Source organism: Oncorhynchus gorbuscha, linkage group LG24 (assembly GCF_021184085.1).
Source record: "Oncorhynchus gorbuscha isolate QuinsamMale2020 ecotype Even-year linkage group LG24, OgorEven_v1.0, whole genome shotgun sequence".
Lineage (NCBI taxonomy): Eukaryota > Metazoa > Chordata > Actinopteri > Salmoniformes > Salmonidae > Oncorhynchus > Oncorhynchus gorbuscha.
The window spans coordinates 53325177-53568980 of NC_060196.1; the positions used below are offsets into that span (position 1 = coordinate 53325177).

The 243804-nt window shown below is 43.8% G+C and overlaps 5 protein-coding genes across 8 annotated transcripts; 3 read left to right on the forward strand and 2 right to left on the reverse strand.

The window, feature by feature from the left end:
• Window positions 1-17946: 17946 nt before the first annotated feature.
• Window positions 17947-31393, forward strand: LOC124012711 (otolith matrix protein OMM-64-like). Of its 3 annotated transcripts, none has more exons than XM_046326606.1 (20): window positions 17947-18045; window positions 18844-18905; window positions 19445-19468; window positions 19915-19980; window positions 20089-20130; window positions 21185-21220; window positions 21339-21392; window positions 22199-22243; window positions 24903-25016; window positions 25812-25844; window positions 25972-26037; window positions 26141-26206; window positions 26388-28145; window positions 28529-28567; window positions 28720-28776; window positions 28898-28951; window positions 29037-29096; window positions 29673-29738; window positions 30428-30509; window positions 30611-31393. In XM_046326606.1, exons 1-19 carry the CDS (start codon window positions 18035-18037, stop codon window positions 30454-30456), a joined length of 2682 nt encoding a protein of 893 aa, XP_046182562.1. In that variant the 5' UTR covers window positions 17947-18034; the 3' UTR covers window positions 30457-30509; window positions 30611-31393. The 3 variants fall into 3 exon arrangements, with proteins under 3 accessions (XP_046182562.1, XP_046182564.1, XP_046182563.1); XM_046326608.1 differs by having other exon boundaries at window positions 24903-24990; window positions 25810-25844; XM_046326607.1 differs by having other exon boundaries at window positions 22205-22243.
• A 17832-nt stretch (window positions 31394-49225) lies between these two features.
• On the forward strand, window positions 49226-65749 carry LOC124013160 (protein qua-1-like). Its single transcript, XM_046327366.1, has 5 exons — window positions 49226-49358; window positions 56956-57017; window positions 62039-62074; window positions 62194-62247; window positions 62402-65749. The coding sequence occupies exons 1-5, from the start codon at window positions 49348-49350 to the stop codon at window positions 64525-64527; spliced, it is 2289 nt and encodes a 762-aa protein (XP_046183322.1). The 5' UTR covers window positions 49226-49347; the 3' UTR covers window positions 64528-65749.
• A 13264-nt stretch (window positions 65750-79013) lies between these two features.
• Window positions 79014-108414, reverse strand: LOC124013065 (heat shock factor protein 1-like). Its single transcript, XM_046327209.1, is given in 14 exon segments — window positions 79014-81870; window positions 86440-86500; window positions 87786-87839; window positions 88207-88312; window positions 90167-90311; window positions 90314-90393; window positions 90486-90622; window positions 91117-91213; window positions 91305-91366; window positions 97313-97388; window positions 102204-102328; window positions 102909-103045; window positions 104897-105005; window positions 108039-108414. Coding segments are annotated over 14 exon segments (1653 nt in total). The 5' UTR covers window positions 108165-108414; the 3' UTR covers window positions 79014-81532.
• A 312-nt stretch (window positions 108415-108726) lies between these two features.
• Window positions 108727-206816, forward strand: LOC124013064 (ribosome biogenesis protein bop1-like). Of its 2 annotated transcripts, none has more exons than XM_046327206.1 (16): window positions 108727-108885; window positions 109293-109550; window positions 122385-122507; window positions 178898-179052; window positions 179216-179333; window positions 182014-182115; window positions 182829-183041; window positions 183318-183479; window positions 183634-183714; window positions 184297-184366; window positions 199587-199719; window positions 200098-200278; window positions 204339-204630; window positions 204933-205017; window positions 205164-205271; window positions 205764-206816. In XM_046327206.1, the coding sequence occupies exons 1-16, from the start codon at window positions 108787-108789 to the stop codon at window positions 205915-205917; spliced, it is 2334 nt and encodes a 777-aa protein (XP_046183162.1). In that variant the 5' UTR covers window positions 108727-108786; the 3' UTR covers window positions 205918-206816. The 2 variants fall into 2 exon arrangements, with proteins under 2 accessions (XP_046183162.1, XP_046183164.1); XM_046327208.1 differs by having other exon boundaries at window positions 122388-122507.
• On the reverse strand, window positions 137206-144660 carry LOC124013066 (basic helix-loop-helix transcription factor scleraxis-like). Its single transcript, XM_046327210.1, has 2 exons — window positions 143601-144660; window positions 137206-137943 (listed from the first exon to the last, which is right to left on the reverse strand). Exons 1-2 carry the CDS (start codon window positions 144198-144200, stop codon window positions 137908-137910), a joined length of 636 nt encoding a protein of 211 aa, XP_046183166.1. The 5' UTR covers window positions 144201-144660; the 3' UTR covers window positions 137206-137907.
• Window positions 206817-243804: the final 36988 nt, after the last annotated feature.

A 243804-nucleotide genomic window follows, 5' to 3' on the forward strand; every position in this document is an offset into this window, starting at 1 on the left:
TGGTTCAGCCTATCAAGCCCATCTAAGGATACTAGCTCTTTAGGATTATGTTAGAATGAAACAGACCCTTGTAACCTTATTTCACTAACTGTTTGGCCCAAAATCAGACCATTTATCCTGACCTTCCCCTCGTCTGGGTTTGCCTTACTTGTTAAATTGGGTTAACATTTCAGTCCAGGATCCCTATTTGGGACCAGGGAATTCCCCCTACCAAGATGCTGCTGTCCACTAGCCTCAAGTGCAGGAAAGTACACACATTTCTCAGGAGAAGTAGTGAGTGTAGTCCTGGCCAGGTGGTCTGATCTGGACAGAGACTGTTCAAAGCTTCCCATCATCAGGGAACCAAATGGTACTCTATTCCTTATTTAGTTCACTACTTTATTGGCTCCGGTCAAAAGTAGCGCACTAAATAGGGAATAGAGTACTATTTGGGATGCAGTTCTAGCAATCATTCCACTATGCTTTCCACTTTGACCTCACTACTTGGCACAGGTTCCCAACACCCCCCCAGAGAGTAACTGTAGCGTAGAGGCTGAACTTTAAAGGGACTGTAGTGTAATGTCTCCTTCAGATAAAAAAAAACACACATAGGAAAGAGAGGGGAAAAGGAAGTTCGAGATACTCCCATGTAACAATAGGGTTTCTGTGATATTTATGTGTGCCTTTTGGGGGAATGAGAGATTCCTTTGAGAGAATGTATGTAGGTAGGAGACATACAAATTCTTACATTAAACCACACAATGAAATCCAATAGGTATGTCAGCGTTTTTTCCTCTTTCACAGGTTGTCCACAATAAGCAGGCCACTCCTCCTTCCGTCCCCAATGGGTGTTGGGATAGGTATAAAAACACCACCACCCCCTTCTGCATCAGGACCAGTTGAAGTGCAATATTGACACCTTTACAGTACAATTCAGGATCCAGACTCTAACCTCAAGGCATGTTGACCAGGTAAGTCAATTATCATTACTATGAGCATGTTTAAGGGTTATTAAATGTATGATGCAGAATATGCCATGTCTTAATGGACGCTACGTGATTTTAATGAGCTTTACATCTTTAATTTGAATGTTATTTTGCGTATTTTACCTCTTTTTGATGCCACTATACCTTTGCAATGAAACATAAAATAAAAAATGTAGGTGGGGGTGGCGCCAAGAGTGTGCAAAGCTGTCATCAAGGCAAAGAGCGGCTATTTGAAGAATCTCAAATATAAAATAGATTTAGATTTGTTTAACATTTTTTGGGTTACAACATGATTCCATATGTGTTATTTCATAGTTCTGATGTCTTCACTATTATTCTACAATGTAGAAAATAGTAAAAAATAAAGACAAATCCTTGAATGAGTAGGTGTTGTAAAACTTTTGACCGGTAGTGTAGGGTTTTTCAATAGAACGTTGATTTAAAATGCACCATTAAGATGCTACATTGATTAAAGAACGCTCTCAGGTCAATGTGAAAAGATTGTGGACAATTTCAGAAGTCCTTTGCTGGCACTTCGACTGAAATATTAATCAAACAGACAGTTGATTAGAAGGATTTGGTGTCTGATTGGAAATTTGAATTCAGAATAACAGATGGTCTTAAAATAACAGGCATGGAGTACCAAAGTGAAAGAGTCTGAAATAGAGAAGCTGTCAAGGCCAGTGATCAGCACTAAGAACCCTAATCTGCTCCAGGGCCGCAGTACTAATATGGCTGACCCTGTAAAACAACACATTTCACTGCACCTATCGGGTGTATGTAATAATACAAAATATAAATAAATACTATCTAGTCTGCAATTTGCAGAGCAAAATTGGTTTTAAATTCCTCTTTTGAAATTCTGTTTCCAGGAATTTTCTCATCCTCTGCTCTCTGGCAGCTGTGCTAGTACAAGCTGACCTCGATACTAATAGCAGTAAGTGTTGGCATAATGACTGAATACAGTAACACAGCTGCTGAATCAAACAGTATGTACAGTAACATTAGCAGACAGTAATTAATTGTTAATAATTAGTCATTTACAGTATCTTGTGTGTTTCGTGTGATACTTTCAGATCATGCTGCCCAAGCCATGTCCACAGGTAATCACAGACGTCTGAGCGACGTTCTTCTTTTGCTGAACTTCTATGCTGACCTTTGTGCAACTTTAAAATCATTCAAATTAATAGCCCATGTAAAGAAAGACCAATTGCTATCTTATTCTGAACCATACTGCCTTTTCTTACAAACAGATAAGGACTCAACCTCGGATGAAGCACCAACTGGTAAGAGCATTATCACCTCATCATGGGGCGGCAGTGTAGCCTAGTGGTTAAGAGCGTTGGACTAGTAACCGGAAGGTTGCAAGTTCAAACCCCCGAGCTGACAAGGTACAAATCTGTCGTTCTGCCCCTGAACAAACAGATAAGGACTCAACCTCGGATGAAGCACCAACTGGTAAGAGCATTATCACCTCATCATGGGGCGGCAGTGTAGCCTAGTGGTTAAGAGCGTTGGACTAGTAACCGGAAGGTTGCAAGTTCAAACCCCCGAGCTGACAAGGTACAAATCTTTCGTTCTGCCCCTGAACAGGCAGTTCCTAGGCCGTCATTGAAAATAAGAATTTGTTCTTAACTGACTTGCCTAGACTTGCCTAGTTAAATAAAGGTAAAAAATATATATTTAAGAAATTGTCTGACTCCTTACAACCAAGCCTAGTCTTATCTATAATCCGTGGTCAATATACCCATTCATAACGGTAAATCTCTGCTTCTTCCACAGAGATCATGAACGCCATCTCCTCGGACCAGTCTAACCGTGAGCACAGTAGAGAGGGGAGGGGTGTGTTGTCCGACCTATGGGAGAGGGGAAGCTCTGGCCTGGTTCTGACTCTGGCAGGGAGTGTGCAAGTGCACATGTCGGGAAGAGAGTGGATGATTGGAATGCAACCTATCGCCCTCAGTAAATATGGGTGGGTCTTGTAGTCTTGACTAGCCCAGGTCAGATGGTTGTTTGTCAGCTGAGTCATATACCAGGTAAGCATTTCACTGTTGTATTTGGCTCATGTGACAAATAATATTTGATTTGTTTTGAGTCACAGACCCCACCCCTTGTGACACGAGACTTGCTTGTAAACTCAGGCAGGTTGAGACTGGTTACTCGAAAGTCAAATAAATCAATTTTCTCGAGAGAGTGGAAGTACAACAGTGGTGTAACTATGGCGACTGTGTAAGGGATAAACAGGTAAACCGTGCACTCTGAAAGTTACGTTTCCTTATTATTTGTTGTTGTCAGAATGAGCTGAATTAACATGTTTTATCTACAAATCTATGCCACATAAGTGATGTTAAATGACTAGTTCTAGAACATGCTGCCTGTCACCTTTGTGACAGGCAGCATGGGGATAACGTGAGGTTTTGTTTTGTGCATGGATGTTCCGGAGTGTTCCTGAGTAGACCAGAGAGATATCACTGCCTCTCAATGTAGATTGGAGTCAAAATCACAGACACAAATATAAGTGACCTATGGGAAGGGCTATACAAACCGACTAAACCATGTCAGAAAAGTCTGTGTATCCCTTTCAATGACTCAGAACCAACCAAAACAGAGAAATGCTGGAACTTTTGTCCTACACCTCCATCTAGTGGTAATTATTATATCTTGCAACATTTCCTCAGTATAGGGAAGCTTGCTGGCAGACAGTAACATTTGTTTCATAAATGTTGAAGCAAGGCAATATGGTGATGTTGTTTCTTAATTTTGATTATGCCATTTTTGTGCAATTTGTTAATAGATAAGCCACAGTATTACAATGGAGGCTGGTGGTAGGGACTTTTTAATTCTCTGGTGTGGTATAATAGCAGATTAGCAAATACCACAACATTAAACACAATGAAATGTGATGTCTTTGAAATGAACTACCGGTAAACATTATTTAGACAAAAAACGTATGCCTCGCTCTGTAACATGTCAACATGTCTCATCTTAGATGTAAGCCGCACAAGTGTAGAAGTTGGACAAGATGGTGAGTTTTGTATTCACAATAAAACTACTGAATGAATATTGGTAAACAAAAATGAAGAATGAAGCAATAAACCTAATTGTGTGGATATCTAAAGTATCAGTTTATAATTTGTTTCCCGACAGCTTCTAAACCTAACGGGGTGACTGGACCTGGTAGGTGTCTTTTTGATATGTGTTGGTATATAACACCTATATCGGATTCATTTAGTAAACATGTACGGCTATGAGAAGAAACAAATCAAATATGAATGTGATTAAATTCCTTGACGTGATTGCTTCTTTTTCCAATAGGTGGCACGACAAACAGTGTTGAGGACCGTGAAGGTAAAAGACTCAAATCAAAAACAAACACATGCACACACCTTGTCAATACAAAGCACAAATATCTCAGTTGTATCATTCTAGATATTAAAAGTGGATTTTTTTTGTCAAACGGTGCATGACAAACCAGTCAAATGTGTGTAAAGTTCCACAATTAAGTTTCACATGACCTATTTTTCAGAGGATGAAAGCTCCGATGAAGGTGTGAGAATCGTTCCTCCACCTCCTCCTCCTGCTGCTCCACAACAGAAGTCACGGAAGTTAGTTGGGCCAGCAGGTGGTAACCGAAGAAAGGCAGCAGCACCAAAACAGAAGAGGAGATCACGGCCCTCTCGTCGTCAACCCTGAAACGCCACAAACACACACAAAGGCAGACATTTCATTTTAGTGATTATGTAGAAAAAAAACATGTTGTATCTTATTACTGTGTATGCCATAACATGGACATGTACAGAACCGTACACACATGATGAAGCTGTTTTCTGTATCTTGGGCTGTAAAACAAAGTCAGCATGACATGGCATATTGTTTACTTTAACACCTGTGGAACAACTCAGTGGTAGGTTCAATACAAACTTATGGGGCCTTCCTCTGTGAATAAAATGTACCATTGCATTTACCATTTAATGTGATGACATGACAACAGGCCCAAAAACACCAGTCTGAGACCAGTTCACACATCCATTGAAATCCAGGATGAGGCATGCTTTTTGCAGCATCATGACTTGACACTGACCTTGAGAGCCAATGAAACTGCTCTAAATTCACCAACCTGTTTTAACCTGTTGGGGATAGCGTGCCCATAGTAAACATAATAAGTAAAGTTATTTGGATTTTTACAAAGGACCTCCTTCACATGAAAATAAACTCAGCAACAAAAAAAACATCCTCTCACTGTCAACTGCGTTTATTTTCAGCAAACTTAACATGTGTAAATATGTGCATGAACATAACAAGATTCAATAACTGAGACATGAACTGAACAAGTTCCACATACATGTGACTAACATAAATTGAATAATGTGTCCCTGAACAAAGGGGGGATCAAAATCAAAAGTAACAGTCAGTATCTGGTGTGGCCACCAGCTGCATTAAGTACTGCAGTGCATCTCCTCCTCATGGACTGCACCAGATTTGCCAGTTCTTACTGTGAGATGTTACCCTACTCTTCCACCAAGGCACCTGCAAGTTCCGAGACATTTCTGGGGGGAAGGGCCCTAGCCCTCACCCTCTGATCCAACAGTTCCCAGACCTGCTCAATGGAATTGAGATCTTGGCTCTTCGCTGGCCATGGCAGAACACTGACATTCCTCTCTTGCAGGAAATCACGCACAGAACGAGCAGTATGGCTGGTGGCATTGTCATGCTGGATGGTCATGTCAGGATGAGCCTGCAGGAGGGGTATCACGTGAAGGAGGAGGATGTCTTCCCTGTAACACAGTGTGGAGATTGCCTGCAATGACAACAATCTCAGTCCGATGATGCTGTGACACACTACCCCAGACCATGACGGACCCTTCACCTCCAAATCGATCCTGCTCCAGAGTACAGGCCTTGGTGTAACGCTCATTCCTTCGACGATAAATGCGAACCCGGCCATCAACCCTGGTGAGACAAAACCGCGACTCGTCAGTGAAGACCACTTTTTGCCAGTCCTGTCTGGTCCAGTGACGGTGGGTTTGTGACCATTGGGTGACGTTGTTGACGGTGATATCTGGTCAGGACCTGACAACAGGACTACAAGCCCTCAGTCCCGCCTCTCTCAACCTATTGTGGACAGTCTGAGCACTGATGGAGGGATTGTGCGTTCCTGGTGTAACTCGGGCAGTTGTTGTTGCCATCCTGTACCTGTCCCTCAGGTGTGATGTTCGGATGTATTGATCCTGTGCAGGTGTTGTTACATGTGGTCTGCCACTGCGAGGACGATCAGCTGTCCGCCCTGTCTCGCTGTCTTAGGCATCTCACAGTACAGACATTGCAATGTATTTCCCTTGCCACATCTGCAGTTCTCATTTCTCCTTGCAGCATGCCTAAAGCACGTTCACGCAGATGAGCAGGGACCCTCGGCATCTTTATATTGGTGTTTTTCAGTGTCAGTAGAAAGGCCTCTTTAGTGTCCTAAGTTTTCATACCTGTGACCTTAATTGGCTACCGTCTGTAAGCTGTTTGTGTCTTAACGACCGTTCCACAGGTGCATGTTCATTAATTGTTTATGGTTCATTGAACAAGCATGGGAAACAGTGTTTAAACCCTTTACAATGAAGATCTGTGAAGTTATTTGGATTTTTACAAATTATCTTTCAAAGACTGGGTCCTGAAAAAGGCATGTTTCTTTTTTTGCTGAGTTTACCTCCATTTCTAAGGGAGCGCACACACTGCACTGAATGTCATGTGCCATTCATCTGCTGTTCATTTACTGCTCGTTCACCGCGTGTTTGACTGCCAACATTTCTACATGTAGAATCGGTTTGCACTCGGTTAGCAAATTACGGCTGGTGGTCAGAGGTGCTAAGTACTCTCGGCGGTCAAACGCTACCGGTCTGTCTATACTAGACTCTTGCTATTTTGATTATTAGCCAGTTGGTGGAAATATGGAGTTACGAACTAAGACAAATAACTGTCCTTAGCTAAGGTGAAAAGACTAGATATAATTTATCAATTATATTTTTCATCATCCTTTACAGAAAATTGTTAAAGAAATCACAGAATCTCTCTCAGAGTTGAGGACAATACAGTACATTTGACTGATGCCACCTACCAGAAGGCTGTTAAACTGTACTCAGTCTTGGCATAGATTTAGTGGATAGCCTAAAAATAACCCTACTCTCCAACACAAAGCCAGTGTTTCAATCCAAAGTGTTTCTTAGTTTTTTCTAATCCACACTTTTATACACACAGTATTTGACACATTTTGTATTAAACATGTTTGATGAATATACATAGCAAAACATGTTTAAGTGTAAACCTCTGTCACTTACATCTCTAAATAAACTTATTTTTTCTATTTCTACTTGACCGATTTCCATTCTTGAACCATGTCTGATTGTTAAAAATGAATCAAATTGAGATTGTATTCCTACATAACAAATAGGATAAAAAAAATGGTGCTTTATTTACAGTAAATGTCCTTGATTAGCTGGCATTTCAGAATACTCTTCTTACTCTAACATGTGAACTCTTGATAGAACACCCCCATGTTCTACTTTAAATCATTTCTAACTGTTTCAAGGCAGGGTATCTGGAAATGCAAATTAGACATGCAAATATGAGGATGAAAGTAGACCCAAGTACAATGCTAATAATATTTAATTAATTTTATTACCATTTTCCATCTTATTATATACTGTAAGTGGTCTTTTTGGTACAGTTCATACAATTAAGTGCAACCATATTTTGTTTACAATGGGGGTGTGCACACTGCTCTGTTTCTGACCTGAAGCTTCCTGTGTTCTGAATACCAATCCTGGAGTCACTGCTCTGTTTCTGACCTGAAGCTTCCTGTGTTCTGAATACCAATCCTGGAGTCACTGCTCTGTTTCTGACCTGAAGCTTCCTGTGTTCTGAATACCAATCCTGGAGTCACTGCTCTGTTTCTGACCTGAAGCTTCCTGTGTTCTGAATACCAATCCTGGAGTCTGCCAATATGAGTCTTGTGCTTTTCTCCAGCGTAGTATTACTCTGGCATGCACTGTTTTACCATTTCTAAACAACCTAGTGTATATATTTGACATTAGTGACCCCATTACCTGTGTGACTGCACAGAAAGTGGGTAACCCTACTCGAGGTTGCTTCTAGTGTAATGGGATTTTTCAGCAACCTGAAATATAGTCCGACTTTTAATCCCCACACTGAGCCATCAGAGTTATGAACCACCAATACAACAACAGCATTACCTGTTCTATTCCCTCCATAAAGGTCAAGCCATTCTCAGTCACACACTGAAGCTGATACTCACCCGCTACTGGACACCCCTGACTGTTTCCCTGTGACGTCTGCAGTCCGATACGTTCAACTTCTGGTGCCGGCATGAGCCCTTTTCGGATGGATAAGCCCCTGGATCCGGCCCCTCCTCAGAGAGGGGCAACCAGGGTCTACTTTCTCTCTCAGCCGAATCCCACACCACCATGCAAGAAGGTTTAAGAGGACAAGCCTATCTTATGAGACATTAAGACTACCTCCACTGCCCATCCTTCACTCCATCCTCCCAGATCTTATATTTTCTTTGAGGGGTTTGACTTCTAAAGTGACACACAAACACACACTGGCAGGACAAAACAACACTCAGCCCGGTTCCTCCAGATTCTGTCGACCTTTTATGGGTCACTGGTCTCCGGTGTCACCTTCCTCTGCTGGGTTTCCCCCCGCTTTCGCTGCGACCACAAAACGGCCTGTGTTGCAGGTATATCTCAGTGAGGAGAAGGCTCTATGTTTATCTCTCTGTACCACCTCAGTGTGCTTCTTGGTTGTGTTAGCATGTTTCATGAAAGGTTGTAAAGGTTTGCAATGTTTGAAAGAGGTTAACGACAAACCTATCCTGCCTTATACAGTGCATTTGGAAAATATTCAGACCCCTTGATTTTTTTCCACATTTTGTTATGTTACATCCTTATTCTAAAATGGATTAAATAAAAAATGTTCGTCATCAATCTAAACATAATACCCCATAATGGCACAACGAAAACAGTATTTTTGAAATTCTTGCAAATGTATAAAAAATTTAAAACAGAAGTAACTAATTTACCTAAGTATTCAGACCCTTTATTGAGCTCAGGTGCATCCTATTTCCATTGATCGTCCTTGAGATGTTTCTACAACTTCATTGGAGTCCACCTGTGGTAAATTCAACTGATTGGACATGATTTGGAAAGACACGCATATAAGTTCCCACGTTTGACAGTGCATGTCAGAGCAAAAACCAAGTCACGAGGTCGAAGGAATTGTCCGCAGAGTGAGACAGGATTGTGTTGAAGTACAGGTCTAGGGAAGGGTACAAAAACATGTATGCAGCATTGAAGGTCCCCAAGAACACAGTGGCCTCCATCATTCTTAAATGGAAGAAGTTTGGAACCACCAAGACTCTTCCAAAGCTGGCCACCCTGCCAAACGAAGCAATCGTCAGAGAAGGGCCTTGGTCAGGGAGGTAACCAAGAACCCGATGGTCACTCTGACAGAGCTCCAGAGTACCTCTGTGGAGATGGGAGAACTTTCCAGAAGGACAACCATCTCCGCAGCACTCCACCAATCAGGCCTTTATGGCAGAGTGGCCAGAAGCCACTCCTCAGTAAAAGGCACATGATAGTCTGCTTGGAGTTTACCAAAAAGGACTCAGACCATGAGAAACAAGATTCTCTGGTCTGATGAAACCAAGATTAAACTCTTTCGCCTGAATGCCAAGCGTCACTTCTGGAGGAAATCTGGCACCATCTTGTTTTTCAGCGGCAGGGACTGGGAGACTAGTCAGAATCAAGAGACAGATGAAATGAGCAAAGTACAGAGATCCTTGATGAAAACCTGCTCCAGAGTGCTCAGGACCTCAGACTGGAGCGAGGATTCACCTTCCAACAGGACAAAGCACACAGCCAAGAAAATGCAGGAGTGGCTTCTCGACAAGTCTCTGAATGGTCTTGAGTTGCCCAGCCAGAGCCCGGACTTGAACCCGATCGAACATCTCTGGAGAGACCTGAAAATAGCTGTGCAGCGACGTTCCCAATCCAACCTGACAGAGCTTGATCGGATCTGCAGAGAAGATTAGGAGAAACTCCTCAAATACAGGTGTGCCAAACTTGTACCAAAGAAGACTTGAGGCTGTAATTTCTGCCAAAGGTGCTTCAACAAAGTATTTATTTCGCAAAAAAAAAAGCACCCAAAAAATATTTTGCTTTATCATTATGGGGTATTGTGTGTAGATTGATGAGGAAAAACAACATTTTAATCAATTTTAGAACAAGGCTGTAACGTAACAAAATGTGGAAAAAGTCACGGGGTCTGAATACTTTCAGACTGCACTGTACACTCCCTTAGAGTTGTGCAAAGGAGCTCTATCCCAACAGCAGCCTGTGTGGAATGGTATAGCGGTTTAAATAAAATGGTGGGTAAACTCTAATCGCCGGTCTCTGTGAAAAAAGTAACGCTTCCTCTACTTTCAATGCATTTTTCTGCAAAAGGTGGGTAAAGTGTTGGGCAAAACAAAAAGTGGGTAAACTGTGTTTACTTGCATTTACCCTCCACTACACCCCTGCCTGTGTTCTCTTTGTGCCCATTGACAAACTCCCCACGTCGGCCGTTTAGATTGGCGGTCCTTCATAGAATCCCTTCCTCGTTACCTACAGTATATGTGACAAAGGAAATCTGAGAAGAGCTCCCAAATCAATATAGGAAACAATTCAACTTTCTATTGTTGCCATGACTTGGATTAATACATTACATCCTAAAACAGCTTTAAAGGTGAACTGATTAGCTAAAGTTACAGCAGCATCAATTAAACTCAGCACAGACTCTGAACACAACAACTTTAAAGCGGTTTAAAGCTCCATCTTTCCTTTCTCTGATGTGCTGTAATTCAAAAACCTTCCTAACACTAGGTGGCAGAAAGACAAATATGTTCTGTTGCTCCAGTCTTTCACTTAACTCACATGAAAAAGGATCATGCTCCCTGAAGTATTACATTTCAAACTGACACAGGATCATAGAAATATCTCCTGCATGTTTGTATTTTGTCCAAGGTTTTTGTAGGGACCCAATTCTGAACTGAATTCAGAAAAGGATGTAGCTACTATAAAGTTCAGCTAGTATGTCCCATATGAAGTTTGAGTAAGCCCATCCGTGCACAGTTCATCAGGTGGGGGCATCACTGCTGCCCCCTGCTGCTCCTGGGAAGTATTGCTGACAAGTAAGATAAAGTGATTCCATTGATTCTTTCCACTGAATTTAGTAAGACGGCATTTGTTGTCCTAACTTTTCACAAGACAAACCACAGTGAATACAAATTAAACAAGGGTGAAGAACTAATATCATAATCACACATAATAAATCAAATGAAGAACTACTGTTTTTAAATTTGTATTAGGCCTTTTTAGAGACCAGGCCAAACACAAACTTCAGAAAAGTTTATTGCTCACTGAGGGCTGTAAAATATGAAAAGGCAAACCAGTTTCTCTCTGCGTGACTTCACCATCATTAAACACAGACACTGAGGTAGTTACGATTAGTGCCTGGGAGGGGGGCATTAGTCAGAACTAACTGGTAACTTATTTTCTCTCAGGCTGGAGGCATACCTCAACCACCCAACACGGTTGCTATGGACACCCAACAACAAGAACAGGGGTAAGGTGTAGTATAGTAGTGGGATTTCGACCATGTCCCAGTCAGTTAGGCCTATAGAGAAAGAGGTGGGACTCTTGTTAACCAATACCATTTATTATGTTAACTCTTCTGCAGGATCTGGGGTTTCCAAGTCCTGAGTAATCTCTCTTACTCTCATTAAGAGCAGTTTGCATGCATACCACTGGCTTCCAACTGTGAAGAAAACAGTTGAGGAAACCGAGCAATGAAAAGAGTTTGGCTGGCTAGCTTGTGCTTTCACTGAATGTTCTCCATCTTCTAACAGAGGTGTCTGTCTTCGAGATTTACCTTTCTCTTTTTTAGTGGATCTCTCATTTAACCTCACTGTGTTGTTGTCTATTTCCAGGCCTGTGACTGTAGCTTTATAGGGCATGGCTACTGAAGGGTATGGCGTGCAAGCAGTCAGCTAAAGGAACAAGCCTTTCCTTATGACGCTGCACATTCACAGGCAAGGACTCTGTTTCCAAAGAGGGATTAGCTATACAGGACTGGTTTTCAAAAGAGGGATTTCTACAGCTCACGTATATATGCACATGTATCATTTGTTCCTGGTTTCAGCCATGATCACAGAGAGAACCATGACAATACATAATGAATTCCATAAAAACAGCCCCCCTCCATAGGCCACAGTGTTATTTTTAAATGTGATAAAATATTTGGTATGGCCCTTCCAAATGGACACAAACAATGTTCTTACCACGTCTTTTCAACAAAGAAAGAAATGTATGTTTTTCATTCTTAGGACATTGAAACAACATGGAAAATTAATTGGATTTGCAAAAAAAATCATAATTATCGTAAAGGATGTTTTTGCATTTTTGTCTTTTATTCACCCAATTTTGAACCGAATTCCAATGACATGGTTCACATGTTGGTCGATTTCACTTTGAATATACTTTAGTTGACAACTCAATCAAATTGACATCTGTCAATACATTATTAATACAAAGTAAATATATTGAATTCAATGCAAAAAGGTATGCTTCAACAGTATTGATGCTTAAGTAAACACACTGCATTCATTGCAAAGAGCTATACTTCAAGAGTGCTGACTCATACGTCAATACTTTGCATTCAATGCAAAATAGGTGGTGATAAAGCTGCAATGAGTAAATGTGTTTCCTTTTTGATGACATTACAACAATATATTTGAAAATGTCACAAAATAGATACAATCTGGCATGTTCCTCTCTATTTCCAGTCAACACTTGCCTAACCAGGAAGTCCCTTGACATAGTCAATTATTGTCTGACAGAGATGTGGCAAACACAGCCGCTAACATTACAATGGCTTGCGAAAGTATTCACCCCCCTTGGCATTTTTCCTATTTTGTTGCCAAACCAGGAAGTCCCTGGAATTAAAATGGATTATTGGGGGCTTTGTATCATTTGATTCACACAACATGCCTACCACTTTGAAGATGCAAAATATGTTTCATTGTGAAACAAACAAGAAATAAGACAAAAAAACAGAAAACTTCAGCGTGCATATAGCTACTGTTTGTTTCCATGGTCACCTTGCCCTGATTAAAAGCAGTGGTTTGCACTTTCAGTTTTGCCCAAATGCTGCCATCAATCAACGGTTTCTGGTTGGGGAAGGTTTTAATAGAGGCTGTGGGTACAACATCACCGATGCACTTGCTAATAAACTCGCTCACCGAATCAGCGTATTCATCAATGTCATTGTCTGACGCTATCCGGAACATATCCCAGTCCACATGATAGAAGCAATCTTGAAGCGTGGAATCTGATTGGTCGGACCAGCGTTGAACAGACCTGAGCACGGGCGCTTCTTGTGTCAGTTTCTGGGAGCAACAAATTGGAGTCGTGGTCAGATTTTCCGAAAGGAGGGCAGAATAACAATGATCCAGGGTTTTACCAGCCCGGGTCGCGCATTCGATATGGTGATACAATTTAGGGAGCCTTGTTTTCAGATTAGCCTTGTTAAAATCCCCAGCTACGATAAATGCACCTTCGGGATATATGGATTCCAGTTTAGATAGAGTCAAATGAAGTTCTTTCAGGGCCGTCGATGTGTCTGCTTGGGGGGGGGGGGATATACACGACTGTGATTATGATCAAACAGATAATGCGGTCGGCATTTGATTGTAAGGAATTCTAGGTCAGGTGAACAAAAGGACATGAGATCCTGTATGTTGTTATGATCACACCATGTCTCGTTAATCATAAGGCATACACCCCCATAACTATAGGACTGACAAGAGCAGGGTCAAAGATCAAGCACTGATCTCTATCTCTCTAGCCAAGTTGAAAAACTTGGATCTTGAATCTGCATTAACACATTTGTCAGTATGTTTAAACTGGAAGGTTGTTGAAATTGTGTAAGGTCATACCTCACACTTGATAGTCCACACCCATGTTGGGAAGTTATATGTTATTTCAAATTGTATTGTTGAGGACCTTTCAAAAGCCAACTAGTGAACCACTGAATATGGATAAATATGTCATCTGACACCATTGATATTGAAACCCAATTTAATCCATTCTACCACAGTATCTTCATTGCTCTGTTTTGTCTAATCACAAGAGTCCAACAGACTCTATGTCGTCATTATACAACAGCATCCCTCCTCAACTGATCAGCTTGTTCTATCAAAACTGAACATTAAACAAAGACGTTTCACTGGGTCTGCTACCTCCCTTATTTACAGTTAAGCTTTTTTTCAGAGAGATTTCAATAGATTGAATTGTAATACGATGCAATTCGTTTGAAATGCCAAGCAAGCAACCTAGTAAGCAAAAACCTGAGTTCACTCCCATGTTCATTCACTGAAATGTTGTGTGACTGAAAATAACAAGGAATGAGGACTATTGAGGTGTTCTGAGAAATCTCCCGGGGGTTTCCAGGCATCGAGAATCAGGAAGAAGCAAAGGAGAAAGAGAAAGATATCAAATGCTTATTTGTTACACAGGCTAACTAATTGACTGTGTCGAAAAGCTTAGTCCTACTGCCCATTATAAGGTGGAAAAGCCCCTTCTGAAAGATAGCATCTGTACCAAGCTTATTAATGGTACTGAGTCATTTAAATGAGCCTCTACAACCTGACTATAGCTCTTTTGAATTGTCTGCAACTTAGGCCCACTAGTATAGGATGGAAAGACCCTTCTTAGTCAGATATGGAGGACTCATTGTGGGCCGTTGCCAACACAATGCTAAACTGAAGACCCAAATGAAGCTAACAGCAGGGGTTTAATATCAGTGGAAGCTAGCTAATAATCTATTATTCTGTTAAACCAGTAATCTATTATCTTTATCTCAGTGATCACCTATTCACCCATTTACCATACAAACGGTTAGCATTAGCATCAGATTAGCGTCTGAAACAGTCAATCCCCAATCCTCAAAAGAGTTTAATCTGACCAGAAAAGACCCATTATAATCCTGCCAGTGTGGTCTCTTGCATGTGAAAATGTCATATCTGACTGTTTTCATCAAGTTAGTAGAAGAGTTTTTTAGTTGTAACAAATAAACGTTCTGACAAGAATTCAAGAACAGTTTCGGTTGGTTCGTTCTCTTCAAATGCGGCTTAAATGCCTCAGAGTGTGAGTGTAAGTCTCTGATGCAACTTGTTTGATGTGAAATGATTAGGTTGATAATGTAACAACTGTTTGTCCATAAGGATAATACTAAAGCTCTCCGTGTTTATCTTTACATCAAAGTCTTAAAACGTAGCACGCTGAATCATAATCATCACTAATGAAGTGAGAGTTGAGTGGGGGGAATAAAGTCACAGACTATCACAGAGGAGCATAACGACTGTTAGAGGTCTTCATTAAAACCTTACAACGCTTTAAACATGTTAGAAAGCTCGTAAACATGGAAACATCAAGGCACATTATATGCCTTGACGTCTGTGTCATGTTCTCTGTTTCAACCATTATAAACCTCATGAACATATTCTCTCTACTGCTTTAGGAAAACGAAGAAAGACTGAAGGTTTCTCAACAATATCATTTTCCCAACACAGGATTTGAGGAAGTCTTTTTTGTTGTTGTTGAAGCAACCCATTCAACACAAACACTGAGTATACAAACATTAAGAACACATGTTCCTTCCATGACATATACTGACCAGGTAAATCCAGGTGAAACCTATGATCCCTTATTGATGTCACTTGTTAAATCCACTTCAATCTGTGTAGATGAAGGGGAGGAGACAAGTTAAAGAAGGATTTTTCATTCTTTAAACAATTGAGAATTGGATTGTGTATGTGTGCCATTTAGAGGGCGAATGGGCAAGACCAAACATGTAAGAGCATTTGAATGGGGTATTGTAGTAGGTGCCAGGCGCACTGGCTTGTATCAAGAACTTCACGCTCAATAGTTTTCCATGTGTATCAAGAATGGTCCACTACCCAATGGACATCCAGCCAACTTGACACAACTGTGGGATGCATTGGAGTCAACATGGGCCAGTAACCCTGTGGAACACTTTCGACACCTTGTTGAGTCCATGCACCAACGAATTGAGGCTGTTCTGAGGGCAAAAGGAGGTGCAACTCAATATTAGGAAGATGTTCCTAATGTTTGGTATGCTCCATGTATATTAAATTAAAGTCATGAATTCTGTGCCATTGTTCGTTCCATAAACTTCATAAATAGCCTGTTCCTCTACTGCTATGAACTCTCAGATCAGAGGGGGACGGGTTAGTGTGTAAGCTATGAGTGTGTGTGAGGGGCTGAGGGTTTTTAATGGGAGATATGGGGGTAGATTCAGATTAGAGGGGGACAGGGTTAGTGTGTAAGCTATGAGTGTGTGTGAGGGGCTGAGGGTTTGTAAAGGGAGATATGGGGGTAGATTCAGATCAGAGGGGGACAGGGTTAGTGTGTAAGCTATGAGTGTGTGTGAGGGGCTGAGGGTTTTTAAAGGGAGATATGGGGGTAGATTCAGATCAGAGGGGGACAGGGTTAGTGTGTAAGCTATGAGTGTGTGTGAGGGGCTGAGGGTTTTTAAAGGGAGATATGGGGGTAGATTCAGATCAGAGGGGGACAGGGTTAGTGTGTAAGCTATGAGTGTGTGTGAGGGGCTGAGGGTTTTTAAAGGGAGATATGGGGGTAGATTCAGATCAGAGGGTACTTTAGAACATGAGCTGTTTGAAAACACAAAGGTGTGAGAGCCTCACGCTCAATCCTGTTTTAAACTAGTTTAATGCTAGCTGTTCTTCTGCAACGCCTCTGTCAATTCAATTCAAAGGGCTTTATTGGCACGGGAATGTAAACATAAAAATATGCCAATGTCAAAGCAAGTGAAATTGACAATAAACAAAAAGGGAAATAAACAATCAGAAATTAACAGTAAACGTTACTCACAAAAGTTTTTAAAGAATATAAATGTTTCAAATGTCATATTATCGCTATGTACAGTGTTATAACGATGTGCAAATAGTTTGAAAGATAAAATAAATAAACATAAATATGGGTTGTATTTAGATTGGTGTTTGTTCTTCACTTGTTGCTTTTTTCTTGTGGCAACAGGTCACAAATACTGCTGCCGTGATGGCACACTGGTATTTCACCCAGTAGATATGAGAGTTTATCAAGATTTTTTTTATTTGTATTATTCTTCTTTGTGGGTCTGTGTAATCTGGGTGAAATATGTGTGTCACGGCTGGCTGAAGGACGGGACCAAGGTGCAGCATGGTAAGCGTACATTTCCTCTTTATTAAAAATGACGCCGACAAAACAAAGAACAAAACCAAACCTTGAAGCTTTGGGCTATGTGCCCTGAACAAAGGCCAAGTTAACTTCCCACAAAACAGGTGGGGGAAAAGGGTACCTAAGTATGGTTCTCAATCAGAGACAGCGATAGACAGCTGTCCCTGATTGAGAACTACACCTGGCCAAACACATAGAAATAGAAAATCATATAACATAGAACATAGACTGCCCACCCAAATCACACACATAAAATGCTCTCTACGGTCAGGGTGTGACAATGTGTCTCTAATATGGTCGTACATTTCCCAGGAGGTTAGAAAGTGCAGCTTGGTTTCCATCTCATTTTGTGGGCAGTGTGCACATGGCCTGTCTTCTCTTGAGAGCCAGGTCTGCCTACGGCGACCTCCCTCAATAGCAAGGCCACACTCACTGAATCTGTAAATAGTCAAAGCTTTTCCTAATTTTGGGTCATTCACAGCGGTCAGGTATTCTGCTACTGTGTACTTTCTGTTTAGGGCCAACTAGCATTCCAGTGTGTTCTCTGTCTGTCAGTGTGTATCTGTGGCTCACAGGCTCTGCCCCCTAGGAGCAGAGGGGGTCGTGAAAGTATAAAACCTCTTGGGCTCCCTCCAGCCAGACTGTAGACCTACTGGAAACTATAGAGACACCTGAGTTTCGCCCCACTGGCTAAACTATCCCGTCACAATGCTGTCACGGTAAGTGAGCACTAACACAAGGGTGGCTTGCATTGGGTATTTGGTTTTGACTTACGTGTGTGTACTGGAACTTTTAAAATGACACAATCTATTTGGCATATTTGGACAGCTGTATTCTTGGGGGAAGTGTATTTGTTAGTCTACCTGTAGAAGGACACTTGAGACGTTTAGACCTGCTGAGGGTATTTCAATGAGAGAGAGAGGCGAACCGTTTAATTCATTGTTTTTGTGGGATCCCAATAGCTTGGCAATGTGTGTGTCATTTTTGTTGTTATTCCAGACTTCCTTTTTTCTTGTTCAAATCCTAATCTTCAATAACAATAGATTTACAATTTATATCAATGATGATACTGGTACAAGATAAAGTGACGGGACTCTAAATAGTCTTTAAAAAGATTTTGGGAATTTACCTTTAAAGTCAAAATAGTTCACAATAATCCTTTATTTGACTTTTCATTATATTAAAATATGAAAAGTATATCATGTACCAACATATCATTGATTCATTTTTTTAATGAACATTTCATTGATAATTCATTATCCATAATATATCTTGAACATAAGAACATCCATAAGGTACTTGGCATTGCTGCAAGTTACACATATTCTTATTATAATGTAATGAGCAGGAAAAACACAGTTCCTCCTACCTGCTTCCATTCAAATACTCGTTTTCCTTTCCCACTGCCACTATGACCTTAAGATGGCTTCTGGGAGAAGTCATTACATCTGTTTGACTAAAGTATTGTTTTAAAAGTGTACTGACCAGTTCTATCTCTGTGTTCTTCATTCTAACAGAACGTTGTTTGTTCCTTTGATCTTTGCTTTGGCTGGTCTTGCTCTCTCAGCCCCCATTACTGGTAAGAAAACATGAAATTAAACCTTCTGTTAAATCTTATAAATGTTGGGGAATTTAGAATATTTCCATCAGTAACTACAGCTTAATAATAATGTACATTTTCTTATAATAGGTGAACAAGATGTCTAGAGACGACGGTTTCCATTTTAGTTTAATTTCAGTTTCAACGCAATGACAAAACATGCTTCACCTTTCCAGTTATCCAGTCTGTAAACTACTATAAGCTACTCTAAACTAAACTGCAAACATCAAGTGAGCAAACATATCAACCAAAATGACCATTGTGTTTAAGGAGGCCTTTGCAATGTATAGGACGACCTCCATCCATCCCATTGAATCACAATGGGAGTCCTCTGCTTCTCCACAACAGTAGTGTAATCAGAACCCAGGTCACTCTGTGGAGACACAAAAGAGGTCTGTTCTCTTGTGCCTGATGTGGGATAGAGAGAGAAGTAGGGTGGGCCTTACATATGGTCTATTCAAATGGAGATAAATCCCCAAACCACTAATCATGCTCCCCTATGCATCTTTCATTTGCAGATGGAACAGAGGGAGATAATGATGGTAACGTGTCATTTGTGTTTTATCATGACATTCATAATTACCACAACAGTTAGAAAATTACAGGCTAATAATCTTTGTTAATTATAAGTAGTGTATACACATGAATGTATTTGTATTTAGTCAGAAGTAATGTTTATGATGGAACAATGACACCATTCACTGTGCTGTGTATCAGAGAGAGCTGCTGCTCTGCTAGAGCACCTTAATGTTAAGCACACTGACAAGCCCTCCTGTCAAAGCCTACACACATAGGTCACATATGGATCGCTTCCGATATGTGCTTTGTCTTCTGATTTCATTTACATTCATTTTCAAAACACTGGACTGAAACCAGTGTTGCATGATTGGATACATTAAGATATTGAGTTTTATAGTTTGGTATTGGCTTAGCTGGGTGATCATTGGCAACTGAAAAAATGGGTGCTATGATACTTTTCTGGTCTCAGGTGCCAAAGATGGCGAAGGCCCCACTGGCAGCCCGGTAGTTGCAGCAGCAGCTGGAGACTCTGTAGGTTTGTATTGACTCCAATGTATCTCCTACCCAATAACTAGTTAAACACACCAGGTATGTACCATTTCATACCGACAGAAACTAAACAGAAAACCTCTGTTGTTCACAGGGACCACAGATGGGACTGACTCTAGTAAAGAGCTGGCTGGAGGTATGAGTGGCTGGGTTTGGGGACTGGGGGAATCTGTCTTTCTATCAAGGAAGAAGTGTATGACTTAGAATCAACTCAACTGTCAAGGAAACCAACTCTGGAGATTAGAACAATAATTAGGATGGTGATTCCCCCTGAAAGTAAAAACGTTAACTTCACAGTACCAGTGAAGGACGTGCAACATGAGAGAATTAAAAACTGAGCTGTTGATCGTGACACTAATTTGTTTTTAGGTAGCAGACAACATGGGCCTGCTTTGAGACTATCATGGAGACACTTAACTGTAATATTGGCCACTCACATAAACCTGTATGTATACACTATAACAACAGTACCCAGGAAACATATCTAGACAAATGCTTTCTAGACCAGACATGAGTAAATTGTCATAGTTTCACCTGTCCCCAGAGAGCGGCAGAGACCGCCCTAGAGACTATTATGACACTCAGCTGTTTTCTGTTAATAATTATGATTCCCTTTTAAGTGAGGTGTGTTTTCTGTTACCCTTTGCAGAAGCTTGATTTGTTTTCTGTGTGCGTTGTCTCCTTAGTAGTTATCGAGTCTTAGTGTTTGTTGTTTTCCCAGTTTTACATGGTACCTACTGTTGAATGTTTCCCAGTAAAGTATTTACATTTCTTCTAAACCAAGGGTTCCTCGATTGGTTCTCTTCTCTGCTCCTGGGTCCTACCTCATCATGCCCCATAAATGTGTCAGTCTGACTATTTGCTGTGGGCTCATGCTGAAGGTTTAGTCAGATGACAGAATAAACCAAAGGCTTCTCAAATCCAAGCCAAAGTTATATCAATTCCCCAAACATTTTCATGCCATAAAACATTTTACTTACCAGCTTCTTCAAACACACATTCTATAACATCCACTTTAAACACTATTTGAAAGACAGTAAGTCCAATCAAAACCATTTACCAATTAAAAAATATAGTAATATTGATCTTGTCCAGACCAATTTTATTACTGAAGAGTCCATGGCTAAAACAAGTTCAATGGCCAGACGACAAACTCCAACTCACCCAATGTTTTCTTCTTCATTTATCAGATGTGAGTAGCAGTGATACATCCACAGACACAAGCAGTGAGTCACCAATTGATTTGAATGGAAATGAAGCACACTGACTACTGGGGATTTCCTGATAATTACAGTAATGGTGACTTCAATAACAGCATCAAAGTCACCCGTCCTTGTCTTCTAGATGGAGATACCAGCGTGGAAACCACAGGCAGTCCTGATGCCCCTGATGCCCCAGGTGAGGCCTAGGAGTAAAATACACAAAGGTCAAATGATGTCAAAGATAAGGGTCGAAATCATTCAATAAGAATGAGCCGGTTGACGTTTATTGTCATGAGTCTTGTCCTGGAGGAACTGAGAAATTCCCCCTTAGATTGGCAAGCTGCAAAGTCAAAATTGGCTATATTGTACAAATGAATGGTCTTAATTTCAGGTTAGGGTTATGCATCAGAGTTTTCATTGTGGTTAAGGTTAGGGTTAGAGTTCAAATCAGATTTTATGACTTTGTTGCTCTGCCAGCTAGTGACTATTCTGCAGAGCTGCCTCCAGAACAAGATTCATCACGAAAAATGCTAACCAGCTGGTCAAAATCTGTGAAAGTCCCTGTTGATGATGAGGATTTGTTATTTCAATTCATGCAGTAAAATATTTTTGCCCAGGGAGCGCGGCATGCTGTCACGTGCTGTGCCTTGAAGGGCACATAAAATATATACATTACCGTTCAAAAGTTTGGGGTCACTTAGAAATGTTCTTGTTTTTGGAAGAAAAGCAACAAATGTTGTCCATTAAAATAACATCGAACAAGGACATTTCTAAGTGACCCCAAACTTTTGAACAGTAGTGTATATACTGTATACTTCATCTGCATGTCCACTTTAAAGTCACTCCGAATTGGACAAAGCTGTGAGACACAAACTTTAGCCTCATATCTACTGTCAACAAAAACAATGGCCAAAATGTTGTATAGTTGTATAATCAATAACAAGGTAAGAAATTACACAGTATTTTCAAGCCTTCCAATAACACTAATGTTATTATGTAAAGATGCAGCTGAAGCAGCAGGCAGCCAAGATACAACTGATGCAGCTGGTGAGTGAAGCGATAATGTCATTATGTTAAGATGCAGCTCGTGAGTGAAGCGATAATGTCATTATGTTAAGATGCAGTTGGTGAGTGAAGCGATAATGTCATTATGTTAAGATGCAGTTGGTGAGTGAAGCGATAATGTCATTATGTTAAGATGCAGCTGGTGAGTGAAGCGATAATGATTTCATTATGTTAAGATGCAGCTGGTGAGGGAAGCGATAATGTCATTATGTTAAGATGCAGCTGGTGAGGGAAGCGATAATGTCATTATGTTAAGATGCAGTTGGTGAGTGAAGCGATAATGTCATTATGTTAAGATGCAGCTGATGCAGCTGGTGAGTGAAGCGATAATGATTTCATTATGTTAAGATGCAGCTGGTGAGGGAAGCGATAATGTCCTTATGTTAAGATGCAGCTGGTGAGTGAAGCGATAATGATTTCATTATGTTAAGATGCAGCTGGTGAGGGAAGCGATAATGTCATTATGTTAAGATGCAGCTGGTGTGGGAAGCGATAATGTCATTATGTTAAGATGCAGCTGGTGAGGGAAGCGATAATGTCATTATGTTAAGATGCAGTTGGTGAGTGAAGTGAGAATGTCATTATGTTAAGATGCAGTTGGTGAGTGAAGCGATAATGTCATTATGTTAAGATGCAGCTGATGCAGCTGGTGAGTGAAGCGATAATGATTTCATTATGTTAAGATGCAGCTGGTGAGGGAAGCGATAATGTCATTATGTTAAGATGCAGCTGGTGAGGGAAGCGATAATGTCATTATGTTAAGATGCAGTTGGTGAGTGAAGCGATAATGTCATTATGTTAAGATGCAGCTGATGCAGCTGGTGAGTGAAGCGATAATGATTTCATTATGTTAAGATGCAGCTGGTGAGGGAAGCGATAATGTCATTATGTTAAGATGCAGTTGGTGAGTGAAGCGATAATGTCATTATGTTAAGATGCAGCTGATGCAGCTGGTGAGTGAAGCGATAATGATTTCATTATGTTAAGATGCAGCTGGTGAGGGAAGCGATAATGTCATTATGTTAAGATGCAGCTGGTGAGGGAAGCGATAATGTCATTATGTTAAGATGTCATTATGTTAAGATGCAGCTGATGCAGCTGGTGAGTGAAGCGATAATGATTTCATTATGTTAAGATGCAGCTGGTGAGGGAAGCGATAATGTCATTATGTTAAGATGCAGCTGATGAGTGAGCTGTCATTATGTTAAGATGCAGCTGATGCAGCTGGTGAGTGATGATTTCATTATGTTAAGATGCAGCTGGTGAGGGAAGCGATAATGTCATTATGTTAAGATGCAGCTGGTGAGGGAAGCGATAATGTCATTATGTTAAGATGCAGCTGGTGAGGGAAGCGATAATGTCATTATGTTAAGATGCAGTTGGTGAGTGAAGCGATAATGTCATTATGTTAAGATGCAGCTGATGCAGCTGGTGAGTGAAGCGATAATGATTTCATTATGTTAAGATGCAGCTGGTGAGGGAAGCGATAATGTCATTATGTTAAGATGCAGTTGGTGAGTGAAGCGATAATGTCATTATGTTAAGATGCAGCTGATGCAGCTGGTGAGTGAAGCGATAATGATTTCATTATGTTAAGATGCAGCTGGTGAGGGATAATGTCATTATGTTAAGATAATGTCATTATGTTAAGATGCAGCTGGTGGTGAGTGAGGTCATTATGTTAAGATGCGATAATGTCATTATGTTAAGATGCAGCTGGTGAGGGAAGCGATAATGTCATTATGTTAAGATGCAGCTGGTGAGGGAAGCGATAATGTCATTATGTTAAGATGCAGCTGGTGAGGGAAGCGATACGTTTTGAGACATGTTCTTGCCACCCAAGGCCACAGCTTCCTCGTTCTTTTGTGTACAACAGCTACTTTTACCCCCAGAAAGTCTAAGCACAGCTGGGTACAACAGCTACTTTAGTCAAAACAAAGATACAAAGTGAAACACAAATTCTTCTAGAGTTATAATACATTGTACAAAATGGTAGTTAGAGGTGACGCTTGGATCCCCAATTCCCCTTCCCTGATACATGTGTAAATATTGTACTATAAATTGTGCCTTTCAGTATTATACTTAGTGTCTTCAGAAAGTTGTCATACTTATTCCAAATGTTGTTATGTTACAGCCTGAATTCAAAATTGATTTGTTTATTTTTTTCTCACCCAGCTACACATAATGTCAAAAGTGAAAACATGTTTTTAGAAAATGTTGTAAATGTATTGAAAATGTAATACAGAAATATCTAACTTACATAAGTACTCATTCCCTGAGTCAATACTTTGTAGAAGCTCACCGATTACACCTGTGAGTCTTTTTGGATAAGTCTTTAACCTCTATGGGACGGTTGAGCTAATGTATACTAATGTGATTAGCATGAGGTTGTAAGTAACAAACAAAACATCCCGGGACATAGACATGTTGACAGTGAGAAGGTGTCAGCAGAGGTTTTGGGTAAGACATTTTCTCTCTGAATTCCTTGTTCAATAACCAAGCTCTGATTTCACTGATCATCAGAACATAGCATCATTATAACTGTAACAAACATAACCAGTGTAATAAACATTGCTATAAACATCAACAGGCAGACTTAAAATATATAATAAATCTATGTTGCTTTAAATTATGATTTCAGAATCAGCAGATGTGGATAAGTCTCCAGACGATGACTCCACAGAGTCTCCAGAAAGTGATTCCACAGAGTCTCCTGACAGTGACTCCACAGAGTCTCCTGACAGTGACTCCACAGGTAAGTGTTAAAAACAGACTGATTCAAAACCAAAATCTGTAAGTTAAAGTACATGGCAGCTGGTGAAGATAAAGACAGATGAAAAACATGCCAAAAATACGAGGACAGTATAATGTGGAAAAGTGCACAGTACCCAACATTAACGTTGGAGATACAAATCTAAGAGTATTTTTCTTTGTCCATCAGATCAGTGTTTCCCAACTCCAGTCCTCAAGTACCCCCAACAGTACACGTTGATTCAACTCATTGAGGTCTTGATGAAACACAAGTTGACACGTTGAATCAGGTGTGCTTGTCTGGGGCTACACCAAAATGGTGTGCTTTGGGGTACTAGAGGACTGGAGTTGGGAAACTGCATTAGATGGCAATAAAGAAGAAAAACAGTGAGATGATGCCTCTGAGGATAAGGGACTAAAGACTTGGATTATGTATCTACAAAAATGAATACTTGGATTCTGACATTAACTAATCATAACATGAGGCAGGTGAACTCCTTGCTGAGAAAGAGAAAACATAGTTATCTTCACAGTATTTTCAATAGGAAGCGCTGGCAGTAAAAAAAAAGTTCCTTTGTTTTGGTCGTGAAGAACTAGAATGGTCACAGTGCAGTAGGTCATCCTCTGTCATTCCACAGACAAGGACGACAGGGACGATGCTGTAAATACCGCCGTTAATACTGTACGCCCCCCCACCCCTCAAAGCATTGATAAATAGACAATACATGACCCTGTCTAATGAAAACATGATTAGGTACTCATAATAAAACACACAATGAACTTTGTGTTTCTTTTTAAGATGAAGTGTTGACAGATGTGCAAACTGACTCTGGTAAGTATGAAGAACAACGTCAAGGTTTTCATCATAATGTTGTACTAGACAGGTTCATTGGCAATACAACAACATCAAATAATAGGTTGCGAAATGATTTGATTACATAAATCATGTGTGATTGTAGACGTGACCAGTGATGACACGGAGCAGGCCATGGAGACAGACAAAGATGACGACAAGAGTGACTCAGGTGTGCTAAATTGACATTTCTGAACTGGATATTCATTGTCTGGGAAACTGTCATTTGAGCCATTCTACCCATCAGTTGGTCATAAACCTGTTATTTTCTTCAGCTCAAGAGGATGCAGATGGGAAGGATACTGCAGGTGAAGAAGAAATGTTAGATAATGACTCTGCAGGTGAGTCTGCTCATTGAAGGTTGTGCATCTCTCACCCACAAAGGGTCATTATAGGGAAGGTCTCTCTACCGGTGTCCCCCATGACCTCTCTTGTTCTCAATTGGTTCAGAACTACATATTCTACGTCATATACCATAATAATTAATTACCAGAATGTCTAAACACTGTCACTTTTCTGCAGATGCTGCCACAGACAAAGACGATAGTGATGAGGATAAGGACATTGAACTAGATGGTAAGTCTCCTGCAGAAGAGAAGGACAGCGCAGAAGACACAGAGACAGGGGAAGCGACGGACAGCGACAGCAAACAAGACGACGCAGACTCAGACACTAAGGATGACAAGCCAGACAAAGACGACAAGAAAGACAGCACAGATGACAGCAAAGACAGCGACAGCTCAGACGACCGCAAAGACAGCAGCGAAGAAGAGGCCCAGGTTCCGGAGGAGGAACCAGAGCAACAGGAAATAGAAGAAAAGGACAGAGAGAGCCAACAGGACAGCTCAGACGAAAACGAAAAGCCAGACAAAGAAGATGAGAAAGACAGCGACAGCTCAGACGAAAACGACAAGCCAGATAAAGAAGATGAGAGAGACAGTGACAGCTCAGAAGAAGACGACAAGCCAGACAAAGAAGATGAGAAAGACAGCGACAGCTCAGACGAAAACGACAAGCCAGACAAAGAAGATGAGAAAGACAGCGACAGCTCAGACGAAAATGACAAGCCAGACAAAGAAGATGAGAGAGACAGCGACAGCTCAGAAGAAAACGACAAGCCAGACAAAGAAGATGAGAAAGACAGCGACAGCTCAGACGAAAACGACAAGCCAGACAAAGAAGATGAGAAAGACAGCGACAGCTCAGAAGAAAACGACAAGCCAGACAAAGAAGATGAGAGAGACAACGACAGCTCAGAAGAAAACGACAAGCCAGATAAAGAAGATGAGAAAGACAGCGACAGCTCAGACGAAAACGACAAGCCAGACAAAGAAGATGAGAGAGACAGCGACAGCTCAGAAGAAAACGACAAGCCAGACAAAGAAGATGAGAAAGACAGCGACAGCTCAGACGAAAACGACAAGCCAGACAAAGAAGATGAGAAAGACAGCGACAGCTCAGACGAAAACGACAAGCCAGACAAAGAAGATGAGAAAGACAGCGACAGCTCAGACGAAAACGACAAGCCAGACAAAGAAGATGAGAGAGACAGCGACAGCTCAGACGAAAACGACAAGCCAGACAAAGAAGATGAGAGAGACAGCGACAGCTCAGACGAAATCGACAAGCCAGACAAAGAAGATGAGAAAGACAGCGACAGCTCAGACGAAAACGACAAGCCAGACAAAGAAGATGAGAGAGACAGCGACAGCTCAGACGAAAACGACAAGCCAGACAAAGAAGATGAGAGAGACAGCGATAGCTCAGACGAAAACGACAAGCCAGACAAAGAAGATGAGAGAGACAGCGACAGCTCAGACGAAAACGACAAGCCAGACAAAGAAGATGAGAGAGACAGCGACAGCTCAGATGACAGCAAAGACAGCAGCGAAGAGGATGTCCAGGTCTCGGAGAAGAAACCAAAGCAGCAGGAAATGGACATGAAGGAGGGAGGTGACGTGGGGGAAGAGCAGGCCAGCCCTGAAGACAACATCAAGGAGGGAAGCCCTGTAGGGAGCCAAGACTTTGAGCCTCTACAGGATTCGGAGGAGGAGGCGGAGATGGAGTCAAAGGAGGAGGGGAAGCTGGAGGAGGCGGAGAAGGAGGAGGAGGAGCTGGATGCGGAGATGAACCTAGACACAACAGAGTCCGACAGTAAAGAGGACAGTAAGGATGACAGTAAGAATGAGATTAAGGATGAGAGTGAGGATAAGACTGAGGCTGACGCAGACTCCAACAGTGAAGAGGACACTAATGATAGCATGATGAAGGAGCCCAAAGGTGCGGTTACCACTACTAAACCATAGAAATGTAGCTAATAATTAGGCCATAATGAAATGTACATATGTGATTCCCTGTAAAATGGGCTCCCTAGTGGCCCAGCGGTCTAAGGCACTGCATCTCAGTGCTAGAGATGTCACTACAGACCCTGGTTAGATTCCAGACTGTATCACAACCGGCCGCGATTGGGAGTCCCATAGGACAGCGCACAATTGGCTCAGCGTCGTCCGGGTTTGGCCATCATTGTAAATAACAATTTGTTCTTAACTGACTTGCCTTGTTAAATAAAGGTTAAATAAAAAAAATATAAAAGCACTAAGTACTATATTGTGAGTGATAATGGTACCCTATTGTGATAACTGAAACACTGCTTTCTGATACAGATTCTGATGATGCTGACAAAGATGACAAGGATGCCTCTGGTATGTCAATCTATCTTGCATGTCACTTGATCCCCTTGCTTGTTAATCAGCTGAACCATGCATCACTGAATCAAAGAGCCTGGAGTAATTTGTATCAAACGTTCCATCATTTCATACGATTTCTCGATGTTATGCACATTTTCTTTTCATAGACTCAGACGATGACAAATCTGAATCTGATGCAGAGCCAGGCACAGATTCACACAAAGGTTTGTTTCCTCTTATCCTGAATCATATCACCTGTGCTTTCAAATGGCTTGGTCTTTAGCTGTTGTAACGTTCTAATGAATTATTGTGGGTCAACATCATGTATATTAATCTGGTCTTTAGATGAGGATGAGACCGACGAGGATTCCCATGATGTGTCAGAGTCCATGGTGAAAGGTTAGTCAAAGCCATACAAACAAACGTTCACATTTGAATAATTGAAATAGTAAAATAAAGTCTGTTTCGTGTTTTTTCCCCTCAGATGACGATATGGATGATGATGACATGGATGGGGCAGAAACAATGGCTCCAGATTCAGAAGGTAAGGACCAAAACTGACTTACATCTTTGGGTAGTTACCAATGAAAGGCCCCATCATTCTAAGGCTTCCTCGACCAGGGGAGGAAACAGTGCATGTGTGTGCACCAACCAACTCAGTCAATGTGCCATGAAGTAAACATATATTTTGTCCCTGTGACTTCTCTGATCAGATGTCTGTTTGTTTGAACAGAGATTACATCTCACAACATTATGCAGACACACACACACACACACACACACACACACACACACACACACACACACACACACACACACACACACACACACACACACACACACACACACACACACACACACACACACACACACACACACACACACACACACACACACACACACACACACACACACACACAACACCACTCTTAGCACTGTACAGGGAGTTATCTGACTAATTTATCCAAACACATGATGTACAATGACAAGTATGAGGAAGAGAACAACACAAGGATGAAAGAACATTTAAAAAATACATATAAACCTGCATACTGGGAGCACTTAACAGAGCTTTACTGGGAACAGTGTGGATTGGAATAAACATCCCTTTCTCCCTCAGCTGTTCCAGCTGACATCCTGGACCAATCAGACCAACAGGATTACATGGCACAGGGTGCCTCTCACGGTAATGTCAGCAGAACACTATGACACACCAAGCCACATCAGCACATTAACATATCATATATGCAATTTAGCAGACACTTATTTTCCTCAAATAATCTGTATCCACACACATTGACTCAGTACCGGTACCTCCAGTATTTTTTTATTTAACTAGGCAAGTCAGTTAAGAACAAATTCTTATTTACAATGACGGCCTACAGGGGAACAGTGGGTTAACTGCCTTTTTCAGGGGCAGAACCGCAGATTTTTACCTTGTCAGCTCTGCGATTCAATCTAGCAACGTTTCGGTTACTGGCCCAACGCTCTAACCACTAGAATACCTGCCATCCCGTATATAGCCTCGTTATTGTTATTTTATTAGTGTTCTATTAATTTTTACTTGAGTTTATTTAGTAAATGTTTTTCTTAATTAACTCTTTTTTTTTCTTCAAACTGCATTGTTAGTTAAGGGCTTGTAAGTCAGCAGTTCACAGAAAGGTCACCTGTTGTATTTGGCGCAAATACAATTTGATTTGACTTACAGTCATGTGTGCTAACATTTGACTTGTGTACATCTTACATCCGTTTCATACGTATTTAATCCGTCTGTCACTCTCTGACATAGAGAGAGATGGAGGGCATCCATTATACTGTATGATGCTTTCAGATTGTATTCACTTCTATGTACTGTATATCTCATTTTGTTTACAGGCGCTGATGCACCGGCAGCCCAGTCTTAGCCCTGTGGGTTGAGGCCACATGACGCTGTGAATGGAATCAGACAGTTTGATAGGTAGCTAAAGCCATATCCATTGATTTGTACTTACTATAAGAGGAGAGGCACATTGTACATTGAATAATTTTTTGACTTCATTCCATCTCTTTTCATTGCAGTCCCATCATGGTGAATCCCACTTAAAACCAACAAGTCCTCCTGTAGTCATGACAACAAACAGAGTAAACGAAATTTACGTTCCTTAACCCTCTCTTGCCACTCAAAATGGTGAAGGTGTCTACGGGGATACAATTAAATTATTCTACTGTTTTGGTGTACAAAGCATTTTTACATTACATTACTTTTTGACTGCATTGGTTTTTTTTGGCATCTCAAGGGTAATTTAATATTTGATCATGGAGAATATATATTTTTTCAACTTTGTTTTTTGTTAAAGACAGTTTATTTAAGTTGTGACATCATCATTATACAAGTTACACCCCTGTCTTATCAACTAGCGTGTTGATAAAATGGTCAACATGTTCCCTTACAATGCCCTTGAAAAAAACAGAAGCCTGTTTTTTAAAGATAGCATTCAGTCATTGTAGGTTTGCTAGGTTTCTGCAGGTTGTGGGTTACTAAAGTTTTCCTCTTGCTTTCATGTGATGCATTGCTGTCTCAGTCCTTGACAGAAAGCTCAATTGGCACTTTTTCCTTAACCGATAACGGCTGCTACATTTGAAAAATAACTCCTACTGGCTCAGTTCAACATTCATTTTAAAGTTATTAGTAACATAAGGTTCTTTAAAAAAAGAAGTGTACATACAATGTCTTTGATTAAGTATAATCTACATTGGTTGGACAAATGATAAAATAACAATTGCATAGACATAATGAGAATTTAATTTCATAACTGTATGCACACAGGGGGAAAATCTAATAAATATTGAGTTGTCAGATCATTTTGGGGGGGCGATTTTGTTGGGATAAAAAGCAGTATGTGTGTGTTGTTGTGAATGTGTAAAGGATGTGCTGATGAAACAAGAAGCATGTAAGAATCCTACTCACTGACTACCAGGACATTACAATAATATCAACTATAAATAATATGATAATACAATGAACAAACAAAATATAATGTCATAATAATAATCAAGGGAGTTACATTGTGATACATTGACAATTGAAATACAGACACATGTCAAGTTCAATACTAGCATACAAAGTCCTACATTCAGGGTCTGGGATAATATACCACATTAGTAACCAACACAGCAGATAACCTTTTCAGACATTGTAACACTACAACAACACTGAATAACAACACTGTAATAAAAGAGATTATGCCAATGATGACATGAAGAAGAGGTGTTAAGTGCACTGGCCTGGTAGCAAACACTGTATAGCTACAGGTAAGTCAGGGCCTGGTGCCACACATTTCTCCTAAATGGTATCTTGAGATACCACAATCCATCAATTGTTTTTCATGTCTTCCAGTATATGCTGTTCAACACTCCTATTTCTGACAAACCTTTCATTGTGGATGGATGAGTATTTCCAGGTAATGATATTCCTTTGGCCTTCTTTTCTTTCAATCCAACAGTGTCACTGTGGCTTTTGTCTTATAAGAAAGCATCATGGCATTGCTTATTTCCTCGTTCCTTGGCCCTGTTGACAAAGCGAGCCCCTTTGTGGTGGTTTCTGAAAGTGGCGCAACTGACCCAGCATCCCGGTAAGAGGATGGAAATGACCAGTAAGAGACAGATGTACAGAACGCATGTTTATTGCAACACTCAAGACATGCACACACACACACACACACACACACACACACACACACACACACACACACACACACACACACACACACACACACACACACACACACACACACACACACACACACACACACACACACACACACACACACACACACACACACACACACACACACAGCAAACAGGATGTGGACTAGGTGGAAGTGAAAGTGTTGTAGTGTAAGAGATTTACGGTCAAATATGCCCTAAATACCAGTCAGGGAATCCAGAAGAAGCATTGTACATGTGGATTTCAACTTGTCCTTGAGACAACAAAAGAGTTCAGGGACCAGGTCAGCTGACTCTGTTCTCTGGCAACCTGGTCCCTAACACATACTGTAGTTGTGAAGTCGCCTTTCGGCAGCAGGACAATAGACTCAAGGCATCTGCATGCTTCCCAACCGAAGCAATTCGTAGGAGTTTGTGCATATATTATGACGACGTTGATTTATATTTTTATGATCCCTTTTTTCTCCCCAATTCATAGTTACAGTCTTGTCCCATCACTGCAACTCCCGTGGGGAGTCGGGAGAGCTGAAGGTCGAGAGCCATGCATCCTCTGAAACAGGACCCTGCCAAGCTGCACTGCTTCTTGACACACTGCTCACTTAACCCAACCGCACCAACGTGTTGCAGGAAACACCGTACAACTGGTGAGCATGTCAGCATGCATGTGCCCGGCCCGCCACAGGAGTCGCTAGAGCACGATGGGACAAGGACATCCAAACCGTTCCCTAACCCGGATGACGCTGGGCCACTTGTGCGCTGCCTCATGGGTTTCCCGGTTGCGGCCGGCTGCGACACAGCCCGGGATCAAACTTGGATCTGTAGTGACACTACAAGTACTGCGATGCAGTACCTTAGACCACTGCGCCAGTCGGGAGGCCCCTATTTTGTGATGTTTTGTCAGTGTTGGACTTCAGTGAGGCTTTTTCAGATGTTTGGGCCCCTGAAACCTGGGGGTCTTCTCACATTACAAATAAACCACACCTGGTGGTCCAGACAGGACCCAGCCTGCATGGAGACGGAGGAAGAGGAGGAGAAAGAGGAGGTGTCACACACTGATCTGTTTCACCTGTCTTTGTGATTGTCTCCACCCCTCTCCAGGTGTGACACATCTTCCCCATTACCCCCTGTGTATTTATACCTGTGTTCTCTGTTTGTCTGTTTCCAGTTCATCTTGTTTGTCAAACTAACCAGCATTTTTGTGTCAGCGCCCGCTTTCCCCAAATCTCTCTCTGTCCTGACCCTGTACCCACCCACCTGACCACTCTGCCTGACCCTGACCCTGAGCGTGCCTGCCGTCCTGGACTTTGCCCCACCTCTGGATTACCAACCTCTGCCTGACCTGACCCTGAGCCTGCCTGCCGTCCTGTACCTTTACCCCTGTTGCTTTAATAAACATTGTTACTCCGACACGGACTGCATCTGGGTCTTACCTTGATACCTGATAGGAAGAGATGGAAGAGGAGGTGAGGAGAAGTGAACCAAAGACAAAAGGCTTCAAACAGCTCAGAACAAAGGGTATGTGCCCTGCCAGAAGACGAAGTAGAAGGCTACATATTTTCCTCTGTGTGAATGGCTGGTCACCTCTAACCTGAGTGATGTTCTGGTTGATGAAACAGAGAGTGGTGGTGGTACTGGAGCGTACAATGGGGACTACACCTGTAAAGACAGACCTCATCTCCACTGGTTAACCTTTGAGGGTGATGCTGGATCAATCCACCAGCCCGTCAGGCCTCTAATCTCAGCCGTTACCCAAGTTTGGCTCCAAGGCCACTTTCAGCCCACAACAGGAACCCATTGTCCCAGCCCAAGGAGCCTAGCGGTCACATGATGTGGGGAGGTGGGACATGGATCTAGCTAAGAGGAATCTTGGCAAAAGGCTGACAGGGTCCATAACATGCTGACCACACCACCTACATTGCGTGTGTGAACATGGCGAAATAAATGTACACATAGATGTTATTCAATCATTGCATCCACACTCCTTGTGCACGTCAATGTGCGTCTGCGTAGCCAGGCACTAAAATATAACTTTTTTCTGTTTGTGACACATGATGCACTGCAAGATCCGCCTCTCCCATCTACTCATTAGGTTTTAGGAGCATATACCCACGTGGGTGATTGAAAGACAACTGAGGTCCACACTCCAATCCAGTTGTTGGTGGTAATGCACCTTAAAGTTGGTTGCTAACCGCCATATAAAGTCAAAAGAAGAAGAAGAAGCGTGATGGAGAAGAGATTACCTTTTATCTGTGAATTAATTGTCAGATTAGATGATCTTGTGCATTTCAGGTAAATTAACTACCTAATGTTTATATCCCAGGACAAATTAGCTAGCAACAGCAAGCTAGCTAACTAAATTGCCATAAATGTTTAAACCTCTTACTCCTACCCCCTACTTTTTCGAACATTCTGTTAAAAATCGCGCAACATTTCAGCGCCCTGCTACTCATGCCAGGAATATAGTATATGCATATTATTAGTATGTGTGGATAGAAATCACGGCTGTGACTATAACAGAACGTGCGTTTCATCGAATAGCGCAGGAAAATCTGATCACTGAAAATGGGAAAATATATCCATGCGCCAATTGAACGTAATGTTGAATAGAAACCACATTAAATGGGGCCGAGGTTGCAATACCTACAGCTTCCACACGATGTCAACAGTCTTGTCATTTGCCTAGGATTTGTTTCTTGGTCAAACGGACACGAGGCAGCTCATTTCTCCGGTCTCCGACCGGATATTTTGGTTGAGATTTACCCGGACATTATTTCAAGACGTACAGCTATAGAATATACATCGCCTCGTGATCAATTTGATTGATTATTAATGTTTACTAATACCTAAAGTTGCATTACAAATGTATTTCGAAGTGTTTTGTGAAAGTTTATCGTCAACTTTTTTAATTTAAAAAAATGACGTTACGTTATAAAACGGTGTTTTTTTCCTTGATCACACTGTCTTCATAGATCGATATCTAGGCTATATATGGAACGATTTAATAAAAAAAGACCCAATAGTGATGTTTATGGGACATCTAGGAGTGCCAACAAAGAAGATGGTCAAAGGTAATGAATGTTTTATATTTTATTTCTGCATTTTGTGTAGCGCCGATTATGCTAATTATTTTGTTTACGTCCCCTGCGGGTATTTAGGGGTGTTGCATGCTATCAGATAATAGCTTCTCATGCTTTCGCCGAAAAGCATTTTAAAAATCTGACTTGTTGGCTGGATTCACAACGAATGTAGCTTTAATGCAGTACCCTGCATGTGTATTTTAATTAACGTTTGAGTTTTAACAAGTGCTATTAGCATTTAGCGTAGCGCATTTGCATTTCCAGATGTCTAGATGGGACGCATGCGTCCCGGGTCGACCTAAGAGGTTTAATGCTTTTTGACCTGTCCACAAATTAATATAGTTGGTTCAGGGTTCGTTTTGATATTTCAACCTGTATGTTCTGATGGTGTCTGGTGCGGGTGGACAAAATCAACATGCACGCGATGGCACACACCCGGTACAGTCAGCATGTAACACTATAATACGGCAGCCTTTCTATATGTTCTCCCCATCAACCCTGTTATTTTGATATACAAAGGGAGGAAGGGTCGCATGTCCTGCAGACGCACTTCCTCCCAGTACCAGTCAGTCCCAAACGTTCTAAAGAGAATTAGGCCCTAGTGCTGGTTCTGTTCAGTTAAATTAGAAAATAGGGTGTCTATTAGGGTGGCTAAATAGGGAGGCTAATAGGGTGGCTGTGCCCTCCACTGTCAGAATTAGAAAAAGTAAAGTCACGGTTGTTGCTAAATCAACATTTCAAGTAACGAGGCGATTGATTTAGAAACGTGTAAAAAAGATATGAATCAATGTATACAGATGAAGTTTCTTTGTGCCACTGAAGTCTATAGAGTTAAAGTTATTGGGTTGATCAAGGGAACAGTTGGTCTTATATTTCAGTGGACAACAACAGCGGTCTGTTTTAATGGCAGAGGTAATTACTTTGGTTATGAAAGATATATTTATCCAGTTTATCAGGAAGAATTTATTAAACCAATAAGTCTCTGAGCCTTGAGATATTAATGACAGTGTAAAACAGTCTGTCGGCTGGCGTTGACCTGGGCTGGGACTGATGTGAATAATAATAATAATAATATATGCCATTTAGCAGACGCTTTTATCCAAAGCGACTTACAGTCATGTGTGCATACATTCTACGTATGGGTGGTCCCGGGAATCGAACCCAATACCCTGGCGTTACAAGCGCCATGCTCTACCAACTGAGCTACAGAAGGACCACTCACATAATACTGGAGAAGAGGGATGAATTAACAGTGGCTCTCTGGACACCATTGGGTGTAATGTACTATTCTAGTTGGCAGACAGAGGAGGGGCTAAACAGCAGTGTGCCCCACCTAAGAACAGCCCTTAGCCGTGGTATATTGGCCATATACCACACCCAATGTGCCTCAGGCTCCCGAGTGGCACAGCGGTCTAAGGCACTGCATCTCTGTGCAAGAGGCGACACTGCAGTCCTTGGTTCAAATCCAGGCGGAATCACTTCCGGTTGTGACTGGGAGTCCCATAGGGCGGTGCACAATTGGCCCAGTGTCGTCCAGGTTTGGCTGTGGTAGACCGCCATTGTAAATAAGAATTTGTTCCTGACTAGTTAAATAAAGGTTAAATAAAAATTGCTGGGTGGTTTGAGCCCTGAATGCTGATTGGCTGAAAGCCCTGGTATATCAGACCATATACCAAGGTCATGACCACAACATTTCTTTTACTGTTCTATTTACGTTGGTAACCATTTTATAATAGCAAAAGGCACATCAGGGGGTTGTGTTATATGGCCAATATACCACGGCTAAGGACTGTTCTTAATAATCCCGTCCTCAGAAACACCACTGCTACGCTTTTCAACTCTCCTATCTGTCAACAAACAGGAAATGAGAACAGAATGCAGAAGGCTGCTCTTCTTCATTTCACAAGAAGTGTGGCTGTGGCCTCCACTGTCAGAAGGGTGGCTGTAGCCTCCACTGTCAGAAGAGTGGCTGTAGCCTCCACTGTCAGAAGGGTGGCTGTGGCCTCCACTGTCAGAAGAGTGGCTGTGGCCTCCACTGTCAGAAGGGTGGCTGTGGCCTCCACTGTCAGAAGGGTGGCTGTGGCCTCCACTGTCAGAAGGGTGGCTGTGCCCTCCACTGTCAGAAGGGTGGCTGTGGCCTCCACTGTCAGAAGAGTGGCTGTGGCCTCCACTGTCAGAAGGGTGGCTGTGGCCTCCACTGTCAGAAGGGTGGCTGTGACCTCCACTGTCAGAAGGGTGGCTGTGGCCTCCACTGTCAGAAGGGTGGCTGTGACCTCCACTGTCAGAAGGGTGGCTGTAGCCTCCACTGTCAGAAGGGTGGCTGTGGCCTCCACTGTCAGAAGGGTGGCTGTGACCGCCACTGTCAGAAGGGTGGCTGTGACCTCCACTATCAGAAGGGTGGCTGTGCCCTCCACTGTCAGAAGGGTGGCTGTGTCCTCCACTGTCAGAAGGGTGGCTGTGCCCTCCACTGTCAGAAGGGTGGCTGTGTCCTCCACTGTCAGAAGGGTGGCTGTGACCTCCACTGTCAGAAGGGTGGCTGTGTCCTCCACTGTCAGAAGGGTGGCTGTGGCCTCCACTGTCAGAAGGGTGGCTGTGACCTCCACTGTCAGAAGGGTGGCTGTGGCCTCCACTGTCAGAAGAGTGGCTGTAGCCTCCACTGTCAGAAGAGTGGCTGTAGACTCCACTGTCAGAAGGGTGGCTGTGGCCTCCACTGTCAGAAGAGTGGCTGTAGCCTCCACTGTCAGAAGGGTGGCTGTGGCCTCCACTGTCAGAAGAGTGGCTGTAGCCTCCACTGTCAGAAGAGTGGCTGTGGTTCTCCACTGTCAGAAGAGTGGCTGTAGCCTCCACTGTCAGAAGAGTGGCTGTGGTTCTCCACTGTCAGAAGAGTGGCTGTAGCCTCCACTGTCAGAAGAGTGGCTGTGGTTCTCCACTGTCAGAAGAGTGGCTGTGGCCTCCACTGTCAGAAGGGTGGCTGTGGCCTCTACTGTCAGAAGGGTGGATGTGGCTTCCACTGTCAGAAGGGTGGCTGTGGTCTCTACTGTCAGAAGGGTGGCTGTGGCCTCCACTGTCAGAAGGGTGGCTGTGACCTCTACTGTCAGAAAGGTGGCTGTGACCTCTACTGTCAGAAGGGTGACTGTGCCCTCCACTGGCAGAAGGGTACTCTTAATGTTGATCTCAGTGCTGAGAGGTTAGACTAGAGGTATAGAGGTTACAGCTCATGTCAGGGGGATTCAAGGAAGGCAAGATGGTTGAGCAACCTGGCCCGTTTTCTCTCCCCTAACTAGGCTTAATCTAGAATATCTGGCTGCATATTGAACTTTGAGATTGCTGAAATGCCAATATCTTTTTCTTTTTTTTAACCTTTATTTATATAAAAAAAGAGAAAGATATTGGCATTTCAGCAATCTCAAAGGCAAGTCAGTTAAGAATAAATTCTTATTTTCAATGACAGCCTAGGAACAGTGGGTTAACTGCCTGTTCAGGGGCAGAACGACAGATTTTTACCATGTCAGCTCAGGGATTTGAGCTTGCAACCTTTCGGTTACTAGTCCAACACTCTAACCACTAGGCTACCCTCCCGCCCCGTTGGCAATGACAAGGAGTGACAAGGAGTGGAATGTTATCCACAGAGACTGATAATCAGGATGACTCTTCATCACTGTCCAGATCTGTCCACAGTCTCACTCTCAGCAAGATAATAATAATAATAATATATGCCATTTAGCAGACTTATCCAAAGCGACTTAAAGTCATGTGTGCATACATTCTACGTATAGGTGGTCCCGGGGATCGAACCCACTACCCTGGTGTTACAAGTGCCATGCTCTACCAACTGAGCTACAGAAGATCCATCAGTTAGGGAATGCCTGCCTCAGGGTTTGTTTGAATGAATTGAATGCTCATCTTGGAATTACCTTTCTTTTTTCCCTGTTTGTATCTCTAGCTCTAATGTTAATGTGTTTTAGTAGTATGTTCACCTGTAAGGAAAGAAACCTAGCTAGGGAGTAGCTGAGCTCAATTGGCAGGGGGTTATCCCACAAGTCCTGCCCCTTCCCAAGAAGGGGGGATGAGAGGGTTTACAACATATAACGTTGCCCAGTCAAGCTTAAGGAAGTCTAAAACCCCGTGTGCTACAGTTACCTGCCATGGTGGTTAATGTCTTTACTATGGAATGAGGAGAGACAAACTTATCACACAAGTCAGAGTTATACTAAACAAAATCTTGAATCACTTATTAATAAGGGAGCAGGTCAATACAACGCACACATATAAAGTGAATCGATTGAGTGCTCTACGATAATGATGGCTGGTCATGGCTGGTCGACAATTCACGCTCAGATGATTAGTAGATTAGATGATTTGTCCCGAGACAAAAGTACAAATGTATTTTATGGCCAAGATACACCCCTTTCAACCGACATGATGAACAACAGATATATAGAATGGGTCACAAGGTCAAGATTTATATGAAAGATACCTATAATCCATAGCAGACCGTATCTGCTGTGTCAACAGTTTTCATTGTGTAGAGACCAGTGTCTGGCCCTGTATAGAACAGAAACATTAACGCATGCTCTGGAATGCTCTTTAGGTTTTATCACCCCAAAAATACATCAAATCTCCTGTCAGTGTTTTCTCCCAGAGGCCCATCCTCAGTAGAACACACACACAATAGTTAAGAATACTCTATTCTGTTGCTTAAAACAACCACTTGATGCTTCTGTGTTTACCACATAGACCATTACAAAACATGTTGCCACGGTGAGTAAACAATGAATAGCTGCAAATGTTGCATATAATGAATCCTGTAATTGGTCATATTGGTAATGAAAGATTGCATATTGGTCCAGGCTTATTGTTTTGTTTTGTTCAAAGCATGAGATTAGGCCTTGAATATGATTATTGTTCTATAATGCTGATGTAATTGATCAATGTATGATTTGCCTCTCTGGGATGGTATCCATCCACACAACAAACAATTTACTAGTAATGCATTGACATTTCATATGATTGAGGTAGTTGGTTTTCAGGCGCTTGAGAAATAATTGATAAAACCTAAATCCATTTTTGCTGTTGGTATTGTTGTTGAAGATGACATCATATCTGATAAAAATAGATGACTCTGATTCTCAGTTCTAGTCTTGGCTTTATTGGCTTGATTTGGCCCTGTTTCTTGATTCTTCCTCTTAATGTCATACAATTGATATGATTGCTTTGGAATACTGCGCCCTAGTGACATCTCATATGTATGCACTGAGGACATAAATATGACATGGATGTACTGTAGGTTTATGGCAAATTTATCAATCCACAATGAAACTTCACTTCCATCTGCAAAACTGTATTTCAATTTAAATCATACACTTCAGATTGGAGAAGGAATATAATTGATCCTTGATATTAAACGGTTGATATACACTTATACATCCCTCCATCTTTTGATATATATCTTTATCTGCAGAGATATTTAATTACTTCTGTGGTTGTCTTTTTGGCAACAACAATTTCAACTGCTCCCGTGGAAGGTATGGAAGAAGCTCATTGAATTAAAGTTGTATTAGTATTCATTGTGATATTTGAACAGATAATCAACTTAATACCTTCTTACTTTAGAGAAAAAGCCGGAGAAGATAGAGATTGAGGTAGAGGAGGGTGAAGTGGAACTCTCAGAAGAAGGGGTATGAGATAGGAAGGGAGGGAGGGAGGAGGGGAAGGCAGATAGTTGTGTCAGGATACCACAGGACCAGCTAGTGCTGGTGAGACGAGGATAATGCTATGCTAAATGTGACATTTTAATGCTATTAACAAACTGAAATGGTGTCCTCAATAATCCCAACAACAAACAAAATATAAAAGTTAAAATCTGAATATGATAAAGTTACAAAACAGGACATAAGAGTACATTTAAAGTAAATTATCACATATTCTTGGTTTAAAAAACTCATTAATCACATTCCTCTCCAATAGAGTATTATACCATAATGTTTTTTTGTTTGTTTTTTAAATTGATAAAGATGTAATCATATGAGTCCCTATGTGGTGAAGGGCTAGCTATGAGTTGTGTTCCCTCATGTACTTTCTGTATTGATTTGTTGTTAATAATAATTACAAAATATAATAAAAAGGGATAACTATGAGCATCTGACCAATCAGAGAATGCGTGATCAGTGCATGGACAGAGTCTGGTCGGCTGAAGCCACGAGCGTGTGGGTGATCGATATCGCTCAGTAAGGAGGGAGGACGTGTACCCGCCTGGTCTCAGTCGCAGCGGTGCCCGACAAGGGTGCAGTGGCCGGAGTATGGACCGTGGTTTGAGTCTTTGACGTGCTATTTGACGTGTTAGATAAGCTTGTTGACCAATCAGAACCTACAAACATTTTTAGTTATTACACATTGATTACACTATCACTCGTATGTCATATGTCACAACGATTAATCGATAGGCATGCTATGATGCTGGTAAAAGTTTTGTTTCGCGCACCTGCCCTTCCCCAAGCTCTGGACAGTGCTGGTCATAAACAAAGCTAGCTAGCTCATGTATGCAAACAATGTTCTTCCCCAAAAACATAGCAAAACGACAATATGTATCACGTAGCTGTAGTTAACTAGCTAGCTAGCTGTCATCATCTAAAACAGTTCTTATTTGATTAATGGTGGTCGGACCCATCTATGTGAAGCTAGCTACAATAAGGATTAGTGGAATTTACCGTTAGCCTTCAGAATAAAAGTCTGTAATTGACTGATTCAAATTAATACAAAACATGGAATTATGCCATAATTTAATAGATCATGCTAAATGAGGCTGGAATGTTGTTATATAAAAATATAATAATTTGTTAATTTGACAAAAATTGATTGAAATCACACTGGATGTACAACACTTAAGAAATGCATTGGTGGCATACTTATTTCACTGTACAGCCTTAACTATGGATTTTGGATCAATGACATGGGGTATCAGTCTACTCAGTGATACCCAGAGAACATTAGCATCGTAGCTCTTATTGCGGGACTCTGAAACCACTGTGAATTGAGCCACATTTATTGTACCAGTCAACCTACTGTATTGAACACTATTCCAGAGGAAAAACAATACAACATGAATTGGAGACTGATAACTCTGAGGAGGACTTTGGGAAAAAAAAGTACTTGGGGACTGAGTAGACTGATACCCCATTTCATTCATCCCCAATCCTTAGGTAAAGCTGTGTATTGCAATATGAATGTCAATACGCACAATAGGCTGACTGGGGAGGTGATTTCACATAGTCTCAGTCCCGCGATAAGAGCTACAACGATAATACTTGTGTAAACTCTTCACAGTTGTGTTCTATGGGTGTCACCGAGTAGATAGATAAACCATTTCATTGCTCCACATTCCAACCTTGTTTAACATGATCTAGTCTAAATATGGCATGATTACACCAATTGTAACCTTCTGCGTCACTTTCAAAGATGGTCTTTTATTTTGAATGCGAACCGAAAATTCCACCATTGTGGCTAATCCTTATTGTGGCTAGCTTCACAATACATAACCTGGTCCAGTCAAGCTGAACTAGCCAGTTGAAGTTAATTGGCTGATTATAACGTTAGTTTTGATCAACAGCTTCGAGTAGATGACTGGCATAGTTATTTTCATGAATTGAAGTTCAATTTCAATAGGCGAACAGCAAGTGGCTACCTAGCGAATACTTACTCACATTGATTCCTAAATCAGTGCTAAGAATATTCAAAATGACTGCAGTTTATACTGATCATTGTTTTCAGGGTGTTTGCATTGGTGCTAGCTAGGTACCAAGCTAAAGCTAGCTAGCTACCCCAGAAATTGCTAATAACATCAGTATGAAAGATATTTGCATTTGTTTTTATCCTGCTTGTTTGATCCTGATCTTATATCAAAAGCTTACACCGACGTTTTCCCATTCGGTCGAACAAATAATGGCTTATTACCAACGCGGTATTGTAAACGCATCGTTCGTGGCCGGCGTATGCTTGTTTGCAGACTTTGTACAACTTTTGACAGTGCTACTGATAGTAATGATAGCACTTAGCTTGCAAGTGCAAATTCAGCACACACAACATTCTATAATAGAATTGTGTTATTTGACGTGCCAAATTAAAAGCTTATTTGACGTGTATCTTTTTTGACACGCAAAGACCCAAAGGGCGTTCCATACTGGAGAGGCAATGTAGTCACACCCGATGGTCACAGTCACACCTGGCAACGGTGCCATGCCGAAGACAACCTGACGGAGAGGGCTTCCCTGACAGGAGGAAGACCGGGATCTGGTCTTCTGTTGCATAAGTCCAAGAAGACTGTATATTCTGCTCAATATGGGCAACATGAGCTTCCTGTACTCCGTATGACATCTGCGGCAATGTCCACTGCGCTGCAACTCCCTGGTATCCAAACGTATAAGAACAATCCACATGCTGGGTTGTTGGGGATGCAGCCCCATCTGGTGCCGAGTAATATCCCACAGATGGAGGAAAGGGGCCACAGGGTCCATGCTGCATTGTAGGCAGGCGTGGCTCCAGAGAGGGGGTATAATCCACATCATAGTAGTTCACTGGATACCCCAGAGCCATACTCCACTGCACTGCAGGGGGGCAGTGTGGAAAATACCTTGTATGATCTCTGTGGGCCTCCATACTGAAGTGGTGTCAGCAAGGTCACAAATTTGTCTCTAAGGACCATGAAAGAGAGCGACCTGGCTCTATGTATTTTCCTGGTTTGTGACTCACTGACACCTAATAATTCCCACCTCAAAGTTGTGTCTCAAACAGACCGTTTCCTCATTGAACATGTTGTCATGCTGGCTCATTGGCTGAGCTGGCCAATCAGCAGTCAACTCACATGAATATTTTTACTGACCAGTATGCACCCACACCATTCTATTGTTGGGGTGCGTACGCCCACACTGTTCCAGCACAGAAGAGCTGCTTTTTAACATACTTAATTCAAACAATTTGGAAGGGAAACTATTTCACTTTGAGACATTTTATTTGAGTCTTTCCATCAAAAACAGATCTTACATTGTGAGTTAAACTCACTGCAGAAGTCTGTAATATGTTTCAGTCTTACAATACAGGATATATATTTGTAAGTGAATGTATTGAAATGTTTTTAATGGACTGATAAATAAGGTTGTCTACACTTAAAGGCTGGTTTCCCTGTAGGTATAAGCGCTCAGCCTGACACCTCGTTAAGGTGCTAAGGGAGGATTTCCTTTATAACACTCTATCCAAATACAATTTGTACATTTGAAAAATATTTTCTAGGAATCCATTCACTTCCATTCCTGGTTTGGTAATAGTATTGGCTGTAAATTGGTAGTGTATCAGGTTACATATGGACATTATGTGTAGGCTGAATCTTTATTTTATTTATTTCACCTTTATTTAACCAGGTAGGCTAGTTGAGAACAAGTTCTCATTTGCAACTGCAACCTGGCCAAGAAAAAGCAAAGTAGTTCGACACATACAACAACACAGAGTTACACATGGAATAAACAAACATACAATCAATAATGCAATAGAAAATCTATACACAGCATGTGCAAATGAGGTAGGATAAGAGAGGTAAGGTAATAAATAGGCTATGGTGGCAAATTAATTACAATATAGCAATTAAACACTGGAATGGTAGGATGTGCAGAAGATGAATGTGCAAGTTGAGATACTGGGGTGCAAAGGAGCAAGATAAATAAATACAGTATGGGGATTGTACAGATGAGTGTTCTCACCTGGACTATACAGATGAGTGTTCTCACCTGGACTATACAGATGAGTGTTCTCGCCTGGACTATACAGATGAGTGTTCTCACCTGGACTATACAGATGAGTGTTCTCACCTGGACTATACAGATGAGTGTTCTCACCTGGACTATACAGATGAGTGTTCTCACCTGGACTATACAGATGAGTGTTCTCACCTGGACTATACAGATGAGTGTTCTCATCTGGACTATACAGATGAGTGTTCTCACCTGGACTATACAGATGAGTGTTCTCACCTGGACTATACAGATGAGTGTTCTCACCTGGACTATACAGATGAGTGTTCTCACCTGGACTATACAGATGAGTGTTCTCACCTGGACTATACAGATGAGTGTTCTCACCTGGACTATACAGATGAGTGTTCTCACCTGGACTATACAGATGAGTGTTCTCACCTGGACTATACAGATGAGTGTTCTCACCTGGACTATACAGATGAGTGTTCTCACCTGGACTATACAGATGAGTGTTCTCGCCTGGACTATACAGATGAGTGTTCTCACCTGGACTATACGGGTGAGTGTTCTCACCTGGACTATACAGATGAGTGTTCTCACCTGGACTATACAGATGAGTGTTCTCACCTGGACTATACAGATGAGTGTCCAGGTGAGGGTGCTATGTTTCACACCTGTCTGGTATATTCACTTGCTTCTCCATCATTTCTTCACTTAATTGCATATTCTCATTCAATTATTATTGAGGCACAACTTCCTCACTGGTGTAATAGGTGAGTTTTTGTGTGAACTTATTGTTGACTTTTCTTTTAAGGTGCTTAAAGTTGGTTCTTTATCAACTGTCTGTCTTTCCAGGTAGTGTGGAGGATCCTTATGGTCCTGACATCCATATTGACATCTCAGGTGGGTTTGTCGTAATAGTCTTTCTGTGTCTGCTTTCTGTTGAGTCTTTGCTGACCACCCATAGGTAACACTGATGGTGTTACTATAAAGAATCTGTTTTTCTTTGTTCAATCAGAAACATCTAACCAACTTTGTTCTATTTAATAGATGACACGGGAATGACTTCTCAATTAGATTCAACAGGTACAGATGAAATTACATGGAATCAATGTTGATTCAACCAGTTTTTGCCCAATGGGATTTCAGTAACGGGTGCAAAATATCTAACTGATTGGATTAGTTTAGAAAAAAATATGTCATGTATCTTTGTGTTGCATAATATTAAATCAACCAATGTACATGCAAAAACACAAGAATTATTATTTATATAAACAACCTTCAGTAGAGCATGCTGGGAAATATGATAATATGGTACAAATTTGCCACACCAGTGACAAAGCCCTTAGTTCCTTTGAAGTGGCAGAAATGTATCCCTTTTTTGAAAGTGTGATGAAATAGTCAAACAGTTTAGTATTTTCCTGTTTAAAAACATATTTTTGTCAGTGTTATATCAGACAGGTCAGAGGCAGTAGTGATGACAATGCATTATATTGAAAGGTGTGTGAATCAGACCGTATTGTTGTCCTTCCTGAGCATTCTAAATGGAACTACTACTTATGTGTGTCAGGGAAATTGAATGGAGTAAAAAGTATGGATTTTCTATAGGAATCTAGTGGAGTAAAAGTAAAAGTAGTCTAAAATATAAATACCCCAAAAAATGACCATTTAGATACATATGTAGCTTCCAGACAATGTCTACACACCCAGTCTAGAGTCTCATCATTCAGAACTGAGTTGATAGCCCATAGCGTTCCAAAGTTAAAGCTAAAAGAGTGATGGCACTGGCATCCATATCGCCTAAATCAGGTATGTAAGATTAGCTCACAAATTTCTCAGCTTCTGAGTATCACAGAAACACAACACTTTGATTGAATAACAGACAAATGTTAATAACAAGTCGCTATGGAGGAAATGTATCAAAATATTTGTTAAAAACATTCAACAACAATTTGTTTGAAACATCAAATTTGACTATAATTGTGTGAGATTTTTAGAATATATGATATTTTGAGGAATTTAAACAATTTCCCATTTATTTAGGGTCTAAAATTACCCTGTTGGTGCTTTTAGGGTTTTAAAAAAACAGTCGGGATGAAAATTCCCAGAATGTCTATCTGTCAGAGTAGGTATAATGTGTCCTAGTATTTCCAAAATGTTAGCCATCACCACTCATCGGTAAGTTTTTCTTCATCCCTTTCCTGCTGGTGAACATGGACTCGTCTTTCATCACGACAACATGACAGGTGGGTCCTACTTACAGGTGTAGGATCTTAATTTTGCCTATATTGTCACAGCAAAAATAATCCTGCAGCAACAGGATTTGAATTTTTAGTCCATAGTGTGACTTGATCGGTGGTTAGGCTATTAGCTGGCCAAAAGTAGGCTACATTAAAAGTGAAATACTGTTAATATAACCGTGTTTTAGTGTGTTTATGTAAAACACAAAGCTCATTGGGATTTCCCGCGGTGTAGGAAAATGATCTGCAACAAAAGAGTGATCAAATTAAGATCTGTAGGGTTGCAAAATTACGGCAAATTTACCAAAATCCCCTGGTCTTCCTGATTCTGGAAATCTTCGAATAGGGGTTTCTGGATAAACTGAATATGGGGAATGTTACCGGAATTTTGTAACCCTAGTCCTACAATAATGGAATCAATGATGCAAGGTGTCCTAGGGATTAGAGGGATCACTTTTTACAATGTACTGTAGTTGTACTAGATTTTGCAAAATACAAAGTTGTTTATGCTATATTGAATTTGCCACGATGTTCATTGCACGACTGAATGTGTGAAGCGACGATGATGCGCCACAGTTTGGGGGTTCGCGCAGTAGGCTACGCTAATTTTGCGGTATATCAGCTTTTAGAGCATAATTATGACTTTCACACTATCGGCCCTCAAACAGATACTAAAGGTAAACCACCGCCTTGAAACCTTGAGATTATAGTGAGTTTTTAGCAAAGGCCGAGACTGTGGATCCGTCGGTAACCGCGTCACTCCACCCCCATCTCATCCCCCCTCCCTTGGAGCTCCTGGAAATATCTGTATCATGTCATTTCTTCACCTCTACTTTATGCAAAACATTTTGTGGACACTGTAATAGGAATTTTCAAGGTGAATAAAAGAAAAGTTGCAAATAGTAAATCAAAATTAATCTGGTTTAATACAATTAAATCAATGTGGTTTATAACAAGTTGCAACAGGGAGACAACGTCCAGCATGAGAAAAAGTCTAACTCGCCCTCTCTAAGCAGGCCCTTATATTTTAATATTCCATAAACACCCACCGAGAGTCTTGCAGGAAGTCACAACATCAGCTGCTACAGAATTACACAGGGTCACAGAATATAATAACAATCAGTGTCCTTGGTTCTTGTTCCTGGAGTCTGGCGTCAACCACTATCAACAGACATGAGAACAATCTATAACATTCAGTATCAAGTCTAGTGACCATCAACCCCAACACAAATGAGTGTCTCAAAGTCAACTGGAAATCATGTGTATTACAGAAAGGGGAATCTATTAAACTAAATAAAGTGAGTATTGCACTCTATATATAAACTCCCAGTAATTTATTGGGTAAACCTGAAGGCACAGTGATGCCGAAACGTTGGTGTTTTACCCAATAAATTACTGGGAGTTTATATATATATATATATATATAGAGAGAGAGAGAGTGTGTGACTCTCTTTATTTATTTTTATAGCTTCCAGTTTATTAGAATCAGGGGGTAGATTCAGATCAGAGGGGGACAGGGTTAGTGTGTAATTTATGAGTGTGTGTGAGGGGCTGAGGGTTTTTAAAGGGGGATATGGGGGTAGATTCAGATCAGAGGGGGACAGGGTTAGTGTGTAAGCTATGAGTGTGTGTGAGAGGCTGAGGGTTTTTAATGGGAGATATGGGGGTAGATTCAGATCAGAGGGGGACAGGGTTAGTGTGTAAGCTATGAGTGTGTGTGAGGGGCTGAGGGTTTTTAAAAGGAGATATGGGGGTAGATTCAGATCAGAGGGTACTTTAGAACATGAGCTGTTTGAAAACACAAGGCGTGAGAGCCTCACGCTCAACCCTGTTTTAAACTAATTTAATGCTAGCTGTTCCTCTGCAGTGCCTCTGTCTATCTTTCTGTCTCTCAGTGTGTCTCTGTGCCCCCCTAGGAGCAGAGGGAGTGGTGAACGTATAAAACCTCTTGGGCTCCCTCCAGCCAGACTGTAGACTTACTGGAAACTATAGACACCTGAGTGTCGCCCCACTGGCTAAACTATCCCGTCACAATGCTGTCACGGTAAGCGAACACTAACACAAGGGTTGCCACTTTTGGGTATTTATTTTTGACTTACATGTGTGTACGGGAAATTTTAAAATGACACAATCTATTTGACATTTTTGGACACCTGTATTCTTGGAGGAAGTTTATTAGTCAGTCTACCTATAGAATGAAACTAAAGATGTTTACAGCTGCTGGGGGTACTTCAATGATAGAGAGTGGTGAACAGTTGAATTCATTGTTTTTGTGTGGGTTTTTGTGTGTGATCCCAATAGCTTGGCAATGTGTGTGTCATTTTTGTTATTTCAGACATCCTTTTTTCTTGTTCAACCTAAACTTCAATAACAATAGATTTACAACTGATATCAATGATGATACTGGTACAAGATAAAGTGACGGGACTCTAAATAGTCTTTAAAAAGATTTTGGGAATTTGGGAAAATGCTCAACTCTTAGTCAAAATGTTTAATAAACATCCTTTGTTTTTATATTACAAAGATTAATTGTATAATGTACCAACATTTCATTGATAATTCATTATCCATAATATATATTGAACATAAGAACATCCATAAGATACTTGGCATTGCTGCAAGTTACACATATTCTTATTATAATGTAATGAGCAGGAAAAAAATAATTGTCTTTTTGCTTAGTCCCATTTGCTTTGCATTTCCCAGTACCACTAACTACCCTAAGATGCTTTCTAGGAGAAGTCATTATCTCTGTTTGACAAAATTACGGTTCTCTTTCAAGTAATTGTTTGGTGTCTCACAACGGGAATTTGCTGAATAAGCTATTCACTACGGAAGATCCAATCACACGACATCTGGAGTAGACAGACAAGTCGCGTGGCCAATGAGGAGTGGAGCCTCCTCAACAAAAGGTGCCACAGTAAAAGTATAAAAAATAAAGTCAAAATAAAACATAACAAAAAGTATGTTTGAATGACACCGAGGGGCAGTGTTTTTACAGCTAATGCCGGTTTGCCTGAGGCAGATGCCTTGCAGGTGTTTTTACAGCTATTGCCGGTTTGCCTGAGGCAGATGCCTTGCAGGTGTTTGTGCACATACACAGGTAAATAGTGCCATACATGCACTCAAACATATTCAATTGGCCTTGCTGTTATGATTTTTGTTGTCCTTGATGTTTTCTGTTTTCCTTAGTCTTTTTTCCCTCTTTTGTTCATTTTTTTGGTTATTGGTTATTGGGGGGGTCTTATTTTCTCGGATGGTTGAGGGGCAGCGCTTGGGGAACTGTGGGGGGGATCTGGGAGGGCTGGTGGCCTGGCGGTTGTGAGCTTGGGCCGGTGGCCGATGGATCGCTGGTCCGTGTCCCCGATTTTTACCTTGTGGGAGATTTTTTTTACGTGCCCTTGAGCAGGGCGTTGACCCTGGTTGCCTCTGTGTGTCGCTCTGAATCGGAGTCTGTTAGATGACTAATATAATGTAGTTGTTGAGCGGCTTCACAGCAAGTATATTGTATGTTTTAGCCTATAGACAGAAACTAAAACAGGAAACCCCAGTGCTCAGGTCTGTCAGCTTCTATGTCAAGGCCATCAGACTGTTAAACAGCCATCACTAACATTGAGTAGCTGCTGCCACAAATCTCTAGCCACTTTAATAATAAAAAATTGGTTGTAATAAATGTATCACTAGTCACTTTAAACAATGGCACTTTATATAATGTTTACATACCTTACATTAATCATCTCATATGTATATACTGTACTCTATACCATCTACTGCATCTTGCCTATGCCGTTCGGCCATCGCTCATCCATATATTTATATGTACATATTCTTATTCATTCCTTTACACTTGTGTGTAAAAGGTAGTTGTTGTGAAATTGTTAGATTATCTGTTAGATATTACTGCACGGTCGGAACTAGAAGCACAAGCATTTCGCTTCCCTCGCATTAACATCTGTTAACTATGTGTATGTGACCAATACAATTTGATTTGATGTTTTAAATATAAAAAGGTGTCACTCTCTTTCTAGCAAAGATCATTACACTCTAAGCTCTCCTCAGCATGACTTGGTCCCTGTCTTCACCCTCTATATATACAGTGGGGCATTTATTTAGTCAGCCACCAATTGTGCAAGTTCTCCTACTTAAAAAGATGAGGGAGGCCTGTAATTTTCATCACAGGTACACTTCAACTATGACAGACAAAATGAGGGGGAAAAAATCCAGAAAATTACATTGTAGGATTTTTTATTAATTAATTAGAAAATTATGGTGGAAAATAAGTATTTGGTCAATAACTAAAGTTTATCTCAATACTTTGTTATATACCCTTTGTTGGCAATGACAGAGGTCAAAGGTTTTCTGTAAGTCATCACAAGGTTTTCACACACTGTTGCTGGTATTTTGGCCCATTCCTCTATGCAGATCTCCTCTAGAGCAGTGATGTTTTGGGGCTGTTGCTGGGCAACACAGACTTTCAACTCCCTCCAAAGATTTTCTATGGGGTTGAGATCTGGAGACTGGCTAGGCCACTCCAGGACCTTGAACTGCTTCTTACGAAGCCACTCCTTTGTTGCCCGGGCTGTGTGTTTGGGATCATTGTCATGCTGAATGACCCAGCCACGTTTAATCTTCAATGCCCTTGCTGATGGAAGGAGGTTTTCACTCAAAATATCACGATACATGGCCCCATTCATTCTTTCCTTTACACGGATCAGTCGTCCTGGTCCCTTTGCAGAAACAGCCCCAAAGCATGATGTTTCCACCCCCATGCTTCACAGTAGGTATGGTGTTCTTTGGATGCAACTCAGCATTCTTTGTCCTCCAAACACAACGAGTTGAGTTTTTACCAAAAAGTTCTATTTTGGTTTCATCTGGCCATATCACATTCTCCCAATCTTCTTCTGGATCATCCAAATGCTCTCTAGCAAACTTCAGACAGGCCTGGACATGTACTGGCTTAAGCAGGGGGACACGTCTGGCACTGCAGGATTTGAGTCCCTGGCGGTGCAGTGTGTTACTGATGGTAGGCTTTGTTACTTTGGTCCCAGCTCTCTGCAAGTCATTCATTAAGTCCCCCCGTGTGGTTCTGGGATTTTTGCTCACCGTTCTTGTGATCATTTTGACCCCACGGGGTGAGATCTTGCGTGGAGCCCCAGATCGAGGGAGATTATCAGTGGTCTTGTATGTCTTCCATTTCCTAATAATTGCTCCCACAGTTGATTTCTTCAAACCAAGCTGCTTCCCAGCCTGGTGCAGGTGTACAATTTTGTTTCTGGTGTCCTTAGACAGCTCTTTGGTCTTGGCCATAGTGGAGTTTGGAGTGTGACTGTTTGAGGTTGTGGACAGGTGTCTTTTATACTGATAACAAGTTCAAACAGGTGCCATTAATACAGGTAACGAGTGGAGGACAGAGGAGCCTCTTAAATAATAAGTTACAGGTCTGTGAGAACCAGAAATCTTGCTTGTTTGTAGGTGACCAAATACTTATTTTCCACCATAATTGGCAAATAAATTCATAAAAAATCCTACAATGTGATTTTCTGGATTTTTTTTCCTTCCTTTGTCTGTCATAGTTGAAGTGTACCTATGATGAAAATTACAGGCTCATCTCTTTTTAGTGGGAGAACTTGCACAAATTCTGGGCTGACTAAATACTTTTTTGCCCCACTTTATAAATATATATATATATATATATATATATATATAGCAAAAAAAGAAACATCCCTTTTTCAGGACCCTGTCTTTCAAAGATAATTCGTAAAAATCCAAATAACTTCACAGATCTTCATTGTAAAGGGTTTAAACACTGTTTCCCATGCTTGTTCAATGAACCATAAACAATTAATGGACAGGCACCTGTGGAACGGTCGTTAAGACACTAACAGCTTACAGACAATTAAGGTCATAGTTATGAAAACTAAAGAGACACTAAAGAGGCCTTTCTACTGACTCTGAAAAACACCAAAAGAAACATGCACAGAGTCCCTGCTCATCTGTGTGAACGTGCCTTAGGCATGCTGCAAGGAGGCATGAGGACTGCAGATGTGTCCAGAGCAATTAATAGCAATGTCCGTAATGTGAGACGCATCATCGGACTGAGCTTGTTGTCATTGCAGGCAATCTCAACGCTGTGCTTTACAGGGAAGACATCCTCCTCCCTCATGTGGTACCCTTCTTGCAGGCTCATCCTGACATGACCCTCACGCATGACAATGCCACCAGCCATATTGCTCGTTCTGTGCGTGATTTCCTGAAAGACAGGAATGTCAGTGTTCTGCCATGGCCAGCAAAGAGCCTGGATCTCAATCCCATTGAGCACGTCTGGGACCTGTTGGATCAGAGGGTGAGGGCTAGGGCCATTCCCCCCAGAAATGTCCGGGAACTTACAGATGCCTTAGTGGAAGGGTGGGGTAACATGACACAGCAATAACTGGCAAATCTGGTGCAGTCCATGAGGAGGAGATGCACTGCAGTACTTAATGCAGCTGGTGGCCACACCAGATACTGACTGTTACTTTTGTTTTTGACCCCCCCTATGTCCAGGGACACCTTATTCCATTTCTGTTAGTCACATGTCTGTGGAACTTGTTCAGTTTATGTCTCAGTTGTTGAATCTTATGTTCATACACATATTTACACGTTAAGTTTGCTGAAAATAAAAACAGTTGACAGTGAGAGGACGTTCTTTTTTTGCTGAGTATATATATATATATATATATATATATATATATATATATATATATATATATATATATATATATATATATATATATATATATATATATATATATTAATATCTGCCCCGGTCAACTGTAATTGCTGTATTGTGAAGTGGAAACATCTAAGAGCAAAAACGGCTTATCCACAAAGTGGTAGGCCACACAAGCTCACAGAATGGGACCGCCGAGTGCTGAAGCTCGTAAAATTTGTCTGTCCCCAGTTGCAACACTCACAACTGAGTTCCAAACTGCCTCTGGAAGCAACATTAGCGCAATAACTGTTCTTCTGGAGCTTAATAAAATAGGTTTCCATGGTCAAGCAGCCGCACACAACCCTTAGATCACCATGCGCAATGCCAAGCATTGGCCGGAGTGGTTTAAAGCTCACCACCATTGGACTCTGGAGCAGTGGACACACGTTCTCTGGAGTTATTAATCACGCTTCACCATCTGGCAGTGCGACACAAGAATCTGGGTTTGGCGGATGCAAGGAGAAGGCTACCTGCCCGAATGCATACAGTCAACTGTAAAGTTTGGTGGAGGAGGAATAATGGTCTGGGGCTGTTTTTCATGGTTCGAGCTAGGCCTCTTAGTTCTAGTGAAGGGAAATCTTAATGCTACAGCATACAATGATATTCTAGAAGATTCTGAGCTTCCAACTTTTTGGCAACAGTTTGGCGAAGCCCTTTCCTGTTTCAGCATGACAATGCCACCATGCACACAGTGTAAATGCTTTGTCGAGATTGGTATGGAAGAACTTGACTGGCATCCATAGAGCCCTGACCTCAACCCCATCGAACACCTTTGAGATGAATTGGAACGCCAAATACGAGCCAGGCCTAATCGTCCAACATCAGTGCCCGATCTCACTAATGCTTTTGTGGCTGAATGGAAGCAAGTCCCCGCAGCAATGTTCCAACGTCTAGGGGAAAGCCTACCCAGAAGAGTGGAGGCGGTTTTAGCAGCAAAGGGGGGGGGGGGCAACTCCATATTAATACCCATGATTTTAGAATGAGATGTTCGACGAGTAGGTGTCTACATACTTTTGGTCATGTAGTGTATACACTACTATTCAAATGTTTGGGGTCACTTAGAAATGTCCTTGTTTTTGAAAGAAAAGCACATCTTTTGTCCATTAAAATAACATCAAATTGATCAGAAATACAGTGTAGACATTGTTAATGTTGGAAATGACTATTATAGTTGGAAATGGCAGATTCTTTATGGAGTATCTACATAAACGTACAGAGGCCCATTATCAGCAACCATCACTCCTGTGTTCCAATGGCATGTTGTGTTAGCTAATCCAAGTTTAGAGGGAGGAAGTGTCTCCATCATTTATGTCCAAGTGTTTACTTCATAGGCATGACGCTAAGGCAACTCTTTTCAGACTAGAGGTCGACCGATTGTGATTTTTCAACGCCCACTTATTTTAACTTAATATAATACATCAATAAAATCAATTTAGCCTCAAGTAAATAATGAAACAAGTTAAATTCAGGTTTAAATAATACAAAAACAAAGTGTTAGAGAAGAATGTAAAAGTGCAATATGTGCCATGTAAGAAAGCTAACGTTTCAGTTCCTTGCTCAGAACATGAGAACATATGAAAGCTGGTGATTCCTTTTAACATGAGTCTTCAATATTCCCAGGTAAGAAGTTTTAGGTTGTAGTTATTATAGGACTTATAGGACTATTTCCCTCTATACCATTTGTATTTCATTAACCTTTGACTATTGGATGTTCTTATAGGCACTTTAGTATTGCCAGTGTAACAGTATAGCTTCCGTCCCTCTCCTCGCTCCTCCCTGGGCTCGAACCAGCAACACAATGACAACAGCCACCATCGAAGCAGCTTTACCCATGCAGAGCAAGGGAAACAACCACTGCAAGACTCAGAGCGAGTGACGTTTGAAACGCTATTAGCGCACGCTAACTAGATAGCCATTTAATTTTGGTTACACCAGCTTCATCTCGGGAGTTGATAGGCTTGAAGTCATAAACAGCGCAATGCTTGACACACAACGAAGAGCTGCTGGAAAATTGCATGAAAGTTCTGTTTGAATGAATGCTTGCACCTGCTTCTGCCTACCACCACTCAGTCAGATACTTAGAAATGTGTTTGCTCAGTCAGATTATATGCAACGCAGGACACGCTTTTTTTTATTTTACAATTTTTTTATTTTTTTTATTTTAATTTTACTAGGCAAGTCAGTTAAGAACAAATTCTTATTTACAATGACGGCCTAGGAACAGTGGGTTAACTGGTCTAGGAACAGTGGGTTAACTGCCTGTTCAGGGGCAGAACGACAGATTTGTACCTTGTCAGCTCGGGGATTCGAAAAGGCAACCAATATAAAAAATCGGCGCCCAAAAATACAGATTTCCGATTGTTATGAAAACTTGAAATCGGCCCTAATTATTCGGCCATTCGGATTAATCGGTTGACCTCTATTTCAGACACTGGTTTTCTATGGCTTTATATACCCCTGATTTTCACAGAAGGTCTGGGCCTCTGAGGGATGAATCTGTCCGATTATCCTGGCTTTGGAGAGCATATGGGAGTTGGCTACATCCCATTGTGAGGTGGCAAACTATTATTACTTATGTAACCCCGGTTCTCTGAGTGAGTATCTCACTGCAGTTCCCTGCTTGCAAGAGGCAAGGAAGAGGGACATGCTTTAGAATGACCAGAGAGCAGCTCCGTGGCACTTTTTATTGAGGAGGATCCCCTCCTCATTGGCCACGTGACTTATCTGTCCACGACAGACGTGGGTGATTGGATCTTCCGTAGTGAATTGCTTATTTAACTAATTCCCATTGTGAGACACCTCTATTATCAGAGAACTGGGGTTACGCAAGTAACCTTAAGTTTTAAAAGTGGTGTGACCAGTTCTATCTCTGTGTTCTTTATTCTAACAGAAAACTGACTGGTCATTTGATCTTTGCTTTGGCTGGTCTTGCTCTCTCAGGCCACGTTACTGGTAAGAAAACATTCAATTAAACCTTATACATCTTATAAATGTGGGTGAATGTAGAACACTTCCATCAGTAACTACAGTTTAACAATAATGTCAATTTTTATAATATGTGCACAATATGTTGTCTAGAGACGATGGTTTCCATTTTAGTTTGATTTCAGGTTCAAAGCAAAGACAAAACAATGCATTACGGATTTCCTGCTTCACCTTTCTAGTTATCCAGTCTCTAAACTACACTACAAACATTGAGAGGGAATATGAGACTGTCATGGAGACACTTAACTAACCCATATAGAAGAACTGCAATGTCGGATACTCACATAAACCTGTATATAAATACCTTTACTTTTTCCACATTTTGTTGTCTAACAGACTGGATTTCAAATGGATTCGATGGATTTATTTTGTCACAGTGAAATGATATGTTCATTTTGTTTGACTAATTAATACAAAATGAAAAGCTGAAATGTCTTGATTCAATAAGTATTCAACCCCTTTGTTATGGCAACTGTAAATAAGTTTAGGAGTAAGACTTTACGGAACAAGTCACATAATAAGATGCATGTGTGAAAGAACAGTGTTTAACATTATTTTTTTAATGAACACCTCATCTCTGTACCCCACACAATGCAAAATAAATGTGGCAAAGCAGTTAACTTTTTGTCTTGAATACAAAGTGTTATGTTTGGGGCAATTCCAATACAACACGTTACTGAGTACCACTCTCCATATTTTCAAGCAGTGTGGTGGCTGCACCATGTTATTAGTGTGCTTGTAATGGTTAAGGACTGGGGAGTTTTTCAAGATAAAAAAAGAAACAGAATGGAGCGAAGCAGAGGCAAAATTCTACCTGCTTTCCACCAGACACCGGGAGATGAATTCACCTTTCTGCAGAACAATAACCTAAAACACAAGGCCAAATCTACACTGCAGTTGCTTACCAAGAGACAGTGTATGTTCCTGAGTGACCGAATTACAGTTTTGACTTAGAACTACCTGAAAATAGTTGTCTAGCAATGATCAACAACCAACTTGACAGAGCTTGAAGAATGTTGCACAATTCAGGTGTGGAAAGCTCTTAGAGACTTGCCCACAAAGACTCACAGCTGTAATCACTGCCAAAGGTTCTTCTACAAAATATTGACTCAGGGGTGTGAGATATTTCTGTATTTCATTTTCAATAAATGTGCTAACATTTCTAAAGACATGTTTTCCCTTTGTCATTATGGTGTATTGTGTGTAAATATAGAGTACCAGTCAAATGTTCGAACACACCTACTCATTCAAGTGTTTTTCTTTATTTTTACTATTTTCTACATTGTAGAAAAAAGAAGAGTGAAGACATCAAAACTATTAATTAACATATGGAATCATGTAGTAACCAAAAAAGTGTTTAACAAATCAAAATATATTTTAGATTTTACATTCTTCAAAGTAGCCACCCTTTGCCTAGATGACAGCTTTGCAGACTCTTGCCATTCTCTCAACCAGTTTCATAAGGAATGCTTTTCCAACAGTCTTGAAGGAGTTCCCACATATGCTGAGCACTTGTTGGCTGCTTTTTCTTCACTTTGTGGTCCAACTCATCCCAAACCATCTCAATTGGTTTGAGGTCGAGTGATTGTGGAGGCCAGGTCATCTGATGCAGCACTCCATCACTCCTTCTCGGTCAAATAGCTCTTACACAGCCTGGTGGTGTGTTGGGTCATTGTCCTGTAGAAAAACATATTATAGTCCCACTAAGCGCAAACCAGATGGGATGGCGTATCGCTGCAGAATGCTGTGGTATCCATGGTGGTTACGTGTGCCATGCAGAGATCATCCGTTCACCTACTTTGCGTATTACAAAGACATGGTGGTTGGATCCAAAAATCTCAAATTTGGACTCATCAGAACTAAAGGAGAGATTTCCACCAGTCTAATATCCATTGCTCGTGTTTCTTGGCCCAGGCAAGTCTCTTCTTATTATTGGTGTCCTTTAGTAGTAGTTTTTTTGCAGCAATTCGACGACCATGAAGGCCTGATTCACGCAGTCTCCCCTGAACAGTTGATGTTGAGATGTGTCTGTTACTTGAACTCTGTGTAGAATTTATTTGGGCTGCGATCTGAGGTGGCGTTATCTTCCTTTCCTGGATCTTCCTTTCCTGTGACGGTCCTCATGAAAGCCAGTTGTCATAGCTCTTGATGTGTTTTGCGACTGCAATTGAAGAAATGTTCAAAGTTCTTGAGATTCTCCTCATTGACGGACCTTCATGTCTTAAAGTAATGATGAACTGTCCTTTCTCTTTGCTTAGTTGAGCTATTCTTGCCATAATATGGACTTGGTCTTGGTCCAAATAGGGCTATCTTCTGTATACCACCCCTACCTTGTCACAACACAACTGATTGGCTCAAACACATTAGGAAGGAAATAAATTCCACAAATTAACTTTTAACAAGGCACACCTGTTAATTGAAATGCATTCCAGGTGAATACCTCATGAAGCTGGTTGAGAGAATGCCAAGCGTGTGCAAAGCTGTCATCAAGGCGAAGGGTGGCTACATTGAAGAATATAAAATATAAAATGTATTTGATTTGTTTAACACTTTTTTGCTTACGACATGATTACATATGAGTTATTTTACAGTGTTGATGTCCTCACTATTATTCTATTATACTATACCTGTAACTATTATTCTATACCTCACTATTATTCTATTATACTATACCTGTAACTTCTTCTTTAAGAGGCTCCTCTGTCCTCCACTCGTTACCTGTATTAATGGCACCTGTTTGAACTTGTTATCAGTATAAAATACACCTGTCCACAACCTCAAACAGTCACACTCCAAACTCCACTATGGCCAAGACCAAAGAGCTGTCTAAGGACACCAGAAACAAAATTGTACACCTGCACCAGGCTGGGAAGCAGCTTGGTTTGAAGAAATCAACTGTGGGAACAATTATTAGGAAATGGAAGACATACAAGACCACTGATAATCTCCCTCGATCTGGGGCTCCACGCAAGATCTCACCCCGTGGGGTCAAAATGATCACAAGAACGGTGAGCAAAAATCCCAGAACCACACGGGGGGACCTAGTGAATGACCTGCAGAGAGCTGGGACCAAAGTAACAAAGCCTACCATCAGCAAGGGCATTGAAGATGAAACGTGGCTGAGTCTTTCAGCATGACAATGATCGCAAACACACCGCCCGTGCAACGAAGGAGTGGCTTCGTAAGAAGCATTTCAAGGTCCTGGAGTGGCCTAGCCAGTCTCCAGATCTCAACCCCATAGAAAATCTTTGGAGGGAGTTGAAAGTCTGTGTTGACAAGGAACAGCCCCAAAACATCACTGCTCTAGAGGAGATCTGCATGGAAGAATGGGCCAAAATACCAGCAACAGTGTGTGAAAACCTTGTGAAGACTTACAGAAAACATTTGACCTCTGTCATTGCCAACAAAGGGTATATAACAAAGTATTGAGATAAACTTTTGTTATGGACCAAATACTTATTTCCCACCATAATTTGAAAATAAATTCATTAAAAATTCTACAATGTGATTTTCTGGATTTTTTTTCTTCTCATTTTGTCTGTCATAGTTGAAGTGTACCTACGCTTGCAAGCGTCCCCCTTTTTCCTCCAAACATAACGATGGTCATTATGACCAAACAGTTCTATTTTTGTTTCATCAGAGGACATTTCTCCAAAAAGTATCTTTGTCCCCATGTGCAGTTGCAAACCGTTCTCTGGCTTTTTTTATGGCGGTTTTGGAGCAGTGGCTTCTTCCTTGCTGAACGGCCTTTCAGGTTATATCGATACAGGACTCGATTTACTGTGGCTATAGATACTTTTGTACCTGTTTCCTCCAGCATCTTTACAGGGTCCTTTGCTGTTGTTCTGGGATTGATTTGCATTTTTCGCACCAAAGTACGTTCATCTCTAGGAGACAGAATGTGTCTCCTTCCTGAGCGGTATGACGGCTGCGTTGTACCATGGTGCTTATACTTTGTACTATTGTTTGCACAAATGAACATGGTACCTTCAGGTGTTTGGAAATTGCTCCCAAGGATGAACCAGACTTGTGGAGGTCTAAAAAAAAAAATCTGATGTCTTGGCTGATTTCTTTTGATTTTCCCATGATGTCAAGCAAAGAGGCACCAAGTTTGAAGGTATGCCTTGAAATAGATCCACAGGTACACCTCCAATTGACTCAAATTATGTCAATTAGCATATCAGAAGATTCTAAAGCAATGACATAATTTTCTGGAATTTTCCAACCTGTTTAAAGTCACAGTCAATTTAGTGTATGTAAATGTCTGACCCCCTGAAATTGTGATACACCCAATTTTTCATATTTTGATTTGTTAAAAAAGTTTGAAATATCCAATAAATGTCGTTCCACTTCAAGATTGTGTCCCACTTGATGTTGATTCTTCACAAAAAAATACAGTTTTATATCTTTATGTTTGAAGCCTGAAATGTGGCAAAAGGTCGCAAAGTTCAAGGGGGCCGAATACTTTCGCAAGGCACTGTATTTTTATAATCAATTTTGAATTCAGTCTTTAACACAACAAAATGTGGAATAAGTCAAGGGGTTTGGATAATTTCTGATGGCACTATATGAATACACTATAACAACAGCACCCCCGAAGCATAGTTAGACAAATGCTTTCTAGACCAGACATGAGTAAATGTGTCAGTCTGACTATTTGCTGTGGGGTCATGCTGAAGTTTTAGACAGATGACAGAATAAACCAAAGGCTTCTCAAATCCAAGCCAAAGTTATATCAATTCCCCAAACCTTTTCATGCCATAAAACATTTTACTTACTGCCTTCTTCAAACACACATTCTATAACATCCACTTTAAACACTATTTGAAAGACAGTAAGTCCAATCAAAACCATTTACCAATTAAAAAATATAGTAATATTGATCTTGTCCAGACCAATTTTATTACTGAAGAGTCCATGGCTAAAACAAGTTCAATGGCCAGACGACAAACTCCAACTCACCCAATGTTTTCTTCTTCGTTTATCAGATGTGAGTAGCAGTGATACATCCACAGACACAAGCAGTGAGTCACCAATTGATTTTTGATGGAAATGAAGCACACTGACTACTGGGGATTTCCTGATAATTATAGTAATGGTGACTTCAATAACAGCATCAAAGTCACCCGTCCTTGTCTTCTAGATGGAGATACCAGCGTGGAAACCACAGGCAGTCCTGATGCCCCTGATGACCCAGGTGAGGCCTAGGAGTAAAATACACAAAGGTCAAAGATAAGGGTTAAGGCCTAAGGTCGAAATCATTAGAGTGCAGGATGTAGTTATTACGATTAGTTATGAGGATGCATGGCAATTTGTATTTCAATTTAATGCAGTAGAATATTTTTTCACAGGCAAGTTCTGCATGCTGTGCTGTACTGAAGACTGCATCGAGGAAAGCAGACATGTCAGGAGCCAAGGTTGTTGGGTGCCCTGTATGGAGGCATGTTGGAAGGAATGTATGGAGCCCTATATGGATCTCTGTATGGAGCCCTGTACACAGGATTCGTCAAAGGTGTGCGACAGTAAGGGGGACATTAATGAGGACAGTAAGGGGGACATTAATGGGGACGGTAAGGGAGACAATAAGGAGGACAGTAAGAGGGACATTAAGGAGTACAGTAAGGGAGACGGTAAGGGAGACGGTAAGGGAGACAGTAAGGGAGACGGTAAGGGAGACAATAAGGAGGACAGTAAGAGGGACATTAAGGAGTACAGTAAGGGAGACGGTAAGGGAGACGGTAAGGGAGACAGTAAGGGAGACGGTAAGGGAGACGGTAAGGGAGACGGTAAGAGGGATGGTAAGGGAGACAATAAGGGAGACAATAAGGAGGACAGTAAGAGGGATGGTAAGGGAAGCAGTAAGGAGGACAGTAAGAGGGACATTAAGGAGTACAGTAAGGGAGACGGTAAGGGGGACGGTAAGGGGGATGGTAAGGGAGACACTGAGGACAGTACGAGGGACGGTAAGGGAGACGGTAAGGGGGACGGTAAGGGAGACAGTAAGGGAGACACTGAGGACAGTACGAGGGACAGTAAGGGAGACAGTAAGGGAGACGGTAAGGGAGGCGGTAAGAGGGACAGTAAGGAGGACATTAAGGGAAACAGTAAGGAGGACAGTAAGAGGGACAGTAATGAGGACAGTAAGAGGGATGGTAAGGGAGGCGGTAAGGAGGACAGTAAGAGGGATGGTAAGGGAGGCGGTAAGGAGGACAGTAAGAGGGATGGTAAGGGAGGCAGTAAGGAGGACAGTAAGGAGGACAGTAAGGAGGACAGTAAGAGGGATGGTAAGGGAGGCAGTAAGGAGGACAGTAAGGAGGACAGTAAGAGGGACGGTAAGGGAGGCAGTAAGGAGGACAGTAAGGAGGACGGTAAGGGAGGCAGTAAGGAGGGCAGTAAGGAGGGCAGTAAGGAGGACGGTAAGAGGGATGGTAAGGGAGGCAGTAACGAGGACGGTAAGGGAGGTAGTAAGGAGGACAGTAAGAGGGATGGTAAGGGAGGCAGTAAGGAGGACAGTAAGGAGGACAGTAAGAGGGACGGTAAGGGAGGTGGTAAGGAAGACAGTAAGAGGGATGGTAAGGGAGGCAGTAAGGAGGACAGTAAGGAGGACAGTAAGGAGGACAGTAAGAGGGATGGTAAGCGAGGCAGTAAGGAGGACAGTAAGGAGGACAGTAAGAGGGATGGTAAGGGAGGCAGTAAGGAGGACAGTAAGGAGGACAGTAAGAGGGATGGTAAGCGAGGCAGTAAGGAGGACAGTAAGGAGGACAGTAAGGAGGACAGTAAGGAGGACAGTAAGAGGGATGGTAAGCGAGGCAGTAAGGAGGACAGTAAGGAGGACAGTAAGAGGGATGGTAAGGGAGGCAGTAAGGAGGACAGTAAGGAGGACAGTAAGAGGGATGGTAAGGGAGGCAGTAAGGAGGACAGTAAGAGGGACGGTAAGGGAGGCAGTAAGGAGGACGGTAAGGAGGACAGTAAGAGGGATGGTAAGGGAGGCAGTAAGGAGGACAGTAAGAGGATGGTAAGGGAGGCAGTAAGGAGGATGGTAAGGGAGGTAGTAAGGAGGACAGTAAGGAGGACAGTAAGAGGGATGGTAAGGGAGGCAGTAAGGAGGACAGTAAGAGGGATGGTAAGGGAGGCAGTAAGGAGGACAGTAAGAGGGATGGTAAGGGAGGCAGTAAGGAGGACATTAAGGGAAACAGTAAGGAGGACGGTAAGAGGAACAGTAAGGAGGACAGTAAGAGGGACGGTAAGGAACTCGATAAGGGAGACAATAAGGGGGACAGTAAGAGGGACAGTAAGGAAGTCGATAAGGGAAACAATAAGAGGGACAGTAAGAGGGACAGTAAGGGGGACAGTAAGGGAGACAGTAAGAGGGAAAGTAAAAGACAGTAAGTGTGAGTGTAGTCTAACATTGCTCTTAAGTTCCTTAGCCCTCCCTTGGCCCTCAAAATGGGGAAGGTGTCTACAGAGATACAATTGAATTATTATGCTGTTTTGATGTGCATAACATTTTCCCCCACTTTTTGACTGTATTGTTGTTGTTTTTAACTTCCTGATGTTTTGAGATCCTCTCTAGTGTTTACAGGACATAAGGGTCTGATTGGTGAAATCAATGCTAGCAGTAATATACAGAATGACAATGTATGAGAAGTAATGTGTCGCTGCAATACTGACAAGAAATGTATCCAATTCCAATGATAATGAATACATGATGCGTGAGAAAGAATCATTGGATTTTTGCCACTATGCACAACCTCCAGGGCTAAGCCTCTACCGCTTCAGAAGAAGGCCTCTGTCAGGTTTATTATGGGTTTTATGGTATAAAATCACATTTTATAATGAAGTTCACTGCTTTACTTTGAGTTTATTTTGATTTCTCGGTTCTCTTTGTTTTGAGATACTTAGTATGTTGCATTTATTCAATATAATCACTTATGACAATCAAAGTTGTAACACTTAAGATAAGAACGATTGACAGGTAACATGTTTTTTTGTTTATGGTTGTTTATTGATTGTTTATGCTGTTCAGGATTTCCCCTTCTGCTATACAGATAATGTTATGCCTGTTCAGTACATTTTGGTTCATGGAAGAGTGTTTGCTCTCCCACTGCAAGATGTGCCCCGTTACAGTGCTGGATGAAGAGGCACGTCTGTCAATCCACTGAAGAAAAGTATGGGATGTTGGATTCAAAATTCTTGGTGCCCCTTAAATTTGGTTAACCTCTCTTAGGTCAGGAGTCTTCTTCTCAAAAACCCATTGGAGGATTAGCTCAGAGAGGAGGTGCCTCTGGCTTTCTTATCCAATGGGTTTTGTGAAGGAGATGAGGAAAGAGAGGAGAGGACATGAGGAGTGTGCAATTGAGATCTCCCCAATGTATCCTAGGTGACCCACCTGAGTTCAAAGGCCAATGGCTGTAATTCAGCTATAGGTAGTTTCAAGTGACAGATATATCTAATATACGGTATTTTCTGACCAAGAGGGTGGACAACATTGACTAAATGTTTTGACCAGGGTCTAGGCACTTGGAGAGCAAACAGTGATAGGATGACTTTGTAATGATGATTTTGAACCTTCCAAGGAACCTGCCTGTTTCCCCATACGTATATTTGTCTAGTAAACAGTTAAACATATAGAATATGTTTGCCTTATCCTTGTATCCGGCATTTTCCAAACCTTGAACAAATAAATTATTCTCAACAATCTCAAAGGTATTTTAATATTTGATCATGGAGAATCAAACTTTGTTTATGTTAAAGACAGTTTATTTAAGTTGTGACATCAACATTATACAAGTTACACCCCTGTCCTTTTAATTAGCGTGTTGATGGTCACTCTTTTCCCTTAGCTGGCCTAGTGAAATGACTGTGTTTTATTTATACAGAGAGTATATCAAATCATTTAGGAACCCCTCCCCCTTGCTTTTTCCCTCAGAACACCCTAAATTCGTCGGGGCATGGACTCTACAAGGCTGCTGGCCCATGTTGACTCCAAGGCTTCCCACAGTTGTGTCAAGTAGGCTGGATGTCCTTCGGCTGATGAACCATTTTTGATACACACGGGAAACTGTTGAGTGTGAAAAACCCAGCAGCGTTACAGTTCTTGAAACAAACCGGTGCGCCTGGCACCTACTACCATACCCGGTTCAAAGGCAATTAATTAATTTGTCTTGCCCATTCACCCTCTGAATGGCACACGTACACAATCCATGTCTCAATTGTCTCAAGGCTTAAAAATCCTTCTTTAACATGTCTCCTTCCCTTCATCTACACTGATTGAAGTGGATTTAACAAGTGATAAGGGATCATAGCTGGATTCACCTGATCAGTCTAAGTCATGGAAAGAGCAGGTGTTTTGTATTCTCAGTGTATTTCCACACTACGAAGTTGGAATAATACTGTATTAATAATACGGAATTAATAATACGGAATTAATAATACTGAATAATACTGTATTAATAATACTGAATAATACTGTATTAATAATACTGAATTAATAACACTGAATAATACTGTATTAATAATACTGAATAATACTGTATTAATAATACTGAATAATACTGTATTAATAATACTGAATTAATAACATGAATAATACTGTATTAATAATACTGAATTAATAACACTGAATAATACTGTATTAATAACACTGAATAATACTGTATTAATAACACTGAATAATACTGTATTGATAACACCAAACAATACTTTATTAATAATACTGAACAATACTGTATTAATAATACTGTATTAATAACACTGAATAATACTGTAGTAATATGTCACGCCCTGACCTTAGTTCTCTGTTTTCATTATTACTTTGGTTAGGTCAGGGTGTGATGAGGGTGGGTATGCTTGGTTTGTCTTGTCTAGGGTTTTTGTATATCTAGGGGTTTTGTAAGTCTAGGTAATTGTTTGTCTATGGTGGCCTGAAATGGTTCCCAATCATAGGCAGCTGTTTATCGTTGTCTCTGATTGGGGATCCTATTTTGGTTGCCATTTTCCCTTTGGTTTCGTGGGTTCTGTTCTATGTTTATTTGCCTGTCTGCACTCGCCATATTAGCGTCACGGTTTGTTTTGTTATTTTGTTAGTTTTGTTCAGTGTTCATTCGTTAAATAAAGAAGAATGTACGCTTACCACGCTGCACCTTGGTCTACTCCATACAACGAACGTGACATAATAATACTGAATAATACTGTATTAATAATACTGAATAATACTGTATTAATAATACTGAATAATACTGTATTAATAATACTGAATAATACTGTATTAATAATACTGAATAAGATTGTATTAATAATACTGAATAATACTGTATTAATAATACTGAATGATACTGTATTAATAATACTGAATAAGACTGTATTAATAATACTGAATAAGACTGTATTAATAATACTGAATAATACTGTATTAATAATACTGAATAATACTGTATTAATAATACTGAATAATACTGTATTAATAATACTGAATAATACTGTATTAATAATACTGAATAATACTGTATTAATAATACTGAATAATACTGTATTAATAATACTGAATAATACTGTGAAATTGTGAAAATAAATGTCGCCTGAAATTTCAGCCTGTTTTCGTGGGATGGTGATTTGGCCTGCTTGGGGACATTACTAGGTGGTAAATGAGTTAATAGTTTTTAGTTTTCTCCTCCCTGTCACGTTCATCATAATGATTGGACCAAGTGTAACGTTGTTAGTCTGTTGTATGAAGAGAGTCAGACCGAAATGCAGCGTGTAGGTTACTCATGACTTTAATGAAGAATAAATGCGGTACATGAAATAACTGAAGAAGAAAACAACAAACGGAACGTGAACTAATTACAGCCTATCTGGTGACTAACACAGAGACAGGAACAATCACCCACAAAATACAACGCGCACTCAGGCTACCTAAATACGGTTCCCAATCCGAGACAACGAGAATCACCTGACTCCAATTGGGAATCGCCTCAGGCAGCCAAGCCTAACTAGACACACCCCTAATCATACACAATCCCAATTAATACAAACCCCAATATGAAATACAACATATAAACCCATGTCACACCCTGGCCTACCCAAACATATAACAAAAACACAAGATACAATGACCAAGGCGTGACACCAAGGCGCAGCCTGCGTAGCGTTCCACATATTTTTAATAAATCGAAACTCATCAAACAGAACAATAAACTGTAGACAAGATCCAACAAACACCATGGGGAAATGGATACCTAAATATGGTCCCCAATCAGAGACAACGATAAACAGCTGCCTCTGATTGGGAACCATATCAGGTCACCATAGACATACAAATTCACCTAGATGACCCACCCAAGTCACTATCATGCCCCAACCAACACAGAGAATAAACAGCTTACTATGGTCAGGGCATGACACTCCCAGACAGTCCTACACTCTCAGAAAAATGGCTCCCAAAAGGGTTCTTCGGCTGTCCCCATAGGAGAACCTGGGGGTTCCAGGGAGAACAGTTTTTGGTTCCACGTAGAACCCTTTTTGGTTCCATATAGAAACATGTAGAAGTGGTTCAACATGGAACCCAAATGGGTTCTACCTGGAATCAAAATGGTTCTACCTGGAACCAAAAAGTGTTCTTCAAAGAGTTATCCTATGAGGACAGCCGAAGAACCCTTTTAGGTTCTAGATAGTACTTGAGAAATTGCTCTTTGCTAAGAAACTATTTTTGTTTCTTTTGACCATTTAAATTGAAAACAACAACAGTAAGGTACTTTATTGTTGCCCAGAAATGATTTGATATTGAGATAAAAACATTACCATTGGACCATTAAGATAGCATTCAGTTGTTGAAGGTTTGCTAAGTTTCTGAAGGTTGTGGGTTACTTGTTGATGTTGATGTGTTTTATTAGTATGTTCACCTGTAAGAAAAGACACCTAGTGTTAAGCGGAGCGTCACAAGGGAACCCAAGAACAGACTCAGATGAGGAAACAGGGATGAATGAACCAAAATATTTATTGTTACACAGGGAGATATGGAGTGCAGATCCGGGGAAGCTTGGATGAGTTGTAGAAAAACCAGATGTGGAGACTGAGGTTGGAGTTGGCTGAGTAGAACAGGGTAAAGAGGTCCTGAGGGGAATCCAAGGTAGGGGTGGCGAGTAAAATCCAGAGCAAGGTAGTTGGGTGGTGTAATATGGAATATGAGCCAGTTGCAGAGCGATAACTCCCCCTGTACACTCTCTCTCTCTCTCTCCCTCATATGTATGCACTGAGGAGAGGATAAACGGTGTCAGGCAGGGAAATATGCACAGCAGAGTAACAGGATCTTGAGTAATCATAAATGGCTAGAATCATGAACTGACTGAGCAGAGATTACAATCTGGCAGAGTGGAATTGACAGGACTGAGTATTTTTAGAGGTCTTGATTATGGAACGAGTTGCAGCTGGTAGGGATCTGCTCTGACTCCAGCACACCTGTCTCCAACCACACAGAGAGGGAGAGAGAGAGAGAGAGAGTACAGGGGGAGTAACTGCAGGTCAAGAAGACACCGGATGAGCACCAGAGGGCGTAGCAGGAGCAGATGTGACACCTAGCTAAAGTGTAGCTGAGCTTAATTGGTAGGGGCTGGGGTTATCCCACAAGTCCTGCCCCTTCCCAAGAAGGGGGGATGAGAGGGTTTAAAACATATAGCGGTACCCAGTCAAGCTTAAGGAACTCTAAAAACCTGTGTGCTACAGTTAGCTGCTCTATATTTCTGCTCCTGTGTTGTCCACATTGACCTTTACAAAACATGTTGCCACGGTGAGTAAAAAATGAATAGCTGCAAATGTTGCATATAATGAATCCTGTAATTGATCATATTGGTAATGAAAGATTGCATATTGGTCCAGGCTTATTGTTTTGTTTTGTTCAAAGCATGAGATTAGGCCTTGAATATGATTATTGTTCTATAATGCTGATGTAATTGATCAATGTATGATTTGCCTCTCTGGGATGGTATCCATCCACACAACGAACAATTTACTAGTAATGCATTGACATTTCATATGATTGAGGTAGTTGGTTTTCAGGCGCTTGAGAAATAATTGATAAAACCTAAATCCATTTTTGCTTTTGGTATTGTTGTTGAAGATGATATCATATCTGATAAAAATAGATAACTCTGATTCTCAGTTCTAGTCTTGGCTTTATTGGCTTGATTTGGCCCTGTTTCTTGATTCTTCCTCTTAATGTCATACAATTGATATGATTGCTTTGGAATACTGCGCCCTAGTGACATCTCATATGTATGCACTGAGGACATAAATATGACATGGATGTACTGTAGGTTTATGGCAAATTTATCAATCCACAATGAAACTTCACTTCCATCTGAAAAACTGTATTTCAATTTAAATCATACACTTCAGATTGGAGAAGGAATATAATTGATCCTTGATATTAAACGGTTGATATACACTTATACATCCCTCCATCTTTTGATATATATCTTTATCTGCAGAGATATTTAATTACTTCTGTGGTTGTCTTTTTGTCAACAACAATTTCAATTTTGATATTTGAACAGATAATCAACTAAATACCTTCTTTCTTTAGAGAAAAAGCTGGAGAAGACAGAGATTGAGATAGAGGATGGTGAAGAGGAACTCTCAGAAGAAGAGGAGGAGATGGGATGGAGTGAAGGGAGTGAGGGAGGGAGGGAGGGAGGAAGGAGAAATGATGGGAAGGAGGAAAGGGGTCGGGGGGTTAGAGTCATGTGTACCTTAGGTTAAGCCAGTGCTGGTGCGACGAGGAAAATGCTAGACGGGCCTAGGCTAAATGCGACATTGTAATGCTATTAAAAAACTAAAATGGTGCCTTTCGACCCCATGACTAACAGAGGTCAAAATAAAGATAAATGCCGGACTTTTCTGAATAAAATGAGGTAAAGAATACACAGAGCGTAGAAATATCTAATATAACTAAATAAATGATATGCAACTAATAAAAAAGGACTAACCCTCTTTAAAATAAACTAGAAAGTTATTTTTGAAGGGCACCACTCAGACCTATAACGTTAGGGCCAATTTCCATCGCTCAGACCTATAACGTTAGGGCCAATTTCCATCGCTCAGACCTATAACATTAGGACCAATTTCCACCACTCAGGCCTATAACGTTAGAACCAATTTCCACCACTCAGACCTATAACGTTACGACCAATTTCAACCGCCCAGACCTATAACGTTACGACCAATTTCCATCGCTCAGACCTATAACGTTACGACCAATTTCCATCGCTCAGGCCTATAACGTTACGACCAATTTCAACCGCCCAGACCTATAACGTTACGATGAGGAAGTGGAGGAGGAGGTGGTGGTGGGTGATGTGGTGTAAGAGGAAGTGGTGATGGTGGTGTAAGAGAAGGTGATGGAAGAGGTGGAGGAGATTCACATGCTTCACCCTCTGACCCCAACTCCCATGGTAAAGCCTTGTTCTGTCATCTACTGACTATCACCATGTTATTACCACTTTATTCTAGGCTGTCATGTTAAGTGCTACGAGGAGTTTCATTTAAACAATCTGTTTTTACTGACCTCTTAACCTCCCCTGTCTATCAGATGCTTCTTTGCCTGCACATGCAGGTTCCTCTTTAGATACCAGTATTGCAGGTAAAATGACTTATTATTAACTGTTAGGGCTATCAGAGTTTATCAGTTAACTCTAGTTCACTTTTTGTAAAACTTTTTCTTTTAAATTACATAATCTATTACAGTTAAAAGCAACAATTCTATGTTAAAACAAGGTCAAAGAAAGAAAGTGTGTCTTATCAATTTAATAGATGTTGCTAAATATTACTTTTAAAAAAAAATCAGGATGTCAATATTGTGGTAATGCTTTTGGTATAAAAAAAATATTTAATTACAGCTCAATTTCAGCAAATTAAGAATTTGCGTTTAATTGTTATTTTTAGCATTTCAAATCTATATTCATGGTTATGTCAGGACCCGGTTACAAACCCGGGTCTCCGGAGTGAGAAACAGTCACTTAACCAACTGAGCCACGAATAGTCGGCAGAAACCAGAAGATGAGGCAGACACAGCAGTACTTGAGACGGTGTATTTAATGAAGTACAAAATCAAGTTCTTCAGGAAAACATGTAACTCCACAACCTCAAAAGGAATCCTACAAGAACAAAGGTAATCCTCCAAGACAAAAAGGTAAATCCACAAGGTGGAAGGTAAAGCACAAAAAGCCTCAAAAGATACTCAAAAAACAAACAAACAAGAACAAAAAAATTCCACAAGAGAGTCCACCGGGATCAACAAGAGTTCTCAGAGTACTAGGGCTGGGTGCTAACATACAAACACAGAGCAAAGAACAGAGGAAAACAAAGGGTTTAAATACAATCAGGGGAAACGAGGCACAGGTGCAAATAATAATGGGGATCAAGGGAAAACAAAAGGTCAAAAGGCACATTGGGGGCATCTAGTGATCAAAAACCGGAACAACCCTGGCCAAATCCTGACAGGTTAATTATCACACAATTACCTTAATTAATCAAGTCCTATAATGATTAGTGATTTCTCTATAGAAACACCAGCTTGTTTTACAAGCTCTGTCTGAATGGCTGTGGTTTGCCTCTATTCAAGAGATTGAACTAACAATCTCTTAGTAAGTGCAGGGAGTCATGCCAGTTCAGTGTCACACGTGCAAGCCCTAGGAAATCTCTCTGCCTTGCCTTGGTTCAATTAGATCTGCTCAGCATTACACCTCTATAACAATAGTCCAATAATGCATTACATAAATCCTGGATAAATTGTATTGACAGTAGACCAAAAGGAATCAGAAACTTATTTTAGGAACAGTGGTTGTCCACCCAAGAACAGTGGTTGTCCACCCAAGAACAGGGCTTGTCCACCCAAGAACAGTGGTTGTCCACCCAAGAACAGTGGTTGTCTTCTCAGTAACAGGGGTTGTCCACCCAAGAACAGTGGTTGTCCATCCAGGAACAGGGGTTGTCCACCCAGAAACAGGAGTTTTCCACTCAGAAACAGGGGTTGTCCACCCAGGAATAAGTCATATCTGTCTAAATGCAACACTAAAATAACACATCCTAGATCTGAATGAATGAAATATTCTTATTAAATACTTTTTTCTTTACATAGTTGAATGTGCTGACAATAATTATCAATGGAAATCAAATTTATCAACCCATGGAGGTCTGGATTTGGAGTCACACTCAAAATTAAAGTGGAATACCACACACTACATGCTGATCCAACTTTGATGTAATGTCCTTAAAACAAGTCAAAATGAGGCCCAGTAGTGTGCCTGGCCTCCACGTACCTGTATGACCTCCCTACAACGCCTGGACATGCTCCTGATGAGGTGGTGGTGGTCTCCTGAGGGATCTCCTCCCAGACCTGGACTAAAGCATCCGCCAACTCCTGGACAGTCTGTGGTGCAACAGGACGTTGGTGGATGGAGCGAGACATGATGTCCCAGATGTGCTCAATTGGATTCAGGTCTGGGGAACGGGCGGGCCAGTCCATAGCATCAATGACTTCCTCTTGCAGGAACTGCTGACACACTCCAGCCACATGAGCATTGTCTTGCATTAGGAGGAACCCAGGGCCAACCGCACCAGCATATGGTCTCACAAGGGGTCTGAGGATCTCATCTCGGTACCTAATGGCAGTCAGACTACCTCTAGCAAGCACATGGAGGGCTGTGCGGTCCCCCAAAGAAATGCCACCCCACACCATGACTGACCCACTGCAAAACCGGTCATGCTGGAGGATGTTGCAGGCAGCAGAACGTTCTCCACAGTGTCTCCAGACTCTGTCTCATCTGTCACGTGCTCAGTGTGAACCTGCATTCATCTGTGAAGAGCACAGGGCGCCAGTGGCGAATTTGCCAATCTTAGTGTTCTCTGGCAAATGCCAAACGTCCTGCACGGTGTTGGGCTGTAAGCACAACCCCCACCTGTGGACATCGGGCCCTCATGGAATCTGTTTCTGACCGTTTGAGCAGACACATGCACATTTGTGGCCTACTGGAGGTCATTTTGCAGGGCTCTGACAGTGCTCCTTCTTGCACAAAGGCGGAGGTAGCGGTCCTGCTGCTGGGTTGTTGATCTCCTACGGCCTCCTCCACGTCTCCTGATGTACTGGCCTGTCTCCTGGTAGCGCCTCCATGCTCTGGACACTACGCTGACAGACACAGCAAACCTTCTTGCCACAGCTCACATTGATGTGCCATCCTGGATGAGCTGCACTACCTGAGCCACTTGTGTGGGTTGTAGACTCCGTCTCATGCTACCACTAGAGTGAAAGCACCGTCAGCATTCAAAAGTGACCAAAACATCAGCCAGGAAGCATAAAAACTGAGAAATGGTCTGTGGTCACCACCTGCAGAACCACTCCTTTATTGGGGGTGTCTTGCTAATTGCCTATAATTTCCACTTGTTGTCAATTCCATTTGCACAACAGCATGTGAAATGTATTGTCAATCAGTGTTGCTTCCTAAGTGGACAGTTTGATTTCACAGAAGTGTGATTGACTTGGAGTTACATTGTGTTGTTTAGGTGTTCCCTTTATTTTTTGGAGCAGTGTATTTGTATAAGCATATCTCAATGGTCCCTTGCAGATTAACTTCATATCATATTCAATGTGTTTACCTTATAGGCTCAATGGAACAAGCAGGAGGGAGCTCCACTCTCTTCATCATATATGAGACTCATCCACTACATACAGCCTGCAGGTATCATTCACTACATCCAGCCTGCAGGTATCATTCACTACATACAGCCTGCAGGTATCATTCACTACATCCAGCCTGCAGGTATCATTCACTACATCCAGCCTGCAGGTATCATCCACTACATACAGCCTGCAGGTATCATTCACTACATCCAGCCTGCAGGTATCATTCACTACATACAGCCTCACAGCTTCACCTCGTGGCTATGACCATATCACAGCCATGATAAAAAAATGCCATAACACATGGACATGAGTGTATTATTGGTTTTATACAACAGGTTACCAGCATTAAAAAACAAGATTATTTTCAAAACCATCCATTTTTCAACAAAACGTGATGCTACATTCACTAAGACTTGTTGTCAAGTGACATTTAGGCGTTCTATTGTCGTTAGCGCTATTCGTATTAACTGCCATATAAAGCAAAACTACCCCAGAGCTGGCTGTGGTGGCAGGGTAGCCTGGTGGTTAGAGCGTTGGAAGGTTGCGAGTTCAAACCCCCGAGCTGACAAGGTACAAATCTGTCGTTCTGCCCCTGAACAGGCAGTTAACCCACTGTTCCTAGGCTGTCATTGAAAATAAGAATGTGTTCTTAACTGCCTTGCCTGGTTAAATAAAGGCAAAATTAAAAAAAAAAATGTAATAGTTCCAGAACCTTGGTTTCTATGGTCCTTCTGTAGCTCAGTTGGTAGAGCATGGCGCTTGTAACGCCAGGGTAGTGGGTTTGATCCCCGGGACCACCCATACGTAGAATGTATGCACACATGACTGTAAGTCGCTTTGGATAAAAGTGTCTGCTAAATGGCATATTATTATTATTATATATTAGGAACGCTGTCCATGGTTCTGAAAACAGCGCTGACACATTGTAGCAAAGACATTGATACAACAGATCAGATTAGAAACCACAATGTCACATCAGTGACTGCTATGTATTTTCGATACTGAATTGCACATTTCCATGGGGCAGAGCTCTTTCCCTAGGGACTCATACACACAGCTACAACGATTCTCTCTGTCTCTTTCCATTAGATTGTTGTGGTTCTTCATTTCTTCATTTTTTAAAACAATTTTTCATTACAAATGAGTCTGGCTGCAGTTTGCGATTTCCTTCTTTGCCACTTCGGCCAAAGCGCAACTGCAAATCAAACCACACCTTATTTAGTAGGTGGCTAGACATTCCAGAGAATATTACCCTTCTCCTGTTTTGAAACAGTTGCCAGATTGATGTTTATCCCCGTTTCTAACAGCCATTCCAGAGAGCACTTCACTGCCCAGTTGGTTTGTCTTGATGTAGCTAGCTTCTTCATTTTCTCCTTTTCTTTCAAAGTTGTCTATAGCAAAAGTCCTCCTCCTCCTCTTCTTGTTTGAACCATTCATTAAACATTAGTGGATAAAACAAATCAAAAGTAACTTTAAAATCATCTATGACGAGTTAGGTGGTAAGACTAGTAGTTGTAGTAGTGCGTTGCTTGGTAACAATGTAAACAATGCCAATTTATATGAAAGTGGCCAATGTGTTTGCTGTCTCATATATAGTTGAAGTCGGAAGTTTACATACACCTTAGCCAAATACATTTAAACTCTGTTTTTCACAATTCCTGACATTTAATCCTAGTACAAAGGACCTGTCTTAGGTCAGTTAGGATCATCACTTTATTTTAAGAATGTTAAATGTCAGAAAAATAGTAGAGAGAATGATTTATTTAAGCTTTTATTTCTTTCATCACATTCCCAGTGGGTCAGAAGTTTACATACACTAAATTAGTATTTGGAAGCACTGCCTTGAATTGTTTAAAACTTGGGTCAAATGTTTCGGGTAGCCTTCCACAAGCTTCCCACAATAAGTTGGGTGAAATTTAACCCATTCCTCCTGAACGAACTGTTGTAACTGAGTCAGGTTTGTAGGCCTCCTTGCTCGCTTTTTCAGTTCTGCCCACAAATGTTCTATAGGATTGAGGTCAGGGCTTTGTGATGGCCACTCCAATACCTTGACTTTGTTGTCCTTAAGTCATTTGGAAGTATGGTGGGTGGAGTCCTTAAGCCATTTTGCCACAACTTTGGAAGTATGCTTGGGGACATTGTCCATTTGGAAGACCCATTTGCAACCAAGCTTTAACTTCCTGACTGATATTGCTTCAATATATCCACATAATTTTCCATCCTCATGATGCCATCTATTTTGTTAAGTGCACCAGTCCCACCTGCAGCAAAACACCCCCACAACATGATGCTGCCACCCCTGTGCTTCACAGTTGGGATGGTGTTCTTTGGCTTGCAAACCTCCCCCTTTTTCCTCCAAACGTAACGATGGTCATTATGTCCAAACAGTTATATTTTTGTGTCATCAGACCAGAGGACATTTCTCCAAAAAGTATGATCTTTGTCCCCATTGTGCAGTTGCAAACCGTAGTCTGGCTTTTTTATGGTGGTTTTTGAGCAATGACTTCATCCTTGCTGATGGGCCTTTCAGGTTATGTCGATATAGGACTCAATTTACTGTGGATATAGACACTTTTGTACCTGTTTCCTCCAGCATCTTCACAAGGTCCTTTGCTGTTATTCTGAGATTGATTTGCACTTTTCATAACCAAAGTACGTTCATCTCTAGGAGACAGAACGCTTCTCCTGCCTGAGCGGTATGACGGCTGCGTGGTCCCATGGTGTTTATACGTGTGTACTATTGTTTGTACAGATGAATATAGTACCTTCAGGTGTTTGGAAATTGCTCCCAAGGCTGAACCAGACTTGTGGAGGTCTACATTTTTGTTTCTGAGGTCTTGGCTGATTTCTTTTGATTTTCCCATGATGTGAAGCGAAGAGGCACTGAGTGTGAAGGTAAGCCTTGAAATACATCCACAGGTACACCTCCAATTGACTCAAATTATGTCAATTAGCCTATCAGAAGCATCTAAAGCCATGACATAATTTTCTGGAATTTTCCAAGCTGTTTAAAAGGTACAGTCAACTTAGTGTACGTAAACTTCTGACCCACTGGAATTGTGATACAGTTAATTATACGTGAAATAATCTGTCTGTAAACAATTATGTCAACAAAATGACCAACTTGCCAAAACTATAGTTTGTTAAATCTTCTTATGGCTGGGGGGGAAGTATTGAGTAGCTTGGATTAATAAATTGCCAAAAGTAAATGGGCTGCTCCTCAGTCTCAGTTTCTAATATATGCATATCATTAAGCTCAGTTACCTTAGCTTTCTTGGGAACAGGAACAATGGTGGCCAGCAGATTGGGATAAGCATGTGGGGACAGCAGATTGGGATAAGGATTGATTGAATATGTCTATAAACACACCAGTCAGCTGGTCTGCGCATGCTCTCTGAGGACACGGCCGGGGATGCCATCTGGGCCTGCAGCCTTGCGAGGGTTTACACGTTTAAATGTTTTACTCACACCGACTGCAGTGAAGGAGAGTCCGCAGGTTTTGGTGGCGGGCCCTGATAGTTTGCTGTCTTGTCCATAGATTGCTTTTACAGGGTAATGAAAGAAATATGTGATTTTATTGTTTGGTTGAATTATTCCTTTAATCAGCATTTGAAGGTAGTTGAATTGCAGGTGTCAGTCAGACTAAAATGTATCTTCACTTCTGAAGGTGCAGAAAATGTGGAACTGGAGGACACCTGCTGACTTCCGTATGAAACCTTGTGTCAAGTTTCTACGCTACAGATTTCAGTGTACTGACCAGTCGGCAGGGCAGAGAGAGACAGTGATCAAGCCCACTGGCAAATCTAGTTGTTTGTGTTGGTCTATTTAAACTTAAAGATTACACTGTATGTAAACTTTTTGCGCAATTATATACAAGTTATCCTGTACGTTGTATTTTACTCGTTGCATAAACGAGAAAGACAAGAGGCTACCAAAAACTGATTCAGATGAATACAGATCATCAGTGTTTTAATCCCTGTGAAAATTGTACAAAAGCTCAAACAATATACTCAATCTTTATGAAGGTTTGTTATTTCGGAATTTCAGCAATTACTGTACTTCCGATTATAGAAAATGTGAGAAATATTCATCTCCACTGTCAGAAACGGTACATTGCTAAATGTATGTTACTTGAAAGTAAACTCTACATTAAAAGTAACATCTATTTTTGACCATTAAACTGTAACCATATTTTTCATGTTCTGAAGGGGGAGCACTGTTTGTTCTCCAATTGCCTGTTCAACAGATTACTCAATCAATTGCAACTACAGTATCACCTTAAATGCAGCAGATAATGTACAATTCATTTATTTTATTTGAAACATATCATATACAAAATATTGTTCTCATGCGTAATTTGGGATTCTCCGGCTGTGACATTGTGCTACGGTAAAATTGGTAAAAGTTCTTAACACAAAATTCCGCACATCAATACACTCCAATAATTCCCCCTTCTCCGTTTCAATGGGCATTAATCAAAAAAACAAACTAGTTTGAACAAACTCAATGACCTCCGGGGGCAGTAAAAGTAACATTTAACAAAGTTCCTCACACTTGAACCAAGATTTAATTGTTTTCCTAGAAAAGGATTTGACAAAAAAAAAGAAGAAAGCCTGAAGGAAACAGGCTTCCAAATGAGGACCATATGACTGAGTAGACATTGAGGGAGGATAAACATGTAATCCTGCCTTAAGTTAAACTATTTTCCAAAAAGCAACTCACAATGGGATGTGCTGGCTCGCAAATAATTCACTCTGGGATATTATGTCCGTCTCGTCATAGACAGAAAGGGTCCTAAAAGCAGTCTTAATTCGATGGATTTGATTTCAAGACATGAATACTTGCTGTGAACAAAAGGGTTATCCACTAAAACAGGGTTCAAACGCATTCCTGAACCCCCCCCCCCCTGTTTTGGTATTTGCCCTAGAACTGCACTGCTGATTCCCTGCACTAGAACAGTGTTCCCCAACTCCAGTACCACCAACAGCACACGTTTGCTCCAGAGAATCTCACCTGATTCAACACAGAGGACTTGATGGTTAGTTGGCAAGTTGAATCAGGTGTGCTGTTGGGGCTCGCATGGTCCGACCAAGGTATTAGATGGATGTACCTAATAAACTGGCCAGTGGGTGTATATACACTTTAAAGCTAGAGTCCTTAATCAAAACAATAAAGCCCCCCCCACCCTCCCACAGATTCTGTATTGGTAAAATGCTGAGGTATAGGCCTAGAGAAATGTAACCTCTCAACATCATAGAGCTGAAGATGCAAGGACCCCAATTAGAGATCCCAATTAAGTTATTCCCCCCAATTTCGTGGTATCCAATTGGTAATTACAGTCTCATTGCTGTGACTCCCGTACGGACTCGGGAGTCAAAGGTCGAGAGCCATGCATCCCCCGAAACACAACCCAACCATGTTTTGAGGCTATATAGTGTTTGTTTACATTTACACTGAACAACAATATAAACACAATATGTAAAGAGTTGGTCCCATGTTGAATGAGATTACATTTCCCAGAAATGTTCCATATAACACAAAAAGCTTATTTTTCTCATTTTCTGCACAAATTTGTTTACATCCCTGTATTTCTAAATTGCCAAGATATTCCATCCACCTGACAGGTGTTGAATATCAAGAAGCTGCTTAAACAGCATGAACATTATACATGTCCAACTTGTGCTGGTGATAAAATGCCACTTTAACATGGGCAGTTGTCACAACACAATGCCACAAGTTTTAAGGGAGTCTGCAATTGGCATGCTGAATGCAGGAATGTCCACCAGAGCTTCTGCAAGAAAATTGAATGTTAATTTCTGTACCATAAGCCACCTCCAAAGTAATTTTAGAGAATTTGGCAGTACGTACAACCGGCCTCACTAAAGCAGACCACGTGTAACCAGGCTAGCCCAGGACCTCTACGTCTGGCTTCTTGTCTGAGACCAGTCCCCCAGACAGCCGATGAAACTAAGGAGTATTTCTGTCTAATAAAGCCCTTTTGGGGGAAAAATGTATTCTGGTGGGCCTCTACACTCTCCAAGGCCCATTCACGGCTACACCCCTGCCCAGTCATGTGAAATCCTTAGATTAAGGCCTAATTAATTCCAATTGAGTGGCTCCCTTTTATGAACTGCAACCAATGAAATCTTTGAAACGGTTGCATTTATATTTTGGTTCAGTATACATTGTTTACAAACAAAACAAGATTTTAATTTGGGGTTCTGATGGGGAACGGCAGTTGAACTAAGCTCATGAGGCATTTCTAAGTTATATTCTTCTAGAATGCTTAGATGTAGCAACTAAAGGATTCTATCATTAAAACTTCAATAACTTTAAAAGTGCTGAAATACCAAAAGCATTCCATTATGAATTATGCAATGAAAACATGTCAAAGAAAACACAAGATATCAAGATAATGGTGCAGTACAAATATTTAAAAACACTTAAAATTATAAAGGTACTACCATTATATCAATAGGTAAAAGAAAATACCCCCCCTCTACAGAAAAAATTGAAACAAAAAGATTAGTGTTTTTTCCCTAGAAACAGTAATGTAATGGATCTATGCCCTGTGTTACAACAATTATTCTGAATACTTCCACTTTTATTCATTAAAGGAACTTGGTGATCAATGCTTAAAACTTGACCTGGTAATGATTAAGCTTTTAGGGAGTTTTATTTAAGGCCCGCCAATAAGACCACAGATAATTCAACCCTGGAAGTAATTTCCAAGAGCTGAACAAACCATTGCAGTAATCAAATCGAACTTCTGTTTCGATTAATCTAAAGCAAAATTCTTTCACTAGGAAGTTTAAGCCTTGAAATGAATGAAGCTCAATAGCCCAGAGAATAGTGAAAAACCATCATTTGGATTCAACCGAGTTGATTTGTCGTCATCTGCACATGAACACGACAAAATAAAATTAAACATACTAGTACATCCCTTTTTATAAAGTTTCTTCAGGATAATTTGCTTGTCTGCTGCTGCTATGTCAGAGGTGAGTGAGATGGTAGGTTCCTCTTCAGGGTCCTGGCTGAAATACAAGTCCCCCTCCAGCAGAGTGGGGAGGTCCGCCCCCCCGTTCTCATTGGTCAATGGGTCAGTCAGTAGCATTGGCTGGGTGGTGTACTGGACAAGCTGCTTCCCTGCTTTAATCAACATATAAAAACACATGAGATCATCATTATTTTTTGCAAAGGAAACTAAGCATAATTAAATATAATGGCTGAGCATTGTATAATACAAATCAAGGAAAATTGGAAGCACAGTGTAGTTTATTTTATTGACTACTGGAGTTAACGTAATCCCTTGACAGTGATACGCTTGCTGGAGTTAGTGTTGATAATTGGAGTTGATTGAGAGGAGTACGTTTAACTCCATAAGAGTAACCAGAGACAGGGAGAGATATCCATGGGGTGAGTATCCACAGCCCCTTTACACATCTTTGGAGAATACAGCAATAAGTTTAAGCTGCACATTTTCAGAGTTGATTCAACCGTTTGGCAGTATGTAGTATGTTGTTGCTTTTTGGGCGACCTGACCAAATGCAGATAGAAATGTGAGTTATACATCAGTCTCTCATTTAAAGCAACTCGGAGAAGCGGCACCACCATTCTACACGTTTCATTTGCCTGCTTCCCATTCTTAAGTTTCATTTGCCTGCTTCCCATTCTTAAGTTTCATTTTTCACAGCTGAAGGGTTTTTCCTCAGCTTCAAACAGCTGATAATACAATATTTTTGGTTATTGAAAACATTTCACAGTGGTTTAAATGATACAATGATTCTCTGCACTACTTGTTCTGTCACAAACTTAAATTAGGTGAACAGTTGAGAATTTTTAGCAACCAGGAAATGTTGGGAGCAAATTCCCAGCATGCTCTTTTGCAGGTAGATTGTTTTTAAATGGTTTGTTTTTGATCATTGATCATTATTAACCTTATGGTATACAAAGATATATATATACACATTTTTCTAAACTAACCCAATTTTTAAGTGGTTGGAATTATTGCAGCCGTTAGTATACCTGTTCTAGGTAGTCATTTAAATTTACACCTTTCAGTCTGGCAATCACTGACAGCCGGTTGTGGTGGATGTAAAGTTACAATTGTTTGATGTCCTTCTGGTTGGATTCCATAAGGAATTAGATGTCACAGTAATTGGTGGTAACCTGATCACTCAGACTTGTTTATACTGTATTATTGACTGTATGTTTGTTTTACTCCATGTGTAACTCTGTGTTGTTGTATGTGTCGAACTGCTTTGCTTTATCTTGGCCAGGTCGCAATTGTAAATGAGAACTTGTTCTCAACTTGCCTACCTGGTTAAATAAAGGTGAAAAAAATGCATTCATTCAAATAGCAGTGGGAAATATGCTAATTAGGCTTTACTCCCTACAGTGTTAAAAAAGGTAATCTACTAAAGTGGAAATGTACTCCAATTGAGTTGATTATTCAAAACACAGAAAAATCTAAAATGACATGAGTTTATTAAAAACACTAAACTGAAACCAGAGTAGTTGACTAAAATGGGGGTGGGATCAAATGGTGTTGAATTTGACTCCATGATGGTAGTAGCAGCAGCGGTAGTATCAGCAGCAGTAGAAGTGGCAGCAGCGGTACTATCAGCAGCAGTAGAAGTGGTATCAGCAGCAGTAGAAGTGGCAGCAGCGGTACTATCAGCAGCAGTAGAAGTGGTGGTACTATCAGCAGCAGTAGAAGTGGCAGCAGCGGTACTATCAGCAGCAGTAGAAGTGGCAGCAGTAGTAGAAGTGGCAGCAGCGGTACTATCAGCAGCAGTAGAAGTGGCAGCAGCAGTACTATCAGCAGCAGTAGAAGTGGCAGCAGCGGTACTATCAGCAGCAGTAGAAGTGGCAGCAGCGGTACTATCAGCAGTAGAAGTGGCAGCAGCGGTATCAGCAGCAGTAGCAGCAGTGGCAGCAGCGGTACTATCAGCAGCAGTAGAAGTGGCAACTATCAGCAGCAGTAGAAGTGGCAGCAGCGGTACTATCAGCAGCAGTAGAAGTGGCAGCAGCGGTACTATCAGCAGCAGTAGAAGTGGCAGCAGCAGTAGAAGTGGCAGCAGCGGTACTATCAGCAGCAGTAGAAGTGGCAGCAGCGGTACTATCAGCAGCAGAAGTGGCAGCAGCGGTACTATCAGCAGCAGTAGAAGTGGCAGCAGCGGTACTATCAGCAGTAGAAGTGGCAGCAGCGGTACTATCAGCAGTAGAAGTGGCAGCAGCGGTACTATCAGCAGCAGAAGTGGCAGCTATCAGCAGTAGCAGAAGTGGCAGCAGCGGTACTATCAGCAGGTGGCACTATCAGCAGCAGTAGAAGTGGCAGCAGCGGTACTATCAGCAGCAGAAGTGGCAGCAGCGGTACTATCAGCAGCAGTAGAAGTGGCAGCAGCGGTACTATCAGCAGTGGCAGCAGCGGTCAGCAGCAGTATCAGCAGCAGTAGAAGTGGCAGCAGCGGTACTATCAGCAGCAGTAGAAGTGGCAGCAGCGGTACTATCAGCAGCAGTAGAAGTGGCAGCAGCGGTACTATCAGCAGCAGTAGAAGTGGCAGCAGCGGTACTATCAGCAGCAGAAGTGGCAGCAGCGGTACTATCAGCAGTAGAAGTGGCAGCAGCGGTACTATCAGCAGCAGAAGTGGCAGCAGCGGTACTATCAGCAGCAGAAGTGGCAGCAGCGGTACTATCAGCAGCAGAAGTGGCAGCAGCGGTACTATCAGCAGCAGAAGTGGCAGCAGCGGTAGCAGGTACTGGCAGCAGCGGTATCAGCAGTAGAGAAGTGGCAGCAGCGGTACTATCAGCAGCAGAAGTGGCAGCAGCGGTACTATCAGCAGTAGAAGTGGCAGCAGCGGTGGCAGCAGCGGTACTATGGCAGCAGCGGTAGAAGTGGCAGCAGCGCAGCAGCAGAAGTACTATCAGCAGCAGTAGAAGTGGCAGCAGCGGTACTATCAGCAGCAGTAGAAGTGGCAGCAGCGGTACTATCAGCAGTAGAAGTGGCAGCATCAGCAGCAGGAAGTGGCACTATCAGCAGCAGAAGTGGCAGCAGCGGTACTATCAGCAGCAGTAGAAGTGGCAGCAGCGGTACTATCAGCAGCAGAAGTGGCAGCAGAAGTGGCAGCAGCGGTACTATCAGCAGTAGAAGTGGCAGCAGCGGTACTATCAGCAGTAGAAGTGGCAGCAGCGGTACTATCAGCAGCAGAGAAGTGGCAGCAGCGGTACTATCAGCAGCAGTAGAAGTGGCAGCAGCGGTACTATCAGCAGCAGGCGGTACTATCAGCAGCAGAAGTGGCAGCAGCGGTACTATCAGCAGCAGTAGAAGTGGCAGCAGCGGTACTATCAGCAGCAGTAGAAGTGGCAGCAGCGGTACTATCAGCAGCAGAAGTGGCAGCAGCGGTACTATCAGCAGCAGTAGCAGCGGTCAGCAGCAGTGGCAGCAGCGGTACTATCAGCAGCAGTAGTGGCAGCAGCAGCAGTAGTACTATCAGCAGCAGCAGCAGCGGTAAGCAGCAGAAGTGGCAGCAGTAGCAGTAGAAGTGGCAGCAGCGGTACTATCAGCAGCAGCAGCAGCGGTACTATCAGCAGCAGTAGAAGTGGCAGCAGCGGTACTATCAGCAGTAGTAGAAGTGGCAGCAGTAGCAGCAGCAGAAGTGGCAGCAGCACTATCAGTGGCACTATCAGCAGCAGTAGAAGTGGCAGCAGTACTATCAGCAGCAGAAGTAGAACTATCAGCAGTAGAAGTGGCAGCAGCGGTACTATCAGCAGCAGTAGAAGTGGCAGCAGCGGTACTATCAGCAGTAGAAGTGGCAGCAGCGGTACTATCAGCAGCAGCAGCAGCAGTAGAAGTGGCAGCAGCGGTACTATCAGCAGTAGAAGTGGCAGCAGCAGTACTATCAGCAGCAGCAATCAGAAGTGGCAGCAGCAGCAGCGGTACTATCAGCAGCAGCAGCAGTAGAAGTGGCAGCAGCGGTACTATCAGCAGCAGAAGTGGCAGCAGCGGTACTAGCAGCAGCAGTAGAAGTGGCAGCAGGAGTAGCAGTAGTAGAAGTGGCAGCAGTAGCAATAGAAGTGGCAGCAGCAGCTATCAGCAGCAGCAGAAGTGGCAGCAGTAGTAGAAGTGGCAGCAGCGGTACTATCAGCAGCAGTAGAAGTGGCAGCAGTAGTAAGTGGCAGCAGCAGTATCAGCAGCAGCAGAAGTGGCAGCAGTAGTAGAAGTGGCAGCAGCAGTACTATCAGCAGCAGCAGAAGTGGCAGCAGTAGTAGTGGCAGCAGAAGTGGCAGCAGCAGTACTATCAGCAGCAGCAAGTAGAAGTGGCAGCAGCAGTACTAGCAGCAGCAGCAGAAGTGGCAGCAGTAGTAGCAGCAGTGGCAGCAGCAGCAGCAGTACTAGCAGCAGCAGCAGAAGTGGCAGCAGTAGTAGAAGTGGCAGCAGCGGTGGCAGCAGTAGTAGAAGTGGCAGCAGCAGTACTAGCAGCAGCAGCAGAAGTGGCAGCAGTAGTAGAGTGGCAGCAGTAGTAGAAGTGGCAGCAGTAGTAGAAGTGGCAGCAGCAGTAGAAGTGGCAGCAGCAGTAGAAGTGGCAGCAGCAGTACTAGCAGCAGCAGCAGAAGTGGCAGCGGCAGTACTAGCAGCACACGGTCACTCCCATAAAACATCACATCAAAATGAAATGGATATTCAGCATGATATACAAGTATATTAGGAGTTCTTACCGGTGTAGTTGTCACTTCTATCAGCCCCTTTAGGTGGATCCGATGAAAGCAAGTCCTGGATCTAGAACAACGGGGGCCACAGTGAGACTAACTTATTTCATGAACAAAACAAAAGCAGTAAACAGCTAAAGACACAATCCTCTTACCCTGCCAAAGCAGAGGGTCTATATCCATACCTCTTCCACCACCTCAGGTCAATCACAACCAAAACCTCCCACCACCCGAACAGGTTCTTCCCTTCTATAGTGGCCCTTACCAACCGGCCCACAGTGATCTTCTCATTCATGGAGTACAGTTTACTATTCATCCACTGACTATGCATCCTGAGTAGCGCAGTGGTGTAAGGCACTGCATCTCAGCTAGACCCTGGCACTACAGACCCTGGTTCGATCCCGGTTGTGATCGGGAGTCCCATAGGGCGGTTTGGCTGGGGTAACCAGTCATGGTAAATAAGAATTTGTTCTCAACTGACTTGTCTAGTTAAATAAAAAGGTCAATAAAAACATTCAAGGAACTGCACATTGTTCTTTGCGCTCAGAATTGATCCAATCCAGATTGTACGTACACAATGAACACCAAGCTATCATGCCCTTTGCCCTGAACCTTATTTACCATGCTGTAAAGTGCTTTATTTACACAGTCAAATTTGAAGAACCATGCTAATATTGAGTTGCACCCCCGCGTTTTTCCCACAGAACAGCCTAAATTTGACAGGGCATGGACTCCACAAGGCGTCTAAAGCATTCCATAGGGATGCTGGCTCATGTTGACTCCAATGCTTTTCATAGTTGTGTCAAGATGGCTGGAAGTCTTTTGGGTGGTGGACCATTCTTGATACACACAGGAAACTGTTGAGCGTGAAAAACCCAGCAGCATTGCAATTCTAAACACAAATCAGTGTGCCTGGAATCTACTACCATACCCTGTTCAAAGGCACGTAATTTGTCTTGCCCATTCACCCTCTGAATGGCACACATACACAATCCATGTCTAAATTATCTCAATGCTTAAAAATCCATCTTCAACCTGTCTCCTCCTCTTCATCTACACTGATTGAAGTGACATCAATAAGGGATCATAGCTTTCACCTGGTCAGTCTGTCATGGAAAGAGCAGGTGGTCATAATGTTTTGTACACCATGTATACATCTATATGCGCAACTCATAATGCAGCTTATAGTGTTGTCTGTAGATTTTAGCCTGATGTTCATTGTGTACATAAAGTAGATTGTGTAAATTATGTCTGTATACTCTGTTCATTGTCGCAGCACCATTTCACAGAGTCAAATTCCTGTACATGCAAATGTATTTGGCGAATAAAGGCGATTTTGATTCTGTCTAACTTACACTGTCAAGGCTCTCCAGGTCGAATTCAGAGCCAGGCAGGGAAGAACTGAAGAACTGAAAGACAAGTAGTGGTAGAAAACATTATTATCCCATGGGGTTCAGATGAAGCAGATTAACAAAAACAAGACACCAGAGGAATTAGAAAATAGACATTAACCATAACTAACTCTTGTTGGTTTCATCTAGTCATTGTCCTCACTCACACCAGGTTGACCACCTAGCATCATCTTTCACAAAGCCACCGTCCCTTTAAAAACACACCTAGAATTGCCCAGCAGCGACAAATATCTAATCTGACCAGTTAGTGTTCCACATAGGAAACGCCCCCGCATACTGTTGTTGGGACAGAATATAGTAGCCCGATGTCGATCTGGTCCCACAAACAGATCTGGGATCAGGCTAAGAAAAAGGCTAAACTTACTTCAAAGAAGGGTGAGGACTCAAAATTGATGGACTGTGCATTCAGGATAGTCTGGAGGTTTTCCAGGCCATTGTCGATGCTGTCCAAATGGTCACTGAGCTCACTCCTACACCAAAAAGAGAAATCAACATGGTTCATATTCATCATTGAACATCTCCCTGACTAAGCACACGCATTAAAGCAAATTAGCTGCTTAAAACAAATGGTAGTCAAATCAACCAACAACTCGTTTCATTTGAGCTGCAGAAGCCATTGGAAAAGCAATGAGTGGGCCACACAATCACTGAGTTGTGAACCTGATGCCCAGAAAGTGGAATGGTTTGCCTATAGTTCACTGGGCCTGTCACATTAAAACCACTCACAGAATGATTGCCGTTTGACCTAAATGGAGGGTTGCCTATGCGGTTGAGCCGTATGCAGTTAGATTAACATTTGGACAAACCATGCTAAATCAGCCATTTTTCAAGCCCATGTGTGTTCAAAACATTGTTAATAATCAATGACACAAGTTGGTTCCAAATACTGAGAAGCACGATCCGCTTGTAGACCCAGGGAAAAGGTTGTTACGTCAGGGATATGGTAAACTAGTAGAAATGAAACAAGCCTCAATAATGATTCAATATATATTTGCTAAATTGATACACAAATCACGATGTTTATTTATCTTACTACAGACCACACAGGTTTGACAGTTCGTTTTCTGGGCTTGTTGCTGGTGGCAATGCCAGGTACAGCTGCGTCAATCAAACATTCTGGGAGATGACAACAACAGTGTTTGTGGGCCAACTGAAATGCTAACCCTGGGATAGGTCTGAGGTGTAGAGACGAGGAGGGGCAGGGGAAGAGGCGGGAGACCTCTGACTTCTGTGTAGAACTGAAAAGATAAAAGAACAACAGCTGGAAAGAGGAGAGCATACTACTACACACGGCACCCCATAGGTTGACTAAAGCCCAGGGGTGGGGATTACATAGGCTACGCGGCTTCTCATTGGCTGAAAATTAAAATAATGGGCATTGGGGGCACAGGAACAGAATTCACAGCTGGTTTAAAAAAGGAATCCTGTAATAAAAAATTAAAATGTACAGACAGTCTAGGATACATGTATTTTATCAGAGTACGATTTCAATAAAACAAACACTTTCATTTCAGCAGTGACACCGAAACTGTACAAGTCATTGACAGACAACAACCCCCCCCCCACCCCCCCCTCCAAAAAAAAAGTAGAGGTAAAAAGAGAATGAGGATGTTTGAGTGAGAGATGAACAGCACCGCTAATATATCGTAAACCCATCTACATAAAGATAGAGTAGATTAAGATATCCAGTATGCATTAGTTTGATTAAACATTGAGCAGTTTATTATGTACCGTTAGTAGCAACAGCCAGGATCCTACAACTAAAAAGCCAAGATGAAATGCAACAAATAAACAGAACTATGTTTACAACACTCGGGACAAGCCAGTGGGTTTGTTTATGTAGAGCTTGTTGAACGACGGCGCTTATTAAACTAGCATAAAGTGCTAACAGCGGCCCTATTTATCAGTGGAGAGCTGCTTTGCGTCGCTAGCACATCCTCCTGATGCAATGTGACGTGATACACAGAGATGGTGGCGCATGGGGAGAAACCTAGGGCATTAGGCTGGCTGCAGACGTCGACTGGCATGGGACAACAGAATATAAAAGATAATGAAAGGCTAGTGTGATGCAAGTGGATCGTAAGCGATGTACACACCCCGCGACGACCAACGGTTAAAAGCGCCGGGTGGAGTTCCTATCACTTGCTGTTGCCTCAGTGTGTTGAGCAAATTTGAAATACAAGAAGTGAAAAAAAAAAAAAACTTTTTAGGGTAGAGAACTAGGCTCGTTGTGGTAATCTGTTGCTAGGTGTTCGGTAGGAGGGGCTGAGGGACAGACTGGCAGTGGAACCTGGACACGGTGACATAATCTGGGGATTACTCACTTGTCTAGACAGGCGAGGCTGAGACACTTCTGCTCCGTAGGGGTCGTGGGGGCGGGGGCCGCATTAGGCTCGTTGCTCTCCTGCAGGATGGAGTTGATGAAGTTGATGGGGGACAGAGGCGTGTCAACCTGGATCCCTGCCCCCCCCCGATCACAACCTCAGCAGGACACACCTCCTCCAACATGTGACTGGACGGCTCCTCCTTTATGTGGACCAATGGGCTCGTGCTGAAGACAGGAAGAGAAATTGGCATTTTTTTAAATTAGTGTATATTTGGTATAGGGTCAGGAGTTGTTCCTGAATTTTAACAGTCACTAACCTTTCCTCCATCCACTCATTGGTGACCTCCACATGGCTGGCCTGAGCCAGGTCAGTGACATCTGAGATAATGGGGCCGTTGTTAAGTGACGACTCCGCCGTGAAGAGACCTGTACTGGTGAATGGGGAGCCCGAGGGCTGGGAGTAGGACACACGTTCACAAGAATACTAAATCTGCCCTGACATCCTAACAAGATCAGTTATGTAACACAGGCTTAAATAACATTACACCTTAGTGGAGCTCCAGCAACCACACCTCTCGGAATGCATTACCTCTGGCTGGTTAAGAGCCTGAAAAAAAAAGTGACTTACAGTAGCTACATTCTCATGTCTGAGATAGGAGTTGTTCATCTTTCCTGGGGAGCGTCACACTTCTTGTTAACTTCACTAGCCTACAAAACATGCCTTACAAATCCCTTACATTGTAAAGTACAGCTGTATCAATAGCATAATTTGGCCTAAATATATTACTGTGGATTCAAATCAGCCTGACCCCCCCCCTCCAAACTCACAATACAAGAAGAGTGCTTTCCATCTGATATTACTACAGTATTTCAAGAGTGCAGGCCTGTTCCATTTCTACCACCGGAAGGTGCCAATCTAGGTTAGGTTCCAGGAGAAGGTGAACTCACAGAGATAGAGGACGAGGCCTGAAGGTGTTCCAGAGAGTACTGCCTGCTGTACTTGGGCATGGAGTGGGCGGAGCTGCTGTCGTTCAGCATCAGGGGACTGTAGTACCATAGAGAGACCAGACAAGAGTCAGACAAATAAAAATAGACCACTATGAGTGAATGAGAGGTTGCTATTCTAAATGACTTGCATTTTTCTCTTCATCCCCAGGACTCTGTTGGACTGCACCAGGGTCACTAGGAACTGGATGAGCTGGGGGAGACATTAGCACAGTAAGCAGTTGAACAGGGTGATATGGACAAAAAAAAACATTTCACAATACATTTACTGGATTATCACAATAATGATAAATATAATGTTAGGTTTATAACATGAATGTGAACTGAGTAGGCTACTTGTGTATATTACTGTAACCGTAGTACAACCACCACCTTTGAATATGGTTGTTAAAACCTCTTTAGGCTAGCGGGCAGTGTTTTGATGTTTGGATAAAAAACGTGCCCAAAGTAAACTACCTATTTCTCAGGACCAGAAGCTAGAATATGCATATAATTGGCAGATTAGGATAGGAAACTCAAAAGTTTACAAAACTGTCAAAATATTGTCTCTGAGTATAACAGAACTGATATGGCAGGCGAAAACCTGAGAAATCCATCCAGGAACTACTCTTTTCCATTGCAAGCCTATCCTCCATTTAAAGGGATATCAACCAGATTTCCTTTCCCTATGGCTTCCACAAGGTGTGAACAGTCTTTAGACAGTTTCAGGCCTTTATTCTGAAAAATGAGCGAGAATCCGGTTGAAATATTATCGATTATTTATTGTAAAAACAACCTGAGGATTGATTATAAAAAACATTTGACATGTTTCTACGAACTTCACGGATAGTATTTGGAATTTTCGTCTGCCAGTCGTGACTGCACAAGCCTGTGGATGACTGAACAAAATGCACCAACCAAATGGAGGTTTTTGGATATAAAGAGAATCTTTATCGAATAAAACAAACATTTATTGTGCAACAGGGAGTCAGTCTCGTAAGTGAATCATTTTATTGCTTTTCTGACCAATCTACTTTGCTGCTAGCTGTTTGTAATGTTTTGTCTGCTGAGAGCTGTCCTCACAATCACATGGTTTGCTATCACCGTAAAGCCTTTTTGAAATCTGACTCGCCGGCTGGATTAACAACAAGTTAAACTGTGTTTTGGTATATTGCACTTGTGATTTCCTGAACATTAAATATTTTTTTGTATTTTTGTTATTTCTATTACTCAAGCTGCCACTTTCCATTATTACATGCCTTTAGAAACACAAGACCGGCTGCTCGCTTTTTAGTCAGACAGCCACCAAGCTGTTCCTTTGTGTCTGACCACAGAATCTGTTTGATTCTCTGTGTTTCAAATAGTTCATCGATGGTGCTAATTTCAAGACAAAGTCGTTTGTCTGTGACAGACTTGGTTGACTTGACAGCATCAACTAGTGAGAGTAGTAAGTTGCCAGTGACAAACTAGTTGAGAACAGATGTGTCAAAAAGATGGCATAGCCAATTCCATCCGCAAGAACAAGAGTTTTTTCAGCAAGTGTGCTTCAGACAACCCTTCTGTTGACTGCTAACAGATAGGTGAGAAACTTCCTCCATTTACACGATTATATGACCACCTTGTGTGCCTCCATCTGTAAGGTTCCCTAGGGAAGCATCACTAAAGACAATTAGTTTCAGAGTAATCTTTTCCAACATGCTGAAACTTCAGTCACTTGTTGTGATTTCAGTTTATGAACAACTTTGTTTGCCCCATGGATAGTTTGTACAGTGGCGTGTTGTGTTGGCTGCCAAGTTGCAGTCAATTATTACATGAGATCTACTCTGTCTAGCAACCCATAGAATTTGACCTCAATTGATCAGCTTCAATTCCACAGAGAGGGGAATTCCTTTGTACGGCTCTTGAAGTATCCATGTGGATGGGTTGAAGATTCTTGACATAGCTTTCCTGTTGCATCAGTATAGTTTAGTCAACTGTAATAAACTCTATGCCAACATAAAAACTATGATGATCCTCACAGCCGACCTAGAAAACAGCTTTGAGGTGTGGAATCACAGTTGTGGCAAAGGTCTGTTGCGCCACCCCAGATGAAGTCATCAACATGACAGGCAAATACTTCAGTCACATTGCAGTCTTGATCAAGCCAATAGAAGACTGCAGGATCCACCTGTGGCATTTTCCCACCTGTACTCAGCCTTGTTGCCTCGACTTTGTTGTACCAGTAGAGTGATTCATCTGCCAGGCCCCACACACACACTTTTTTAGTTTCCACAGTGTTCCTCCGCGCTTAGCTTTAGGCAGAAGTTAATGTGAATTTCCCTTGACAGATCTGTTCCCTGCAAAACTGCAGATTTGATGTCTGTGGAATGAAGTTTCCATTTATTCTGGCAGATCATCGTCGGCAGCAATTGGAGTGATTCTGAGGCGCATGTCAGTGAGTCTTTTGGGAGTCCATTAGCAGCCAGCGCATCAAAACATCTAGCCACTAGACATATTTTTGACACAATTCCAGTCAAGGATTCTTTAAGGGTGCAAGCCCATCTTGAGGAGTCACATTTTTGGCCAATGCCTGACTTCCACAAACACTCAATTTTTCCTCCAATTACTCCGCTCATCTAGTTTAGCGGAGTCAAATGACACGTCCTTGGTTTCAAGTATATCATTTTGAATGTCATTCTACTTTTCTCGATTTTCCATTGGTTCAATTCTGAGATGGTCTACAAGTGACAGTTCAGCTGACTCTCAGAAAGTGTAGCTGGTTCAGAGTACTGCAAGCTGTACCAGTTCCGGTGTTTTCCTTTGGATTTTCCTGCTCGTCCAATGACTGAATACCACTTTCTCTGTCCATGTATTTAACAGTTTGTCCAGTTTTTAGATTGGAACCACCATGTAACTCTTGAACGTTTTCCTCATTTTTTAAATTTTTTTAACCTTTATTTAACCAGGTAAGTCAGTTAAGAACATATTCTTATTTTCAAAGACGGCCTGGGAACAGTGGGTTAACTGCCTGTTCAGGGGCAGAACGACAGATTTGTACCTTGTCAGCTCGGGGGTTTGAACTCGCAACCTTCCGGTTACTAGTCCAACGCTCTAGCCACTAGGCTACGCTGCCGCCCCAATTTGAATCCTCAACAATATTACCTGGTTGAAGGTCTCTGCTCCATTTCCTGTGTCAGTTTCCATATCATTGGATGCGACATCTGATAGGTTTGTGTCTGATAATGTGTCGTTGTCATTTTCAGTAGGAGGCGGATTCTCAGCAACAGCAATCGTGAGTGATGCACCAGGACACTGGTGCCTCCGTGCCTCACAAATATCACCACACCATCTTGGCCAATGACTACTCTGGGTCCTTTCCACTCTTGACAGTCAACTCGTTTGTAGTACACTTTGTTTCCAGTCTCGCACTTTTTATCTGTGGATCGAAGCAGTTGACGCAGTGCCCTGCCCTCTGAACACACTGCTTCAGTGAATGCTTTTGTCACTGCATGTAGTTTTGAAGAGGTGCTGTCCCATCCATGCACTCACACTGGTCCCTTCTAGTGGTGGTAGCTTGTCAACCAGTACAGAGGGAAGATTAGGGTTCTGCCCGAACACTAGTTGGTATGAGCTGTAACTATGAACATTGAGTTTATGGCCATCAAAGCCCAATCTAGGAGGGTTTTCCAGTCACACCCATTGTCTTGCTTCATTTTCAGCATGATCTCTGTGAGTGTTTGATTGTGTCTCTCCACAAGTCCATTGCTCCATAGACTGTATGCAGCAGTTGTCTTTACTTCCATGTTGAATTTCTCAGCCATTTCTCTTATTTCATTATTATTGAATTCTCCATTGTCACTGTACAATTTCTGGGGTGGGCCATGCACACATATCCAGGAATGAATGAAGTGCTTGAAGATTTCACTGGGTTTCTTTTTATTCACAATACTTCCAGCACTGAAGCGTGTTAAGTGGTTTATTCACAATGCTCCCAGTGCTGAAGCGTGTGAAGTGGTTTATTCACAATGCTCCCAGTGCTGAAGCGTGTGAAGTGGTTTATTCACAATGCTCCCAGTGCTGAAGCGTGTGAAGTGGTAGATCTACAGCCACTGGTTCATTGTATTTGGAAGCCAGTGGCAAACCAACAGCTGGTCTGGGCTTAGGTTTGCTGTATTTTTAGCATGTCTCAAAACTGATCATCATCATTATTATTCCCAAAACTGCTGAGTAACTTCTGAAGTCTGTCAACTGTAGCATGTCCAAAATGTTTGTGAAGTTAACAATACTTTGTTTTTCTTCTGTAGCCATGTGCTCAGTGTCCCTCAGAATCTCCATGTGCTCAGTGTCCCTCAGAATCTCCATGTGCTCAGTGTCCCTCAGAATCTCCATGTGCTCAGTGTCCCTCAGAATCTCCATGTGCTCAGTGTCCCTCAGAATCTCCATGTGCTCAGTGTCCCTCAGAATCTCCATGTGCTCAGTGTCCCTCAGAATCTCCATGTGCTCAGTGTCCCTCAGAATCTCCATGTGCTCAGTGTCCCTCAGAATCTCCATGTGCTCAGTGTCCCTCAGAATCTCCATGTGCTCAGTGTCCCTCAGAATCTCCATGTGCCCCGTCAGAATCTTATTCTTACACGGACTCCCCAATCTCCAAATATGAAAGCTCTGTTGTGTCAATTATATTTTGTACTTCATATTTAGTTCACTGACATAACTATCAAGACATTTTGCACCACACACTGTGTGTACATACAGTATCAATAACAGCAGATCATAAGGATTCAACTATAAAGATCTCAGTATCAGAAGCAGATTCATTTGAAAACAGTGTAATGTTACACTGCTCCATCTGTGTTCAGATTTCCTGTTAGTTTAACCTGTTCATTTGTATAAGGACAGTCTTTAACCCAATGGTATGTGCTTTGACAAATACCACATGTTGATCTCCTTCCATACCTGTCCAGTGGATTTGTGTTGGGCAATGGCGCGCTCGTCTGGTTGTCTCGCGAATGTTTTAATGCCTTTTCTCTGCTGCTCAGTGTAATATGCCGCGTCACTCACTTGCATTCCATCAGTTATTGGCGTGACAAGTCATCTCAACAAAAATCCGTTTTAGTGCTGACTTGAATGACGCAAGTCAGCACAGTACAAGCAGTCAAAGACAAATGTTTCTCGCTCCCATCCAGAAAGGCAGAATATAGCAACTTGAAAGCTAACATGGCATCCGGGAGAATCATGTCGTACTTGCGTACTTACTTCAAAATAAATGATGTAGTCCATTCGAAATCAATTATGTAGTCTGTCATTGCAAACACAGAATCCAGTGCCTTGATCAAAGTTATCATACCGTCATCCTTCAAATCCTCCACCGATATTTCCAGTGCTGTGTGTTTCACTCTTCCCTCAAGTGATAATACCACTGCAAGTGCTTGCTTTCTGTCATCCAGATTAGTAACCTGTGTCCAGATTCAAAGTTAATTTCTAACTTTCATACGACCTCTTCTCATCGAAGTGTGGTGGCACATTGTAGTTATTAGCCATCCTCTGCTACCAATGTTAACTCAAAATGACACAACTAGGTTCCAGTTTAACAATGTTTACTTCACCCTAGTACATAGTTGCCATCACACTCAGGCCAGGTCCATCTAGTCAGACTACTGGGCAGGCTACTAATATCAGGATGATAGCACCATAATAACAGAACTATAGGGATACTTAAAACATGAACTTAACAGTTGTTACTATCACATTTCTCTAGTACAGGCTACTTATCGTGATTTCCGATATCAATAAAACAGACTCGATAATTGGTTGGTATGGTCTGTGTTGATAATGTTCAGTTTATGGTCCCAGCTCTAGTTAACAGGAAAATATTTGTTGATTTACACTGAACAAAAATATTAAAAACACAACAAGTGTTGGTCCCATGTTTTATGAGAAGAAATAAATCCTTATTTCCATAGTGAACGTCATTCCCATTCATTCACATGAACTACTATGTTAAACATAGAAGAGCCTACTTGTTCTGGGTGGTCAGAGAAGAGGCTACTTGTTCTGGGTGGTCAGAGAAGAGCCTACTTGTTCTGGGTGGTCAGAGAAGAGGCTACTTGTTCTGGGTGGTCAGAGAAGAGGCTACTTGTTCTGGGTGGTCAGAGAAGAGGCAGGTAACGCAACTATCTTTTACCTTGTTGACGACTTTCTGTTGCTGGACGTGTTTCTGTCGGAGGCTGGCCACCTCTCTCCACAGAGTTTCATTCTCACTGGAAAGACAAAGGGGATACTCGTTTACAGATAAATAAACCACACATAACTAATCCATTGAACTTTAAATGGAATACAGGGACCGTACATTTCCCTTCCAATCCCATGACATCCCCTAAGGGTATGTCATGGATGCTTGCTGTACTGACAGCAGTCCTTGACATTGTGATGTTGTTTCCTACGTTGAATAGCCTAATAACCCATTGCAAAGCATATTTGAAATAGATCAGAAAGTAAAAATCTCAGAACAGCAGGTCATCCCTAACGGACCTAAATCTCCACAGTACATGTAGCCAAGATTGGGGGGGGTGGTTTAGGCTCTCATCTTTAACACCCACCCATACTGTGGAACACCTATCAAGGCACAGCAGATTTTTGACTGCGCTGGTAAAGATTGGAAGAATAGTTGAGGCAGTTTATTTTGTTAAGTTAATGGCTATTGAAAGATCTTAGCGCGATGTGTTTATTCAGCTTTATTAGTGCAGTCTATAAAGACCCTGCCACTCCACCTGGCTCTTAAAGCCTGGCTCCTCAGACTCTGGTTCAGATACTTTGTAGGTGTGCTCATGGGCCTGATTCATCCATACACATGTCTCACATTAAATTACATGCCCTGGACTCAGACAACACCTAGCCCAGTCCCACATCTATTTGTGCTGTCCTGCAATTTCCTATGGTCTCAGTCCCACTGGAGTTATCAAACAGAGTAAGCAGTTCTAGAACCAGGCTAGACAATACCTTGGTGAAATGTCTTCTGGCTCCATCATAAAATATTTAATAATCAAAATCTGGTGAAATGGTGCTGCCACAATAAACATAATACACATTTTTAGATATTTCAGAGTTTGTTTAGCATTTTAGTCTTATGTCTTTACTAGGGTTACTCTCAGATTCTGCAAATGAAACTATTCTAGAACCCCCCCAAAAAAAAACAAACATTAGGCCTAGCTTCGAGGACAAAATGAAAAATACATTTGCTGATAATCAAAGCTTAGGCCTTACATCCTGGCATTGTTACAGAGTAACCCACATTAACCTTAAGAACCTCCAGCACACTGATGGGATATTAAAACCGCGACCAAACCAGGGTTGAAGGACATGAGTACTGGGGTGCCATCGGAGTGCTACAGGGCCCCATACTTCCAGTGTGGGAAAGAGAGGTCCTTTATCAGCGGTCTCTGTTGCCTTGTAAACCCACTCTGCCCTGTAAAAGCCCACCATCTGTGCTGACCTCCCTGTGGGGCAGACGAACAGGGATTTATAGGGTCAGGTGTGGATTCCTCACCATAGGCCCCAACCCAGAACACCATTCTAACCAATACTGAGGGATTATTTGACATGTGAACAGGATCAGATAATTGGAAACATACCTATTACTTTTTGGCGCGTCAGATTTGTTCAAGGGTCAGAGGGGAGGTGGAATGTGGTAATAGAGAACAATACAGGTTTTTTTTCTCCCTAAGAAAGCGTGAGAGCCACCCACCTCGGGTGATGGACAGCCATCATTCTTGAGTAACATATCTTAATCAAATAGGCAAATTGGATAAATAACCCCATCTATTCTAAGACATGGTGAGAGACTGTCATGCTGTGCCGATGGACACAATGAATGAGGTCACAATAAAATCTGCTGTGTGTATTGCATCATGGTACCATGCAGAAAAAGTCTGGTTTATTAACCTGTTTGGGACAGGAGAGAAAGCCCTCGGTGGCAATGAAGAGTCCAAGGGTGAGGTCCAGCTGGAGAACCCAAGCGCGCCTGTGTGCGCGTGTAGGAAGGATTGTAATAATGATGTGGGTTCTGACATGCACCCGGACGGGCTACAGGCAGCTGGTGAACAGCACACCCACATCATCCCAGCCGCATGAGAAGAACCTCATGCTTTTAGAATGGCAACGTGGTGTCCTGAAAGATGAGCCACCATTATATTGTCCCAGAGTCAGGCACACTGACACAACCCAATGGGTTATCCCACATAACTGCTACAAAATGGGAACTCTCCACTTTGAAACCACATCTGATGAAGACATTATAACCAATAACTAACCAGGCTGAGTTATGTCAGTATCCACATCATTACTGCTACAAAACATGGAACTCAGTCTGATCAAGTCATCCAGAAAAAGACCACACAAAACAAACCCTGAACCTAATTCAAACCAAACCTGGACACACACTTGATCACAACATGGAAACAGACCAGGTCCAACTCTCAATTGAAAGTTTTTTGTTTTGTAGATTAAATAAGGCATTTAGCATTTTTAAATATTGGTTTTATGTTCTACCACCATAAGAATGTATATCAATAGACATACTCTATTAATAATTGTTTAAAGCTGGTGAAAAATGTTTTGAAAGCTATAATTTATGATAGCTCTGTAGATTTAAACAGCACACGGACATAGTCAGGTGCCAGCATTAGTGGATTCGGCTATTCCAGCTGAAAATCGAGGACATAGCCATGCAATCTCTATAGACAAACATTGGCAGTAGAATGGCCTTACTGAAGAGCTCAATGACTGTGATGTAGAAGTCAGTCACTGGCCGCGGACAGCATTTGGTTCTTTAACGCACACACACATTCATCACTCCTCCCTGCTCCGTTATCAGATAAGTTAACAATGTGGGTCGACACACAACTTAAGTTCTGTCTTCATACATACATTTCACACTTATGTCAATGTTCATAGTTAATATAAGCAATATTTATTATACTTATCGAGGTTGTGGATGAGCGCTTTGTTTGTTTGTTCTGTTCCCTCATGTTTCTACCAGGCAGTGATGCAACTGGTCATCTTTGACGGGCAGCTGATTTTGAGGATCTGGGGACCCATGCCAAATATTTTCAGTCTCCTGATGGGAAAAAGGTTTTGTCGTACCCTCTTCACGAGTCTTGGTAACCGGATAGTTTGTTGGTGAACACCAAGGAAGTTGGGCCATGCCAATGTTAATGAGGGCCTTTGACTTTGTAGTGCCTGTCCCAAATGGCTCATTAATGTAAATGTGCATTTTGAAAGACACTGTCAGTAGTAATGTCATTTTATAACTGTTATGTTGTGATATTTTTTGATAAACATGTTGCAATTTATATACTTTAGTATGTTTAGTTAATGGCAAATGTAGGTTTGACGAGTTAATTGCTTAATTAATTGGTGTTAATTGTTCTGAGGGGAGGGGCTAGCCCTACAAAAGGAGTCTCTCTTTCAGTTCATGGGGAGGCATTTTGGATTGAGTTGTGGATGGGGCAGCATTGTGTTTAGCTGTCCCATAAGCTATACGTTTGATGGCAGTACTGTGAATGGGGCAGCATTGTGTTTAGCTGTCCCATAAGCTATACGTTTGATGGCAGTACTGTGGATGGGGCAGCATTGTGTTTAGCTGTCCCATAAGGTATATGTTTGATGGCAGTACTGTGGATGGGGCAGCATTGTGTTTAGCTGTCCCATAAGGTATATGTTTGATGGCAGTACTGTGGATGGGGCAGCATTGTGTTTAGCTGTCCCATAAGGTATACGTTTGATGGCAGTACTGTGAATGGGGCAGCATTGTGTTTAGCTGTCCCATAAGGTATATGTTTGATGGCAGTACTGTGGATGGGGCAGCATTGTGTTTAGCTGTCCCATAAGGTATGTTTGATGGCAGTACTGTGGATGGGGCAGCATTGTGTTTAGCTGTCCCATAAGCTATACGTTTGATGGCAGTACTGTGAATGGGGCAGCATTGTGTTTAGCTGTCCCATAATGTATACGTTTGATGGCAGTACTGTGAATGGGGCAGCATTGTGTTTAGCTGTCCCATAAGGTATATGTTTGATGGCAGTACTGTTGTTTTTGTTCCAGAATCACTTTGTAAATAAACACCCTGAAGCACATTTGCGGCTCCGCCATCTTTTTATTTTGACAGAGGTTAGGTTTTCCAGTATATGCTTCTGGCCTACTCTACGTGATAGAGGTTAGGTTTTCCAGTATATGCTTCTGGCCTACTCTACGTGATAGAGGATAGGTTTTTCAGTATATGCTTCTGGCCTACTCTACGTGACAGACATTCAATGTGGCATTATCAGATGCAAGTCAGTTAACCAGGGCAGAAATTTGATGAACTAAGTGCTGTTATTGTCAAGTGGAACCGTTTAGGAGCAACAACAGCTCAGCCGTGAAGCGGTAGGCCACACAAGCTCACAGAACCAGACCGCCGAGTGCTGAAATGCTTAGCGCATAAAATTGCCTGTCCTCGGTTGCAACACTCACCACCGAGTTCCAACCTGCATCTGGAAGCAACGTCAGCACAAGAACTGTTCTGCAACTCCACATTAATGCCCATGATTTTGTAATGAGATGTTAGATGAGCAGGTGTCCACATACGTTTTGTAACATAGTGTGTGTATACAGTACTTCAGCCTATGACAGGCCTTTAGGAATCCTGCTTCATGCAGCCTAAGCATCAGCTTTAAATAAACTGGCTTACACCGCCTTAATGCAGCATGGTAGGCTACTGCAGCACTATAGGGACACACAGTATGCATACTTGCTAATATAGCAACACGGCAGCAAGGGGGTGGGGGGACTATCTAATTGTGTGGAACTTAAAGGGTAAGCTGGTGAAGAGCGTTTTTGGCTCATTCAAGGGGCAGTCAATTCTGAAACTGTTTTTGAATCTTGCATCTATGTGGAGTTGTGGACTTGGGGGTTTGTACTTTGTACTATGGTTTGTTAGACATTGTTTGATTTGGTTCCCTTCAATGTATTAGTTAAGCTGAGTCGACCGTCTAATATGCATGAGGTTGAATCAGAATATACCTCAACGTTTCACTTACTGCTTCATGGCGATGATTTGGGAGTCTATGGTCTCCTGCTTGCCCTTTATGTTCTGCACGTTGGTCAGGATTTTCGAGACATCGTCTGAGCTCATCTTGAGGTCTTCATGTTTAACATTGGACACCTGAAAGGGAGAGTGAACATGACGAAATGGTTAAAGCAAAGAAAACTGCTAAAGCAAAAGAAAAGTATTAAAGTGAGGAGGGAAAGAGATAAAAACGAGCCTTCAGTGTAGGCCTTGGCCCCGACTGGAACCCTGAGGGATAGACAATGGAAACACAATGAAAAGAGTATGATTTGGTTATCAGTTTTTAGCCTGAACTGATCAGTTGGCCCGAGGCAGACTATATCAAGGTGCAGATGGAAGCGGCTGTAAATAAACAGACTGAGCAGAGTAGAAGTGGCTGTGTCAGGCAACATCAGATTACCATCTCCCTGGCCTGCCTTCTCTAATCCTCCCATCCTCAGCTGTCTGGCTCCAGAGGCCCCTAGATCAGCTCAATCTGGCCTGGGAGGAGTGCAGAAGGGCAGGCCAAGAACTTGGAGCACATGCTGTCTGACATGCTGTCTGTCTGAGGAGCCTGACGATACATTTTATATATTGGTAATACTGTCTAGGCTATGTCAAGCCCAGTATGAAGAAAAGTTTGATAGGCGATTCCAGACACATGTCACACGAAGCCATCTCATCCTTTTGCACTTACATTGGTAACTTTCCGTTTTATATTTTCAAGTAGAGGCTCCTGCCCGCGGATGAAGTAGGGATGCTGGAATTCCATGTCGTCCTTCTCAGGCTTCACCAGACCGCCCTGCTCAATGTGGACTACTTTGCGGAAGCCGTCTGTAGAAAGTTAGAACAACAACTTACAGTTTACTATTACACTACCATTCAATTTCTAGAGACGTGGCAATTACCTTGTCTGTATTTACTGTTTCTAAAATGTGCCTGGTTTCTAGGTCATTGCATGCAATTATATCTTCCTCTTCCAAGTCTTCTCAGTCTTAATAAATAACGTAAATGGATTATATAACCAATTATAAATTAGGTGGTTCGAGCCTTGAATGCTGATTGGCTGAAAGCCGTGATATATCAGACCGTATACAACGGGTATGACAAAACATTTATTTTTATTGCTCTAATTTCGTTGGTAACCAGTTTATAATAGCAATAAGGCACAAGGGGGTGTGTTATAGGGCAAATATATCACGGCTAAATGCTGTATCCAGGCACTCTGCGTTGTGTCATATTTAAGAACAGCCCTTAGCTGTGGTATATTGGCCATATACCACACCCCCGAACCTTATTGCTTAAAGAGACAAACAAAAAGCACAAGGCTTTCACAGTATGAGAAATACATTTTAACATCTACCTCAACTTCAGAGAAATAGCATCTATTAAAAAAAGTCCTCCGTTGAGTCTAATTAAAGCAGGGACCAGCGGGGCCGGATACCGCCCAAAAAGGGGTCTAATCTGGCCGATGGGCAGTTTGAGTAAAAACTAACTCAATATACATTAAAATTACTTAAACCAAATGGAAACTGTGGAGTAAGGATAATGGACCTATAGTCATATAGTTTTTAAATCACTACAGTTAGTGAGCATCGGAAATTAAAACAATTACGGATAGAGGACTTTTCCCCCAACTTTGACTGCAAGGAAACATAACCAATTTTTGGTGTGGCCCTCTGGACCTCGTTGAAGACCGAATGCAGCCCCTGGGGAAACATTAGTTTGACACCGCAGGTTTAAAGGCTCATCATAATATAAGCAAATAATTAGGTAGAATCTACCAAAACACCCAGAACCAATCAGTGTAGATGCTGGAGGCAAATGTAAAAGTATAAGTGTGGATTTACATTAGTATAATCTCTCTTCAACATAACATTTTCTACTTTTCGGTTTACACTATACTTACTTTAGCCTTGTGTGGGATGTGGCAATTACTATGTCATGTGTCATACCATAAATACCATAGTATATAGACAAACAAAATAAGGACAGCAATTCAAACTATACAGGAGCCTCTCATCTAAACGATATTGCATATATGATTATGACACGTTTGAATTCCTTTGATCATCCCTAAAGCCAACACCTCATTTGGCCGCCTTTCGTTCCAGTACTCTGCTGCCTGTGACTGGAACGAACTGCAAAAAAAAAAAAAAAAAAAAAAAAAGCTGAAGTTGGAGACTTTTATCTCCCTCACCAACTTCAAACATCAGCTATCTGAGCAGCTAACCGATCGCTGCAGCTGTACATAGTCTATTGGTAAATAGCCCACCCATTTTCACCTACCTCATCTCCATACTGTTTTTATACTGTTTTTTATTTATTTACTTTTCTGCTCTTTTGCACACCAATATCTCTACCTGTACATGACCATCTGATCATTTATCACTCCAGTGTTAATCTGCAAAATTGTATTATTCGCCTACCTCCTCATGCCTTTTGCACACATTGTATATAGACTGCCCATTTTTTTTCCTACTGTGTTATTGACTTGTTAATTGTTTACTCCATGTGTAACTCTGTGTTGTCTGTTCACACTGCTATGCTTTATTTTGGCCAGGTCGCAGTTGCAAATGAGAACTTGTTCTCAACTAGCCTACCTGGTTAAATAAAGGTGAAAAAAAAAATAAATAAATAATAATTGCCATGCCTAACATGTTAAATACATAAATGACAACTCACACATATTGAGCTGGCGTACAAAGCTGGTCATGTTATTGTGTTTGAAATACTTGGGAAGCACGTCCTTGGAGAATTGGCCCTGATCAAACACATGGAAGCTGTTGCCATTCTGTAAAGGAAGAGAAAGAACAGTAAATTATTTTGGCATAACGACCTTCATCTACTCTATCCCTTTAAATAAATAGTGCACAACCCATTTACCTTGGCTAGGCCTATAATTATAACCACTGCTCATTTGTAAAAGAGACATTGGTCTCAACATGACTCCCTGGCAAAATAAAAATGGACTAAAGTAAGAATCAAGTTAAGCTGCTTTGGCTGGCCTATGACAAAGATAAACTAATTCACTACTTTGGGTCTGATAAAGGCTCTACTTACACTGATTATGGAAGGTAGAGAATGGTGTGAAGTCTAAGGCAATGGACAAGTTGGATCATGACGCAAGAACTTACTGATTATGTAGGTTAAAGAGAAAACAATGACGCCGGCCGCTAATGGCAATGCATCCTAAAAACTTAATCAAATCAGTTAAGAAAATGTCCTAATTAGTATATTTGCTTGTACATAATCTCAATATTCTGGGGTTAGTTCACACACACAAAACCTCCTACAACTTCACCATTGTGAAGCAATTCCTGTGCAATGACAGCTGAAATGATCCAGTGCCAAAGCGCAATAGAAGTGTTTTGTCTGAATGTTTGTCAGTTATTTTGCTATTTATTCACGTTCAGGGAAAAGGATGCACAGATAGAAGTCCGCTGTTTGGACCAGAGTCCATAAACAGAGGACACCCTTGGATAGACAGCGCATCAACACACAGGATTGTCTCCTACCCAGTAGTAAGAGAAAACATCATTATGACTGTCTACGCTTTCACCCTCAGGGTCAATGAGTGCAAAAGGTAGAGGCCAGATCATTCCTTATTAGTCAGCAACATAATTTGACATTTAATAAAATAAGAATAATAAATTGGCAGGTAGCCTAGCTGTTTGAGCGTTGGGCCATTAACCAACAAGGTAAAACAAAATTTGTCGATGTGTCCTTGAGCAAGGCACTTAATCCTAATTTGTTCCACAAAACAACACATTTCACAACACCTATCCGGTGTATGACAAACCCTCCTTTGACAGGATTGTCAAATCACAGATCTGGGGAAGGGTAAACAAAAATGTCTGCACCATTGAAGATCCCCAAGAACACAGTGGCCGCCATCATTCTTAAAATGGCAAAAGTTTGGAACCACCAAGACTCTCTTCCTAGAGCTGGCTGCCTGGGCCAAACTGAGCAATCAGGAGAGAAGTGCCTTGGTCAGGGAGGTGACCAAAAACCGTCACTCTGACAGAGCTCCAGAGTTCCTCTATGGAGATGGGAGAACCTTTCAGAAGGACAACCATCTCTGCAGTACTCCACCGATCACACTCAGACCATGAGAAACAAGACTCATGTCTGATGAAACCAAGATGGAACTCTTTGGCCTGAATGCCAAGCGTCACATCTGGAAAAAACCTGGCACCATCTCTATGGTGAAGCATGGTGGTGGCAGAATCATGCTGTGGGGATGTTTTTCAGCGGCAGGGAGTGGGAGACTTGTCAGGATCGAGTGAAAGAGGAGCTGAGCAAAATACAGAGAGATCCTTGATTAAAACATGCTCCTGAGTGCTCAGAACCTCAGACTGGGGTGAATGTTCACCTTCCAACAGGACACTGACCCTAAGCACACAACCAAGACAACACAGGTGTGGATTCGGGACAAGACTGAATGTCCTCGAGTTTCCCAGCCAGCGCACCGACTCGAACCCAATCAAAAATCTCTGGAGAGACCTGTTAATAGTTGTGCAGCAACCCATCCAACCTGACAGAGCTTGAGAGGACTGGCAGAGAATGGGACAAGCTCCCAAAATAGAAATGTCAAGCTTGTAGCATCATACCCAAGACTCAAGGCTGTAATCACTGCCAAAGGTGCTTCAACAAAGTCCTGAGTAAAGGGTCTGAATACTTATGTAAATTTGATATTTCCATTAAACTGGCAAATGTTTATTAAACTGGCAAATGTCAAACCTTTCATTTATCAACTATGTTGTTTTAGATTAAGGCTTCAACATAACCAAATGTGGAAAAAGTCAAGGGGTCTGAATTCTTTCCAAATGCACTGTACATACATGTCTACCTCAATTACCTCGTACTCCTGCACATCGACTCGATACTGGTACCAAGTTATCTTTACTCATTGTGTATTTATTCCTCGTGCTATTAATCTTTTTTCTATTAATTGTTGGGAAGAGCCAGAAAGTATTTAACTGTTAGTCTACAGCTGTGGTTTATGAAGCATGTGACAAAAAATTTGATTTGTGAACATAAATGATAAGATTTGTTTTTAGACATAATGACCCGGCGTTAACTGTATAACTTAGAGTAACATAAATTTATTGGCTACTGAGAATTCCAACATTACGACTAGCAAAGGGAAAAGGCTGTCAAATTGTTTACACAGCCACACACCCCTTTTCACACACCCCCTTTTCTCATTACAATGCTGTAGCTAACGTTAGCGAGTTACAATTTGTTTTTTTTTTGCATGGCTTTTTGGACACAGATACAGCTACATACTGTCTACACTCACAGTTAACCAAATTAAGTAGTTAGCTGCAGACAGGTGGCTTGCTAACATAGCTAGAAAATGATCATTTGACACCCAGGAACAGCTGACGCGTGGACTAACAAGACATTCCGCCACGAAGCTCCCCGGCCCTTGGCCTAGTTTTTTTTCGCTGATTAATTTCGCTGAATAAATGTATCACCTTCACGATTGACCAAATTAGCTAAATTGTTCAGTTAGCTAGCTGGATAGCTAACCTAGCTACATCTTTCGGACTCAACAAGAGTTCGTTACTTGTATAATCTGGTTAGGAAGTTAGCTAACACTAGATAATCTAGTTAACGTTAGTTATATGATAAAACCTACAGTGAACTAACGTTAACTATATATAAGTGATACCCCGCTAACATCACATATGAAATGTGAAACCATCTTGATTGACAAACTGTCTATAAAGCGAACCAAGTCTGTGTTAATTTACTTTGATGTCCAGCAGCTAGCTAGCAGGTTAGATAACTAGTTTGCTAGCTACTAATGCTAACTCACTGGGCTCCAGCAGATCAGAGGATCCGTGTCCGGATCCTCAATAAGAGTCCAAAGTTTCGTAAGAAATGCAGGTACGTTACTGCCACTGACCACGACCCCACCAGACCCACCACCGTGGAACTCCATATCAACGAAAAATAATAACTTCAAAAGTTGATCAACTTCAAAAAAATAGCACAAGGGAAAGACGTCCAGTGCTCTTGACAGTTCGATATTTGCTGTAACAATTCTATAATTCCGTTTGGCAATGACGGAAACGAGTGAATATATGACTTATAATTCAGAAACTATTATGAACGGAAATTTCCATCAACAAGACACAGCTACAAAGTGCGTAGAAAAAGGCCATTGCACAGGCGCATGGTGGTCGCCATTGTGTGACATCATCAAGAGGAAGAACAATATTAATATATCCACAAGTCACAACTAAAATGTCATGAATTAAATGCCAAAATATTATATAGTTAACTTATAGTATTTATAAAATAGTATAACACAAGATGCAACGATAAAATATAAAATACACCAAAACTATTTTTTTAAATGTTTTACTTTGACCTCAATTAACAATTTGCAACGTATTTAGGCTGAATCGCTTTAGGTATAAAATTATGTTATGTACAAAAAATCATATCATCTATATTTTTATAATCGTTCTAGGAAACCGCAGTTTCAAAACAGACGTTCAACTTTCAACTTTGACCTCTTACCGGAGTCCCACATGGTCGGCTGTTGACGTTCAAGAAGCATGCGTACGGTGAATCTTGAATCACAGAAAAACAGCACCATGAGTAAAGCTAAAGAAAAGAGTGCGAAGAAAAGAGTTGTTGAAGAGGACGATGACCAGGTACGAAAGTATTTTTGAAATGTATATGCGGTAAAAGGGTAACGTCGGCTAAAACATAGCTAGGCTAGCTCGGCTAACACGTTGGCTATGCAGGAAAATATGTAAGTGCAGGCTAAAACACTGCCGTTTTTTCCCGAACTAACTTTTGTGTGTTAATCACATCCCCCTGATGTATTTGGTAATAAAATAAGTACGGATGTTTTTGTATAGATAGTAACTAGCTAATTGTCTGTCACCTTGATCAGCTAGCAAGCATCCCTGTGCTATTGCCAATGTATCACTTCGGTCAGGTAACTAGCTAACGTTCGAAGATTCTATATTCATATTGTGTCCGTTAAAGTGCTTACTCATTCATGTTTCGCCCATCAAATCTGTATGTGTCTGTTTTTCTGTCTCTGATATTTCAGCTTCCCATATTTGACAAAGATGTCACTGAGAAGAAGGCTGGGGAGGAGGACGATGCAGACCTCTCAGATAGCGAGGAGAGTGTGTTCTCTGGACTGGAAGACTCTGGGAGTGACAGCCACGATGAAGAAGAGGATGCTGAAGAAGGGGATGATGAAGAAGATGATGATGATGCTGTAATTCTTGATGAGATTCTGACCAAGAGTAGTGGTGTTGAAACAGCTACTGAACCGCCTGCAACAGATAAGAATACACCCACGGTGAATATGAAAGTCTTATTTCTTTTACAGAAGCAATATAGTAGGGCCCAGAGTTTTTCCTGCCCACGTGACCTCGCCAGGAAAAACGTTAGGCTAGTTAAAGGCAGTTTGATTGAGTGCAAACGTTTTGACCTAAAGGTCTTGACTTTATCAGACCTTGCACTTAATAAACTGTGATAGATTCCTGCACACTGTTGAATGCTATTTAATTTTGTGACTTTACTTTTTGTACCTTGGCTGCTCTGGACTCAACAAGGTGACATATTTGTGTGCTTGCAAAATACATCTAGACTGAACAAAAATATAAACACAACAAGTGTTGGTCCCATGTTTCATGAGCTGAAATAAAAGATCCCAGAAATTTTACATATGCATAAAAAGCTTCTCTTAAATATTGTGCTCAAATTTGTCTACATCTCAGTGAGCATTTCTCCTTTGCCAAGATAATCCATCCACCTTCCACGTGCTGTTTTGTCACACAACAATGCCGCAGGTGTCTCAAGTTTTGAGGGAACGTGCATTTGCCATGCTGACTGCAGGAATGTCCACCAGAGCTTTTTCTTGTGAATTTAATGTTAATTTCTCTCCTATAAGCCACCTCCAATGTTGTTTTATAGAATTTGGCAGTATATCCACAGACCATGTGTAATCACGTGTGTAATCACGCCAGCCCAGGACCGCCAAATCAGTCTTCTTCAACTGTGGGTTTGTCTGAGACCCGCCACCCGGACAGCTGATCAAACTGTGGGTTTGTACAACCGAAGAGTTTCTGCACAAACGGTCAGAAACCATCTCAGGGAAGCTAATCTGCGTGCTTGTCGTCCTCACCAGGGTTGTAACTGACTTCAGTGGGCAAATGCACACCGTCGATGGCCGCTGGAGAAGTTTCTGGCTGGTTTCAGCTGTATCGGGCAGATGGCAGACAGTGTGTATGGTGGGTGAGCGAGTGGTTTGCTGAGATAGACGTTGTGAACAGTGCGCCATGGTGGGGTTATGGTATGGGCAGGCATAAACTACGGACAACAAACACAGTTGCATTTTTATCAATGGAAATTTGAATGCACAGAAATACAGTGATGAGATCCTGAGGCCCTTTGTTGTGCCATTTATCCGCCACCATCACATCATGTTTCAGCATAATAATGCATGGCCCCCTTGTTGCAAGAATCTGTACACACCTAGAAGCTGAAAATGTCCCACTTCTTCCATGGCCTGCATACTGACTAGACATGTTTGGGATGCTCTGGATAGACGTGTACGACAGCATGTTCCAGTTCCTGCCAATATCCAGCAGTTTCGCACAGCCATTGAGGAGGAGTGGGACACCATTCCAAAGACAACAATCAACAGCTTGGTCAACTCTGTGAAGGAGATGTCGCGCTGCATGAGGCAAATGGTGGTCACACCAGATACTGACTGATTTTCTTATATTTGACCCTACTTTTTTATTTATTTAAGGTATCTCTGACCAACCAATGCATATCTGTATTCCCAGTCATGAAATCTATAGATTAGGGGCTAAGGAAGTTATTTAAAGACTGATTTCCTTACATGAACTAACCTGGTAAAATCTTTGACATTGTTATGTTGTTTTTATTTTTGTTCAGTGTATACATTCTTCATTACAGCTGTAAATTGCTATTCAAACGAGAAATATCACCACAGAGAACTATACATCTGTACCATTATCTGAAAAGCTTCTTAACCTCTTGATGCACCCATCCCGTTAGTGGGATCATTTTCGTCAATCACCGCTGAATTGCAGAGCACCAAATTCAAATTAAATTACAAAAAATATGTAATTTTTATGAAATCACAAGTGCAGTATATTCTAACACAGCTTAGCTTGTTGTTAATCCACCTGGCGTGACATATTTCAATAAAGCTTTTCGGCGAAAGCATACCAAGCGTTTATGTAAGGACATCTCTCTCAGTAGACAAAATATTACAAACAGCTAGCAGCCAAGTTTGTTTACGAAAGTCAGAAAAGCAATAAATGAAATCGCTTACCTTTTGATCTTCAGCTGTTTGCACTCACGAGACTCCCAGTTAAACAAATGTTCCTTTTGTTCCATAAAGATTATTTTTCTATCCAAAATACCTCCATTTGGTTGGCGCCTTATGTTCAGAAACAAATTCCAAATAGTATCCGTAATGTTCGTAGAAACATTTCAAACGTTTCTTCTAATCAATCCTCAGATTGTTTTTACAATATATAATCAATAATATATCAACCGGGAACTTGGCTTCTTCAATAGGAGAGAGAAAATGGCTGCTCCAAGCTGTTGTTGCATACAAAACGCTGCTGGCACCCAGCCATACAATGATACGATGTGATCTTTCTCGCTCATTTTTCAAAATAAAAGCCTGAAACTATGTCTAAAGTCTGTTCACACCATGGGGAAGCCATAGGAAAAAGAATCTGGTTGATATCCCTTTAAATCAAATCAAATGTATTTATATAGCCGTTCGTATATCAACTAATATCTCAAAGTGCTGTACAGAAACCCAGCCTAAAACCCCAAACAGCAAGCAATGCATTTGGTGTAGTTCAGAAACAAATTCCAAATAGTATCCGTGGCATTTCAAACGTTTCTTCTAATCAATCCTCAGAACTATATAATCAATAATATATCAACCGGGAACTTGGCTTCTTCAATAGAAAGAAAATGGCTGCTCCAAAACCTGCTGGCACCCAGCCATACAATGAAGAAACCCTGAAACTATGTCTAGATGAACCAGGCTTTAAATCAAATCAAATGTATTTATATAGGGGTGGCCCCAGCCTCCCCAAACAGCAAGCAATGCTGTCTGGCTGTACCCTCTTCTGGCTGTGGAGTGGATTATAACAGAACATGGCCAAGATGTTCAAATGTTCATAAATGACCAGCATGATCTAATAATAATAATAATAATAATCACAGTAGTTGTCGAGGATTCAACAGGTCAGCACATCAGGAGTAAATGTCAGTTGGCTTTTCATAGCCGATCATTAAGAGTATCTCTACCACGCCTGCTGTCTCTAGATAGTTGAAAACAGCAGGTCTGGGACAGGTAGCACGTCCGGTGAACAGGTCAGGGTTCCATAGCCGCAGGCAGAACAGTTGAAACTGGAGCAGCAGCACGGCCAGGTGGACTGGGGACAGCAAGGAGTCATCTTGCCAGGTACTCCTGATGCATGGTCCTAGGACTCAGGTCCTCCGAGAGGGAGAGAGAAAGAGAGAATTAGAGAGAGCATACTTAAATTCACACAGGACACCGGATAAGACAGAAGTACTCCAGATATAACAAACTGACCGAAGCCCCCCGACACACAAACTACTGCAGCATAAAAACTGGAGGCTGAGGCAGGAGGGGTCAGGAGACACTGTGGCCCCATCCGATGATACCCCCGGACAGGGCCAAACAGGAAGGATGTAACCCCACCCACTTTGCCAAAGCACAGCCCCCACACCACTAGAGGGATATCTTCAACCACCAACTTACTTTCCTGAGACGAGGCCGAGTATAGCCCACAAAGATCTCCGCCACGGTACAACCCAAGGGGGGGCACAACCCAAACAGGAAGATCACGTCAGTGACTCAACCCACTCAAGTGACGCACCCCTCCTAGGGACGGCATGGAAGAGCACCAGTAAGCCAGTGACTCAGCCCCTGTAATAGGGTTAGTGGCAGAGAATCCCAGTGGAGAGGGGGGAACCGGCCAGGCAGAGACAGCAAGGACTGTTCGTTGCTCTAGAGTCTTTCCATTCACCTTCACACTCCTGGGCCAGACTACACTCAATCATATGACCCACTGAAGAGATGAGTCTTCAGTAAAGGTCGAGACCGAGTTTGCTTCTCTCACATGGGTAGGCAGACCATTCCATAAAAATGGAGCTCTATAGGAGAAAGCCCTGCCTTCAGCTGTTTGCTTAGAAATTCTTGTGACAATTAGGAGGCCTGCATCTTGTGACCGTAGTGTACGTGTAGGTATGTATGGCAGGACCAAATCAGAACGATAGGTAATGCTTTGTAGGTTAGCAGTAAAACCTTGAAATCAGCCCTTGCCTTGACAGGAAGCCAGTGTAGGGAGGCTAGCACTGGAGCAATATGATCAAACATTTTTTTTGGTTCTAGTCAGGATTCTAGCAGCCGTATTTAGCACTAACTGAAGTTTATTTGGTTCTTTATCTGGGTAGCCGGAAAGTAAAGCATTGCAGTAGTCTAACCTAGAAGTAACAAAAGCATGGATTAATTTTTCTGCATCATTTTTGGACGGAAAGTTTCTGATTTTTGCAATGTTACGTAGATGGGGAAAAAAGCTGTCCTTGAAACAGTGATATGTTCGTCAAAAGAGAGAGTAACGCCGAGGTCCTTCACAGTTTTATTTGAGACGACTGTACAACCATTAAGATTAGTTGTCAGATTCAACAGAAGATCTCAGAATTTCTCCCACTTAAAAAGATGAGATAGGCCTGTAATTTATCAGGTATACTTCAACTATGACAGACAAAATGAGAGAAAGAAAATCACATTGTAGTATATTTTTTTTTTAATGAATGTTTTTGCAAATTATGGTGGAAAATAAGTATTTGGTCACCTACAAGCAAGATTTCTGGCTCTCACAGACCTGTGAGAGGCTCCTCTGTCCTCCACTCGTTACCTGTATTATTGGCACCTGTTTGAACTTGCTATCAGTAAAAAAAGACACCTGTCCACAACCTCAAACAGTCACACTCCAAACTCCACTATGGCCAAGACCAAAGAGCTGTCAAAGGACACCAGAGAAAAATTGTAGACCTGCACCAGGCTGGGAAGACTGAATCTGCAATAGGTAAGCAGCTTGGTTTGAAGAAATCAACTGTGGGAGCAATTATTAGTAAATTGAAGACATAAAAGACCACTGATAATCTCCCTCGATCTGGGGCTCCACGCAAGATCTCACCCCGTGGGGTCAAAATGATCACAAGAACGGTGAGCAACAATCCCAGAACCACACGGGGGGACCTAGTGAATGACCTGCAGAGAGCTGGGACCAAAGTAACAAAGCCTACCATCAGTAACACACTACGCCGCCAGGGACTCATCCTGCAGTGCCAGACGTGTCCCCCTGCTTAAGCCAGTACATGTCCAGGCCCATCTGAAGTTTGCTAGAGAGCATTTGGATGATCCAGAAGAAGATTGGGAGAATGTCATATGGTCAGATGAAACCAAAATAGAAATGTTGGTAAAAACTCAAATCGTCGTGTTTGGAGGACAAAGAATGCTGAGTTGCATCCAAAGAACACCATACCTACTGTGAAGCATGGGGGTGGAAACATCATGCTTTGGGGCTGTTTTTCTGCAAAGGGACCAGGACGACTGAGCCGTGTAAAAGAGAGAATGAATTGGGCCCTGTTCGTGAGATTTTGAGTGAAAACCTCCTTCCATCAGCAATGGCATTGAAGATGAAACGTGGCTGGGTCTTTTAGCATGACAATGATCCCAAACACATCGCCCGGGCAACGAAGGAGTGGCTTCGTAAGAAGCATTTCAAGGTCCTGGAGTAGCCTAGCAAGTCTCCAGATCTCAACCCCATAGAAAATCTTTGGAGGGAGTTGAAAGTCCGTGTTGCCCAGCAACAGCCCCAAAACATCACTGCTCTTGAGAAGATCTGCATGGAGGAATGGGCCAAAATACCAGCAACAGTGTGTGAAACCTTGCGAAGACTTACAGAAAACGTTTGACCTCTGTCATTGCCAACAAAGTATTGAGAAACTTTTCTTATTGACCAAATACTTATTTTCCACCATACTTTGCAAATAAAGTCATTAAAAATCCTACAATGTGATTTTTCTTATTATTTTGTCTGTCATAGTTGAAGTGTACCTATGATGACAATTACAGGCCTCTCATCTTTTTAAGTGGGCGAACTTGCACAATTGGTGGCTGACTAAATACTTTTTTGCCCCACTGTGTGTGTGTGTGTGTGTGTGTGTGTGTGTGTTTGTGTGTGTGTGTGTGTGTGTGTGTGTGTGTGTGTGTGTGTGTGTGTGTGTGTGTGTGTGTGTGTATATTGAACAAATTCCTGTTCAAATGTTTTAATCAACTTTATTTTAGCAAAATGTGACTGTGTTCTACTTTGGTTATTTGAAGTAGAATCCATTTTCTTGTCTTAATAAAGAACTTGTGCTCTTGCAATAATATCAAATCATTTTTTTCAAAGCTTTTCATGATCATCAACTCATACATTTGTCTACAACTCTAGATTAGTCCTAGATAATAATATCCATCATCCAGTTATACGCTGGATGAAAGATCTATCAGTTTGTGTGGATTTAATAGATATTACTCTTTACTACCCCGTAGTGGAAGTTGTATTTATTACATTCTTTGGAATCAGGAACAGGCAAGTGTCTTGGTTTCTATTCTCTTGCCAGTCTACAGTAAAGCCTACATCTTCCATAGTACCATCTACCCTCCTTCTGACTCCATCTTCAAATGCAGAAAGTCCTCTGTCAGAAGTGGTTTGCAAATTGAGATTTATCCACTCCCAACTATGGGAGGGGAAATGGATAGGATTAATAGGTAGGGGGCAGGTGTCTGGTACTTCCTGGGATAGTTGCTATATTTATCAGCCAATGTTAAGCTCATTGTTCTGTCTGGTGTGTTCAAAAATCTCCAACTGTCATGCAAACGGCTGGGAATGACTTAATTGTATTACGTCAGCTTATCCTCCCCAAGACCTTCGTTGTATTACGTCAGCTTATCCTCCCAACACCTTCGTTGTATTACGTCAGCTTATCCTCCCAATACCTTCGTTGTATTACGTCAGCTTATCCTCCCCAACACCTTCGTTGTATTACGTCAGCTTGTCCTCCCCAACACCTTCGTTGTATTACGTCAGCTTGTCCTCCCCAACACCTTCGTTGTATTACGTCAGCTTATCCTCCCAACACCTTCGTTGTATTACGTCAGCTTATCCTCCCAACACCTTCGTTGTATTACGTCAGCTTATCCTCCCAACACCATTGTTGTATTACGTCAGCTTATCCTCCCAACACCTTCGTTGTATTACGTCAGCTTATCCTCCCAATACCTTCGTTGTATTACGTCAGCTTATCCTCCCAACACCTTCGCTGTATTACGTCAGCTTATCCTCCCAACACCTTCGCTGTATTACGTCAGCTTATCCTCCCAACACCTTTGTTGTATTACGTCAGCTTATCCTCCCAACACCTTCGTTGTATTACGTCAGCTTATCCTCTCCAACACCTTCGCTGTATTACGTCAGCTTATCCTCCCCAACACCTTCGTTGTATTACGTCAGCTTATCCTCCCAACACCTTCGTTGTATTACGTCAGCTTATCCTCCCAATACCTTCGTTGTATTACGTCAGCTTATCCTCCCAATACCTTCGTTGTATTACGCCACTGGCTCAATTTTGACAACTTGGGTGAATGGTACGTCTTGCAAAAGAGGGCCGTCATTTTACAAAATAACAATGATTGGTACGAGGGGCCTTGCATCATTCATCAGGGACAACATGTTTACTGTTGACTTATTTTATTACTGCCATGTGGATTTTAGCACCACACGCATCACTCAAATCAAACACTGGTCTTGTCTGTTTTAAGTGGGCAGTCCTTCAAGTAAGTTTGGCAATGCCAAGAGATGCAAACAAAGGACAAAGTTTCAGCAAAAAAATGGTATTATGTTATTGCAAAGGCAATTTTGCAAATTTGAAACCTTGAAATCATCATATCTGTTGTCTGGTAGCGGGAGGCACATCTGTTCCCCGCTGCAGCCTTCTAATCCATCCAGACTTATTGTTTTTTCTCTTTTCTCCTCCCTGTTCTTGTGAATAAAGAATCTGGACCTTCAATACACCAGGCAGAAGTTAATGTGGCTGCTGGAGGCTTTATGGTCCCTGGGAGAGTCCCCTGGTGCAACGGGCCGGCTGCGGCCAGCTCACTTCGATCGGGCCAGCCAGCTCTGCCGTTGGCCGGCCGGCCGGCCGATCCGCGCTCTCGGCGTGTGAGTGGGTGGGAGATGCCGATTAGAGTGGGGGAGGAAAGGGTAGACTTTGACTGGGGGGGCTCATCTTACAGTAACCAGGAAGGCTTTGCTCCTAATGCACCCACGCAGGAGCTCTGGTCTTCAGATGTGTCTGGGCCACTTCCACCGTGGGTTACACATGTCTCCTCCATCCACCAGCCGTTAAAGTTTTGGAGATGTGGAGCGATGTGAGGACAGGGGTCAAAATGATGGTGGACATGGGGGAATGGTATCCCAGACAACAAGACAAAGTGCATCCCCTTTGTTTACTCGACTTCAGTCCCTTAAAACACTTAACTCCCACCCCACTAATACAACTCCCACCCCCACTAATACAACTCCCACCCCCACTAATACAACTCCCACCCCCACTAATACAACTCCCACCCCCACTAATACAACTCCCACCCCGCTATGTTTTTCCCTGGGCCCTGTGTGAGGGTTGTGTAGCAGAGTTCACCCCAGGATGACCCCTCTCTCTAGATGGAGGTGCTGCAGCAGGCCAAACCAGGGACCGGGAGCCTAGGTGGGCTTATCGTTTGGGTTTTGCTCCCAATTAAGTGGAAGTGTGAATGCAACGTGAAGTCCTTCTGATAGATCCATTCAGACTTCACCCTGTAACTCAAAGGATGCAGCATGGTATTGGGGAACCTGGGGCCTGCTTGCGTCCGCTTTGGAGCATTAAAAACAAGTTGTTGGCCAATGTGTGGAGAGTGTGTGTGTTTGAACCACTGTGTGTTGGCTTACACGTGAATGTGCTCGGAACCAAACGGCCTGCAGGCGGTTCAAGCCAGAAATGATTAATTTCACAGATTTTGTACATTACCAGCTATAACCCTGGTAATGGCTGTATATTTGTCTTTATACGCCAATATATTTGGAGTATCAAGACGTTCATTTGAATGTCTCTACTAAGAGCATTAATTATGGGGGAAAATAATGGCCTTTGCATTTGGCTTCTCCTAAATGACTCTGTGCAGTGCCTTCTAGTCCTCAGCCTCTCTCTCTCCTGACTGCAGTGCCTTCCCAGCCTCTCTCTCTCCTGACTGACTCTGTGCAGTGCCTTCCCAGCCTTCCCACTCTGTGCAGTGCCTCCCAGCCTCTCTCTCCTGACTGACTCTGTGCAGTGCCTTCCCAGCCTCTCTCTCTCCTGACTGACTCTGTGCAGTGCCTTCCCAGCCTCTCTCTCCTGACTGACTCTGTGCAGTGCCTTCCCAGCCTCTCTCTCTCCTGACTGACTCTGTGCAGTGCCTTCCCAGCCTCTCTCTCTGACTGACTCTGTGCAGTGCCTTCCCAGCCTCTCTCTCTCCTAAATGACTCTGTGCAGTGCCTTCTAGTCCTCAGCCTCTCTCTCTCCTGACTGCAGTGCCTTCCAGCCTCTCTCTCTCCTGACTGACTCTGTGCAGTGCCTTCCCAGCCTCTCTCTCTCCTGACTGACTCTGTGCAGTGCCTTCCCAGCCTCTCTCTCTCCTGACTGACTCTGTGCAGTGCCTTCCCAGCCTCTCTCTCCTGACTGACTCTGTGCAGTGCCTTCCCAGCCTCTCTCTCCCTGACTGACTCTGTGCAGTGCCTTCCCAGCCTCTCTCTCCTGACTGACTGCACTGCCTTCCCAGCCTCTCTCTCCTGACTGACTCTGTGCAGTGCCTTCCCAGCCTCTCTCTCCTGACTGACTCTGTGCAGTGCCTTCCCAGCCTCTCTCTCCTGACTGACTCTGTGCAGTGCCTTCCCAGCCTCTCTCTCCTGACTGCAGTGCCTTCCCAGCCTCTCTCTCTCCTGACTGACTCTGTGCAGTGCCTTCCCAGCCTCTCTCTCCTGACTGACTCTGTGCAGTGCCTTCCCAGCCTCTCTCTCTCCTAAATGACTCTGTGCAGTGCCTTCTAGTCCTCAGCCTCTCTCTCTCCTGACTGCAGTGCCTTCCAGCCTCTCTCTCTCCTGACTGACTCTGTGCAGTGCCTTCCCAGCCTCTCTCTCTCCTGACTGACTCTGTGCAGTGCCTTCCCAGCCTCTCTCTCTCCTGACTGACTCTGTGCAGTGCCTTCCCAGCCTCTCTCTCCTGACTGACTCTGTGCACTGCCTTCCCAGCCTCTCTCTCCTGACTGACTCTGTGCAGTGCCTTCCCAGCCTCTCTCTCCTGACTGCAGTGTCTTCCCAGCCTCTCTCTCCTGACTGACTCTGTGCAGTGCCTTCCCAGCCTCTCTCTCCTGACTGACTCTGTGCAGTGCCTTCCCAGCCTCTCTCTCCTGACTGCAGTGCCTTCCCAGCCTCTCTCTCTCCTGACTGACTCTGTGCAGTGCCTTCCCAGCCTCTCTTTCCTGACTGACTCTGTGCAGTGTCTTCCCAGCCTCTCTCTCCTGACTGCAGTGCCTTCCCAGCCTCTCTCTCTCCTGACTGACTCTGTGCAGTGTCTTCCCAGCCTCTCTCTCCTGACTGACTCTGTGCAGTGCCTTCCCAGCCTCTCTCTCTCCTGACTGACTCTGTGCAGTGCCTTCCCAGCCTCTCTCTCTCCTGACTGACTCTGTGCAGTGCCTTCCCAGCCTCTCTCTCTCCTGACTGACTCTGTGCAGTGTCTTCCCAGCCTCTCTCTCTCCTGACTGACTCTGTGCAGTGCCTTCCCAGCCTCTCTCTCTCCTGACTGACTCTGTGCAGTGCCTTCCCAGCCTCTCTCTCTCCTGACTGACTCTGTGCAGTGCCTTCCCAGCCTCTCTCTCCTGACTGACTCTGTGCAGTGCCTTCCCAGCCTCTCTCTCTCCTGACTGACTCTGTGCAGTGCCTTCCCAGCCTCTCTCTCCTGACTGACTCTGTGCAGTGTCTTCCCAGCCTCTCTCTCTCCTGACTGACTCTGTGCAGTGCCTTCCCAGCCTCTCTCTCCTGACTGACTCTGTGCAGTGCCTTCCCAGCCTCTCTCTCCTGACTGACTCTGTGCAGTGCCTTCCCAGCCTCTCTCTCCTGACTGCAGTGCCTTCCCAGCCTCTCTCTCCTGACTGACTCTGTGCAGTGCCTTCCCAGCCTCTCTTTCCTGACTGACTCTGTGCAGTGCCTTCCCAGCCTCTCTCTCCTGACTGCAGTGCCTTCCCAGCCTCTCTCTCTCCTGACTGACTCTGTGCAGTGTCTTCCCAGCCTCTCTCTCCTGACTGAGTCTGTGCAGTGTCTTCCCAGCCTCTCTCTCCTGACTGACTCTGTGCAGTGTCTTCCCAGCCTCTCTCTCTCCTGACTGACTCTGTGCAGTGCCTTCCCAGCCTCTCTCTCCTGACTGACTCTGTGCAGTGCCTTCCCAGCCTCTCTCTCCTGACTGACTCTGTGCAGTGCCTTCCCAGCCTCTCTCTCCTGACTGACTCTGTGCAGTGCCTTCCCAGCCTCTCTCTCCTGACTGACTCTGTGCAGTGCCTTCCCAGCCTCTCTCTCTCCTGACTGACTCTGTGCAGTGCCTTCCAAGCCTCTCTCTCCTGACTGACTCTGTGCAGTGCCTTCCCAGCCTCTCTCTCTCCTGACTGACTCTGTGCAGTGCCTTCCCAGCCTCTCTCTCTCCTGACTGACTCTGTGCAGTGCCTTCCCGTCCACAGCCTCTCTCTGACATTTTATCCTTGTCGGCGGTTGTGGTCACATGGGCTCTGGGCCAAGCTCAGCTGGAAGTCCAGCCCACTGCTTGTTTTCAAGCTGTATGATCCACTCTGCTCTTTTGGCTGATCTGTCACACATCATCTGGACAAGTCATCTGTCGTGGTCTCACTCTCTCCCTCCACCCCTGCCCCGCAATCTCCTCATCCCTGTAACAGTAAACAGATTAGCTTGGCCATCCTCCATCAGACTTGTAGCGTAGCCAGGAAGACCCTCTCTTGTATCTGGTCTGCTGTTTTACAAGCGTTGGCTTCTGTGTTGTGAAGTAAACAAGGTTCCCTCTTGGCTTTCTTAAACAGCCTCCTACTCAAACCCCACTTCACCTTGTTTGTTCAGTTCAAGAGGAGGCTACAGCAGAGCGAAACTCAGGTCTGACTGAAATCCCCTGGGAGTGTAAAAATGCATTTAGTATTAAAACTGGGCCCAGGCAGCTCTGTCTTGATGGGGATTTAACTAGGCATCAGGGAGGAAGTGTTTCACTTAGAGCTGCAGGCCAAAAGATACCGGGACCCATAGGAGGCATAAATCATAGCAGGTTACTCACCTGCCTGTCACTGCCTCTAGGGAAATGAGACTGCAACCTCAAAGAACTTCTCTCTCTCCCTCCCTCTATACCTCTATCTCTTTGTCTCAAACAGTTCATTCCCCCTTCCTCCATGCATCCATTCCGCCCTCCCTTACATCCCTCTATCCCTTCATTCCTGTTAAGAGAGCCTTTGACGGCTCTGCGTCTGTGTGACTGATGGCTCACAGTAAAGCACATCTAGTGGTGGGTCCTTGGATCCTTTCATCCTCGCTGGCCTTCCACTCACACAGGATATGCCTTTCTGGTGACTGCTCCTCGTGTGTGAGTGTGAGAGAATCATGCAAAGGAAGCTGTGTAAATAAATGGGAATCCTAAAACATGGAAACTGTCATTGAGCCATTTTAAGGGCATCAAATAATCGGTCGTCTCTTCAAGCCTGCAGGAAGTTTTATTTCCTAAAACTGCTTATATTTTACTTACAGGTCTGACAGAGTTGATTGGCTGTCACACGTAACTTTTTTTATTCTTAGATAATTAGACAAAAATGCCTTTATTGGCACCAAGCAGGGAAGTAATTCCCCCCCCAAACTTAAGAAATGTACCAGAACTTGTTCACATAGCAACCGGTTGCTATGAACTCTAAATGTCAATCCTTGGTGTCTTGTTTTCATAGCAGCCAGACGTTAAAACTGCACCAAAGCAGAAGAGGAAGATGAAAAAAGACGACGGAGGAGAGAAGGGCCTGACCACCACCCGGCATGGGGACGAGTATGAACACGACACCTCCGATGAAGAGGTAAGGTCATTGTTTTAACACCAGTCAACTTGATACCCAATCATGAAAATGCTGCTGAGACAAACCCTGCATTCGTCACTCAATTAGTGTTCTTCCACTGGGCCTCCTTTGTATTTGAGTAGTCATTTGACTAGCATTTCTGGATGTATTTGAGTAGTCATTTGACTAGCATTTCTGGATGTATTTGAGTAGTCATTTGACTAGCATTTCTGGATGTATTTGAGTAGTCATTTGACTAGCATTTCTGGATGTATTTGGATGCCTGACATGTTGGGGATTTGGTGTACAAATAAGCTGATAATTTACACTGAAGGCCATGAACTGCTGTTCTTTACCTACCCAGTACAGAGTTCGTTGGAGTAATGTGCTTTTTTTCAGAACCATCGCATATTAATTGTCCTCAATGTTTGTACGGATATTTGGTCCATGGAATGTCCACCAGTGAGAACACACACACACATATTTTCTAATGTCCTATACTCTAGAAATAAGATGCATTCTGTCTGTGGCTCAAACAGAATAGAAAAGAACAAGGGACAATTTCATTGATTTGAATGAATAGATTTAGCAGATTGTAGTGAAACGCACTAACCACCATGCATTGTTGTAGCTATAGTACAAGGTGATGAAACATCTCATGTGTTCCTGCTGTAGTGCTTCCTAATACACTGTTGTTCTGATCCCTGCAGTCTGGTGAACGTGTCCTCCAGTCTGTCTGTAGTCAGAGACTCAACAGATTGGCTTCCACTCGTTTCTCATTATTGGGTTAAACAGACACAGTACTTTTTATGGTGTTGCTTTTCAAGTGAGCTCAGAAGCAGCGTATGGTGATGTAGTCGTGTGCTTCATGCCACCGCAACCAAGCAGGAGATCTGCAGGACGGACATTTTTTTTCCTTATTTGCATGTTGGCCTATTAAAGCCTTTTTTTTGTACTCTTCTATTTAATTTACAGGGTCCGTTGAGAAGCGTTGAACCCTGTGGTTTAGATCATTTGCCAGGCCATACAACCTTGAAACTGTCAGCCATCCAACACTGTTTCTGGCACTTGGCTCTGGGATGAGGAATGTGTTGTAGCTAGTGAAGGGGCCATATTGTTCTTGGGAAGGGCTTTGCTTTTAAAAGAGAGTGAGGTGGGTTTAATGCCCTGTGAAATAATATAGGACACAACTGGAATCAAAACTGCTTACTTGATTTAGTTTCTAAAGAGACTTCAGCAGAGCTTTTGAAAGCTGAGGGCTTTTTAAGAGACCCGGGGCTTGTTTAAACAGAGGTGTTTCAGATTCAAGTCACTTTGTCCATAGTGGGGGGGGCATCATGTGTGCGAGCCGGAGCCCACAGGTGTCTGTGGTACTATGACTCAGGGGTCGGGGGTGGGGCTGTGTATGTGGAGAGGAAGGGGGGGTCGGGGGTGAAGAGGAGAGAGAGTGTGTAATGGGTGAGGGACTCAAGAAGGGGTTTTCCAGAGGGGCAGAAACTCATCCCACCCTAAACCTGATCCTTCCACTGATGGCATTATCCTCCCCCTACACAGTCTAACAGTGTCAGAATAGTCCTCTATGGCGAGATGGAATGAGTCTCTTATTTCAATTAAACAATGTTCCTTGTGTTCCCCTCCCTCAACTTAAGTTCCCCTTATTTAAGGATCTACTGTCTTCAACCCTTGTTAGAGTTTAGGGTTTACAGACCGTCTGACGAGAGGACGGAGGAAATGTAAAACATCACTGGTTCCATCTTGTCATTCTGATCATTTCCTCCAGTGGCCGGCCTGACCCTAGACTGGCCGGCCTGACCCTAGACTGGCCGGCCTGACCCTAGTCGGTGTGGTCACTGTGTTGCTGCTGCCCCACATGAGTGGAACCACGGTGTTCCTGGCCCATTTGGCCTGCGTTAAGTTAGTCCCCTGCCTGGGAACAGGAGATGGGATTCCTCCTCGCCGTCCTGTTGCAGGCAGCCTGTCGGCGCACAAGTTGTCTACAAACAAACCGGCGGATGGTCAAAAATGTTGCTAGTTTATTCTTCTTCTCCTTCCTTTTGTAATAAAGGGCTATTTCCTGTTTCGCGGAGTGAAGGGGGAATATGTGAGACTGCAGCAGGGCCTGTCCGAGGCCTCCTCGCCCGACAGGAAGGGGCTTTTTCTCCCGCAATTGCTTTTCCATGTGCTCTTTGAGATGAATGAAGACACATTGTGGAATGGAGGGGGGAAGAGAGGGAGAGAGAACCCTGGATCCCCACTACGCCTCCTTCTTCCTGCCTCTGCATAGCTACTGCTCAACGGGACCTGTGCACAATGCAGGAGAACTCAATTCGGTAGCACACTAGACCGGGAAGGGTGTGCATGTGCGAGTGAGTGAGGGACGGGGAGCTCAGGGGGAAATGCTCAATTGGGAGATTGGCAAACAGGGTTGGCAGGGCTGCCAAAGCTCTTAACAGGCTGGGAGTGTTAGTGAGTGCATGTGTGCCCCCTGCCTTGTGCATGTGGCTGTGCTCACTGTGTAGTAGGCTTGTGGATGTGCTCACTGTGTAGTAGGCTTGTGGATGTGCTCACTGTGTAGTAGGCTTGTGGATGTGCTCACTGTGTAGTAGGCTTGTGGATGTGCTCACTGTGTAGTAGGCTTGTGGATGTGCTCACTGTGTAGTTGGCTTGTGGATGTGCTCACTGTGTAGTTGGCTTGTGGATGTGCTCACTGTGTAGTTGGCTTGTGGATGTGCTCACTGTGTAGTAGGCTTGTGGATGTGCTCACTGTGTAGTAGGCTTGTGGATGTGCTCACTGTGTAGTAGGCTTGTGGATGTGCTCACTGTGTAGTAGGCTTGTGGATGGGCTCACTGTGTAGTAGGCTTGTGGCTGGGCTCACTGCGTAGTAGGCTTGTGGCTGTGCTCACTGCGTAGTAGGCTTGTGGCTGTGCTCACTGCGTAGTAGGCTTGTGCGGTATCCAGATGGTCATACCATCATACCGACCTTGTGCCATACCGGGATATTCAGTAATACCGGCACTGAACACAAGGGACGCTGTTTTCAAACCCCACTAATACTCAGTAAATCGAAGGTTGGCAGTCCTAATAAGTACATGTAAAATCCGATAAAGAATGCTAACTAAATGCCAAAGAGTGCATTGCGAACATATTTTAAACAGTCTCGGACCTAAACTATACAAGTCCCAGTTTGCTACACACACAAACCAAATATCAAACAGCAAGGCTCTTGATCCAGGAGGGAATTCTTTACTGTTACCAAGTGAATGGTTGATTTTGGAAGAAGTAACTTGCTACTAAATTAGCGAATGCAGAGCATTTATCACATTTTAGACTGGTACCTTTAATAGTTCAGAACATATCTAGCAGGCAAACATTTAATTGTTAATTCCATACTGTAACTAGGTCACTTGGTGAATGACAGTGAGTGACTCACAAGGCTCCCGTCTGTCTGCTTGTAAACAAACACCATGTGACTGGGGACTACCAATAAGCTTCATAATGACAAATTGTGAAAGTTGAAATGAAGAACGCCATCTTCTTTATCTCCTAACCTATTGAATAAGTTGACTGCAGGTCTTCACTACAAATATTGACATTTGATAAAAATTGTATTGTTTTGATGGTATTGAAAAACCATCCTGTGTCTTTTCTAAATACCCATAACCGCCCAAGCCTACTGCGTAGCCACCTGGTTGGTTGTTCTTGTGGCTGTGCTCACAGCGTAGCCTCCTGGTTGGTTGGCTGTTCTTTTTAAGCTCGGCACGGGAAGTTAGAGCTCTTTCGAACAACAAGGCACTCACCCGGGAATTTGTGTGGGTCCTTAGGCAGACACTTTAACGGCTCTCTTGAAGGCTGCATTGATATTTAGGACATCCATGATGTAGGCCCCCACCTCTACACTCCCCATCCCAGATCCTGTCTACTTAGTTTGGGTACCCCTGCCAAGCTTCCCCTATGATGAAAACTCCAGCATGGTGGGCCTCTTGCATACCTGAGCTCTTGTGGTGCTAGTAGTAGACTGTAGACATGATGAAATCAGTATTATTATTTTTGGTTTCTCTCTGTAAAGCTGTTTTTGTGAGACTACGGCTCAAGGGTACATTTACATCACAACATTTCCGTGTTTGGTGCACTCAACTCTTTGACATGGCATAATATCAATTTTAGTGTGTGCATTACTGACGGAGCAGACAGGGGAGATGGAGATGCATACTTGGCAGCCATTTAAACTCTCCGCCTGACAACCTTAGATTACCCTGCAAGGCTGTGCTGCCTGACTTACCAGCAGGTCCACAGGAACAGAACACAGTTCAGCCAGGCTTTTGAGTGCACCATTCGGTGTAGAAGCAACATCCATGCCAAGACGTGAGTTTCCTGAGAGTGAATTCGTATCAACACGCACGGCACACCATCACGTGTGCTGTGCTGGGAATTAAAAAAATAAAAAATAATAATACTTCATCATTGCTGAAAAGTTTCTTAACCATGTTTTGGTCAAATCAAACCTTTTATTCACAACCTCAATATAGAAGTTCCTTGAATCGCCAGCCTACGTCTAACGTCTAGGATATGTTAGTTATCTTCCTCTGGCTTCTCCGGCATTTGCTGAGACGGTCTACCTTTAAAAAAAAATGTTTTCCTGAAGCCCTTGACCCCCACCTGTTATTTCAGCCTAATCAACGATAGGATGATTCAGATGTGGACTGGCTTTAATTGTGTGAACCTTTCTGTTTCAGGAAGACTGTTCTTCTGTCAGAACTCTCAGGTGCTCAGTAGCAAGCAGCCTGTAGGAGGAGGCTTATTTTCATTTCATTACCAACCATAACAAATAGGCTCTCTACGTTGTGACGTGTTGGGTGTCCCGTTTAACCATGAGCTAAGAGACCAGACTCGTATTCTCCTCCACGTCCTCCTCCACCCTCCTCTCGAAAATCTGATGAAACCAGATTTTGAAAAGGGGGTTGGAAATAGAGGTACTCATGTCTGGAAGTGAGGGTTTTTTTCTTCCGCAAAATGTTAGTAATCCCAAAGTTTAATTTTGTGATTGGGATGTCTCCAGGTGGTGGTTTCTAATGCCTTCCAGATGGTATCCACCACAATCCCAGTCCAATTCGTGATGGCAGTTAATTTCTTTTAAAGCAGGGATTTTCAGACTTTCTTTCGGACTGGGACTGGCGGCTCTCTGACTGGATGAGGGAGACCAGACCACAGCGTCCTCCTCTCTGTTTTTATTAGCACCTCTGATTGACAGCAGACAGGGAGAGAGTGGTTCTATTTCCAGTGTTGACATCTGGGCCCAGCTCGAGAGGACAGGACACAGTGTGATCTGGACCCAGTGTCCCTTTGACTGAGGAGGTCAAACTCTCTCCTTTGTCTCTCTCTGCTTTTCCCTCTCTGTCACTCTGTCTCCATCTCTCCTCCTTCTCACTTTATCACTCCCTCGCTCTTTTCTTCCCTCCCTCTGTCCTCCGTGCTCAGCCACAATGCGCTGATTGAGCCTCATTGGGAACAGCTTGTTACCTAAAGCAGTCAAAATAAATGTATTCAGGTTCCTCCTGGGTGTAGTAGCTGTGGTAAAACGTAACAAAAACCTGCCTGTGTGGATTAGGAAAAAGAGAAACGGATATCAACTCTGATTTCAGGAGAGGCTCAGAGGCATGTTTAGCTATCAGTGCTTCAGCAGAGTTTGCTGGCTGTTTGTATTGGCTAAACTGAGGCCATGGGCATTGGTCTTAGTCCCTCCATAGCTTCTCCCAGGTCCTTCTTCCCCATTATTGAGTTAAAAGCTGTCATGGAAGGCGGTCCATGGTTTCCTCTGGTCGTGTCGCTGCGTTCCAGCCATGAAATTGAATCGATTAAGGGAACGTGGACTAGGGGGGTCTATTTCAACACAACCAAAGCCCAGGAAAGGGCCTGAGGAGCGGGCCCCTCCAATATATCTACTGGGAGTCTACTTCTATTATCTGTCCTAAATGTTCCTGAAGACCAGCACCTATAGCCTGGGTGTGAGTGTGGCCTTTTTAATTGGGGAAAGCAGAGGGCCCATACATGTGTAAGACTGGAGAACATGTTTCATCTATGTATGGAGAGGTTGTTTCAACGCTGGTCTGGTCGTGCCGTGGTTAAACGGATAGCGCCATGCCCTGTACAGAATTCAACGCTGGTCTGGTCGTGCCGTGTTAAACGGATAGCGCCATGCCCTGTACAGACTTCAACGCTGGTCTGGTCATACCGTGGTTAAACGGATAGCCCCATGCCCTGTACAAACTTCAACGCTGGTCTGGTCGTGCCGTGTTAAACGGATAGCGCCATGCCCTGTACAGACTTCAACGCTGGTCTGGTCATACCGTGGTTAAACGGATAGCCCCATGCCTTGTACAGACTTCTAGTCTACAGTGTTGAACTATGATTCTTTACCCCCACTCCTGTTCATTCAATTAATTTCACTCCAACCAACCTCCCTCTCTCCCCAAATATTAAGTATTTTTATATTTTTACAAGCAGTAATGTCCATGTTGCCGCAAAGGAGTTATGGCCATACACCGCCAGCCAGGTACATCAGCAGCGGTCGGAGAATGGGGCCTTGCGTTCGACGGCTGAAATGAAATAACCATTGCCAGCCCTCAGCGGCCACTAAAACTTCCTTTATGGAAGTCGATGTAGCCGACAGGAATGGTGGAAGTGCCGTTGGTTGGTTACGCCTTAACCCAAAGACATAATCAACCCTACTTTTCCAATATCTGCGTCTGATTTCAACTGAAACCCACCGCTTATTCGCTTAGTGGATTATTCCCTTGTTTTTTCTTCTCATTTTATTAGAGGAACAACCAGACCTGACATTTAAATAGAGTATAGGATCTTTTGTTTCGCTTTTTTGTCCCTCAGCCATTTGGATGACATTTTCGTGGGAGAGAAACAAATGAGGAGTATATTTTGTGCTTCGGGAGATACGGCCATGGTTTTTATGTAATGTCTGCTGCGGCGCTAGAGTGGTTTTGTTCTAGAATCCATTCTTAACCATTGATCCAATGTAACCTAATAGAACGGTGATCTGTTGACCAGCATTAGACAGTAGAATATTGATAAGGAGCCATATAGACCCCTCTGACTACCTCTCTCATACTGTTGCCATCCAGATGGCTGTCATAACCAATATTTCTCTCTTTTTGAGGGTGTTAATCTTAATATATTATGAAGCCAACTATACTGAAGTAGAGTAGATTTTCCAATCCAACCCATTTGAGGATTGTTACCCGGGTAAAGAATCTTCCATACCCATCTGTGACCAAGATATTTCCACTTGGTACAACTCATTTTTGACACAAATTTTTGTCATTGACTCAAATGGTTTCCCGTCCATAGACTTGTTGGAAATGATCTGAAGTCTAGACCTCTTGGTCTAGCCACTTGGTCTCATTTTACCTCCTACAATAGTTAGCCCATACCCAGCCAGTATGGAATTCATGTCCATCCACTTTTTTATTTTTTAAGTAGTCAAGTCAGTTGACGGCCTAACCCGGCCAAACCCTAACCCGGACGACGCTGGGCCAATTGTGCGCCACCCTATGAGATACCCAATCACGGCCGGTTGTGATACAGCCTGGAATCAAACCAGGGTCTGTAGTGACTCATCTAGCACTGAGATGCAGTGCCTTAGACCACCTTGCCACTCGGGAGACTCGGTGTGGTCATCTGAATGCAGCTAGCCCTACGGTTGGTGCTGACGTGTTTTGATCTGGACCCTGAAACAATGTCATGATTGATGGAGTCACCTTAGCAGGTTACCTAGAAGATGCATCCGGTGTCTCCTCAAACAGTCTAATATTGTTCAGTGAACCCTGTGCGCTGTGCTGCCCCCGGGCCAAACAAAAAGGGCCGTGAGAGGTCTCCGAGGAGAGGACCAGGTCTGCCATTTGTATTGGCCCAGGATAAACTACTTAACAAACCGTTCCTGTCCTAGGGACACAGATTTGCATTCAAGCTCCACTACACTGCTGAAATCAATATGGTGATAAGATGAACAGACAGGTAGTAAATGATGTGTAATCTTGGCCTGTCACTGCACTGTCAGCAGGAAATCTCTTTTTAATAGTCTATTTAAGGAGACGCAGGGTTGTGTTTTTCTAAGTCAAAGGCGGGGATGTTGATCCAGAGTCTGGGTGGATGGGGGGGTCTTGAGAAGTGGCTGGGTGAATCGCGTGCTGCTCCGAGTCTAAACCTGGGCCGTGGCGCGTCGGACCCTTGCAGGTGCGCGGAGGTGGGGGGGTGTGTGAATGTGGGGCTGCCAGAGCAGCCACCTGTCGTTCCGTAGTTTTTAGGACTTCCTTTTCATCCGGTCTTCAGCGCGGCTCCCAGTTGGCCCAGTGTGTGTCCTGTTGCCAGAAGGCCTGATTGAAACCAACTGCCAGCGGGGGCTGCCATGTGTTTCAGTTAGAAGGGGGAAGTTCCGAGATGGAGGGGTGGGATTGTGAGGCGAAACCCTGGAGTGGGAAGCGGGGGACAGGGTTTGAGTGAAGAGGGAGGGGGGGGGGGCAAGCTGAAAGCTTGAAGCTCACATCTTCTGCACAGCTGAGCGATGAGCTGTCAAAACTGCTTTATTTTTCATTTACACCATGTTGGCTCCCCCTCTCAGAGCTGCAGAGTTTCTACACAGAGACTGGGGTTGTAAAAATCTATTACGGCGGCTCTGGGTGAGGAAGAGCGTAGTGTGGCTGAAAAGCTGTCCTCACCTCGACTCCCTTCTGTCTTTATCCCATCTCCCTCTTTTCCTCTCGTAAGAAGTCTTCCCTCTATCTATGTACTCTGGCAACGGCCCTCATTTTTACCTGAAAATATGCGTTTGTGCCATTGAAACCTATGGTGGTGGCTGCCGTGGCGAAAGTGAATGGAATTGACATCACTGGGATATTGGAGTTTATGGTTAGTCGGGAAATCTGCGTTCTCAGAGGCAAGCAAGCGAGGGATCGCCTAGTTCTCTTTTTACCCAATGTTTTTCTCTTCTGTCATAACTGCAAGCTTTAACAGAGTGGAGGGGAAAGGGAAGCTTCAGGGCATCATTAGATATTTAATTCCCAATAAATAACTACTTTCTCTGAATGATGTACCGGACGCTTTCCCCCAGGTGGAAAAACCATTTTCAAATCAACCTGGACGGGCTCAGTCGGAATGCGAAGTTTCCACATGCCGTACACACTCCAAGGTTAAACGGCGTGTACGAGGATCCTCCAGAGTGTTTATCAAGTCAGCGTGTCGTGTGGTCCTCACAGTGGCCTGGCTCAACAGCCTCTGCAAGCAGCGACTAGACTCAGCCTCACTATGAATAATGAGTGCCTGACCTCGCCGTGACCTCTGAAATTGTGGTTTTGCTATTTTGTGAAATAATGAACAGATACATTTTTATAGGCCCCGGTTCCTACAGTACGACCGTATAGTATAAGACGTTGGAAATGAAAAGTGGGAGGAGGAGGTTGGGACTCCTGGTCTGCAGCTGCAGTGTCTGATGAGGGATTCGTCTGGCGGAGCTAAGGGTCTTCTGCGTCGCTAAGTCTGGGTTCCTACACCCCCCTGTGGTTATCCCTAGCCCTGTGTAGGGCAAGTCTGGGTTCCTACACCCCCCTGTGGTTATCCCTAGCCCTGTGTAGGGTAAGTCTGGGTTCCTACACCCCCCTGTGGTTATCCCTAGCCCTGTGTAGGGTAAGTCTGGGTTCCTACACCCCCCTGTGGTTATCCCTAGCCCTGTGTAGGGTAAGTCTGGGTTCCTACACCCCCCTGTGGTTATCCATAGCCCTGTGTAGGGTAATTCTGGGTTCCTACACCCCCCTGTGGTTATCCATAGCCCTGTGTAGGGTAAGTCTGGGTTCCTACACCCCCTGTGGTTATCCCTAGCCCTGTGTAGGGTAAGTCTGGGTTCCTACACCCCCTGTGGTTATCCCTAGCCCTGTGTAGGGTAAGCCTCCACCCCTGGCCTCTCTCACGGTCATCCTCTCAGTGGGCTTTGGCTGGAGTGGAGCCGGCTGATGTTGAACAGAGCTTCTACAGTCTTTAGACATGAGTCTCAATGGGCTGGCTGCTAACTGCTAACCATTCCCTATGCCAGATTGGGACGCATGGGGACTTAGAAGAGACAGACCAACCAACGGCACCATTTCCAACCACATATGTTGAATCAGAGTAAGCTTCCTAACTGTCATCAACGCCATGCAGAGACAGTACTCTCTGGTGTTCATTTGTCTGGGGGGGCTTCACTTGTTGTCTGATTACTCCTGTCCTGTACTCCGTCTCTTTGAAGCGTCTCTACACCAGGAGGCAGAGGAACAGGAGAACAGACAGTATTTTACCACAGATGATTTTGTCTTTCTGTCTCTATAGCAGGAGGCAGAGGAACAGGAGAACAGACAGTATTTTACCACAGATGATTTTGTCTTTCTGTCTCTATAGCAGGAGGCAGAGGAACAGGAGAACAGACAGTATTTTACCACAGATGATTTTGTCTTTCGGTCTCTATAGCAGGAGACTGAGGAACAGGAGAACAGACAGTATTTTACCACAGATGATTTTGTCTTTCTGTCTCTATAGCAGGAGACTGAGGAACAGGAGTAGTGTGTGTTTTACTTGGAAGTGTAACAGGTGAAACCATTTAAGTCATTTACATTTTTAACCCATGTACTTTAAACTTGAAGTAGTAAATTCCGCCACCCAGTACATTTGCAATGGCTTCCCAGTGTTGGTGCCACAACATGGGCTGAAGTGATCTCTAGATTACTCTACACAAAGGAACAGTAGCTAGGTTTCCATCCAATTGGCAACAGATTTGAATGCAAATATGAAAAAATATGCATCAAGAAAATGTGTGCATTTCCCACCAAATGGACTTGTTGTGGATAAAAACCAGTGCGTGATGATATGGTCCACACACAATGTACCATTCACTTAATTTGAGTATGTACCAAATGAAAATTAAAAGTTAATTGTGTTCGAAATGATGGTTAGTATATCAATATTTGCAAATCATGTCGTTTCCACCACCATTTCTTGCATAAATCATTTTACAGACGCAAAGAGAGCCCACCATGGAAACGTGGTTAGTGTCATGTTCTTAATGTCAATTTCAGCTTTTAACGCACATCCTGTATGCATCTTGGCAGCAGGTAGCCTAGCGATTAGAGAGGCGTGCCAGGAGCTGAAGGGTTGCCAGTTCGAATCCCGGGTCAACAGGAACAATTTGTTGGGAATTGAGCTGGCAAAGGGGAGGTTGCTGGTATCAAATCCTAGATGCCATTGCCTTCCGTTGTGCCCTTGAGCAAGGCACTTAACCCCCCTACAACAACTCCCTGGGCGCACAGAGTGGCAGCCCCCCCCCCCCGCATCTCTCCAATACCCGTATATGTGGTTGGACGTTGTGTTAAGTTGACTAATAAAGTGAGAGGGCGAGGGAGAATTTTTGCAAAGATAAAAGAACTGAGAGATTTTGTTTTTCTTCCTTTCCAACATAACATTTGAATCTATGGTCATAGTGTGCCTTTTAAACATTACTTTGCAAATATTTATTTTAGTTGCCATTAGAAAATGTGCACACGTACACAGAAGGTTAGTGGGCTCGTCCAGATTGTCATGAATGAACGGAAAAAGAGCAGCTAACCTGGCTCCCAGCGGTCGTGAACATTTCCACATTTAGTTTCCACCGCTGACTGTGACAGGGCTGATGGGTGAGAGTGACAGCAGGGGTCAACCAAGAGGCCAGGCCCAGCGGGTGGCAGCCCTGGTGGGGGAGAAAGACAGGAGGGAGCAGAGGGTGGCCTTGAGGTCAGGGAGTAGGGGACACACAGCTTTTTCTGGCGAGACCGACAGACTGAGAGAGACAGATTGGGAGACAAACCTTTTGGATTAGCTGGGGAGAAGGGGTGGTTTTTTTTAGGGGCGTGGAGAAAAGGGGAAGGAATTCCAGACGTGTGCAGGCTTCCTTTACAGACAGATGGCATGGTCTGTGCTGGAGGACAGTGTGGATGCCAGTGTTAATTTCGTCAACAAAAATAGCGACTCAAAATAGCGACTCAATTATTTTTATTGATGAGACGATAAGTGACTAAAAAAACTAACTCAATTAAATATTTTTTATTTCATTTTACTAAAATGAGACGAGACAAAATGATCTCTGTGACTAAAATCTGACTACTAAATGGACTAGACATTTTTGTAGAGATTATTGAGAGCTTTTCAGCGGCACAGATGCACAGCGCAGTTCTGTTCTGCAGTGGCAAGGACGTGTCAGCCTACTCAGCTGGTGAGCTGTGAGGAAGCCATGAGTGTAGGCAGACCGGCTCTGCCTCCAATTCTAGCCTACACATTCACCACCGGCCTTCTAGTTATCAACCCTGGGCCTGGTTGAGAAACACGAGCTGCGTTACAAAAGTAAAAAACAATAGCAGCATTGAGTGTAAAAGTAAAACAACAGTCTAGCTATGTTTTTGTCTCCCTTGAGTAGGCCATAGAAAAGTAAATCAAAAGTTTTGAGTTTGTATTCTTGCACAACACTTCCATTTCCCCCCCCCTGCATTTCATATACTGGTTCTGTAGCCAAGTCGCACTCTTTTTCCTCAGAGGAAATGTTTTGATTGCACCGTTCAAAAGACATGACCCGTAATACCGACGCGACGTTTTGTTCTATCTTACATTGGTGGCTGCATTTTAAATTCCTGAAACGTATCACGGGCCGTTCTAAAAGTAGGCTACTTGTGGATCGGATCGGTAACCTTCAATCATGTTACCTCATTATCTAGCTATAACTAACAACCAGGGGGCGCGTTCAGCAGGATGCATCGTTTTGGATCGTTCAGACCGGATCGGTAACCTTCAATCATGTTACCTCATTATCTAGCTATAACTAACAACCAGGGGGCGCGTTCAGCAGGATGCATCGTTTTGGATCGTTCAGATAGGCATGTTTGCTCTACATAGAATATTTCTGTCTGAAATGGTGAGTATGGAATAAATTCATAGAATTTCTATCTGCAACGTTCAATAATGTTTTGTAACTGAGCGTGGCCTGGTGACATTACCAGTAGTCTATGTGCAAACACTTGGTGGCGCAGAAAGAAATGAAAATGTATAGCCAACAATTTGACTAAATTCCCCTTGCCTCTACACTATATCTGACTCGGAAAATAACTTTATTTTCAGTTCATGTGGAACCAGTGACTCAGAGTTGAGCACTTGGACCAGGATTCCAGCAGAGTGACTCAGACTGCAGCCATAGGGACTTGGGACTCGATTTAAGTTTTAGTGACTTGACTAAATCAATGGGCAAAGCAGCCTTTAGCTCCTGATGAGCCTTTAGCTCCTGATGAGCCTTTAGCTCCTGATGAGCCTTTAGCTCCTGATGAGCCATTAGCTCCTGATGAGCCATTAGCTCCTGATGAGCCATTAGCTCCTGATGAGCCATTAGCTCCTGATGAGCCATTAGCTCCTGGGCCTACTTGTGGATGTAAATGTGGCTGCAGCGTCTGGGTAACGTAGGTAACAATGGCAATGACGCAACCGAGTGCTGGAGGTGCAACCCATACTACTTAGCCAGTACTTTGCTGGTGATTGCTCTCTCGCATGCCCTCGCTCTGTATGTTTTTTTTTAATGTGATGTGGGCCGAAATTAGGAATTCACATGGCCAGATAATTCTCCTATAATATTCTTCCTACATGTTTCTGCTATTGGGAAGAATAGGATCTTATTCAGGAAAATATGTTGGTAGGGCATATCTTTGTGCACATAAGTCTGTGATTTTATGTTTACTATAGGTTCATGAGGCAATACAAATGTGATGTGACTAAAATGAAAGGACATTAAGTTGACACACATGGCCCACTGTCTTCATCATTTTGCCAATAACTAGACTGTCATTGTTGAAATAGCAAAAATGTGACCTAAGACTTAATTGTTTTTCAGTCAGAATGATTTAGACTAGAGCAAATCTTTTTTTTAAAGAGTGCCATAATGAACACTGGTGGGTGCAAGGGAGGAATGGACTGGGGGACAGTGTGGGGGCTGTGGCAAGCAGCCAGGACCCTGTACCTGCAGATCCAATCATCCCCCGCTAACCCACACAGCTGACCCTTAAAAGGCCCGAGCAACCGGGGCTGCAGCACCTCGTAGCCCTCCCTCCTTAGTGTGTTAGTCTGTAGAGACAGTAGCTTACTCCTGTCTCTACAGACTAAGAGAAGGCTGGACAAATCACCTGGCTGATTCGAAAAACAAAAGTTCTGTTTAATTCAGTTGTTGACGCCTTTACTGGCCAGTCTAGTTTTCAATATTTGCAATATGATATTTTTGTTGAAGAAGCTAGATGTGGTCTTTAAAAAATCCCAGTCCCATTTCAGGTCTCTCTCCAGTATAATAAGGGCTTGAGTGAACAGCTGTGTGCGTGAGTAGTGAGGTGTGGGAAAGACGGTAATCTAGCTGGAGAGGGAGAGCGAGAGAAGAGAAGGTTGTGGTTCCTTCCTTATCACGTCACTGTTTTTATAGCTGTTTGTAGTGCTATAAGATCCTCTTGACCTGATTGGTGTTTGTTTTGACCTTTACTAGTGTTCCATACAGTATGTCGTCAAACCCATCGGCAAAAAAGATTTATCACCTTAAGGGCCAGACTTCAAATATCTAGAAATGTAATTTTGTGTTTTGCAAAATTACAATCAAATAAAGGAAACTTACATGGCTGAAATAAACATAATTAATTCACAAGCATATTTATTTATTAACGTGAATTTTAACAAACATCATTGAACAGCATATGAAATAGCATCAAGCCGCTGCATGTTGTCTATCTTCTTCAGGAGAAAGGCAGTTGTCCATGGGTGTAGAAACTCACTGTCCAGAACAAATATCAAGTGAAAGCTGTTATATATTTGGCTTGTTGGAACAGTTTGGCTATCAGGTTACTTTCTGAAAAATTACCAATCATCAGTTCCTGTTTGGCCTGTCCTTGAAGTCCCTCCTTACCACACCTCTAAGTAACTGGCGCTTCTCAGAGTCCGTCTCGTGCAGAGGCTGTTGTGGTTCTAAAGTTTCAGCATTATCAGTCGGTGTATGCAGACGTTCTCAGGTAAAGAAAAAACAAGACCTCTTTTTGGTGTTCTCTTCAAGTCTTTGTGAGGTCATGGAATCAGAAGTGTAGAACGTTTTTTTTAGAGGAAAAATTATTCTTCATACTTCCTTTGTCAGGGCATGCTTCCACCGTCCAAGAAGTCCCACCGTCTCTTTCAATCAAACATGATTACCTCTTCAGAAACTAAACTTAGCAGTCCTGAATTATATATTTTTTCTGTTTATTGGGGGGGCATATAATTAAATACCGATTTTGATATTTATGTACACCTTAAGTGTGTCAAGTTTTTTTTGTCCACAGTTCTGGTCCATATTCTGTCGTCCTCCAGATATTAACTTCTTAGAGCATTTTTTTGCCTGTCTTTGCTCTGAAAGGAAGAAGACAAACGGTTACAATTTCTCGTCGGCTCTTTATATTCAACAATGCAAACACTGATGTGAAGAATACATTTCCTGGATTGATTCTAACTCCTAACAATTTTACAATACACTTATTGTTGAGGTAAGTAAAGAAAATAAATTGTTTAATTTATTTTGTATAAAGTCTGATGGTCCTTTGAGTGAGTGCACTGCTCGCTACTGTCAGTCTGGCCTAGTTCTAGTCTAACCCCCAATGTGTTTTTTAAAATGTTTTCATTTATTTTACCTTTTATTTAACTAGGCAAGTCCGTGAAGAACAAATTCTTACTTACAATGACGGCCAAACCCGGACGACCCTGGGCCAATTATGTGCCACCCTATGGGACTCCCAATCACAACCGGATGTGATACAGCCTGGATAATGCCCACTGGTCCAGGCTGCTGTGGAGGCTGCCTGTGGGGCTGTGTGAACTGGGGATATTTGCTGGTCTGGGGCTGTAGCATTGCCTTGGTTCATGTTTTCCTCCTCTCACCATATACTGAGTGGCAGCACTAGCATTAGCACACCTGGCTCACGGAGACCATGGAATGCAACCGTTTCCACGGCTACATCTGACGTAGGCGGGCCCGGGCACTCGCAGTCAACTATCGGATTGATGAGGTCAGGCATTTGAAAACAAACGAACCAGGAGCTTTTTTTTCTATTTTATTTTTTAGTGCCACTTTAAAGTCGCAATTTCTTCAGCTCCAGGGATCACTTACACCCAACTAATAGGATTTTTGTTTAACATTTGTTTTTCATATCCTGTGTAACACATTGTAAAGATGTATAAGGGTTAATTCTGCCGCAGCAGCTGAAGCGTGAGGCTTTGTTGATTGAACTTGCAGCTTTTTCTCTCTCCTATTTTTAAAAGGCTTCCACTTTGTTTATACAGTATCTAATGGCATGGGAAGGTTTTGTTGTTTTCATGAATACAAGCAACACAACATATTACATTTCCACAGACACAGAAGCCGATCTGTTTTTTTCTCTCAGTTGTCACCTCAGGCTTCATTCTTTAGGCAAATATTTGGTTTGGTCTCGGCCTGACGGGTAACGTTGGCAGATTGGTTCAAGATTACAATGGAGGCACTTGTCAGCTGCTCTCACTGCTGGCCTGCGTGTGGGTGTGTAGATTTTCAGACATGTAACTCAAGCCCTAACAGACTATTCATCTGTTTGGGTTATTAAACGCAGCCCCCTTCTGTTCATCCTAACTATTCTGAGTGTGGGTTCTTTACACCCTCTGTTTTGTCTTTGGACAAAAGTTGGACGTGATATTGCGTGTTATTGAACAACTTGTTGGACAGGTGTTTGTGGGTGTGTGGGTGGGTGACAGAGTGAAAGTGTCCATTTTTATTATCACATGGGATTATTTTACAGTTGGACCGGTAGATTGAAGATGAAATATTTATTTTAGACACTATTCAACTTCAAGTGCTCTTTTTGTTCTGGCTTACTCCTCATTCCACTGTTTGGTTCACACTGGATAATTTCATAATGTGTTACATGTTCACACTGATTGGCTCCTGTTGCAGGGAGAAACGCTGCTCTAATAACTTCCATATGGCTGTAATGAAGGAACTTGAGATAATTACAGTACATATGAGCCTTGGGCTGCTAGGCTAGCGCATCGCTTTGGGAGTGGACTCTGAGGCTGACTGACTATGCTCAATTAGTAATCCATTGGGTTACCCCCAGTCCCAGTACACAGAGAGAACTCGCCAAGTCCTTTCCCCTGCACTCCTCGAAACCGTTCCTGCGCACGTACTGTCCATTTGACTAGGTTTTGTCTGCCCCTGTGTGTCCCGTTATGCAATCCCCTCGTCGTCCTTCATAACCCCTGTCTTCACCTGCTACAGCTATTAGGGAGAAGGAATGCTCCCTTTTTCTAACGGACTGTGCTTTGCAGCCCCCAAAGAAAGAGGGGGTGGGGGAGAAACACAGCCTCAATTTTGGTGAATTTCTGACTGTCTACTTATGGGGGCTGTAGTTGAAATGTGCTTTTACACAATTAATTAGCTGTCAGTAGACATGGAAGATGTCAAATGTTTTGATGGTCTGACGTGTGTGTGTGTGTGTGTGTGTGTGTGTGTGTGTGTGTGTGTGTGTGTGTGTGTGTGTGTGTGTGTGTGTGTGTGTGTGTGTGTGTGTGTGTGTGTGTGTGTGTGTGTGTGTGTGTGTGTGTGTGTGTGTGTGTGTGTGTGTGTAAGCATAAGATATTTAGCTCATCTATGTTACGTAAATTATATATTCCACTCAGTCCAAGCAAGTCAAATCTGTGCCAGATGGATAACATTTTGGACTGGAAAACATTGTATCTGATAAGATCACAAACACACACATCTGTTAGCCACTAATTGATAACTCTGTGTGTGTGTGTTTATTACACAAATTTGCCTTTGACTTCAGGGGCAGGAAAAAGCTTCTGTCATTCAGTGTCAACGTATGACTTTGTGTCTCTCTGTTGATATAAAATGTTCGGTATGACGGCTGATCCGGGGAGTAGATTATAAAAGACTACATTGGGAGCACGTTGAGTCCAAAACACTAACAGGTGAAAGCCGAACAGTATGCTCATTTATTAATGAAGCATTTTAGCATCTTCTAGATCAGACAACAACTCTGGAGTGGTGTACTTTTTCACCATCCTGTCCTCAATTTGTTCCGTCAGAATTGAGAAACTGTTTTGGCAACATATCGTTGCGTCCATTGTAACGTGTTCTACAGTACCTCAATGGGTTCCTCTTTGTTTTATTTTCATCTTTCTTTAGAAACTATAAAGAAATGTGTTGGCTGAGAAATGCCTTTCAGAGTAATGAGCGCTAAGTACGGGTAAGGGCCATGTGTTTCATCAGGTAATGAGCGCTAAGTACGGGTAAAGAGCCATGTGTTTCACCGAGTAATGAGTAATGAGCACTAAGTACGGGTAAAGAGCCATGTGTTTCACCGGGTAATGAGCGCTAAGTACGGGTAAAGAGCCATGTGTTTCACCGGGTAATGAGCGCTAAGTACGGGTAAAGAGCAATGCGTTTCACGGAGTAATGAGCGCTAAGTACGGGTAAAGAGCAATGCGTTTCACGGAGTAATGAGCGCTAAGTACGGGTAAAGAGATGCGTTTCATGGAGTAATGAGCGCTAAGTACGGGTAAAGAGCCATGCGTTTCACGGAGTAATGAGCGCTAAGTACGGGTAAAGAGCAATGCGTTTCACAGAGTAATGAGCAATGTGTTTCACGGAGTAATGAGCGCTAAGTACGGGTAAAGAGCAATGCGTTTCACGGAGTAATGAGCGCTAAGTACGGGTAAAGAGCAATGCGTTTCCCCGGGTAATGAGCGCTAAGTACGGGTAAAGAGCAATGTTTTTCACGGAGTAATGAGTAATGAGCGCTAAGTACGGGTAAAGAGCAATGCATTTCACGGAGTAATGAGCGCATAGTACGGGTAAAGAGCAATGCGTTTCCCTGGGTAATGAGCGCTAAGTACGGGTAAAGAGCAATGCCTTTCCCCGGGTAATGAGCACTAAGTACGGGTAAAGAGAGCAGTGCGGTTTGGAGCAGGTCGCTTCGATTCTTAAGCCTCAACTACAAAGTTGAGGCCCAATCTGTTTCAAATATCGTCCCGGCTCAGCCCTCCTATAGACAGGCCTCTAATTCAGAAAAATCTTAAACTGCCATTATCTCATGTGCTGCTTTGTTCTGCCTCACTGAAATCAATGAAATGGAGGAATAGAATTGCTTCCAGTCAAGGCGAATGTTGTCCATTAGTTTTTATTTTATTAATTGTGTGACTCTTGCATCTCTGCTTCCATGCTCTTTTTAAAGGCCTTTTATAGCAGTGAATAAACTGGAAGGAGTCTGCAGAGCATTACATTAATAGTTGGCTTTAACTTGAATTAGTTTGGATTGATTTATTATTCACTCCTTGGTGACACTGTAACTAGGTTGATCCAGATATGGTTCACGGTGGAGCGGGCTTGTGCTATTACCCTTGTGATATACACTAGTGCTATTACCCTTGTGATATACACTAGTGCTATTACCCTTGTGATATACACTAGTGCTATTACCCTTGTGATATACACTAGTGCTATTATACTTGTGCTATTACCCTTGTGATATACACTAGTGCTATTACCCTTGTGATATACACTAGTGCTATTACCCTTGTGATATACACTAGTGCTATTACACTTGTGATATTACACTAGTGCTATTACACTTGTGATATTACACTAGTGCATAGTTTTTCTATTAGATTTGTCTGGGGTCAGGAGTTGTGACTTATCACTTTTTTTCATCATAAAATAAATCGCTAATTTCCAGCACATTTCAATACATGAATCAGTGAAGAATACTGTAGTGAGTTGGTGGTGTTGTCCAGAATGACAAGTCATTATAGTCTTCATTATTTATTTAGGAAGCCGGAGGGGGGGTTGTTAACATTGTTATTAATTGGACACCTAAGAAGAGCCTAAGAGTCAAAACAGGATGTGTGTATAAATCGCTCAGGATGGCTCACTGGCAGATTTGGGAATACAGCAGATTTTCCCAGAATGCTTTGGACTGGCGATCTACCTCTTGGTAAGCGCTTAACCATAATCTTATGTTGTGACTTTGCTCCACCAGGAGCCAAAAGGAATGTCAAGTGTCTTCTTTTTTAAGTTTAGGCTATTTGTCATTTTAGAGGCCTAACAAATCACTCAAACCACATTCAGCTCTAAATACATTGTACACTCCAGGCATTTTCCTCTGTGCTTTTTTTCAATGAAATGGGTTTTGGACCTGCTTCAAGTTTGAGGATAGAATACATATTGTGGTGGTTATATACCTAACCAAAAATGTTCCAGTGTCATGGTTGACTCTAATTATTTTGGGCGTATGGTGTATTTCAAGTTTGAAAGCTGCTTTGCTCTTGTGAGTTGAAATTACAGTTTCCCCCTCTGTTTTTGGTTTTGGTTATTGCGTTTCCCATGTTGTGATTTAGGGTTTGATTTTGAATTCGGTGTGGTGTTGGCTTTATGAGCCAGAGTCTGCCCAGGCGAATGCTGAGGAAGAGAGATGGATGTGTTTGTGTTCGCTGTGACAGTTCCTTGTTTTCCGTTGGCCTTGGTTCAGTCGGTCTCTCGCTACTCAGACCAAAGAGACAATGGGAAGTGCTACTGAATGCCGGCACCAAATTGAGATGTCTGGGAGAATCGTCTCGGAGTTTGGGATTAGGGTCTTACTGTTAGGAGGTTTAGTTGAAGCTTGCCTACTGAGCCTCCTCATCTCACTGTCTCTGAGTATTGAGGGGCTGTTCTCTTACACTTTGGGACAGCAGAGACCATATGATACTCTATAAATTCACATTTTGAAAATGTTTATTTTTTTGTGGGTGGAATTTTCTAAAGGTTGCTTGTCTTCGAGTAAGTTTGAAAGCCATTTTTTAGTCTGAAATGTTTTTAAAGAATCAAATAGGAACAACCATTCACTAAACCATGAAGCGTCATAAGTAAGACTCCCACTTGCTGGATATTACTGCCCTGAAGAGATTGGAGTTGTGTGGTGTTTTGTTGTCCTAGTTGTGACACGATGGCAAATGCATGGTGAGGACAGATGGGACATCTACAGCCAAACTCAACTCACCATTTTCCTCTGGTTGCTGAGGCAGAAGGTGCAGATCTGTTTGGGCTGGGAGTTCTCTGCGTCGCGGCCTGGCGATCCATGGTGATTTAGGTAGTGAGCAGAGGAGGTTGCTCCACCGTGGCAGGGCTGCCCATCCCCACACATCTCCCCAACCAGCAGCACATTGCCCAGGTGGGAGATGTAGCTGGACGCCAGCCGCAGTGTCTCGATCTTGGACAGCTTTCTGTCGGCCGGTTCAGTGGGGATAAGGGTCCTCAGGGCGGTGAAGGCTGTGTTCACACTGTTGGTGCGGTCCCGCTCCCGAGCGTTAGCTGCGTTGCGTTGCCGTGGCAGCCCGCTCGTCGGAGAGATGGATCCGTCTGAGACCTGGAGGTGTGACATCTGGGGCGGGAGCTGGCCCCCTCCCAGACGGCCCCCTCCGACGCTTCCAGGCTTCCTTTTGCGCCCCCCGACCTTTATGTCATAACCTCTGGCGTCCAGCCGGAAGGAGCGTTCGTCGGAGCCCGAGCTCTCGTTGCCGTTCTCTTCGTCCTCGGACAGCATGGAGATGTCGGAGTACAGGTACCGGTTGGGCGCTGGCCGCACCATGGCGAAGGACATCGTCAACGTTACCGTGCTCTGCTGTTACACCAATTAGGTAACTCTGCTCTGGGCTTTGTTTACTACTGTGACACCTGGACTCCCCACTGCTGCTCACACATGCATGGATAGTTAAATGATAACAGTTTTACCTCCGTATACTTTTCTAAGTCCCTAGCTGCCAGTGCACTACAGTCCAGTATCACAGGCTCCTCTGTCATTAAAGTCCCATGTAGAGTTTGGACTTTTCCTTTGGTGGGAAAAACGAAACCAAATGGCTGAATGGCAGGTTCCACTGTGTCTTTCTCAGGTCCTCTTAGGATATGGTTGGTCTTTATTTCTCTCTTGCTCTGTCCTCTCAGATCGTCTGTCTCCCTCAACTCAGTTCCACGTCTGTCCCTCGCGCTTTCTCTTACCCTCCCTCCTGCTCTCTCTCCCTCTCTCCCAGTGCTCAGATCCACGTGTGGTTTTTGTCTGAGCGTTTCAGTATGGTTGGGCTTTATAGCCAGTGGGAGTGTCTGGTGCAACCTCCCCCTTCCCTCTTTCTCTCCCTCCTTCACTCCGTATGCAAATGTCCCAGCTGGCTGTGGGAGCTTTGGGAGGGAGTCCAGCACAGTGTGGATCTACTATCTGCAACTTTCTGCTTCCTTATTTAACCCTTCCAATACTGGGTCTTCCATATTTAAAGGCGCAATATGCAGAAATCGCTCCACCAAATTCTAAAATTTTGCCTAATTTCAGTTTGTGACAGTACAAGAAATGTAGAGAATTGTTTTACCACTGTGAGATATCATTTCAATAACCAAAAATATTGTATTTTCAGCTGTTTGAAGCTGGTGTACAACACTGAATGGAAAAGACATAAAAATGAAACTTAAGAATGGGAAGCATAGAAATAGCACACACACAACATATTTACCACTTCTTATACTTGATTTCAATGACCGATACAATAGGTATTCAACCCCTTTGTTGTGGCAAGCCTAAATAATTCAGGAGTAAAAACTATTTGCATGGACTCTCACTCGGTGTTGATTTTTGTATTACTACCTCATCTCTGTACCCCAGACATGCAATTATCTGTAAGGTCCCTCAGTTGAGCAGTATATTTTAAACAAAGATTTGACCACAAAGACCAGGGAGGTTTCCAATGCCTCACAAAGGGCACTTATTGGTAGATGTGTAAAAATGACACTTTGATGTATCAATACACCCAGTTACTACAAAGATACAGGCATCCTTCTTAACTCCATTGCTGGAGATGAAAGGAAACTGCTCAGGAATTTCACCATGTTATCAATGGTGACTTTAAAACCTGTGATGGGAGAAAACTGAGGATGGATCAACAACATTGTAGTTAATCCACAATACTAACCTAAATGACAGCGTGAAAAGGAAGCCTGTACAGAATAAAAAATATTCTAAAACATGCATATTGTTTGCAATAAGGCACTAAAGTAAAACTGGAAAAAAAATGTGTCAAAGTAATTTACTATGTCCTTAATACAACGCATTATGTTTGGGGCAAATCCAACACATCACGAAGTACCACTCTTCATATTTTTAAGCACGGTGGTTGCTGCATCATGTTATGTGTATGCTTATCATCGGCAAGGACTAGGTATTGCAAGGATAAAAAAATTAACGTAATACAGCTAAGCACAGGCAAAATCAGGAAAACCTGGTTGTCTGCTTTCCAACAGACAAATTCACCTTTCACCAGGACAATAACTTAAACACAAGGCCAAATATAGGCCAAATATACACTGGAGTTGCTTACCAAGGCAAAATTGAATGTTTCTGAGTGGCCTAGTTACAGTTTTGACTTTAAATCGCCTTGAAAATCTATGGCAAGACTTGAACATGGCTGCCTAGCAATAATGTGCAAATACTGTACAATCCTGGTGTGGAAAGCTCTTAGAGCCTTACCCAAATAGACTCACAGCTGTAATCACTGCTAAAGGTGATTCTAACCATGTATTGACTCCGGGTTGTGAATACTTAAGTAAATGAGATATTTATGCATTTCATTTTCAATACATTTTCTTAAATTTAGAAAAACAAGTTTTGACTTTGTTGTCAATTGAATCAATTGAATCCATTTTGAATTCATACTGTAACACAACAATGTGGAATAAGTCGAGGGGTATGGATACTTCCTAATATCACATTTCTATGTGAATTTGGTCAGGTTGGCCAAAATGTTACATAATGCAGCTTTAGCCATTCCAATACTGGATGTTCCTGATTGGACCCTTCCAATACTGGATCTTCCTGATTGGACCCTTCCAATACTGGATCTTCCTGATTGGACCCTTCCAATACTGGATCTTCCTGATTGGACCCTTCCAATACTGGATCTTCCTGATTGGATTTTCTTGGGCAACGCCCTGTTAAAAAAAGAAGAAATTAATACAAATCTTCCTGAAACCAGTGCTTGAGCGAGGGCGTCAGGTTGTTTCGTTGAGGAACGGCTGCTCTGGGCTTTCTCTGTTACTGACAGATTGTGTGTGAGAGCTGGACACACACCGGGTGTCTCATAAGAAGCCCATAAAAATCGAGCAAAGTTCAAGATGGATTAAATGTCAGCGGTTCAAAGTGGGAACCCCTTTCCTCATCTTTTTTTCTTTCCCTAAATTTGGGGCATAGCCCCTAAATTACCCCCAATGCAGTCAAGCCGGGAGTTGAAACCTCTTACTTAGCTAGACAATTGTCATCATTCAACTCCATCTCTTCCTCCATCAATGTTTTCCTCCCTATGACAGAGTGATTTGTTTTGGGGTTTTATTTAGGTAGTGAAAGGACTTTACTCCCACTGTAAAGACCTGATGCTGTCACCGTGTCTACACAGCTCCTCTAGTTTAGGTCCAACCCCCACAAGACTGATGCTGTTACTGTGTCTATACTGATTCCACCACACTGGGGTGGGAGTGAGTTGTTTCTCATTTATGAGTTCCTCCGTTAACTCGGACTGGATCCATTTAGTCATGCTGCTTGAAGCAAAAATATACAATCTGGTCCAGAGGGACTATAGGTCAGGTAGTTTGTCTAGCACACCTGTTTGTCACTGAATCATCCCGTGGCAGAAAGACGAATGGAAGAACCGTTTTAAGACTCATTGTTAGGTTTTCACAAATACAGTGCATTCGGAAAGTATTCAGACCCCTTGACTTTCATTACTTTGTTACATTACAGCTGTAATCTAAAATGGATTTTTAAAAAAATATATATTGTTTTTAGACAGGTTTTTAGATATATTTTTTTGCAAATGTAAATGTGATTTCAGGTTATTTTAAATACACTATTCAGACCTTTTACTCTGTACTTTGTTGAAGCACCTTTGGCAGCGAATGAAGCCTAAAGTCTTCTTGGGTATGACGCTACAAGCTTGGCACACCAGTAAGTGAGGAGTTTTCCATTATTCTCTGCAGATCCTTTCAAGCTCTGTCAGGTTGGATGGGGAGCGTCGCTGAACAGCTATTTTCAGGTCTCCCCAGAGTTGTTCGATCGGATTCAAGTCCGAGCTTGGGCTAGGCCACTCAAGGACATTCAGAGACTTGACAGTGCACGCTCTGACATATTGTCAACTGTGGGACCTTATATAGACAGGTGTGTTCCTTTCCAAATCATGTCCAATCAATTGAATTCACCACAGGTGGACTCCAAGTTGTAGAAACATCTCAAGGATGATCAATGGAAACAGGATGCATCTGAGCTCAATTTGAGTCTCATAGCAAAGGGTCTGATTACTAAGGTAAATAAGGTATTTCTGTGTTTTACTTTTAATACATTTGCAAAAATGTCTAAAAAGCTGTTTTCACTTGTCATTATGGGGTATTGTGTATAGATATTTTATTTAACAAGGCTGTAACAATTTTAGAATAAGACTATAACATAACAAAATGTGTAAGAAGTTGAGGGGTCTTGAATACTTTCCGAATCTACTGTATATGACAGATGTCGACCCTGCTGTTTGTGTGATTGGACGTTGAAACATTGAGGATGGTTATGTTTCCTCATTACTGAAAGCAATTTGAACTCCTGTAGACTACGTCTTAATGTTCCAGAAGCCCCAGAGATATTTTCCTGTTGCCTGACACCAGACGGGCATTAAACAGATTGTTCTTGTAGCGTGAAAATTCTCAATTACTCACAGTACTATACGTAATGTTTACACACAGACTGGGACAGATTGTAAGGGTTGACGGGGTCATTCTCATAGGGTTACGAAATGTTTGGTAACAAACATTAACTTCGGATGTGCCCAGTACTTTCTAACTCTTTCACAGGGGTATCATCCAACTGCTTTCAATTGTGTCAGTTGAAAGAATATAAAATTAATTTCACTGGTCAAATTATTAAGGAAGTCCTTCAAGTGACAAAACCAAACATTCTAATCTTGTCTGAATATTCTAAAGTTTGTGACCAGCCCTCTCCCCTCTTTGTCCTTATAATTCATATCCTTTATACCGGTCCGTCTGTTCAGGGCGAGACGGCTAGTCTGACTAGTCCTTTTTAATGATGTGGTGTCTCTTCGTCTGTCTTAACAATTCTTCACAATTTGATGGCTTTGATATTCAATTTAATAATGGTGATTCAAAAAAAAACTTAAACCCAAAGCCATTCTGGTTTTGGGATTGCCGTAAATCCACTTAAATGGCAAGTCTGGTTCCCCCTTGGTCTGAGCCGACCAAGCCTGTGCCGTCAGCCTCTTCCTGATGTGACATGGAGTCTAACCGGGCTGCTGGCCTATAGAGGACAGGTCATTTCCAGGAAGGATGGTGACGCTCCTTTTGTCTAATTCTTTGTATTAATCTAGTTCTACCAGGGACAATCCCTTTCTGGCTTCTCCTACTGAACATACAATGTAGCCTGCTGTCCACTTTAAGTCATATTTTCTACATTTCATTAGCATTTTAGGTAAGATGTTTATCGTTTTGTCAATGTCACTGCTAAGTGAACTTGTTTTAACAAGGTTGGGACATAAAAATGGCATTTCAAGATTTGATATTTATATCCACTCCTGAATTCAATAGAGAGATGTTGTCTATTGTAATGGTTGGAAGAAAAAGTTATAATGTGTTATTAAAGAAGGGATGCTTGTGTTATATTTGCAGCAGTAAATAAACACTTTCCTCGTGTTGAAACATGTCCTCTGATTAGCCATTCTTTGGAACCAGATGGGCTAACCGGAGGACATGTTTGGAACCAGATGGGTTAACCGGAGGACATGTTTGGAACCAGATGGGCTAACCGGAGGACATGTTTGGAACCAGATGGGCTAACCGGAGGACATGTTTGGACCAAGATGGGCTAACCGGAGGACATGTTTAGAACAAGGTGGGCTAACCGGAGGACATGTTTGGAACAAGGTGGGCTAACCGGAGGACATGTTTGGAACAAGGTGGGCTAACCGGAGGACATGTTTGGAACAAGGTGGGCTAACCGGAGGACATGTTTGGAACAAGGTGGGCTAACCGGAGGACATGTTTAGAACAAGGTGGGCTAACCGGAGGACATGTTTGGAACAAGGTGGGCTAACCGGAGGACATGTTTGGAACAAGGTGGGCTAACCGGAGGACATGTTTGGAACAAGGTGGGCTAACCGGAGGACATGTTTGGAACAAGGTGGGCTAACCGGAGGACATGTTTGGAACAAGGTGGGCTAACCGGAGGACATGTTTGGAACAAGGTGGGCTAACCGGAGGACATGTTTGGAACAAGGTGGGCTAACCGGAGGACATGTTTGGAACAAGGTGGGCTAACCGGAGGACATGTTTGGAACAAGGTGGGCTAACCGGAGGACATCTTGTTCCAAATACACGTTTTTTTGTGTTTTTTTGTGTTTTTTTTTTTAGTCAAAGCAATTGGAATAGAATCTTGAGTTGTCTGATTTCGTTTTTTTATTTCCCTGTGAAACCAATTTTGAAATAGAATGGATTTAACAGTCAATGTTTTATAATGCTCTCCGCAGACTAAAAAGTATCAATTTGCCCTCATAGGCTGAAATACAGTATTAGTCTTATTCCATAAAGTTAAGTAGGCTATAAGTCAATGACAATTGAGGTATTTTTATGTACTTATTTGTCCCTTGTTCGTTGCAATTTATTTTGACAGAGATATGTCTAACAGTGGGTCCCCAAACAAGCAAGGTCGTAAATCGTGAATGTTTTTCACTCCAAATTTTCAGCACTAAATATTTATGATCGTTTTTACAGTAAAGAGAAATGGGCACCATTTATTGAGAATGCTGAATGCATCTTTTAATCCTCTTGATGGATTCATAGTGCTTGAAATTGGCAATCGATGACCAACATCAGATCAAATGCATGTGGTCTGACTGCAGTCATATGTAGCATATGATTCAGTTCCAGTAACTAAGTTCAGAAGTTTCTCATTTGACCAATACAATCCATGATCTCTTTTTAGGGTTGATGCTAATGCCCCCCCCGTCTTGCTGTCACAGACAGAGGGCCATTTATCTGGCAGCACTCAATTAACAAGGGAAGGAATCGTCTCATAACGTGACGGCATTCATTGAGGCTCTGCAGCCCTACTTAGGTCCTCTTCTTCAGATGTCTCGTTTTGTTACCTCATAAATGCTGACATGCGGAGTAACAAATGACAATGCTTATTATCTCCCTGTCACAGAGCGGCCCTCCCACTCTTTCCTTCCCCCTTAAAGGGGAAATGCAGTCAGTCTGCCATCTGACAGTCATTAGCTCCATAACCTCCTCTTCCACGGTGCGACATCTAATCCAGTCCCCCATCTGTTGAAAGCACTCTCAACCTCCTCCATTCCCCCTGCCACAGACCCCCCTTCCTCCCTCCCTCTAGCCAGACACCAGCCCCCTCGCGTGGGTTTGTCTCAGGCCAGAGTCCTGTCAGGAGTCGGATACGACTCCCACTCTCCCCCGTGCCTGACCACAGCTGGCCCCAAACGGCCCATCAGAGAGGAGGCTTAGGCTGCTGCCCGGTGCGACGTGCTGTCTCTTTCCTCTATCGCTCTCTTGTGGGCTGCTGGACCTGTGGGTGTCTGTCTGGTCTGGACGGGCCAGAGCCGAGTAAAGGGCCTGTATCACATTCAGCCTCAGTACTGCTCCTAATGTAACCCAGACGACATAGCGGCGAGAGCAGCTGCGCTTATAAAATAAAGTACAGAGTGGGACGGCAGAGGACCTGTTAGGGTCACAACAAACCATGACTTCAATTCATTTATTCAATGGGGACGAGGTAAGTTCAAACCCCTGGAAAAAAAAATTGCTTAAAAAATGCAATTAGGTCGGACCTTTTGTTCTCGAGTTTGAAATGGTTCTTACTCCTGCTTTTCCGTCGTTAAAGTGTTCTCTTCTGACCCTTTTTCTTTTATGGCGTGTTTTCTCTCGGGTACATTTACAATCCATTAAGCATATAAACAGGCTGGAAATACAAGGGAACCAGAGCAATACTGCTCAGTTCTGTTGGTCCAAAGGTCTAGTAATAATGAGGGATGGAGAGCTGGAGAAGAGGGGACCACATTTGGACCTAATCGTCTTGATGTGTTCTGTCCAGTCACCCATGGATCAATCTACCCTGTTACAGTTTAATGATCAAGAGTGTCTTTTTAACCGTAGGTTGGCTTTATTTGGTTGTATTTATGAGATATCATACCAAGGAATTACATTTATTCAATTAAGATAAGGCTAATAAGAGTAACACATTTTTTTATAGCGCCTTTTCAAGGACCCAAAGTCAAAATTCATTCATTTTCCTCTGCAAAATATATTGTGGAGATCTCAAGAGTAAATTGAAACAAACTCTCAAAGCACAGTTGAATGTCTCAGTCGTTGAGATTAATTATGGTGGAGGTTTTCATATTTCAGTGATGCATGTAGGTAGCATCACTGTTCTTCTGTCTAAACTGCAGCAGCATATCTCTTACCAGAAGGATCTTATAATATAATAATAATAATAATATATGCCATTTAGCAGACGCTTTTATCCAAAGCGACTTACAGTCATGTGTGCATACATTCTACGTATGGGTGGTCCCGGGGATCGAACCCACTACCCTGGCGTTACAAGCGCCATGCTCTACCAACTGAGCTACAGAAGGACCAGAAGGATCTTGCTTGCTGCAAGCACCAGACCCTTAAATGGACCTGAAGTAGTTGTAATGTGAATCTTTTCCCCCTGGAGTGTTCTAGGCCCGTGTTGATTTTCACATATTATTCATGCATACTTCTTGGGTTTTTGATATTATTCTATGGTCATTTTCCAGTTTCATTTTTCCAGAGGCTGTTAGTGGTGGCTGTAAGCGACAACTCTAATGGGCTGCGTGCTGCTGCCACTCACAGAAGCCACACACACGCACGCTCGCTCGCTCACATGCAACACACACACTCGCACTCTATAACACACATCGCACAGGCGCACTCCACACACATTATAATACACACAGCCACATCGTACACACCAGTAACACACACACACACACACACACACACACACACACACAGTAACACGCGTTTGCACATGTTCTTTCAGCAGGCGCATCCTCCTGTTCTGGATGGGCTGAGTGGAAAGTGTAGGGGTGGTTAGATTCCTTTAGTAGAGATTACTGGGATTATAAATGATCCCATTAGAGGGAAATGCAAACCTACATTTGTGGAGGGAGGAGGAGGCTGAGGCAGGCTGCTGTGTCTGCACAAGCCTGTTCCCAGTGACTAGATCTAGCTATACTCTGAAGAATGGGCTTCAGAAAGCGCCCATCTAAAGTAGCCAGGCTCCAACTGCTACCCATTTTTTAAGTGAACTTTTTAATGGAGCTTTTCCATTTGCTTTTCATTCCAAGACTAGGCTCAATCTGCGTCCAGGCAGAAAACCAGCCATATCTCCGAGTAGCTAAACCAAGTAACCATGAATGTACATAATCTTCAGCTTCAATGCATTTCCATAGATGGCTACTGTATGTGTGACGTCAATTGAACTGACCAAAGAGGACCTGCCCAAACCAACCAGCCTGGCAGTGCCCGTATAATTAGGCCCATTTCAGCAACTGGGAAGGGGAAAAAACATGGCGGCCGCAGACACAATTATAAATCATATCTGAAAATGTCAGGACTTTAAGTTTTCTAACACTTTGCAAACTTTAAGGGTCTGTACTCTCATATTGCTTATACAATATAATTTGCTCCAATAAATCATTAAATGTAGTTCCTTTCATTTACCTCTTTTTTTCTGTGGGTGTGAACAAGATGGCCAACCGCTCCAAGCAAGCAGAGCAATTTTTCGAAGTTCAAACCCCCTCACTAGTTATGCTCTAATCCATCCAATCTCAATATAAAGTTGCTCATACAGGGCTTTCTTTATATTACAGACACTGCAGTCAGAGAAAACTGTTGCATGTGACTGTGCAGCCTAGCCTACTGGCTGTTATTCACAATAGGCAATACAAGTTTAAATGTGTCATGGTCATGACAGCCTCAAGTCTTGGTTGTTTAAGAAGCAAAAGCATATTAATGACAGAACGCACAGGCAGATCAGGAGACTAAAAATGAATAGAGACCATATTCAAGGTCATTCCGGTTAATCCTGAATGCTTGGATAACATGGTCACAGGTGCAGTCGAGGTGGAGACGGGTGGTCATGGTTCTCATCAAAAGGCCACAGGAGCGTGATCGGCAGACTAAAGAGGAATGCATGCGATGATGTCCCTTTTTTAAACCCTTAAAAAATATATATACTTTCCAGTTAAAATACAAATAAAAGGGGACATTTGTGACCATTTGAAACAGTGGCTTTGAATAAACAAATCCTCCCCCATCTAATAAAGTTGTCTCAGTCATTGAAAAGAAAATGAGCAGCAATGTGTGGTTGGTTTTATATCAGGCCAGCGTAGCATTGCGGAGCAGGGACTTTCATTATTGTTTGATCAGTTGGAGATGGGGGGGCTTTATTTTAAGGGTCCTTAATATACCATTTTATATGACATTTATAAATTGTTTTCACCATTAATTAATCATCATTCCCATGTTTATGAACCATTTACTAATCATTAATGTATTTTTGCTGTCCCTAATCTTTAGCGAGCGTTTGTTTATGAATACTTTATACATGTTTTCAGTGTAATTCCTCACAAAAAGATTGCCTCGCTGATTTTTACAGGTTTAGGGCTTAATGTAACATTCCTACAGTACTAGACCAGTCGTTTCTTCTAAATTATTGCTTTTTGTCTTTAAAAAATAATGTGGATATGATTTAATGCTGTTGACTTGCTTTTCTCCATGGTTGTCTGTCTTCTATAGTAACGGTCTGTCACTTGACAACCAGTAAGACAGCAGCTCTGTCTGTTCCCCGGAGGGTCTGTTCTCCTCTGTTCCCCGGAGGGTCTCGTTCTCCTCAGCCTCAGAGACCGACATAAACGTCCGAAATATCAAACACACTTTGCTAATAGACTTCTGTGGTTGTGCAGGGCCCAGGGAACCCGGACCACAAAACCTGCAACACAAACCGGCACATCCACCCTCTTGTCAGCTGGTGAAAGCATTAGCCAGCTAGGGGTCTGGTCCTGATTCCTGTTGTCTTTCATATGGGCCCCCTCCACCCTATCTGTCCCTTTTTTTTTCTTTTTATACGTGTTAAATCAGGAAAGCAGCTTAGTTTTACAAACTCATGAGATAAGATGGATGTTCTGAGAACAAAATTATCTGGGTTATCATGATGTGCCCCTGTCGTTATTGGGGAACCACGACGTCAGTTGGTCCAGAACCACGACGTCAGTTGGTCCAGAACCACGACGACCAAGACCATTTTTTTTTTAATTGAGAGGATGGTATATTTATCTATACTTGCCAATTGATGTTAGTTTTTTTATTGTGCAGGGCTCGCTTGCAAAATAGACCGACGTTAATTTCAACAGGGATGTCAGAGACTATGTCCAAAAAAAAAACAAAAAAAAACTTGGGGAACCAATGGATCCACTTGCTGAGTGGTGTTTTTATTGCGAATAAGTAATCTGGGCAGTGTCACTGGGTTGCACAATGACTTTGAGGCGGGTCTGAAATCACTTAGTGGAGAGAGAAATCAAACAGACCTGTTGCATGTTCAGACGTGTTTCTGACTGCGACGGACAGACAGCGGTCCAGAGGGCTGTGGCAGAGGGAACGTCTTGGAGCAGAGCAAAGCGTATGGCTAAACCTGCTTCGGCTACACAGCTACATCATCTTAGGGGAGAGACTTGGGAAGGGGTGGAGGGAGGGGATGGGACACCCCGGGAGAATCCTTAGACTTTTCTCTAGGGACCAGCAGAAGCATCTCTCAGATGCAGGGCCACTCGTCTAAAATCCAGGCTCCTCTACTCTGCTATACTCAGCAGGTCTGGCTACAGCCTACAGGATCCAAAAGGAGAAATGTACTTTTACTTGGGTGAGTTGTTGGGAAGAAGTGATGTCAAGCGGGAACTATTGTGCCCATCCAGAGTTTGTTCACCAGTTTGTCTCAGTTACCTATAGTCCAGTCACTTTATTTTTAGGGAAGCTATTTTTGAGAATTCTCAACCAAAAAAATTCAGCTTCCAGGATTTAGCCTTGCTGGGAATGCTGCACGTGTTCCAGGAATGTGGCTCCTGGTCCAAAAACAACTTCCAGACTAGTGGTCCCAAGTGACAGCAGCCTGGCGAGGGAGGGAGAGGAGGGTAGCTAAAGAGGTTTGTTGGTTTCGGGTCATACGGTAAAGGGAATTTTCTTCTGTCTAGTGATGTGACTCTGTTGCAGACAGAAACAATATCCCTCTGACCTCCGTCTCATTGATAGAAATAGACCTTTGTTCTTCACTAGACATAGTATGTAGGCTAGAGGTAGTTCAACATTTATTCCAAAATTACAAGATTTTCATGAAATCCTGGCCTTAGGATTCCTGGAATCGGGGGATTCAGTGTGAAATCAGGAAACCTCTATCCAGAATTGTGCAACCCGAGCTAGACTGAACAGTAATGTTCAGTCTTCAGAGTGAGATATTTCCAACGGACAGTCACATACATGTGTTGATGATTTGCTGGTTCCACTGAGTCATTGGGTACGGGGCTGATTCATTCCCTATGACACACAGTGGACTGACTGGACGGAGACATCAGCCATCCCTGTGACCTTAGATTGTCATTCCTTCTTTCAGACGAGTGATAAGCTAGTGTCTGTCCATCGCAGAGAGAGAACCAGAGAAGGTGAGAGTAATAGGCTAGTGTCTTTCCATCGCAGAGAGAGAACCAGAGAAGGTGAGAGTAATAGGCTAGTGTCTTTCCATCGCAGAGAGAGAACCAGAGAAGGTGAGAGTAATAGGCTAGTGTCTGTCCATCGCAGAGAGAGAACCAGAAGGTGAGAGTAATAGGCTAGTGTCTTTCATCGTAGAGAGAGAACCAGAGAAGGTCAGAGTAATAGGCTAGTGTCTTTCCATCGCAGAGAGAGAACCAGAGAAGGTGAGAGTAATAGGCTAGTGTCTTTCCATCGCAGAGAGAGAACCAGAGAAGGTGAGAGTAATAGGCTAGTGTCTTTCCATCGCAGAGAGAGAACCAGAGAAGGTGAGAGTAATAGGCTAGTGTCTGTCCATCGCAGAGAGAGAACCAGAGAAGGTGAGAGTAATAGGCTAGTGTCTTTCCATCGCAGAGAGAGAACCAGAGAAGGTGAGAGTAATAGGCTAGTGTCTGTCCATCGCAGAGAGAAGGTGAGAATAGGCTACCAGAGAAGAGAAGGTCAGAGTAATAGGCTAGTGTCTTTCCATCGCAGAGAGAGAACCAGAGAAGGTCAGAGTAATAGGCTAGTGTCTTTCCATCGCAGAGAGAGAACCAGAGAAGGTGAGAGTAATAGGCTAGTGTCTTTCCATCGCAGAGAGAGAACCAGAGAAGGTGAGAGTAATAGGCTAGTGTCTGTCCATCGCAGAGAGAGAACCAGAGAAGGTGAGAGTAATAGGCTAGTGTCTGTCCATCGCAGAGAGAGAACCAGAGAAGGTGAGAGTAATAGGCTAGTGTCTTTCCATCGCAGAGAGACAACCAGAGAAGGTCAGAGTAATAGGCCAGTGTCTTTCCATCGCAGAGAGAGAACCAGAGAAGGTCAGAGTAATAGGCTAGTGTCTTTCCATCGTAGAGAGAGAACCAGAGAAGGTGAGAGTAATAGGCTAGTGTCTTTCCATCGCAGAGAGAGAACCAGAGAAGGTGAGAGTAATAGGCTAGTGTCTGTCCATCGCAGAGAGAGAACCAGAGAAGGTGAGAGTAATAGGCTAGTGTCTTTCCATCGCAGAGAGAGAACCAGAGAAGGTCAGAGTAATAGGCTAGTGTCTTTCCATCGCAGAGAGAGAACCAGAGAAGGTCAGAGTAATAGGCTAGTGTCTTTCCATCGTAGAGAGAGAACCAGAGAAGGTGAGAGTAATAGGCTAGTGTCTTTCCATCGCAGAGAGAGAACCAGAGAAGGTGAGAGTAATAGGCTAGTGTCTTTCCATCGTAGAGAGAGAACCAGAGAAGGTGAGAGTAATAGGCTAGTGTCTTTCCATCGCAGAGAGAGAACCAGAGAAGGTGAGAGTAATAGGCTAGTGTCTGTCCATCGCAGAGCCAGAGAAGGTGAGAGTAATAGGCTGTGTCTGTCCATCGCAGAGAGAGAACCAGAGAAGGTGAGAGTAATAGGCTAGTGTCTTTCCATCGCAGAGAGAGAACCAGAGAAGGTCAGAGTAATAGGCTAGTGTCTTTCCATCGCAGAGAGAGAACCAGAGAAGGTCAGAGTAATAGGCTAGTGTCTTTCCATCGAGAGAGAACCAGAGAAGGTGAGAGTAATAGGCTAGTGTCTTTCCATCGCAGAGAGAGAACCAGAGAAGGTCAGAGTAATAGGCTAGTGTCTTTCCATCGCAGAGAGAGAACCAGAGAAGGTGAGAGTAATAGGCTAGTGTCTTTCCATCGCAGAGAGAGAACCAGAGAAGGTGAGAGTAATAGGCTAGTGTCTTTCCATCGCAGAGAGAGAACCAGAGAAGGTGAGAGTAATAGGCTAGTGTCTTTCCATCGCAGAGAGAGAACCAGAGAAGGTCAGAGTAATAGGCTAGTGTCTTTCCATCGCAGAGAGAGAACCAGAGAAGGTCAGAGTAATAGGCTAGTGTCTTTCCATCGCAGAGAGAGAACCAGAGAAGGTCAGAGTAATAGGCTAGTCTTTTTGTATTTATTAGGGTTCGCCATTAGCTGCGGCCAAGGCAGAAGTTACTCTTCCTGGGGCCCTAACACATGAAGGCACTTAGATTACACATAAAACAAAAAGAAAACAGTACATCATATAACATGTATTACACCACAACATATCTACAACACAAAATGTATAATACCACCATACAACAATATTTGTGTGTGTGTGTGTGTGTGTGTGTGTGTGTGTGTGTGTGTGTGTGTGTGTGTGTGTGTGTGTGTGTGTGTGTGTGTGTGTGTGTGTGTGTGTGTGTGTGTCTTACCATTGCAGAGATAAATGAGAGCCTAAAGGTCATGACTCCCTCTGACATCAAATTCACCTCTGTCTGATTCAGGATGGCACCACAGACCACTTAATTTCCCACTAAGGATCAATACAGTTAAATATAATTGTTTACACGATAGAACAGATAATCATGTTGGTCTACTAGTCTGTATCTGCTCTACTAGCCAGAAGGTTGATGCTTTTGATTGTGATAACACTATAAACTACTACACTGAACAAAAATAAAACGGAACATGTGTAGTGTTGGTCCCGTGTTTTCATGACATGAGCTGAAATAAAATAAAATCCCAGAAATTGTACATATGCACAAAATGGTTATTTCTCTAAAATGTTGTGCACGAATGTGCTTATTTCCCTGTTAGTGAGCATTTCTCCTTTGCCAAGATAATCCATCCACCTGACTGGTGTGGCATATCAAGAAGCGGATTAAACCGCACGATCATTACACAAGTGCACCTTGTGCTGGGGGACAATAAAAGGCCACTCTAAAATGTGCAGTTTTGTCACACAACAGAATGCTACAGCGGTTTAAAGTTTTGAGAGAGCGCGCAATTGGCATGCTGACTGCAGGTATGTCCACCAGAGATTTGAATGTTCATTTATTTTCCACAAGCCGCCTCCAAAAGTTGTTTTAGAGAATTTGGCAGTGCGTCCAACCAGACTTGTAACCGCAAACCACGTGTGTGGTGTCATGTGGGCAAGTGGTTTACTGATGTCAACATTGTGAACAGAGTACCCTATGGTGGTGATGGGGTTATTGTATGGGCAGGCATAAGCTACGGGCAATGAACACAATTGCATTTTATTGACTTCAATTTCAGATACCGTGATGAGATCCTGGCCCATTTTCCTGCCATTCATCTGCCGCCATCGCCTCATGTTTCAGCATAATACTGCACTGCCCCATGTCACAAGGATCTGTACACAATTCCTGGAAGCTGAAAAATGGCCCAGTTCTTCCATGGCCTGTATACTCACCAGACATGTCACCCATTGAGCGTGTTTGGCATGCTCAGGATCGACTGCGTGTTCCATTTCCCGCCAAAATCCAGCAGCTTCACACAGCCATTGAAGAGTGGGACAACATTCCACAAGCCAAAATAAACAGCCTGATTAGCTCTATGCAAAGGAGATGTTGCGCTGCATAAGGCAAATGGTGGTCACACCAGATACTGACTGATTTTCTGATCCACACCCATACTTTAAAAAAATTACAAATACACATCTGTATTCCCTGTCATGTTAAATCCATAGATTAGGTCCTTTTGAATTTATTTCAATTGACGGATTTCCTTATATGAACTGTAACTCGGTAAAAACTTAAATTGTTGCAGTTATGCTTTTGTTCAGTATATGTAAAAGTTGCTATAGCTGTTTTTGTTTTTCAAAGGGCCCTTCAGCTTCACTCTGGCTTGGAGCTGTGCTCACTCTGGAAAGCACTAGTAGGCGTGAAGAGAGAGGCTCATTGGAGCACTTTGATGCATTTGGTAGCAGTGAGCCAGTCTGCTTCCCCCCTCTGTCTAGACAGACTCAGGTTATAGTCCATTTAAATAAGTGGTTGTGAGTGAGCAATATGGAGTTTTTTTCTCCCTCTGCCTAGTGGAATAATGGGTACATTAGTGATGTCATTTCTGTCTGACTAGAGGAAAGGAACCCTGGGATTTAGTCAAGAATGCATAGAAAAGTCTCCTCGTCATCTGGTGTAATCTAAATCTGACACACACACACACACACACACACACACACACACACACACACACACACACACACACACACACACACACACACACACACACACACACACACACACACACACACTCTGCTTCTCTAGTGTCTAAATCAGACACACACATCTTCTCCTACTGTAAATCCTAAATCAATCACCCCACACCCACTCTCCTTAGCAAATATGATTGACATTTTAACTCTGCGTTATAGGGAAGGGGCATGTAAGTAAGCATTTTATGTTAGTCTACACCTGTTGTATTCGGTGACCAATAAAATGTGATTTTATTCTCTAGTGTTAATCTATACTGAACAACAATATAAACGCAACATGTAGTGTTGGTCCCGTGTTTCATGAGCTGAAATAAAAGACCCCAGAAATGTTTCATATGCACAAAAAGCATATTTCTCTCAAATTCTGTGCTAACATTTGTTTCCATCCCCGTTAGTGAGCATTTCTCCTTTGCCAAAATAATCCATCCACTTGACAGGTGTGGCATATCAAGAAGCTGATCATTATGATCATTACACAGCTGCACCTTGTGCTAGGGACAAAAAAAGGCCACTCTAAAATGTGCAGTTTTGTCACACAACACAATTCCACAGATATCTTAAGTTTTGACAGAGCATGCAATTTGCATGCTGACTGCAGGAATGTCCACCAGAACTGATGACAGAAAATTGCATGTTCATTTGTCTACCATAAGCTGCCACCAATGACATTTTAGGGAATTTGGCAGTATGTCCAACCAGCCTCACAACAGCAGACCACATGGCTTCTTCACCTGCAGGATTGTCTGAGACCAATCCCCCGGAAAGCTGAGAAATACTCCTCAGTTTCATGTCTGTAATAAAGCCCCTTTGTGGAGGAAACCCATTCTGATTGGCTGGGCCTGGCTCCCCAGTGGGTGGGCCTATGCCCACCCATGGCTGTGCCCCTGCCCAGTCATGTGAAATCCATGGATGAGGGCCTAATGAATTTATTTCAATTGACCTATTTCCTTATATGAAATGTAACTCAGTAACACAGTTGAAATAGTTTCATGTTGCAGTTCAGTATAAGTAAGTCATCTTTTTGTTTTAGACCGACAGGAAAATGGCGACTGTGGGAATGAGCCCTCATTAAGTCATCAAAAACGGATACAAACCAAATGTGTTCTTGTTTATCAGCAAGACAGACTGGGAGGAAGCCTGGGTACTGTTATATAAATTGTCCCATCATGTTGGTCCTCATACTTTGTATTCTGTTTGTTCAGATGCCCCATTTCTCATTTTTCTAAGAACTCCCTAGGCCCCTGTTCCATCCACACCCCTTCTAAAATGGTAGCTCTATGTGCCCACCTTTTTATTTGTGACCCACCTACTGGATTCGGTCCTATGTAGCAAAATTTAAAATATTATTTTCTACATTGTATAAAAGTAGAGACTCTGAGCTATAGATGGTATATCATACACTGCAGGTGAGGAACAATGGGAAAGTAATTATTGCCCCCTTGAATGTTTTGGTATACCTACTAAAGAGCTCTTTGTCTACATTTACATTTAAGTCATTTAGCAGACGCTCTTATCCAGAGCGACTTACAAATTGGTGCATTCACCTTATGACATCCAGTGGAACAGTCACTTTACAATAGTGCATCTAAATCTTAAAAGGGGGGTGAGAAGGATTACTTATCCTATCCTAGGTATTCCTTAAAGAGGTGGGGTTTCAGGTGTCTCCGGAAGGTGGTGATTGACTCCGCTGTCCTGGCGTCGTGAGGGAGTTTGTTCCACCATTGGGGGGCCAGAGCAGCGAACAGTTTTGACTGGGCTGAGCGGGAGCTGTAATTCCTCAGTGGTAGGGAGGCGAGCAGGCCAGAGGTGGATGAACGCAGTGCCCTTGTTTGGGTGTAGGGCCTGATCAGAGCCTGGAGGTACTGAGGTGCCGTTCCCCTCACAGCTCCGTAGGCAAGCACCATGGTCTTGTAGTGGATGCGAGCTTCAACTGGAAGCCAGTGGAGAGAGCGGAGGAGCGGGGTGACGTGAGAGAACTTGGGAAGGTTGAACACCAGACGGGCTGCGGCGTTCTGGATTAGTTGTAGGGGTTTAATGGCACAGGCAGGGAGCCCAGCCAACAGCGAGTTGCAGTAATCCAGACGGGAGATGACAAGTGCCTGGATTAGGACCTGCGTCGCTTCCTGTGTGAGGCAGGGTCGTACTCTGCGGATGTTGTAGAGCATGAACCTACAGGAACGGGCCACCGCCTTGATGTTAGTTGAGAACGACAGGGTGTTGTCCAGGATCACGCCAAGGTTCTTAGCGCTCTGGGAGGAGGACACAATGGAGTTGTCAACCGTGATGGCGAGATCATGGAACGGGCAGTCCTTTCCTGGGAAGAAGAGCAGCTCCGTCTTGCCGAGGTTCAGCTTGAGGTGGTGATCCGTCATCCACACTGATATGTCTGCCAGACATGCAGAGATGCGATTCGCCACCTGGTCATCAGAAGGGGGAAAGGAGAAGATTAATTGTGTGTCGTCTGCATAGCAATGATAGGAGAGACCATGTGAGGTTATGACAGAGCCAAGTGACTTGGTGTATAGCGAGAATAGGAGAGGTCCTAGAACAGAGCCCTGGGGGACACCAGTGGTGAGAGCGCATGGTGAGGAGACAGATTCTCGCCACGCCACCTGGTAGGAGCGACCTGTCAGGTAGGACGCAATCCAAGCGTGGGCCGCGCCGGAGATGCCCAACTCGGAGAGGGTGGAGAGGAGGATCTGATGGTTCACAGTATCGAAGGCAGCCGATAGATCTAGAAGGATGAGAGCAGAGGAGAGAGAGTTAGCTTTAGCGGTGCGGAGCGCCTCCGTGATACAGAGAAGAGCAGTCTCAGTTGAATGACTAGTCTTGAAACCTGACTGATTTGGATCAAGAAGGTCATTCTGAGAGAGATAGCGGGAGAGCTGGCCAAGGACGGCGCGTTCAAGAGTTTTGGAGAGAAAAGAAAGAAGGGATACTGGTCTGTAGTTGTTGACATCGGAGGGATCGAGTGTAGGTTTTTTCAGAAGGGGTGCAACTCTCGCTCTCTTGAAGATGGAAGGGACGTAGCCAGCGGTCAGGGATGAGTTGATGAGCGAGGTGAGGTAAGGGAGAAGGTCTCCGGAAATGGTCTGGAGAAGAGAGGAGGGGATAGGGTCAAGCGGGCAGGTTGTTGGGCGGCCGGCCGGCCGTCACAAGACGCGAGATTTCATCTGGAGAGAGAGGGGAGAAAGAGGTCAGAGCACAGGGTAGGGCAGTGTGAGCAGAACCAGCGGTGTCGTTTGACTTAGCAAACGAGGATCGGATGTCGTCGACCTTTTCAAAATGGTTGACGAAGTCATCTGCAGAGAGGGGGGGGGATTCAGGAGGGAGGAGAAGGTGGCAAAGAGCTTCCTAGGGTTAGAGGCAGAAGCTTGGAATTTAGAGTGGTAGAAAGTGGCTTTAGCAGCAGAGACAGAAGAGGAAAATGTAGAGAGGAGGGAGTGAAAGGATGCCAGGTCCGCAGGGAGGCGAGTTTTCCTCCATTTCCGCTCGGCTGCCCGGAGCCCTGTTCTGTGAGCTCGCAATGAGTCGTCGAGCCACGAAGCGGGAGGGGAGGACCGAGCCGGCCTGGAGGATAGGGGGCATAGAGAGTCAAAGGATGCAGAAAGGGAGGAGAGGAGGGTTGAGGAGGCAGAATCAGGAGATAGGTTGGAGAAGGTTTGAGCAGAGGGAAGAGATGATAGGATGGAAGAGGAGAGAGTAGCGGGGAGAGAGAGCGAAGGTTGGGACGGCGCGATACCATCCGAGTAGGGGCAGTGTGGGAAGTGTTGGATGAGAGCGAGAGGGAAAAGGATACAAGGTAGTGGTCGGAGACTTGGAGGGGAGTTGCAATGAGGTTAGGGGAAGAACAGCATCTAGTAAAGATGAGGTCGAATGTATTGCCTGCCTTGTGAGTAGGGGGGGGGGTGAGAGGGTGAGGTCAAAAGAGGAGAGGAGTGGAAAGGAGGCAGAGGGGAATGAGTCAAAGGTAGACGTGGGGAGGTTAAAGTCGCCCAGAACTGAGAGGTGAGCCGTCCTCAGGAAAGGAGCTTATCAAGGCATCAAGCTCATTGATGAACTCTCCGAGGGAACCTGGAGGGCGATAAATGATAAGGATGTTAAGCTTGAAAGGGCTGGTAACTGTGACAGCATGGAATTCAAAGGAGGCGATAGACAGATGGGTAAGGGGAGAAAGAGAGAATGACCACTTGGGAGAGATGAGGATCCCGGTGCCACCACCCCGCTGACCAGAAGCTCTCGGGGTGTGCGAGAACACGTGGGCGGACGAAGAGAGAGCAGTAGGAGTAGCAGTGTTGTCTGTGGTGATCCATGTTTCCGTCAGTGCCAAGAAGTCGAGGGACTGGAGGGAGGCATAGGCTGAGATGAACTCTGCCTTGTTGGCCGCAGATCGGCAGTTCCAGAGGCTACCGGAGACCTGGAACTCCACGTGGGTCGTGCGCGCTGGGACCACCAGATTAGGGTGGCCGCGGCCACGCGGTGTGGAGCGTTTGTATGGTCTGTGCAGAGAGGAGAGAACAGGGATAGACAGACACATAGTTGACAGGCTACAGAAGAGGCTACGCTAATGCAAAGGAGATTGGAATGACAAGTGGACTACACGTCTCGAATGTTCAGAAAGTTAAGCTTACGTAGCAAGAATCTTATTGACTAAAATGATTAAAATGATACAGTACTGCTGAAGTAGGCTAGCTGGCAGTGGCTGCGTTGTTGACTTTGTAGGCTAGCTGGCAGTGGCTGCGTTGTTGACACTACACTAATCAAGTCATTCCGTTGAGTGTAATAGTTTCTACAGTGCTGCTATTCAGGGGCTAGCTGGCTAGCTAGCATTGTTGATTACGTTACGTTGCGTTAAAAGAACGACAATAGCTGGCTAGCTAACCTAGAAAATCGCTCTAGACTACACAATTATCTTTGATACAAAGACGGCTATGTAGCTAGCTATGTAGCTAGCTATGTAGCTAGCTACGATCAAACAAATCAAACCGTTGTACTGTAATGAAATGAAATGAAAATGTGATACTACCTGTGGAGCGAAGCGGAATGCGACCGGGTTGTTGAGTTCTATTCGGAAGACGTTGGCTAGCTGTTGGCTAGCTAGCAGTGTCTCCTACGTTAAGGACGACAAATAGCTGGCTAGCTAACCTCGGTAAATTAAGATAATCACTCTAAGACTACACACTCTAAACTACACAATTGTCTTGGATACGAAGACAGCAAAGACAGCTATGTAGCTAGCTAACACTACACTAATCAAGTCGTTCAGTTGAGTGTAATAGTTTCTACAGTGCTGCTAATCGGTGGACGTTTGCTAGCTGGCTAGCTGCTGGGCAGAGCAGTGAAGACTACGTTAGGACGACGAAATACGATAATTACGCAATTATCTTTGATACAAAGACGGCTATGTAGCTAGCTAAGAAGAAATTGCTAAGATTAGACAAATCAAACCTTTGTACTATAATGAAATGTAATGAAAAAGTTATACTACCTGCGGAGCGAAATGCGGATGCGACCGCTCGCTCCAACCCGGAAGCAACAGCTCCACCCATTCCGTGTAGTTCACCCCCTCTTAAGCCCCACCGATCTCTTTTAATGTTTCACATGTGAGGCCTTGTGCTAAACAGAGTGAACTGAGTGTAGTAAACAACCAAAGGTTTCAAGACAAAGTGGTAAAAGTAGTAGTCTATAATAAAAAATACACTGTATCTAGTCCTTGGCCTATATCCTAATTTGACTTTGGTGCAGGTCATGTTATTGTTCACATTACCATCTCTGGTAAACACACACTAGAGGGGTGGGGGAATATACCTTATGATTAACGAGACGCGGTGTGATCATAACATACAAGAACTCAAGTACTTCTGTTCACCTGACTTAGAATTCCTCACAATCAAATGTTGACCGCATTATCTACCAAGGGAATACTCTTCGATTATAATCACAGCCGCATATATTCCCCCCCAAGCAGACACATTGATGGCCCTGAACTAACTTTATTTGACTCTATGTAAACTGGAAACCACATATCCTGAGGCTGCATTCATTGTAGCTGGGGATTTTAACAAGGCTAATCTGAAGACAAGACTCCCTAAATTATATCTGTTTATCAGTTGTGCTACCAGGGCTGGTAAAAACCCTGGATCATTGTTATTCTAACTTCCGCGACGCATATAAGGCCTCCCCCGCCCTCCTTTCGGGAAAAGCTGACCACGACTCCATTTTGTTGCTCCCTGCCTATTGACAGAGACTAAAACAGGAAGCTCCCTCGCTCAGGCCATGTTTCCGTGAAGCAAAGAACGTTAGTCTCTGATGTCTCTCTGGAATGCTACCCTTGCTCGGATTTCATCAACCTTGTTGTCAAGTGACTGGACATTGGCGAGTAGTATGCTAGGGAATGGTGAGGTATCAAGGATTACAAAAAGAAGACCAGCCCCGTCGCGGACCAGGATGTCTTGCTCCCAGACAGACTAAACAACTTCTTTGCTCCGCTTGAGGACAATAAAGTGCCACTGACACGGCCCGCTTCCAAAACCTGCGGACTCTCCTTCACTGCAGCCGACGTGAGTAAAACATTTAAACGTGTTAACCCTCGCAAGGCTGCAAGCCCAGACTGCATCTCCAGCCGCGTCCTCCGAGCATGCGCAGACCAGCTGACTGGTGTGTTTACGGACATATTCAATCAATCCTTATCCCAGTCTGCTGTTCCCACATGCTTCAAGAGGGCCACCATTGTTCCTGATCCCAAGCAAGCCAAGGTAACTGAGCTAAACGACTACCGCCCCGTAGCACTCACTTCTGTCATCATGAAGTGCTTTGAGAGACTAGTCAAGGACCATATCACCTCCACCCTACCTGACACCCTAGACCCACTCTAATTTGCTTACCGCCCCAATAGGTCGACAGACGACACAATCGCAACCACACTGCCCTAACCCATCTGGTCAAGAGGAATACCTATGTGAGAATGATGTTCATCGACTACAGCTCAGCATTTAACACCATATTATCCTCTAACCTCGTCATCAAGCTCAAGACCCTGGGTCTCGACCCCACCCTGTGCAACTGGGTACTGGACTTCCTGACAGGCCGCCCCCAGGTGTTGAGGGAAGGTAACAACATCTCCACCCCGCTGATCCTCAACACTGGGGCCCCACAAGGGTGCGTTCTGAGCCCTCTCCTGTACTCCCTGTTCACCCACGACTGCGTGGCCATGCACACCTCCAACTCAATCAGCAAGTTTGCAGACGACACTGCAGTGGTAGACTTGATTACCAACAACGATGAAACTGCCTACAGGGAGGAGGTGAGGGCCCTCTGTGTGTGGTGTCAGGAAAATAACCTCACACTCAACGTCAACAAATCAAAGGAGATGATCGTGGACTTCAGGAAACAGCAGAGGGAGCACCCCCTATCCACATCGATGGGACGGTAGTGAGAGGGTAGTAAGTTTTAAGTTCCTCTGCGTACACATCACGGACAAACTGAATTTGTCCACCCACACAGACAGCGTGGCTGCTGCCAACATACTGACTCAACTCCAGCCACTTTAATAATGGAAAAATTGATGTGTATAAAGTAGTTGTTGTGAAATTGTTAGATTACTCGTTGGTTATTACTGCATTGTCGGAACTAGAAGCACAAGCATTTCTCTACACTCGCATTAACATCTATTAACCATGTGTATGTGACAAATAAAATTTGATTTGATATCAAATCTAAATGTAATTGTCACATGCACAGGATTCAGAAGGTGTGAACGGTACAGTGAAATGTTTACTTGCATAGTAGCCAGTGGTGGAAAAGTACCCAACTGTCATACTTGAGTAAAAGTAAATATGCCTTAATAGAAAATTACTCAAGAAAAAGTCACTCATTAAAGTACTGCTGGAGTAAAAGTCAAAGTATTTGGTTTAATATATACTTTATCAAAAGTTAGTGTAAATAATTTCAAATTCCTTTTATATTAAGAAAACCATAATTTTATTTACGGAAAGCCAGGGACTTTTGATTTGACACACTCGTAATTTACAAACCAAGTGTGTTTAGTGAGCCCGGCAGATCGGCGGCAGTAGAGATGACCAGGGATGGTCGATTGATACGTGTGTGACTTTGCTAATCATTCAAAATTTAACGAGTACTTTTGGGTGTTAAGGAACGTATATGGAGTAAAAAATTAAAATATTTTCTTAAGGAATGTTGTGAAGTAAAAGTAGTCAAAAATATATAAATAGGTAAGTACAGATACCCCAAAATACTACTTAAGTAAAAATACTTTCAAGTACTACTTAAGTACTTTACACCACTGATGGTAGCAATCTAAAAAATTGAACGTGTTCAGATCAAAATATTTTATTATTATTAGATGATGCTTACCCAGACAATTGTTTTTAAATTGATGGGTTATGTGAAATAAATGTTATAATCAACCCCTAGCCACATCACTATTGTCTCTGACAACCCCTAACCACATCTAGCTAAATGGATGGGTCACTATGGTCTCTGACATACCCTAGCCACATCTAGCTAAATGGATGGGTCACTATTGTCTCTGACATACCCTAGCCACATCTAGCTAAATGAATGGGTCACTATTGTCTCTGACATACCCTAGCCACATCTGGCTAAATGGATGGGTCACTATTGTCTCTAGACAACCCCTAGCCACATCTAGCTAAGTGAATGGGTCACTATTGTCTCTGACAACCCTAGCCACATCTAGCTAAATGGATGGGTCACTATTGTCTCTAGACAAACCCTAGCCACATCTAGCTAAATGAATGGGTCACTATTGTCTCTAGACAACCCCTAGCCACATCTAGCTAAGTGAATGGGTCACTATTGTCTCTAGACATTCATGTTTATGAAATACAATAGATGGCTGTAATCACCTCCAGACACACCTCGCTAACTTGATGTAATCATCCGGTGAAGTTGAGTCTCTTGTTTAGACATGTAGCTATCTAGCTAAACAATGAACCAGAATAATCCCTACTACTACCAATACAAACATTGTCATACCTGCAGATTCGGACTACAGCTATCTACAAATAAGCACCTACATTCAATGTTATCTAGTGAACATTAGTCTATAACTAGCAATGCAAATGGCTGTCTGATTCAAATCATATCACAACATGGCTCATACATGTAACCTTAGTTAGCAAGCCAGAAAGCTAACGTTCGCTACGCTTTAACTTGCCATGAACACAACTTTCTGACAAAATTAGAAACTTTTACTATCTGAAAATGTAGCTAGCCTCTTACCCCTTTTCATGGATGAACGCTTCACGGCAGACTGGAACCATTTAACACTGCGTTGTTTGTAGCTGCATCTTGTTGGGCCAGTGTTGTCAAGTTTCACACTGACCGTGGGGTGTGGAGAAAGTAGCCCATCACAACTTTTCCAACTGATCTGTTGATAGCACCTGCTAAATTCAGAGCATTAATGTTTTTGAGAAAAGTAGCTTTAGTAGTTCTCAATGGCTAACGTTATATCTTTTAAAAGAAATGCTGCAGTAGAATGGACTATCAACACGTACTGAGCAGCTCCCATAATAGACAGAAGCATGCTACATGACAGTCTAATCCAAACTCCTCTCCTGGCATTTCCAGCCCAGCCATTATCTCAATCATGGCTAGCAGGAAGGTTCCTGTCTTTTTCTGTGGCTAAACCAACTAGGCTCGTAATTTAACATATCATTTGTATTTACAGATGGAATACAAGTTTTTTATTTTTTATTAAGGCACATCAAAGTGTGCATGTTCCAGGAGACATTTCTGCCATTTTGATTAAAACATTTTTATTTTAAATGCCTCCTGTGAAGTAGTGACATGTAACGTACGCCTAGCTTCCTGAAATGGGTCATATTAGACTATTCCAATATTGGTGGACTGTATAGTGATTTTACTTTGCCTTCCAGCTTTCACTTTCAGTTGCTTTCTGGCCATCCTCTGTGTCCATTTGTGTTGATCTGTAGAGCACTGTCCATCAGTGACCTTCAAATGCACACGGACTGCGCTACACTATGTCACCACTGGGATAACAAGCAACAGTGAGGGGAGATCATTTATCTTAGGTGCCTTGACCATCACAAAATACCTGAAGGCATATCTTTCTATTTGTAATGAAGGATGAAGTCATGCTCTTACCCACATTGCATGCTGCAATCCCCCTGTTATTCCTGCAGCCAAGGAATTCCGGCCACTGTGAGGAGGAAGAGGTCAGCGGCACAAAGGAGTGGAAAAAGTGAGACTCGCTCCCTCCTTAGAGAGAGAGATTTTCCTCCACCAACTGCAGCTGGTCTGCTCTCTGACAGCAGCACCAGCTTACCCCTCCAAAGCTGGAGGCCCTAACCAAAGCTGCAGGCTGGGGGGAACAGATTAGGGGACTCGGTGTATGATTATCATTTCTTTCTCTTTCATTCTCTCCCTCTTTCAGTGTCTTCTCTTTCTTTGTTTCAGTCTCTTTCCCCTTTCCCTCTTATCTTTATTTCTCTCTTCCTTTTTCTCTCTCTTTATTTGATGGTTGAGGTTTTAGGACCTAGTAGTAGAGGTCGACGATTATGATTTTTCAACGCCGGTACCGATTATTGGAGGACCCAAAAAAAAGGCCGATACCGATTAATCAGCCAATTTTTATTTTATTGTATTTATTTGTAATAATGACAATTACAACAATACTGAATGAACACTTATTTTAACTTAATATAATACATCAATAAAATCATTTCAGCCTCAAATAAATAATGAAACATGTTCAATTTGGTTTAAATAATGCAAAAACAAAGTGTTGAAGAAGAAAGTAAAAGTGCAATATGTGCCATGTAAGAAAGCTAACGTTTCAGTTCCTTGCTCAGAACATGAGAACATATGAAAGCTGGTGATTCCTTTTAACATGATTCTTCAATATTCCCAGGTAAGACATTTTAGGTTGTAGTTAGTATAGGAATTATAGGACTATTTCTCTCTATGCCATTTGTATTTCATTAACCTTTGACTATTGGATGTTCTTATAGGCACTTTATTATTGCCAGTGTAACAGTATAGCTTCCGTCCCTCTCCTCGCTCCTACCTGGGCTCGAATCAGGAACACATCGACAACAGCCACCCTCGAAGCAGCGTTACCCATGCAGAGCAAGGGGAACAACTACTCCAAGTCTCAGAGTGAGCGACGTTTGAAACGCCATTTCACATCAATTACACCAGACTAATCTCAGGAGTTGATAGGCTTGAAGTCATAAACAGCTCAATGCTTGAAGCATTGCGAAGAGCTGCTGGCAAAACGCACAAGTGCTGTTTTGAATGAATGCTTACGAGCCTGCTGGTGCCTACCACCGCTCAGTCAGACTGCTCTATCAAATCATAGACTTAGTTATAACACAATAACACACAGAAATATGAGCCTTTGGTTTAATATGGTCGAATCCTGAAACTATCATTATTTCAGTGAAATACGGAACTGTTACGTATTTTATCTAACGGATGTCACCCCTAAGTCTAAATATTGCTGTTACATTACACAACCTTCAATGTTATGTCATAGTTACGTAACATTCTGGCAAATTAGTTCGCAATGAGCCAGGCGGCCCAAACTGTTGCATATACCCTGACTCTGCATGCAATGAACGCGAGAGAAGTGACACAATTTCACCTGGTTAGTATTCCCTGCTAACCTTTCTTCTAGCTAAATATGCAGGTTTAAAAAATATATACTTCTGTGTATTGATTTTAAGAAGGGCATTGATATTTATGGTTAGGTACACGTTGGAGCAATGACAGTTCTTTTTTGCAAATTCGCACCACATTGATTATATGCAACGCAGGACACGCTAAATAAACTAGTAACATCATCAACCATGTGTAGTTAACTAGTGATTATGATTTATTGTTTTTTATAAAATAAGTTTAACGCGTAAAAGGCAGGCTCCTCGTGAGGCAGGTGGTTAGAGCGTTGGACTAGTTAACCGTAAGGTTGCAAGATTGAATCCCTGAGCTGACAAGGTAAAAATCTTGTCGTTCTGCCCCTGAAAAAGGCAGTTAACCCACCTTTCCTAGGCCGTCATTGAAAATAAGAATGTGTTCTTAACAGACTTGCCTCGTTAAATAAAGTTGTAAAGAAATATATATTTAAATCGGCTTCCAAAAATAACGATTTCCGATTTATGAAAAATTGAAATCGGCCCTAATTAATCAGCTATTCCGATTTAATCAGTCGACCTCTACCTAGTAGAGTCTGTTGGCCTGTCTATGGCAGGCATTGTCCCACCATGTCACCCATGAGCCCTATTGTAAAAGTGACTGTTCCACTGGATGTCATAAGGTGAATGCACCAATTTGTAAGTCGCTCTGGATAAGAGCGTCTGCTAAATGACTTAAATGTAAATGGAAATGAGCCCTGGCGGCCTGGCATCATGGTCAGCATAATGGGCGCTGTGGATGAAGGCACGCCTACAATGCTTTTATGGGAAATGCTGTCCCATTCAAGTTCTTGGCCGTTTGTTATTCTAAACCCAGAATGGGTTAAGTTGGATGTTTGTTTGTTTCACGATTTTCCTTTACTTCCTGAGACAAGTTTCAAACCAAAACACATACAACAAGTACACCGCTGGATGGTAGTGCTGCATTCCTCAGACATATTGCTGTCTTTGAAAACCATTGGTTTAGCTGAGTTTAGCTGAGTTTTGGATGCATCAGTTTGCCTGGAAGCACCCTATACCATTACTGGGAGCTGAACCAAGTACCATATAAGTCATGATTCAGTTATGATTGGCCCGTTGGCTCCTATCTTATTTCAAGTTGTCATCACCCGTCCTCATGTTGTGTCTCTCCCCATAGGCCTGTGAGAAGTGTTGGCATCATGTTTTTACGGATAGAGGTGGCTAAACATTCTCTGTTCTCGGAAATTTGTAAAGTTTTAATACAGTGAGCTCCAACAGTATTGGGACAGTGACACGTTTGTTGTTTTGGCTCCGTACTCCAGCACTTTGGATTTGAAATGATACAATGAATAGGTAAAGTGCCAACTGTCGGGTGAACCGTTTTGAAAGTAGTGTGCATGCATGCATGCATGCATACATACATACATACATACATACATACATACATACATACATACATACATACATACATACATACATACATACATACATACATACATACATACATACATACATACATACATACATACATACATACATACATACATACATACATCACTTTATTTTAAGACTGTGGAATGTCAGAATAACAGTAGAGAGAATGAATGATTTATTTAATCTTTTATTTCTTTCATCACATTCCCAGTGGGTCAAAAGTTTACATACACTCAATTAGTATTTGGTAGCATTGCTTTTAAATTGTTTAATTTGAGTCAAACGTTTCAGGTAGCCTTCCACAAGCTCCCCACAATAAGTTGGGTGAATTTTGGCCCATTCCTCCTGACAGAGCTGGTGTAACTGAGTCAGGTTTGTAGGCCTCCTTGCTCCATGTGCTTTTTCAGTTCTGCCCACAAATTTTCTGTAGGATTGAGGTCAGGGCTTTGTGATGGCCACCCCAACACCTTGACTTTGTTGTCATTTGGAAGTATGGTGGGTGGAGTACAGGGCCTGGCCTGGTTGGTGGTGTACAGAGCCTGTCCTTAAGTCAATTTTGGAAGTATGCTTGGGTTCATTGTATGTTTGGAAGACCATTTGCGACCAAGCTTTAACTTCCTGACTGATGTCTTGAGATGTTGCTTCAATATATCCACAACATGATGCTGCCACCCCCGTGCTTCACGGTTGGGATTGTGTTCTTCGGCTTGCAAGCCTCCCCATTTTTCCTCAAAACATAACGATGGTCGATATGGCCAAACAGTTCTATTGTTGTTTCATCAGACTAGAGGACATTTCTCAAAGTACGGTCTTTGTCCCCATGTGCAGTTGCAAACCGGAGTCTGGCTTTTTATGGTGGTTTTGGAGCAGTGGCTTCTTCCTTGCTGAGCGGCCTTTCAGGTTCTGTCGATATAGGCCTCCTTTTTTTCTGTGGATATAGATACTTTTGTACCGGTTTCCTCCAGCATCTTCAAGGTCCTCTGCTGTTGTTCTGGGATTGATTTGCACTTTTTGCATCAAAGTACGTTCATCTCTAGGAGACAGAACGCGACTCCTTCCTGAGCGGTATGACTGCTGCGTGGTCCCATGGTGTTTATACTTGCGTACTATTGTTTGTACAGATTAACGTGGTACCTTCTCGCGTTTGAAAATTACTCCCAAGGATGAACCAGCTTTTTTCCAACTTTTTTTCTGAGGTCTTGGCTGATTTCTTTTGATTTTCCCATGATGTCAAGCAAAGAGGCACTGCGTTTGAAGGTAGGCCTTGAAATACATCCACAAGTACACCTCCAATTGACTCAAATGATGTCAATTAGCCTATCAGAAGCTTCTAAAGCCATGACATTATTTTCTGGAATTTTCCAAGCTGTTTAAAGTCAACTTAGTACATTTCTGACCCACTGAAATTGTGACACAGTGAATTATAAGTAAAATAATCTGTCTCTAAACAATTGTTGGAACAATTCCTTGTGTCGTGCACAAAGTAGATGTCCTCGACTTGCCAAAACTGTAGTTTGTTAACAAGAAATTTGTGGAATGGTTGAAAAATTAGTTTTTTAATGACTCCAACTTAAGTGTGGGTAAACTTCAACTGTACATACATACATACACACACTGTCCAGCTGTGACAGTCAAAGTCCTCTCAGGCCCACAGCAGTGACCAGTCCAGCAGTGACCAGTCCAGCAGTTACTCCCATCAGAACAGTCTGACACTCAGTCCTGAAATCCCGTCCTAACAGCAGCCAGCAGCCTTTTGTAAGTGCTATAAAAAAAAACATTGAGTAAAGCCAGCTAGTAACCTGGTTAGTCAATATAAGAATAGTTCTTGGCGACATGACTGTGTGAGGGTAGAGTATGCAATCTCAGTTCTTCTGTGTTTTTTGTTGATTCTCGTTGCTTGTTGGCGTACTAACTCCTCGTCTCTTGTCAACCCTGGGATCAAATCATTTTGTTCTAAGTCTATTTAAAATCTATTATTTCCAGCTGAATCCTATTGGGTTGTCATCTTTGCTTTTCTTTGTCCCTGTAGTGTTATATCAATGTATTAAAGTCATCCTTACCATAGTAAAATAAACGGTTGTGTTTGAAAGTTGAGGTTAAGAAAACAGGAGTTAACATTCTGGCAACACGTCGGAAACCATGATGCATAAATCATGAATCTAACCCATCTTGTTGAATCTCATTTGCTTCGCCGGCTTCCTTTCGGTGCATTGGAGGAGGTGAGAGCCCACTCTTTGGCGAAACTCGATCCCCCGGACCGAAACACTGTCTCTCTTGCCCAGAAGTAATGTGTGATTCTGGAGCTCGTCAAATGGAACATTTTGTCTGTCGTTGACCCCGTTACACTCTCTCTTTCCTCCAGTCTTCCAGGCCCCAGTGAAGCAGGGAGGCATTGGTGACAGTGACACAGGCCAGGGGGACTGGGGTTGGTTGGAGTTGACCATCGGACTGTGTCGTGGTGGGGGGGCTTGCTGACTGGTCCTTCTCTCATTCGCTTCTCCTCAGTTTAGTAGCTGAAAGTGGAGGGGCTGGGCCTCGTACAGTTTAGCAATTGACTGTAGCTTAAAGTGGAGGGTCTGGGCCTAGCAGTTGACCGTAGCTTTAAGATTTTAGATGCACTATTGTAAAGTGACTGTTCTACTGGATGTCATAAGGTGAATGCACCAATTTGTAAGTCGCTCTGTATAAGAGCGTCTGCTAAATGACTTAAATGTAAATGTAAGTGGAGGGTCTGGGCCTCGTGCATTTTAGCATGTTGTGAATGGTCCACTAACTTAGTACTACAAGTTCAGGTTAAGTGCTAACCAGGCTACATCAATGTGAGGGATGCAGTTAGATGTGGATGTTCGACCGGCAGTTTTGAATGTTATGGTTAGGCATAGAGATTGAAACTGATCCAGGCTAGGGTTGGGGAGATAGACAGTGAATATACAAAACATTAGGAACAACTTCCTAATATTGAGAAGCTGTTGCAAGTGACAAACCCAGCCGCGTTGTTGCAGTTGTAGACACAGATCCAGTGCACCTGGCCTCTACTACCATACCCTGTTCAAAGACACTTCACTCTATAAATAGCAGACATAAGGGCCTCCCGGGTGGTGCAGTGGGCTAGGGCACTGCATCGCAGTGCTAGCTCTGCCACCAGAGACTCTGGGTTCGCGCCCAGGCTCTGTCGCAGCCGGCCGCGACCGGGAGGTCCTTAAGATCCTTCTTTAATGTGTCTCCTCCCTTTCATCTGCACTGATTTGAAGTGGGTTTAACAAGTGACATCAATAAGCTTCACCTGGTCAGTCTGTCATGTCTGTCTGTCATGGAAAGAGCAGGTGTACCTAATGTTTTGTGCACACAGTATATCAAATCAGTGCATTTATCAGATGCACAGGACACAGCAGGTGTAAACAGTACAGTGAAATGCTGACTTGCAAGCTCTTTCCCAACAATGCAGTATTTCATATCAAAGACTGTCAGCAGGGTAAATAATACACATTTGAAAAATATAAAAAATGTTTGACCTATATTTAACTATAGTTATGAACAAATTCTTATTTAAAATGACGACCTACCCCGCCCAAACCCTAACACGGACGACACTGGGCCAATTGTGTGCTTCCCTATGGAACTCCCAATCACGGCCGGTTGTGATACAGCCTGGAATTGAACCAGGGTCTGTAGTGATGCCTCTAGCACTGACATGCATCACCTTAGACCGCTGCGCCCCTCGGGAGCCCATACGAAGTGCAGCAGTGTATATGGAGAATGTGTGTGCATGTTTGAGTGTGGAGTTTTGTGTGTGTGAGACGAGGCTAGGTGAAGGGCTAAGGTCAGGCATACAGTCAGTGAACCACCACACGGAATCATTCTACATGTTTTGTTTTTGCAGTAGCATGTAGTTCTGTCTCCAGAGGTGGCGTGATAGCTCTCTAGAGGTCTGGACTTAGCAAGGCAGGGTGACCTTTTATAGAGGTCACCCATTAACAACCAGCCAGTTAGATTGTGTTTCCAGACAGGAAGTATCACAATAGTATTTATTCTGTTTCTGCTTCCTGACTGTCACGTTTCTGTAGTCGCAACAACACAACCTTCTCAACCTCTCAAGGGTCACCTGGAGCTAGAGTTGGTGCCAATGCCCATTCTCTCTGTGTGTGTGTGTTGAGTGGGGCTTTGAGGATGGACAGTGTGTGTGGGAGGGTCTCCCCAGCTGGCTGTGAGAAAAAGCGTGCCACCTCTGCCCAATCCCTTCTAATTGGATCTGGTGTTTTTATTGAAATCACTCACAGGTGCAGGCTCCACATTAAAGAGTGGCTCACTACTTCTGAGAGCTTTCAGCTGTGTGCGAGTGTGTGTGTGTGTGTGTGTGTGTGTGTCTGTGTGTCTGTGTGTGTGCGTGTGCGAACGTGTGTGCGAACGTGCGAGCGTGTGTGTCATTCCTCATACAAAGGAATCTCTATTTTCAGACTGTACTCATTTGGTTTAATAACTCGTATAATGGAGTTATTTTACCTGCTGGATTTCTCACCAGGCCAGGCTCTGTACTCCACCCACCAGGCCAGGCTCTGCTCTGTACTCCACCCACCAGGCCAGGCTCTGCTCTGTACTCCACCCACCAGGCCAGGCTCTGCTCTGTACTCCACCCACCAGGCCAGGCTCTGCTCTGTACTCCACCCACCAGGCCAGGATCTGCTCTGTACTCCACCCACCAGGCCAGGCTCTGCTCTGTACTCCACCCACCAGGCCAGGCTCTGCTCTGTACTCCACCCACCAGGCCAGGCTCTGCTCTGTACTCCACCCACCAGGCCAGGCCCTGCTCTGTACTCCACCCACCAGGCCAGGCCCTGCTCTGTACTCCACCCACCAGGCCAGGCCCTGCTCTGTACTCCACCCACCAGGCCAGGCTCTGTACTCCACCCACCAGGCCAGGCCCTGCTCTGTACTCCACCCACCAGGCCAGGCCCTGCTCTGTACTCCACCCACCAGGCCAGGCTCTGTACTCCACCCACCAGGCCAGACCTTGTACTCCACCTGTACTCCACCCACCAGGCCAGGCCCTGTACTCCACCCACCTTACCGTCCCAGGCCTCATCCAGCCAATAGCATTCATAGAATGGAGGAAAAGGATGATGAGGGTGAGAGTGTTTGCAGGCCAGTCCAGCCTGAGGGTCTATTCATGAGGGTAAAGAAAAACTCTATTCCCAGAGTACAAATATCCACTCCGTATTCCACTAGGCCAGAGGGGTTCTATGAAAAGTGATATGAAGGACTGTAACAGCCCTTGTGCAAGCTTGTCTAATGCTAAGACAAACATTTAGTCCTCAAGTGTTTTTCGACACGGTTATTGACACGGTTCTCTCTGTCTCCCTCCTTTCTCTCCCAGGACATTCGTAACACGGTGGGCAACATTCCCATGGAGTGGTACCAGGACTACCCTCACATCGGCTATAACCTGGACGGGAAGAAGATCTTTAAGCCCATCAGGAACAAAGACGAGCTGGATGAGTTCCTGGACAAGATGGAGAACCCAGACTACTGGTGAGATGAGGAGGAGAGGATAAGGATGAGCTCTCTCTCTCTCTCTCTCTCTCTCTCTCTCTCTCTCTCTCTCTCGTATGTGTATACCTGTTTTCTGACCTGGCTTCTCTCTCTTTCTCCCTCGCTCCCTCTCTCTGTCCCTCTCTCGCTCCCTCCCCGCCAGGCGTACGGTCCATGACAAGACGACAGCCTCAGACATCCGTCTGTCAGACGAGCAGGTGGACCTGGTGCACCGTCTTCAGAAGGGCCAGTTCGGCGATGTCAACTTCAATGAGTACGAGGTAAAGACTCGGGTCATGTTATGACTGCTCTCAAGTCTGCTCGGCACCACGGTCCTATTCATCAGGGCCAAACGTAGCAAAACGTTTCTTATTGGATAACGTTTTAAGTATTCCCTCCCTGTTTCAGTTCGTCCGTCCCCTGTTTGGTGTGTAGGGAATATGACCCAGTTTTGACTTGACGCGTCAGCGGCTGGTGGCTCTGTTCAATGACTGAGCAGATAATGACTACAGCATACCCGCCATTAGAGAGGGCAAACTAGACCTCAGTCCATTAACCACTTATGTTCTCAACGTAACCCAAACCTCGTCTGCACTCCCTGCTCTCTTCACCACTTAGAACAAGTCCTTCAAAAGCAGACATGGGTTCAAATACAATTTGAATACATTTCAGGTACTTTAGCTGTGCCTGAATGAGCTTGCTTGTTGCAATGGAACCAATTCAAGTGTCCCACAATTGTAAACCCTGTCCACCTGGCACTGCAGGCAGACTGGCGCAAATGCTTGAGTCTGTTAAAGAATTTAAGTAGTATTTGAACCCACAACTGGAGAGGGAAGAGTTGTCCTTTACTGCAATAAGCAGGGTTTGCTGGAGAGGTTTTAATTGGGTTACATACACACACACACACTGAATTGTGAAGGCCCTGCTGTAGTGTCTGGAACCTAGATGGTGTCATGGATGTAATGCCTCAGCTCTCTGTCTTGTGTTAATGCCAGTGGGATTACAGAAGCATGTAAACTAAACCGATCACTGCAAAGCAAGCGACAGATGAGTCACTTGGTCCCGTGTGTCTGTTGGTAGAGCGTGGCACTTCGGGAGACCTGTACAAACATATATGAAAATGTATGCACTCAGTACTGTAAGTCGCTCTGTGTGAGAGCGTTTGCAAAATAACTCAAATGTTAAAAAATAAAATATAAAATTTGTCAGTAGAAAAAACAAGTGTTTTTAAACTTTTAACACCAGAACTGTAAAATAAAGAAAAATCTCAGGCTTTCAGTCAGTCATGTCGTCATCAGCTGCTACCTGTCTTGGACTTTTGGTGGTACACTGATTCTAGTTCGGTCAATTGGGCTGTCTATTAAACTTCCACAGCTTGTGATATACACTGCTCAAAACAATAAAGGGAACACTAAAATAACACATCCTAGATCTGAATGAATGAAATATTCTTATTAAATAATTTTTTACATAGTTGAATGTGCTGACAACAAAATCACACAAAAATGATCAATGGAAATCAAATTTATCAACCCATGGAGGTCTGGATTTGGAGTCACACTCAAAATTAAAGTGGAAAACCACACTACAGGCTGATCCAAATTTAATGTAATGTCCTTAAAACAAGTCAAAATGAGGCTCAGTAGTGTGTGTGGCCTCCACGTGCCTGTATGACAACGCCTGGGCATGCTCCTGATGAGGTGGCGGATGGTCTCCTGAGGGATCTCCTCCCAGACCTGGACTAAAGCATCCGCCAACTCCTGGACAGTCTGTGGTGCAACGTGGCGTTGGTGGATGGAGCGAGACATGATGTCCCAGATGTGCTCAATTGGATTCAGGTCTGGAGAACGGGCGGGCCAGTCCATAGCATCAATGCCTTCCTCTTGCAGGAACTGCTGACACACTCCAGCCACATGAGCATTGTCTTGCATTAGAACCCAGGGCCAACCGCACCAGCATATGGTCTCACAAGGGGTCTGAGGATCTCATCTCGGTACCTAATGGCAGTCAGGCTACCTCTGGCGAGCACATGGTGGGCTGTGCGGCCCCCCAAAGAAATGCCACCCCACACCATGACTGACCCACCGCCAAACCGGTCATGCTGGAGGATGTTGCAGGCAGCAGAACGTTCTCCACGGCGTCTCCAGACTCTGTCACGTGCTCAGTGTGAACCTGCTTTCATCTATGAAGATCACAGGGTGCCAGTGGCGAATTTGCCAATCTTGGTGTGCTCTGGCAAATGCCAAACATCCTGCACGGTGTTGGGCTGTAAGCACAACCCCCACCTGTGGGCGTCGGGCTCTCATACCACCCTCATGGAGTCTGTTTCTGACCGTTTGAGCAGACACATGCGCATTTGTGGCCTGCTGGAGGTCATTTTGCAGTGCTCCTCCTTGCACAAAGGCGGAGGTAGCGGTCCTGCTGCTGGGTTGTTGCCCTCCTACAGCCTCCTCCACGTCTCCTCATGTACTGGCCTGTCTCCTGGTAGCGCCTCCATGCTCTGGACACTACACTGACAGACACAGCAAACCTTCTTGCCACAGCTCGCATTGATGTGACATCCTGGATGAGTTGCACTACCTGAGCCACTTGTGTGGGTTGTAAAGACTCCGTCTCATGCTACCATTAGAGTGAAAGCACCACCAGCATTCAAAAGTGACCAAAACATCAGCCAGGAAGCACAGGAACTGAGAAGTGGTCTGTGGTCACCACCTGCAGAACCACTCCTTTATTGGGGGTGTCTTGCTAATTGCCCATAATTTCCAACTGTTGTCTATTCCATTTGCACAACAGCATGTGACATTTATTGTCATTCAGTGTTGCTTCCTAAGTAGACAGTTTGATTTCACAGAAGTGTGATTGACTTGGAGTTACATTGTGTTGTTTAAGTGTTCCCTTTATTTTTTTGAGCAGTGTGTATCTCTCTCCTTTTCGCTCTCATAAACTCTGTTTTTCTTTTAGCCGTCAGTGGACTTCTTCACCAATGAGGTCATGATCCATCCGGTGACCAACAGGCCCCAGGACAAACGGAGCTTCGTCCCCTCGCTCATAGAGAAGGAGAAGGTTCTCTCTCCCTCGTTCTCTCTCTTGTTCTCTTTCTCTCTCTCGTTCTCTTTCTCTCCTCTCCCTCGTTCTCGCTCTCTTGTTCTCTCTCGCTCTCTTGTTCTCTCTCGCTCTCTTGTTCTCTCTTGCTCTCTTGTTCTCTCTCTCTCTCTGTGTCTCTGTATCTGTGCCCCCTCTCTCCCCCCCCTCAATACCCCTCTGTTCTTCTCTCTCTGCTCACTCAACATCTTTGTTTTATGCTGTAAATCTGTATTTATATTAACAGTAAATAGTGGGAGTAAAATGAAAATGCTCACATTACCTACAGTTTGACTCCTAACTGCACCCACATGTGGCATTGTAATGTAATGATCCCCTCATAGTTGAAGTGCAAGCAAAGGTGACATTTAGTTAAAATGGGGATTCTGAAATTGGAGGCTTACAGACCCCACGCTTGCATTATAAACCGTAGCATTATTAACCCACCAATACCATTAGAGACGCCCCTTGCATTATTAACCCACCAATACCATTAGAGACTCCCCTTGCATTATAAACCGTAGCATTATTAACCCACCAATACCATTAGAGACTCCCCTTGCATTATAAACTGTCTCTTTATTAACCAAATACCTTCGATACCTTCTATTCATTTTTTGACATTATTATTATTATTTGTGGGAACACACACACTTAGGTTTCACCACTACTGTTGTCCTCTCTCTCTGTCCCAGGTTTCGAAGCTGGTCCATGCCATAAAGATGGGTTGGATCAAGCCCCGTAAGCCCAAAGAGACCACCCCTCAGTACTACGACCTGTGGGCCAAGGAGGACCCCAACGCCATCCTGGGGCGCCACAAGATGCACGTCCCTGCCCCCAAGATGAGGCTGCCCGGACACGAGGAGTCCTACAACCCTCCACCTGAGTACCTGCTCACAGAGGAAGAGGTAAATAGTTCATTATGACTAATTATGAAAGTATTTGCTGCACACACATACTTGGACAGATGTTTTTTTGCAACATCATGAATGACCTCATTCTCTTAGTAATTTGGCTAAAAATGTACTGCAGCAGATCAATTGGTAGCATAGAACAACTGTAGCATTTTGGTCCCGAGTTCCCTCCTTGTAACTATAGTCACAGTACACAGACCAATCATTAACCAGTGTACAAGCCAGTCATTAGTATACTCACCCACCATTTGTTCTTTATCTCCATGTCAGAGAATGGCGTGGGAACAGCAGGATGCAGAGGACAGGAAGCTCCCGTTCCTCCCCCAGAAACACTCCTGTCTGAGGGCCGTGCCCGCCTTCTCCCGCTTCATCCACGAGCGATTTGAACGCTGCCTCGACCTCTACCTGTGTCCCCGCCAACGCAAGATGAGGGTGAGACCACAGACCCTGCCTGAATGTCTGGATAAATAGGACATTGATTTGAAGATGCTCATAAAGAAAAGCAGCTCATTTTGAAGGACCCATCTATGGTCAGGTGGTTCTCAACACGTTCCTCAACTCTATTCACCTCACTTGGTCTCCACAGGTGAATGTGAATCCAGAAGATCTGATCCCCAAGCTGCCCAAACCCAAGGACCTGCAGCCCTTCCCCACCACCATGTCCCTGGTAGGTCAACCACTGGAACTGCTGGGAATATATTTTGTCCTGTATTTTGCGCAATCATGTGACATGCCTGGATTTGAACCTTTTTGTTTAAAGCTTTTTCATCAACTTGTCCCCTTCTTTATGTCAAATGATCCAGCACCATTCTCAGAAAATTGCTTTACATGTTTTGTCTAATTGTCATTTCTGGATAAGCCTTAAAATACAGGATAATTTATTATTTTATTAGAATCCCCATTAGCTGTTGCCAAGGCCGCAGCTCCTCTTCCTGGGACCTAAACAGGATAACTACGTTACATCAAATAAAACAATGTGCATTATACAAATGTACATTTCTCCACTATTACATGACACAATTACAATACTACATTACTAAGAGTAGTGTGTGTGTGTGTCTTTTCATAGTCCTCTTTGAGATGTTGTTTTATGTTTTTTTTTATCTGATTTTACTGCTAGCTTGAGTTACCTGAGATGGAATACTTCCATGTATTTGTTAGAAAATCTTGCTATGTCACATGGTGGGGTGATGATCCGAAATAAGTCAGTTAAGTCAGTACCAATCATAATGATGTGTCCTCTCAACAGGTGTACATTGGCCACAGCAGTCTGGTGCGTTCCATCAGTGCATCTCCCACTGGCCAATGGCTGGTCTCAGGTCAGTGTTAACTCCCTATTCATCTTTCATGTGATGTAGTAACATCTCTGACTCAGCTGCTGCTTGGCTAGCTCATCAGTTTGCCTTTTTCTTAGTCAGTAGCAAACTGTCTTGCTGGCACTCTATTTCTTTATTGTGCCTGTTTCTGAGTCAGTAGTTAACTGACCGCTTAAATCGTCCTGAAAGTGTGAGCCATGATGTCATAATGACTGTGTGTTCCAGGAAGTGTCAGTGAGTGAGGGAGGGAGGGAGAGAGAGAGGGGCAGGCCATACTTACTTTCTGGCACACATCTAGAAGGATAAATCAATCACAGATAGCTTCCTATAGCCGGTCTCCTTTTCCCCTCATCCATCTTAGACTTAAATAGTCTTTGTCTTTTCTAACTTCTGGCTAGCTGGCTGTTCTCCACGGTCAGTCAGAGAACAGTAGGCTAAGACTTTACTTGGGTTGTGAATGTTAGTACTATGTAGAACAGGGATGATCAACTAGATTCAGCCGCGGACAATTTTTTTTCTTGAGTGGATGGTCGGGGGGGTTGGGGCTGGAACATAATTACAAATAATTTCTAGAAAGCAAATTGACTGCAAGAAGCCCAAACGGATATAATAAAACATAATCTTTTGTCATACCTTGGTTACATTTGTTTACGATCACTTCTCTCTATTATCCGTGGGATTACTTGGGAAGTGTTCCTAAATTAAAATCACTTACAGCTGATTTCACAGTTTCTTATGTATTGTCTCTGAAAACCAGTTTGGCCCACAGGCCGCCAGTTGAGGATCCCTGGTGTAGAAAGTCATCCCTAATTGTTCTCCTTTTGGTGATGAAGAGTAGCCGTTAGAAGTAGATGTAATTATACACATTGACTACAGATTCTTACCAGGAAAACAACGTACGATTTCAAAGCAGTAACACTTGATAGACATGGATGTGAATTTAATAACATGGAGGTGAGGGAACGAGGGTCTGTAGATTACTCACTCAGTGTTGGCTAGTTTCCCTCAGTTTAATATGTTCTGAGCCTGGGGGACACTGTCAGATATGAAGTAAGGGCCCCAGCCATATAAAATGAGGGTGGCTTTGTCTTTCCACAGTCATGAGGTATTGCTGACTGGAGATTTGAACTTTTTACTCAGCACCAGGACAAAGGCCAGTGTAACTTGGTCTGAATAGGTAAATTATTGTAGTAACTGTACAGTATGAAAAGTTCAGGACGTATTGAGAAAAATATACATTTATGAAATACGCTGAACAAATATATAAACGCAACAATTTCAAAGATTTTACTGAGTTACAGTCGTGTGTGTGTGTGTGTTTTATATATATATATATATATGATGATTTTTCACATGACTTGGAATACACATATGCATCTGTTGGTCACAGATACCTTTAAAAAAGAAAAGGTGGGCGTGTGGATCAGAAAACCAGTCAGTATCTGGTGTGACCAATACCCTCCTGCAGCGCAACACATCTCCTTCGCGGATAAATGGCACGACAATGGGCCTCGGGATCTCGTCACGGTATCTCTGTGCATTCAAATTGCCAACAATAAAATACAATTGTGTTCCTTGTCAGCTTATGCCTGCCCATAACATAACCCCACCGCCACCATGGGGCACTCTGTTCACAACATTGACATCAGAAAACCGCTCACCCATACAACGCCATACACGTGGTCTGTGGTTGTGAGGCCGGTTGGACGTACTGCCGAATTCTCTAAAATGACGGAGGCGGCTTATGGTAGAGAAATTAACATTCAATTCCCTGGCAACAGCTCTGGTGGACATTCCTGCACTCAGCATTCCAATTACACGCTCCTTCAACTTGAGACATGTGTGGCATTGTGCAGTTTTGTCACACAACACATTTTAGAGTGGCATTTTATTGTCCCCGTCACAAGGTGCAGCTGTGTAATGATCATGGTGTTGAATCAGCTTCTTGGTATGCCACACGTGTCAGGTGGATGGATTATCATGGCAAAGGAGAAATGCTCACTAACAGAGAGGTAAACAAATGTGTGCACAGAATGAGAGAAATACGCTTTTTGTGCATATGAAACATTTCTGGGATCTTTTATTTCAGCTCATGAAACAAGGGACCAACCCTTTACATGTTGTTTAAGAACTTTATTCCCTGGCCTTACTCTTCTATGACAGCCATGGAAATCTCTATTCCCCAAGCCATAGTCATACTTTAGGGATGTTTTACTGTATGGTATGTAGTTTAATATCAGCACTGAATTGACTGGTCAGTCGCCTACAGGGATGACTACAAAATGGTGGCAATAGCACCTGTTTTGATTACGTTTCCGTTCACACTAGTACCAGGCCCTCCAAGTCGAGGAAGGAGTGGGAGAGGGGTGACGTGGGCTAGTCAGAGAAAGACTGGAGAGGGAGGTGAAGAAGGAAGGATAGAGTGAGTGAGTGAGGCTGCCTGGCAGCAATTTAGTGGCAATATCTGTTAAGCCGTCCATAATAAAGGATTCATAAAGACCCATATGCAAAACCACTACAGTCAGCGGCACTCTTTTGTATTGCTGTAAAATATATTAAACCAGTCGTAAAACCCTCTTTCCCACAGTAAAAATGGCAGTTGACAACCTCCCAGGAATTGCAGCTCCCCCCTTCAATTTGTTTTCCTATTGTGTGAGGGTTGACAGATAATTCATTCCATATCTGTGTGTGGTGCTTTTTAATGATGGCTGTTTCTTCGACCCACCCTGTCTCCAAATAGGGGACTGTCTGGCGTAGTGCTAGCTAGCGCAGGGGGTTAACGCCAACCCCACCAAGCCTGTACTCGCTGCTCACTAACTCAACCACGATAAAGTTGGAAAATGCTATTACGAAGAAGCTACCTAGGCCAACAGCAGTAAAAACACAGCCAGACAATGTCCCCATGTAAAAAAAAATATATAAAAAATCAACAACAAAAAACCCCACTTGTAACAGGAAACCAAAGTAATGCTGTGAAATCATTTGTCGGTTGTGTCATACATTCTTCTGGAGACGTCCAAAACTGTAAAACATGACTATGACCTACCCCACACCCAGCATGCCCTCTCTTCTTTCAGGACTGGACTGACTTTTATACACTTTATAAGTATGCCAATTGTTTTTTAACTGTTGTTAGAGGCATTCCGAACCTCTTACAACCGTTATAGTCTCAGTCCCAAGTGGAATCCTCTTCCCTATATAGTGTACTACATTTTACCAGGGCCCATAGGTACCAACCACAGGGCTTTGGTCAAAAGTAGTGCACTGTGTAGGGAACTGTTTCCCAACACTGGTCCTTGAGTACCCTCAACAGTACACATTTTTATTGTAACCCTGGACAAGCACACTTGATTGAACTTGTCAACTAATTATCAAGCCTTCAGTGAGTTGAATGAGGTGTGTTTGTCAAGGGGTACAATGAAACTGTGCAGTGTTGGGGGTACTGGAGGACCAGGGTTGGGAAACACTGATGGAGGGAATAGAGTGTTATGAGACACAGACGTGGGACATTGTACTGATCATCCTGGGTTGGACTTGGGCTTGACTCTGTGTACTGTATATTCACACTCCCAGCAGTAAACAAACTGGGGTTCTGGTGTTCCCAGCTCCACATTCCATACTAATGATGTGGCCACAATGGGTAACTTGGTGTGGTGGCAGCTCCTCCAGCTCCAGCCCTGCGGGTGGCGTTCCCTCTGAACTCTGGATAGGGCTGAACACTCAACCTTCAACCCTTCCCTGGTGGTTATGACCGGGAAGGACGGAATGCCTTCCTCCACACGCTGGTCGGGTTGGGATTAGAATGTCACTGGCTTTTTATGGAACTACGGAATCCTATGTATGGAACAGGTTTGTCTCATAGAAATGTAGCCTGCCTTTTACTAACCACATCTGGTTGGGCCAGAGCTGGCCCCTCATATTTTCTTTTGAAGGACCTGTGCCATCATAGACACTAAGGTTAGGTTAACTCCCCTAGTTAATCCCCTTCTCTCTCTTTCTCCTATCCACAACATCAAACCCAGCTGAATATAGCTAGTCATTCTTGTAAAAGAACACACAAGTGTTGCTTTGGAACACAACTGCAAATTATCTGGGCTGGTTGTGGACATGTGAGTGGTCCGTCCCAGGCGGGCAGCCCAGGGACAGAGGCCTCTGTGAGTTCACAACAGGAAGAACACAGCCCTGAGAACCAGAGGGAAATGACACCCACCAGCGGCACCACTACCAAGATGGTACCATAACGAACTGATTGTCATGTTTTTGTGAGTTAGTTGACTGTTTCTGTGAGGGTCCTTGTCAGAGATGTACAAAACATTAAGAACACTTGCGCTTTCTATGACAGACTGACCACGTGAATGCTATGATCCCATATGTCACTTGATAAATCCACTCAAATCAGTGATCAATGTAGATTAAGGGGAGGAGAGATGTTAAGAAAATATTTTTATGCCTTGAGACATGAAGGGTGAATGGGCAAGACAAATGTATTGATGTGCCTTTGAATGGGGTATGGTAGTAGGTGCCAGGCGAACCGGTTTGTGTCAAGAACTGCAACGCTACTGTTTTTTTTATGTCTATCAAGAATGGTCCACCACCCAAAGGATCCTGCCTACACATGGTTGGAAGTACAATATACCAACATAGCTACTGTGGGTCAAAGCTGTGTCTTTGAAAACTTTTCGTAGCACATGGGTGGTGCTCATGTAAAATGTCCTTTTATTTTTCAGCTTCAGACCAATGCCTACTTCTGTTTTTAATGTCCATGGTTTTTACATTGGAAGGTGATGATACCAGGGATTTGTCTGCCATATAAACCATTGGGATGCCCGCCTAAGCCGATATTATTATGGAAAAACACTTTCAGTGTAAACTTAAGACAAAAAAACAAATAAAAGTATGTAGAAAAGAAAATGGACCTATATATTGTTTTATAAGATTCACCAAAATAAAAGCTTAACAATCAGGGGAATTAAATTTAAAAAACTATTAATTTAACCGTGTTGATTTTTACGTTTCAGCAAAAGAACACCGCATTAGCCATGGGAAAATGCATAGAATTGCGACTACGTGGTAGAATGTGTAGAATTTCAGGAAATGTACTATACAACTGATAAAGGCTTTTTTTTAAAATATGGGTGGCCTCTAAAATGTTGGAAAAGTTCTGCTGCCCCCACTGCCACCGCCCAACACCTAAGGCCCTTTTTGATCCAGAAAAAAACTGGATTATACAACAAATGGCAACAGAATTCATGTAGTTATATGCATTTATTTAATTAACTACTGATTTTAAAGGTAAACAAAACAAATGTAAGCCAATCAGTAAATGACAAAGCGAAAACAGATTTTAGCAAATTTATTAAAAACAAGAAAAATACCTTATTTACATAAGTATTCACTTTGCTATGAGACTTGAAATTGTGCTCAGGTGCATCCTATTTCCATTGATCATCCTTGATGTTTCTACAACTTGATTGGAGTCCACTTGTGGTAAATTCAATTGATTGACATGATTTGGAAAGGCACACACCTGTCTATATAAAGATCCCTCAGTTGACAGTGCATGTCAGAGCAAAAACCAAGACATGAGGCCGAAGGAATTCTCCGTAGAGCTCCAAGACAGGATTGTGTCAAGGCACAGATCTGGGGAAAGGTACCAAGCACATTTCTGCAGCATTGAAGGTCCCCAAGCACACAGTGGCCTCCATCGTTCTTAAATGGAAGAAGCAATCGGGGGAGAAGAGCCTTGGTCGGGGAGGTGACCAAGAACCCGATGGTCACTCTGACAGAGCTCCAGAGTTCCTCTGTGGAGATAGGAGAACCTTCCAGAAGGACAAGAATCTCTGCAGCACTTCACCGATTAGGCCTTTATTGTAGAGTGGCCAGACGGAAGCCACTCATCAGTAAAAGGCACATGACAGCACACTGAGTTTGCCAAAAGGCACCTAAAGGGTCTCAGACCATGAGAAACAAGACTCTCTGGTCTGATGAAACCAAGATTGAACTCTTTGGCCTGAACGCACAGCATCACGTCTGGAGGAAACCTGGCACCATCCCTATGGTGAAACATGGCGGTGGCAGCATCATGCTGTGGGGATGTTTTTCTGCAGCAGGGACTGGGAGACTACTCAGGATCAAGGGAAAGATGAACGGAGCAAAGTATAGCGACATCCTTGATGAAAACCCGCTCCAGATTTCTCAGGACCTCAGACTGGGGCGAAGGTTCACCTTCCAACAGAACAACGACCCTAAGCACACGGCCAACACAACAACGCAGGAATGGCTTCGGGCAAGTCTCTGAATGTCCTTGAGTGGCTCAGCCAGAGCCCGGACTTAAACCCAATCGAACATCTCTGAAGAGACCTGAAACTAGCTGTGCAGAGATGCTCCCCATCCAACCTGATAGTTTGAGAGGATCTGCAGAGAGGAATGGGAGAAACTCCCCAAATACAGCTTTACAAGCTCGTAAAGTCATACCCAAGAAGACTTAAGGTTGTAATCGCTGCCAAGGTACTGAGTAAAGGGTCTGAATACTAATGTAAGTGTGAGACTTCACTGCTACATTTTTTAAAACTGTTTTTATGGGGTATTGTGAAGATTTGAGGGGTAAAAAACGATGTAATAGATTTTAGAATAAAGCTGTAATTTCACAATGTGGAAAAAGGTCAAAGGGTCCACGACAGGCGCCGACAGAGATGGCCGCCTCGCTTCGCGTTCCTAGGAAACTATGCAGTTTTTTTTTTTTTTTACGTGTTATTTCTTACATTAGTACCCCAGGTCATCTTAGGTTTCATTACATACAGTCGAGAAGAACTACTGAATATAAGATCAGAGTCAACTCACCATCAGTACGACCAAGAATATGATTTTCGCGACGCGGATCCTGTGTTCTGCCTTTCAACCAGGACAACTGAATGGATCCCATGCGGCGACCCAAAAAAACGACTCCGTAAAAGAGGGAAACGAGGCGGTCTTCTGGTCAGACTCCGGAGACGGGCACATCGTGCACCACTCCCTAGCATTCTTCTTGCCAATGTCCAGTCTCTTGACAACAAGGTTGATTAAATCCGAGCAAGGGTAGCATTCCAGAGGGACATCAGAGACTGTAACGTTCTTTGCTTCACGGAAACATGGCTCACTGGAGAGACGCTATCGGAGGCGGTGCAGCCAGCGGGTTTCTCCACGCATTGCGCCGACAGAAACGAACATCTTTCTGGTAAGAAGAGGGGCGGGGGCGTATGCCTTATGGCATACGCCCCTGGCGTGGTGTGATCAAAGAAACATACAGAAACTCAAATCCTTCTGTTCACCTGATTTAGAATTCCTCACAATCAAATGTCGACCGCATTATCTACCAAGAGAATTCTCTTCGATTATAATCACAGCCGTATATATCCCCCCCCCCCCCCCCCCCCAAGCAGACACATCGATGGCTCTGAACGAACTTTATTTGACTCTTTGCAAACTGGAATCCACACATCCTGAGGCTGCATTCATTGTAGCTGAGAATTTTAACAAGGCTAATTTGAAAACAAGACTCCCTAAATTGTATCAGCATATCGATTGCGCAACCAGGGCCGGAAAAACCTTGGATCATTGTTACTCTAACTTAAAATCAATCAAATCTAATTTTATTTGTCACATACACATGGTTAGCAGATGTTAATGCGAGTGTAGCGAAATGCTTGTGCTTCTAGTTCCGACAATGCAGTGATAACCAACAAGTAATCTAACTAACAATTCCAAAACTACTGTCTTATACACAGTGTAAGGGGATAAAGAATATGTACATAAGGATATATGAATGAGTGATGGTACAGAGCAGCATACAGTAGATGGTATCGAGTACAGTATATACATATGAGATGAGTATGTAGACAAAGTAAACAAAGTGGCATAGTTAAAGTGGCTAGTGATACATGTATTACATAAGGATGCAGTCGATGATGTGGAGTACAGTATATACGTATGCATATGAGATGAATAATGTAGGGTAAGTAACATTATATAAGGTAGCATTGTTTAAAGTGGCTAGTGATATATTTACATAATTTCCCATCAATTCCCATTATTAAAGTGGCTGGAGTTGGGTCAGTGTCAATGGCAGTGTGTTGGCAGCAGCCACTCAATGTTAGTGGTGGCTGTTTAACAGTCTGATGGCCTTGAGATAGAAGCTGTTTTTAGTCTCTCGGTCCCAGCTTTGATGCACCTGTACTGACCTCGCCTTCTGGATGATAGCGGGGTGAACAGGCAGTGGTTCGGGTGGTTGATGTCCTTGACGATCTTTATGGCCTTCCTGTAACATTGGGTGGTGTAGGTGTCCTGGAGGGCAGGTAGTTTGCCCCCGGTGATGCGTTGTGCAGACCTCACTACCCTCTGGAGAGCCTTACGGTTGAGGGCGGAGCAGTTGCCGTACCAGGCGGTGATACAGCCCGCCAGGATGCTCTCGATTGTGCATCTGTAGAAGTTTGTGAGTGCTTTTGGTGACAAGCCAAATTTCTTCAGCCTCCTGAGGTTGAAGAGGCGCTGCTGCGCCTTCTTCACGACGCTGTCAGTGTGAGTGGACCAATTCAGTTTGTCTGTGATGTGTATGCTGAGGAACTTAAAACTTGCTACCCTCTCCACTACTGTTCCATCGATGTGGATAGGGGGGTGTTCCCTCTGCTGTTTCCTGAAGTCCACAATCATCTCCTTAGTTTTGTTGACGTTGAGTGTGAGGTTATTTTCCTGACACCACACTCCGAGGGCCCTCACCTCCTCCCTGTGGGCCGTCTCGTCGTTGTTGGTAATCAAGCCTACCACGTTGTGTCGTCCGCAAACTTGATGATTGAGTTGGAGGCGTGCGTGGCCACGCAGTCGTGGGTGAACAGGGAGTACAGGAGAGGGCTCAGAACGCACCCTTGTGGGGCCCCCGTGTTGAGGATCAGCGGGGAGGAGATGTTGTTGCCTACCCTCACCACCTGGGGGCGGCCCGTCAGGAAGTCCAGTACCCAGTTGCACAGGGCGGGGTCGAGACCCAGGGTCTCGAGCTTGGAGGGTACTATGGTGTTGAATGCCGAGCTGTAGTCGATGAACAGCATTCTCACATAGGTATGCCTCTTGTCCAGGTGGGTCTGCGACGCATATAAGGCCCTGCCCCGCCCTCCTTTCGGAAAAGCTGACCACGACTCCATTTTGTTGATCCCTGCCTACAGACAGAAACTAAAACGGGAGGCTCCCACGCTGAGGTCTGTCCAACGCTGGTCCGACCAAGCTGATTCCACACTCCAAGACTGCTTCCATCACGTGGACTGGGATATGTTTCGTATTGCGTCAGATAACAACATTGACGAATACGCTGATTCGGTGTGCGAGTTCATTAGAACGTGCGTTGATGTCGTTCCCATAGCAACGATGAAAACATTCCCTAACCAGAAACCGTGGATTTATGGCAGCATCCGCATGAAACTGAAAGCGCGAACCACTGCTTTTAATCTGGGCAAGGTGACTGGTAACATGACCGAATACAAACAGTGCAGCTATTCCCTCCGCAAGGCTATCAAACAAGCTAAGCGTCAGTATAGAGACAAAGTAGAATCTCAATTCAACGGCTCAGACACGAGGTATGTGGCAGGATCTACAGTCAATTACGGACTACAAGAAGAAAACCAGCCCAGTCACGGACCAGGATGTCTTGCTCCCAGGCAGACTAAATAACTTTTTTTGCCCGCTTTGAGGACAATACAGTGCCACTGACACGGCCTGCAACGAAAACATGCGGACTCTCCTTCACTGCAGCCGAGGTGAGTAAAACATTTAAACGTGTTAAGGCTGCAGGCTCAGACGGCATCCCCAGCCGCGCCCTCAGAGCATGCGCAGACCAGCTGGCCGGTGTGTTTACGGACATATTTAATCAATCCCTATACCAGTCTGCTGTTCCCACATGCTTCAAGAGGGCCACCATTGTTCCTGTTCCCAAGAAAGCTAAGGTAACTAAGCTTAATGACTACCGCCCCGTAGCACTCACTTCCGTCATCATGAAGTGCTTTGAGAGACTAGTCAAGGACCATATCACCTCCACCCTACCTGACACCCTAGACCCACTTCAATTTGCTTACTGCCCAAATAGGTCCACAGACGATGCAATCTCAACCACACTGCACACTGCCCTAACCCATCTGGACAAGAGGAATACCTATGTGAGAATGCTGTTCATCGACTACAGCTCGGCATTCAACACCATAGCACCCTCCAAGCTCGTCATCAAGCTCGAGACCCTGGGTCTCGACCCCGCCCTGTGCAACTGGGTACTGGACTTCCTGACAGGCCGCCCCCAGGTGGTGAGGGTAGGCAACATCTCCACCCCGCTGATCCTCAACACTGGGGCCCCACAAGGGTGCGTTCTGAGCCCTCTCCACAACAGTGGTACGCTTGATTACCAACAACGACGAGACGGCCTACAGGGAGGAGGTGAGGGCCCTCGGAGTGTGGTGTCAGGAAAATAACCTCACACTCAACGTCAATAAAACTAAGGAGATGATTGTGGACTTGAGGGAACACCCCCCTATCCACATCGATGGAACAGTAGTGGAGGGGGTAGCAAGTTTTAAGTTCCTCTGCATACACATCACAGACAAACTGAATTGGTCCACTCACACAGACAGCATCGTGAAGAAGGCGCAGCAGCGCCTCTTCAACCTCAGGAGGCTGAAGAAATTCGGCTTGTCACCAAAAGCACTCACAAACTTCTACAGATGCACAATCGAGAGCATCCTGGCGGGCTGTATCACCGCCTGGTACGGCAACTGCTCCGCCCACAACTGTAAGGCTCTCCAGAGGGTAGTGAGGTCTGCACAACGCATCACCGGGGGCAAACTACCTGCCCTCCAGGACACCTACACCACCCAACGTTACAGGAAGGCCATAAAGATCATCAAGGACAACAACCACCCGAGCCACTGCCTGTTCACCCCGCTATCATCCAGAAGGCGAGGTCAGTACAGGTGCATCAAAGCTGGGACCGAGAGACTGAAAAACAGCTTCTATCTCAAGGCCATCAGACTGTTAAAACAGCCACCACTAACATTGAGCGGCTTCTGCCAACACACTGACACTGACTCAACTCCAGCCACTTTAATAATGGGAATTGATGGGAAATTATGTAAAATATATCACTAGCCACTTTAAACAGTGCTACCTAATATAATGTTACATACCCTACATTATTCATCTCATATGCATACGTATATATTGTACTCTATCATCTACTGCATCCTTATGTAATACATGTATCACTAGCCACTTTAACTATGCCACTTTGTTTACATACTCATCTCATATGTATATACTGTACTCGATACCATCTACTGTAGAGCCTATGCTGCTCTGTACCATCACTCGTACATATTCTTTATCCCCTTACACTGTGTATAAGACAGTAGTTTTGGAATTGTTAGTTAGATTACTTGTTGGTTATTACTGCATTGTCGGAACTGGAAGCACAAGCATTTCGCTACACTCGCATTAACATCTGCTTACCATGTGTATCTGACAAATACAATTTGATTTGATTTGAATACTTTTCGACGGCACTGTACAATTCAGGGATGGTCTCGATGAACCGCTGAGGTCTCGATGAACCGCTGAGGTCTCGATGAACCGCCGAGGCCGAACAGCCGAGATAGTAGTAGAATACTAGTAGTAGAATGCTAGTAGTAGAATGCTAGTAGAATAAGGTGTGGTAGCGCACTGGGCTTGAACAAAGAAATCCTGTATAAACCTGTGGCTCATCAATAGCAGTTTTGGTAACTAGTGACACACTAATAAAGTCATTAGACAAGTACAAAACAATACATATTTACAAAACTGACAATGGATAGGTGTTGTAAATCCTTTATCTGCAAACGTGCTTAGTAATGCTGTACACAGTGGCAGGTAGCCTGGCGGGTAGGAGCATAGGGTCAGTAACAGTACAAATATGTTTTGTCCCTGAGCAAGACAGATAGCCCAGTGTTCCCTGGGCGTGGATGGCGTGGATGTTGATTAAGGCAGCCCGCCGCACCTCTCTGATTCAGAGGGGTTGGTTTAAATGCGGAAGACACATTTCAGTTGAATGCATTCAGTTGTACAACTGACTAGGTCTCTCCCTTTCCACAGCTGTCCAACTCTACTAAAACAGCACAAATTCCCAAATGGCAGTACATATATGAAAACAGATGGGAGTACTCACAGATTTGGAACAGAACATACATACATACTGATAGTGTGCAACGTATTGTGTGCTTATTAATAAGCATAGGTCGTTTGTCAGCTCCACTTGGGCCAACTTGACACGTTTCTTAGCTTCTCAAATGACAAGGTGGCGCCTGAAAAGGATTGTTTACAACCTGTGTAATTTATCTTGTGCATTTGTACCGTAGGGATGGTGTGTATCTGACGGATGAGGACAACGTCTTCCTTGAGAGTTTGAGAGCTGGTGTCCACTGTTCTCCGTAGTAGCAAGACATGCGTACTAGTACACACCACACTTTTAAGAGACACATAGTAAATTAAAATAAGCGCAGACCGTGCATTACATTTTTTTTTTTTTTTGCATGTGCGCGCCTGTGTGTGTCGGGAACGGGGGTCAAAGTAGCCAGGTTAACGAACCCACGGTGGTGATGCTCACCGTTACAAACCATGTTATGGCTCCGTCTACTTTTAACACTATATTTAAATGGACAGTCCGGTGATGACAATGTGTTTGTTCATTCATTTTTCATTCATTCAAAGCATTTGTTTGATTTAAACCTACTATAGCCATATAACGTTATATATAACTACTACTAGCCTTCTAACGTATTACTGTCTAGCTGCTACTGTTGCGCTTAAGATTCGTCTGTGAAGATGTTAGCGTTGTCAGCACATCGTGTAGTGAGTGATGCATTGTGAATTGAATACATTTTTGCCCCTACAAATGCATTCAGTCCAAATGAACCGAATTGTCACACTGTAGCCTCGTTTTAATCTGATATCAATAATTTGAGTTAGGTTTGGGCAACAACAAAAAATCTGACGCCCCAATGCTAACGACCCTGTCAAATATCCGCTATATTGATTCTCGGTAGAAGAATAATGCTGTTGCTACATGGCTTTCAAACCAAGGTGCCCTAGAAAGTCCTCCGTCCATCATTCCCTCCGCCTGGAGTCAGTTGATCGTCCCCTGTCTGTTGACTGACATTGTGGTTTGCACTCGTCCACTGTGCCTTGAACTGTGCTCTGATGTTACATACGTATGTTTTGGTTTTATTATCTCATTTTGCTAAATGTTCTTAACCTGCCCAGTGACACAGCCTTGTATTTATGTCAGATTGATGTCCATAGCCCCCCCCCCCCCCCCCAAGAAAAAATATCCTTGTCGTATTCTCAAGTAGGTGAGTAAGCACACTCCAAACTCTTGGATCTGCCCCAGTTATGTTTTTCAAAGTAAACCATTGACATTGATCTATAATTGAAGGAAGTCCCTTCAATAGAAAAGAAGAGGATCCTTCTTAACCCAGTTTTACAGCCTTAGACCTCTCCCTCTCCTCAAACACAAGTGTTGAGTTTCCAATGTGTCCACATGCGACTCCCTCGACCCTTCGACCAATCCACCGGCTGAACCACAGCTATGCGCTGCCAGACGACTGGTCTCGCGCTCATACTCTCTCTCTCTAAACCGCAAGCTGGACACAACCTCACCGCCGGTCCGGGTTGGGCCTGTCCCTCCAGTTCTATATCTGTCACTGCCGCAGGGCTCAGTACTTAAAAAGTGATTATGGTTTTTCGAGTTATTACACTCCACCCTCCGTTCTGGAGCCTCCCCCCCCCCTGTTTATGGAGCATGCAGGTATAAAAGTAAAAATAAGACATTTTATGTAACTTCTACTGCCTCCTGCTCATATGTTGAAGTAGCATAGAGTCTGTGGTGTTATCGAAGGTGGTTGGTTTGCGTAGTGCCTGTGGGTTCACAGTTTTCCTTATTGTGTGCCAGCAGTAAGGAGAGATGTGGTATTGATTGTGACCTCTCTTTTTTCACTCTTTCTCAACAAACCCCCTAACAGGAGAAGGGAGACAAACATAAGCAGGGGTTCATTCATGCCAAAGTATTGTCCAAAGTAAAAGGATATTAGAAATGTCAGTGCTCCGTTGGCTCCTAACAGAGGTGTGGTGGCAAACCAAACAGCAAAAGCAGACCAGTACAGGAGGTTGCCAAAGATTCTAGAAAGATCTATTTGAATATGACTGCTCCATGGCTAGTAGACACATTATGACAAAGAAAAACATGTCAACCTGAATGCAAATTATCTTTTGGCAGTGCTCTCCAGTGATACGGCATACACTCCCAGAAGGCATTAGTCCGAAATGGCATCCTATTCCCTACATAGTGCACTACTTTTTACCAGAGCAGCCCATACGGTCGTACGATGTAGGGAATTGGAGCGCGGCCTTAGTGGGTCCAGATCGGCCAATGATGTGTCAGGCAGCGGCGGTGGTTTCACAGGCAGTTGGAGAGGAGAGGCAGAGCGAGGGAGCGAGAGCTGCGTTCAGGAAGAGCGTCTGTTTTCACTCTGATGAGCAGCGGGCAGCCCAGGAAATCTGTACCGTCCCTCTGTATGGCTGCTTATAAACACAGACACACACACACACACACACACAGATCACTTTTGAACGCATGTGAACCACACACAAACATACAACTTTACAGACACACACAGTTAATTGATAATGTATTTAAGAGGTGTACATTCTATTTTTACCCTGAGGTAATGTCTGAACTTCTCCTACTATTACTGTGTATCTTATTATTATTATTATTAATCAACACAGGCTGCTTCCCAAATGGCACCCTATTCTCTATATAGGGAACTATTGTTTACCAGGGCCCATAGGGTCTGAAGTAGTACCCTACCTATGGAATAGTATACCAGTTAGTCTCCCATAAACTAACCCCTGTCTAAGCTGTGACACAAACCAGGCCCAATCCCCCTCTACCCCTGTGCCATTAGTTTGTGATCCCCTCTCATATAGGTTAGTCAGCCTGCTAGCCTCTGAGCTCTCCCGGTTTATTTATAGGCTACTTTAACACTTTCACGCTGTGGTAACTCAACGAGGCCTGGTGTCCAGAGACCACACTTTCTGCCAGGGCACACACAGTCACACACACTGCTGTTATGGGCCCCCTGTTGTCTCTGGTGGTCTGACCTTTGACCCCTTTCTCTCCCTCCAGGCTCAGACGACTGTACGGTGCGCTTCTGGGAGGTCAACACGGGGCGATGCATGAAGACGCTGGAAGTGGGCGGAGCTGTGAAGAGCGTGGCGTGGAACCCCAACCCGGCCGTCTGCCTGGTGGCTGTGTGCTTGTAAGTCTCCTCCAACAGTCTCTTTCCTCCTAATGGTTGCTCCACTCTTTCCTATGTCCCGAGTTCTCCTAAGTGTCTTCATCACTGAACATACAGTATACTTTGTATGTGTTCACAGACCGAATGATTTCATAGTGTAGTTTCAGAGGTTAACCAATAACCACTGCAACCAGTTTATAATTGTTAGTATGTGGTACTACTGATGCCCCTGTCAACAAACATTGAGAGAACTTTTCCTCTTTACTGCTGTGACATTATCGTGACTTTAGCAACCTAACTTCTAGATAACCCTGTAGGGTCCTATAGTCCACTGTCACTCTGACTCTTTCTCTCTTGGTCTCTTTCTCCCTATCACTCCCTCCCCCCTCTCTTGCTCAGTGAGAGTACAGTGCTGCTGTTGAACCCAGGTCTGGGAGACAGGCTGGTGGTGAGCTCTACAGACCAGCTGATTACCTCCTATGAGCCCCCAGAGGAGGATAAGGAGCAGGCTGTTACGTGGGCTCTGTCTGAGGGCCCGGAGCACGACAATGGCCACCGCCTCACCCTCACTCACCCCAAGGTAAGAGTCCTGAACCTACCCTCACAGACTAACCCCCCCACCCCAGTGTAAGAGTCCTGAACCTACCCTCACAGACTAACCCTCACCCCACCCCAATGTAAGAGTCCTGAACCTACCCTCACAGACTAACCCTCACCCCACCCCACCCCACATTTCCTATGTGCAGTGGTTGTATGAATTTTGGATCTGAGTCAGTTTCTTCCCGTAGACCCCAAAAAAGGACGACTGGACACCATTAATTCTGAGCCCAGGAGGAAATTATGTTATAAAGATATTAAAATAATTTTGGTTGTAAATGTTTCAATGTTTTATAGGCTGCCCAACCATCCTCCAGGAGAGCCTTATTTTAGGGGCAGTGTTGTATTTTGAGGCAGGCTTGAATATGCAAAGATCCTAAAGGCAGAGTTTAGCCTACATTTTGTCTTATTCTTTATGTTATAAAATATAGTAATGCATTTTAAGGGGTTCATTGCATCATACAATGATGTGAAAATGGTGTTACTTGAGCTTCTGGGGACAAGTAAAAAGTCTGTCCTCATTGTCTGAAGGAAGGCCCTGCCTCACCCACCCCAAAGTAAGGCCCCAAAACACTCCCGATCCATGTTAAGTCCCTACCTAAACCAACTCGCCCTCACTCATTCACTCCCACCCAACCCTTATCACTTTAAAGTTAGTACCCTTCCCTAACCTTCCTCAGGGTAAAGGCTATCCTTAGCACCTCCCTAGGAACCTGCCCAAGGTTTATCTAGTACCTCCCTAGGAACCTGCCCAAGGTGTATTCTTAGTACCTCCCTAGTAACCTGCCCAAGGTTTATCTAGTACCTCCCTAGGAACCTGACCAAGGTTTATCTAGTACCTCCCTAGGAAACTGCCCAAGGTGTATTCTTAGTACCTCCCTAGGAAACTGCCCAAGGTGTATTCTTAGCACCTCCCTAGGAACCTGCCCAAGGTTTATTCTTAGTACCTCCCTAGGAACCTGACCAAGGTTTATCTAGTACATTTACATTTAAGTCATTTAGCAGACGCTCTTATCCAGAGCGACTTACAAATTGGTGCATTCACCTTATGACATCCAGTGGGACAGTCACTTAACAATAGTGCATCTAAAACTTAGGGGGGGTGGGGTGAGAGGGATTACTTAACCTATCCTAGGTATTCCTTAAAGAGGTGGGGTTTCAGGTGTCTCCGGAAGGTGGTGATTGACTCCGCTGTCCTGGCGTCGTGAGGGAGTTTGTTCCACCATTGGGGGGCCAGGGCAGCGAACAGTTTTGACTGGGCTGAGCGGGAGCTGTACTTCCTCAGTGGTAGGGAGGCGAGCAGGCCAGAGGTGGATGAACGCAGTGCCCTTGTTTGGGTGTAGGGCCTGATCAGAGCCTGGAGGTACTGAGGTGCCGTTCCCCTCACAGCTCCGTAGGCAAGCACCATGGTCTTGTAGCGGATGCGAGCTTCAACTGGAAGCCAGTGGAGAGAACGGAGGAGCGGGGTGACGTGAGAGAACTTGGGAAGGTTGAACACCAGACGGGCTGCGGCGTTCTGGATGAGTTGAAGGGGTTTAATGGCACAGGCAGGGAGCCCAGCCAACAGCGAGTTGCAGTAATCCAGACGGGAGATGACAAGTGCCTGGATTAGGACCTGCGCCGCTTCCTGTGTGAGGCAGGGTCGTACTCTGCGGATGTTGTAGAGCATGAACCTACAGGAACGGGCCACCGCCTTGATGTTAGTTGAGAACGACAGGGTGTTGTCCAGGATCACGCCAAGGTTCTTGGCGCTCTGGGAGGAGGACACAATGGAGTTGTCAACCGTGATGGCGAGATCATGGAACGGGCAGTCCTTCCCGGGAGGAAGAGCAGCTCCGTCTTGCCGAGGTTCAGCTTGAGGTGGTGATCCGTCATCCACACTGATATGTCTGCCAGACATGCAGAGATGCGATTCGCCACCTGGTCATCAGAAGGGGGAAAGGAGAAGATTAATTGTGTGTCGTCTGCATAGCAATGATAAGAGAGACCATGTGAGGTTATGACAGAGCCAAGTGACTTGGTGTATAGCGAGAATAGGAGAGGGCCAAGAACAGAGCCCTGGGGGACACCAGTGGTGAGAGCGCGTGGTGAGGAGACAGATTCTCGCCACGCCACCTGGTAGGAGCGACCTGTCAGGTAGGACGCAATCCAAGCGTGGGCCGCGCCGGAGATGCCCAACTCGGAGAGGGTGGAGAGGAGGATCTGATGGTTCACAGTATCGAAGGCAGCCGATAGATCTAGAAGGATGAGAGCAGAGGAGAGAGAGTTAGCTTTAGCAGTGCGGAGCGCCTCCGTGATACAGAGGAGAGCAGTCTCAGTTGAATGACTAGTCTTGAAACCTGACTGATTTGGATCAAGAAGGTCATTCAGAGAGAGATAGCGGGAGAGCTGGCCAAGGACGGCACGTTCAAGAGTTTTGGAGAGAAAAGAAAGAAGGGATACTGGTCTGTAATTGTTGACATCGGAGGGATCGAGTGTAGGTTTTTTCAGAAGGGGTGCAACTCTCGCTCTCTTGAAGACGGAAGGGACATAGCCAACGGTCAGGGATGAGTTGATGAGCGAGGTGAGGTAAGGGAGAAGGTCTCCGGAAATGGTCTGGAGAAGAGAGGAGGGGATAGGGTCAAGCGGGCAGGTTGTTGGGCGGCCGGCCGTCACAAGACGCGAGATTTCATCTGGAGAGAGAGGGAAACTGCCCAAGGTGTATTCTTAGCACCTCCCTAGGAACCTGCCCAAGGTGTATTCTTAGTACCTCCTAGGAACCTGACCAAGGTTTATCTAGTACCTCCCTAGGAAACTGCCCAAGGTGTATTCTTAGTACCTCCCTAGGAAACTGCCCAAGGTGTATTCTTAGCACCTCCCTAGGAACCTGCCCAAGGTTTATCCTTAGTACCTCCCTAGGAACCTGACCAAGGTTTATCCTTAGTACCTCCCTAGGAACCTGACCAAGGTTTATCTAGTACCTCCCTAGGAACCTGACCAAGGTTTATCTAGTACCTCCCTAGGAACCTGACCAAGGTTTATCCTTAGTACCTCCCTAGGAACCTGACCAAGGTTTATCTAGTACCTCCCTAGGAACCTGACCAAGGTTTATCTACCTCCCTAGACCAAGGTTTATCTTAGTACCTCCCTAGGAACCTGACCAAGGTTTATCCTTAGTACCTCCCTAGGAACCTGACCAAGGTTTATCCTTAGTACCTCCCTAGGAACCTGACCAAGGTTTATCCTTAGTACCTCCCTAGGAACCTGACCAAGGTTTATCCTTAGTACCTCCCTAGGAACCTGACCAAGGTTTATCCTAGTACCTCCCTAGGAACCTGACCAAGGTTTATCCTTAGTACCTCCCTAGGAACCTGACCAAGGTTTATCCTTAGTACCTCCCTAGGAACCTGACCACGGTTTAAGTCACAGGTATCTCCGAATACCAGATAGAAACATATTCCAATGGAGATACTGGGAACCCCTGTGATGACGATCAGACAGGTTTACTGGGGGTAAAGACACAAACGTTCTAATATGTGAGCTGTAGCTTGGATGCCTTTCAGGATTGGCAAAACCGTAGTAGATTGTGGTTAACCTTTTTTCTCAAGTAAATGCAAAGAAATATAAGAGTTCTCTAATTTTTTCCCCCCCAATTAAAACAAATATATATTTTATTGTCACAGAATGCTTATGGCATTTGGAAAGCCTACAATACTAATAGAAGCTAAAATAATTGCAGGGAGATTTTCAAGTGTCTGGAGAGGTTATCATTGGATTAATGTACCTTAGCTGTAGTCCTAGATGCACTATATAACATGTATTATAATGTGTTACTATAATAGTGTATAGTAAGTAGTAATATCTCCTCCTGCTCTCTTTTTATCCCTCTCTCCCTCCCTGCTTCCTTCCTTTTCTCTCCCTCCCTGCTTCCTTCCTTTTCTCTCCCTCCCTGCTTCCTTCCTTTTCTCTCCCTCCCTGCTTCCTTCCTTTTCTCTCCCTCCCTGCTTCCTTCCTTTTCTCTCCTTTTCCCTCTCTCGTTCTCTCCTTTTTCCTCTCTCCTCCAGGCAGTGAAGCAGGTAGTTTGGCACGGTAAGGGTGACTACCTGGCCAGCGTCATGCCTGACAACAGCAGCAACCTGCAGGTGCTCATCCACCAGGTGAGCAAGCGGCGGACGCAGAACCCCTTCCGCAAGAACAAGGGCCTGGTGCAGTGCGTCTCCTTCCACCCGCTGCGGCCCTACTTCTTCGTGGCCACGCAGCGCTACGTGCGCGTCTACAACCTCATCAAGCAAGAGCTGACCAAGAAGCTGATGACCAACTGCAAGTGGATCTCCAGCATGGCCATTCACCCTGGAGGTTAGTGCCGCACCAGAGGTCACAGGTCACCCTCAGAGAAGAATTATGTTGTACTGTAAAGGGTGTGGAGTGAAGGTGAAATGCACTTTCAATAAAGTTTGATTTGAAGTTCATTCTCAAGAATTCAAAGTGTTAATATGATCGATAGAGAAGTCTGAGATGAGTGGAATATCTGGACCACCGTCATATTGGATCAAATTGTTTAAATACGTTTTGATCTACGGCTACTTAGAGAATCCAGGATATTGAGTTGTTGGACACTGACCCATCTCTACATTTCCCTCCTTAATCTTCCTGGTCAGGTGATAACCTGATATGTGGCAGCTATGACTGCAGACTGGCCTGGTTTGATCTGGACCTCTCCACCAAACCCTACAAGATGCTGCGGTGAGTGAACACCATCCATTCAATTATTCATTTGGAATTATGGACAATTAATCATATTTTCTGATCATGGGTTTTTGTTAAATGATGGTTATTCGTAAGATCTGTGTTTTAGTGGTTCTGAAGTTTTTTTGTCTGTTTTGTCCCAGGCACCACAAGAAGGCTTTGAGGGGCGTGGCCTATCACAAACACTACCCCCTATTCGCCTCTGGTGCTGATGATGGCAGTGTGATCATCTGTCACGGCATGGTGTACAAGTGAGTCATCACACCTACAATACAATATTACCTCTTCTCTCTCTCTTTAATCTTCCTCACTTCTCTCTTCTGTCTGTCTCTCAAGTCTCGCTCTCTCTCAATGTTTCTGAACCCATTTTTTACTGTCCTCCATCACATATCCACAACCATAGAGCCAGTTAGGTCATAAACATCTATTTTAGTAAGGGGAATGAAGCGTGTACCGTAAGGGCAACACATCTCTCGATCCAACCCCTTCACCAGTCTCCCTCTAATTAGTTCTCTTTAAATTACAACCAAAGATGGAATGTTTTTTTGGGCCCGTTTCCAACTCGCCGAAATGTCGATGCCTTTTGTACACACTGTTTCCTGTATTCTACCTTTTTATTTAGACAGTATAACCCACAACGGCTGTGTTCCATCTTCTTCTTCTGATGTCATAACTCATCTCTATCCATCTTTCTTTCTTTCTTTATCTCTCCCTCTTCCCCTACCTCTCTCTTTCTCTCACAGTGACCTGCTCCAGAACCCTCTCATTGTGCCAGTCAAGGTACTCAAGGGTCACCAGATCACCCACGACCTGGGGGTCCTAGACGTGACCTTCCACCCCACCCAGCCCTGGGTGTTCTCCTCAGGGGCTGACGCCACCATCCGCCTCTTCACCTAAACCATCTCTACTGTCACCTTGGTTACGTCAAATTACTCCATATTCCCTATATAGTGACAAAAGCTGTGCACTATATAGGAAATAGGGATACCTGCGGTTACATCTCAAATGGCACCCTATTCCCGAGACGGTGCACTACTTTTGAACAGGGCCCCTATGTGGGTGGAGCACTATGTAGGGAACATGGTGTGACTTGAGCCAGACCACATTGAAGTACCTGACCGCAGCTTGTTTTAACCTGCAGCCTCACCTGAAAACAAATGACCAATGATTTTGAGATATGTGTGTATTTAAGATGCTTCCCAGACTCCTCCCCTGTCCTCTGATAGCTATCCCTGAGGGAAGACTCAAACAAGTGCCTGATTTCATGCATATTATCCACATGTTTAGTAGCCATGTTAGTATTTGTCCAAGCTAAGAGAACACCAACCACACAGCCATAATTTCTCTCTCTCTCAGTGAAACTGAGACCGTAAAATCATGTCATCTGGACTGGGCAGGAAAGCCCATTTCCGTCTGTAGCTGTTCTGTACAGCTGCCTCATAGCAGCGCATAAGAGTGGAACCACTAATGCTTGGACACTTCAGACATCCCATGTGACAAAATATACTGTATATCCAGAGAAGGAACTTGCCAATAGAAACAACTATGGAGAACAAAGCTGTTGTGGGCCCCCAGAAGGACCCTGTCCTATAAGTAGATGTGTAAATCTCTCTGAGTGTTTTGCAGTGAATGTCCTGTTGAGGTTCCGGAGGACTACTGTCAATGACATCAGACTAGTGTTACGATATATGAGACCTTTTTTAACCTCGTTTGAATTGTAAAACCTTCTGACTGCTTTTCACAACAACTTTGTCTGCTACAAGTATTTCTTTATAATTAAAACTGGTGTTCCCTGAGGCGTCTGAAGTGTGTTTTGTTCGAGTCTCGCTCTTCATTCTCTTTTGCATCGCCGGGTCAGGGAGGGTGAACTCAAAACCTCTGAAATAAATGCAACCATGGATGTGAGTTTTCCTGCTCATCTCGGCCCCAGACGAGAGCCATCACAAAGTGGTGGATTATAGATCAGTCTCTGTCAGGGCCGTGCTGTGCTACACTGCACACCTGTGTTTCTATCACACAGCGCTCTATCAGAGACTTTGCCTGAAATTACACTCTATTCCCTATGTAGTGCACTACTTTTGGCCAGGGCCCATAGGTCTCTGAAGCACTACATTTGACAAATGGGCTCTGGTCAAAAGTATTGCACTATATAGTGAATAGGGTGCCATTTGGGTCTCAGCCCAGTCCAGTGGATACAGTGTACTGCACTGCTGTCTGAGCTGGTTAAATATTAATGGCTTCACTGTACATGGTCACAGAAGGTTTATGGCTCAGAAACGGTCAATGTTTTAGGTATGGTTGGACTCTGAAAGAATTGTGAATGAAATGTGATTTGAGAAGTGTTGACATTGTCTTCAAAGCAATGCTGTATGCAATGTTCTAGATTACAGTACGAACAATGACAACCGCGACCGTGGGGGAACAGAAGTAGACGGTACAGCTGAGTGATACGCATGTTCTAGATAATGTCTATGTTCTAGCCTGGGCCCTAGATATTTGTACCTCAGCTGTTGGAGTCATCTCAGCTGTTGGGAGTGTTATGTTGTTTATCACAATGTATGGCTATGAATCAAATGCCAGGTCATTTTATAAACCGTCTAGCATTTCTAGCCGTTAACCCTACATTTCCTCTTACACCTAATCAGTTGGTTTTCGGAATATCCTCTCTTCCTGGTTTGTGGGTTAGGTTTGCTCTCGTGGATTGATTTGGCCAATATTGTGCCAGGATTTGTATTGAAATCACTCATACTAGTCATTGGCCAATATTATGCTAATATTCAAAGAGTTGATTGATCCGTAAGGCTTTTAACACACTTGGCATGTTCACAATGGGAGGAGGCTTTAAATGGATTTGGGGAATAGAATGCAATTGGTTCACTTCAAACCACTTGTCTAGAGCAGCTCTGACAGATGGCAGTTTGTTTCTTCACTGAACACCATATATACATGTAGAATGACTCGGGTGGTCTTCAAATCAACTCTCAAATAGGGTCCAAATGGAAATAAATAAAAGCCAACTACTTTAAACCACAAAACTGTTTGACAGGACAAATATAAGGTTGTTTTTCTAGTGTTAGTTTAGATGAAGTTTCTTCATTCCCTTTGTCCTGGAAAGCATGCTAGAGCTAAAGAGATGGAAAACTTTAGCTGTTGCCACGAAAGCCCATTCAGAGGACAGTGACATTAGTTTCCCCCTGAAGCTTCTTGTTGCTGACGGGGAACAAAAAATGAGAAGATCCATTTAAGGAGCAGTCCGAGTAAGTATGGAAGGGCTTTGATATTGCACACATGCATGAGATTGGTGAACAACTCCAATGCCTCAAAGTGTATTTCAGTCTCTCCACCATTTAATCTGTTTCCACTCTTGAAATTTCCACTTTCAAAAAAAGCAAAGCAGGAAAATGTTGGCCTTGGTTCGTTTTACCACATTTATCAATTAACACTGGCAGTAGCCTGGGAAACCATCATATTGATTGCAGCTGCCCCCGTTTTGAAGTCCTGTTTTTCCCAGGTCTCCCAAGTTGTACCGGGACAGAGGAAATGGACACGCATAAAAATAAATATCAACGCAAAGGGATTGGTTCCATACATGGCATAAGAAAATCAGAGGGTTTCACAAGGCCATGTGGGCTCAGTCAGAGCATGTTATTAGCTGACGGGTAGGGCCTCCTGAGTGGCACAGCGGTCTAAGGCACTGTAGACGGTGCACATTTGGCTCAGCGTCATCCAGGTTAGGGGAGGCTTTGACCGGCCAGGATTTCCTTATCCCATCGCGCTCTAGCGACTCCTTGTGGTGGGCAGGGGGCCTGCAAGCTGACTTGGTCGCCTGCTGGATGGTGTTCCCACCAACACATTGGTGCGGCTGGCTTCCGGGTTAAGCTGAGCAGTATGTCAAGAAGCAGTGAGGTTGGCTCTCGACCTTCGCCTCTCCCAAGTCCATAGGGAGTTGCTGCGATGGGACAAGACTGTAACTACCAATTGGATACCATGAAATTGGGGAGAAAAATAAATGAAATAATAATTTGCTGTTCGGTTGCCAGTACCCGGAGAGACAGGTGGAACTCTGTAAGAACATCAGCCCAGGCAGGGCCTCAAGGCTGAGACTGGGTTCGGTGGGAGGCACCTCCTCGACCTACATCAAAACTGAAAATGGCACGAGACAAATTCCAAAGGGAAAACCTCTGTCTGAAACTCTGAGATGACGTCAGACTTAAGACTTGATGACCTTTTAATGACTTTCTGCTCTGTTCCTCTGACTCACCACTTCCACACCACTTTGAGCCCTGCCCAGAGACCCCACCGTTACACTCACACATACTCTGAGCAGGGGCCCCACTGCCACGGAGCTTTGAACCTAGCCCTGCCTGCATGGGGGCCCCACCAAGAGCCTCCATTGTAAATGTTTTGTCATGGCCCATTATTATGTGTGTATGTTTTGTGTTGTATGTGGGTTCCTATGTAAGATAAATGCCCCTCTGTGTCTCTGTAGTTCTGTCATTACGGTTCTCCTCCGTTTCTGTGGAAGACTAGACAGTGACACTGAAGCAGTCTGAAAAGCACAGACTCTTTGGATAGGCCTTGGATGTCTGTTACTGTGTGTCTCACCCACAACACTGAGCTGTGTGTGTGTGTACCTGTGGTTTTCCTGTCAGTGAAACCCAATAACACTCCCATTGCATCACTCTGAATAGTTTTAAAATAAATTGCTGCAGTTCTGGCAGACGGCAAGTGTTTCCATCGCTCTTTCTTGCCTTCTCTTCCTCCTTTTCATTTTTTTCTCACCCTAAGGGAGCGTGATCAAAACAAACAGCAAATATGCGGTCGGTGTAGAGAAACTGGGCTTGGGGAAGGTCACATTCCAGGATAAGTGGAAAAAATTTGAGCCCCATTCTCTCCTGCCTGTGTTCTGAGGCTCCTTGAGATCTCGCTTCCACAAAGTTAATTTGGGAACCTAGCAGCTCTGGGGATTGGTTGCCCCAATGGGCTCTCTGGGGATTGGTTGCCCCAATGGGCTCTCTGGGGATTGGTTGCCCCAATGGGCTCTCTGGGGATTGATTGCCCCAATGGGCTCTCTGTTTTGTGTGATTGTCAGCAGCGTTGGACGAGGCTGCCCATGTGGGGATTCCATTGCTGGCTACCATTCAGACTAACTATGGAACACTGGTGTGTTATTACAGTGTCATAATGAACTCGTTTTGGAATTCACGTCTTCACTACAAAGTGGTCTACACTGAACAGGCAAGATTTGAACCGTCTGTGTAATGATGTTGAACAATGTGGTGATTTGTAGTTATTGGGGTGTTTTTAGTGGCTTCGTCCTCTCTCTGAGGTAGCCTGCAACGATGAGGGATGAACGTACATGACAGGAAGAAAAATATGAGCTAAAGATGCAGAAAAGAGAGAGAGAATGCAAAAAAAGAGGGTGGAAATCCAGATTTTTAAGAGCCTTTGCTATTCAAACATTGAGTCACTCCAAACGGTAGCAGCCAAACAAATGACTGACATTATGAGGGAACGTTAATATTTTCCTCGCTTTTGATGTTTGTGGCCCTGTCTTTTCCTTCGTTGTTTTTTACTTCATCAAGACCACCGCTAAGAGATGAGGTTTTCCTTTTGGAATCTCTAGGATTGGAACTATGAGCCACTTTTGGTTTTGAATGGTTTTTGGTGAGCCTCACATTTCTTCCTCTCTGAGTTAATTTTTTATCATGGGTCTGCGATGACATACACCACACTCAGCTAGCTCTATTGGTACAATATGTATGAACAATACAGGGTCCTGCAGAGTCCTTTAATTGTAGCACCCACTCACCTCAATAAAATAAGTCTTTAGCTACTATACCAGCGACTAAGTTTTGTTAACTTCGACGGGCACATTTGATCACAGATTCTGCCCCAAAATGGACCTCATCTATCATGTGTCCCTGGACCAGGAATAGACTCCCTCATAAACAAAGCTCTCATAGAGGGATGGGATGCACGCATGCGCACACACACACACACAGGTTGATCTGGTCTTTCCCAGAGGCTTGATGACACAATAGTCAACAGACAGACAGTGAGAGGCACACAGAGCTCTGAGGCCCAGGCCAGTGTACAGTAGGCCAGGCCAAGGCATTCTCTTTCACAGGTCTTCAATCTTGTTTCGTCTGTCTGCTTTCCCTCGCTGACAATGGAGCCCTTCTTCCACTTTGAAGACTTTGGCAGATGTAGCGTGAAAAACATTCCTGTGCTATTTTCTTTCTCTCTCCTTAGGGCGGGAGGGGTTACTAAAAAACATGCGAGGAACCAAAGCCCCCACAGGCAGTTGAAACGGGTTATCTTTCATCGAAAGACAGAGAGTGGCCAGATTTGATACTCCTTGACCCCAATTTGCGGCACCTGCAAAATCCAAACTTTTGGGAGTTTACAGTCTTTAATTGGAGGGAAAACAGCTCTGTGAACTCTTGGCAGTCAGCTTAATTTAGATCTGTTATAAATTACCCCTAAATAGGGCTAACCTTTTTTTGTGCTCTGCCTGCCTGCACATGTCCTTACTACAGCCCAGGCCCGATGACATCATGGTGCTCCAGCCGTGCAGACGGTGGTGGAAGTAAACCACAGTGAAATTGAGTTGCCTGAGCTCATCTAAAGAAAAGTAAAAGGCCACTCTCTGGTTACTTTAAGCACCACATTTGATATGGAGGAAGGGCAGGTCAGGCCCAAGCTGAAGCAGCAGTCTCCTGCCCTCCGTGTGCCAGTAACGAGGACCGGCTGCACCCAGCAGCAGTCTCCTGCCCTCCGTGTGCCAGTAACGAGGACTGGATGCACCCAGCAGCAGTCTCCTGCCCTCCGTGTGCCAGTAACGAGGACTGGTTGCACCCAGCAGCAGTCTCCTGCCCTCCGTGTGCCAGTAACGAGGACTGGCTGCACCCAGCAGCAGTCTCCTGCCCTCCGTGTGCCAGTAACGAGGACTGGCTGCACCCAGCAGCAGTCTCCTGCCCTCCGTGTGCCAGTAACGAGGACTGGCTGCACCCAGCAGCAGTCTCCTGCCCTCCGTGTGCCAGTAACGAGGACTGGCTGCACCCAGCAGCAGTCTCCTGCCCTCCGCGTGCCAGTAATGAGGACTGGCTGCACCCAGCAGCAGTCTCCTGCCCTCCGTGTGCCAGTAACGAGGGCTGGCTGCACCCAGCAGCAGTCTCCTGCCCTCCGTGTGCCAGTAACGAGGACTGGCTGCACCCAGCAGCAGTCTCCTGTCCTCCGCGTGCCAGTAATGAGGACTGGCTGCATCCAGCAGCAGTCTCCTGCCCTCCGTGTGCCAGTAATGAGGACTGGCTGCATCCAGCAGCAGTCTCCTGCCCTCCGCGTGCCAGTAATGAGGACTGGCTGCATCCAGCAGCAGTCTCCTGCCCTCCGCGTGCCAGTAATGAGGACTGGCTGCATCCAGCAGCAGTCTCCTGCCCTCCGCGTGCCAGTAATGAGGACTGGCTGCATCCAGCAGCAGTCTCCTGCCCTCCGCGTGCCAGTAATGAGGACTGGCTGCATCCAGCAGCAGTCTCCTGCCCTCCGTGTGCCAGTAACGAGGGCTGGCTGCACCCAGCAGCAGTCTTTTATTATCTGGACACAGAGGACTTCCTCCAGGGGGTTGCGGGGGAGTGCAGCCGAGGTGAACAGAAAGAGAGGGAGAAATGGGGAGGCAGCTTGGGAGACTTTCACACCTACACTGGCATCCGTCAGGCCGGTTTTGTGTGTGTGTGTGTGTGTGTGTGTGTGTGTGTGTGTGTGTGTGTGTGTGTGTGTGTGTGTGTGTGTGTGTGTGTGTGTGTGTGTGTGTGTGTGTGTGTGTGTGTGTGTGTGTGTGTGTGTGTGTGTGTGTGTGTATAACTCAACGGGGTTTCAGATCGCTTTTAAGTGTTTCCTATATGGTAGCAAATCTGTTATTGTACTGTAGGCCTATACTGTACCATATGTACATACTGTATCAAAAGTGTATTTTGTTAATTTAAAAAAAGATGGAACCACACTTTAACTTTCATTTTTACAATGTCAAATTGTCTCCCCCTTACCCAAAATATGGAACTGTCACTAGTTCCTTTCTATGGTGTTGTTTTGAAACCATGATTGTATTTATCTCATACCAGTGAAATTATGTAACTTAGAGGGATAACCTGATTGTCACAGATTGATAATACATGTGGACTAGCTAGTCAAATTAAAAAAGGTAGAGTACAGTTCACCTCTTCTAGGTCTTTCATCATATCTTGAAGGCAGAAACAGGGAGGGCTGTTACAGTCTGGGTTGTGGCTTTAGGGGAGTATTAGGAGTTAGCTGGAGTATTAGCCAACCGACAACCATAAAAATACCTCGGTACCCACTACTGGGCACGATCCCTCTATGACGGCCATGATTCTTCCGTAAATTGACATCGGCATCTCTCTCAAAACAGGATGTGGGTAACTAGCTTAGCTATAGCACTCATGAATCCAGCAGATGACCAGTTTTCACCAGGCAGCTCTTATATGGCTCTGTGTATATCAAAAGCCTGCAGCCTGTTTGGGTCCCATTCATGTTGTCCCAGGCTGCGTCCTAATTCTCCACCCTTCACCCTTCTCTCCTCTCTTAGATGTCAAAGCATTGGATTAGTGTAATAATTGTTTGGAAGGGGTTTCAAATCCACAAGAAGTGCACAAGTGCACACGTTGGGAAGAAGATGGAAAATCAGGACAAAGCCCCAAATTACATCCCTCCCTATTCCCTATATAGTGCACTACTTTAGACCAGAGCCCTATTCCCTATATAGTGCACTACTTTGGACCATTTGGGGCCGCCACATCAAATCAAATTGTATTAGTCACATGCTCCGAACACAACCTTACAGTGAAATGCTTACTTACGAGCCCCAAGCCGATAGTGCAGTTTCAAAAATACAGATAAGAATAAAAGATAAAAGTAACAAGTAATTAAAATAACAATATATACAGGGGGGTGCTGGTACAGAGTCAATGTGCGGGGGGCACCGGTTATTGAGGTAGTATGTACATGTAGGTAGAGTTAATTAAAGTGACTATGCATAGATGACAACAGAGAGTGGCAGTGGTGTGGAGAGGGGAGGGGGAAGGGGGCAGTGGTGTGGAGAGGGGAAGGGGAAGGGGGGCAGTGGTGTGGAGAGGGGAAGGGGAAGGGGGGCAGTGGTGTGGAGAGGGGAAGGGGGGGCAGTGGTGTGGAGAGGGGAAGGGGAAGGGGGGCAGTGGTGTGGAGAGTGGAAGGGGAAGGGTGGGGCAGTGGTGTGGAGAGGGGAAGGGGAAGGGGGGCAGTGGTGTGGAGAGGGTAAGGGGAAGGGGGGGTCAATGTGAATAGTCTGGGTAGCAATTTGATGAGCTGTTCAGAGGTCTTATGGCTTGGGGGTAGAAGCTGTTTAGAAGCCTTTAGGGGGGCTCCTGGGTGGCACAGTGGTTAAGGGCACTGTACTGCAGCGGTTACGACAGAGCCTGGGCGCGAACCCAGAATCTCTGGTGGCGCAGCTGGCGCTGCAGTAGAGCGCCCTTAACCACTGCGCCACCAGAGACTCTGGGTTCGGGCCCAGGCTCTGTGGTAACCGGCTGTGACCGGGAGGTCCGTGGGGCGACGCACAATTGGCCTAGCGTCGTCCGGGTTAAGGAGGGTTTAGCTGATAGGGAAATCCTTGTCTCATCGCGCACCAGCGACTCCTGTGGCGGGCCGGGTTGTGTATCGGAGGACACATGACTTTCAACCTTCGTCTATCCCGAGCCCGTACGGGAGTTGTAGCGATGAGACAAGATAGTAGCTACTAAACAATTGGATACCATGAAATTGGGGAGAAAAAAGGGGTAAAATTCACGACAAAAAAAACAAAAAAAAGAGCCTCTAGGACCTAGACTTGGCGCGCCGGTACCGCTTGCCGTGTGGTAGCAGAGAGAACAGTCTATGACAAGGGTGGCTGGAGTCTTTGACCATTTTCAAGGCCTTCCTCTGACACCGCCTGGTATATAGGTCCTGGATGGCAGGAAGCTTGGCCCCAGTGATGTACTGGGCTGTTCACACTACCCTCTGTAGTGCCTTGCGGTTGGAGTCTGAGCAGTTACCAAACCAGGCGGTGATGCAACCATGCTCTCGATGGTACAACTGTAGAACTTTTGAGGATCTGAGAACCCATCTTTTCAGTCTCTTGAGGGGGAATAGGTTTTGTTGTGCCTGCTTCACGACTGTCATGGTGTGCTGGACCATGTTAGTCTACTGGTGATGTGGACACCAAGGATCTTGAAGCTCTCGACCTGCTCCACTGCAGCCCCGTCGATGAGAATGGGGGTGTGCTCAGTCCTGTTTTTCCTCTAGTCCACAATAATCTCCTTTGTCTTGATCACATCGGGGGAGAGGTTGTTGTCCTGGCACCACACGGCCAAGTCTCTGACCTCCTCCCTATAGGCTGTTTCGTTGTTGTCGGTGATCATCTGCAAATGTAATGATGGTGTTGGAGTCGTGCCTGGCCGTGCAGTCATGAGTGAACATTTCAGACCAGACCTGGGCAGAAAGTAGATTGTATTTTGTAGTTTATTTGAAAATAACAACTTTTCCAATACTCAAGGTAGTCTAATATGGTATATGTAGAGCTTCAATTAAAAGGCAACTATTTTCTTTGATATTGAAATACAGGTCTCAGAGAAGGGTATTTTGAATACCTCTCAGACACCCGTATAATATTTGAAGGTAATAAATCAGGTGGACCTTCACGCTTCAGGAGGAATGCATAACAACAATGACAAAAAAATCATGAGAAGGGCTCACCAAGAAAAAAACTTCCAAGAGGACTAATTCGAGGCAGAAAGGAGTTGGAGCCCTCCACAAAAAAAAGTCAGAGATTGATTTATTTTAGCTCGCTTTAATCCATTATACAGGATGAGAACAGATGTCTGACGTTTCGATGTCAATCTGACTCCTTTCTGCCTCGAATTTGTACTTTTTAAAGTTTATCTTGGAAAGACATTCTCAATATTTGAAGGTGTTTTCAGAAAGTATTCATACCCCTTGACTTATTCCACATTTTGTTGTGCTACAGTCTGAATTCAAAAATGTATTAAAAAAATAAAACATCTCACCAATTTACACACAATGACAAACTGAAAACGTTCGATTTTTTTTGTGCACATTTATTGAAAATGAAATACAGAAATATATCATTTACATAAGTGTTCAAAGCCCTAAGTCAATACTTTGTAGAAGCACTTTTGACAGTGATTACAGTGATTGTGAGTCTTTCTGGGTAAGTCTCTAAGAGCTTTCTACACCTGGATTGAGCAACATTTGCCCATTATTCTTATAAAATGTCAATCTCTGTCAAATTGGTTGTTGATCGTTGCTAGACAACCATTTTCAGGTCTTGCCATTGATTTTCAAGTAGATTTAACTCGGCCACTCAGGAACATTCACTGTCTTCTTGGTAAGCAACTCCAGTGATAGATTTGGCCTTGTGTTTTATGTTATGGTCCTGTTGAAAGGTGAATTCATCTCCCAGTGACTATTGGAAATCAAACTGAACCAGGTTTTCCTCTAGGATTTTGCCTGTACTTAACTCTATTCCGTTTCTTTTTATCCTTGCCATCCCTAGTTCTTGCCAATGACAAGCATACCCATAACATGATGCGGCAACCACCATGCTTGAAAATTTAAAGAGTGTTACTTCGCGATGGGTTGTATTTGATTTGCCCCAAACATAATATCAAATCAAAGTTTATTTGTCACGTGCGCCGACAACAACAGGGAAATGCTTACTTACAGGCTCTAACCAATTGTGCAAAAAAGGTATTAGGTGAACAATAGGTAAGTAAAGAAAAAAAAAGTAAAAAGACAGGCTATATACAGTAGCGAGGCTATAAAAGTAGCGAGGCTATAAAAGTAGCGAGGCTATAAAAGTAGCGGGGCTATAAAAGTAGCGAGGCTACATACAGACACCGGTTAGTCAGGCTGATCGAGGTAGTTCAGTGAGGGGAAAAAGTATTTGATCCCCTGATGATTTTGTATGTTAGCCAACTGACAAAGAAATGATCAGTATATATACTTTTTTTATAATATAATTCTATAATTGTATTGGTAGGTTTATTTGAACAGTAAGAGACAGAATAACAACAAAAAAAATCCAGAAAAACGCATGTCAAAAATGTTAGAAATTGATTTGCATTTTAATGAGGGAAATAAGTATTTGACCCCTCTGCAAAACATGACTTAGTACTTGGTGGTAAAACCCTTGTTGGCAATCACAGACATCAGATATTTCTTGTAGTTGGCCACCAGGTTTGCACACATCTCAGGAGGGATTTTGTCCCACTCCACTTTGCAGATCTTCTCCAAGTCATTAAGGTTTCGAGGCTGACGTTTGGCAACTCGAACCTTCAGCTCCCTCCACAGATTTTCTATGGGATTAAGGTCTGGAGACTGGCTAGGCCACTCCAGGACCTTAATGTGCTTCTTCTTGAGCCACTCCTTTGTTGCCTTGGCCGTGTGTTTTGGGTCATTGTCGTGCTGGAATACCCATCCGCGACCTATTTTCAATGCCCTGGTTGAGGGAAGAAGGTTCTCACCCAGGATTTTGACGGTACATGGCCCCGTCCATCGTCCCTTTGATGCGATGAAGTTGTCCTGTCCCCTTAGCAGAAAAACACCCCGAAACCATAATGTTTCCACCTCCATGTTTGACGGTGGGAATGGTGTTCTTGGGGTCATAGGCAGCATTCCTCCTCCTCCAAACACGGCGAGTTGAGTTGAAGCCAAAGAGCTCCATTTTGGTCTCATCTGAACACAACACATTCACCCAGTTGTCCTCTGAATCATTCAGCTGTAGAACCTTTTGAGGATCTCAGGACCCATGCCAAATCTTTTTAGGTTCCTGAGGGGGAATAGGCTTTGTCGTGCCCTCTTCACGACTGTCTTGTTGTGTTTGGACCATTCTAATTTGTTGGTGATGTGAGCAGCCAATGTTTTTAAGTTGTTGCTTTCTCAGATCTGTATTCAAATAGTTTAAAAAAATAGTTACTTTATGAGATCTGTATTCAAAAGGTTTTGAAAAGTAGTCATTGTTTCACCATCAAAGTAACAATTTGTTCCCCTGGAAGTAGCATAGTTAAAACTATCATTATGTATCTCTGTTTGAAAAGCAGTTGTAGTCATATTGTCCCTGGGCCTGCGGCTGGTTTGGGGATCAGCCTTCCCTCCCCGCGGTGTCTCTCCAGCCCTCCAGGGGCGGTGTGCAACATCACTCACTCTCTGTCGGAGACTCAACACGTTTAAGTACTTGGGGGAGTGTGTGTGTGTGTGTGTGTGTGTGTGTGTGTGTGTGTGTGTGTGTGTGTGTGTGTGTGTGTGTGTGTGTGTGTGTGTGTGTGTGTGTGTGTGTGTGTGTGTGTGTGTGTGTGTGTGTGTGTGTGGCTCTAGGCCGCTTGGGTTTGGGTTTGAAACCCTGACATTGACTGTTTGAGTTTGTTGTCTTTTTACACACAAAAAAGATTAATGAACAAGGGGTTCGAAATAACTAATACAGAGAAACCCCCTGTAGGGCTTTATTCAACTCTCTTATTGTAGGTTTTAACCCTGGTCAATTCTCTCTTACTCTCTTGTCCTCTCATCCCTTCCCTTCCTCTCATCATCCCCTCCTTGAGTTTTGAACAAAAGTCCCTGATTTATCCCCCCCCACCATTCCCAAGCCTTCCTTCCCCAGCCCTGGGTCTAATCCCCAACCCAGCTGTGGGGTCCCCCCAGGGCCTTAAATCAGAGACCCTAAATCCTTACCTGGACAGCCCCCTGAAAGTGCTCTCCCCTCAGACAGGATTCAGGAAGACTGGGGGTGGCTGGGGTGGAAGTGGGAGATGGAGCCTGAGCTAGCCCTTTGAATGAATCACACCATCAGAGAGCGAGAGAGAGAGAGAGAGATAGTTCCCCTGTCCTCTTAAACACACAATGCATCTTTCATACCCAGGAAAGCAGACAGACTCAGTCTGTCTGAACTATTTTAAGGTGTCTTCTTTGTGGAGCTGTGTTCTCAGTTAGGTGATGCTAGCTAACTGCACTCTGCTCTGGGCTAGCCGGTCCAAGTCCCTGCAGGGTAAGTGAGCTCCCTATTGCTCTGCTGGTCTAGATTCTTAATGTTTTGTGAGGAGATGCTTACAGGAACAGGAAGCAGGTTCTCTGTTTGTTTGTTTTTGTTTGTCCAGCGCTCCCTCCCGCTGCTCGTCCTGGGATCAGGGCCCAGGGTTGGTGCACAGGGAGGAGAGAGGGGGGGGGTCTGGAGCTGGGTGTCAATTACCGGTGAGTGCCCATGCGACCTGTAGCGGATCACTGAAAATGAAGCATGTGTTTGTTGGACAGCAGCTCTTTCGCTGGTATGAAATTAAGTGAATGTGAACATGGAGCAGGACAATTCCCCTGTTTAGCTAGCTAGCACCAGACTAAGTCACACAGTACTGAACTGTCCCATACCAGGGCAGGTGTTACACTTGTAGCCAGCGCAAGACTGAGGATGTGTCTGAAATGGCACCCTATTCGCTATATATAGCACTTCTTCTGCAAAAGTAGTGCACTATATAGGGTGCCATTTCAGACACAGCTTTAGGTGGGCTCTATGTTAGGTGAGGCAGAAGGATCATGCCTACCGTTGGTTCTTCTATCCTTGTGGGGATCTGAAATCCCTCAAAGCCCCCACAAGGATAGTAAAACAAGGACCATTATATTTTAAGCTAGGTATGGATAAGGTTACAATTAGGGTTAGGGGTTAGGGGTTAGATTTTGAATTGAAATGAATTTTAGGTCCCCACGAGGATAGAAAAATATGTGTTCGTGTGTGTGTGCATGCGTGTGCGTGCGTGTGCGTGCGTGCGTGTGTGTGTGTGTGTGACCCCACACAGCTTTAGAGGACTCAGGCTGATCCCTCCAATAAAGAGGGACGGGTTAACAGGGTAATGATGGGATACTCTTACATCCAATAACCCCTCATTTCTTCATTACTAGACTTCTCAATTACCTAGGGTTCCCATGAGAAAGCACCCTCCAGGGATAGTGTTACTGCATTTGTCATAAGATTATATTTCTTCAGCATGATTGAGTTTTACTGTCTTATCATGTTGAATGTTTATTCCATAAGAGGTTTGGCTAATTTACACTGAACAAAAATATAAACACAACATGTAAAGTGTTGGTCCCATGTTTCATGAGCTGAAATAAAAGATCCCAAAACGCTTCTTTCTCTCAAATTTTGTGCACACATTTGTTTACTTCACTGTTTGTGAGTATTTTTACTTTGTCAAGATACTCCAGTCACCTCACACGTGTGGCATATCAAGAAGCTGATTAAACAGCATGATCATTATACAGGTACACATCGTGCCAGGGACAATAAAAGGCCACTCTAAAATGTGCAATTTTGTCACACAACACAATGCCACAGATATCTCAAGTTTTTAGGGAGTGCGCAATTGGCATGCTGACCGCAGGAATGTCCACCAGAGCTGTTGCCAGAGAATTGAACGTTCATTTCTCTACCATAAGCCGCCTCCAACGCAATTATTAAATCAGATTCCAACCGACCTCATAACCGCAGACCATGTGTAACCACGCCAGCCCAGGACCTCCACATCCTGCTTCTTCACCTGTGGGATTGTCTGAGACCAGCTACCCGGACAGCTGATGAAACTGTGGAGTATTTCTGTCTGTAATCAAGTCCTTTTGTAGGGATAAAATCATTACGATTGACACCCATGGCTGTTCCACTGCCCAGTCAAGTGAAATCCATGGATTAGAGCCTCATTTTTTACATTTCAATTGACTGATTTACTGTAACTCAGTAACATTGTTGAAATTGTTGCATGTTGCGCTTATATTTTTGTTCAGTATAAAAGATACCTCAACGGCTGTGTTTGAAGAAAAAAATCATCTCAACAATTATATGCATTTACAATGGCTGTAAATCGAACACTTGATGTAGGGGCTAAGTGAAATACAATTCATATTGAATGCAATCAATCTGGCCACCATAAGATGTGGGCGCGATGGTGCTGAAGCGTGCCTGGCTCTGGGGGGGGGGATTCCAGAGGGGCTGTTAAGGGCCTGTATCGTACTGGAGGAGGGAGACAGATGCTAAATGGGAGACAGATGCTGTCTTCCTCAGACTGGCCCTCTGAGTAGTCTACACAGTTATAGCAGGACCACAGGACATCATGATGAGAGGGCCCGCTCTGACAACATCAATATTCTCACTGGTATTGGTATTGTCACTGTTTCACTAATGTGAAATGGCCTGTCATGAGAGAAAGTGCAGTTTGCTGAGTTTGAGTCTGTCATTGTGTATTTACTGTAAGAGAAAGTGCAGGACACATGTCTGGGATTGCCTTCAACAAGGTCTGACGGTAACATGTTGCTTTACAGCAGTGGTTCCCAAACTAGAGGGGGTCGCGGAGCACGTCGATATTACTGATCGCAATTGATATGGTGAAAACAAAGAGCCGGAGCACAGAACTCAGAGATACACTGCAGCAAGTAACTTTGATTGTAAACCACATCAAATCACATCTACTGTGTGCGCCTGTTCACTAAACTATGTGGAGATACGGGATCAGAGCGTGCGCCTGTTCACTAAACTATGTGGAGATACGGGATCAGAGCGTGCGCCTGTTCACTAAACTATGTGGAGATACGGGATCAGAGCGTGCGCCTGTTCACTAAACTATGTGGAGATACGGGATCAGAGCGTGCACCTGTTCACTAAACTATGTGGAGATACGGGATCAGAGCGTGCGCCTGTTCACTAAACTATGTGGAGATACGGGATCAGAGCGTGACAATGTTCTATTTCACACTAAGGCTTGGTGGTTATCGAGAGGGAGTGTTGGAAAGATTATTCACATTGATAGAGGAACTGTTGTCATTCACAATGGATGTAAAATGTGTGTCCTTGCCTACGTAACAGACATATTCGGAATACTGAATGAACACAAGCATACAGGGGATACAAAAACAATCTACAGATGAGTGACCCAATCAGTGGATTCTGAGGAAATCATTCTCATTGGAGAGAGAGTCATTCAAAAGCCAACCGTGGCCCCTTCCCTCGGCTGTGCATGTTTCTAACAGAAAACAGCATCAGCAAGTGTCCCACACGAGTGATGACTGCTCACCTCCAACGCTTGGAAGAGCACTTTGGGACCTATTTCCAATCCGTTTGAATGTGATCCTGGCTCAGTTGACATGCCTGTAAGTGAAATCGAACAGCTGATCGAGCTGTCATGTGACCGAATACATTCATGCGTCACTACGGAGGAGTTTTGGTTCCTGACTCAAAGGGAATAAACACCATTCCCTCTCCCTCTGGGCATTAATGCCGTGTTCAAGACAAATGGGAACTGGAAACTCAAAAATCTCAGTCTTCCGACATCAGTGTGTTCAAGGCAACTGGGAACTGGAAACTCAAAAATCTCAGTCTTCCGACATCAGTGTGTTCAAGACAACTGGGAACTGGAAACTCAAAAATCTCAGTCTTCCGACATCAGTGAGTTCAAGACAACTGGGAACCTGGAAACTCAAAAATCTCATTCTTCCGACATCAGTGTGTTCAAGACAACTGGGAAATCTCAGAAAAAAAAATCCAAGTCGGGAACTCGGGATCTCTTTCTAGAGCTCCGACTTTTTCTCCCTAGGCCCATCCTCTCCCTAGGCCCAGCCTCTCCCTAGGCCCAGCCTCTCCCTAGGCCCAGCCTCTCCCTAGGCCCAACCTCTCCCTAGGCCCATCCTCTTTCCAGTCTCTCCCCAGGCCCAGTCTCTACCTAGGCCCATCCTCTCCCAAGGCCCATCCTCTCTCCAGCCTCTCTCAAGGCCCATCCTCTCCCAAGGCCCATCCTCTCCCAAGGCATAGTCTCTCCCAAGGCCAATCCTCTCTCCAGTCTCTCCCCAGGCCCAGCCTCTCCCTAGGCCCAGCTTCCCCCAAGGCCCATCCTCTCTCCAGCCTCTCCCCAGGCCCAGGCTCTCCCCAGCCTCTCCCCGGGCCCTGCCTCTCCCCAGGCTCTCTCCAGCCTCTCCCCAGGCCCAGGCCCTCCCCAGCCTCTCCCCGGGCCCAGCCTCTCCCCAGGCTTTCCCCAGCCTCTCCCCTTGCCAAGCCCCTCCCCAGCTTCCCTCCAGCCTCTCCCCAGCTTCCCTCCAGCCTCTCCCCGGGCCCAGCCTCTCCCCAGGCTTTCTCCAGCTTCTCCCCTTGCCAAGCCCCTCCCCAGCTTCCCTCCAGCCCCTCCCCAGCTTCCCTCCAGCCTCTCCCCTTGCCAAGCCCCTCCCCAGCTTCCCTCCAGCCTCTCCCCAGGCTTTCCCCAGCCTCTCCCCTTTCCAAGCCCCTCCCCAGCTTCCCTCCAGCCTCTCCCCAGCTTCCCTCCAGCCTCTCCCCTTGCCAAGCCCCTCCCCAGCTTCCCTCCAGCCTCTCCCCAGCTTCCCTCCAGCCTCTCCCCTTGCCAAGCCCCTCCCCAGCTTCCCTCCAGCCTCTCCCCAGCTTCCCTCCAGCCTCTCCCCAGCTTCCCTCCAGCCCCTCCCCAGCTTCCCTCCAGCCTCTCCTTGAAGTAATCAGATGGTGTTTGGAGCGGAAAACCAAAGCCACAGAGTCAAAGCTGCAGAACACTGTGTATCTTAATGTATCATAGAGGGAGCGTGCAGCGGAGTGCAGTACACAGACCCTTCTAATCTAGAGCACTTTGGGCCATAATAATGAGGGAATAACCCTGGCGCTGACCCTCCCTCCACTGTGGACCTTCTATCCATCTTGATCAGCCCTCTGTGACACAGTCCGTTCACAGCTCTACAGGATGTCGAACCTGAGACCTCGCCAAGCCAGGTAGCGGACCCCTCAGCTGTGTCACTGTCATTTACCCCTGGCGAAAGGCCAGTGAGAGCAGGCAGATCAGGAAGTGAACCTCGACAGAGCAGAGTGACTCAGGACTCAGACCTAATATGATGCTAATAAGCTACACATGTGGCTTTCATATGGCTCACCGTTTCAGGCAGCAACAATAGGAATAACTTAGTGATAGGTAAATAAATAATGATTAAATAGATAAACGACCTGACTCTCCAAACAACTGGATGGACGCAGGCCTCCTATGACGCAGGCCTCCTATGGCGCAGGCCTCCTATGGCGTTTTCCAAATATTATTTTATGTTTAACAATGAAATCTAACTCCATCCGATGTTTTCTAATGCAGTGATAGGTAAATAAATAATTCATATATAAACATCCTGTCTGCCCATACAGCTGGATAGACGCGGGCCGAAGTAGCCTCTTATGGAGTTTGCCAGATATCATCATTTTATGTAAAACAATGAAATTAAAGACAAAGGTATCAGTAACAGTACATTTTAAGGGCCTTTAGTAACCAATATAAATATACTATTTTCCTCAAGTTAGGGGGAAGAATGAGTTATTGCTTTTGGAGATTCAACCTCTTAGATGTTAAGTCCCCTATATGAAGGACTTTGAGTGTTTCTGGACTGGTTCCGACAGACATTTTGGTGTACAAAGAACTGTGTGAACGTCGTAGGGTCCCATGCCTTTTAGTGCCTCAAAGACCCATTTTGACCTGACAATTAAGGGCCTGGTTATCCAAACACTATTACTCATCACAGCATGTTTCATTCAGACTTTAGACAGGCCAGGATCAGACATCACTGGCGGATTGTGTCATTTATGGTTATAGTTTAGTTGACACATTTAACCAGAGTGGGAACAGTGGCTCATTTGCAGCATAACAAATATTTAAGATGAAATTCAGTGGTTTGGGAACTGGCAGGGATCACGTAGTGAGGCAACTGGGAGAGAACTGGGTCTGGGTGGGACCCCCGTTTTTCACAAAGTGCTGACGGTACTCCAGAGATAGCGAATTGTAGTTAACAGCTGTTTAAACACAAAGATACATTCTCTGTGGTCAATAAGAGAAAGCCCAATTAGGTAGTAAAATAGTGCAGTAAAAAAGGGTATCTAAGTCCCCGAACTAGTGGTGCAATGCACAGTGAGTTGGCCAGAAAGTAGCCTTGAGTCAGTCTGGAGCCATTTGGCAAGGAAAGACACTGCCTGAGTTTCTAGGAGAAACAGGAGCTCTATAGGCAAGGCCCAAACACTGGTGTTCCTCAGATTTATGGAAGGACAGAGTTTATGATATGTCAAATTTAGTTCACAACTCATGAGAAGGTGAAGGATAATTTCAGAAGTATATCACTCGTTGCCTCTGCTCAGTGTACGTTCACAGTTAGGGTGATCAAATTGGACGGCACAGTTTTCCGAAGCATAACAATCAGTATTTGGGTCTTGGAGTCAATCAGACTTCGTTCAAACAGACCTGATGTAACCTTGATGCTTGCTACTTTGTCAATGAGCTTTTTCTCTATTGCATACACCCTGTATGACGTGCGGTGAGGTCTGAGGCCTGGTGGGCCCTTTCTATGAGCCCTCCCGGTTCCCGTCTCTCACTCACACACACTCAAACATAAAGTGGATTTTTGTTACGCTGTTTATCGGTTTGTTTATCTCGAAGTAGAAATATTTTGAGAGCGTCCCCTGAGCCATCCCCTGAGCTATGTTCTCCAGAGTAGCAATCTGGGTCACCCCCTCAGGGATGGTCCTGTGGCTGCAGCTGAAATGGCAATCCTATTCCCTATATAGTGCACTACTTTTGAAATGACAACTTTTGACCATACACATGAAATGGAACTGAAATTGCATTTCTGAAATGAAAATGGTACTGTGAAATGGCATTTCAGAGGCAGCCCAGGTCTCTCAGGGGAGGCAGCATCTCTTCCTGTGTGAGTGACTGATGCCACCCGTCTTCAGGGAGGGAGGGAGCGAGGGACAGGGTGGAGGGGGTACATACCAAAGGAAAACAGAAGTATCACGACCTACACCTCCATAACCCTCCTGGAAAAAATAAAGAAGCTAAAAAAGCTAAACCTATCAGATGTTTACTTCAGCAGCTACCCGATTTGACTTACTTTAAGTCATTAGTCATTCTTCCTCGTTTACCCTGCCGCATGAATCGGAGCAGATTGTTTTTGGTGGCGTGTGTCCATCTGGTTTCCGACTTCTTTTTGGATAATACTCTTACCACCTGTTCCATCTCCACATTTGTTTGGTCTACGGCGCTACTCTTTGCCATAGCCCTATGTTGAGGAGAGTTGATCAAACTGCAATTTCACTGTAAAATATGTGGACTGCCCCAAATTGGTCCCTAGAAAAACCTAATAGTAAGGATGATTTATATGCGAAACAAAGTTGTTGTTTTTATCAGGGTGGAATCACAAATAAGGGCAGGAATTTCTCCTGACTATGTGACCTGTCTTGACCCAGAAACACTCTGGGCCCCAGTTAATCTGTCCAGTGATGTTAGGCCTATCCCTCTATAATCTGTCCAGTGATGTTAAGCCTATCCCTCTATAATCTGTCCAGTGATGTTAGGCCTATCCCTCTATAATCTATCCAGTGATGTTAGGCCTATCCCTCTATAATCTGTCCAGTGATGTTAGGCCTATCCCTCTATAATCTGTCCAGTGATGTTAGGCCTAGCCCTCTATAATCTGTCCAGTGATGTTAGGCCTATCCCTCTATAATTTGTCCAGTGATGTTAGGCCTAGCCCTCTATAATCTGTCCAGTGATGTTAGGCCTATCCCTCTATAATCTGTCCAGTGATGTTAGGCCTATCCCTCTATAATCTATCCAGTGATGTTAGGCCTATCCCTCTATAATCTGTCCAGTGATGTTAGGCCTACCCCTCTATAATCTGTCCAGTAATGTTAGGCCTATTCCTCTATAATCTGTCCAGTGATGTTAGGCCTATCCCTCTATAATCTGTCCAGTGATGTTAGGCCTATCCCTCTATAATCTGTCCAATGTTGTTAGGCCTACCCCTCTCTATAATCTGTCCAATGTTGTTTGGCCTACCCCTCTCTATAATCTGTCCAGTGATGTTAGGCCTATCCCTCTATAATCTGTCCAGTAATGTTAGGCCTACTCCTCTCTATAATCTGTCCAGTAATGTTAGGCCTACCCATCTTTATAATCTGTCCAGTAATGTTAGGTTTACCCCTCTCTATAATCTGTCCAGTGATGTTAGGCCTACCCCTCTATAATCTGTCCAGGGATGTTAGGCCTATCCCTCTATAATCTGTCCAGTTATGTAAATCGAACCCTCTCTGTAAGCTGTCCAGTGATGTTAGGCCTATCCCTCTATAATCTGTCCAGTGATGTTAGGCCTATCCCTCTCTGTAATCTGTCCAGTGATGATAGGCCTACCCCTCTCTATAATCAGTGATGTTATACCTACCCCTCTCTATAATCTGTCCAGTGATGTTATACCTACCCCTCTCTGTAATCTGTCCAGTGATGTTAGGCCTATCCCTCTATAATCTGTCCAGTTATGTAAATCGAACCAGCTCTGTAATCTGTCCAGTGATGTTAGGCCTATCCCTCTATAATCTGTCCAGTAATGTTATGTCTACTCCTCTCTATAATCTGTCCAGTGATGTTATACCTACCCCTCTCTATAATACCTGATGTTATACCTACCCTTCTCTATAATCTGTCCAGTGATGTTATACCTACCCCTCTCTATAATCTGTCCAGTGATGTTATACCTACCCCTCTCTATAATCAGTGATGTTATACCTACCCCTCTCTCTATAATCCTACCCCTCTCTATAATCTGTCCAGTGATGTTATACCTACCCCTAATCTGTCTGATAACCTACTGATGTTATACCTACCCCTCTCTATAATCTGTCCAGTGATGTTATACCTACCCCTGTCCAGTGATGTTATACCTCTCTCTATAATCTGTGATTTTATACCACCCCTCTCTATAATCTGATGATTATACCTACCCCTCTCTATAATCCCTGATGTTATACCTACCCTTCTCTATAATCTGTCCAGTGATGTTATACATTTACATTACATTACATTACATTTACGTCATTTAGCAGACGCTCTTATCCAGAGCGACTTACAAATTGGTGCATTCACCTTATGACATCCAGTAGAACAGTCACTTTACAATAGTGCATCTAAATCTTAAAGGGGGGTGAGAAGGATTACTTATCCTATCCTAGGTATTCCTTAAAGAGGTGGGGTTTCAGGTGTCTCCGGAAGGTGGTGATTGACTCCGCTGTCCTGGCGTCGTGAGGGAGTTTGTTCCACCATTGGGGGGCCAGAGCAGCGAACAGTTTTGACTGGGCTGAGCGGGAACTGTACTTCCTCAGTGGTAGGGAGGCGAGCAGGCCAGAGGTGGATGAACGCAGTGCCCTTGTTTGGGTGTAGGGCCTGATCAGAGCCTGGAGGTACTGAGGTGCCCTTCCCCTCACAGCTCCGTAGGCAAGCACCATGGTCTTGTAGCGGATGCGTGCTTCAACTGGAAGCCAGTGGAGAGAGCGGAGGAGCGGGGTGACGTGAGAGAACTTGGGAAGGTTGAACACCAGACGGGCTGCGGCGTTCTGGATGAGTTGTAGGGGTTTAATGGCACAGGCAGGGAGCCCAGCCAACAGCGAGTTGCAGTAATCCAGACGGGAGATGACAAGTGCCTGGATTAGGACCTGCGCTGCTTCCTGCGTGAGGCAGGGTCGTACTCTGCGGATGTTGTAGAGCATGAACCTACAGGAACGGGCCACCGCCTTGATGTTAGTTGAGAACGACAGGGTGTTGTCCAGGATCACGCCAAGGTTCTTAGCGCTCTGGGAGGAGGACACAATGGAGTTGTCAACCGTGATGGCGAGATCATGGAACGGGCAGTCCTTCCCCGGGAGGAAGAGCAGCTCCGTCTTGCCGAGGTTCAGCTTGAGCTGGTGATCCGTCATCCACACTGATATGTCTGCCAGACATGCAAAGATGCGATTCGCCACCTGGTCATCAGAAGGGGGAAAGGAGAAGATTAATTGTGTGTCGTCTGCATAGCAATGATAGGAGAGACCATGTGAGGTTATGACAGAGCCAAGTGACTTGGTGTATAGCGAGAATAGGAGAGGGCCTAGAACAGAGCCCTGGGGGACACCAGTGGTGAGAGCGCGTGGTGAGGAGACAGATTCTCGCCACGCCACCTGGTAGGAGCGACCTGTCAGGTCGGACGCAATCCAAGCGTGGGCCGCGCCGGAGATGCCCAACTCGGAGAGGGTGGAGAGGAGGATCTGATGGTTCACAGTATCGAAGGCAGCCGATAGGTCTAGAAGGATGAGAGCAGAGGAGAGAGAGTTAGCTTTAGCAGTGCGGAGCGCCTCCGTGATACAGAGAAGAGCAGTCTCAGTTGAATGACTAGTCTTGAAACCTGACTGATTTGGATCAAGAAGGTCATTCAGAGAGAGATAGTGGGAGAGCTGGCCAAGGACGGCACGTTCAAGAATTTTGGAGAGAAAAGAAAGAAGGGATACTGGTCTGTAGTTGTTGACATCGGAGGGATCGAGTGTAGGTTTTTTCAGAAGGGGTGCAACTCTTGCTCTCTTGAAGACGGAAGGGACGTAGCCAGCGGTCAGGGATGAGTTGATGAGCGAGGTGAGATAAGGGAGAAGGTCTCCGGAAATGGTCTGGAGAAGAGAGGAGGGGATAGGGTCAAGCGGGCAGGTTGTTGGGCGGCCGGCCGTCACAAGACGCGAGATTTCATCTGGAGAGAGAGGGGAGAAAGAGGTCAGAGCACAGGGTAGGGCAGTGTGAGCAGAACCAGCGGTGTCGTTTGACTTAGCAAACGAGGATCGGATGTCGTCGACCTTCTTTTCAAAATGGTTGACGAAGTCATCTGCAGAGAGGGAGGAGGGGGGAGGGGGAGGAGGATTCAGGAGGGAGGAGAAGGTGGCAAAGAGCTTCCTAGGGTTAGAGGCAGATGCTTGGAATTTAGAGTGGTAGAAAATGGCTTTAGCAGCAGAGACAGAGGAGGAAAATGTAGAGAGGAGGGAGTGAAAGGATGCCAGGTCCGCAGGGAGGCGAGTTTTCCTCCATTTCCGCTCGGCTGCCCGGAGCCCTGTTCTGTGAGCTCGCAATGAGTCGTCGAGCCACAGGGCGGGAGGGGAGGACCGAGCCGGCCTGGAGGATAGGGGACATAGATAGTCAAAGGATGCAGAAAGGGAGGAGAGGAGGGTTGAGGAGGCAGAATCAGGAGATAGGTTGGAGAAGGTTTGAGCAGAGGGAAGAGATGACAGGATGGAAGAGGAGAGAGTAGCGGGGGAGAGAGAGCGAAGGTTGGGACGGCGCGATACCATCCGAGTAGGGGCAGTGTGGGAGGTGTTGGATGAGAGCGAGAGGGAAAAGGATACAATGTAGTGGTCAGAGACTTGGAGGGGAGTTGCAATGAGGTTAGTGGAAGAACAGCATCTAGTAAAGATGAGGTCGAGCGTATTGCCTGTCTTGTGAGTAGGGGGGGAAGTTGAGAGGGTGAGGTCAAAAGAGGAGAGGAGTGGAAAGAAGGAGGCAGAGAGGAATGAGTCAAAGGTAGACGTGGGGAGATTAAAGTTGCCCAGCACTGTGAGAGGTGAGCCGTCCTCAGGAAAGGAGCTTATCAAGGCATCAAGCTCATTGATGAACTCTCCGAGGGAACCTGGAGGGCGATAAATGAAAAGGATGTTAAGCTTGAAAGGGATGGTAACTGTGACAGCATGGAATTCAAAGGAGGCGATAGACAGATGGGTAAGGGGAGAAAGAGAGAATGACCACTTGGGAGAGATGAGGATCCCGGTGCCACCACCCCGCTGACCAGAAGCTCTCGGGGTGTGTGAGAACACGTGGGCGGACGAAGAGAGAGCAGTAGGAGTAGCAGTGTTGTCTGTGGTGATCCATGTTTCCGTCAGTGCCAAGAAGTCGAGGGACTGGAGGGAGGCATAGACTGAGATGAACTCTGCCTTGTTGGCCGCAGATCGGCAGTTCCAGAGGCTACCGGAGACCTGGAACTCCACGTGGGTCGTGCGCGCTGGGACCACCAGATTAGGGTGGCCGCGGCCACGCGGTGTGGAGCGTTTGTATGGTCTGTGCAGAGAGGAGAGAACAGGGATAGACAGACACATAGTTGACAGGCTACAGAAGAGGCTACGCTAATGGAAAGGAGATTGGAATGACAAGTGGACTACACGTCTCGAATGTTCAGAAAGTTAAGCTTACGTAGCAAGAATCTTATTGACAAAAATGATTAAAATGATACAGTACTGCTGAAGTAGGCTAGCTGGCAGTGGCTGCGTTGTTGACTTTGTAGGCTAGCTGGCAGTGGCTGCGTTGTTGACACGCAGCCACTACCTACCCCTCTCTATAATCAGTGATGTTATACCTACCCCTCTCTATAATCTTTCCAGTGATTTTAGGCCTACCCCTCTCTATAATCTGTCCAGTGATGTTATACCTACCCCTCTCTATAATCTGTCCAGTGATGTTATACCTACCCCTCTCTATAATCTGTCCAGTGATGTTATACCTACCCCTCTCTATAACCTGTCCTTTGATGTTATACCTACCCCTCTCTATAATCAGTGATGTTATACCCACCCCTCTCTATAATCTGTCCAGTGATGTTATACCTACCCCTCTCTATAATCAGTGATGTTATACCTACCCCTCTCTATAATCTTTCCAGTGATTTTAGGCCTACCCCTCTCTATAATCTGTCCAGTGATGTTATACCTACCCCTCTCTATAATCTGTCCAGTGATGTTATACCTACCCCTCTCTATAATCTGTCCAGTGATGTTATACCTACCCCTCTCTATAATCAGTGATGTTATACCTACCCCTCTCTATAATCTTTCCAGTGATGTTATACCTACCCCTCTCTATAATCTGTCCAGTGATGTTATACCTACCCCTCTCTATAATCAGTGATGTTATACCTACCCCTCTCTATAATCAGTGATGTTATACATACCCCTCTCTATAATCAGTGATGTTATACCTACCCCTCTCTATAATCAGTGATGTTATACCTACCCCTCTCTATAATCTGTCCAGTGATGTTATACCTACCCCTCTCTATAATCTTTCCAGTGATTTTAGGCCTACCCCTCTCTATAATCTGTCCAGTATTTGGAGTTTCAAATTATTACTTGACAGTTTATTTTCAAATTATTACTTTCAAATGATTCTATACACAGGACTTGTTGGCTGTAACACCAGATAGGCCCACAGACTGCTGTTCAGCACAGATAAGTCTATCATTCCCAAACCAGCTACACCTTTTCTTCTATAAGGTCATTAGCATGATACATATAGACTCAGGGCGCTCCATCCATACTACATACACGTAGTCACCAATAAAATGTCACCCCGCTTTCTGTTCACATGATGAACTCTTATGCCATCAAAACCAAACTCTTCAACTAGTCTCTCCCCTGGAATCCAGCCTCTCAAGGTTTCAAGTTCCTTCTGAGAGCATTAATGTTCAGGTGATGGTAAATCTGCAGCTACTGATCAAAACCCGCTGTCGAACACAAACACCCAGATTTACTTCCTGGTCATCGGTTTCAACAATTAAGGCTCCAAGATAAACCAGGGTATTATTAAGTACAGTAGAAAGTTTAATTTCCAGCTCCTGAAGGAGCCAAGAGAAATAGGATGTGTGGAGAGCAATAGTGAAAGTAGAGTAATGTGACGCAGACGCAACTTTCACTGGGGACCCCAACCCCACATTCTGAAATTGCATTTTTGAACCCCCTCCCCACAGTTTTAACATTGGAATGTGATACAAAACGAGGCAGCTGTGTGCTTTAGGACCACGCGGATGTCTCCAAGCGTTCAGGTAGGCTGTTTGGAATATTCATAATAATTACGCCCCCCCCCCCACACTTCTAAAACCAAAGTTGCGGTACTGATGTGACGTGTTGCGGCTCTACTTCCTTGTCCACTGGTACGTCCCAAATGGCACCCTATTCCCTATATAGTGCACCTCTTTTGACCAGGGTGCGTAAAATGTATATAGTATGTATAAGGTGGAAGTAGAAGCCTAAGAGTTGGTGTTCATGAGTTTACTCCAATTAGGGTAGGGGTGGGTAGGGGTAATGGAAAAGAATAAAGGAAAATATATTTAAAAAATATTGGTATATTTATATATACAGTACCAATCAAAAGTTTGGACACACCTACTCATTCAAGGGTTTTTCTTCATGTTTACTATTTTCTACATTGTAGAATAACAGTGAAGACATCAAAACTATGAAATAACACATATGGAATCATGTGGAAACCAAAAAAGGTGTTAACTTTAAAAAATTGTTTTTCAAAGTAGCCACCCTTTGCCTTGATGACAGCTTTGCACACTCTTGGCATTCCCTCAACCAGCTTCAAATAGTAAAATATATATATATATATACACAGTTGAAGTCGGAAGTTTACATGCACCTTAGCCAAATATATTTAAACTCAGTTGTCACAATTTCTGACATTTAATCCTTGTAAAAATTCCCTGTCTTAGGTCAGTTTGGATCACCACTTTATTTTAAGAATGTGAAATGTCAGAATAAGAGTAGATAACGATGGCCATTAAGGCCAAACACTTTCGACTGACCGGAGGACATTTCACCAAAAAGTACAATCTTTGTCCCCATGTGCAGTTGCAAACCGTAGTCTGGCTTTTTTATGGCGGTTTTGGAGCAGTGGCTTCTTCCTTGCTGAGCGGCCTTTCAGATTCTGTCGATATAGGACTTGTTTTTACTGTGGATATAGATACTTTTGTACCTGATTCCTCCAGCATCTTCACAAGGTCCTCTGCTGTTGTTCGGGGATTGATTTGCCCTTTTCGCATCAAAGTATGTTCATCTCTAGGAGACAGAACGCATCTCCTTCCTGAACGGTATGATGGCTGCGTGGTCCCATGGTGTTTATACTTGCCTACTATTGTTTTTACAGATGAACGTGGTACCTTCAGGCGTTGGATGATTTATTTTTTATTTTAAGCAAAGAGGCACTGAGTTTGAAGGTAGGCCTTGAAATATATCCACAGGTACACCTCCAATTGACTCAAATTATGTCAATTCGCCTATCAGAAGCTTCTAAAGCCATGACATCATTTTCTGGAATTTTACAAGCTCTTTAAAGGCTAATTCATATTTTTTATTTTTTTACAAATGTTAAACATTTTCTTCCACTTTGACATTACAGTGTAGTTTCTGTAGATCATTGACAATAATGACAATAAATCCATTTGAATCCCACTTTGTTACACAACAAAATGTGTAAAAAGTCAAGGGGTGTGAATACTTTCTGAATGCACTGTCCATGCCGGTAAGATAAAATCACTTCATAGTTGTCCACAAGAGGGTGATATACCACAAGCTATGGCGATATACACTTGTCAGTATACACTTGTCAGTACAGCCCTGAATGCTGATTGGCTGACAGCTGTGGTATATCAGACCGTGTACCAGGATTATGACAAAATATGTATTTTTACTGCCCTAATTACATTTACATTTACATTTAAGTCATTTAGCAGACGCTCTTATCCAGAGCGACTTACAAATTGGTGCATTCACCTTATGACATCCAGTGGAACAGCCACTTTACAATAGTGCATCTAAATATTTTAAGGGGGGAGGGGGGGTGAGAAGGATTACTTTATCCTATCCTAAGTATTCCTTAAAGAGGTGGGGTTTCAGGTGTCTCCGGAAGGTGGTGATTGACTCCGCTGTCCTGGCGTCGTGAGGGAGTTTGTTCCACCATTGGGGAGCCAGAGCAGCGAACAGTTTTGACTGGGCTGAGCGGGAACTGTACTTCCTCAGTGGTAGGGAGACGAGCAGGCCAGAGGTGGATGAACGCAGTGCCCTTATTTGGGTGTAGGGCCTGATCAGAGCCTGGAGGTACTGAGGTGCCGTTCCCCTCACAGCTCCGTAGGCAAGCACCATGGTCTTGTAGCGGATGCGAGCTTCAACTGGAAGCCAGTGGAGAGAGCGGAGGAGCGGGGTGACGTGAGAGAACTTGGGAAGGTTGAACACTAGACGGGCTGCGGCGTTCTGGATGAGTTGTAGGGGTTTAATGGCACAGGCAGGGAGCCCAGCCAACAGCGAGTTGCAGTAATCCAGACGGGAGATGACAAGTGCCTGGATTAGGACCTGCGCCGCTTCCTGTGTGAGGCAGGGTCGTAATCTGCGGATGTTGTAAAGCATGAACCTACAGGAACGGGCCACCGCCTTGATGTTAGTTGAGAACGACAGGGTGTTGTCCAGGATCACGCCAAGGTTCTTAGCGCTCTGGGAGGAGGACACAATGGAGTTGTCAACCGTGATGGCGAGATCATGGAACGGGCAGTCCTTCCCGGGAGGAAGAGCAGCTCCGTCTTGCCGAAGTTCAGCTTGAGGTGGTGATCAGTCATCCACACTGATATGTCTGCCAGACATGCAGAGATGCGATTCGCCACCTGGTCATCAGAAGGGGAAAGGAGAAGATTAATTGTGTGTCGTCTGCATAGCAATGATAGGAGAGACCATGTGAGGTTATGACAGAGCCAAGTGACTTGGTGTATAGCGAGAATAGGAGAGGGCCAAGAACAGAGCCCTGGGGGACACCAGTGGTGAGAGCGCGTGGTGAGGAGACAGATTCTCGCCACGCCACCTGGTAGGAGCGACCTGTCAGGTAGGACGCAATCCAAGCGTGGGCCGCGCCAGAGATGCCCAACTCGGAGAGAGTGGAGAGGAGGATCTGATGGTTCACAGTATCGAAGGCAGCCGATAGGTCTAGAAGGATGAGCGCAGAGGAGAGAGAGTTAGCTTTAGCGGTGCGGAGCGCCTCCGTGATACAGAGAAGAGCAGTCTCAGTTGAATGACTAGTCTTGAAACCTGACTGATTTGGATCAAGAAGGTCATTCTGAGAGAGATAGCGGGAGAGCTGACCAAGGACGGCACGTTCAAGAGTTTTGGAGAGAAAAGAAAGAAGGGATACTGGTCTGTAGTTGTTAACATCGGAGGGATCGAGTGTAGGTTTTTTCAGAAGGGGTGCAACTCTCGCTCTCTTGAAGATGGAAGGGACGTAGCCAGCGGTCAGGGATAAGTTGATGAGCGAGGTGAGGTAAGGGAGAAGGTCTCCGGAAATGGTCTGGAGAAGAGAGGAGGGGATAGGGTCGAGCGGGCAGGTTGTTGGGCGGCCGGCCGTCACAAGACACGAGATTTCATCTGGAGAGAGAGGGGAGAAAGAGGTCAGAGCACAGGGTAGGGCAGTGTGAGCAGAACCAGCAGTGTCGTTTGACTTAGCAAACGAGGATCGGATGTCGTCGACCTTCTTTTCAAAATGGTTGACGAAGTCATCTGCAGAGAGGGAGGAGGGGGGGGGGGGAGGAGGATTCAGGAGGGAGGAGAAGGTGGCAAAGAGCTTCCTAGGGTTAGAGGCAGATGCTTGAAATTTAGAGTGGTAGAAAGTGGTTTTAGCAGCAGAGACAGAGGAGGAAAATGTAGAGAGGAGGGAGCGAAAGGATGCCAGGTCCACAGGGAGGCGAGTTTTCCTCCATTTCCGCTCGGCTGCCCGGAGCCCTGTTCTGTGAGCTCGCAATGAGTCGTCAAGCCACGGAGCGGGAGGGGAGGACCGAGCCGGCCTGGAAGATAGGGGACATAGAGAGTCAAAGGATGCAGAAAGGGAGGAGAGGAGGGTTGAGGAGGCAGAATCAGGAGATAGGTTGGAGAAGGTTTGAGCAGAGGGAAGAGATGATAGGATGGAAGAGGAGAGAGTAGCGGGGGAGAGAGAGCGAAGGTTGGGACGGCGCGATACCATCCGAGTAGGGGCAGTGTGGGAAGTGTTGGATGAGAGCGAGAGGGAAAAGGATACAAGGTAGTGGTCGGAGACTTGGAGGGGAGTTGCAATGAGGTTAGTGGAAGAACAGCATCTAGTAAAGATGAGGTTGAGCGTATTGCCTGCCTTGTGAGTAGGGGGGGAAGGTGAGAGGGTGAGGTCAAAAGAGGAGAGGAGTGGAAAGAAGGAGACAGAGAGGAAAGAGTCAAAGGTAGACGTGGGGAGGTTAAAGTCGCCCAGAACTGTGAGAGGTGAGCCGTCCTCAGGAAAGGAGCTTATCAATGCATCAAGCTCATTGATGAACTCTCCGAGGGGACCTGGAGGGCGATAAATGATAAGGATGTTAAGCTTGAAAGGGCTGGTAACTGTGACAGCATGAAATTCAAAGGAGGCGATAGACAGATGGGTAAGGGGAGAAAGAGAGAATGACCACTTGGGAGAGATAAGGATCCCGATGCCACCACCCCGCTGACCAGAAGCTCTCGGGGTGTGCGAGAACACGTGGGCAGACGAAGAGAGAGCAGTAGGAGTAGCAGTGTTATCTGTGGTGATCCATGTTTCTGTCAGTGCCAAGAAGTCGAGGGACTGGAGGGAGGCATAGGCTGAGATGAACTCTGCCTTGTTGGCCGCAGATCGGCAGTTCCAGAGGCTACCGGAGACCTGGAACTCCACGTGGGTCGTGCGCGCTGGGACCACCAGATTAGGGTGGCAGCGGCCACGCGGTGTGGAGCGTTTGTATGGTCTGTGCAGAGAGGAGAGAACAGGGATAGACAGACACATAGTTGACAGGCTACAGAAGAGGCTACGCTAATGCAAGGAGATTGGAATGACAAGTGGACTACACGTCTCGAATGTTCAGAAAGTTAAGCTTACGTAGCAAGAATCTTATTGACTAAAATGATTAAAATGATACAGTACTGCTGAAGTAGGCTAGCTGGCAGTGGCTGCGTTGTTGACTTTGTAGGCTAGCTGGCAGTGGCTGCGTTGTTGACACTACACTAATCAAGTCGTTCCGTTGAGTGTAATAGTTTCTACAGTGCTGCTATTCGGGGGCTAGCTGGCTAGCTAGCAGTGTTGATTACGTTACGTTGCGTTAAAAGAACGACAATAGCTGGCTAGCTAACCTAGAAAATCGCTCTAGACTACACAATTATCTTTGATACACAGACGGCTATGTAGCTAGCTATGTAGCTAGCTACGATCAAACAAATCAAACCGTTGTGCTGTAAAGAAATGAAATGAAAAATGTGATACTACCTGTGGAGCGAAGCGGAATGCGACCGGGTTGTTGAGTGCGGAAGTTCTATTCAGTAGACGTTGGCTAGCTGTTGGCTAGCTAGCAGAGTCTCCTACGTTAAGGACGACAAATAGCTGGCTAGCTAACCTCGGTAAATTAAGATAATCACTCTAAGACTACACGCTCTAAACTACACAATTATCTTGGATACGAAGACAGCAAAGACAATTACATTGGTAATCTGTTTATAATAGCAATAAGGTACCTCTGGGGTTTGTGGTATATGGCCAATATACCACGGCTAATGGTGGTATCCAGGCACTCCACATTGCGTCGTGCATTAGAACAGCCCTTATCCGTGGTATATTGGCCATATACCACACCCCCTTGTGCCTTATTGCTTAAATATACTTGTATATACAGTGCCTTGCGAAAGTATTCGGCCCCCTTGAACTTTGCGACCTTTTGCCACATTTCACGCTTCAAACATAAAGATATAAAACTGTATTTTTTTGTGGGACACAATCATGAAGTGGAATGACATTTATTGGATATTTCAAACTTTTTTAACAAATCAAAAACTGAAAAATTGGGCGTGCAAAATTATTAAGCCCCTTTACTTTCAGTGCAGCAAACTTTCTCCAGAAGTTCAGTGAGGATCTCTGAATGATCCAATGTTGACCTAAATGACTAATGATGATAAATACAATCCACCTGTGTGTAATCAAATCTCCGTATAAATGCACCTGCACTGTGATAGTCTCAGAGGTCCGTTAAAAGCGCAGAGAGCATCATGAAGAACAAGGTACACACCAGGCAGGTCCGAGATACTGTTGTGAAGAAGTTTAAAGCCGGATTTGGACACAAAAAGATTTCCCAAGCTTTAAACATCCCAAGGAGCACTGTGCAAGCGATAATATTGAAATGGAAAGAGTATCAGACCACTGCAAATCTATCAAGACCTGGCCGTCCCTCTAAACTTTCAGCTCATACAAGGAGAAGACTGATCAGAGATGCAGCCAAGAGGCCCATGATCACTCTGGATGAACTGCAGAGATCTATAGGACAACAATCAGTCGTATATTGCATAAATTTGGCCTTTATGGAAGAGTGGCAAGAAGAAAGCCATTTCTTAAAGATATCCATAAAAAGTGTTGTTTAAAGTTTGCCACAAGCCACCTGGGAGACACACCAAACATGTGGAAGAAGGTGCTCTGGTCAGATGAAACCAAAATTGAACTTTTTGGCAACAATGCAAAACGTTATGTTTGGCGTAAAAGCAACACAGCTCATCACCCTGAACACACCATCCCCACTGTCAAACATGGTGGTGGCAGCATCATGGTTTGGGCCCGCTTTTCTTCAGCAGGGACAGGGAAGATGGTTAAAATTGATGGGAAGATGGATGGAGCCAAATACAGGACCATTCTGGAAGAAAACCTGATGGAGTCTGCAAAAGACCTAAGACTGGGATGGAGATTTGTCTTCCAACAAGACAATGATCCAAAACATAAAGCAAAATCGACAATGGAATGGTTCAAAAATAAACATATCCAGGTGTTAGAATGGCCAAGTCAAAGTCCAGACCTGAATCCAATCGAGAATCTGTGGAAAGAACTGAAAACTGCTGTTCACAAATGCTCTCCATCCAACCTCACTGAGCTCGAGCTGTTTTGCAAGGAGGAATGGGAAAAAAATTCAGTCTCTCGATGTACAAAACTGATAGACATACCCCAAGCGACTTACAGCTGTAATCGCAGCAAAAGGTGGCTCTACAAAGTATTAACTTAAGGGGGCTGAATAATTTTGCACACCCAATTTTTCAGTTTTTGATTTGTTAAAAAAGTTTGAAATATCCAATAAATGTCGTTCCACTTCATGATTGTGTCCCACTTGTTGTTGATTCTTCACAGAAAAATACAGTTTTATATCTTTATGTTTGAAGCCTGAAATGTGGCAAAAGGTCGCAAAGTTCAAGGGGGCCGAATACTTTCGCAAGGCACTGTATATACACTTGTCAGCATACTTGGACGGCAGTTAGACTAGCGGTTAGAGCGTTGGGCCAATAGCCAAAAATATCTTGTTTTGATTACACCAGCCGACAAGGTATACAAATCTGTCGATGTGCCCTTGAGCAAGGCACTTAACTCTAATTTGCTCCAGAGGCGCTGTACTATGGCTGACTCTGTAAAACATCACATTTCACTGCACGTGACAATAAAAAATGTTTTGTAAGTCTGTGAATGTTATTGTGAGCAAGAGCATTAAAAACCCTGTACATTGAATATATCATAGATCAATATATCATGGCATCAGAACCTTACATAAACACAATCTGAGAAAGTAGTTGGCATCAGAACCTTAAATACAGGTTCTGATGCCAATTTGTAAGTCGCTCTGGATAAGAGCGTCTGCTAAATGACTTAAATGTAATGTAAATGTAAATAAACACAATCTGAGAAAGTAGTTAGCTCACCTCATTTTATATTCCATTTGACTTGACAATTTTCTCTTCTATTGGCCAGGCCATATGCACATCAGTATTTGTCTAAGCAGTTATACAAATGAAAAGGCTAATGCATTATGGCCACAACATCACATAGGCCAGAACAGCATTCACCTCCGAGGCTAACTTCAACTGGCCCAAGTATGCAGTGCTGAAACTAAATTGGCTTGGATGGTGAACCATGAGCTATTGATATATCGCTTACACTTATGATGTGTCTCTTCCTCAAACTGGCCTCTCCAGCGGGAATAACTAAGTCAATGTCATACTCTTAATTGTTTTCAGCCCTGTATATTAATGTGGGCCTGGGCCAAGTGTGCATCCCAAATGGCACCTTATTCCCTATATAGTGCACTACTTTTGACCAAAGCCCTATGTGCCCTGGATAAAAGTAGTGCACTATAAAGGGAATATGTTGCCATTTGGGACGTGACCCATGTTTTCCTTGTCATGCATTCCTAATGAGCTGGTCTCACGAGTCGTCCGTCACTCCTGTTGGCCAGACATTTTGATTCATCACATTTTAAATCATCACTCTATTTGGCTATTTTTGGCGAGGCGAATGAAATCATTAGTGGAAGGAAAATATGTTGAGTTGTGAATACACTGAATGCACTGTAAAAGCCTTAATTACGGTACTGTAGCTAGAGAGCAAATAATGATAAGCTAATAAATATTACACTCCAGCCTGTAACAATGGATTATCAGCAAATGGTTCCATTCCATTCATGTTGAAGCAAAGAGAACCACCTCAACATTCTATTGTAGAATTTGTTTGTACAATGTCATTCATGTTGTCATGGGGAAGGTTCCAAATATATTGTCATTATTTCAGCAAGTTCACACCTTGAGTGTGGGCATGCTTACAGCTAAATATTACATGGATATATATCAAATACCTGCACAGGAAAAGAGATGTGGCCACTAGGAGATAGTAGACAAGTAACATTTCACTGTCTGTCATAACAACCACATAGTAGACAGGTAACATTTCACTGTCTGTCATAACAACCACATAGTAGACAGGTAACACCTCACTGTCTCTCATAACAACCACATAGTAGACAGGTAACACCTCACTGTCTGTCATAACAACCACATAGTAGACAGGTAACACCTCACTGTCTCTCATAACAACCACATAGTAGACAGGTAACACCTCACTGTCTGTCATAACAACCACATAGTAGACAAGTAACATTTCACTGTCTGTCATAACAACCACATAGTAGACAGGTAACACCTCACTGTCTATCATAACAACCACATAGTAGACAGGTAACACCTCACTGTCTGTCATAACAACCACATAGTAGACAGGTAACACCTCACTGTCTGTCATAACAACCACATAGTAGACAGGTAACATTTCACTGTCTGTCATAACAACCACATAGTAGACAGGTAACACCTCACTGTCTATCATAACAACCACATAGTAGACAGGTAACACCTCACTGTCTGTCATAACAACCACATAGTAGACAGGTAACATTTCACTGTCTGTCATAACAACCACATAGTAGACAGGTAACACCTCACTGTCTGTTATAACAACCACATAGTAGACAGGTAACACCTCACTGTCTATCATAACAACCACATAGTAGACAGGTAACACCTCACTGTCTCTCATAACAACCACATAGTAGACAGGTAACACCTCACTGTCTGTCATAACAACCACATAGTAGACAGGTAACATTTCACTGTCTGTTATAACAACCACATAGTAGACAGGTAACACCTCACTGTCTGTCATAACAACCACATAGTAGACAGGTAACACCTCACTGTCTCTCATAACAACCACATAGTAGACAGGTAACACCTCACTGTCTGTCATAACAACCACATAGTAGACAGGTAACACCTCACTGTCTGTTATAACAACCACATAGTAGACAGGTAACACCTCACTGTCTATCATAACAACCACATAGTAGACAGGTAACACCTCACTGTCTGTCATAACAACCACATAGTAGACAAGTAACATTTCACTGTCTGTTATAACAACCACATAGTAGACAGGTAACACCTCACTGTCTGTCATAACAACCACATAGTAGACAGGTAACACCTCACTGTCTGTCATAACAACCACATAGTAGACAGGTAACACCTCACTGTCTGTCATAACAACCACATAGTAGACAGGTAACACCTCACTGTCTGTCATAACAACCACATAGTAGACAGGTAACACCTCACTGTCTGTCATAACAACCACATAGTAGACAGGTAACACCTCACTGTCTGTTATAACAACCACATAGTAGACAGGTAACACCTCACTGTCTGTCATAACAACCACATAGTAGACAAGTAACACCTCACTGCTGTTGCTGCAACAATCTGATTCTATATCTCCAAAATCACGGGTAATGCCAACAGCATCATATGTTGTTGAGTAAAACCACAACAATCATTGTAGTTTGCAGGTAATACAACAGCAACCAAACACAGGTAATACCATAGCAACCAAACACTGGTAATACCACAGCAACCAAACACAAGTAATACCACAGCAAGCAAACACAGGTAATACCATAGCAACCAAACACAGATAATACCACAGCAACCAAACACAGGTAATACCATAGCAACCAAACACAGGTAATACCACAGCAACAAAACACAGGTAATACCACAACCAAACACAGGTAATAATATAGCAACCAAACACAGGTAATACCACAGCAACCAAACACAGGTAATACCACAGCAACCAAACACAGGTAATACCATAGCAACCAAACTCGGGTAATACCACAGCAACAAAACACAGGTAATACCACAACAAAACACAGGTAATACCACAGCCAAATACAAGTAATACCATAGCAACCCAACACAGGTAATACCACATCAATCAAGCACTGTTGCTGCCTGCCACACCCAGATTAGTCACAGAGGTAATGACAATATTTCTTCACCATGGCTCACAACACCTGTCTTTTTTCATGTATTTCCTATTCCTTTCCAGAGACTTAAAATGTGAAAACATGTTGTTGGATGAGCATTGATTTGTGAAATTGACTGGTATGATAACTATGCATTCCACTACCCACCTCTTCAGACAATGTTTATAATCCATTTTATAGTAAACCCTGTGCATCACTGACTCTGTGTGTGTGTGTATGCCGTTTGTGCTGTGCCTGGTAGACTTTGGCTTTGCCAACCACGACACAGACAGGAGTGCTTGATGAACACATTCTGTGGCTCGGTGGCCAACACTGCCCCAGAGATCCTGCTGTCTCACAAATACAACGAAGAACAAGCTGACCTGTGGAGCCTGTGAGTCATCAGAGATT

Bases quoted from the DNA above. Each gene is read 5' to 3' on its own strand.
- LOC124013160 (XM_046327366.1), top strand. The intron at 62,075-62,193 runs GTGAGTCACCAA...CTTGTCTTCTAG, and splicing joins TACATCCACAGACACAAGCA to ATGGAGATACCAGCGTGGAA. The intron at 62,248-62,401 runs GTGAGGCCTAGG...ATTTTTTCACAG, and splicing joins TGATGCCCCTGATGACCCAG to GCAAGTTCTGCATGCTGTGC.
- LOC124013066 (XM_046327210.1), bottom strand. From the start codon at position 144,200: ATGTCCTTCGCCATGGTGCGGCCAGCGCCCAACCGGTACCTGTACTCC. The intron at 137,944-143,600 runs GTGAGTTGAGTT...TCTTCCTTTCAG, and splicing joins TCAGCAACCAGAGGAAAATG to AGCAAAGACAGGCAAAAAAA.
- LOC124013064 (XM_046327206.1), top strand. From the start codon at position 108,787: ATGCGTACGGTGAATCTTGAATCACAGAAAAACAGCACCATGAGTAAA. The intron at 179,334-182,013 runs GTAAAGACTCGG...TTTTTCTTTTAG, and splicing joins TCAACTTCAATGAGTACGAG to CCGTCAGTGGACTTCTTCAC. The intron at 183,042-183,317 runs GTAAATAGTTCA...TCTCCATGTCAG, and splicing joins ACCTGCTCACAGAGGAAGAG to AGAATGGCGTGGGAACAGCA.
- LOC124012711 (XM_046326606.1), top strand. The intron at 18,906-19,444 runs GTAAGAAAACAT...TTTCATTTGCAG, and splicing joins TCTCTCAGCCCCCATTACTG to ATGGAACAGAGGGAGATAAT. The intron at 26,207-26,387 runs GTGAGTCTGCTC...ACTTTTCTGCAG, and splicing joins GTTAGATAATGACTCTGCAG to ATGCTGCCACAGACAAAGAC.